This window comes from Carica papaya, chromosome 7, assembly GCF_054855325.1.
Source record: "Carica papaya isolate Zhongbai chromosome 7, ASM5485532v1, whole genome shotgun sequence".
Taxonomy (NCBI): Eukaryota; Viridiplantae; Streptophyta; class Magnoliopsida; order Brassicales; family Caricaceae; genus Carica; species Carica papaya.
The window spans coordinates 20,519-282,744 of NC_142315.1; the positions used below are offsets into that span (position 1 = coordinate 20,519).

At 36.0% G+C, this 262,226-nt stretch overlaps 52 protein-coding genes and 2 long non-coding RNA genes across 100 annotated transcripts; 27 read left to right on the forward strand and 27 right to left on the reverse strand.

Moving 5' to 3' along the window:
- Window positions 1-2,016: 2,016 nt before the first annotated feature.
- LOC110815940 (universal stress protein PHOS32) lies at window positions 2,017-4,633 on the reverse strand. Its single transcript, XM_088207636.1, has 2 exons — window positions 3,123-4,633; window positions 2,017-2,250 (listed from the first exon to the last, which is right to left on the reverse strand). The coding sequence occupies exon 1, from the start codon at window positions 4,040-4,042 to the stop codon at window positions 3,293-3,295; it is 750 nt and encodes a 249-aa protein (XP_088063762.1). The 5' UTR covers window positions 4,043-4,633; the 3' UTR covers window positions 2,017-2,250; window positions 3,123-3,292.
- A 283-nt stretch (window positions 4,634-4,916) lies between these two features.
- On the forward strand, window positions 4,917-7,009 carry LOC110815926 (uncharacterized). 3 transcript variants are annotated; one of them, XM_088207633.1, is made up of 2 exons: window positions 4,917-6,124; window positions 6,641-7,009. In XM_088207633.1, exon 1 carries the CDS (start codon window positions 5,123-5,125, stop codon window positions 6,026-6,028), a length of 906 nt encoding a protein of 301 aa, XP_088063759.1. In that variant the 5' UTR covers window positions 4,917-5,122; the 3' UTR covers window positions 6,029-6,124; window positions 6,641-7,009. The 3 variants fall into 3 exon arrangements, with proteins under 3 accessions (XP_088063759.1, XP_088063760.1, XP_088063761.1); XM_088207634.1 differs by having other exon boundaries at window positions 6,648-7,009; XM_088207635.1 differs by having other exon boundaries at window positions 6,699-7,009.
- Window positions 7,010-10,829: 3,820 nt separating this feature from the next.
- On the reverse strand, window positions 10,830-12,091 carry LOC110815899 (transcription factor DYT1). Its single transcript, XM_022043873.2, has 4 exons — window positions 11,695-12,091; window positions 11,449-11,616; window positions 11,200-11,376; window positions 10,830-11,048 (listed from the first exon to the last, which is right to left on the reverse strand). Exons 1-4 carry the CDS (start codon window positions 11,893-11,895, stop codon window positions 10,977-10,979), a joined length of 618 nt encoding a protein of 205 aa, XP_021899565.2. The 5' UTR covers window positions 11,896-12,091; the 3' UTR covers window positions 10,830-10,976.
- A 1,555-nt stretch (window positions 12,092-13,646) lies between these two features.
- LOC110815906 (phosphoinositide binding protein) lies at window positions 13,647-19,127 on the reverse strand. 2 transcript variants are annotated; one of them, XM_088207366.1, is made up of 5 exons: window positions 18,745-19,127; window positions 17,978-18,146; window positions 17,518-17,602; window positions 13,953-17,424; window positions 13,647-13,788 (listed from the first exon to the last, which is right to left on the reverse strand). In XM_088207366.1, exons 1-4 carry the CDS (start codon window positions 18,856-18,858, stop codon window positions 13,992-13,994), a joined length of 3,801 nt encoding a protein of 1,266 aa, XP_088063492.1. In that variant the 5' UTR covers window positions 18,859-19,127; the 3' UTR covers window positions 13,647-13,788; window positions 13,953-13,991. The 2 variants fall into 2 exon arrangements, with proteins under 2 accessions (XP_088063492.1, XP_088063491.1); XM_088207365.1 differs by having other exon boundaries at window positions 13,647-17,424.
- A 987-nt stretch (window positions 19,128-20,114) lies between these two features.
- LOC110812118 (eukaryotic translation initiation factor-like protein) lies at window positions 20,115-27,194 on the reverse strand. The gene is made up of 7 exons (XM_022038797.2): window positions 26,867-27,194; window positions 25,630-26,629; window positions 25,024-25,217; window positions 21,373-21,409; window positions 21,133-21,197; window positions 20,471-20,983; window positions 20,115-20,392 (listed from the first exon to the last, which is right to left on the reverse strand). The coding sequence occupies exons 1-6, from the start codon at window positions 26,965-26,967 to the stop codon at window positions 20,509-20,511; spliced, it is 1,872 nt and encodes a 623-aa protein (XP_021894489.2). The 5' UTR covers window positions 26,968-27,194; the 3' UTR covers window positions 20,115-20,392; window positions 20,471-20,508.
- Window positions 27,195-33,242: 6,048 nt separating this feature from the next.
- On the reverse strand, window positions 33,243-36,059 carry LOC110812202 (alpha-farnesene synthase-like). Of its 2 annotated transcripts, none has more exons than XM_022038911.2 (7): window positions 35,904-36,059; window positions 35,508-35,769; window positions 34,944-35,319; window positions 34,623-34,841; window positions 34,407-34,548; window positions 34,017-34,274; window positions 33,243-33,881 (listed from the first exon to the last, which is right to left on the reverse strand). In XM_022038911.2, exons 1-7 carry the CDS (start codon window positions 36,015-36,017, stop codon window positions 33,576-33,578), a joined length of 1,677 nt encoding a protein of 558 aa, XP_021894603.2. In that variant the 5' UTR covers window positions 36,018-36,059; the 3' UTR covers window positions 33,243-33,575. The 2 variants fall into 2 exon arrangements, with proteins under 2 accessions (XP_021894603.2, XP_088064209.1); XM_088208083.1 differs by having other exon boundaries at window positions 34,392-34,548.
- On the forward strand, window positions 35,249-36,345 carry LOC148252837 (uncharacterized). Its single transcript, XR_015813491.1, has 3 exons — window positions 35,249-35,343; window positions 35,495-35,643; window positions 36,116-36,345. It is a non-coding gene; the product is annotated as an uncharacterized LOC148252837 (long non-coding RNA).
- Window positions 36,346-40,478: 4,133 nt separating this feature from the next.
- LOC148252838 (uncharacterized) lies at window positions 40,479-41,408 on the reverse strand. Its single transcript, XM_088207714.1, has 2 exons — window positions 41,181-41,408; window positions 40,479-40,946 (listed from the first exon to the last, which is right to left on the reverse strand). The coding sequence occupies exons 1-2, from the start codon at window positions 41,406-41,408 to the stop codon at window positions 40,479-40,481; spliced, it is 696 nt and encodes a 231-aa protein (XP_088063840.1).
- Window positions 41,409-43,346: 1,938 nt separating this feature from the next.
- On the reverse strand, window positions 43,347-48,695 carry LOC110812199 (protein HEAT-STRESS-ASSOCIATED 32). 4 transcript variants are annotated; one of them, XM_022038905.2, is made up of 8 exons: window positions 46,449-46,525; window positions 46,302-46,365; window positions 44,940-45,073; window positions 44,597-44,763; window positions 44,319-44,519; window positions 44,079-44,238; window positions 43,775-43,988; window positions 43,347-43,684 (listed from the first exon to the last, which is right to left on the reverse strand). In XM_022038905.2, the coding sequence occupies exons 3-8, from the start codon at window positions 45,064-45,066 to the stop codon at window positions 43,543-43,545; spliced, it is 1,011 nt and encodes a 336-aa protein (XP_021894597.1). In that variant the 5' UTR covers window positions 45,067-45,073; window positions 46,302-46,365; window positions 46,449-46,525; the 3' UTR covers window positions 43,347-43,542. The 4 variants fall into 4 exon arrangements, with proteins under 4 accessions (XP_021894597.1, XP_021894596.2, XP_021894599.1 ...); XM_022038904.2 differs by having other exon boundaries at window positions 43,775-44,238; XM_022038907.2 differs by lacking the exons at window positions 43,347-43,684; window positions 43,775-43,988; window positions 44,079-44,238; window positions 44,319-44,519; window positions 44,597-44,763 and adding exons at window positions 47,380-47,590; window positions 47,684-47,875; window positions 48,431-48,695 and having other exon boundaries at window positions 46,449-46,672.
- A 671-nt stretch (window positions 48,696-49,366) lies between these two features.
- LOC110812197 (transmembrane protein, putative (DUF1218)) lies at window positions 49,367-50,340 on the forward strand. The gene is made up of 3 exons (XM_022038902.2): window positions 49,367-49,581; window positions 49,659-49,864; window positions 50,004-50,340. The coding sequence occupies exons 1-3, from the start codon at window positions 49,483-49,485 to the stop codon at window positions 50,206-50,208; spliced, it is 510 nt and encodes a 169-aa protein (XP_021894594.2). The 5' UTR covers window positions 49,367-49,482; the 3' UTR covers window positions 50,209-50,340.
- A 273-nt stretch (window positions 50,341-50,613) lies between these two features.
- Window positions 50,614-57,802, reverse strand: LOC110812181 (proteasome subunit alpha type-2-A). 2 transcript variants are annotated; one of them, XM_022038879.2, is made up of 11 exons: window positions 57,599-57,802; window positions 57,398-57,474; window positions 55,286-55,350; window positions 55,085-55,131; window positions 54,822-54,897; window positions 54,619-54,686; window positions 53,967-54,036; window positions 53,425-53,510; window positions 52,006-52,068; window positions 51,577-51,642; window positions 50,614-50,927 (listed from the first exon to the last, which is right to left on the reverse strand). In XM_022038879.2, the coding sequence occupies exons 1-11, from the start codon at window positions 57,637-57,639 to the stop codon at window positions 50,879-50,881; spliced, it is 708 nt and encodes a 235-aa protein (XP_021894571.1). In that variant the 5' UTR covers window positions 57,640-57,802; the 3' UTR covers window positions 50,614-50,878. The 2 variants fall into 2 exon arrangements, with proteins under 2 accessions (XP_021894571.1, XP_088064738.1); XM_088208612.1 differs by having other exon boundaries at window positions 53,967-54,027; window positions 57,599-57,780.
- Window positions 57,803-58,194: 392 nt separating this feature from the next.
- On the reverse strand, window positions 58,195-64,263 carry LOC110812079 (cysteine-rich receptor-like protein kinase 25). Of its 4 annotated transcripts, none has more exons than XM_088207598.1 (8): window positions 62,614-64,263; window positions 60,128-62,469; window positions 59,914-60,042; window positions 59,700-59,830; window positions 59,424-59,634; window positions 58,947-59,184; window positions 58,617-58,767; window positions 58,195-58,542 (listed from the first exon to the last, which is right to left on the reverse strand). In XM_088207598.1, the coding sequence occupies exons 2-8, from the start codon at window positions 60,954-60,956 to the stop codon at window positions 58,291-58,293; spliced, it is 1,941 nt and encodes a 646-aa protein (XP_088063724.1). In that variant the 5' UTR covers window positions 60,957-62,469; window positions 62,614-64,263; the 3' UTR covers window positions 58,195-58,290. The 4 variants fall into 4 exon arrangements, with proteins under 4 accessions (XP_088063724.1, XP_088063726.1, XP_088063725.1 ...); XM_088207600.1 differs by having other exon boundaries at window positions 60,128-60,829; window positions 62,114-64,263; XM_088207599.1 differs by having other exon boundaries at window positions 60,128-60,882; window positions 62,114-64,263.
- A 181-nt stretch (window positions 64,264-64,444) lies between these two features.
- On the forward strand, window positions 64,445-70,579 carry LOC110812064 (kinesin-like protein KIN-14C). The gene is made up of 17 exons (XM_022038737.2): window positions 64,445-64,652; window positions 65,377-65,598; window positions 65,712-65,856; window positions 65,967-66,076; window positions 66,177-66,296; window positions 66,426-66,629; window positions 66,726-66,935; window positions 67,016-67,090; window positions 67,202-67,348; window positions 67,425-67,563; window positions 67,715-67,824; window positions 68,246-68,407; window positions 68,490-68,710; window positions 68,932-69,013; window positions 69,114-69,218; window positions 69,320-69,424; window positions 70,098-70,579. Exons 1-17 carry the CDS (start codon window positions 64,608-64,610, stop codon window positions 70,275-70,277), a joined length of 2,382 nt encoding a protein of 793 aa, XP_021894429.2. The 5' UTR covers window positions 64,445-64,607; the 3' UTR covers window positions 70,278-70,579.
- A 737-nt stretch (window positions 70,580-71,316) lies between these two features.
- Window positions 71,317-72,985, forward strand: CXXS1 (thioredoxin family protein CXXS1). The gene is made up of 3 exons (XM_022038753.2): window positions 71,317-71,489; window positions 71,835-71,957; window positions 72,678-72,985. Exons 1-3 carry the CDS (start codon window positions 71,388-71,390, stop codon window positions 72,828-72,830), a joined length of 378 nt encoding a protein of 125 aa, XP_021894445.1. The 5' UTR covers window positions 71,317-71,387; the 3' UTR covers window positions 72,831-72,985.
- A 463-nt stretch (window positions 72,986-73,448) lies between these two features.
- Window positions 73,449-75,789, forward strand: LOC110812073 (transcription factor bHLH115-like). Its single transcript, XM_022038751.2, has 5 exons — window positions 73,449-73,928; window positions 74,564-74,626; window positions 74,783-74,860; window positions 74,956-75,118; window positions 75,254-75,789. The coding sequence occupies exons 1-5, from the start codon at window positions 73,771-73,773 to the stop codon at window positions 75,518-75,520; spliced, it is 729 nt and encodes a 242-aa protein (XP_021894443.1). The 5' UTR covers window positions 73,449-73,770; the 3' UTR covers window positions 75,521-75,789.
- A 482-nt stretch (window positions 75,790-76,271) lies between these two features.
- On the reverse strand, window positions 76,272-79,115 carry LOC110812072 (sulfite exporter TauE/SafE family protein 5-like). 2 transcript variants are annotated; one of them, XM_022038750.2, is made up of 4 exons: window positions 78,120-79,115; window positions 77,245-77,382; window positions 77,002-77,151; window positions 76,272-76,933 (listed from the first exon to the last, which is right to left on the reverse strand). In XM_022038750.2, the coding sequence occupies exons 1-4, from the start codon at window positions 78,942-78,944 to the stop codon at window positions 76,625-76,627; spliced, it is 1,422 nt and encodes a 473-aa protein (XP_021894442.2). In that variant the 5' UTR covers window positions 78,945-79,115; the 3' UTR covers window positions 76,272-76,624. The 2 variants fall into 2 exon arrangements, with proteins under 2 accessions (XP_021894442.2, XP_021894441.2); XM_022038749.2 differs by having other exon boundaries at window positions 77,245-77,394.
- A 608-nt stretch (window positions 79,116-79,723) lies between these two features.
- Window positions 79,724-82,218, forward strand: LOC110812080 (cysteine-rich repeat secretory protein 55-like). Its single transcript, XM_088207601.1, has 2 exons — window positions 79,724-81,637; window positions 81,945-82,218. The coding sequence occupies exons 1-2, from the start codon at window positions 81,075-81,077 to the stop codon at window positions 81,949-81,951; spliced, it is 570 nt and encodes a 189-aa protein (XP_088063727.1). The 5' UTR covers window positions 79,724-81,074; the 3' UTR covers window positions 81,952-82,218.
- Window positions 82,219-82,258: 40 nt separating this feature from the next.
- LOC110812068 (cysteine-rich receptor-like protein kinase 26) lies at window positions 82,259-85,634 on the reverse strand. Its single transcript, XM_022038742.2, has 7 exons — window positions 84,599-85,634; window positions 84,284-84,412; window positions 83,742-83,866; window positions 83,440-83,650; window positions 83,096-83,333; window positions 82,803-82,953; window positions 82,259-82,698 (listed from the first exon to the last, which is right to left on the reverse strand). The coding sequence occupies exons 1-7, from the start codon at window positions 85,380-85,382 to the stop codon at window positions 82,345-82,347; spliced, it is 1,992 nt and encodes a 663-aa protein (XP_021894434.1). The 5' UTR covers window positions 85,383-85,634; the 3' UTR covers window positions 82,259-82,344.
- Window positions 85,635-86,449: 815 nt separating this feature from the next.
- Window positions 86,450-90,585, reverse strand: LOC110812081 (cysteine-rich receptor-like protein kinase 26). Of its 2 annotated transcripts, none has more exons than XM_088207596.1 (7): window positions 88,449-90,585; window positions 88,214-88,342; window positions 87,998-88,041; window positions 87,692-87,902; window positions 87,329-87,566; window positions 86,978-87,128; window positions 86,450-86,883 (listed from the first exon to the last, which is right to left on the reverse strand). In XM_088207596.1, exons 1-7 carry the CDS (start codon window positions 89,272-89,274, stop codon window positions 86,542-86,544), a joined length of 1,941 nt encoding a protein of 646 aa, XP_088063722.1. In that variant the 5' UTR covers window positions 89,275-90,585; the 3' UTR covers window positions 86,450-86,541. The 2 variants fall into 2 exon arrangements, with proteins under 2 accessions (XP_088063722.1, XP_088063721.1); XM_088207595.1 differs by having other exon boundaries at window positions 87,998-88,119.
- Window positions 90,586-92,003: 1,418 nt separating this feature from the next.
- Window positions 92,004-99,010, forward strand: CARB (carbamoyl phosphate synthetase B). Its single transcript, XM_088207594.1, has 4 exons — window positions 92,004-93,338; window positions 93,925-94,617; window positions 95,605-97,174; window positions 98,721-99,010. Exons 1-3 carry the CDS (start codon window positions 92,004-92,006, stop codon window positions 97,153-97,155), a joined length of 3,579 nt encoding a protein of 1,192 aa, XP_088063720.1. The 3' UTR covers window positions 97,156-97,174; window positions 98,721-99,010.
- Window positions 99,011-99,745: 735 nt separating this feature from the next.
- Window positions 99,746-104,284, reverse strand: LOC110812066 (SWAP (Suppressor-of-White-APricot)/surp RNA-binding domain-containing protein). Of its 2 annotated transcripts, none has more exons than XM_022038740.2 (4): window positions 103,886-104,284; window positions 101,872-102,856; window positions 100,932-101,200; window positions 99,746-100,813 (listed from the first exon to the last, which is right to left on the reverse strand). In XM_022038740.2, exons 2-4 carry the CDS (start codon window positions 102,843-102,845, stop codon window positions 100,065-100,067), a joined length of 1,992 nt encoding a protein of 663 aa, XP_021894432.2. In that variant the 5' UTR covers window positions 102,846-102,856; window positions 103,886-104,284; the 3' UTR covers window positions 99,746-100,064. The 2 variants fall into 2 exon arrangements, with proteins under 2 accessions (XP_021894432.2, XP_021894431.2); XM_022038739.2 differs by having other exon boundaries at window positions 101,872-102,932.
- A 1,128-nt stretch (window positions 104,285-105,412) lies between these two features.
- LOC110812082 (uncharacterized) lies at window positions 105,413-113,507 on the reverse strand. Its single transcript, XM_088207422.1, is given in 14 exon segments — window positions 105,413-106,227; window positions 106,455-106,605; window positions 106,707-106,944; window positions 107,043-107,253; window positions 107,346-107,467; window positions 107,673-107,810; window positions 108,011-108,757; window positions 110,274-110,757; window positions 110,851-111,001; window positions 111,215-111,452; window positions 111,578-111,788; window positions 111,903-112,024; window positions 112,124-112,261; window positions 112,465-113,507. Coding segments are annotated over 14 exon segments (4,092 nt in total). The 5' UTR covers window positions 113,279-113,507; the 3' UTR covers window positions 105,413-105,900.
- Window positions 113,508-113,549: 42 nt separating this feature from the next.
- LOC110812065 (cysteine-rich receptor-like protein kinase 10) lies at window positions 113,550-116,386 on the reverse strand. The gene is made up of 7 exons (XM_022038738.2): window positions 115,473-116,386; window positions 115,259-115,393; window positions 115,026-115,147; window positions 114,726-114,936; window positions 114,376-114,613; window positions 114,155-114,305; window positions 113,550-114,072 (listed from the first exon to the last, which is right to left on the reverse strand). Exons 1-7 carry the CDS (start codon window positions 116,305-116,307, stop codon window positions 113,731-113,733), a joined length of 2,034 nt encoding a protein of 677 aa, XP_021894430.2. The 5' UTR covers window positions 116,308-116,386; the 3' UTR covers window positions 113,550-113,730.
- Window positions 116,387-116,938: 552 nt separating this feature from the next.
- Window positions 116,939-120,227, reverse strand: LOC110812067 (cysteine-rich receptor-like protein kinase 10). The gene is made up of 7 exons (XM_022038741.2): window positions 119,228-120,227; window positions 118,997-119,128; window positions 118,740-118,861; window positions 118,429-118,639; window positions 118,067-118,304; window positions 117,761-117,911; window positions 116,939-117,681 (listed from the first exon to the last, which is right to left on the reverse strand). The coding sequence occupies exons 1-7, from the start codon at window positions 120,027-120,029 to the stop codon at window positions 117,331-117,333; spliced, it is 2,007 nt and encodes a 668-aa protein (XP_021894433.2). The 5' UTR covers window positions 120,030-120,227; the 3' UTR covers window positions 116,939-117,330.
- A 420-nt stretch (window positions 120,228-120,647) lies between these two features.
- LOC110812070 (cysteine-rich receptor-like protein kinase 10) lies at window positions 120,648-124,532 on the reverse strand. 2 transcript variants are annotated; one of them, XM_022038745.2, is made up of 8 exons: window positions 124,393-124,532; window positions 123,092-124,035; window positions 122,733-122,852; window positions 122,409-122,617; window positions 121,983-122,193; window positions 121,624-121,861; window positions 121,349-121,499; window positions 120,648-121,275 (listed from the first exon to the last, which is right to left on the reverse strand). In XM_022038745.2, the coding sequence occupies exons 2-8, from the start codon at window positions 123,846-123,848 to the stop codon at window positions 120,976-120,978; spliced, it is 1,986 nt and encodes a 661-aa protein (XP_021894437.2). In that variant the 5' UTR covers window positions 123,849-124,035; window positions 124,393-124,532; the 3' UTR covers window positions 120,648-120,975. The 2 variants fall into 2 exon arrangements, with proteins under 2 accessions (XP_021894437.2, XP_088063546.1); XM_088207420.1 differs by having other exon boundaries at window positions 123,092-123,922; window positions 124,393-124,524.
- A 135-nt stretch (window positions 124,533-124,667) lies between these two features.
- Window positions 124,668-128,898, forward strand: LOC110812076 (putative UDP-3-O-acylglucosamine N-acyltransferase 2, mitochondrial). Of its 5 annotated transcripts, none has more exons than XR_015813284.1 (12): window positions 124,668-124,802; window positions 124,930-125,137; window positions 125,395-125,471; window positions 125,983-126,032; window positions 126,641-126,705; window positions 126,836-126,887; window positions 126,962-127,032; window positions 127,176-127,242; window positions 127,491-127,562; window positions 127,683-127,820; window positions 128,083-128,469; window positions 128,564-128,898. XR_015813284.1 is itself a non-coding variant. In XM_088207421.1 (10 exons), the coding sequence occupies exons 1-10, from the start codon at window positions 124,700-124,702 to the stop codon at window positions 127,749-127,751; spliced, it is 834 nt and encodes a 277-aa protein (XP_088063547.1). In that variant the 5' UTR covers window positions 124,668-124,699; the 3' UTR covers window positions 127,752-128,009. The 5 variants fall into 5 exon arrangements, 1 of the variants encoding a protein (XP_088063547.1); XR_015813285.1 differs by having other exon boundaries at window positions 128,297-128,469; XR_015813286.1 differs by having other exon boundaries at window positions 128,316-128,469.
- LOC148252839 (protein NDR1-like) lies at window positions 128,145-128,702 on the reverse strand. The gene has a single exon (XM_088207715.1). The coding sequence runs from the start codon at window positions 128,700-128,702 to the stop codon at window positions 128,145-128,147; it is 558 nt and encodes a 185-aa protein (XP_088063841.1).
- A 128-nt stretch (window positions 128,899-129,026) lies between the features above and the next one.
- LOC110812074 (NDR1/HIN1-like protein 26) lies at window positions 129,027-129,860 on the reverse strand. The gene has a single exon (XM_022038752.2). It carries the CDS (start codon window positions 129,750-129,752, stop codon window positions 129,081-129,083), a length of 672 nt encoding a protein of 223 aa, XP_021894444.2. The 5' UTR covers window positions 129,753-129,860; the 3' UTR covers window positions 129,027-129,080.
- Window positions 129,861-131,702: 1,842 nt separating this feature from the next.
- On the forward strand, window positions 131,703-133,501 carry LOC110806770 (peroxidase 27-like). Its single transcript, XM_022031702.2, has 4 exons — window positions 131,703-132,000; window positions 132,117-132,302; window positions 132,447-132,612; window positions 132,855-133,501. Exons 1-4 carry the CDS (start codon window positions 131,779-131,781, stop codon window positions 133,259-133,261), a joined length of 981 nt encoding a protein of 326 aa, XP_021887394.2. The 5' UTR covers window positions 131,703-131,778; the 3' UTR covers window positions 133,262-133,501.
- Window positions 133,502-134,822: 1,321 nt separating this feature from the next.
- LOC110806755 (uncharacterized) lies at window positions 134,823-139,396 on the forward strand. Of its 7 annotated transcripts, XM_088208567.1 has the most exons (8): window positions 134,823-134,936; window positions 135,084-135,138; window positions 135,415-135,530; window positions 135,661-135,791; window positions 135,971-136,153; window positions 136,448-136,547; window positions 137,965-138,181; window positions 138,597-139,396. In XM_088208567.1, the coding sequence occupies exons 4-8, from the start codon at window positions 135,765-135,767 to the stop codon at window positions 138,676-138,678; spliced, it is 609 nt and encodes a 202-aa protein (XP_088064693.1). In that variant the 5' UTR covers window positions 134,823-134,936; window positions 135,084-135,138; window positions 135,415-135,530; window positions 135,661-135,764; the 3' UTR covers window positions 138,679-139,396. The 7 variants fall into 7 exon arrangements, with proteins under 7 accessions (XP_088064693.1, XP_088064695.1, XP_021887372.1 ...); XM_088208569.1 differs by lacking the exon at window positions 135,415-135,530; XM_022031680.2 differs by lacking the exon at window positions 134,823-134,936 and having other exon boundaries at window positions 135,081-135,138.
- Window positions 139,397-140,213: 817 nt separating this feature from the next.
- Window positions 140,214-142,168, reverse strand: LOC110806752 (pyruvate, phosphate dikinase regulatory protein 2-like). Its single transcript, XM_022031676.2, has 3 exons — window positions 141,556-142,168; window positions 140,658-141,294; window positions 140,214-140,570 (listed from the first exon to the last, which is right to left on the reverse strand). Exons 1-3 carry the CDS (start codon window positions 142,027-142,029, stop codon window positions 140,467-140,469), a joined length of 1,215 nt encoding a protein of 404 aa, XP_021887368.2. The 5' UTR covers window positions 142,030-142,168; the 3' UTR covers window positions 140,214-140,466.
- Window positions 142,169-142,439: 271 nt separating this feature from the next.
- LOC110806754 (PPDK regulatory protein) lies at window positions 142,440-147,214 on the reverse strand. 4 transcript variants are annotated; one of them, XR_002538353.2, is made up of 4 exons: window positions 146,373-147,214; window positions 145,495-146,131; window positions 145,147-145,307; window positions 142,440-142,798 (listed from the first exon to the last, which is right to left on the reverse strand). XR_002538353.2 is itself a non-coding variant. In XM_022031679.2 (3 exons), exons 1-3 carry the CDS (start codon window positions 146,814-146,816, stop codon window positions 145,204-145,206), a joined length of 1,185 nt encoding a protein of 394 aa, XP_021887371.2. In that variant the 5' UTR covers window positions 146,817-147,214; the 3' UTR covers window positions 144,946-145,203. The 4 variants fall into 4 exon arrangements, 1 of the variants encoding a protein (XP_021887371.2); XR_015813715.1 differs by lacking the exon at window positions 142,440-142,798 and adding an exon at window positions 142,808-143,168; XR_002538352.2 differs by lacking the exon at window positions 142,440-142,798 and adding an exon at window positions 144,380-144,737.
- Window positions 147,215-147,386: 172 nt separating this feature from the next.
- Window positions 147,387-150,726, reverse strand: GA2OX8 (gibberellin 2-oxidase 8). The gene is made up of 3 exons (XM_022031678.2): window positions 150,201-150,726; window positions 147,891-148,212; window positions 147,387-147,810 (listed from the first exon to the last, which is right to left on the reverse strand). The coding sequence occupies exons 1-3, from the start codon at window positions 150,647-150,649 to the stop codon at window positions 147,577-147,579; spliced, it is 1,005 nt and encodes a 334-aa protein (XP_021887370.2). The 5' UTR covers window positions 150,650-150,726; the 3' UTR covers window positions 147,387-147,576.
- A 14,086-nt stretch (window positions 150,727-164,812) lies between these two features.
- Window positions 164,813-168,691, forward strand: LOC110806736 (Chaperone DnaJ-domain superfamily protein). Its single transcript, XM_022031661.2, has 10 exons — window positions 164,813-165,016; window positions 165,106-165,168; window positions 165,255-165,321; window positions 165,712-165,771; window positions 166,142-166,192; window positions 166,318-166,398; window positions 167,362-167,474; window positions 167,639-167,756; window positions 167,927-168,053; window positions 168,269-168,691. Exons 1-10 carry the CDS (start codon window positions 164,898-164,900, stop codon window positions 168,370-168,372), a joined length of 903 nt encoding a protein of 300 aa, XP_021887353.2. The 5' UTR covers window positions 164,813-164,897; the 3' UTR covers window positions 168,373-168,691.
- A 170-nt stretch (window positions 168,692-168,861) lies between these two features.
- TDP1 (tyrosyl-DNA phosphodiesterase-like protein) lies at window positions 168,862-173,847 on the forward strand. 2 transcript variants are annotated; one of them, XM_088206803.1, is made up of 16 exons: window positions 168,868-169,125; window positions 169,234-169,413; window positions 169,524-169,769; window positions 169,867-170,028; window positions 170,231-170,291; window positions 170,575-170,651; window positions 170,738-170,995; window positions 171,113-171,202; window positions 171,341-171,475; window positions 172,000-172,149; window positions 172,329-172,432; window positions 172,725-172,778; window positions 172,891-172,981; window positions 173,170-173,247; window positions 173,347-173,491; window positions 173,588-173,847. In XM_088206803.1, the coding sequence occupies exons 1-16, from the start codon at window positions 169,111-169,113 to the stop codon at window positions 173,680-173,682; spliced, it is 1,941 nt and encodes a 646-aa protein (XP_088062929.1). In that variant the 5' UTR covers window positions 168,868-169,110; the 3' UTR covers window positions 173,683-173,847. The 2 variants fall into 2 exon arrangements, 1 of the variants encoding a protein (XP_088062929.1); XR_015813025.1 differs by lacking the exons at window positions 173,170-173,247; window positions 173,347-173,491; window positions 173,588-173,847 and having other exon boundaries at window positions 168,862-169,125; window positions 172,329-172,440; window positions 172,648-172,778.
- A 255-nt stretch (window positions 173,848-174,102) lies between these two features.
- Window positions 174,103-175,059, forward strand: LOC110806737 (ubiquitin domain-containing protein 7SL RNA1-like). Its single transcript, XM_022031662.2, has one exon. The coding sequence runs from the start codon at window positions 174,219-174,221 to the stop codon at window positions 175,005-175,007; it is 789 nt and encodes a 262-aa protein (XP_021887354.2). The 5' UTR covers window positions 174,103-174,218; the 3' UTR covers window positions 175,008-175,059.
- A 554-nt stretch (window positions 175,060-175,613) lies between these two features.
- On the forward strand, window positions 175,614-177,410 carry LOC110806735 (polyubiquitin). The gene is made up of 2 exons (XM_022031660.2): window positions 175,614-175,773; window positions 175,911-177,410. Exon 2 carries the CDS (start codon window positions 175,911-175,913, stop codon window positions 177,282-177,284), a length of 1,374 nt encoding a protein of 457 aa, XP_021887352.1. The 5' UTR covers window positions 175,614-175,773; the 3' UTR covers window positions 177,285-177,410.
- A 1,532-nt stretch (window positions 177,411-178,942) lies between these two features.
- On the forward strand, window positions 178,943-181,566 carry LOC110806741 (MYB-like transcription factor ETC1). 2 transcript variants are annotated; one of them, XM_088206806.1, is made up of 6 exons: window positions 178,943-179,061; window positions 179,207-179,412; window positions 179,522-179,575; window positions 179,672-180,879; window positions 180,974-181,058; window positions 181,278-181,566. In XM_088206806.1, the coding sequence occupies exons 4-6, from the start codon at window positions 180,825-180,827 to the stop codon at window positions 181,363-181,365; spliced, it is 228 nt and encodes a 75-aa protein (XP_088062932.1). In that variant the 5' UTR covers window positions 178,943-179,061; window positions 179,207-179,412; window positions 179,522-179,575; window positions 179,672-180,824; the 3' UTR covers window positions 181,366-181,566. The 2 variants fall into 2 exon arrangements, with proteins under 2 accessions (XP_088062932.1, XP_088062930.1); XM_088206804.1 differs by having other exon boundaries at window positions 179,522-180,879.
- LOC110806738 (postsynaptic protein-like protein) lies at window positions 181,149-187,366 on the reverse strand. 2 transcript variants are annotated; one of them, XR_002538349.2, is made up of 5 exons: window positions 187,207-187,366; window positions 186,966-187,083; window positions 182,903-182,994; window positions 182,682-182,809; window positions 181,149-181,519 (listed from the first exon to the last, which is right to left on the reverse strand). XR_002538349.2 is itself a non-coding variant. In XM_022031663.2 (4 exons), the coding sequence occupies exons 1-4, from the start codon at window positions 187,220-187,222 to the stop codon at window positions 182,745-182,747; spliced, it is 291 nt and encodes a 96-aa protein (XP_021887355.1). In that variant the 5' UTR covers window positions 187,223-187,366; the 3' UTR covers window positions 182,403-182,744. The 2 variants fall into 2 exon arrangements, 1 of the variants encoding a protein (XP_021887355.1); XM_022031663.2 differs by lacking the exon at window positions 181,149-181,519 and having other exon boundaries at window positions 182,403-182,809.
- A 1,961-nt stretch (window positions 187,367-189,327) lies between these two features.
- Window positions 189,328-190,961, reverse strand: XTH8 (xyloglucan endotransglucosylase/hydrolase 8). Its single transcript, XM_022031684.2, has 4 exons — window positions 190,527-190,961; window positions 190,304-190,404; window positions 190,020-190,222; window positions 189,328-189,939 (listed from the first exon to the last, which is right to left on the reverse strand). The coding sequence occupies exons 1-4, from the start codon at window positions 190,735-190,737 to the stop codon at window positions 189,537-189,539; spliced, it is 918 nt and encodes a 305-aa protein (XP_021887376.1). The 5' UTR covers window positions 190,738-190,961; the 3' UTR covers window positions 189,328-189,536.
- Window positions 190,962-191,746: 785 nt separating this feature from the next.
- LOC148252840 (Tetratricopeptide repeat (TPR)-like superfamily protein) lies at window positions 191,747-194,249 on the forward strand. The gene has a single exon (XM_088207485.1). It carries the CDS (start codon window positions 192,043-192,045, stop codon window positions 193,768-193,770), a length of 1,728 nt encoding a protein of 575 aa, XP_088063611.1. The 5' UTR covers window positions 191,747-192,042; the 3' UTR covers window positions 193,771-194,249.
- Window positions 194,250-196,713: 2,464 nt separating this feature from the next.
- Window positions 196,714-198,063, forward strand: LOC110806776 (putative dolichyl-diphosphooligosaccharide--protein glycosyltransferase subunit 3B). Its single transcript, XM_022031712.2, has one exon. It carries the CDS (start codon window positions 196,817-196,819, stop codon window positions 197,858-197,860), a length of 1,044 nt encoding a protein of 347 aa, XP_021887404.1. The 5' UTR covers window positions 196,714-196,816; the 3' UTR covers window positions 197,861-198,063.
- Window positions 198,064-198,209: 146 nt separating this feature from the next.
- On the forward strand, window positions 198,210-201,236 carry NTL (NTF2-like protein). Its single transcript, XM_022031695.2, has 2 exons — window positions 198,210-200,963; window positions 201,057-201,236. Exons 1-2 carry the CDS (start codon window positions 200,658-200,660, stop codon window positions 201,129-201,131), a joined length of 381 nt encoding a protein of 126 aa, XP_021887387.1. The 5' UTR covers window positions 198,210-200,657; the 3' UTR covers window positions 201,132-201,236.
- Window positions 201,237-202,372: 1,136 nt separating this feature from the next.
- PMEPCRA (methylesterase PCR A) lies at window positions 202,373-204,565 on the forward strand. Its single transcript, XM_022031694.2, has 2 exons — window positions 202,373-203,420; window positions 203,695-204,565. Exons 1-2 carry the CDS (start codon window positions 202,439-202,441, stop codon window positions 204,384-204,386), a joined length of 1,674 nt encoding a protein of 557 aa, XP_021887386.1. The 5' UTR covers window positions 202,373-202,438; the 3' UTR covers window positions 204,387-204,565.
- Window positions 204,566-205,226: 661 nt separating this feature from the next.
- On the forward strand, window positions 205,227-209,209 carry RIC10 (ROP-interactive CRIB motif-containing protein 10). Its single transcript, XM_022031710.2, has 5 exons — window positions 205,227-205,629; window positions 205,943-206,120; window positions 206,258-206,355; window positions 206,484-206,580; window positions 208,652-209,209. The coding sequence occupies exons 2-5, from the start codon at window positions 206,063-206,065 to the stop codon at window positions 208,867-208,869; spliced, it is 471 nt and encodes a 156-aa protein (XP_021887402.1). The 5' UTR covers window positions 205,227-205,629; window positions 205,943-206,062; the 3' UTR covers window positions 208,870-209,209.
- A 5,169-nt stretch (window positions 209,210-214,378) lies between these two features.
- Window positions 214,379-219,839, forward strand: LOC110806758 (protodermal factor 2). 5 transcript variants are annotated; one of them, XM_088207973.1, is made up of 14 exons: window positions 214,379-214,723; window positions 214,799-214,871; window positions 215,045-215,277; window positions 215,839-216,129; window positions 216,270-216,387; window positions 216,637-216,825; window positions 216,908-217,351; window positions 217,449-217,550; window positions 217,666-217,866; window positions 217,981-218,155; window positions 218,277-218,548; window positions 218,687-218,782; window positions 218,865-219,244; window positions 219,366-219,839. In XM_088207973.1, exons 4-13 carry the CDS (start codon window positions 215,909-215,911, stop codon window positions 219,219-219,221), a joined length of 2,175 nt encoding a protein of 724 aa, XP_088064099.1. In that variant the 5' UTR covers window positions 214,379-214,723; window positions 214,799-214,871; window positions 215,045-215,277; window positions 215,839-215,908; the 3' UTR covers window positions 219,222-219,244; window positions 219,366-219,839. The 5 variants fall into 5 exon arrangements, with proteins under 5 accessions (XP_088064099.1, XP_088064098.1, XP_088064097.1 ...); XM_088207972.1 differs by having other exon boundaries at window positions 215,078-215,277; XM_088207971.1 differs by having other exon boundaries at window positions 214,821-214,871.
- Window positions 219,840-221,673: 1,834 nt separating this feature from the next.
- Window positions 221,674-226,422, forward strand: LOC110806761 (tryptophan synthase beta chain 1-like). 4 transcript variants are annotated; one of them, XR_015813449.1, is made up of 7 exons: window positions 222,059-222,380; window positions 222,633-222,834; window positions 223,048-223,407; window positions 223,483-223,916; window positions 224,011-224,105; window positions 224,224-225,948; window positions 226,023-226,422. XR_015813449.1 is itself a non-coding variant. In XM_088207976.1 (6 exons), the coding sequence occupies exons 2-6, from the start codon at window positions 222,637-222,639 to the stop codon at window positions 224,409-224,411; spliced, it is 1,275 nt and encodes a 424-aa protein (XP_088064102.1). In that variant the 5' UTR covers window positions 221,674-221,685; window positions 222,633-222,636; the 3' UTR covers window positions 224,412-226,422. The 4 variants fall into 4 exon arrangements, 2 of the variants coding, with proteins under 2 accessions (XP_088064102.1, XP_021887382.2); XR_015813450.1 differs by having other exon boundaries at window positions 224,224-225,912; XM_088207976.1 differs by lacking the exon at window positions 222,059-222,380 and adding an exon at window positions 221,674-221,685 and having other exon boundaries at window positions 224,224-226,422.
- Window positions 226,423-228,942: 2,520 nt separating this feature from the next.
- On the reverse strand, window positions 228,943-236,928 carry PCFS4 (PCF11P-similar protein 4). Of its 5 annotated transcripts, none has more exons than XM_022031659.2 (8): window positions 236,178-236,928; window positions 235,016-235,117; window positions 234,654-234,896; window positions 232,523-232,694; window positions 231,872-232,434; window positions 230,289-231,275; window positions 229,643-230,191; window positions 228,943-229,180 (listed from the first exon to the last, which is right to left on the reverse strand). In XM_022031659.2, exons 3-8 carry the CDS (start codon window positions 234,846-234,848, stop codon window positions 229,136-229,138), a joined length of 2,511 nt encoding a protein of 836 aa, XP_021887351.2. In that variant the 5' UTR covers window positions 234,849-234,896; window positions 235,016-235,117; window positions 236,178-236,928; the 3' UTR covers window positions 228,943-229,135. The 5 variants fall into 5 exon arrangements, with proteins under 5 accessions (XP_021887351.2, XP_021887350.2, XP_021887349.2 ...); XM_022031658.2 differs by lacking the exon at window positions 236,178-236,928 and adding an exon at window positions 236,128-236,147; XM_022031657.2 differs by lacking the exon at window positions 236,178-236,928 and adding an exon at window positions 235,465-236,121 and having other exon boundaries at window positions 231,872-232,431.
- Window positions 236,929-237,827: 899 nt separating this feature from the next.
- On the forward strand, window positions 237,828-241,642 carry GPT2 (glucose-6-phosphate/phosphate translocator 2). The gene is made up of 5 exons (XM_022031675.2): window positions 237,828-238,704; window positions 239,007-239,232; window positions 239,348-239,570; window positions 240,410-240,623; window positions 241,349-241,642. The coding sequence occupies exons 1-5, from the start codon at window positions 238,183-238,185 to the stop codon at window positions 241,358-241,360; spliced, it is 1,197 nt and encodes a 398-aa protein (XP_021887367.2). The 5' UTR covers window positions 237,828-238,182; the 3' UTR covers window positions 241,361-241,642.
- A 773-nt stretch (window positions 241,643-242,415) lies between these two features.
- BGLU47 (beta-glucosidase 47) lies at window positions 242,416-246,718 on the forward strand. Of its 2 annotated transcripts, XM_022031672.2 has the most exons (12): window positions 242,425-242,868; window positions 243,203-243,269; window positions 243,396-243,454; window positions 244,205-244,280; window positions 244,352-244,426; window positions 244,516-244,603; window positions 244,777-245,029; window positions 245,279-245,394; window positions 245,513-245,768; window positions 245,856-245,958; window positions 246,044-246,152; window positions 246,430-246,718. In XM_022031672.2, the coding sequence occupies exons 1-12, from the start codon at window positions 242,674-242,676 to the stop codon at window positions 246,620-246,622; spliced, it is 1,590 nt and encodes a 529-aa protein (XP_021887364.1). In that variant the 5' UTR covers window positions 242,425-242,673; the 3' UTR covers window positions 246,623-246,718. The 2 variants fall into 2 exon arrangements, with proteins under 2 accessions (XP_088064711.1, XP_021887364.1); XM_088208585.1 differs by lacking the exon at window positions 246,430-246,718 and having other exon boundaries at window positions 242,416-242,868; window positions 246,044-246,156.
- Window positions 244,550-245,401, reverse strand: LOC148252841 (uncharacterized). The gene is made up of 2 exons (XR_015813724.1): window positions 245,260-245,401; window positions 244,550-245,010 (listed from the first exon to the last, which is right to left on the reverse strand). It is a non-coding gene; the product is annotated as an uncharacterized LOC148252841 (long non-coding RNA).
- Window positions 246,719-246,962: 244 nt separating the features above from the next.
- Window positions 246,963-252,516, reverse strand: LOC110806749 (Pseudouridine synthase family protein). 2 transcript variants are annotated; one of them, XR_002538351.2, is made up of 10 exons: window positions 252,199-252,516; window positions 251,393-251,521; window positions 251,013-251,267; window positions 250,854-250,935; window positions 250,265-250,380; window positions 250,120-250,174; window positions 249,720-249,831; window positions 249,112-249,281; window positions 247,903-248,249; window positions 246,963-247,332 (listed from the first exon to the last, which is right to left on the reverse strand). XR_002538351.2 is itself a non-coding variant. In XM_022031674.2 (10 exons), the coding sequence occupies exons 1-9, from the start codon at window positions 252,447-252,449 to the stop codon at window positions 247,965-247,967; spliced, it is 1,455 nt and encodes a 484-aa protein (XP_021887366.2). In that variant the 5' UTR covers window positions 252,450-252,516; the 3' UTR covers window positions 246,963-247,332; window positions 247,957-247,964. The 2 variants fall into 2 exon arrangements, 1 of the variants encoding a protein (XP_021887366.2); XM_022031674.2 differs by having other exon boundaries at window positions 247,957-248,249.
- Window positions 252,517-253,723: 1,207 nt separating this feature from the next.
- On the forward strand, window positions 253,724-256,367 carry CYP77B1 (cytochrome P450, family 77, subfamily B, polypeptide 1). Of its 3 annotated transcripts, none has more exons than XM_088207405.1 (3): window positions 253,724-254,477; window positions 254,576-255,456; window positions 256,201-256,357. In XM_088207405.1, exons 1-3 carry the CDS (start codon window positions 253,842-253,844, stop codon window positions 256,355-256,357), a joined length of 1,674 nt encoding a protein of 557 aa, XP_088063531.1. In that variant the 5' UTR covers window positions 253,724-253,841. The 3 variants fall into 3 exon arrangements, with proteins under 3 accessions (XP_088063531.1, XP_088063532.1, XP_088063533.1); XM_088207406.1 differs by having other exon boundaries at window positions 253,725-254,477; window positions 256,228-256,367; XM_088207407.1 differs by lacking the exon at window positions 256,201-256,357 and having other exon boundaries at window positions 253,730-254,477; window positions 254,576-255,553.
- Window positions 256,368-256,408: 41 nt separating this feature from the next.
- Window positions 256,409-259,747, forward strand: LOC110806744 (adenosine/AMP deaminase family protein). Its single transcript, XM_088207408.1, has 12 exons — window positions 256,409-256,549; window positions 256,718-256,788; window positions 257,062-257,153; window positions 257,252-257,311; window positions 257,395-257,625; window positions 257,725-257,807; window positions 257,952-258,021; window positions 258,133-258,246; window positions 258,852-258,918; window positions 259,112-259,216; window positions 259,304-259,481; window positions 259,571-259,747. Exons 1-11 carry the CDS (start codon window positions 256,473-256,475, stop codon window positions 259,426-259,428), a joined length of 1,095 nt encoding a protein of 364 aa, XP_088063534.1. The 5' UTR covers window positions 256,409-256,472; the 3' UTR covers window positions 259,429-259,481; window positions 259,571-259,747.
- Window positions 259,748-262,226: the final 2,479 nt, after the last annotated feature.

Below are 262,226 nucleotides of genomic sequence, written 5' to 3' on the forward strand. Positions count from 1 at the left end.
AACTCCTTTCTCAACTCTCAAAACCGAAGCTCCCATCCTTAGTTTCAAATCGCCCTCTGATTTCCCTCTAACGCTTTTTCTCTGCTTCACGCCACCTCCTGTTTCTTTTTCTTGCTCATGGCAGAAGCAAGGCTACTGTTTTGGGATCGCCTCTCATCACTCTAACACTTTCAAATTACCAGAACAGGGTAAGAAATCCCTCTACTTTCTGTGTGCTCACTGCCCGAACCATCCATCTGTCATGTCGTCCCTGCCTTTTGTGTCCTGCTCGACCAGTCTCCCTCGTAGCCTCTGCTTCTCTCTTTTTCTGTCGTTTTGCAGTCAAATGAAAAACAATGACAAGAGGTGCCGTTTGGGGAGTTATAAGCTAATGTTTTTACTATCAATTGAATGAATAAAAAATGATGACTTTTTCAGGACCACTTTCTCGTCACATCTAACAATTTGGAACAAAAGGATGCATGTAATTTCAGCATGATAGTCATACTCTAATACGTGACTGGTGAATGACCCTTCTCATGTGAGAGAGACATCAATCAAGGATCTCTCACTCATCTTGTAAAATAAAAAAGGAAACTTGTAATTGAATTAAAGGAAGAGTTGCAAGGGAGTAAAAAAAAATAAAGCAAATACAGTATTCCATAATTGATTATTTAAAAATAGTCATAATGCTTGTGAATTAGAGAAGAGCTAACTAACAAGTGATGAAAACAAGGGCAAATAGCAAAGAAACAATGTTGGCCACAGAGGAGATTTCAAGAAAGAAAAAAGGCAAGAAGCAACATGAATTGTATGAGGTGATTTTAATACTTGATAATTTTTTTATACTAAAATTATGAAAAATTGACTGGTTCCTAAACAGGATGTATTGAATCACACTAATCAATTCAATGTAGTTCACATTATATTGATTACTATTTGGTATAGTTCTCTGTCAACACTTAATTTAAAAATTGATATTTATCAGTTTAATTATCAGTTCAGTTATGAATTGATGAACAAATGTACCATCTAATGAGTCTTGAAACATAGGTTCCAAGATTGGTAGAAAGAAATAGAAGTTTATAAAACAAACCTTAAAACTAATAAGAGTTTCCACTAAATTAACCCACTACTAAATCAATCTATCCAAGTCAAAACAATAAGCAATAGAAAAATTGAGACTGCTCAATAGTTAAAATGTCTTTCTTACGTACTAACATTAAAACCAGTCGTCTCAACATAAAAACTATAAATTGTTAGGTTTTGGGTTCCCTTTTACATGGAAAAATCCAAATATTTTTGAATCCACTTATTTTTTGGCCCATTAAAGTTATTAGAGTTTTTTTTCTTTTTGTATACTACTTCAACTCTAAGGAATAATATAAAAACAAATTTTTGGTCACAAAAAATAAAAGTGAACAAAAAGGGAATTTTTGTTGAAAAATTACATCCAACGTGTTTTGCTTCTTTTCACGATCAGACGGTGATATTTATATGGATCATACTGAAATTTGGTGGGTATTTAGAATACTCATTGTTCTTTGTTCTGAATTGTGGAGATCGATTTTCGACATTTAGATTTTCAGTACTTTTAGTTTGAAGTTACTGTTTACGTTTTTCTTCCTTACATCGACCAGTTTGACTTTCTTTGATGATCGGATGATCATTGGTTGCCTGATGAGGCTGAAATTTGGTGAACATGTTCGGGATAAGTTGTTCTTTAATTTAAATAATCAGAACACATCCGTTTCACATGGATAGTAGCTGCTTTGATGATATTTCTCCATTCTCTTGTTTATTTTTTATTATTTGATTGATTTATCGTTGAATATTTGTTTGAAAATAGTGGTTGTTTAACTAATTTTTATAATATTTTTTTTTTAACTTGACTTAGGAGAGGTCTCGTGATTTTTATCCTTCATATTGAATGGATTTTTCACGTTAAAAAATTTGATGTCTTTGTGTGATTGTTTTTTAATATCTTGGGGCAAATTTATTTTGGCTGAATTTTTATTTAGTTTTTACACCTCATAATTCATCAAAATGCTTCCATAAATAAGAATAATTTGGTACAACCGAATGAAAGTGACTATCTTACATTTCCATATACACCGAAGGCAGTAAACAGGGTCCACAAAACACAGACAATCAAGGCACTACCCAAAATTTTCAGAACACATGTTCAAACACAAACCAGTAACATTTCAACTTTCAGATGCCTCTGTGACATCTCACTGCCTCCTCAGCAAGTTCCGTAATATGAAAGATCTGCAATAGAACCAATTGTTTAGAAGACCCATCTACGCTTCAATTGGTAAAATGTGCCATCAAGTAGAACAATAACGACATGCATCAGAGCAATAACAGTTACTGATCTTTTTAATCTAAAGCAGTTACAAAGTCTGTGCTATTTTGAGTGTAACATAGTTTATATAGACTAAAATGTCGAGAATGCTACCACTAATCATCCAAGGATTTCTATGAAAACTTGTTCCTTCAAGCAATTATGAAAGTCATATGACGTTGATATTCCCAAGATATAGCAATACTTCAACAATGCAACCCAAGGAGTTTGTATTGAACACAATGGAATTCCAACCAGCGGACATTGTGAGTGATATGTTAAGTATCAACGTCTGTTCAATCCTGTATGTAGTTTTTGACCATTCCAGCTATTAGATCCAACAATTTAATAATCCCTTCTTTGAGAGGTATTTTATGGTGGCTCCTAGGAATGCTCGGACGACCACAACTTGCTCATCCTTCATGAATGCTAATTGTAAATTCACAAAATCAAAGAACACCAGGTTATGTTTTCTTCATCCAGTCATGTCTGAAATCACATTATACAATCTAACTCCAATACCCAGAGTGAACATTTAAATCACTTCTTCTGCATCACCTAGTTCGATTCTGTCTTGTATATTGACTTAATATCCTCTGCTCGTTGGCCACTACTCTTAGAGAAACAGAGAAAATATAGGGAAGAGAATAGAATAGTGGATAGATAAAGAGAAATAGAGGATGAAGGTGAAGACTTTAGAGAAAGAATAGAAGAATATTGGGAACAAGAGTGGTAATAACTCAATGTTTGTAGAGTAATCAGGAAATTAGTCTACTCAATAACTAAGATAGGATACCTCACTTATAGGCACTGAAATACCACCGTATAGGAGTTTGCGTATCCATTAGGTTGTTGCTCCTTGATACTGGATCGTCAGGGGCTTGGTATATTGGCAATCGATCTCAGATCAGCTGGCATACCAACGCACACAGCAATGGAAATTCAGTTACCAATCTAACCTTATGGTTATTCGCGATATTCATGCAGGGGCTCCTCCTCTTCCACTACCTCTACCAAGGGACACAGCAGGTGCCCCTCCTTATCTCCCGCTGCTGCGGTTTTCGCGGCTACAGGACTAGGACCCTTTGATCCTCCTCCATCTTTTTCCTCGGAGAACCTAACGACAACTACAGGACAGACGCAGTGATGCACGCAATAATCGCTAACGCTCCCCAGCCTGCTCTTGCTGCTCCTCCTAGTGGCTCCAAATCCTCTGCTCCCCATTATCACGGTGCTGAGGCCGAGCCGCTCCACCTCCAGACACAGCCTCTCCTTCATATCGTGGTCCTTCACTATGTGGATTTTGAAGGGAATTTGGGCCTCCACAAGAGGCTGAGCAATGTCATTGGCCTTTGTGTTGGTGAGGAGATCGAAGTCATCTTCAAGCTTCTGTTGGGACTCTTCGCTCTCTGGGTCGTGCAAGGCAAGGTCCATTGCTCCCCAGTCGGCGCCATAGAGGACGCTGGTGGGTCGCACGTGGACAAGGAGCACGGCGTCCCCAGGCCGCAGGTAGTTCTGCACCGCCCATTGGACGGCGAACGCGCTCTCGTCGCTCAAATCAACCGCTATCCCGATCCTCCGGTGAGCCCCAGCCCTCAAGGTCTCCCCCACGGCAGTTGATGTCGACGAAGACATAGGAAATCTCGGGGATGATGGCTGGACAGTTATGGCTGTCGCTTTTCGGGCCGATTCCGATGTACTTCTGGGTGGCGTCATGATCAGTTGAATGGATTCCGTATTTCGTTCTCAGGTTTCTGTTTCTTTTGTTCTGGTGGTGATGGGATTTTAGTAGGGGTTTTGTGTACAGAGACAAAGGTGGCGAAAAGAAACTTTGAAGTGCATATGAGAGGGAGAGACAAGTCTCAGCTCAGCCACAGCTTAGACGTCGGTGTTCGGTGTACACGTGAAGATTTTTTCACTGAGAAAACCGGAATCTTGTCTGGATAAGGAAATTGCCTTGACTTCTGTCTTTTGTTTTGTTTTGTTTTTTTTTTAAATTTTCTTTCCTATCCTGTTACTTTCGGCTCCGATATGTCGTGTTCCGAAAAGAAAAATCTATTTCTTAAACAATCGTTTCTTTCTTAACATTCGACGAAAACCAACCCATTACTAGAGTAATACAACTCTTAGAACCCATTTTGCTGAAACCGAACCATAAACAATTCTTTTAGTAAATAAACAACAATTCATTACAACACATGCACAAACAATCTGCTTTTACACAAAAACTTCATCTTCTTCCCTTAAATTCATGTGATTCAGCAGCGCATGATAAACTGTACGAGTTCAAAATGTGATACAATTATAAGCCTCCTTGTTGCTCTTTCAAAAAATAGAAATGAAATTCCAACTAGGTGCCTTTTAATGTGTAAAATAGTGCATGTACAAATAGAACCAATTAGTAAAAGAAAATTAATTTGTTGGGATTCTTTTCCTGTCAATTCTACTAAAGCCCACTAGAAATTTAGGTGATATGGAAAAAGTGATGTTTTCAATCAATGTGAATATTGAAGTTTTTGTCTTTCATTCGCATTCGGACTAAATAGGGATGGACCACTGCTTGTTGTTGGCTGCAAAACATCACATATGACATTAAGAAAAGAAAAAGAGAAACTTGGTTAGTAGATAGATAGTCTCTGTGTGATAGAGACAACATCCTTATCGGTAGCCAGAGTTAATGGATCTCGTTTGCTAACCCACTTTCTGATGGTATAAAAATTTCACCTGCTTTGATTTTCTCTAGCAATTTGCTTGCTTTTAACAGGGAACACAATTGATTTGAAGTAAGAATTAACGATGGCTTACTACTACAGCTCTGGCTACTACGACAATAATTATCTTGATCATGAGCATCATCATCTTCTGACAACTTATGCTGGTAAATATGAAACTGCTCCATCACAAGCCTTGACTGTGTATTCTAGCTATGATTTCAGTGACAATGATTTCTTTCAGTCTGATCCAACTCCTTATTCTGGTGTTTATGATCCTGCCATGACAATATCCAAGGCTAGATACTCGTTATCTACGTCCAGGGAATCGAAACATGTGGCGTATCACCCAGTTTCCTTCAATAATACTCAAAACCAAAATCCGTTTACCATCTTTTTCTCAATCCAAGAGTTTAATCAGCCAGATTTTCAAGAATATGATCCAACACCTTATGACGGCGGCTTTGATCTTGCTGCAACTTATGGCAAGCCTCTGCCTCCTTCAACTGGAATATGTTATCCGCCTTCATTGATGGATCCTACTGATTCCTCAGATGATTTCTCTTATGATTCCATTGAATCACCTTATGGCAAAGACCAAGCTGAGGCCAGTGATTCTGCTGGAAAACCTCTAGATGGAACCAAACTGATCCCTGATAATAAACCTGAAAAGCAGTCTCAGAATAAAAATGGTAGTATTAGCTCAGAAAAAAATAAGCCTTCTGAGTTAAAAGCAGACAACGATTGCCATAATGACCAGCCTGGATTGTGCCAAGGTAATTGTGATTACTATAAAGAAGTGCCTGAAATTGTTCCAGCAGGGTATGGCCTGGAAGCAATAGACATTTGTGAGAGCTTGTTTGGGCACTTTCCTTGCTTGTCGCAGTATAAGAGTTGCATAAACCATCAAGAAAGTCTTGACTATGAAGACTGCATCTGGAATGGAGCTGCAGATTATCTCTTTGGTAGTTCTTATGATCCATACCAGTAAAGGTGGGATGAAGGTGATTGTGTTGAGACAAGCTCTGGCTCCCAGAGGACTTATCATGATTGTTATTAGTAGGTTGAGTATGACCAGAAATTCAAGGTATTCTGAAGTTTGTAGCAATAACATTTGATTTAGTATAACTATGTGCTCATATTGGCTTGTGCTTCGCTTATTTATCTGACAGATGATACATAGACAAAAAACGCAAAGAGAGTACCTTCTACTAGATCGAACTTTCAATCACATTTTTTTTTCTTTGAGGAATTGTTTCAAACAAATTATAAGCATACTGGAAATAGTAATATCCCCACTTCAAAATTCTATTTCCATAACCATCTCACCATGTAATTAAAAACTAAAACAGAAAGAGAAATGAATTCAACAGATTTATTTTCGATGGCCAACATTATTAGGTAATCAGAAGGTAAAATAAAGAGAGAAATCATATGTGGAACACCAAAACTTCACCCGCATATATTGGTCATGTTCTTATCTGAATTCAAGAATCATGTTCATTTTAGCATGATCATATGTCGCATACAATTATTAAAAAGTAGTAAGTTGATTTCAGCGCCAACATGATGATATGTCTCTTGGTTATTTTTCTGTAACGAGAATCTAGAGTCCAGAGGCATGTTGAATGAGTCTGAGGATTCTTTGGCCCTTTCATTAGATTTGTTGTTAAGTTCCGGGTTGAGTTGCCTGACGACATGACACACTCTTCTCATCTGCCGAAAAAACTCTGGAGGAATAACAAGAAAGAAGTTTGTTCTTACTTTCGGAAAGAAGACTTTGTGAAGGAGAAAGGTCGCTCTTGCTGCTTTTCTTCTGCTGCTTCAGAAAAGCTTCTCCTCTATTAAACCATCTTTAAATATTTTTGCAATTTCAGTTATATTTCGAATTACTATGTACTTCAACTAGAATATATATATATATATATAAATTCAATAAATTTACTCTTTATGAGTTTTCAAATTTTCTCAATTAATTAGTTGAAATATTTTATGCTTTAATATCTATTATATTGTAACGGGTGTCGTCGATATTATATCTTATACTAATCATATAAAGTTAGACAATTTTATAATAATATAATCAATCTGATTTATTTTTACAATGTATTATTATGAATTAGTCATTGAAGAAACTTCATGGACAACGGCCTATATTTTAATTTATTAAATATAAATATAAATTTTAAATTATAATTTTTTATAAAAGAAGAGATATATTAATTAAAATTCTCAAGATATTTTGAAACTTGCTTATAGTTCACAAGTTAGGATTTTAAAATCCATATTGTACTTATATATAATTTAATTTTAATAATTATTTTTTCTAAAATTCTTCCTATGTTAACTGTTTATGTGATGTTCTAAACCTAGAATTAGATGCATTATAACGTTGTACACCTAAAAAAAATTCTATAAATACATAATATCTAAAACAAATTTTAAATTTAACTAAAATATGTGTTAAAAATTGATAATCAATAAGTCATTCAAATTGAAAATTTACCTCAAAACCCAAAAAAAAAAAAATTAAATTCCTTACATAAAATAATTTAACCCAAATACTAAATTCAAATATTATATTTTAATTCTCTACATAAAAAATTATACTAAATTCTAATTTTTTCATATATACATTATTTTTCAAAATTTGTAAATACAAATAATATAGCGAACTTTAAACTTAGTAAATTAAAAAAAAAATCAAAGATTTAATTGGATCAAACATATTTGAACAATGATAATATAAACACATTAGCAAGGAAACTTTATCAACAGAGTAATTTTAAAACATCTTTAATTAACATTTAATATAAACACATTAGCTCATGCCAAATTTCAGATAAAAGTCATACAATCTCTAAAAGATATGACCACATTATATCTATATAATAATATCCAAAACTATATTTAATTCTTGTAGTATAATTTTTACATATGTTATTGTATCAAACACAGAATTATATTTAATTTATATGATTTAGATGATACATCCATATCTGTATCGAAATTTAAAAAGAACATATTTCTAATATTATATTTTAATATATACCTTCATTAATAGGGAGCGATAATAATTAAATTGAGTCTAACTCTTTTTATAATTATATAAATACCTAATAATCTATACTAAATTATAAAGTACTGTATATGTTTTATATAAAATACAAATATAATTTCTCTTTAATTCATAATTAAATAACAATTAGTTTATTTTTTAGAAAGCATGTCATAATTTTCCCTCATCTTTTATTACTGAAATTTTTATGAAAGTAATTAAATAGATTAACGATAAATTTATACATATTAATAATAAAATAATATACACACAAATTTGATTCAGAGTTTGACCCTTGGTTTTTTTCTTTTTTCCCACTAAAGAATTATTTACATAAAATCTTGTATCTATTTAATTTTAAAATTATTATCTGCTTATTAATTTTGTTCGGTTGTGTATCAATTTAGCTTGAAATTATTATTATTAGTTCATACTAATTAATTTGGGATTGTCTTAATTTACACAATTAATTATATTTCTGTTCGGAACCCAACAAGTAGTATCATAGCCTAGTTGATATGTGGTGTAGAATTAATTGTATAAATTAGAATGAACAAATATGCATATACTATGATTAAACTGACAGCTTCAAATTATTCGATTTGGAAGACGAAGATAGAGAATCCTCTTTATTGCAGAGATATGTATGATCCTATTAAATTAGGAACTACAAAGCTAGTTAGAAATTAGAAGACGATTGGGAGAAAATATATATAAAAACTATTGGAACTATTTGACAGTGGGTAGATATTAGTATCCATCACTGTATAAGTAATGAGATTCATTTTCCTGCATTAATTTCTCATACAATCAGAAATGTTCGTAATAAAGGAGATGGAAGTGATTATGTGTCAGCACCAGTATATGTAAATGATGATGTTGAGTAGGGAGAATAGCCCCCTCCACCTCAGATTGTTGAAGAATTTCAGATTAAAAGGTCAAGTAGAACACATCATTTATTTACCAAATATCAAAGTTCTAAGTATATTATAATTATTGAAGAGGGAGAGCCATAGATTTTTCAATAAATGCAGAATCATAGATAAATGCAATAAAATAGAAGATGAGTTCTTTGAAGAAGATAAGACCGATATAGTTAACGTAGTGACCAAAATTCTTGACAAGCATCAATCCTACACCAAGACAGAAGGATTGAATAAAAATTGAGTAATAGATTTGGGAGATATTGCTAAGATTTAACCTAATGAAAAAAAGGTAAATTAGTAATTTAAAAGAAAAAAAGAGAGAAAGAGAGTGGTTATGCAGAAAATAAAGAGAGAAAAAAGAGAAGAGAAAAGGAAGGGATATATATATATACAATATATACATAGAGGTTGAGTGGCTGCCAAGAGAAAAGAAAAAAAGAGTTTGTCATTCTTTCTCATCGGTGAAATCATAGTCTACGTTAGCTATTTCATCTTTTCTCATGGAAGTTTAATTTAATTTAATTTCAAGTGGCTCTTCAAGTTCAGCACAAAATTATCTTCTACTTATTTTTGTTGATAGCAGATTTAATTTGAAATTTGATACCTAATTTTATACGCAAAATTTTGTGTTTATTTATTTTGAGATTATTATCTACTTATTAATTTTATTCGATTATGCATTAATTTAACTTAAAATCATTATTATTAGTTCTTGCTAATAAAATTGTCTTAATTTACACAACATTTACATCCTTACAAACATAAATAAAAAGACAAATATATGTAAATCAGATTTTATTTAATTTAATCAGTATAATATATGGTTAACCTTCCAACCAATATAATTTTGAACTCATGTTTGATTGTACTAATTAATCAGACCATTTGCAATTGACTATAATAAAATATGCTATTTTTTAATAGAGTTTCTTTAATGTAAAATTTCAAAGCTACATGTATGTAATGAGTTATATTTTTTCAGTTATTTAAATAAAAAATATAATTTACAATTTTTTACTACGTTATTCCAGAACGTTATAATACTAAACCATTAAAACATAATACTGTTACAACTTTACTCCCACCGTCATCTGTGTCTCTCTCTGTCAACTTTCTCTCTCTTCAACCCATGTCTTCTCCTCCTTCCCGTTACAGTTGCCCCCTCCATTCAAGACCACCTTCAAAGCCAAGGCCTACCAGGCGGTATCTTCCTGAAGACTGCGAGATCCTACAGTCTTGACGAGGCTGGGTGCCTAGAGGTGAACCTGGACCGCCCCTGCTTGGCCAAGTTTGAGACCAGAGTGTTCCTATTGATTTTGCTGATTTTTTTTTGGAAGGTTTATTTTTAGCCCTCGGTATTTGTGGAACTAATTGGGTATCTTCTGTATTTCTTTTCAAATCGATCTTTGTTGGCGAGGAAGAAATTCAAGAGGGAAAATGACATTTTTTCTTTAAATTTTTTGTTCGGGGTGATGAGAGTTTCTTGTTCAATTACCTGTGGAGTAAACAGAATCTAAAGCTAGACTGTTTGTGAAGGACTTCTTACATTTCTCTGACTAACCAGACAGAGAAAAAGCTACTGATTTTTTCTGTTTTTTTTCCTGATATCAACTTCTCTTTCTTTCTTTTTGAAAAGTTTTGACGAGTCACTTTCAGCTTATACAGAAAATAAATGTGGTGTTCAAGAAGCTTGTGAGGAACAAGATGGGATTTCCAGTTCGCAGATGGGATGACATTCCTGAATCTAAAAGATCAATTTTTATCTATTGTTTTTGTCTTTTCTTTTGTTTACTTGAAGAAGAAAAATATGCGGTGAAGTAGATACTTGTGATATATAAGTGTTGTCCATCCACATTTGAGTTTTGACTAGTAAGACTAGAATCACATCAAACAGAGAACAGACTAGAAGAAACTCAGAAATGTTGGCTGGTGCTTATGCACTTCGATGATGGAGCTTATACGCTTGCAATGATCTCCAGCAGCAAATCACTAGCTTGGTCAGCTGTGAGCATGTCACCATAATTTCCCTGAAACCAAACAGAATAAGGAAAACTAATTAGAAAATGCGATGGACAACACTTATTTTCTGGTAGCCAAACCTGCACACATACTTTTGATATGATCATCTCCTAGTAGTATAAGAGATAGTTTATAGTTGAATCTACGTGAAAATGGTACCTCTACACAACAGGAGATCAAAATTGCTCCCCTGAAACTGGTAACATGTATGTCAGTGAATTCATAACCAAGGAAATTCATGGCCTCCACCAATTTGGTAAACCGACCTCTTCTCTTCTCCAAGAGTATCTTTATCCATAACTTATTGCCATCCATATTGGTTACCTTAACATCTTCCTACAAAGAATAATCAGCTTAGAACAAGGACAAAGCATATCAGAATTAGAAATCCGGGTTCGTGATCACAACCTTCACCCCCCATTTCTTCATTTCCTCCCCAGCATTAATCTCGGGTTTGGGGTCCTCTTCTGATGATAATGCCTCAATTTCAAGAAGTTCCTCACTAAGATCTTTCACATTCCTCTGCAAAATCTCAATGTATGTGATTGCATCCTCTATAATAGTTGCTTTATTCATCTGGAACACCAAAAAGAAATTGTAGTCAGAAAATTATATAAAGAAAAAGTAACAATATGGTTTCAGATAGGTAATTGCATTTGTGATAATTGGGACTGATGCTCGTAGTGTCAAGAGTCTGTCACTGAGCTTCTCCCTCCTCCTCCTCTCCGCATGAAGGTTCTTGGATTTGAAGGTTGTATCATCAACTTCCGCCATTCTTCTTCCTATTCTTCCCTTAATGCTACTATGGACTTCTTTTATGGGTAAATTAGCAGTGATAGAGCCTACAAATTCCATTTCATACGGTTTTTAAGGTTGTTGTTGGTTATACCATATATTATATATAGTTGGTGCTCACAAGGGTAACATTTTAAAGAAAGGGAATCTTGATGATAATGTTTGTTGAGCATTCCTAAAATGGGAAGCACAATATTTTTTTAAGTTAAAAATAAATACTAAATATGTCGATGTTTAACTAAAACTATATAATATAAATTGAGTTAAAAAATGATTAGAATAATTTAATTTGAATTTATAATTTTAAATAAATAGATAAATATTACACATTCAGTCAATAAATAATTAATATAACAATATTTATATGATTTTTCATTTCACCTATTTGACTTGTCAAAATATTTAATAGTATTCAATTATTCTAATTCATAGATATTGCATTACCATCGTCCTGAACATCAATGAGAACACAAATAATAGCATGTAAACTAAACCCTATTTAATTTACTCAATATGGTATTTAATCTACCTTTTAACCTATATAATTATTTACTAACACTAAATTTCAATATCTAATTCTACTAATTACTCTGATTATTTGCAATTGACTTCAATAACATATACTTTTCAAATGGAGCTTTTTAAATAAAATTCCTAAACTGTGTGTATTATAGAATTATATTTTTTAGTAACTTATATGAATTTAAATCAATGATAAAATTAAGGACATTGGGTAATTTGGGGAATAGGAAATTTGGGGAATAAGAACTGCAAGCTCATAGTTTGGACATGTCTTGACTGGGTCCCACTTTTTAAAACTCTCTCTTAGCAAAATCTCAGAAACAAAAACTAGTATCTGTCCTCTAACGCCTCAAGCATGCCTCTCTCCCCGTCACCTTCCTCTCTCTCCAACCTGTCTTTTGCTTCTCCCCCTTCCCCTTACAGTTACCTCTTCCATTCAAGACCTCCTTCAAGGCCAAGGCGTACCAGACGGTATCTTCACAGAGACTGTGAGATCCTACAGTCTTGACCAAGTTGGCTCCCTAGAGGTGCACCTGGAAAGCCCCTGCTTGGCCAAGTTTGCAGACCAGAGTGTTCTTTGTCAGTGTGGTGAGGGCTAACCTCAGCTATGGTGGACTCGTGGGATTTTAAGGGTTGACTCAGGAAGCTGTAACAAAGTAGGAACTGCGAGAGAAGAGGCAACATTCATATTAACACAAGAGGAACAAGAAATAACAACTCAAACCCGTGCTACATTTGCTTGGTCCCAGTTAGTAGCAAGTGAATAGTTAAGGCCACTAGTTCTGGTTTTTGCCTCGATGTCAACACACTGTAACAGGCATGGATTGAAATTGTAATATTAAATCACACACAACAAAGAGTACAAAAACAAACTAGAAGAAAAAGAATTATCTGAGAAACCTTCTTTACATAATAAGCTAGCTGTCCTGTGTATCCCATGTTTAACTTTCTGAAAAGCTGCATCCATATAAATTATGATCAAGAAGTAAATATTATTTGCTAATTCTTATAGGGTTTCCTAGTAGCGATGATGTTGTAATGAATCATTAGGATGACGTATTTTTCATCAGTAGATATAGTGTTGATAATGAGCGTTGTGAAGAAGAACGTAAGACTTAGTTATGATTGCATCTATAACTTCTATCCCTTTTGTGCCTTCCTTTCCAATAACTCATCATTCTTGAACTACCGCCTACCTGTGAATATATACGGTCGACCAATTTAATTTCACCTGTCCTCAAAGCCAAAGAATAAGATTGTCGCTATCTTTTATCAAGGAGTTTCAGAAATAAATCGAAGTGAATATATAAAATTGCTGAACAGAATACTTCTTTTACAAATAGAGCCTGCTAACTTTGGAAGGACTCCAACACCAAGGTCAAGCTCAAAATTGATTGTTCTTTGAATAGCACACGCATCATCAACCATCATCTGTAAACAAAATAAAGTAAAATGTCGTCCTCCATGTATATATTTTGAATCAAGACATCAACTTTATGACATTTCCTTAAATACCATACATTACAGAGATAAATTCCAATGGACCAACACCAGATAATAGTAATTAAATCACCCAATCTCCAATATCCCCCTACCATCTTGTTCCAGGCCTGTACTAGGAATATTTTCCATCTTCAAGTATAACCCAGCAAATTCAGTTTCTTTTCGTACAATTTGGCCCGTCGAAGAGCATCCAATGCCTCAGCTTGTTTTCCGGAACGTTTCAAGTTCACTGCCTTTACCTTCTCAGCCTTGATCCGCTCTTCCAATTGGATTCTCTCTTGGCTACAGTCTCCTCTCGTAACAGGTTCAGGTTTCCCAGCTGCTGGTTTTTCTGGGCTTTGTGATATCATATTAGCCTCATCTAATCCAATCGCCTTCAGAGCAGACAAAAGTTGAGGATCCAGAAGATCTTCAATAACTACGTCAACCATTTCTGGCACACTGGCAGAAGATTTTGAGGAATGATTACCCAACTCATCCAACTGGGCCTCAAGTGCTTTGGCCAATTCAAACTCAGTTTCTGCTTCTTGCAACCGACCCTCCCTTCTCAATTTCAGGGCTTGACGCTTGTGACTGAGAGATTGTTGTTGCAGCTTGTAACGGTCACGCCCAGACAATGGTCTTCCAGCCGAATTAGATGCAAGGCTTTCTTTTTGCCCTGTGGAAGGAACACCTGGTGCAGACGCAGATACTGAAACATCCTGTCCACCAGTTTTCTGCTGAAGACTATCTTCCTCCAGGCTCTTCTCCAACAGCTTTGCTTGACGTAATTCCTCTCGTGCTTCAATCAATTTCCCTTCTCTCTTTAGAGCAACTGCCTTCCGCTTATGGCCCAAAACCTCTTGTCTCATTGAATCTTGGTTTGTTTGAGGAGTAAATCTATTTATGGAACTTGCTTTATGCTCATTAACATTCTCATCCCCTTGAGCTACTTCCTTTTCTTTAGTTGCAAGGACATTGTTGAATTTTGTGTCTTCCTTTGAACTTGCAACGGATACTGACTGAGTCTGCAATGCAGCAAGAGGAGAAGCAGCAGAACCAAAATTGCCTCTATCTTTTCCAGCTGGAATTTGAAAACTCATTAAGTCATCGCTAGTCAACAACTCCATCATTTTCACAGATTGACAAGATGGATGAGATCTGGTGACTTCAGCTGATCCTACATCAACCAAAACACTCATTTCACCACACTTATACTTTTCTCCAAGCAAAGAATGGTTATCATCAGTGGGCTGTAAAGTACCCTGAATCAAAGTACCAGAAGTTCCAAGAGGAGAATTAACTTTGTGCATTTCCTGCCTTCCTAAATCCAACAATGATTCAGAACTGATATCTCTTACGCCACCAGCTAAGCTAGAGATGTTATCAACTCCCACCTTGTTAGAAAGAGTCGAATGCGTCTCATGGCTAATAAATGATTCATTGTTCCCAGATTTCTCATACCTTGAAGCATTCACCAGAATCTCATTCTTGGGCACTTCTATTTCGGCCATTTGGGCTTCTAGTACCTTCGCCATTTTCAATAATTCCTCAGCCTCTTCAGTATTCCCTTTACGTCTATGGACAAGAGCTCTTCTCTTTAAATCCAGAAGTTCTCTTTGGATCTCTCCTTTACTTTTTGATGGCACAGATGAGTCCATAGAATGTGTAGAATTAACAGCAACTTGGTTGGCAGGAACTTTTTGCAGAGTTACAGGTTCAAGGTCATCATCCCATCCCAAATCTTTTAGCACTGATAATAGCCCTGGGTCATGCATATCTGCTTCGGTAACAATATTTTCTTTATCGCCATCATCAATCGCTGTTTCAACAGCAGGATTAATGAATTTGTCCTTCTGCCAACCAGAGTCAGACTGGAAGTTCTTCATTGCTCCCATTTCTGCCATCTGGGCCTCTAATGCCTTGGCTAAAGTCAGGAGTTCCTCTGCCTCATCAGACTTTCCTTCTCGTCTCAAAGCAAGAGCCTTCCTTTTCAGCCCCAAAAGTTCTCTCTGTATTTCAGCTTTACTTCTTTTAGATACCACAGTGGGGATGCTAGGAGCAGTATTTGCTTTGGAGGTTTCGGATGTTTGGTCAGAATGATCATCTCCTTGCTTCCGAGGTTTTACTGAATGGTCTACAAGTTTACTATCTTCGTCATTCCATCCTAAGCTTTCTAAAGCTGAAAGATATGCAGGATCATGCATTTCTTGATCCGTTACATCTAGTGCACCTTCTCCAACAAGAAGATTAACAGATATATCAGGATGCTCATAAAAAAAATCTGGATCCTTACTTCCAACAGTCACCGAAGCAGACTTCACATTTAAGGCATTGTCCATCTCCTCAAGCTGATGTTCAAGAACCCTTCCTTTTTCCAATTCTTTCTCTGCCTCATCTAGTCTTCCTTCCCTTTTTAATGCAAGTGCCTTCCTTTTCAAAGCCAGAAGCTCTCTCTGAATCACCGCTCTACTTTTTGGCACTGGTTTTGGGCCCACCTCTTTCTTAGCGTTAACTTCAGAATTAACCACCTTAGCAGACTTCAATAGCATACTAGTTTCAGGACTGAGATTCTCAAGGTCTTTTTTGAGCAACTTTGCCTTCTTTAATAGAGCCACTGCCTCTGAAACATTACCTGCCCTTTTTTGATTAAGTGCCTCCCTTTTCAATGATTGAATTTCTGATGACAGGGTTTCCCAGTCAATAGATGCAGACATATTTTCACGCAAATTAGAATCCTCGGTCCAGCCAAATGATTTTAGAGCAGCAGCTATTTCTGGGTCCACCATATCATTGTCTGTAACTTCAAAATTAGCATCAACACCAAAATCATCAATTTTTCCCACAAGGTGGTCAAGGTCGTAATTATGCTCCCCTTCATATTGAAGTGATAAATCATATGGTTTGTCATCATCCATGCCAGAGATTATTGCAGATAGTTCATCATCAGAATCTTCAGCAGCTCCCAAGAGTTCCTGTTCTTCAAGTTGCTTCTCTAAAACTTTAGCTTTCTTTAATTCTTCCTTGGCTTCTGCAAGCTTTCCTTCCCGCTTCAACATAAGAGCCTTTTTCTTATGAGCAACAACTTGAGAATTGTCAATGCCATGATGACCAATATTTTTATTCGTCCTCTGAGAAACTTCTCCAAGAAGGGACGAGAGTTCACCCTCCAAGCACGAACTTGCTGGTTTTTTAGCTTCATCATGAATATCCATATCAGACCAACCCAAGTCCCTGAGTTCTGCAGCAAAATCATCCTTTTCTTTTCCCACCTGAGGAAAAAGCTTGCTTCTTCTGCCAGATTCTTTATCCTTATTCTGAATCTCAGCCATGCTGCCAGATGTTAATGCCCGTTTATGGTTCTTTCTTATGGCTATCTCTAAAGCCTCAGCTTGTCTCTCAAGTTCCTTCCCTCTCTTAAAGGTCTTCAGAGCTTCATCAGATTTACCTTCTCCCTTGAGAACTTTATACTTCTTTTTTTCTTCCAATGCCTTTTGACGCAATTCCTCAGGACTGACTGACCCTACCTCATTCTGGATATTCCTTATTTCTTCAATAGACTGACTTCTATGTATTTCTCGTCTCCTATCATGTGCAACAGTTTCTTGAATAGTTAAATAAGAAGTATTGCTACTTGTCCTTTGAATACTAGATATCATGTCAATAATTGATGTTTACCTTGCCGAAGAAGATCCCATTATCTCACTTCCCAGAACCTGGTCTGCATCGTCATCCTCATGCTTCATTGTGAGTTTTGAACTACCTGCACAAAATGTACTTGAAATGAAGGAGATGATAACATCAAATATGGAAATATAAATATGATTTAGGTAATATTCAGTTGAACCTATGAAAAGTACGAATTAGTAACAGAAATTTCAAGAATACCATAGATAAGTTGTTTTAGGGCATTAATAGTTTGCAGTGCTTTTATCAATCCAAAAAGTCCATTGATAGCAGAAGGGTTCTTCATTTACAAGTGACGAATATAGAAAACCCTAAACAACATAAACGCCAATGCCAAAACTACATGTCCAAAGAAAACTGAAAACCGTTTAAATCATGTAATTATAGCATAGAGGCACCGGAGATGAGAAAACTAAAAAATAAATAAACCACATCACTAGAAGAAATGTACCTCTCCCAGCTCTATTTTTATGTCCGTAGCGCATCTCAAACCGGGCTGCCTCTTCTAGCTTCTTACAAGGTTCACATATACGCACAGGCGAATCACCTTGTCCTCGCAGAACCATTCTTTGTTGGGTGCAGCTGTTGCAAAAAATACCCCCACACCTCCGGCAATGGTGCTGAAAATACAGAATGAATTTATCAAAGGTCAAAGAGTTAAAATTGAGCACACAATTGCTTCTTATATCAAAACCATAAATAAGATATCAACATCGGATTATTATCATTATTTTTTTAAGAAAACGATATCAACATCGGATTATGAAGAGTATGCATATCTTCATTTATAATTATCAGATGACAAAAAAGAGTAGAAAGCAGTAAATTTGGTTATCTCTCCCACTCTCCGTATGGACATCCGGGGGGGGCTTTACTTGTAGCGAAAAGAAATTAGAGGCAGAAAAAAAGAGCGGAAATTCCAATCATGTAGTACCGATCACTACACCGATATAAATAGTAAATCCTCAGCATAAGTATTTCTTTAGCCATTAACAAGAAGAGAAAAATGGCAGCGGCCAATGCTAAGTAAATTAGACATGTCATCAGTTCCTTCCATCAAAATCGACCCAAAACACTCAAATAATCATCAAGTTCGTGACCAGTATGGAAAACCACAAATTTTGTGCCATGGATATTGAATAAAGAACATTGGAATTGGCCAAGAATAACATAAGGATGAACAGATCAAAAAGGAGATTGAAGCCAAAGAAAAAGAACCTTGCGATTAATGAAAGTGAACAGAGAAGAACATCCTTGGCAATGCGAAGCATCAACCACCCAATTATTCCCCCTCGATGATGGCTTTGGCGGCAAGCCGATCTTCTCCAACATAGTCTCCTTTCTTACTTTTATCCTATTTTTCCGGGAAAACCGAAAGCCCGTACCTTGCACGTAGAAATTCCTCACAGAGGCTTGCCTTCTGTTTACCAAATTCGTAAACAGTATCTATTTTTGTTTTGGGAAGTAAAATTGATGTAAGAGAAGGCAGAGAGAGGAAATCTGCGTGTAGGTTGATGGATTAATTTGACGACAAGAAATAGGAGCGAAGAGGTTCGGTCAAGAGGAAGATGATGTAAACGACGTCGCTTTCAATGGGAACACCAAAAATGAAGCTGATACACGGCTTCCTAATTGGAGAGGGGGAATAGGCGCGGATTAGTACTAATCCGCCTCAAACTACCAGTATTACAATATAATATATATTATAGTTTTAAAAAAATTATTAAATGTGTAATAATTCTTACCCAAAAGTTTTTTATATATCCTACTTAAAAAATTCACAAGAAAAATAAAATAAATACATCTAATATAATTATATATTTCAGTAAACACAAAAAAAAAGTACGTCCATAATGCATGTAAGAAAACTAGTGTATTATACCCACTGAGTTTATTAAATTTTTCACAGCAGTAATTGTAGTTATTAGTATTGCAAGCAATAAGTTGATTTGAAGTTTTATTTTTTTTTTCATTTAACTAATAAAATATTAACGCTGCATAAACTTCTTCTCGTAATATTATTCTCTATAACAATATCCAAGTGCTGTATTCATTCGAATATCAAGATATAAATCTCTAATAAATTTTTATTCTCAATAAAATTTTTCTAAGGCTTTGGTTTTGAGCCATCTCGGTTTTACATCACTTGTTTTAAAAAAGAAATAATTAAATATTTATATTTTGGTTTATTAATAAGAATAAAACATACACAGACATTTCCTGAAAGAAGCTTACCGTATGAACTGTAATGCACCAAGAGCAAGACCCGTTGAAAGAACGTTACTGCCTCCACTCACATTTCTCTCTTTCTTTTCAATTTTCATCTCTTAATTTCTCCCATCTTTTCTCTATTCTCCAAATGTTGTCGATTCATTGTCTATCAAAATTGATAACACATCCGACTTTTCTTGGCTACTGTCCTGAAACACCAACCCTATTAATTTTACATGTTTCAACAGCTCACATTTTGTCTAAAGGTTCTCCCAGATTATCAGCATCTTGGAGAATCCCTACATATAGCAATTGCAGTTATCATCTTCAAATACCCATTATTGCCCATCCAACATAAAAACCTAAAAGCATGAATATTACCAAATAAATTGTTATTAAAAAAATCAACTCCTCGTATCAGGAATGCAGATAGTAAGAGCCTAATGCTACAAAGGCCTTAATTTTCAATTTAATTGGCCAATGACACTTCTTGAAAGATGACAAACCAAACCGTCATTCAGAGGCGGAAAGATAGAACCCAAAAAAGAAAAAGAAACAACAAATGGGATGTATGAATGAGAAGATGCAACCCATCTGCCACAAACTACATGCTTTATCTGTATTGCTTCCTGAAATTTCTGAAAAGGTCAAGTACCTGCACTTGCATAAAACCCAAAGGTAGAGTACCAACATTGTCATCAAATATGGAAAATACCACAAGTAAAATCCATACCAAACTGCCGCTCAAGTGCCCATCAGACCGCAGAAAAATCAATAACCATTAATCTGCCTAGGGGTTGGGTTCATAAGCCTAGAAAAAGGCATCTGGTTTCTGCCAGTAACGCTCCTTTGCATAGGGTGTCGATCGTCTGCTTTTGGATGTGATAATGATCTTGAAAATGCTTGGGCAAGCTCCACAGCTGAAGCTGCTTTTCCATAGCGCAGGCCATCAGGAGAGGATGGGTTGGGCTGCTCGACAGGCTTTCGCCAAGTCTCTGGCGATGGGTGTCTCTCCTGCTGCTGCTGCTGCTGCTGTGGCTGTCTCTCATTCTCCCTGCTGTTCTTCCAATTCTCATGACGCCAGTTCCTTCTCTGCACATCAACTCTCTCAGAATCTCCGCGGCCCTCCTTTTTCTCAAACTTTCTTCCAGTCCTCTGATCAAGAGTAGCATTCTCTGTTCTTTCACCATGGCGTGAGGCAAGTGCATGGTCAGGAATTCGCTCAGTCTTGGAAACATATTTGGCCCTTGACGTAACAAACAGATTGAGTTAGAAGAAGGTGAGAGAAAAAAATAAAACAAAAAGAAAAAAGATCCATATTTTCTTCCTGTCATACCACCACCTAAAAAATGGCTATGCTTGGAATCCCGAGAGTTAAAAAGAGGTAATAATTACCTATCAGATTGTTGACCTAACTCGTGATTGATGACAACATCTTCAATCCCACGCTCCTTCAGAACCTAGGAAATCGAACAATAATGTCATCATGATTAGAAGTAAATCAACAGATAGTCATGCCAGGGAATGTCCAAGAAGGGATGAGAAGTAGCCATACCAAAGAAGGCGACAAGAACTTCTATCAGAATCAATTAAGAATATGAAAAACATGTTATTTAAAAACAAAATTACACTCACCAGTTCTCGAGGCCGAGCACCACCAAATACTGCATTTCTGCACATTAGTAACAGAGCATGAAAAACAATATACTAAAATAGGAAGCAGAATATTATCAAAGCAAAAACAAACGAAAATAACGGTTACCTATTTCTTGTCATTTCTAGAAGCTAATGAAAGGGAACAAACATATGTAAGCTCAGCTTGGAGGTGCTAAAATAAAAGGCCATTCTCAAGAAAGCTTACTTTCAATTCTTCTCGTTAAAATTTTGCAGTTACTAAATAGAATTCAAAAAGTAGAGGCATAATAGACTCTGGTCTATTTTCCTAAAGAGAGTAGTGAAGGAGTATATCCTTTGTTTGCTTGTGTTTTTGGCTTTGCTTTCTTTCAAAGCTCATTATTGCTTTTGAGAATTAGCATTTAATGAAGTATTTATTAATTGCCTTTTCCTCGATCTTTTAGTTAGAAAAGGCAGATATTGGCAGCTCTAAGGAAACAACAGCATAGTTGCTTCCTGATATTAATAATATTTTCTTTCACAGGAAGCAAGAAAAATGATCTATTAGTTCCCAAATAAATGCATGATGTTTCTAAGATATACCACAAGATATGCATAGATGTATTTATATTCTATAAAGCAAAGAAAATCTTTAATGCAATGCAATCTTATTCATTATTTTCCTGCAACATCTTTAAAAATATGTTATGGAACACAGATATAAGACACAACATTGATGTCAAACAATCTTTTTCTGAAAAAGATACATAAAAAGTTGTAAAAGAATTGAAAAATGAAAGACCAAGCAAAAGTTTAGAAGGAAAGATAGTAAACAATATTTATTGCATGTATCAAGTGTCAACAAAAGGCACCTCTGATTAAACAAAGCTTGGGGAGCTTCTTTGGTTAAATAGAGGTTGGATATAGAAGATGGAAAAAGCAACACCAGCATCAACTTGCATGCTTAAGAACAATTTACATCAAAGAAACTTCATTACAGAGGATTTAAAGTTTTTTTATAGAAGTTGAAACTTTACTCTAGAGAGAGAGAGAGAGCTATTAAAAGTAGGAATGAGGGTAAGGTGGCCTCCAGTGAAAAAAGTAGGAACAATGAGATGACACGGAAAAAACTACGAGATAACAAATACCTATTTGGTTGAATTTAATAATAAATTGGTTGAGGAGACTTACAACTTAATCTGTATTGAAAAGTTATTCTATTAATCTAATATATCTGTAATGTAATTATTTTGAAATATATAGGTTGAAAATACCCTTTTGAATAAAAAAACGAAGGAAATTGTCCAATAATTGGACCTGTATCTACATCACTTCACGCCCATTATATTGAATTTGAATTTAATTCAATTAGGAATGTATCATAAAAAAATTTCCTGGTCAGGTCAATAAGGTCATGAAAAGCATTTCAATTTATTTCTCTCTTTTTTTACATATTAAGGGTCATTTCCCCATGTAAAGGGCTGAGGACTCAAGCTCAGTACCCCACATATCGCAGGCCCCACCTGCAGGGCCAATGAAGTTACTGAAGGTGTAGCAGAGGTGCCATTGACCTTTAATGGTAGCCAAATAAATGGCTACCAGGTTACCAGTATCAAATTTCGGTTACTACAGTTAATTACCAGTGATTTAGCTAATTTTAGGATTACTTACGAGTGGTCCTTCCAATGTACTGCCTCTGGCATATTTATTTTCCTTCTTGCTTTTCTGTTTTGCCTTTTGGTTTGTTTTTGTTGTCATTTGTCTTATCTAGGGATAGAATTAGTAGAAAAGGCTAAGGAAATGCCAAAATGATGTATCACAAACATTTATGCACATTCCTGACTTCAATCATCAGAAAATTCTGTCTTTCTCTCTTTTCTCCCTCCTTTCTCCCTCATTTCTTCTTCACCTTCTTTCTACTATAAACCCTAACCCATTATTACCTATAAAAAGTACCTTTATCATTTTCTGTCTGGATACCCTAAAGTTAGATCAAACTTCATGTTGTTTCAGAAGAGATACCTATAAAAGTGACTTTATCATTTTCTGTCTGGATACCCTAAAGTTAGATCAAACTTCATGCTGTTTCAGAAGAGAGTAACGGAAAATCAAAGGAGGATTCTTTAACCTCTCAAAGATATGGGCTTGTTGACAGAGAACTCTTATATATCCAATTATTATGGGCTCTTTCAGGTACTTTTGATATGTATCTGCTGAAGGTGAGGGCAAGAATGAGAAGAAAAAATTATTAGATCAAAGAGAAAAGAAAAGGAAAGAGAATGGGAGGAAGAAGATTTGAAAAGACTTTGAATCGGAAAAAAATGTTTGATATTCAGTCTTACCATGCTTGATCAATGAATGCAAAGTATTTAAGCCTAAAGAAACCAGAATCACCATGAATAAAAACCCTCCACAAAAACATAGCAACAATGAGAAGAACCCTAGCCGCCCAGCACCCACACGACACTTCAATACACTCCATCTAACCCTAATTCCCCCAAATACCTGCCGGGCTTGTGCCACGTACCCCCCAGCATTCACCACTTAATACCATGCAGCCCATTTATTCCCTGCTTAAACCGATTGTCGATGCATGCCCTCTTTTTCACCAGATTGTTGCACGTGTTTGGCTCTTCATTTACACACATTAACCTGCTTTGGTCCCCTGCTCCCAGATTCATTTTGTTCTTCATGAGTTCTACTCGGTTCCCTGCTACCAATTCCATTTTCCTCCTCATGAGCTCACTGTGGTTCCTCGCTTCCAATTCCATTATCTCCCTGGTGATCTTGTCTCCTAACAGGCTCATTGAAGAGAACCCTTAGACACCTTGAATGATAAGGGTTTCTTCAGGAGAACCCCTCGAGCCCTGACTTTAGGGAAGAAACAGAAAAATTCAGCTTGTCTTCCCATTCAGATCCCATTTGTATTTATACAGGAATTACTCAACGTTTCCAAGGAATAGACAACTCTTTTTAGAAGGAACTAATTTCTCACATCTCCAAGATTTACTCATGGAATGGTCTCAATACAAAAATCATAGGAGAAGTAGAACCGGAACATAATTGCAAAAAACTTAAATGAAAAAAAGGTATCAAGTAAACGACAGTTTTCTTCCATGCGTATAATTAAGCCATCTCTCCCTTTCTAAACTAGACACGTGACCGGTAACTTGCCCATAATGTTTTCATATAACAATAGAATGGAAGACATGAGTATTGTATCAGAAATATAAATTAAGGAAAAAGATCCATGGTTGAACAAATTGCTTGCAACAACAAACCTACTTCTGAACAAGATGAAAGTGCAGCCAATAGCCAGGAAGAAAAACCTCAAAGCTGTAACATAGACCTTCACAACTTGTAGCTAAATTGATAATCCATACTAGACTCCACAAACCATAGCTAATATCAAAGTTACAATATTAAACTCTATTTGGGTCCACAAACAATGGGAGATTATAAGAAACCTATATTGTTAATTAAAATGCATCCATCTTCTACTTTATCGCCTTTATTTATTCTACTCCTAGATTACAATATTGCTAGAACATGCTAAGTTAAAGTTTTTGTTCATGCATTCATAATGATGTGAATAAAAGCATGCATGCATGCAGAAAACAACATCAATATAGTCAAATCTTTTTGAGATAAGTCCAATCTGGAATTACCAACCTTTCCCTTTCCGTGTTGCCTTCTAAATGTTCAAGTGGCTGCGACCTTGGCTTCAAATTTAGCTTAGGGCGGTCTACCATCTGGTTCACACTCTCATCAAAAGCCAAAACATGTTTTGGAGGATTCACATTTCCACGCAATTCATTACCAATCTCAGCACGACCATGACTAGCTGACTTACTTGGCAATTGTCCCTATGTGAACCAAAATAATTTAACATTATAAGCAGGCAATTCAAAGCAACTTTAAATTAAGCCTATCTTCAGGAACATATCAGCAATTCATTTTAAAATCTACACTTAATTGAATAAAAATTCAACTAAAATAGTACAAAAATTGATCTCCTAGGGAACTCGAACTCCAAGTGAAAGTTATAGAAGGGATTCTAAGATTCATTAATTTTGAAGGCATTCAGAATCCAGTTTTTAACTCTGCTTTGAATTTCTACCAGGTCTATTTTTATCATTTTATATGGGAACTTCTCACGTGCTCCTAGTGAAATTAATTGAGAGGTTCTAATAAATTCCAAGAAAAATTATTTATTTATTCCAAACATTACCTAAGATTCTTATGCGCACAGAACACAACATGAATTTGCATCATTACCTGCTTTAGATCATGAACGGGAATTTCAAGAGTCTCCAGTGGCTTTGTTCGCGGTAGCAACTTTAGCTTAGGGCGCTCTAATGGTTCTGAATGGCCTGTTGGCAGCATGTCAAACTCACCACACTTGTCTTCAGTCAGAGCTGGGTAAGGCCCATCGACATAAGTTGATGGTTTCCTATCTTTAACTTCCAAATAAGTGGGTAGACGGCTTCTTCCGTATTCTGGTAAATCTCTCCTCCCACCATGGACACCTTCTTCATTGCTCAGAGTCCTTTCAACATGACCTGCTAACATTGCATCAGAATATTCCTTTCCACTCCCTACATCCAGCCGACTGTATGAATCACCATAATTCCTAGATTGTAGGATACTTTCAGGATCTGAATACTTAATAACCTCAACATCTGGCTCATGATGATGATGAGAAGGCTTTGACTGCCATCTACCTGAGGACACTTTTTCAAGGGCACTGGCGTGAGCCAACTTTGAAACCGCAGTTTGTCCAGACCAGGCAGATTGCACGGGCTCAGTAACGCCCACTGCCACATCCCTCCTTGCAGCCCAGGCATTTGGATAAGAAACAGAAGCAGCATGCCCATTATTGCCACCTACATTCTGAGAAAGCATCCCGGAATTATTTGCATCAATAACCTTCCCCAAGTACAATGTTACTGACCCACTAGATAACGGGGCAGCTGTCCCCTGCCAACCCGATACCCTCCCGGTTGATACAGACTCTGGTTTCAGCTCCAGACGACTAGCCCTGAAATTATCATCACTAACCATTCTACGAGGAGCAGAGAGCCCATCTAAAGGCTTTCGCTCATCCTCATCGAAATTACGACCAAGATGTGCTGTCTGGGTTAGAAAAGGGGCTTTGTCATCGAAATGCCTAGTCGCGGGAGACGTATTGGGTCGGTTCCGGTGATCGGATCGAGCCACCGAGTTTCCCCATGATCCAGCTCTATCGTAACCAGAACGATCAGTAGACCTAACGACTCTGCAGAGAATATTTAAGAGAAAAAATCACCAAGGCCATAACTTGTGGATTTGGCACCAGTAATTATTTATACCCCAAACACCAGAAAGGCGGGCAGGCTTAGAAATTGAAGAAAAGTAAATGGATGAACAAGATCTTTAAAAAAAAAAAAAAACCAAAAGGTAAAGTATTACAGTAGGCAGAATTTGATAACAAAACATGAAGAAAATAGAGTAAATAGGGGGAATTGGAACTTACACACCGGGAGCAGAAGGGAGAGGGAGATCAGTCGGGATAGAGCCTCCATGGAAATCCTTGAGGGTCATGGTGTTGCCACTGAAAGCCTTCTTCTTCGACATCCTTCCCTCCTGATAAAGGACTGTGTGTGTATGTGTATGACAAAATTGAATTCTGGAAACAAGTAGCGAAGGAAGGAGAAGAAGATGCACCCCAGAGAGCAGAAGAGGAATCGCGAGGGCAAGCGCGACGAGAAGGAAACCGAGGAATGAAGAGGCAGCAGCAGGGACAGGCCTTGGGGGCTGCTCAAGTAGGGGACCATCCGGTTATTTGCATTCTCCTGTTCTCCTCTCTACGGTTCGTTTTGTTCGCACATCCTTCTTAAATCTTGCATGAGAAAAATATCTACTAGGACTAGGAATCACCACAGTAAAGGTTTTATTTAGATAATTTAAAAATATGTGCAACCTATTTATGAATTCACATCTGTAATATGATAACAAGTTAATTAAAATAACAAAAACTAAGTTAATATAGAATTTTATATGATAATATGGTTTTGGTAAATTTTAAAACATATTGCTCTATTTTTTTACATAAAAGTTTACATATATTCATAATTAACATAATTTACATATTTTTTAGTTAAATTAAACACAAATTTTCAAATAAATTGTAACTTAGTTTTAAATTTGCTCCAAACATATGGTAAATTCTTCTAACTCAGGTATTTAGCTTATTTTATTTTTTATAATTTTTATGATAATGCTTAATTTAATAAAGTTATTTAAAAATAAAAATTTTAAAGTATTTAAGATTAATTTATTTATATATTTAATAACAGTACAAATTGTACATACCCAAATGACATATTAAATGCACCCCTAAAATGAAAAATACACAAAATATCCACGAATATAATTTTTAAAATTGTTAAGAGTTACTTATGTAATAAGAGATTATAAGTGGTTGAGAAATTCTTGATGTTTATTAAATATATAATAAATTTGAATATCATATATCTAGTAAATATAATATGGGCATGAATAACTAAAGTAGAATGGCTAGATCTTTAAATACAATTATTTGCACATGTAAAAGAACTTGACGTGAAGAATTTTTTAGTTTTTTCATGTAACGAGCTCAAAAAAAAAAAATTATTAGAATAATTTTTTCTGAAAAAAAAAAAAATTGTAATGCCCGGAAAAAAAAAAAAAAAAAAAGATGCCACGTCAGCAGACCCAGTCAGCAGTCCTGGCCAACCAGGACCTGCCACGTGGCAAAACCACGTCGACCGGGGACGGGCCACGTTGGCGATCCGCGTGCGCGCGATCGGACGGCCCAGATCAATCGCGCGCACGGACGGCCCAGATTTAATCAAAAACGGACGGCCCAGATTAAATCAAAATGGACGGCTAAGATCAAAAGGCAAAAGGGTATAAATAGAACCCCCACACCAGACCACAAAACCCTAGCCGCCTGCCCTCGCCGGAGAAGACGAACCAGAGCCGGCCGTCGCCGCACCGGGAAAATTTCCGACCGCCGATCGAGGTAAATTTCATACCCCCGACTCGTTTTTCCATGCTGATTTTCCCTGTGGCCAAATCGGAGCCAAAATCCCGGCCAAACGGCCGAAAAACATGGCCGAAAGCCAGCGGCGCCGCCGCGTCCCTCCTCAGGTTTTGCCTCCGATGAGGCCCTTCCCGGCCTCCGTTTGATGCGATTTTTATATCACCGTGATCACCATTCTTTTCTCTATAGGTTGACCGGAGCCGAATCACCAAAAGACGAACCTCGCCGGAGAGCCGCCGCACCCGAGAGTATCGCCGCCGGTAAGCTTCAGTTTTCCGTAATTTTTTGGCCCCCCGAGGGCCGTAGGGTTGTTTTATCACAGAAACCAATGCGAGTGTGGCCAAATTCGGTCAGAAACGGCCGAAAACGACCAAGCCGAGGCGAACCACCGTGCCGAAAATGCGATATTGGCCAAAAGGGGCATTGGGCCTAATTTGTGATTTTTTGGAACACATGCAAGTACCGTTAATGCGTTTCAGTTCCCCAGGAAAAATTCAGGAAAAATTGGGGACAGCTTGTAGGCGCACTGTGAAGCTGTGTTCGGACCCCTAAACGAGTAAGGACCCCTCACCCTATTTTCTATTACGGTGTTAAAGTTCAATAATGATAAAACGGTATTTCTTAAATCATCGAATGTGTGAAATTGCTTAAGGTCGCTAATGGAGCCCGAGTCTACTGTGTTTGTTGGTTAACTGTGATTTGACATGTTTTACAGTTTTAAATGCAGTATGAGGTTTGATGTTTTCATTTTATAGTTTCGTGTACATATTTTACTGTTTTACTGATTATGGGTTGAATGACTGAGATACCGATGCTGTGTGTTGTCTGTTTGGCATAAATTACTGTTTTACTTGTTTAAATGTGAATTGATGATGCTGATTGAGGAAAAGAAGAATGAAAGATTGTATAGATTGATAATTGTATAATGTAGTCAGCCTGACTAGATATCCTGGGAGATGGTGGACGGACCGGGTCCGTAGGGGACCCTACCGGGATTGTGGTTTCTCATACCGGACGGGGTATGGAGATCTTATGAGTTTTAGCACCCATACCGGACGGGGTATGGGGACGACCCGTTTCACCCTCATACCGGACGGGGTATTGAGGTTTATAATTTTGGCGCCCATACCGGACGAGGTATGGAGACGGCCCTGGAATCTGATTACAAGTATTAAGGGTAAACGGGTAGCGGGACCCTATGGATCCCCATGAATACTAGTAGGCTGGTGAATGAGGAAAAATGATTGTGTAATGATTGAATTGTAAAAACGTGATAAGTATTATGTTGCATAGTTTACATGATTTCATAATGATGATAATATTATTGCTTTCGTATATTGTTTTATGAATTTCACCGAGGTAAGTGAATGGTAAATGTTTCATTACTGATAAATGAGTTTTTTGTAAATTATGCTCCATTGGTCTTTTTGTGTTTTCTACTCACCTTTACCTCCGTGACGGTGAGATATCGTGATGTCTTTACTGGGCTAGTGTAGCTCATTCCTTATTTAATCATTTCAGATCAGGAAGACATTGTTCCCGACCCTGTTCCGCAATAAGACGACGAAGGAGACGCCTAAGGACTCCATAGTTATATTCATAGCTCTTATTTTCGAATTTCTCTTTTAGTTAGTTTGATTTTTTATATTTTGAGTACGTTTTTGGTTTTAGTGTAAGAGATGTTAATCAAATTTTGACTTCGCTTCCGCATTAATATTTTAATACACTTATTTTATTTTAAATTTCCGGGGCCGTTACAAAAATATCCATTAGAAATTTATCTGTAATTAAATGGACAGCAAAATTAAACGATTGTTATACAATAAAATGTATAATCAAACCGTACATAACCCTTTTTACAAGAGTATAAACTAAAATAAGGTGGATTCATAAAACTCAAAATTGTTGGTTCATATGCCACGACATGTTTTATTGGCGTTAGAATGGGTGCGTAGGAGTTCTCTTGGGCTATCAGTTGGTCATGGTGGTGGTATATATATATATATTTATTTCTTTATTTATGCGGTTCTCCTTAATAAGGTTTGTTCTAAGTTTATATGCTTCTAGTTTCATTAGTGGTGTGATAAGGGTGTCAAATAATGCTTGTAAGGGATTAATTATTTGTTGTTTGATATGCTGGTTGGATGATTCAGATCTAGTTTCTTAATATTGCTAGGTGGCTTAGGCTTTAGATTACGGTCTTGCCACCTTTGATGATGTTTGTTGGGTACTTTTGCTATTGTCTTTTTATGTTATAAATTTATTTTTCTGTAAGATAAATTATAACATCCACTTCTAAAAAAATAAATAATAATTAAAAATTAGATTTAAATGAAAGAATTTTAGAGGTTTATTTAAATTAAAGGATTTAAACGAAAATAAATAAATAAAAATACTGTAAAAACATAAATACGAGGAAGTGAAAAAGGGCAAAGAAAATCAGAAAAAATGGACAGCCCAGATTGCTGGAGAAGATCGGATGAAGGAGATTTTAAAAAAAAAACGGACGACCTAGATCGAGCTTGTGAGATTCAACGGTTGAGGGAACGGGTATAAAAGAAAAAGAGATTAAGATTTTCTTCATTTGGGAGAGAAGCTGAAAAATAGAGAGGGAGAAAGAGAGAGGAGCGATCGGGGAGAGAAGGAAGAGAGGGTGTCGCACGGGGAAGCCGAGAGAGAGAAAAGAGAAAGGCCAAAAAGAAATAGGGGAAGGGAGAAGAAAAAAGAGGAAGGGAAGAAAAACAGTGTGGCCGAGTGGGAAGAGGAGGAAAACCGAGAACGGCCGTGCAAGGGGAGAGGAGAAGAGAGAGAATTGCGAAAGCGAAAAGCCGAAGGGAAGGGAAGGAAAGGAAATCATGGCCGATGAGCATTGTGCGATGGCAGAATCCAAAACTAAGGTTGTTCGAGTTTTTCAAGCATTGCACCCGAGCTAGGTGCGTTCTTTTTCCTCTTTTAGTGTGTGTTTTTGACCAAACGAGTATTCACGTGTGTGTGTATGCAAGTTTGGAAGCAAGAGAGCCGCGGAGTAACTGAGAAAAGACGACTGAGAGCCAAACTGAGGCTAAATCGCTTGCACTGAAGGTAAAACCATTATGTTTTCGTATTTTGGTGGTGGTTTGAGTGTCGGTGGAGCGGGACAGTGTCGAGCTGGCTGCGTAGTCTCGACCGAGCCACCCACCCGAGCAGGAACCAAGGAGGTTCCCTCGAGAATGGAGAAACCCGCTCACCGTGGAAGCCGAAGGGTCTTCTATGGGAATGGAGGTCATAATCGTTTTTTGGGATTCTGATTCGTCGTTCGGAAAGCTGAAAAATCTTTCTCGAAAAATAAAATCTGATCTGCTAAACAAGAAGCCGAAAGATTTTTTCGGGTACGGATCTCGAAAATTTCAAGTATTCAATTGGGTTATCATTAGAACTTGGGAATCGATTAAATTAATTTTGTTTAGTATTTCAAGATATGTTAATGAACTTATGTCATGTATGTATAGAAAATTAGGATATTCAGGCGGATTCGGGAAGATACGTAGAACTGTAAGTATTTTTAAATCTCAACTGGGTTTAAATTTTGAAAAGATACATGTATTTCATTAAATTATGAATTTTAAAATTTGAACGGACACTTACTCAATTTTCGATGAAAAACAGAATCCAAATTTATGACTATTGAATCTAAGCAATTGAAAATTATGAGGAGACGAAATCAGAAAACATACCCGAAAGACTAAAGATTAATTGGACTGGGAAGAGATATGAATTGAGGGATTTAGAGAAATTCCTAATTAAGCAAAAAATTAAATAAAATAAAAAGGTCAAAAAAAAGAAAGAAAAAGAAACAATTATGGTGGTAAAACAATCAGTTAAATAAAATTTCAGAGAAACTAAAATAAGAGTAAAATAAATAAGAAATCAGAAATGAGGAGTTGTGAATAATTAGATTATGGACCCTGAATATCCTTTCGTTTAGTTCGAATCAAAGAAGGGAGTGTGTGTGTGTGACTGAAGTTCATTGGGCATAGTGAATCTGTATATGGATAAAGTATGAAACCTAATCCATATGTGGATAGATATTTGTGAGTGTGTGTCACCTATCAAATATATCTGTTGTGGTCATGATAAGATTTGTGTATGTGTGTGATATCCATGTTATGAGGGGATCCATTTTACCTCTCGTTGATGACGACATAAACGGCATCACGCGATGGAAACATTAGAAATGGTCTTTCGAGTGTATCTGTGATTTTTTTGTATGTGTGTGATTATATTTCGAAATGATGATTGATATTCGAGTGCATTATGACTTTCGAAAGTATGAGAATATACATTCGAGATTTGTATATGATATTCGAAAGAATTCAGAGGATCGATAAAAAATATGTGAAATAATGAAAATAAAAAAATGAATTTTGCACTGAAATATTTTTATTGTTTTTGTTTCTTATCGTATGTTTTGTATGAAATTTTTATCTGGATTAAGAGAACGAGAATACTTATTGAGTTGGTGAATTTCATTAAATTTCACTACGATATTTTTCAGATGATAATGAAGAAGTAGCACCACTGCCAAATGAGTAAAACCTGTAAAAAAGTTCTTATTGTTGTATATTTTGTATATATTCGAAAAATTTCTATTTTATTTTGTTAAACTCTAAATTTTGAATTCATATTATGTATATGTAATTAATATATATATATTATATAGAATGTTAGGTTGTATGATAAATTTTGAGTTACACATATATATATTTTGTGGGTCGACTGCATGAAAATGACATGAATAGAGATTGCCCTTCATTCTAAGCATCAGGGCGTGACAAAAATAAAGGTATAAAAAAAATAAGTTTATGAAAAATTCTTATTATTTTTATCAAATTAGTGACAATATAGTTTTGTAAAATGATACATGTGAATTTAACAAAAATCTTCATATAGTAGTACTACATAGATTTCAAGCAAAAGACAACTAACCCAAACGATACATTAATTCTATAAAGAAAAATACGCACATATACTTGCTATATATTATAAACTACTAGTTTAGATCTTACTCTTTCAGTGTAACAGAGAGGATAGTATTTTCTCAATGAGGAAAAAAACATTCTTTTTCCCTTTATTCGAAGTTACGCTATATTATATACATGTATATACATGTATATAATATTTAATCAAGCTTGAAGGGTTCAACCAGTAATGACAGAATGTTGCAGCGAATGTGGCGGTCTTGAACACCAAAACCATCTTCATACTGGTAAAGGCAGTGAGCCACACGAGCAGCATTTACAGTGAGATCCACAAAAGATTTCAGGAAAGGTGATGATGATCTGATGGCAAAACATTCTCCATTCAGTTTCTTCCAACTCTTCCTTATTATTTCCTTAATGTGCTCCTCTGCTTCTTCTTCTCCAACATTCTCTTCTCGTTGATAACATAGGATCGATGAAGGAGCATCTCCTCTCTCTTTCTCTGCCTGTAATTATGTACAATTTTATAGTATATACGCATAAATTTCAAGGTTAGCGAGCTTTATAAATTAACTTGATCATCAACTCATGCATTCTACTGTCTACTGTCCTTCATCAATTATAATAACCATGTATTATACCGTTGAAGTTCCTAAGTCGTTGCAAAGCCGGATAATCAAGGACTGATTATAGACCAGATCATGATAATTTGTACCCAGGAACTGTACCATCTCCTCAGTTGGATGATCATGTGATGTTGTTGCTAAAAATGAGTAAATAGCAATTAGAGCACCAGATGATGAAATCCACGCATTCTTCAAGTACTCTTGCAGAGATGGTGGATATCCTTCGTTGTCCCATGTTGCTTCCACAAATAGAGATTTACAGAAATCTGCCCACTAATGCATATACATATACATCATATATATATGATAGCAGAAGAATAAATTATTATATATGTATTACATTTGGAGAAGCTACAGGGATAAAAAAATTGGTGGTTGACAAATGAATACATAGAGTTTGTGTACCCCTTTCTTTAGGTGAGTTAAGACTTGGTCCCATCCATTTTGTTTGTTAATTTCGTAGGCAGTTTCATGGACAGTATCATATAGTACTTGGAAACATACTTTCATGCACTCTGGCAAATCTTGAATTATCTTCACGTCCCACCTGCATGATACCATATTTGTCATATTTATTGTCATAGAGTAAATTAAATTTAATATACACACACACACACTAACCTATCAATAGCAGTGGTGAATTGTTTTAGCTCTTCCTGTGAACCATAGATGTCATAAACATCATCAATGATAAGTACAAAAATAATGAGTTTGGTAAGCCATTTTCTGAAGGATGATTGTCGAGGCTGAAAGACAAGTCCTAGCGAGCACATGAAACACTCTACCAATCGATCCCTTGTAAAGCTTAAATGATGACTTAGATTCAGATTTTTCCACCACCTATAATAATTAACTAACGAAGAAAAATTAATTTCTGTTATTTACATATATATATAAAAAAATAAAAAAATCAACCACGTCAACAATGAATGATTAATATACCGTGAAATGTCCTTGAGATCTTTTTGAAGATGTAGTTGGACAATATTGAAGTTAAGCTTTGCTAAACGGAGTAAATGGAGGTTCATATCCTTTCTTTGCTCGTAAATATGGATGTTCCATTTGACGTTGAACCATGGTACTCTTTGATGGGATGATAGCTCCAATACACGTGCAACTTGGTTGGCCATAGCAGCGTCCAGGCTACAATTAGACAAATAGTGCTTGAGTTTTTTGGTTGAATATTCTTTAATCTTTGCTGCCATGTTTTCTCCTTCAAAGCATAAATGAGAGGCCTCAAGGAGCTCAATCAATCCTTCGACATCTGTATCAACACTATAAGTACCGCCCTTTTCCTCTATGCAACTGCCTAAAATGTCTGTATCATCACCATGCCATGACTGTAAGTTAATTTTTAGACTACAATTAATTATATTTCAATATGTTAATGGCTGCTGGGTGTGCTAGCTATCTTGCCATCAACTGTAGATTGTGGTTTTCATTATTTGTGGTCAATTTTGATATATAATTAATTATAAATTTGATAATTGTAGGTAGGGTAGCTACCTTGTGAAACTTGATAACCATGCTCCCTCAGAAGCCTAAAGCATAATGGAGTAGCATAGACATGATCCGCACAAGTAATGCTGCTCCTGGAATTGGCAATGCTGCACATGGTTTCCTCAATTTCCTCCTCGAACAGGTATGTCAATCCTAGCTTCTTTATCTTATCAACCAGCTTCAACTTGCAAACTTGCTCTTTTTCTTCAACAAACATTCGCTTCACCTCCTCTCTCAGCTTCTTATAACATCTTTTATATTCTTCTCCCTGCCAAAGATTAATATCAAACTTTTACTTAAATAAAAAGTAATCATGATCATGCATGCATATATAATTAAGCTAAAAAATGAAAATTTGAATTAGTAAATTAATTTCAATGCAGTTATATGTGATCATCTCACATCATATTGGCTTTCAAGAGACATAATGAAATCATATTGCCAAATGTTGGGCTTATAATTGGCACACCGCCTTTGTCGTTTCACACTGGCTTCCAACATTCTCTTGCATTCCATGTTGAAGTGTGTGTGTGGGTGTGTGTGTGTGTGTATATAACTTGTTACTGCAATTAATCTGGAGATGATACAGATCAAATTTGTTTTGAACTCTATAGACATGGATGGACCAGTAAGTACTAAGCAAGGACAAGTGTTCGATAACTCTATTGGAAAGACGTGGAACACGTGTTGACGCAAAACTACAAATATTCAACATGTATTACTGACTAATTAAGGACTGATATTCATGGGGGAATTGGTACTGAGATTGATGATTAATTAACATTAACATATTAAAGAACAAATTGTCTTATCATCTAATTTTAGTGTTGTCAAATATACATGTGTAGATACATATAGATATATATATACACATATATATGTATATTTTATGTTAGATATATCTTTCTCTTGTCACATTTTAAGCACATGTTCTTACTAGTTTGTAAATCGTTCTCTTATGTTTAGTAAACTTGAAGGAAAAATTATAATTTGCTCTGCTTTTATTCATCTACGACAATAAAAAAGTAAAATATTAAATAAATGTTATATTGAATTTGAACCAATTTTTTTGATAATATCAAATATATGTGAATGAATTAATAAAAATAATATTTTAGTTTTAAATTTAAATAAAATAATTCAACAATATATGCATCGAATGTATTAATTATAATTTTCTGCGAAATCAATAAATAAGATTAAATATTATTTAGTTTTATTCGATTTAATCCAAAGTGAAATTTGTAAATCAAATATAGCATATTAATGGTATAAAAAAATGCACTTTATGATCCCAAAGAGGGTGAAAAAATATTGAATTGTATGAATCATAAGCAAATTATTAAAAATTAGTTTTAGTTCAGTTAATTTTTCTTTTTTTTTTTTTGACAATTATTGCATCAAGTAACAAAACGGTTATTTCATGTTCATAATATTGTAGCTAAGTTTTTATATGAAATTTGATCCTTGCTTCTTAGTGCAGGTATATATATATATATATATATATATATATATATATATATATGTTTTGGGAAAGTGAATGTTCAATATTTTAACGTAATTGAAAGTAATTTTTTTTTCAGAAAATAAGGAATTAAAGAAGAAGGTAGTTTGAATAATTTCCATATGCAGATGTCGGTAGGCAATAAAGGCAGTTGATGGTCGCGTGAGTAACGTATTTGATTGACTGAGATGGAAAAAGGACTCCTGCCTCTCACAAACTCTCACACCCAGTTCCACCCACCCATGTCTATCACAAAATTTCCAATCTATGGCGTTCACACAACCAGCATATCACGAGTTTCTACCCTCTCTCTCTCTCTCTCTCAAATATACGTATTTATAATTAATGCATCCTTAAAAATCGATATACAACCATAAAGTTGACACAGACAACACAAACATATACATTTCAAAGGAAGACGGGTGTCCTCCGGTACTCATAAAATTCATCTACTTATGCTGCTCCTATATATTGTTAAATGTAAAATTTTCAATCCCAAAAATTATCTAGGAATGAGTTACAACACTACTGGATCTTTAACTCTAATTAGTTTATATATTTCACTAGAGAAAACATTTGAGACTAACATGTTAAGACCGTATTTCTCATTCAAAATATATATGCATATATTGTTGATCGAAAGCAAATAAGTTTCAAAGGAGGCTCTGTGAATGAGAGAACTTAGAGAGAGAAAGTTGATGAGAGAGAGGGACAGTAAAATAAAATAAGGTTATACAACAACCTCTGTTTTACTGTTTTCTGAAAGGCAGTGTTTTTAGATAAAGAAGTGCTTATCTTTTATTTCTTGCTTGTATATATATAGGAATACAAATTGAAGCAGATTACATCAACTAACCGATCAAATCAGATAGTCCGAAATCCATACATACACGTTGCATGGTGTTTTTCGTATCCTACCGTGAAATAACTTCACGTATAGTATGATACTTAACGTTGATGTGTTTAGTTCTCTCGTGCATTACAGGATTTTTCGCAATGGCAATTGCAGACTTGTTGTCTACATACAACACTGTAGGTGTTTGTTTGTCCAGCTTTACATCATTGAACACTTTCCTCAACCAAATTGCTTGGTTAGCTGCTGTAGCTGCAGCTACATACTCAACCTCAGCTGTGGACTGTGCCACAATATCCTGTTTCTTAGACGCCCATGAGAAAGGACCGGAGCCTAGTTTAAACAAGTACCCAGTTGTACTACGTGCATCTTCCATGTTTCCTACCAAATTACTATCACTGTAGCCGACCAATCCACCCACAGCTCTTGCTTTGAATTGAACACCAAAGTTCCAAGTTCCTTTCAAGTACCTCAGCACATATTTAGCAACTTGTAAGTGTGATTCCCTCGGTGAGGCCATATACCTTGAAAGCAAACTTACTGCAAACAGAATGTCTCGTCTAGTAGCCGTGAGATACAGAAGCCTCCCAATCAGACTTCTGTAATTTCCTTCATCAACTTGGCTACCTTTCTCGTCATTTGACAACTTCAGGTTGGACACCAGTGGTGTAGACACTTATTTACAGTGATCCATGTTGAATTTATTTATGATTTTTTTGGCATACTTGTCTTGTGAAAGAAAAATACCGAAGCTGCTTTGATGAATCTCCATTCTCAGGAAGTAGGTAGCCTCCCCAAGATCAGACATCTCGAATTCCTTTTCCAATTTCAGCTTGAACTCTATCATTTTTCTTTTTTTGCTGCCTGTCACCAGTATATCATCAACATATACTGCAGTGATAAGTCTGTCTTCATCTCTATTCACATATAGTGTAGTTTCTGTCATGCTTTTCTCAAACCCACAGTGAAATAAGTATGTATTTAACTTATCATACCAGGCTCGTGGAGCCTGTTTGAGGCCGTATAGGGCTTTGTGAAGAAGATAGACATGTTTTTTCTTTCCAGGTTGAATGAACCCCGGTGGCTGCTCAATATAAATTTTTTCATTCAGCTTGCCATTCAAAAAAGCCGATTTCACATCCAAATGCATCACTCTCCAACTAAACTGAGCTGCCATGGCCAGAATGAGTCTAATTGTTTCATATCTGGCCACAGGAGCAAAAGTCTCTGTGTAGTCGATTCCTGGAAGCTGGGAGTACCCCTTTGCCACAAGCCGTGCATTGTGCTTGTTTGTTGTCTCGTCCGGATTCAGTTTTACCTTGAACACCCACTTTACTCCAATAGGCTTTATGTCTGCACTTGATTTTACCAAAGACCAGGTATTGTTTTTATCGATCATCCTGATTTCCTATTCCATAGCAAGTTTCCACTCTTGCTGCTGAAGTGCTTCCTCAACATAGGAAGGTTCTTTTGAAGCAAAGCTGCACTTCTCATAGATGTCAGCTAAACTTTTCATTTTTGTTCTCCCTTCTGCTTCACCTTCATCATCTTCTTCATCTTCTTCATCTTATTCATCTTGTTCCTCAGCCTGAGTTGGGTTTAATACTGACATAGATTTTTTTCCTTCTTCCACTGTCACACAGTCTGGTTCGACTTTCTGCTTCTCCCAATTCCAATAGCTGTTTTCGTCCACTGTTGCATTTCTTCGAATCATAAACTTGTTGGTTTTCAGGCTTAGAATTCGATATGCTTTTGCTTCAATACTGTAACCCAAAAATACTCCCAATTCAGCCTTCACTTCTAGCTTGGATCTCCTGTCATCCGAGACATGGCAGTAGCACACCGAGCCAAACACCTTTAGATACTTAGTCGATGGTTTGATGCCACTCCAGGCCTTCGCCGGTGTCATCTGCTTCACAGCCTTTGTAGGCAACATGTTGAGCAGGAACACGGCAGTGTTCATTGCCTCAGCCCACAAGACTTTAGGCAGGTGCTTGTCAGCAAACATGCTTCTTGCCATTTCCACAATAATTCTGTTCTTCCTCTCCGAGACACCATTCTGTTGAGGAGAATATGGTGCCGTGAACTGCCTTTTGATCCCATTCTCATAACAGAAATCATTGAATTTGATGTAATTGAATTCAAGGCCATTATCCGTCCTTAGGCACCTCAGTATACTGCCACTTTCCTTCTCTATAATAGTCTAAAACTTCTTGAATTCACCAAAAATTTGAGTTTTATTCTGCAGAAAACAAACCCAAGTCATCCTGAAAAAATCATCTATGAACAAACTAAAATACCTGCATCCACTCATGGATTTTTCTGTCATTGGACCACAGATGTCAGAATGGATAAGTGTCAGCTTCTCTTTTACTTTCCAATCTGCTTGCGAAGGAAAGGAATTCCTTGCCATTTTTTTCATCTGACATGCACCACATACTGACTTAGTGACTGCAATATTTGGGAAATCTTTGGTTAGGCCTCCCTTTTGCAGTTGTTGTAGCCCAGCCGTATGAAAATGCCCAAGGCGCCTGTGTCACTTCTCACTTTCTGTTACAGAGGCAACACTGGCCCTCTCGACTACTTCTCTGAGCTTCAAGGAGTAGACTTGATCCTTCTTTTAGATGAAAGCGATTAAGCGATCCTCAAGATCATATATCCTGCAACAGTTATTCTTGAATCCGACCGAGTAGCCTCGATCAGTCATCTGATTCACACTCAGAAGATTCTGTAAGAGGGTAGGAACAAAATTCACATCAGTGATAAGCTTCTTACCTTCCCTGGTTTCAATGGCTATGTTGCCTTTGCCCTTGATGGTTTCCAGCATACCATTTCCAAGTCGAACCTGGCCTGAGATTGTTTTGTCAAGTGACACGAACAAGCCCGCATCCTTGCACATGTGGGAGGTGCACCCACTGTCCACCACCCAGAGAGTATCATCCTCCACTAGCAGCTTACTTAGCGCAACGAGAATTGTGTCACTTTGCTCACAGGACACCTTGGTGATATTGGCTTGCCGTTGTTCCTGCTTTGGCTGTGATCCTTCCTGCTTCTGTTTCTGTCTACAGAATTTCTCCTTATGACCAAGCTTTTTGCAGAAATTGCACCAAATGGTTTTCTTTCCCTTATACCAGCACTCATTTTCAGAATGATTTGTTAAGGAACAGATACTACACTGAGAATATTTCCTTTGTTTACTGGAATTTTAGTTTCCAGTTTGATTCCATTCACTCCTTCTCCCTTGATTCTGTGTTGAAGAGCTTCCTTTGATCTGAGTTGAAATTAAGGCTCCCTCAGTATGTTGTCAAACATGCATATTTACCCGTTGCTCACTGGATTGAAGCTTGTTTATCAGCTCAGCCGAGGAGATAGACTCAATGTCTGCAAGCTCCTCCAAGGCTGAGATTTTCGACTCGAATTTGGGGGGCAAGCTGATAAGAATCTGCTCTATTACCCTTGATTCCGGAAAATCCTCCCCAAGCAGTCTCATTTTGTTTACCACATCCAAGAGTTTGGATGCATATTCCTTCATTGATTCATTTTCCTGCATTCTGAGTAATGCAAACTCACTCTTCAGTCTCAAGATTTTTACCTTTCTACTTCTGACTCCCCCATCAAATTCTTCCTTAAATTTCTCCTAAGCAGCCTTTGGTGATTCGAAGTTCATAATCCTTGAAAATACCCTATCCGAGACGGCCGAGAAAAGGCAAGCAATTGCCTTTGGTTTCTTGGCCTTGTCTTCCTCGTGCCTTCTAATTTGGTTTAGAGTGGCAGTGTCCCCTGGTGGAGGAGGATCACTGTCATCCATAATAACATCCCACAGACTTAAGGCTTTCAGATGGGCTCTCATTTTGATTGCCCATACATGGTAGTTTTCTCCGTTGAAGTGTGGGGGGGGTGTGGTTCCAGTGGATGTCATCGAATTTTTCGAGGGTATGTTGGTTTACCGGTCCCTTAAGATAAGGGCTCTGATAGCACTTGTTGATCGAAAGCAAATAAGCTTCAAAGGAGGCTCTATGAATGAGAGAACTTAGAGAGAGAAAGTTGATGAGAGAGAGGGACAGCAAAACAGAGCAAGGTTATGCAACAGCCTCTGTTTTGCTGTTTTCTGAAAGGCAGTGTTTTTGGAGAAAGAAGAAATGTTTATCTTTTATTTCTTGCTTGTATATATATAGGAATACAAATTGAAGCAGATTACGTCAACTAACCGATCAAATCAGATATCCCGAAATCCATGCATACACGTTGCATGGTGTTTTTTGTATCCTACCGTGAAACAACTTCACATTAAATTTTTGAACTAAAATTGAAACTCAACAAAAAAAAACATTAAATTTAACATATATATATATAAATGAGAAGTTTGAATAATAATCTACAGGTGGTGATGAGCGATTAACTTGATAGAGATGAACAAGGAAAATGAAGAAGATAACATGGGAATTTGTTGGTGGGTTTTGCATTGGGACTGGAATACTTTATTCACTGTATTACCAGGATTAGGGACAAATTTACAGCACAAAAGGTCGAGGATAGTAACCCATGTCATTATTCTTGGCTTACAACCATCAAAATCTGATCTACTGAAGTTCCAACATATTCCTAAAGTATGTCTATCTACCTATCTATATGATATTTAGTATTGATTAATATTAAAACAACTAATACAATAATCATACTGATAGGTCCCAATCAGAAGCCTATTGAAAATGAGAAAAATTTCTTCTAGTTTGGATGATAAATAACCACAAAATGTTTGCAAATTTAAAATGATTTCTTATTGCTGCAATTGAGTGCTTAACTGAACTACGGCTAAACTAGGTAGAAAAATCAAAATAAAAGATAAGCTTTAAAGATAAGAATGTGGCTGATTCCGGCTAACGGCTAGGCTCCATTTTCCTGCACGGTTCTCTTCTTCTTTTGCACGTTTTGCTTGCATTCTGCACATGTGCTTTTTCTCAGTCAAGATACCTTTTGGGTTTGGTTGTGAGGCGTGATGGACGTGGTGATCTTTGCGGTTTATCACATACTTAATTTGGTTTATATTTTCAGGGATTTACAGAAAGCAATCATTGTTATACGTGCATTTGGATGTGTTTATAAGGCTCAGATGGCCCCTTAAAGTTCATGCTGCTTCTTAATTTGCTGTTATACTAGCAGTGGTCGTTGATCTACGTACCTAACCATATATATTGATTGAGAAAATGTATGCATATGATTTGTTGTTCTATTCAAGTTAACTTCTTGTTTAAACGCTAGGTAAGATTACACCACAAGAACTTGGTGGGATATTGTGCAGAAAGACTACATCATATGCTTGTTTAGGTGTACATGAGCTATGGCAGTCTTCCTTCCCGTTTATACAGTATATATGAAAAACAATAACTTGTAAAATATAATCCAAAGTATCCTGTTAAGACTTTGGATTATATAGCATATATTAATAATTCACTGGCAAGATGGTAGCGTAAGCCTCTGCAATGAGATGTGTTGAAATTGTTCACATAATAATTTTTTCTTAATCATGTTTAATTCTCTCAAAATCGAAAGCAAAGAGACATGTTGAAGTTGTTCATGTAGCAGTATTTTATACCAAACTTAGAAAATGGTGCTTATTTAACAAGCTTGTACAGCCAAAGCTTCACAATCTCAAGCTACATACTTATCACATGTTGACTACATCTTCAGTTGAGGGTCCCTGTTGACTTGCAGTACTCCACAGTTGAATCATAAATCTCCTCAATTCCATACTTGAAACTGAAACCTTCCCTAACAAGCTTTTCAGAGGAAATCATCAGTTTAGGCTTGGAGGGAACACCTTCAAACCTGTATTAAGTTTACAACCAGAATACAATGAGATATTAATTTTGCCCATCCAGTATAGGGAAATTGAATCTTGGCAGGCTAGTGACTTACTCGGTAGGGACTTGGTACTGAGGATAACGTTTGCTGAGGAACTTAGCGAGCTCAGGGACACTGGTATTAACAGCACAGCATATGTACCGACCGGAAGCAGTTTCTTTCTCTGCCAAGAATATATGAGCTTCACAGACGTCCTCCACATGGACAATGGAGATTGAACCTGATATCAATTGCATACCTATCAAACCTTTTAACTTGTTTTCATTCCCTGCACACACACAAGGACGTTCAATTGCCTGTTTATAAACAAGTTGTGTTATGCCAGAAGCAGCAATATCTGATAAAATGACAGCATTACGAGTAATCAAAGACATGGAAAGATGTATGCTGTGTGGTGGTTCTGGAAGGCGAGAAGGACCACAGAGGAGAACAGGAACAACAGCAATGAGATCAATATTATTGTCTTGGGCAAACTTCCAGGCTGCCTTTTCAGACAACGCCTTTGATACAGGGTACCCCTGCAAATTCCCAGCCTCAGATGTCAAATACTCAACATCAGTCGGATGGATGTATAATCAAGCATCAAATCATACATTACCCAAGTAGGTGGCCTCTCAGATGTCAAATACTCAACATCAGTCCAATCATTCTCATCCAAAACAACACCCGTCTCACTGAGCTTATTGATTGAGACTGCAGCAGCTGAAGACGTATAAATCACCCGCTTAACTGACTTTGACTTCACGCAGGATTTGAGAACATTTAGTGCTCCTTGTACTGCTGGCTTGATCATTTCATTCTACACATGTATACGAATTAAAGATGGAGCAACACAGAGTGACATGACAAGCATAGAGTTTGGTTGAAGGTTCTTACCTCTGGATCTTGAGCATCAAAATTGATTGGTGTTGCGACATGGAAGACAAAGTGACAACCGGCTATAGGGGCGTCGAAACAACCTTCATCGGTTAAATCACCCTTGAAAATTTTGAGGTCACCAAGTTGGTGTAGTGCTTTAAGATGACCGGTTTTCTTCTCATTGTCTGCAAAAAACAATGACAGTAGATTCAGATGATGATGATGATGATGATATATATATATATATATATATATGACAGTAGATTCAGATGATGATGATGATGATGATATATATATATATACACACACACGTAGATAAAGAGAATAATAGGAATGGGAGAAGATGGGTGATAAAACTAACCTGGATCCCTTACAGTGGTGTTGACAGCATAGCCCTTGTGAAGCAAAGAGTTGATGAGCATGGAGGCCAGGTTGCCACTTCCACCAATCACACATGCCATCTTCTTTACTTGAGTTGCCGTGTCCATTATCCTTCTGCGTATTTAAAAGATGATCTATAAAATTAAACGATGTATATATCTATATATGGCGATTTGATGAAAGTAGCAAAAGCAACAGTTTGTGCTATATCTTATACAAGTACGTAGGAATATATATGAAGATGACAGAGGTGGCGAGTTTATTTTATAGCAGAAAGAGTGGGTAGTCGTTATCGTTTGTTGTTGGATGCAAGAGGTAGAAGGTAAGCACGTGACCTTCTCTAGCATCACCGACGACTCAAAACCTAATCAGCACTGTAAGTCCACCTTACAGTTTTCCTCAATACAACTTACAAATAACTATTCTTTTAGTTCTTATTTTGAGGAAGCAATATTTGCAGATGTAGACGCTTTAGATTGGATTATTAGTTGGCCACCAAACCACAAATTAACGTTGCATCACGCGTTTGGTGGGAAACTGCAAATTCATCAATTCAAACCTCCTTTTTAAGTCAATTCCATAAATAATTAAATTAATGAAACAAAGAAATATTTTTTCTGTTTATTTTTCTGATTGATGTTAATTTTTCTTTTCTTATTCGCTCACACCTGGGTCTGGTATATTGTCAAATTAGTAGCGTTTAAATCTAATAAGTAAATGGCTATTACCTCCTTCCAAAGGAAATTTTAACACTTAAAACACTGAATTTTTTAAAGCCCATCTTTGTTTTGACATTTGTCTCATATATACTTTTCTTGTTCTTATATGGAGGACAAACATTTCAAACATGAGAAATCTAACACAAAAGGATTGCCAACTAAAAACTTAGTTTCTCCATGATAATCTTCTGATGATAAAAACAAGAGTAGTTGAAGGCAGACTACAAATGGGGCATGTTGCTTCAACAATCCCATCCTCTAATTAGATAGCACATTGGCAGTGACGCTCAAAACTAGTATCAGAGTATGCCAAAGTAATTATGGCACTGTCTTCTACACATTGAATAACCAGTAGGAGCCTTAGAAAACTACAAGCAGTATGATGAGCACAACCAACTAAACATAACATATAAGTCAATAGAGTTACATTTGATTTAGTATTACAGTAATACAAGCCAAGATAAAGTCTTCAAGTCTTTTTTTTCTTTTTTTTTTTTTTTTAAACTTACAACACTACACACATCACAAAATTACATCAATAACAGGACTAGTTCCTTGAGAAGATAGATGACCAACTCAGACCAGAAAGTATGAGGAACCAAGAACAGATTTGTGATCTTTACCTAAGCTGCAACCACGAAGGCACTCCAGATCCATCACTTGAGAATGATCCACAAAGAGGTTGACCTTAAAAGATATATCATAAAAAAAAGCATTAGTTCAGAATATCTAAATGGAACAATGAGACAAGAATTTAAGAAAAAGCATACATTAGAACCATAATGTTTGATGAACCACTCCGAGGTTCTCAGATTTGACGCTTCAAACATAGTTTTCTCAACCCCTAGACGTCCAATGATCTTTGCTATTATGTCTGCCCGTACAGAATCAGCCTGTTTACAGACATCATCAGCATCAATCGTAATCATGTCTGCGCCAGCCTCTAAGCATCTCTCAGCCCTTCTGACCAAAAGATCGACGTCCTCAACAAACTCTGCTGACAATTAGAGGTAAGCTCATGGTTACAAAGATGGTTGCCAGATGCCAAGCATCAATCAAATATATTAGCAATCAAGTCCCAGTCCCCAATTCCTATTAGAAATGTATCAGTCCTTTCCATTCAAAGAAATGTAATTTTAAGCAATAGGATTATATGCTGCACATAAATATGATTTTCTCCCTATATCTTTATATCCCACTTTACTACAAAGTTCGTGAAGGAAACCACGAGAAAAATGTGCTATCAAAATAAAGCTGGCACAATATCAACACATTAACAACTTCTAACAAACAAGTTTTAAAAGCTGAAAATTTCTAACTAAATGTGTTGAGTATGTGCACTTTCCCTAGGAAAACCCTCATAAAAAAGCCGACATCACAGGAAAGTTCAAACAAATCAAAAGCAACCATAGAGACAGTCTCTGACTGACAGAAAATTTTAGGAATCAGGAAAAGTACTATCACTGTTTAGTGTGCTTTCTGTCACCTTGAAGGTAACGGAATGACAGACTAGATTAACTTTTTAAATTGCCAGCACCAACTCTAATTTTACTTAACCCTAAACTTCTATATGAAGAAAACGTGAATAGAAGAGATGATGTGAACTATCTCTGTTTCAGGAACTAAAATCACAATGTTATATAATATAGAGCCGAGGAAATTTTCTACCAAGTTGCTCATCTAAAAGAATGGTAGGCATACCAGTAGATCGAGGTGTTGTGACAATGTAAGCCCCAAATGCTCTATCACGGCCAACAGGAATGTCAGACTTGTTAAATTTTACTGAAAATTGAGGCTTGGCTTTTAGACCGCTGCTCTTAATCAGGCGCAAGTATCTCAAAAGAGTTTCTTCAGGAAGTTCAAGGGACCCTGCGTTCAGCTCAATAGTGTCAAACCCCAACTGCTTGCACTCCTGTGAATGCATCAGCAAAAGATGTGAAACTAATATGCAAAAAAAGAAAAAAAGAAATCAAAATTGCACCATATTATTTCCTCAACGTTTTACCTCCACATATTCTTTGAACACTGATGGACCCCTGCGAAGCAAATGTTCAGCCCAATCGCCAGTACTCACATACATATCATGCTTGTGAGCCATATTGATCACTTCTTTTATGATATCTCTTGGCATTAGACTATGAGATCCCCCTGAGAACTTCAACCCATCAACAAATTGTCCCATGGACTCAAAAATATCCTGCCACACGCAATGACTAAAAATAAAATTAAGACTCAACAAACTAAAATCACCCTCAGGAATCTGCATTAATTGAAATTCTTATATAGAAGTTATTCATTTCCCACGTACTACAATTTACTTAAATTATTCTCGGACAGCAAAAATTTAAGTTATTCATATGATCTTTCTCTTCTTTTCCCTTTTTAATAAAGGTCTAGCTTTGAGTAACAAAAATTCTGATAAAAATCATTTACATCCATTTTCTTAACGGGGAAAATTGCAGAAAACTACTGTTTTGTAGATAAAACTTTAAGGGAAGCTGGTGTGAGTCGAAGATGATAAAAACCAGGGAAAGATTATCAGCAAACCCCAGAGTGCATTTCTAAAGATTCAAGAACAAACAGAAGTTCTGTTCCTAATTAAATTACGACAAAACAAATCAATCCACAAAGCAACACCAGGAAAACCAAAAAATATAAAAAATTTCACAGATGCATATACCAGAATCCCCATCAACCGTTTCGACATGAAACATAAACAGACGGTATATACAAAGGCTGAACGAATCAGAACCTGGATGACGTTTCGACCCAAAAGGGAGCAATGAGGAACTCGTATCTCCGTAACGCCGTACCTACGAGGCTTCTCCGGTCGATCCTCGTTCTCGTCGAAGTTCTTCCACCGATAATAAAATGACATCTTTCCTTTGTGCTATAGTTTCTTCTTGCTTCGAAGCCAGAGGAGAAATTGGAGGAAAGGAACCGAGAATCCGAGAATTTTCTCTCCTATCCCTTCCAGGTAAAATAGGCTCTTCTGTTTTATTTTGGCAAACGAGAGCTGATCTTTTAATCCCTGACATGATCGTCGTGACAGTTAGTGAAGCGTCGAGCTTCTTCTAGAGAGTATGCAGTGGCTCATGTCTGTCATACCTTGGCCCGCCAAGTGGCACGTCTGTGTTAAACAGATTTTTTTCTAGAAAATATATTATATATATATATTTTTTTTTCTCACTAAGGACTTTGATTATTAGATACAGTGGTTTTGAATATCTGATATAACTAGTCATAAAAGGATACGATCTGTAATTTACAATAGGTAAAAAGACTTCTATATTTAGCATGCCGGATTTTTTTTTTATTAGGTAAATAAATAACAAAAAAAAAATGGAATAATAAGAGTTTAATTGACGAAATGATTATAAATTTGTTAAACTAAAATGACTCTTACAATAAAAATAGTTATTTGGATGTTTAAGTAAAAGCATCTCCTCCCTTGTAATGCCTAAAAGTATTGATACTTCCCAATAAGGAATGGAACACTTGGAAGAGTTATGACAGAGTCTTTCCTTTTCCATCATGGTGGTGATACTCTTCTTTCCTTCTCCTCTATGTAAAGAATATGAGATTTTAAAGAAAATGAGGAATAAAGAAGCACAAAATGTGAAGGCAAAAGAAGCTTTTTACTCAACCACAGCTGATCTTTCTGCTATTATTACTAAATTGTAATGCTTGAAACAAAGGTGGTGTTACACTTTATTCTTATTCTCTTTATATTGTTTTGTTGTTATAAATGATGAGTTTCTCTTCTGGGCAATCATCCCTACCGTAGCTTCCTTTTTTCCAAGTATGGCAAAGAATGCAGGTTTTTTGATTTGTCTGTTAATTATGGCAATAGATGTTTCAGCTGGAATTCTTGGCATCGAAGCTGAAATAGCTCAGAATAAGGTATTTTCTTTTTAAGAATGTAAGAAACTTGTAATTGTCGGTTTCTGCTGATGAAATTTCGGGTTTATGTTGAACAGGTGAAGCATTTGAAGATGTGGATTTTTGAGTGCAGAGATCCAAATTATCAAGCTTACAAACTAGGATTAGCTGCAGTTATACTTTTGGCTCTTGCCCATGTTATGGCTAACTTGCTAGGTGGCTGCATTTGCATATGGTCTAAAGAAGAATTTGTTAAAGCGTCACCAAACAAGCAATTGGCCATTGCTTCTCTCATTTTCTCCTGGTATATATGCATCTTATCTTTTAGAAAACATTGATTATAATTTAACTTTCTATCATAGCCATAATCAGAACTTTAAATTATCAGCTTCTCTTATACATATTTAATTTTACTTATTGTGTAAAAATTGTTGGCCTACTAGGATTATAGTAGTCGTTGGAGTCTCAATGCTAACAATTGGAACATTAGCAAATGCAAAATCAAGAAAATCATGTGGGATAGCTCATCACCGGATCCTATCAATAGGAGGTATCCTCTGCTTTATTCATGGACTCTTTAGCATTGCCTACTACGTATCAGCAAAAGAAGCTGCCAAAGTAGAGCACCAACAGGGAGGCCATGCTTAATTATGTAACAAAATCAAATTTCATTCCATCCACTACTTGTTTTGTTACAGCTTATGACATTGAAAATTGTAATCAAAACATTCATTATCACACAAAATTCATTAAGGCATCAAATAAATTCCAAAAAAAAAAATGAACTAAGAAAGATTTTTAGTGAATAACTCACATAAAACATGTCCAGAAAAACAACATTGGGCAACATTTAGATCAAAGATCAGATCATGTCCCACCCTATTAAATGTGCATTCTCTCATATCATCACATATTAAAATTCTCTCCAACTCTTAATTATTAATCCAAATATCTCAATTAATCTTTCATTCTCAACATGCCAATAATTTTTAACTTGATATCTACCTCAGATAAAACAACAAATGGCTTTTAGGCGATGCATTTAAACCACCCTGACTGTCAAAAATTACTGTCATTAAAGATAATCTAAACATGATTATCTTGAGGTAGCATTAACGTCAATGCAAACAAGCTCAATAACCTCAACCATCAATCTGTGTTATACAAGTACATAATAGTATCATTCCGTTTCTTTTTTTCTTTCTTCAATGTTAGCCTCAGGGCTTTCATAAACAGTGGGGTCGAACATAGAGCCAAAGAGATTTAGGATTAGGATTTTGTGCCGCTGCACGAAACGGATGCTAAAAACATAAACAATCTATTCAACTTCGGCCAAGTAATCGTCAATTTCAGCTGATGTTAGTACCCTGTGAAAAGGAAAATGATCAGTACGATACTTGCAGTTCTTCGATGAACTAATTACTCCCACATCAAAACCAATTTTTTCAAAATATGAACCCTATTAACTCTGGTCATGGTTGAAAGCTAAAAAGTCAAAACATTCCCTTAAAACTTATTTAAATATTGATGCAGAATAGAACATTGAAATTGTAAGAAATGCAAAATGTTGCCAAATAATGGAAGGTTCCCGACTTTTTTTTCATCTCATACGATGAACTGTCTTATATGCCAAGACTCCACAATTATCACTCAAAAACTTAGAATACCCATCTAAGTTTGGTACAGTGCAGTATGTTATATAGTAAGTAGTATGGTTATTTCATGAAAAGGATGGTTATTAGTACCTATAGAAGCCAAAGCGTTAAAACACAACTAAATAAATTTATAGACACTTAGAAGAGTCCAGCAACTGCCATACAAATTTGTCAGAAAAGCTTGAGCATGCCTCCATGGGCCTATAAATCTCAAACAAAAGAATTAAACTCTTCCTAAAGACACTTTGATGTGGGAACTAAAACTAGGCTTCATGGCACATCATCTTTTCCTCTTTTGATCAGAATATGTTAACAAAGAGATAAGAGAACAAAGTACAGGAATACCAAAATAAGAACTTACCTGAATTTTTTGTCAGCACCAATAATACCAATCTCTATATTTTTCCCAGAAATTTGTCCTTCAAACCTACAAAATATGATGAAACTAAAATTATAAAGCTATTTCAAAAGTTCTAGCGTGATACACATTGTACAAGCATGTGAATTTGAAGTTGATTTGGCTTTAATATCTACCATCAAGTAATTGGAATTATTGTTAAGGCATTAACGTCAACACCTGTCTTTCATATTTGGAAAGTAATCAAACTGTGTGAATGCACGCTGAGATACTAATTTCTCCGCCTTTTGCAGGCAACATAATATTTAATGACACATTCAAATCCACCAATTTCAGGCTAATTGATTCAATTATCATTGATTTACAGGGACTTCCAATTATAAATGCTAAGAAAGTGCCCGGCAAAACAAATTAGAGAAGTTAAATGTCTACCCTTCCTTCAGTGTCAAAATGGCTGTGTGAACAGCATCATCAAGCTCCATGTCCTCTGTATACCTGTGCACAACACAAGAAACAGTAACATCCATGCTAATAAAAACTTTGAAGGTAGTTTTAGATTAGGACTAAGTTAACTGAATAACCAAAATTCCACAACCATATAATATTTTTACAACCATTAAGGAGAAAGCAATACCAGGACACATCATGATATAATAAACATTTGTACAACAATTTTTTTTTTTAAATAAACATTTGTATGGCAAATAGACAGAGGAAGATATTAAAGCCAAAAAACAATGAAATTAGTTTGGCTGATAGTCAACAAGGCAACAGAACCAAACGGTTTTAATGTGACTTTCATCCACCATACTCGAGCATTGATATGATATGCCATTGATGGGGGAAGGGTTTTACTTAATGCATTTTATGAGAATGGTTCTTATTTCAAAAGAACAAAAAAATGGTTCGTTCTGGTTCAGTCTAATTCCACTTTTTTGGTGTTTATACCAAAAATTGATGGTGCTTCCAACATCATGGACTTTAAACCGATTAGCTTGTGGATTGTGATACAAACTTATAGGAAAATTGCTAGCGAGGAGATTGGCAGAGCTGCGGGATATGTGGTTGGAGAGTGTCATCATGCCTCTTGGAGGAAGACAATCTTGGATGCTAATTTTATTTCAAACGAAATGGTGGATAGCTTATAAAGGAGGGGGGTTGAGGGACTAACTTGTTTTTATTTTTTTTTGAAATAAAGGGGGAGGGCGGGGGGTTTGAGGAGCTGACTTGTAAGCTTGGCATGGAGAAGGTCTATAGTCATGTGTCTTCAAGTTTCTAGTTTTACATGTTGAAGAGACTAGGTTTTGGAATCTGGTGCTCGTGAATGTGTTCTTGCATTTTTTTCCTCTTTCATAGCTTTCATTAATGGCAGTTCTTTAGGTTTTTTCCAAGGCTTCTAGGTCTTATGCAAGGAGATCCCTTTCTCCATTACTTTTTATCCTTGTGATGGATGCTCTTAACAGATATCCAATTACTTTGGGGTTTAAGGTGGGAGCGTGGGAAGAGATAGTGGAGGTGACAAACCTCTTCTTTGCTCATGACCCAACATGTATCTTGTCCTGTATGACACTATACCTATAGGCTTATCTTAATTTTATCTGTTATATCAAATAAATCCAAATATCAATTCCTAATTTTTGGACTAACATTGACCGAATCCGATATATTTAACCATAAAAATTGCCCAGTCAGATAATCAGGTCACACCTATACTGGACACCCATACCCAAGTCCATGCAACAGGCAATGCAGCCAGTTACTATCATAGAGGAAAAGAAAAATAAAAGTGATAAAAAAAAGGTAGAAAAAAAAATCTGTTTAACATATTGATAGCTACCAAACTGAGCTCACCTCTTTTCAAGGAATGTCTTTGCATTGGAAACATTCTTCCCCATTGCTGAAGCTTTCCAGGAGAAATATGAACCGGAGGGGTCCACCTACACCAAAGAAAAGATACAAGAAACTTCCTCTAATCTACATATTGATAAATGTTTCACCAAAAGAAATTGCATAAGCTGAAAAAAATGTGAATCCTTCAGACGCCAAGCCACCAGAACAATACTGATTGCAGCACTAAAAGAGATTCACGGTTGCAACAAGATAATACAACAGTAACTGATAGAGACATGCACTAATATTTCAAGCTCACTTGAAATGTAATGATACGAAAATTTCACAGCTCCATGGTGATAAATAAGGTATTGGTGGATACACTGTAGAAAAAAGAGAGATGACGAACCAGAATCTTCTGGATCAACATGGAAATTTGCACAAAGGATTCATTAAACTATAAGTACAAACCAGCATCCTTGATAATCTGATACAAAGTAAGGACCACCAGGAAAGAAAAAAACAGCAGCACGCAAACCACCGCATAAGTAGGCTGGCAATACCTGATATAGTTGTGGACCTTTGTCATCAAAGCCGGCAACCAACAGTGAGACTCCAAAGGGCCTGACACCACTACCAGAAGAAAGAAGAGGATTATGCATCTAAAACAAAATCTGACCATATGTTATGATTAAAGGTTTCCAGCATTAAGAGCAGTAAAAACATTATCTACCTAAGTGGGAGATGACAGTCATTTACAAAGTCTTTCAAACAGTATTGTCATTTCCCATTTTTCAAAAATTTTTAAATGCTTCAGTTGCGAAGGACATAATTTATCCTCTAGATTTGTTGTTTACAAACTTACGAATAAGTAAAGTTTGTGGGGGAACTCTAGGTTCTTTCTACTCTCATCTCAAGCTATAAACCAATAATAGCGGTTTAAAACAGAAATATTGGGCAGTTTAAAGTAGTTATTTTTCTTAAAATCATATTAGTCCTGTTAGTCCTCTTCAAAAAAAAAAAAAAAAAGCTCAATTAGTCCCCAAGGTTCTAAAACCACGACTTAAGGTTTATTTCCTTGTAAATTATGCATGCACTTGAACTTTCTGATTCATGAGTAAACTTTCTTGGTCTTCACAAAGAGGAATTCACCAACAGGATAAGTGCCAAATCCACTGCATATTCATTTTAAAACCAATAAAATTCAGTAATTACCCTGATTGAGTGAACTCTTGCATAACAGCAGCTGTTTCCCTGACAAGCTGTGTAACAGGGATCGGTTCCTGACGACAAGAACACCAGATCACATTGCATGTCAGAGTTTAAGAAACTAGTTCAGAAAAAAGACAAATCATATTAATCCTGGATGCATTGAGACAACCATCCGGGTAAGCCCAAGCAAGAAAGTTGTGAAGTACTTTGTACAATCGATGATACTGCTCAGCCTGCTTCCTACTTTTTCGAACCAAAACTCGAAAATCAGGTCCCATACCACTGCATACAAAGGAGCAAAAATCAGTCATTAACCCCAAAAAAAGAAAAGAGTATGAAGATGCAACATATACAATTTGTAGGGAGAAAATATTGGCTAAAAACTTGGCAAGAAAAACTCTACTTGGAAACTAGGATGCATATTTTATGACTAACCCAATAGATAAACTATGTCTAGTTGCAAACAGACCTGTAAACAACTCCAATATTAGGGGTCAATATCTGAATCTTTTGAACCTGAAACCAAAAATTAAGAATAAGAAACGGCCCAGTTCTCTAATAAGAAGAACAGGATTGAAAATGCCATCAAAACAGAACTTTCAGATCAACAAGAGAGCAACTAGGAAGCCTGATTTAATAGTATAGAAAAGCAGCAAAAAGATCCACTTACGGAGGTTTCATCAACCAATATAGATGATAGTTTTTTCTCTGTAGCAATAACAACGCCATTGGCAGCTGCAATGGCAAGCAAAACAATCATAAGTAACATAAGAAATAGCCAAGCCGCAGAAAGAAATAAAATATAGAAATATTCAATATCATGGATCAAAAAATAAAAAAATACTCATAAGCTAACGTGGAAACAAAAGCTAATTGAACCTCATATTTCGAGTAAAAATGTTCAAACTAACCAAATGATCTGCACTACTGATGTTTGTTCTTCTATACCTATAGTCAGTACTACCAAAACTTACATCAACCACCTGTTAGTCAATTCAGTTGACTTTTTACCACCTCATCCTTTTTATAGAAAAAGAAAATATTATCATAAATGGAGAGAAGCACACCAATGGGGGACTAGTTATCCTCCAAAGATAAAAATCAAATGACAAAAAGAAAGAGATTAAGGCAGTGCAAAAAAGACGACTCCATAAAGAATAGCCAGTCAATCTCTATGTAAAATTGACAAAGAAATATCCTTATAGAGGACATGGGGCTTAGCCCAAAGAGAGGCCAAAAAAGTTATTTTCCCTAAAGAATCGCAAAAGGCAACAAATAATCTTTGCAAACCCTTGCATTCCTCTCCAGCCACAGTACCCGTACACCAGCAAATAATGCTCCCTCCTGCAACAGTTTAACCTACTTTTCCCACCAGCACCTCAAAAATAGGAGGTAATGGAACCCTCATGATTCAGAGGAGAAACAAACACTGAAAATGTCAAATAAACAAGGCCAAAGCCTCCAGGGGCAGAGTACGATTCAGTCTAGGAACTTGAAGCACCTATTACTATTACTCTGAAAACATAAAATACCTCTACAGGTATTCAAGATAAGATCCCCCCTCTCCCATTCTCACCCTCTCCCTGCTGCTACTATCTCCCTTTCTCTAATTGGTTTTATCCTGAGCTTACGTTTATCATGGCCCTTTTTCTCCCATCCATTGAGGTTCTTAATTTTGAAACAACTAATTGTAATCTCTGCCCAAGTCTCTTGGAAGACACTCAACCCTCGCTGTCCTACATCATTATAGTATTACAGAGCAAACATTCGAGAGTTAATTTTTTCTTCCTTTAGTACTCGTAAGATGGTCCCACGGGAGAGAAGAAAGAAACTTTGTATCGGCCACAGATGCATTAGCAGAAATAACAACATTTCGGCAATAATAGCTTCTTTCTTGGTAACTGTAGTTCTTACTTCTCTCTGTAAACTGTATTTAACCTATTATAATCATTCAAATTGCCCTGACAATAACCTAAGCTGGGAAAGTAATGGAATATTTCTGGCTTCTTACTTCTTACTTTGTCTTTAACCTATTATAGCTGCTCAAATTATCTAGACTAGAATCTTTCCGTCTTTAACCCCCTTAATGATGTTGGTGGTATTTTACAGGAAAAAAGAAACAGAATTTTTGACTCTGTAGTATCCTCCAACTCATGTCAACCCTCGCTAGTTATAGAGCTACTCTGAGAAGCTTATCTTGCAACCAGCTTAGAATTGGAAACCGGAAAACATCTGACTAGAAAACTGAATTAGATGTACCCTTGGACTTCAGATGTCTACGTCAATAGCCATCCATAGTGCAGGAACCACATTTTCTTATTTCTGGTTCCAATTTGATCAAGAAAATGACTTAAATAATCCAGGTAATTCAGCCGAAATAATAAATGAAAAACTTAACAAAATGGCACAGGGTTGGCTCCATTAGGTTTCACTAAAAGTCCAGATTTTCTCATTTTGGCAACATAATGAAAACCCTCCAATAATCTAACCGCCGCATCAACTAGGGTAAGCTGGACACCCACAAGAATTACTATGTGGCACGTGATACTGACAGGCGGTATTTCCCCTACTCACACAATTACACAAGAATTTCGAAATCATCCTAATGTTTGAGAAAATAAAGTTTCGCGCTGCGTAGAAGTGTCAACAGTCTACAGGGTTTACGAAAAAAAAGAAGACCACGGTGGAGGCGTCTAAAAGGTTCAGTAGCCAACTTAGACTGTCTGTCTCAAGTACACGAGAGAAATCGTTAGATTTTCATAGCAGCGTCAAAGCAACATACCTTTGATTCCCAAAGATGTTTGACCAGATCCGACGGCTGTTAGGGCATGTTCAATCTGAACGAGCTTTCCAGATGGACTAATTTAGAAGTGAAAGAACGAGATAGATTATCAGATTATATTGATCATTAATAATACGAGCAGCAACAGAAAGGAAAATGAAAGTTTTCAGGTGAGAATGCCAGTACGAGACAGGTTCATACCTAAAAGTAGTGAGCGAAAAAGAGTATTGGCTGTCTCCCATACTGCGTCAACAATCGAAGAGATGGGCAAATGAAATGTGTTTCCTTTAGGAAAGGAGAGGAGGACGGGTTCGATACTGAGGTTTCTTGAAGAGAGGGCAGCCAAGAGAGAGAGAGAGAGAGAGAGAGCAAGGAGAAAGAGGACGATGCAGGGTAAATTATTATTATTCTTTTAAAAGAGTTGAATGACAATTTAATCCTTTCTATTATTTGTTTATTGCAGCCCAAGTTATGTTTTTATATTTTCAAAACTTTCTAATGTTATGTCTTCAAACAATTCAATTTATTTTTTTATTTTAATAATAAAAGAAGTTATTATAATTTTTTTAAAAAATAATAATAATAATATTCTAACTTTTTTTGTAATGAAATCTTTTGCAGTTCGATCCAAAGTGAATTTAATTAATTATATAAAAAAATAATAATAAAAAAAGAATTTAAAAAGTATTTACAAATTTAAATATTAGATAATTTTGTGTATAATGACTGTTTGGAAGAAATATATGTTTAGTATAAATTTAAAATTTGATCATAAACAAGTTTAATATTTGTATATAATGTTCAATTTAAAATTGAGTTAATGACATTTTTTTAATATAAATACATAATTAATTTAACATATAAACATTTGAGCAGAAAATACACGTGAAGGTTCAGAAAGTAGTTATTGTGCGTGTTTGTAAAGTAGAAGAGTAAAATGCAGGCGGTGATGGGAAGGGAAGGGTAATAGAGCTCGCTTTCAGCATTAAAACAACTGATGCCATTGTTGGTCTACTAGCTGCATCTTCTTGAACGCACAGTAAACTGATGTGGATTAATCTCGTGGCTTCACTTCTTGAAAAATTTGTAGTCCCCGTATCATCAATCATATCCAAACTTGTTCCTTCATTCCACACTTTCCATCCCTGCATATATTCACTCAATTACTTCAGAGTATACATGTGTGCACATGTTTCTATTAAAAAAATGGCCCACTTACATAGTGTAGAAGATCTTCTACGCCTCCTGCTCTATGGAAGCAACTGTTTTTCTGGCTACTAATTATTTCCAACACTATCACACCGAAGCTGAAGACATCTGATTTGATCGAAAACTGTCCACTCAATACATATTCAGGAGCCATATATCCACTGCAGTCCGCATATAAAAGTGAAATTAACCAAACCAATCAATTTTCATTAAGTGATTGATTATTCCGTCCTAATTCCTAATTTGAGGCAGACATCCTACGAATGAATATATGCCTTTGTATATATAAGTAGTACTAATGAAAAGTGTGTCAGGCAGATATGCAAGTAAGTAATCTTACCGTGTTCCAACTATTCTGCTAGTGTTGTCCTGAGTTTGGTCAATCTCAAATAACCTGGCAACACCAAAATCTGCAATTTTTGGATTCATTTCTGCATCCAACAGAATATTACTTGTCTTAAGATCACGATGTACAATCTTCAGCCGGGAATCTTCATGAAGATACAGAAGCCCTCGTGCGATTCCCATAATGATCTTGCTCCTTGTTTCCCAATCCAAACTTGCACGTTTCTTCGGATCTGAAATTTCGCTCCACTAATAATCCCATTTATGCATATGATCTAAGACTTGCCACAGTGAACTTAATGCTCCATTTGGTATGTGGAGTTTTTCAAAATTTTAGAGTTATATGTATGTTATTGAGAGAAGTATACATGTTAATTAAGTCGACGTAGTCCTTGGTTATGTTCATGTATAAACATAAAAGATTAAAAAAAAAAAACAGAGAGAAAAAATATAAGTTTGGATAACGCAATACCAAAAAGAAACCGATCAAGACTTGTGTTGGGCACAAATTCATAGACAAGTAACCTGTCATCTCCTTGGAGACAGAATCCCAACAGCTTGACAAGATTCCTGTGCTGTAAATTGGCTAGTAAAAGAACCTCGGTCATAAACTCTTGGTCTCCTTGTCCTGAGTTTGTTGACAGTCTCTTAACTGCAATTTCTTGTCCATTTTGCAGTTTACCCTGAGATATAAAATTCATTAAACAGTGGGAAAGGAAAGAAGGAATTGAAGAAGAAATAAAATTACCTTGTAAACTGCACCAAATCCACCTTGTCCTAGTTTATTAGCAATGGAGAAGTTGTCTGTTGCAGCTTTTATTGTTGGGAAGTCAAAGTTGAAGGAGGATTCCGCATTATTTGTATCCAAAGTGAGCTCATCTGTAATTGGTAGCATATAGTACTAGATCATGTTGTATGCTGTACCTGTTACTGGATCGGATTGGAGAGAATACGGTACATACCTCTGGCTTTGGGTGCTCCCTTGTGTCTTTTCCGCAGAAAGCAAAACCAGATGGTTAATAATGCTAGTGCCACTGATACCAGCACTAGAATAATGACAGTTACCGAAATGGGAAAGGGAGCCTTTTTCGCTGAAAGTAGGAAATAAGAATTGAATATCTTGTAATTAGGGAAGAAATAAAAGGAATTAAATGAAGAAGATAAATGGTTACCAACCATCAATTTTGGTAGGATTAGTTTGTGGAGGAAGTGGAGGAGGAAGAAGTGGTGGAGCTGCGAGGTCAAAGAAGGGGGCAGTATCATAGGTGACCTGACAACTAGGCAGGACCATGATCGCCATTGTTTTGTTCAGACAACAACCTTGAACGAATCCGATGGCAACTCTTAAGCACCTCTCGCATTCATAAGCAGCTATATCAGGCGTGCACTGTACAAGACAATATAAGTTGTTGAAACCATCAGCTCTGGAGACTTTCCCCGTTGCAAAATACGGCACTGTTGAATTCCCATAAGAAGCAGCAGCTGTAGCAGTCAACTCATCTAACTTCTTCCCCAATATTTCATTAAACTTGTATGGATTTGACACGTCATATAAACTCTCTAAATAACGACCTGGAGCTTCTGCTTCGATGGAGAAGATGGTATGATTTGAATATCGCAACATACACGTGTTATAATATATGACAGCTTCTTTCTGGAAGCATGATTCTTCAACTAGTTTCTGTCTTGCACTTTTGATACAGTCCCGACACCGTTGATGATTCATGTCTCCCCGGCAGAGAAAAAGAGCATAAACCATGTCTGGACTGTCACCGGCTGTTGACTTGTTGAAGATAGAGTGTGAAGCCTCATCTGTTAACTTAGAGAGAAGGAGGCCGAGGTTGGTTCCATATATGCTCCTCTCGGTGTAATTTTCACCTATGCAAAAGGTATACATATATGTGGTTGTGCTGGTATAGGACCATGCAATTCTGAATGAAAGTAAAAACAAGAAGAAAATGATTATAACCAGAACAGATATTGAGGCAAAAGGCGAAGATACCATTTCTTGCCTTCTTAGTTCTCACAAGTAAACCTCTAACTCTGTTTTCTTTCTTGGATGATTGTTATGTTAATAATATATATAAATTTGAAGAATTAGCTGCTCATTACTGATATAACTATTTCCCATATAATATCAAAGAATAAATTTTTGTACACCAAATTCACATACTAATGGTGTTCTAGCCATTATATATATTACATTAACAATAATAGAGGGAATGTCAACTACCTACCAAAATAAATCTTTATTGCCAAACTGTACAATGAAGTAATAGAGATGCAAGTGATTAATAAATAAATAGTCCTGAGAATTAAGACCTGACCAGCTGAAATAAAAATCACCTAACAAACTGATTCAACTAATAGCAGCTGCAAAACTATATATATGGAGGAGCAATGATATTTTCTATAATCTAACTTCATCATCTGTATACCGATGGCTAAATTGGAGCGCAGCATCATCCTGGATCTTCATTGCACAAGAGAAGCAGTCAACTAGCACAAGTTATATTCTAAAGACTGCCTCTACTACCTGGACTTTGCTCCATTCTTCTACTTCCCTCCCGTAAATGGTAACTTTTTCTTGATCAACTTAAAGAATGGCTTTTTGTAGTACTTTGAAAGAGCACAGTTTTTATCTCAACAGAAGAATGAGATAGAAAAAACAAGGTTGACATGAGTACTTTTGATTTTTTTGCTATGGCAATTGCATATGATATGAAGAAGGCTTGACCGATTCATTTTTGCCCCAACACGAAAACAATGAGGTGATCTTTTTCTTTTAAATTTTTTTTGCTTGGTTAATAAAATTCTGAATAAATGATTTGTCATCCATCTGGTTTGAAGACCTCTGAATGGTCGTCTGAGATTCAGCTATTATTTGAAGAACAATTCTTGCTGAGCTAAGAAGTTGCACCCATCAGATGGCTACCTTTGGTTTCTTAGTTGGCTTAGAACAAGTCCTCAGGTCAAAGAACAACAATTTTCAGGAATACTCTGCAGGATTTGGTCATGAAGAACATAAAATAAAAGGTGTTGTTTCCTAAAAACCTTAATTGAAAAACAAAACCATTTTCTAAATATTACCATTACTTCATCGCTTCTTTTTGTTAGCAATAACCCACAAAAGTTTCTATACAGTACTGATATTGAACTCACCTGGTAGTGTTGGTCTTCACCTTTATATGCATTTCGGCACCATAAGACAAAAAATGCTGGCTTTGACAGCAATTTAGTAGAATTGAGGAGTGTTATTATCCTGGCTCATAACTCTTAAATGACCAGAGCTAGGGGAGAGGAGAAGAGAAAAGAAGAAGGTAAGTAAGAAGAGAATGAGAATAACTAGAGGAGGAGGTCAATAGGAGCAGAGAGGAATTGACAGGAATAAGCAAATGCTTTATGATTGATTCTTTGATGCAGAGAGATCATATATCAACATAGTCAATTGTGGGCATAACTAATTGAAGGAAGTAACAGCTAGGACAATTGGCCTATCTCTTGCTCACGACTTACACCTGACACAATTAACAGTAACAAAAATGCAAAGTAAATAACTGGATAAAAGTAAAACGTAAATTGATAATTAAATTTTGGAATTTATGCTTATTATCCTTCTATTGCACATGAGGCCTGACAACACTTTCCCCGTGGAGAACAACCTTGTCCTTGAGGTTTCAATTTGGGAACCAAGTCTTGGAAAATGTCCAATCTTCCCATGTGGATTTCCGGGCCAAATTCACTCACTTTACCAACACCTGCTTCACTGGTTGACTTTGGCGAGCAGCTATCCATCCTTTCCTCAAGTATGGCTGCTGGTTCTGCCTTAATCTGACACTGAGCAATGATTGCAGAAAGTTCAGGGCTGACAGTCGCTTGATTCCTTATTTATATTGTTTGAGCAAATATGAGCCACCTGTCCCTTTTTCTAATATGACTAGAAAGAGCCCATTAATAAGGCACTTCCTGACGGTCAAAGAAGTCTATCTGTAAGGTTGGATTTTTAAGAGAACCATGTCCCCTACTTCTCGGACCTGTGAACATCTGCATATTGCTTCATTCTATTTCTCGCTTCCATCAAATTCTGCTTCAGCAACTTATCCATCAGCTGCCTTTTCCTTCATAAATTCTTCCAAACTCACAGCAAGGATACTGGTATCCTGCAGTTCCAATAAACAGGGACAAGGATAGCCTTTAAGGACCTGACAATCGATTTTCTTGATACTGGAATGGCGAGAAAGGTTATGCCACCACTCTGCAAGGCTAACCACTTAGGGCAGAGACGTGATTCTTGAATACGTCAGACTCCAAGGTATGCCTCCAAGCATTAATTAACTTTTCCAGTCTAACCATCAGATTGCAGATGATTGTTAATCACATTACTCTAAAATTATTAATCACAAATAAAGCTATAAATTGGTATGACTCTCACAACTAAATTAAGTTTAATATTACTAAATTACAATCAGAATAAAACTAAAAATTAAATTACAAATTAATTTTAATTCGGGTTACGTCAGTTACTCTAATAAAAACAAATTCAGACAGATAAAAGGTGAATTACACAACAACAATTATAATAGAGAGAAATTTAATTTTATAATAATCAAGAATAAATTTATTAAAAATTTCAAAGACTAGCGTTCTGAGTTTCATCCTAAAAAAAGGTGGCTTAAAATGCATACCTAAAAGTATGCTAATTGAAAATTAAATAAAAATATTAATTGTGTTTTTCTTTTTGTCCTCAGGTTCTCTCCCCGTCTACTTTCTTGGCTCTGATCTTCTGGTTCCGCCTTCCGGCCCAGCTCACGGCGCGACTCCGCTTCTGCAGATTTCTGCGCCAAGTTCTCTCCACCAGTTGTGCAATCTTTTCTGCTTTACCTGCTGCCTGCCTTCTTTCTCTCTTCAGATATGATTTTTTTTTAATAAAAAGAAAATGTAAAGACAATGTAGCAGGGTTGATGATACCCTTTTGAAGTAGTTTGTGAGTTTTGTTGGTGAAGAAGTAATTTTCACAAACGTGTAAAAAGGGTTTGTTTCTCTCTTCCTCCAACGATGGCCTTTCTCAACTTCAGATATATCAGGCTTTGCAGCTGTTGCTTCTAAATTATTACATTTATTTTGATTTAAATTATTTAATTATACTAATATGCTTATTTCATGTTCGTTACAAATAAACAATTCAATTGGTATTTCTTTATTAGAATTATGACTTTTTTTAATGAATAAATTATAATTTTTTAATGAATATATTACAATTATTATTATTATTATTATTTTTTTTAATAATAAAAAAGTTGCTCAATGTAACTGTTGCCGTATTAAGAACTGGGCTGAGAAGTAATAACTAATTCCGGTCCATTTGAGCCCAAAAGGTCGTTAAGCCTCAAAGAAAGAAATATGGAAGCCTCATGCGTCATAATCCAACGTTTCTTTTTTTTCCCTTCCCACTCCGCCAGATCTGAATTCAAATCAATTCAAATTTTCACTCCCTGGCTCCTCTCCTCTCCTCTCCTCTCCTCACCCCAAATCACGAAACCCCAGTACCCCACTCTCTATCTCTCTCATTTCAAACCCTAACGTCTGAAGTGAACCTTTCTCCATAAAACAATTTGAATTAATCTCCGTTTCCGTGTTCCAAATTGGTTTCGAGGAGATGCCGCCCCGTAACCAGAACCGACCTCCACGGAGTCCCTCTGCTGTAAGTCTCTATATCTTTTTTCTTTTTAGTTTTAGAGATTGCTTGGCTGCTGTGAGAACAGAGGATGACAGAGGAAATTGGAAAATGTAAAATCATGATGCCTCAAAAGGGATAGCTTTTATCGGGGGTCATTCAACTTCTCAACATGCTTTTACTCCTTGTTTTCGGAGTAAAGCTTCTTGGATTTTCCTCCTTTTGGATGTATCTTAACGGAGGACAAGTTTACCGAATTGAAATCCAAGATGCAGGACCAAGTTGGAGGAATTTATTTAGATAACCTATGTTTTGTGCTACTTTTCACTCTAAATTTTTTATATTTATGATTATGTAAGCTCATTACAAGCGCCTTTGTTTTAACGGCGTTAGCTGGATCATGGATACCACTCTTCTCCTGGAAGAGAACAACTTTCTCTACTAGTTCTCTAAATTTGGAAAGGAAGATAGTATTTCTAACAATAGTGTGGATAAATCCAGAAGCAAAACATGCTGGTTATAAATTCAGTTTTGAAACTAGAAGAGATTACCTATGCATAAAAGTAGAGGCCCATATTTTCATTTTCAATTTAATTGAAGCAAGTGGCTCTTCTGTGTATTTTGGTTTTTCTATCCCGAATTATTAATTTTGTTATGTTCTTCACAATAGAAAGGTACGCAAGTTTATAGTTGAGAACACCTTTCTGTTTGGTTTCATTTTTTTTCTTTTTTTTTTTTTGTTGATTGGCAGAAAAAGGAATGTGTCAACACCATTCCCTTTGATAAACGTAGAAAATTGGAAACTGCTGCCGCTGTACGTAGGCAAGCGTTTGCTGTTGTTAACAATAAGCAAGATGGTTCGTCCAACACTGATGTCGGCAGTACAGAGGAGTGTGGCAAGGTGGAGTTCACAAAAGAAGAAATTGAGGTGTTGCTCAATGAGAAACCAAAAGCAAACAAGTTTGACTCAAAGGTCTTTTCCTTTGCAGCAAAGTAGCTTGATTTTTTGCGGTAGCCAAAAGAAACAAAATTTGCTCATTTTCTTAATAGTAACTTTGTTTAGGTTTCCTTCACGTGATTTTGCAGGCCAAGATTGAGCAAATGACTGAACTTATCAAGAGACTCAAGGTTTGTGTCAAATGGTTTCAGCAAGTAGCAGACAACAATCTCCAGGAGAACAACAATCTTAGGATTTCACTAGAATCTGCACAGAAAAGATGCACGGAGACAGGTAATTTTGGTTTTCTTTTATTTGCATTGATGTGTAATCTGAAAACAGTCTTTATACTTTAGACTTCTTTTACTTTTGATTTATAACATTGATATTTTGGGGAATTTTAGAGGTTGACATGAAATGTAAAGAAGAGGAGTTTAACGTAGCTTTTGCACAATTGAGGGAAAACAGTGCCTCTTTACAAATTAGACTTGCAAATGAAGTATCAGAAAAGGAAGTAAGACTTACTTGTCACAGAGTTTGGGTTTGATGTCCTCATTTTTTCCCACAAATTAATATTTTCTTTTTTGCACTTTAACTTGAACCTTGACAACTAGGAAGCAATTAACTGCCATAAAAGGGAAAATGAGGCTAGGGTTGCTGCTGAGAAGTTGCAGGTTTCTCTGAGGGAGGAGCTTGAAAAATCTCAGCAAGAGATAATTGCTGCGAAGCAAAAGGTAGAATGAAACTTATTTGGATAATAGCTTTCATGATTTGTTTCTGCTTAGTTGAATTGCTTGCAAGTCTTCATATGACTTTGGTAAAATTTATAAGTCGATCTCCTCAGAATTTGTTGCTTGATGCAGGCCACTTCACTTGAAGATATGTACAAGCGGTTACAGGAATATAACACAAGTCTACAGCAATACAACAGTAAACTTCAGACTGACCTAGAAGCCGTTCGTGAATCATTGAATCGAGTAGAAAAGGAGAAATCAACAATTGTGGAGAACCTTAGCACTCTGAGGGGTCACTATAAGTCACTGCAGGATCAGTTGACATTATCCAGAGTATGGAACCTTAAGCTTGATAACTGTGGAGAGTAAGCTATTTCCAGGGCTTCGTTTTCCTTCTTCATTGAGTTCTGATCAATGGTTATGTTCTAGGCTTCACAAGACGAGGCCGTTAATCAGAAAGAGTCATTGGTTAGTGAGGTGAAATGCCTTCGTGGAGAGCTGCAACAAGTGAGAGAGGATCGTGATCGCCAAGTAGCACTGGTCCAATCCTTGACTGCTGAGATAGTCAAGTACCAAGAAAGTACCGGGAAGTCCTGTCAAGAACTAGACAACATGACAACAAAAATAAAATGCTTGGAGGTCTGTCGAAAAAATTGTATTTGTGTAATTAACTAAGACTTGTAGTTGTTAGTTTTTTTAATTTGAGTCTGCTTCTGCAGGAAACATGTTCCTCTCAAAGAGAGCAAATAAGGATAATGGAGTGCCAGCTAGCTGTTTTAAATGAGAAATTAAAGGTACTTTAGCGATTCTTAGTAAGAGTTGGTATCTTTGTGCTAATTACATGGATTATTTGTAGTATATGCATATATGTTAACTCTGAACAAATGTTTATTTGCATCCTATAGGTGGCTTCTTTATCTGCTTCAGAAACAAAGACAGAGTTTCAAGAGCAAAGGAAACTTGTGCATGAATTGCAAGATCGTCTAGCAGACGCAGAACATCAACTTCTTGAAGGAGAGATGCTAAGGAAAAAGTTACATAACACTATTCTGGTAATAACACTAGATGGTTATTATTTTCTTTCCTTACCTTGTGAATTCATACATGCTGAGTATACTGTTTTTGTAGGAACTGAAAGGCAATATTCGGGTATTTTGTCGGGTGCGTCCTTTGTTACCAGATGATGGTGTTGGAGCAGAAGCATCTGTCATTTCCTATCCGACATCAGTGGAAGCTTTAGGCAGGGGCGTGGACTTAATGCAGAGTGGTATAGGCATCTGTTAATTTGATTTTATCTACTTGGAACTGTCTTGGAAAAAAATAGTTGTAAATTTTCCATTTGTCTTTGCAAATATTTGTGTTTTTGTCAGCTGAAATCATAACATTATCAAACACTAAAGGTTTTATATTCAATGCAGGACAAAAGTATCCTTTCATGTTTGATAAGGTTTTTAATCATGAGGCTTCTCAGCAAGATGTTTTTGTAGAAATTTCTCAGCTAATACAAAGTGCCCTTGATGGTTATAAGGTGATTTATTCAGCCATCATCTTGTTTTTGTAACAAACAGATGCTCTAGTATTCCAGATGATGTGACTAGCAGGCTGAGACTCCCCTGTTGAGAAAATCAGCTGATTGATTGTTTGTTTCAAGATCAATAACCAGAAAAACAACCTTAATCCATGCCAAAGGGCAGTTTATGTTTCTTGTGCTTTTGTCTCATCCCATAAAATTGCTGGTGCTTGGCTCATGCCCAAACATGCAGTTAATATTGGTTCATTTTTATCATATTGAATTATATTTTGCAGTTCTATATGAAAATATTTTTGGAAAGAAAGATATTGTTTATTGTCAATTTGATGATTTATTTGGTACTATTTTCAGTAATTGGTTTTTCTATGTTCTTTGAAAATGTTTATTAATTGAATGCATTTTTTGTTCTGTTGAGCAGGTTTGCATCTTTGCTTATGGACAGACCGGTTCTGGTAAAACCTATACCATGATGGGTAGGCCTGACGCTCCAGGGGAGAAAGGGTTGATACCTCGTTCACTAGAGCAGATATTCCAAACTAGTCAATCTCTTTCTGCACAGGGTTGGAAATACAAAATGCAGGTAAAATTTGTTTAATCTGTTATTTTAGATTGCTTGTGTTGGAGGTTGGATATTATTAGCATGCTCTTTTTGAGATGTCTAGGCCTCGATGCTGGAAATATACAATGAAAACATTCGCGATTTGCTATCATTGAGTAGATCAAGTTGTTCGGACTTAACACGGACAGAAAATGCCATTGCCGGGAAGCAATACAGTATTAAGCATGATCAAAATGGAAATACTCATGTTTGCGACCTCGCTATTGTTGATGTCTGCAGCATAACGGAGATTTCCTCGCTTTTGAAGCAGGCTGCACAGAGCAGGTAAATTTTCAAATTCTTTGAGTGGTTTCTGTTCCAACAATGTATTTTTAGAATGTAATATATAATTACGTTAAATAATTTTTTGTTCCTAAGGTCTGTAAATTTATTCCTAATTTTTTAAAACTTTAAAAGTCCAAGTACATTTGCATTTCACCCTAAATATCTGAACATTTGCGAAGGAATTTAAGATGAAAATATTATCTGCTTTCCGTCCTTCTCAGGTCAGTAGGTAAGACACAAATGAATGAGCAGTCTTCAAGAAGTCATTTTGTGTTTACATTGCGGATATCTGGGGTAAATGAGGTAATCAACTGGCCCAATGGTGTAATTAGGATTCAGTGCTTGCCAAGTGGATGGTATCTCTTCTTACTTGTTTGTTTGCTGACATCTTGTTCTTTGCTAGAGCACTGAACAACAAGTTCAAGGTGTCTTGAACCTTATTGATCTTGCTGGTAGTGAGCGACTATCAAGGAGTGGGGCAACAGGTGACCGTTTAAAGGAAACTCAGGTCAATATTGTTGAAAAACTCTTAAGTCAAATATCTTGTTTTCTCTTGATTTTAGGCTTTTTATTGTGATTTTTATGCTCATAATTTTCATTAATGTTTAGGCCATAAACAAAAGTTTATCAGCTTTAAGCGACGTCATTATGGCTCTAGCAAAGAAGGAGGATCATATTCCTTTCCGGAACTCAAAACTAACATATCTCCTACAGGTAAGTAGTTTTCTAGTATTTCCATGTGTTGTATATCTTACTACTATGTCTGATAAATCTAAAAGCGAACACACCTTCTTCATGTGAAAAGAAAGATTTTTACAAAATTAATCATATTATGGTGATCTGTACTGTACAAGGTTAACTTTGGTTTTCAAATCTTAATGATCTGTAAAGTAAATTAATATTTTATTATGAGATAATCTTTTAAATTATGACTTTCTACATTATGTCATTATTATTTTTTAAATCTAAAGAGCAACTAACTCCCAATTTTCATGTATAAAAGAAAAAAAAACATTGGTTAGTAACTTGATCATATGATGATTCATACCATTTATATTTTATTAAGTTAAACGTTAGTTTCTCTTAAAGAGATAAATGTGGTCTGATATTTAATTTGTTATTTTATTTATTTAACATATAATTTATGCATGCTGCTGTTCTTGTATTTCTGAACTTTATTACCTGAATATTTCTTTATATTATGACGATTTAGAGTTTTAAGTGTGGGTTAAAAACTCTAGAAATTATTGATGTGATTCAGTATTAATCTGTTTCATTGTAATAAATAGGTTAATGTTTAGTTGCTCATTGAATATAATGTGATAATTTGTGAGTTAATTTATGAAGTTCTGAATAAGGTTTAACTTGAATATTACTTTATGAGCAGCCATGTCTTGGTGGGGACTCTAAAACATTGATGTTTGTAAATCTCTCTCCTGATCCTTCTTCTGCTGGTGAATCTCTTTGCTCACTTCGTTTTGCTGCCAAAGTCAATGCTTGTGAAATTGGCATTCCGAGACGCCAGACGGTAATGAAGCTAGCAGATTCTCGGTTGAGTTGCAGCTGAACTTTGGGAGCCATTGTTTTAATGATTCAGGACACAAGCTGCCACATTCGCAAGTAATACAGAATTATGATTAACGTTTGCTTATAATTTTTAATGGTGTTATTTGGATGTGTATGTGTATCATGATTTGTATTCTTTTAAATAACATAACGTTAGGAATATTGGTTTTGTTAGTTGCACATCCGGTGCAATTTAGTTGTCTTAACAACTTGGACTTTTAAATGTTGTATTGAGAAATCATTTGATGAATACATATGCCAAGGATTAAATTTAGCCAATTATTCCAGTGTTTTTTATGATAACTAGATTTGGAAGTACTTCCAAGTTTTATAAACTTTCTTTGAAAATATATATTTTTTGTTTAGTTAATAAAACATGTATTTTTTGTATTAGGATAAAATCCATTATTTATTGTTTTAATTTTATGTAATTTTAATTTTTATTATCTAAAATTATAAATAAATAACCTTAAATTTTAAATTTATTTTGGTGATACATACCTTTTTTATACATAATTTGAGGATTAAAGTATAAAACATTTACTACTTAATTGTTAGTAGTTTTATTAGACAATAATTCGGTAGATATTAGTTTTAGTTGAATAGAAATTTAAAATATTTTGTATAATCTTTTTTCTTTTGGAATATGATGTAGAATAAAGTTCAAATTTAACAATGAAGACCAATTAGACATTCTTGATTAATATTGCAAATATTTTAAGACAAAGATTAATATAAATTAGGCGATGAAATAAGATACCCATATATAATATGGTTGTTAATATATATATATATATATGTGTATATAAATACATTATATCATCCATGGTAAAATGACAGAAATTATTACTTTTAAAAACCAAAGCAAACAAAAAAAAGGAACTCAATTATTATTACCATCTTTATATAAATAAAAGATAAACATGAGAGTGGACCCAACTCAACTCTACCCATTATTTGATTTTGTCTTATCTAGTCGATCATTGCCAACACAGCAAACATTGATGATATCCTGATATTATTGGAGGCGTTACCTTATATACCCCCAGAAAGTTAATCAGAGGAAGAAGGGGGAAGAAGGAAGAAACAGCAAGAAAAAGAGAGAGAGAGCATGGAAGGGCAAGATCAGCATATCAAGACCAGAGTCGTCAAGGTTGACTCTGTTGAGTCCTGGGATTTCTATCTTACACAAGCCAAGAATCAAGGCTGCCCTGTAATTTTTTTTTTTTTTTTTTTTTTCCTGGTATTAAATGATTCCTAGCTGTAGCCATTGCTGATCTTTAACAGTAGTTGCAGTGAAACACTAATAGAAGAAAAACCCTTTTCTTCATTTATTATCCTGCTATCTAATTTATTCAACTCAATTGAATTATTATGTATGCTTTTACGCTCATGATTTTGTTGACTGTGATCAAAGATTAGAGGGTTTTGTAAGGTAGATTATGAATCTGATGGGATCTGTTGTGATGGTTTCTTTTTCCATATACACTTTTTTGGTGGTAAAATATGAACTCTCTCCTTTTTGTTCTTTTCTTGTATCTGGGATACGTTTTTGTAGATTCTCGTGCATTTCACTGCTTCATGGTGCATGCCTTCTGTGGCTATGAATCCTTATGTGGAGGAATTAGCATCGAATTACCCAAATGTTCTTTTTCTCACTGTTGATGTTGATGAACTCAAGGTAACCCATCTATGCCCTGTACAATTGATTTTTTAACTTTTCTCTTTCTGCTTCCATAGATTGAATGAACGCACAGGGGAAAATGTAAATGAAAAATGGAAGGGAAGCACTAAAGTATAGAACTTTGAGAAGATTATGTAATGGGTTGGGGGTAAGGCCCTCGTTTCTATATCGCAACTCATAGTTGGATGCACAAATCTATTCTTAGTGATTCTTGAGTAAGCTTGGATTGAATTCTCTTTGACAGGGTTGCAGGTATCTTTCTGACGTTTGATTTAACCATTACATTTTTCCTTTTTGATACATGAACAATGTTTTGGTTCAATCAGATAGGTCACCACTACTTGAAATTTTATTTGGATCATTCCCAGTTACCAAATAGGATAATTTGGCCTGAAGCTTTTGGTTAATTGGTGGGTATCTTCCCATCATTGGGATTGTTCCTAAAAGTTCAAAGCCGTGTGCTCGTCTCCCCATTAGAGAGAAAAAAAAAAGGCTAATAATTTGGAGGGTTCTTTGCCAGATTGTTCACAAGATATTGCTCTATTATAATCTGAGTCATTAGAGAATGTCTTGAAGCATCCTGAGATTATGAGCTCTGCTAAAGTCAAGAAATGGGAGATAGTTTTGTATTTGATATCGATCATGGGTTTGACTGGAAATAACTTGTCATTTGGTTTAGTTGTGAGAAGATTTGATGTTTTACCGGGTTGTTTTCAGGAGGTAGCAAGGAGGATGGAGATAAAGGCGATGCCTACTTTTGTGCTGATGAGGAATGGTGAGATTGTTGACAAGCTGGTGGGTGCCAATCCGGAAGAGATCAGGAAAAGGGTTGATAGTTTTGTTCAGTCCATCCATGTTCATGTAGCCTAGCTAAATACTGCTTGTACATTTTCCATCTCTAGAACTTGGTGGTGTATGCAAGTGTTTTTCAGTTTTTTTATTTTATTTTATTTTATTTTTTTTTTAATGTAAGCTTCAAAAGATCTGCTTGGATAAGGTTGAAGTTTATTACATTTTGTTTGAAATGTGCTCTATTCAGGGAATGATCGAAATAAATATGTTATCTAATTTTTAGGATAACCAAGGCAAATTAAATTGAAATATGTCGCAAAAAATTCCTTCTCCTTCATTACCACAATTTAATAACAAGCTTATATGAAGAGTTGGAGGTCACATAATACAAAGGATATTTGTTCATTTTCACTTGGCAAATCCTATATTTAGCACAGAAAATATTTAGGTGTTATACTGGTGACCCAAAATATATATATATATATATATATATGTATATATACAAAATTTTTGCTTGTTGCCTTGTTTGGGTCTGAACAAAAAATCCAACTACATTAAAGTAATGAAGTGTAGGGAATGGGCTTAAAAATGCTGGTCACTTTTGCTATTTGAAATTCAATTTAATTTTTTCTTTTTTTTTTTTTTAAAAAGGAAATTTTGATAATATGATTGTTGAAACTAGCTCGTTGATAGAGGTGGAAGGAATATTATGTGGACACTCCCTTTTCCTGTGCAATATCCTTTTCTTTTCTTTCTCTATGCGCCTGGCGCCATATATTCTTTCTTTTGGCATCTCAATTTTTAAACCAATCAACAAAAAATCCACCATTCAAACCCCCTACTATTATCATCGCATCTCTCTCTTTTCTTGCGACAAAATTCTCCCTTTCTTTCTCAAGTTACTTCCCCGCTCAAAACAAAAAAAAAAAAAAAAAAAAAAAAAAAAACTCTGCTTTTACTGTATTTGCCGGGAAATTTGAGTTGAAGAATCTCGGCAGCCGAAACCCATAAGGAGAAGATGGTTTCTCCTGAAAATCCCAACTGGGTATTTGATTACGCCTTGCTAGAAGACATTTCTGTCCCTGGCGGTGATCTACCTTCTCTTGATCCTCCAGGGGTACTCTGGTCATCTCACTCTTTCTCCACCGGATCCGCCACCGACGCTAATCCTCACAGGTACGTTCCCCAATTTGTTTTATTCATTTCCGTTTTTATTATGATTTTAATTTGTGGGTTCTGCTATATTTTGCATGGTCGTGGTTAGTGGTTTGTGGCAATTAGATTTGAATGCTATTGTATTTGCTGAACAGTGCGTGTAAGGTGCATATATTTTTTCTTCCTTCTTTTTTATTGTTTTAATTACTGCTCCGTTCGTTTTCTGTTTTCGTGTTTTGAAGAGTACCTTTGAGTTTACAACATATTGGTTTTTCGTTTCAATTTGAATTTCCAACAAGTTTATTTATCTATTTATTCGTTTACTTATGATAATTATCTTGATAAATATGAAGGACATGCTAGTCATATTGTATTGGCATTTCAGTTAGTTCTAGAAATGCGGCTTTTCTTCATATAAATGCAGTTTAGTTGAGTTACCATTGAGACTGTATAGGCTTTGGCAAACAAAGAATTTCTCATATGATTTGCTTCTGTTGTGAAACTCGTGGAAGTTTGTACGTTTTGGGTTTGCAAGTATAGGAATTTATATTTAGCTGGGGTTCCTTTTCGATGTTTCCGTGCAGTGTGTTTTGAGCAAGGTTCAATATCTAGTTGTTCCATTTACATGCCCATCGGTTTCCTTGGTTGTTTTTCAGTGTGGAGTTTAATGATTCCTTAAGAAATTCGGATGGGCTTAAGGAAGCAGGGTCTCGGAAACGGTATGCCCTTACCAATCTGAATCTTTGTAGTATTCTAATAATTTCTACCTTTGCAAGCTCTTGCCTATGTTGTCCACATCTTATCTTGGAAATTACTGTTTCATTTCCTTTTCTACTGCATTATTTTCCAATTTATTTTATTTTATTTTTGGTCAGGGTGAGGCCGGAATCATGTAGCTCCTCTGGTTCCAAAGCTTGTCGAGAGAAAATGCGGAGGGATAGGCTCAACGATAGGCATGTTTTGTTGTATTATTTTGTGAAGGATTTCCCATTTGTTTCTATTTGAGTGCATGTGTCTGTAGCTGACCTAAGTAATGTTTGATCTGAAGGTTCCTGGAATTGAGTTATGTTCTGGATCCTGGAAGGTCTCCCAAAGTAGATAAGTCTCTTATATTGGTTGAGGCTGTTCGAATGGTGAATCAGTTACGTGATGAAGCTCGAAAGTTGGAGGAGTTGAATCAGGATCTGCAGGAGAAGGTCAATGAACTAAAGGTTGATATTGAGTTTGGTAGTCCCTTTTTCTACATTTTGTTGGTTAATTATGGTCCTGTTATATTTTGAATCAAGATTGAAAGAAAACTTGCATTCAACTGTTATGTGTTATTTGAGTAAAGGTTTATTATGTAGGCCGAGAAGAATGAACTCCGGGATGAGAAGCAGAGGCTAAAGACTGATAAAGAGAGTCTTGAGAGGCAGGTGAAAGCCTTAGGTTCTCAGCCAGGTTTCCTTCCTCACCTTCCGGCCATTGCAGCTCCATTTTCTGCCCCGGCTCAAGTTGTTGGTGGCAAGCTGGTCCCATTTGTTAGCTATCCTGGTGTTTCCATGTGGCAGTTCATGCCGCCTGCTGCAGTTGATACCTCACAGGACCACGTCCTCCGTCCACCTGTTGCTTGAGAGTTGAGATTGCAGTCTTCAGTTTTTGCTCGGCTTACCATTTTCATCAGACTTAACCTTGTTTATATGGATTCCGCCATTCATCCTCCCTTTCAACGTCCCCATTTTTGGCAAAGGTTGGTAAAGAATATAAAGGATACTTACAGGCATGTGGTGGGAAAATTAGGAGTTTTCTCATGGAGTATTTGATAATTAAAATTTAAGATTTTGATCAAAGAAATTTGGTTATTTCTGTTAGCAGTTTTTGATATGTTAAACTTGAAATGACCTGTTGCATTGTTTTTGATTCTTGAATACATGTAAATTCTGGGTCAATATGCTATTTGCATATTGTGCAAGAAGACACAAGGGTTAGGATGGTAAGTAAATATCAAGTTATGACTTAGAAATTCAATATATGAAATAACACCTCATTTATCCAACAAGAATATATGATCCTCACACTCCGCATAATTTTTAGTTTATTTACAAGTATTCAATGCTAAAATACTTGAGAGAAGTATACTACTCGAGAATGCACAATTAGCAAAAAATTCTGCCTTGAGTGACCAGAAATCACATCATATGATGATAAAAAGAAGCACATGCTCACTCTAAGGTAAAATATGCAAAAATATTTGACCGAACTATAGATGTATATGTGCTTGGGAGAGCAAAAATTCCTCCAACCCCATATGCCCCAATAGAATAGTAACATGAACAAAAATACCAAACATGTTTTAGGCATTTATGTTGTATAAGGCAAAAATCATAATAGCACAAAACACTATATCTTCAAATTTCGCCACACCAACAAATGTCAAAGGAAGCCACCATGTACATTTTCTGGCTGCCATTATTTCCCTTTTCCCAAACTTATCGCAATTTAATTTGATTCAACTATTACAAAAAAGGACATCTTACTTTAATCTGACAAGAAACTAAATACAAGTTTTCATTTGAAGAAACGGCACGGCAACTTGATAAACAGGTTTGGCCTAATTAAACCCACAATTATGTGCCCTTGGCCAGGGTGCCGCTTACAAATGAAGAAACCATAAAAACATAATCTTGCGTATTGTCTGGCTCATTTATAGAAACATGGTTCGTTATAATTTCTTTGCTTCAACAGGGTAATTTAAACCCCATATATTTCCCAGATGCATAATTCCTCCAAATATCAACAGCCCCAAAGCTTGTCATCAAAATGGTACTCAAAGCCATCACTATACCAACTGAGAACACAATCGGTGAGTTCCGTCCAAATCGGCTAATAGTTTGCTGTACAACTAGCAAACCAGCAAGTGATGCAACAAAACAGACAATAGAAAATACAAAAGCAACCTCCGTATGCTCCATTCCCAGCATCAAATACTGGATTGCAGACATAGTCGATGAGAAGAAAACCATGAAAGAACAAGTTGCAGCAGTTACCTGCAATAGAAGATGAAGTTACGCTAGGTATCCTAAGAAGATGCAGAAAAGGCTCATAGGCAGCTTACCTGTGGGGCTATTCCAACCTGAAGAAGCAGCGGGCTTATCAGCATTCCACCTCCAATTCCAAAAAGACCACCCAAAATTCCAGCCACAAGTGCCATAACTGGGAAGATCATCTTTTTGGATGGTTCCCTTGGCCTTGCATCGTCTATGTCCTGTATACAGAACTCAGTTGTTAACAAGATTGGCCATGATTCAAAGTTATTTGCACAATGAGTAAGCTAATTTTTTCATGCATTATTGAGCACCTGTTGGTCTGGAAGTGGATGATGATCAAGGTTCTCTTTGCTGCACATGGCTGATGATGTAAAAGAAATAGCAAAAAGTATCTGGAGTAATATGAGAGCCCAATACTCAACTCCACAAGGTCCTATTGACATAATTGCCTGCACATATTCCTAACAATCACACATATTAAATTGGTGATGGAGGCTCACAATATGTAAATTTCCAAGATTCAGATTGCCAAATAACATGGGTTCAGTTATTGCTTCGTTACAGTTAGATAAAGATAACTTTCAAGAAACAAATTACAAGAACTAAGCAAGAGAGCAGGAGGATAATCCAGAGATTGAAATTTTCATTCATATTTGCTTTTTCTGTTTTGGTTTCCATAAAGTCCATGAGTACTGACCACTCTTATTTGTAAACTTGGAAAAATTCCAGTTAAATCCGGAATCATTTTAGTCACTTGGGGACATAACAGACATCTTAATTGTATTGTCATTACCTATTCGTCTCTCTTTTGTCACTAATCTGAAACTGAGAATCCTAAAAGAAGATTCTCATACTAAGATAAAGATAAAACATTTTTCAGCAACATAAAGATGAAAACTTTCATCTTAATCAATTTGTCAAGAAGTCTAACATAGAGAAGACCAATTGTCTCAACTAATAATATTTTAAAAGGAAAGGAAGAAGATTATCCCTACTAATACCTTGTTTAATATACATATATATATATATATTTAACTGGGCCTAACAACATTCTTTCAATTACACATGCTTTCAATTAAATTTTCAACAACAAAAAGAACAAAAGAAAAGTAAGAACAATAGCATAAGATACAATTAAAATTGAGAATAGCGTAGCTGAAGAAGAGAACAATGAGAGGAGTCGTACCTGCCCATATTTACTGCCTCGGATAAGATAAAGAACGAAGAAGGAAAACCAGACGACAACCAAGGTTCCAAATTTCGTCCATGGAAACCTCAATCTCCGGTTGTCGCCTTCTAGACCCAAAAGAGGCTCCGTGTTAATTTCAATTCCTTCATCACTTCCCTTAAAAATCTCACTCTTTTCCACCAACCCATTCTCTAGTTCTCCACATCCACGTCTACTCACCGTTTCTGATTCCAATTTCCAAAGCGAAATCCCATTTTGACATGTAATGAAAGTGGACCAACTCAGGAAAACTGCGAAGATGATGGTGATGAGCCATTCTGGGAAAACACGGTTGCAAATCACACCAGTGCTGACACCCAGTAACATACATGGCTCCAGCAGCAGAGCTAGGTCAAAGTCGATCAAGATCTTGCCACCAAACTTAGAACTTTTAGTAAACAAATTACAAATAACGTTTGCAACTGAACCACCCGTGACCATAAAAGCAGAGAAAGCAGAAGCAGTTTTGAGGTCAAGTCTTGCAACTAAGGTCAAGATGGGAATGAACAATCCTCCACCACCAATACCACCTGCGCTGGAGATAGCGGCTGCTACAAAGCAGAAGAAACCAGCTAGCAATATGGGTGCTCCTAGTTTAAGTTCGGGTTCTTGGGATCGTACCTGGAGAAGTCTCCATTGATGAGCAGTTGCATTGAGGTATTGTTGAATCAGAGGGAAGGATGAGGATGTTTTTGTCTCCTGTGCATTGGATGGGGTAAAATTAGTGAAAAAGAGAAGAGCAAGAGCAAGAAATTTCAAGTGATGGCTCTTCATCTTCTTCATTCACGGGAGTTCTTTATCACTTTTTTCTTCTTTCCTTTTTGCTTCTCTAAGCATCAGTCTTGACGGCAGTTCAGGAGAGGGGTTGCATGGCAGGACCAAAAGAAGGAACCTTTACCATTGCGTCCAAATCGAACGACATGCTTATCGTCATCTTTGTGTATCTTTTTCTTTATTTATTTTTCATCTGATTTTAAGGGGAAAAAAGGAAATATTAAAATAAAGATAAATTGCATTAAAGTTTACTACGTTATCCTTCAGTTTGTTTAATATATTATCATTTAACTATTTTAATTTTTAATATTTCTACCTTATGCACGAACTAAAATTAAAAACAGTAGAGATAATATAAAACTATATTTTACTGTCAAAATGAAAAGCAAAAGAGAAAAGATTTTCGTCGGTGGGTAAAAAGATAAACTTCTAATTAAAGTAGAAATCTTTACCTAATAAAAATTTGAATATGATTTTTTACTGGTTGGTAAAAAGATAAATTTCAAATCGAACTAAAATTTTTAATCTAATATGATTTCTTAAATTATTTTTCTTTTCTCCTTATCTTTTACAAGTAATGAATAATTTTTAGAGAAAATATCTGAAAAAACTCATATTTCCATAATTATGTACATTTTAATTCCTGTTTCTGTAATTAAAATAAATATGAAATGATTTGTTGTGAGTGAAAAAGGAAAGAGGAAGTTTCGGTGGGTCACCAGACCATCAACAGCTTGATGATGCTGAATTAACTAACATATAAATGATAATCTACATATGGAAGGAAGCCAAGAAGAAAGAGTGCAAATGCAGAGAGTGTTTGTCTGCTTCACCACTGGATGGAACAAGACGTTACGTATAATAACACAGATAGTTTGAAGATGATCAACTTTTTGCATCAACTCCACTAATGGTTTTTTCCAACAACCGCAAGTTATTTTGCAAAATATATTTTCTTTCTTTGCAGTTATTTCTCTTTTCGTTACCATTTTATTTGTTTTTTATAAATATATTTTGGGCTATGCCCGTCTGAACTCTCACTTTCTGAAAACATCCAGCCAAGTTAGTATTTGGTTTTAATACCATTTGTAAAATCACTGCTGAAAAATCAACCACAATCAGTCGACAGAATATGGAGAATGGACGAGCCACTGTGCTCTGCCCTGTAAATCAAGAAAGTTTTCATGTTTAAATTCTGATGAACCAAAATCCAAAAGAACGAAAAAACACAAACTGTTCATAGCGATGTCTATAAAGGAAGTGCATATCGGCAGAGTCAGAATATGGAGATGAAAGGTGACATGGTAGGCCAAGAAGCAGACTTGGATCAATCTTAAAGACTTGTCAACAGAACAAGCATCTGCCATATTTGGATCTATCAACTCTGGTCTTTTGCTTTCTTTCCCTGGTTTCCGAGTAAATTGCTTGGTCATTTTTTATTTACTCAAAGTTAGGATACCCAGAAAAAGAGAAAAGAAAAACTTCTGCAAACCCTGTGAACGTGTCAAATGGATTTGGTCACTTGAAACTGGATATGGAGAAATACAAAGGTCATGACCCACGAGAAAGATAGGCAATCTGCGTGAGTTTCCACACTTAGCTTGGGGAAAACTTTCAGTACAATAATTTATAGCAACCCAGATAAACATAAGGTCAACGTTGCTCCTTTATGATTACCAGTAAAAGGAAAAAAAAAAACCAATTATTAGATGTCATATCTTGATCTGATCTGGTTTCCTATCGAATAACAATCTTAAAAAACAAAGGAACGGTCAATCCCTGCAATCACCAAAAGCAACTGCGACTAGTTCTGGCCATAATCACGTTCTTGGGTTGTAATCTGTGCTAGCTTGCAACTAAATTGCATGAGACAACGGCTCCTTTGGCTTAAATGCCTATGAATCTCCCAAAGACCGAGAGATTAGTTTTCTGATTATCTAATTTAGTTTCTTGCCATTCACTTCAAATTTATAATTTCCAAGCACAATGAAGACCAAGTGCCAAGCATGGATAGTTGACTTCGAACATGTGCAAGTTACATTATTATTATTATTAGATTATTTATCAATATATAGTTTCTTTCTATAAACTACTCTATGATCTCTGTCTCTAACATATTGAATTAATATAAGCAGGGAGATGGAGACACCAAGTTTGAAGCTGACAGAGTTGTTGATATTGTCAATTTTGTTTCTGTTACAAAGGAAATGTTTTGCAGATACCAATATGAAGTATGGTTGGGAATGTTCAGTAGATGATAATTCTACTTCCGAGATTTCGTTCATAAACAATCTCAACAACCTTTGGATTTTACTAGCTGATAATGCTGCTTTCAACAATGGTTTCTACAAAACGGCAGTAGGCAATGATTCAGATAAGCTTTATGGTCTAACACAGTGCAGAGGAGATATTTCTGCTGCAGATTGTGCTAACTGTACCCGTGAATCTGTCAAAGTCGCAGTAGAAGATTGTCCTAGAAGTAAAAATGTTAAGATCTGGTATCGGTGGTGCTCTCTTCGTTATTCAAATAAGGACTTTTTTGGTTTTCTAGATACATCTTGGGGTGTTATGTTTAATGGTACTGATCATTCATCAATAGGCTCCAAAGGACTTGATTTCATGACAGAACTTGCAACTACAGCTCCAGAGCAGCCGTTGCTGTTCCAGATTGCAGTTTTGGATGGCGGAGAAAATGGGAAGAGGTATGGCATGGCTCAGTGCTCCAGAGATTTAAGTAAGAGTAACTGTAGCAAGTGCTTGGAATTTAGACTAGAGGCGGAACGAACAGAAAATGCAGACAAGAGAGGATGGGAAATTTATAGCTCTAGCTGTAGCATGTGGTATCAGGATTATCAGTTTTATTTCAATTCTTTAACCGCTGAAAATGATGGTGAATTTTGAAATAGCCTTGGTGTTTCTTTCCTCTTTCTCAGATTACTATTTATGCGTTCTATGTAAAGGTGATTTGATCTTCTTGTTACTTATTGGTTTATGTAAATGGTGTTACAGGTGGTAGAAGATCCTCATCAGAAGACGCTGTGATTGTCATAACCATGGCAGTTTTAATGCTTTTGTTGATTGTATAGCAATTGGACTTCATTTCATCTTTCTGCTAGATGGAAAAGTACCGAAGAATCTGCAAGTGTCCTTTATTTATTTGTTGTTTTCTTTTTGTATTTTTGGTCATCCATGCCTTACTGTTCCACAGAATTTGCTATCTGGTCTGCTAAACATTGCAAATCAAGAAAACTAGAAATATTTATGTATATTCAGTAATCTGTTTGAGTAAATTTGATTTTTCCGTGCAATCATGAAAGCAAGAATAGAAATATATTTGTATATTCTTTTATATCAGGATAATTGAAATATACAAGTAATCAAGTATAGAAATGTTACATGCGTAATACCATCATCGAGGCATAAGCTCTGTAATGGAAGCCTCATTCCTTGACAAGGGGAGAGTTTCACTTTTAGAATTGCTAGTGCAAGTGACTCTTGAATTGGGATAACCAAGGGAGGAGGATGACATGCTGGATTCAAGGATGCTGTGCATAAAAAATGCCGGCTGAGAAGGCACAGGGAGAGTGAGAGAGTAGCTGTTGAGCATCAGAACTACAGAGGCCATAGTTGGCCTGTCAGCTACATTTTCTTGGACACAAAGTAACCCAATGTGGATGCATCTCATTACATCATTCCTTGGTCCATCCCTAACTGCAGGATCTATAAGATCAGCTGCTGTACCTTCCCTCCAATTTCTCCAGGCCTGCAACATTCAATTTTAATTATAAGATATTTTACAGTAAGATTCTGATTGCATTTAGTTCCTTATGCGAATAAAAGAAATGAGCAGCAGTAGAATTTACTTACGTAGCTTAGAAGGTCTCCAACATTCTCCCCCACACGAAAACAACTATTCTTTTGACCGCTAACAATTTCTAGAACTAACACACCAAAGCTGTAGACATCTGATTTTACTGAGAACTGCCCGTGCATTGCATATTCTGGAGCCATATATCCACTGTGTGACAAGGTGAATAAGTTCAATTTCAAGTATGGAGGATACCATAGTGCTATATATATACACATATTTTTTAGGATGTGTCTCAAGTTTCAGATTTCAGACAATGTTTATTAGGATATAAAGTTGGCCTAGGACTTACTAGGTGCCGACAATTCTACTGGTGTTTCCCTGCGTTTCGTCTAGTTCAGACATTCTTGCCATGCCAAAGTCTGCTATTTTGGGGAGCATCTCTGCATCTAACAGAACATTGCTTGCCTTGAGATCACGATGAATAATCCGTAGTCTGGAATCTTCATGTAGATAAAGTAGTCCTCGAGCAATGCCTCCAATGATTTTGTACCGGTTGTCCCAGTCTAATCGTTCACGCTTGGTTGGATCTGCAATTTTTTAAACTTAAATTTAGATTAACAAGCAACTGTGCTCTCGTATACTCAACTAAATTTTGTTATTAAAATAATATGAGGTTAGAAAAGAAAGCAATACGGAATAAGAAGTAATCAAGGCTTGCATTAGGCATGAACTCATAGATGAGAATTCTTTCACTTCTTTCCAAGCAGAATCCTAAGAGCCTAACTAAATTGCGGTGTTGAAGCTTGGCCACTAACAGGACCTCATTCTTAAATTCCAGATCTCCTTGTCCAGACCCAACAGACAATCTTTTTACGGCTATCTTTTGCCCATTCGGAAGCTGACCCTGGAACACAAAAGAAACAAATTTTATATTTTCAGTTGAAATTTCTGAGCTGTCAGATTCTAACACAAAAGTAGATTTCCGTCCTTTCTACCTTGTAAACAGAACCAAATCCTCCCTCTCCAAGCTTGTTCGTTTCTGAAAAGTTATCAGTTGCAGATTGAATGGTGTCGAAGTCATATTGCAGGGATTCAGGTTTATCAATTTCATCCACATGTGCTACACCAAATGGAGCAAGTTAGCATACATCCTCAAGCACAAACAAATTTTTCAAAGAAGACATTTTTTACTAGCTTAATTTTAGAGAACAAAAAAAACCCATTCATTATCCTTCATTCGACTGATAATCTACTTGGTTACCACCTAAATCAATAATTATATTCACAAGAACACAACATACTAAAGAACACAATCAGCTTTCAAATTGTCATGTTCTTAGATAATCAAAGACGTATTTCAGTATGAGTCTTTTCACACAATTCCATGTATTTGTTTAGTTTCAGACGTATCAAACAGATATATCGGAGATCTGCCTGTTGTTTGGGAACTGTTATACGTTGTGCCAAACAAATTGTAACATCACAATAGCAGCAAAATCTTTGATAATAATGAAAAAATTTAAACAAATTAACTCACCTTTAACACTTTTCTTTGGTTTCCTAATTTTAAAGAAGATGCAGATGCCTATGCAGATAATAATTATAACAGCAGCAACAGTTGGTATCACGACCACGATGATTTTCCTAGATGAGTTATTCCTATTTCCTGCAAAAGCAAGAATATACAGATTTGTGGATAAAGGGTTCTGGTGGTTAAGTAGTACAGGCCATCTATCCTGAATTACAAGCTTTCCATTGCTATCATTCCAAATATCAAGAATCTATATCTTTTTTTTTTCCCCCTTTTCTTCATTTGGAAGGGGAAAAGATATCAAGTTAAACAATATCATACCTTGTGGTGCAACTGGTTCTTGATCCACTAATATAGCATCAAAAAAAGGTTCAGTCTCGAACCTGATTTTGCAGCTGGGCCTGAGCACCTGAGCTCCTTTTCTCCCTAGAAAACCAGAAATTTGGTCAAAAGCTCCATTTATACAACCTAAACACTCCTCCTCGGATAAATCAGGAGTACACTGCACGAGTGCATATATTGTCTGCAAAAGAGGACCACTAGTGCTATTTCCTGCAACTTTTCTAGCAGAACCACCTGAAGCAGCCTTGTCTCTCAAGCTAGCCAACAAGTCACTCAAGTCATTAGTGAACTGTTGGGCATCTGACGCATTCTCAGGGTTCACTAGTGTCCTTTCTGGAGAGGTTTCCATAACTCCAAAGAGAGAACGATTTGAGTAACGGAACATACACCTATCATACCATAGAATTGCCTCCTTCTGCCTTGGACAGAGAGTTATAAGCTCGTCAATAGCACTGTTTATGCATTCAAGACAAGTATCTTGACTCAAATCACCTCTGCAGAGTGCAATTGCATGAACTTCATCAGAACCTTGGCCAACAGAGATGTTATAGAATCCTGAGCTGGTTTCTGAATTGGAGGAGAGGGAGGAGTGGAGGCTGTTGAGATTTGCCTGGTAGGTACTGTTAGTTGTATAGTTCCCCTTTTCATTCAAGCAAAAGTGATTAGCAGTTCCTTGTTGGGAGCTTGCAAAGTTGCTGATAAGAATGAAGATGGAGAAAAGAAACAATATCAATCTTGAGGGAACCATTACAGGCAACAACATGTAACAGAAACAGAAGCAAATTTTGAACTTTGTGATTGTTTTGTATATTTGTTATTTAAAGCATTGTATGGTTGAATAAATCAACCTCATGGTAAGTAAAAAAGTGATTGAGATGGTGGGTCTGGTTAACTAATTTAGGTACATGATAGGATAGAAAAAGATTAACCTCTGAGCATTAAGTTGGAAATTACTGAAAAAATCTCACAGATCTAAATGATAATAAGACGACTAATCATTTATATTAAAATTAAGAGATTTTTCATGAAGGTCAGGACCCAGTCATTTTTCTTGCGTCTTCGCATTGCATTTGTTGAATACGCTCATGTTTTCATGTTTAATTTCCACGCTTTCTCTTTTCCAGAAACTAGCTAGCTAGCAATGTTTGACTAGCAGGACTAGTCAAAGCTCTGAAAATTATAAAATGGAGTTGATGGTGATGAAAGTGCTTAGAGACAAGTCATTTTGGCTTTTCAAATACGTAGGTTCATGCCTTACGTTCATTACTTGAATGCAATTTTATTGATTACTTTTTGGTGGAAAAATCCCTAAGAAATAACATATAATTTAATCAAAATTTGCATGCGGCCCAGGGAAAATACATTTTACATAAAATATATAATATACAGAGGCATATACGATTATAAGAAAGGCACTTGGGTGTTCTATAGTCACTTAAGACAAGTACAAGATCAATCAAACTTGTATAATTTTCTTTGAAAGAGATGGGAGCGGTTGAAGACAAACCCAGAAAACACATTTGTTTGCTTGTCAACGCAAAATTTCCTTTACCAAGTCTTATTTTAATGGTCTATGATGCATTCTTTATTATATTTAAAAATTATATTAATTTAACTATAGTCGTATTTTATATTAAAAAAATTTACATTAACTTTTCATATAATTGATGGAATATGATTTATTAGCATTTGAAAATTTTGATTCTCTCTTGGCACTAGATAGGTAATGAATCCTGTAAGGAGGAAGCTATCTATGAATAATATTCTTATCAAATTCTGATTTAAGAACAATCAAGAAGAAAAGCAGTCTCTCCAATTGATATATGAAGATTTAAGAACCATCATAAATGATTGATAAATTTAAATTAGGATAAATTACAATAATTCTCTGTATTTTATTAACACTTCAAGTGAGGAAGACATCATCGGGGATACAGATCAGTAATTGAAACCTCATTCTTCGAATCTTTCGAGTGAAAACTAGTTGATCCATTGGATTGTGTCGTATTCGAGTTATACTCCAAGTCTGAGTCAATGGTGCTGTGCATAAAGAATGCAGGCTGTGAAGGTGTGGGTAGACTCTGAGAATAGCTGCTAAGCATCAGAACAATTGAAGCCATGCTTGGTCTGCTGGCTTCATTCTTTTGAACACACAGCAAGCCAATATGTATGCATCTCATCATTTCTGACACCGAACCAGAACCGGACAACAAATTGGAATCAACAAGATCCATAGGTAGCCCATCTCTCCAGCACTTCCATGCCTGCAGCAATTATTGAATACAACATTTGTTCTGATTCTTTTCAAACTTATTTGAAGTCTAGTATATACAAAATTGACGTATATTTATACTTTACATAAGATAGGAGGTCTCCTACATTCTCTCCACTGCGAAAACAACTGTTTCTCTGGCCACTAACAATTTCAATAACTAACACACCAAAACTAAATACATCGGATTTGACAGAGAAGTGGCCTTGCAATACATATTCTGGAGCCATATATCCGCTGTATGTATATTGACGTACATTGATAGGATCAAACTGATATCAGTAGCATGTATCACGAAGACTTGGATGTGTATCATATGCTAAATTATTTGCCAAGATATGTATCATATGCCAAATTATTTTCCAATATGCTCATGAAACTGAATAGGTGAAGTCATAGATGGCTTATAAATTTATTGCACTCTATTGATAACTTACTAGGTTCCAACAACTCTACTTGTATCAGCATGACTTTGATCCATCACAAACAACCTGGCCATGCCAAAATCTGCAATTTTGGGGTTCATTTCTGCATCTAGTAAGATGTTACTAGCTTTGAGGTCACGGTGAATTATTCTAATACGGGAATCCTCGTGAAGGTAAAGAATTCCTCTAGCTACGCCTCCTATGATTTTGTAGCGACCTTCCCAGTCCAATTGTATGCGCTTGATTGGATCTACGCAATCAAACAAGAACAGTAGTCAAAATGGATTCATTGAAAAAGATGAGATTTTTATTGAGGTCTTGTAAAGTTTTTGTCTATACTTTGCTAATGGCTGAAAGGAAGAAGGGAGATAGTACCGAATATGAAGTGATCAAGGCTAGCTTTCACAACAAACTCGTAGATGAGAATCCTTTCATTGCCTTCTAAGCAGAAACCTAGGAGCCTAACCAAATTCCGGTGCTGAAGCCTGGCAAGCAACATAACCTCATTCTTGAATTCTAGATCTCCTTGTTCTGAACCCTTTGACAGCCTTTTCACAGCTATTTCTTCTCCATTACAAAGCTTACCCTGAAAACATACTCGAAAGACAGTTGAATAGATTCATGTATACAACAAAAGTCACATTCAGATAGATGTTTAGCAATTCTGTTTCCCATAATTACCTTGTAAACAGCACCAAATCCACCTTGCCCAAGCTTATTAGCATCTGCAAAGTTATTTGTAGCAGCCACGATGCTGCTTAAATCATATTGCAAAGATTCCACACTTCTAATATCATCTACAGCTTTACGGACAGATTACAGAAAAACAGAGATATGGGTAAATGCAAACTGCTGACATAGTTTTGATGCCTTGATTATATTTCAATTTAAACTTACTTTCAAGTATCTCCTTTGGCATCCTCTTATTGATCCTCAGGAAGATGTAGATGCAGACAACAAGTATGACAAAAACAACAATAGGAACAACTATGGTGGGGACAGTTCTAGATGTTTTATTTTCCTTTCCTGCAAAAATACAAGAGGTTGTTTTCCTTATAATATTTGGCAGATATGAAACTATGATATTTTTAGAATATGATATTCTGAAAAACTCAGAAGCAAAAGCAGATACCTCGTGCATTTGAGGGTGGCTGTGGAGGAGTTACTGTTGGAGATAGTGTTGGTGTTGGTGGAACTGCAGATTCCAGACCAGCTGCAGGGTCATAGAAACGATAGATCTCATACCTAAAGTTACAACTGGGTGCTATAACCCTTCCTCCTGCCTTCCCATCACAACATTGTGGAATTCTTGAAATGGTATCGATAAGGCAATTGTTGCAGTCATCCCCAGATAAATCAGGAGTGCACTGCACAAGTGCAAATATGATTTTGAAACCAGGAGCTGATGCATTTGCAGTTGCATACTTACGAAGAGAGCCACCCGATGCGGCTCTATTTCGCAGGTTATCCAACAAGTTCCTCAGAACCTGATTGAATCCATCCTGTTGTGTAACATTTTCTCGGTTCCACATGTAGAACACAGCACTACTTTTCTTGATGCCAAACATAGATAGATTTGAGTAACGAAACATACAATTATCATAGAAGACAAATGCGTCCTTCTGGTTTGGACATTGCCCAGTGAGCTGGTTGGCAGCATTTTGAATGCAGCTGTCACAAGCATCAGGTCGAACATCTCCTCTACAAAGTGCAATTGCATTAACAATATCATTGTTTTGGCCAGTAGAGATGTTGTAGAACCCATAATCATTTTGTTCAAGAGATGAAAGGTTAGAGACAAGTTGTTTGAGATTTGTGGAGTAGGTACTATTGGCAGTGTAGTTGCCCAGGGTGTTTGAACATAAGTGATACAATGGTTCTGGCCGATTCTGGGCTATTGTGAGATTAACAAGCCATGTCAGAATCAAAGAAAAGAAAATCAGCCCTGAAGAACTCATTGCATCTAACTCAGCCTCTCAAGATGATCAACTGCAGAGAGCATTTAAGGAAGAAAGACTCAGCTAGAATTTAAGGCTTTGGTACTCCTATACCAACCTACGTTGGAAAGTCCAACCCAATTTGCACAGCTATCCATTTAGGTCGGTCAAAATGTTTGTCGTCTTTCACAATGGCTTTCGTTTGCTTTAATTTCCAGAATTTGCTTAAATAACATATAAATATATATACGAACTGAAAGTCGTTTAGACATGAGGGAAGTAGTGAAATTAGGTCACTTCCTAAAAGGAGGACCTTCGGACGACTTCAGCGTGCCAAAGGGGTAACATATACATATACATATACATATATATTTGATTATATGGTGATTCTACGTAGTTTAATACATAGATCCATTGACTGATTATCTAAATTAATCCTCTAAATATTCACACCCTCTCTAAATAAGCTAGTATGGACCAAACAAGACAAAATATGCCCTTCTAACTAAAACATTTCAAATTCAAGGATGTTTTATTACCTTATTTGCAAATTTTAAGTAGATAAAAATTAAGTATATTCTTGTTATTTTTGTATCATATGTACTAAAACTTTTAGCGAAATGGGGATTGTATAATAAATGTTATTTTGGTAATTGTTTCCTCTGTTCTTCCTCACCCTCAAAACTCTGTTAAATGGAGAAGAATAATAGAATCTGCTGAATCATTCAGGAGAACAAAGTTTCTGCATATCATCAATTAGTCATCCTAGTGTCGAAATAATCACTACAATTTCGCACCAACAAACTGCAAGTTTTAGTGTCATCATAATTGTTTTAAACCACAAACAGTATCGTTTCAAATTAAGTCAAAACTCTTAAGTATTATCTTCTGAAGCCAAGTACTTTGTTCATGCTGCGAGAAAAAATGAAGGGAAGAGAATTTTGAGGAAGGTGAGCAGGAAATTGGAGAAGGGAGAAACAGTTGTTCATGCTGCGAGAAAAAATGAAGGGAAGAGAATTTTGAGGAAAGTGAGCAGGAAATTGGAGAAGGGAGAAACAGTTGACGAGCCTTCTCCAACTATTGCCTATTCCACATACAACATGATCCAACATTACCATGGATATCATTGAAGGTTTACGGAAGTATAGAGGTCACCAAGAAATCCGTGTTTGGACAGATGAACCAATATGCGCATTTTCAAACTATAGTACACCTCCTTTTAGCTGAAAAAGTGGCTAAATTTTTTCATGGACCCTATTTTAAAACGCCGTGGTTTACTATACATCTGACTATGATTCTATTTTCCACAACACATTTTGGCAAGAATAATTCATACTTGAAGGGGACTCTCTCGCCCATTCTAAGCTTGAAAAAATTACCTCCGTTGTATTTGTCATGGTAAGCCTCCCCAAGTGGGAATCTCGGCTTCCTCTATCAGAATTCATATACAATATATGACTACCCTTCTCTAATGCACATTGCTTATCTTCAAGGAGACACTAAGATTCCCTCACTTCAGACAAGAACAACTAAAACTTCTCAAGCTCTATCTACAGAGAGCACAGCACAAAATGAAGCAATTGGCTGGTACTCACAGGAGAGTATCAAGTTTCATTGTATGAGACAGTATATATGTATAGACAACAATCTCTGGTCCAACTTGTTACCGAAGGGCTTGAAACCATTTATAAAGGGCCCCTCGAGGTGATTCAATGAATTGAATTCTTGGCTTCAAAGCAGTCAGATGGTTGCAGTTTTTCATGTTTCTCAACTTAAAAAGAGGATATCTCCTACCAAGCTACAAGATACCAGGAGAACACAAGCTTCCTTCGAAATTCTCATATGCGGACTTATTATACACCAGAACCAACCACTGGTTCAACTGCTGGCTCAACGAGTCCTGGGTATATGTTCCAACTTTCCAAGAACAATTTCGGCGCTCTTAAAGGGATATTATTGCATGCAAAATACAAAAAGGGGAAAGCTCCAGAATTAACCGAATCCCAGTTAAAGACTTGATTGGTTCGGTCAATCAAAAGTATAAGCACCTGAGGATTTCATGAATGGAAAGTTTGAATGCCGTCTTTTCTCTTTATTTCCTTGTCTCTCTATTCTCTCAAATTTCCCTCACATCAGAAAGCGCCTAAATTGATCTGATAATCTGATTGTAAAGGAGAAATAGATTTAAAGAGAGAGATACAAAAGCAGGATTTATAAAACTTAGTACACAGTTGATGTTTTGTTTACAAGGAAAAAGAATAGCTTTAAGGATCTTTGACTCTCCGCAGATGCCTCAAGCCTCCGCTCTGATCTTTCTGGTCTTGAAAAACTTGGTTGAGGTAATGTTAACTTTAGAGAAGCAAATTGGAAGAGGATGAATGACGAAAGGAGCTTCATTAGTCTCTGTTGAAAATTTATTCTGACAAGGGAAAGGGAAAGTGGAAGCGAAAGTGAAAGGGAAATTAAAAGTGAAGGGCGAAAATGGTGATTTAGTGTTCTATAAATAAACGGTAGAGATTGAGTTTTTTTCTTCTAGATCTAACGGTCACATCATACTTCCTTTTCAATTCCCAAAAATTAATCATATTCATATGGTACCGCCCTAAAACCCTAACTACATTTTTGGAACTCCAGCGACCTTCTGTCTTAATTTTTTTTATTAAAAGAAACACTTCTCTCTCTCCCTCTCTGTTAATCACCTTAACTTGCTGATCCTTTCTCTAAACAATATTCAACCAGCCAAAGGAAGAATGTTGAATGCTTTCCCTAAATCCTCTATCATTTTCACTACTTCCAAACCTTGCCTTTCCTCCCGGATAAGTAACTTTGGCATCGGTTTCTACTCCGACAGCAAGAGAGTCAGAGGGAGGTACAAGCAAAGATTCTCTCCGATAAACCTCCAACCATGGATACCGCGACACCCGAGTCGTTCTCTCGCTATAGTCCACAACTCGGTTGGTGCCGAGTCTGGCGCCGCCGACGTGAGAGGCGCAGTGGCGCCGTCTGGAAAGTTTGGGAAGAGGACGGATTTGAAGAAGATTCTCATCCTCGGTGCGGGACCAATCGTGATCGGCCAAGCTTGTGAGTTCGACTACTCAGGTACTCAAGCGTGCAAGGCGCTCAGGGAGGAAGGATACCAAGTTATTTTGATAAACTCGAATCCGGCTACGATCATGACTGACCCAGACATGGCGGACCGGACTTACATTACGCCAATGACTCCGGAGCTGGTGGAGCAGGTGCTCGAGAAGGAGCGTCCCGATGCGCTCTTGCCCACTATGGGCGGGCAGACTGCCTTGAACCTCGCCGTAGCTTTGGCTGAGAGCGGAGTGCTCGAGAAATACGGCATTGAATTGATTGGCGCGAAGCTCGATGCCATAAAAAAAGCGGAGGACAGAGACCTGTTTAAACAAGCAATGAAAAACATCGGCCTGAAAACGCCGCCGTCTGGGGTAGGAAACACTCTGGACGAATGCATAGAGATAGCCAGCGAAATCGGCGAGTTCCCGTTGATTATCCGTCCCGCATTCACCTTGGGTGGGACCGGAGGCGGGATTGCATACAACAAGGAGGAGTTCGAGGCCATCTGCAAGGCGGGATTGGCTGCAAGCTTGACCTCGCAAGTCTTGGTGGAGAAATCTTTGTTGGGATGGAAGGAGTACGAGCTCGAGGTCATGAGGGATTTGGCGGATAACGTGGTCATCATATGTTCCATTGAGAACATTGATCCTATGGGCGTGCACACCGGCGATTCCATCACGGTTGCACCTGCTCAAACGCTCACTGATAAGGAGTATCAGCGATTAAGGGATTATTCAATTGCCATAATAAGGGAAATTGGAGTGGAATGTGGGGGATCCAATGTGCAGTTCGCTGTCAACCCAGCGGATGGTGAGGTTATGGTGATCGAGATGAATCCGAGGGTTTCCAGGTCCTCTGCTTTGGCATCCAAGGCTACTGGGTTTCCTATAGCCAAAATGGCTGCTAAATTGTCTGTTGGTTATTCGTTGGATCAAATTCCCAATGACATCACCAAGAAGACACCAGCTAGCTTTGAGCCTTCTATAGATTATGTAGTAACGAAGGTCATGACTTACCTATCTTTGATCTTTATGTGCTTTGTTTGTTTTGATTAATCTGGTTAAATTAGCAATATAAATTCACTTTGGGTGAAATGGAAGCTTGGTATGAATCGGCCTAGCGAGCGTATGAACTTATTTTTGACTTGGTAAATAATGTTATCTCAGTCTTCAGGATAGAGTACCTTAAATTAAATTACAAATCAAGATGTCAGAGTGGTAATAGTGGTGTGTTTAGATGCTAAGTCCATGCGTAAACTGGCAGGAGTTTTATCTTCGCTTTACTGAACATATCTTCTGTGTTTACTTTTATATATCAAGTTGCTGTTTGACTTACTTAAGACATATTTTAATCCAAGATGTTGAAAGTGCTGGGAATGCTAGTCCTTATTATATAATAGGGGAAAAATGAAACGATAACTTTGTAGCTAGTATTGATTCAGTTTCTAACATTAGTAAACTCTATTTTGAAGATCCTATTGTGCGTCAGAAGATGATGTGGAAAATTTGGTACAATAACAAAACTGGAATAATGGACTGGTTATCATTAGAGGTTTGCTTAATTATGTTTCATTCTACAAATTTCATTCAGATCCCCAGGTTTGCATTCGAGAAATTCCCTGGCTCTCAGCCAGTTCTGACGACCCAAATGAAGTCTGTCGGTGAAGCCATGGCGTTGGGTCGCACATTCCAAGAATCTTTCCAGAAAGCACTTAGGTCTCTTGAATGTGGCTACTCTGGATGGGGTTGTGCGAAGGTCAAGGAACTAGGTTGGGATTGGGACCAACTCAAGTACAGTCTTCGAGTTCCTAATCCTGACCGCATTCATGCGATATATGCTGCTATGAAGAAGGGGATGAAAGTGGATGAGATTCATGAGTTAAGCTTCATTGACAAGTGGTTCCTAACTCAACTCAAAGAGCTGGTAGATGTAGAACAGTATCTTCTGTCCCGAAGCTTGACTGAGCTGACAAGAGATGATTTTTATGACATAAAAAAGAGAGGATTCAGTGATAAGCAGATAGCTTTTGTTACAAAGTCAAAGGAGAAGGAGGTCCGTGAGAAGAGGCTGTCCTTAGGCGTTACTCCAGCTTACAAGCGAGTAGACACTTGTGCTGCAGAATTTGAAGCAAATACTCCTTATATGTATTCTTCATATGATTTTGAATGTGAATCAGCTCCAAACCAAAAGAAGAAGGTTTTGATTTTAGGTGGAGGACCAAATCGAATTGGTCAGGGCATAGAGTTTGACTACTGCTGTTGCCATACATCTTTTGCTCTCCAGGTTTGTATTTGCTTTATTTTCATATTTTCTTTTTCTGTTGTGAGATATTATAATGCTTCACATTTTTAGTCCTGTACCCTTTTTCTCTTTTAGGGTCGTTCATAACCATGATCTGTGTTACGAAGTTATGCTGGATATATATTTGTAAGTGAATCCATGTGAAAAATTGTATATGTATTTAAAGACAATGTACTCTCTATTGACTAGGCACTGCAACCATTTACACAAATTGGATAGCCAATTAGTTATAATACAGGATATTGAGGAGGTCTGCAAGATCCCTTCATCAAGAAACATGTGATTGGTGAACCTCAGCTAAGGTTTGCTGCCAAGTTTCCCTATTCGTATGGTTGACAGTTCCTCCCCTATAAAACTCTTTCTTGTTTCTCTTCAACCAATATATAAAAGATAGGGGCAGTCTAAGGTAGGAACCATCTTTCCACCTCTGGTATCTCTGTCCTCTCTCAAGCCCTTATTTTGTCTGAACAGAGCATGGGGCAGGCCATTGCTGTGACAACCAAAGGCCTTAGGTGCTGAAGAGAGCATAGTCTTTTCTCATATATGAATGAGAATGATAAAGTTTTTGCGGATGGATCCTTGGGGCAAAAGGACATAAGGTTGAATCCCATTAACACCAGTGATTGTAGGGTCAAGAAAAGGGAGACGATGAGTTTTTGTTTTGTGGCTTATATAAAATGGATCCTATCTAGCTTGAACAGATCTATTTGCAACCTTACCAATCTGATTTCTTTATGCCAAATCTGTCGTCAGAATAGTATCTATCTTGAACAGATCTATTTGTGTGCCCATTCTACCTCATTTTCTGGCATTATTTAGATCTGTCATAAATAATCATACTTGATATTATTTATGGACTAAGATTCCAATGGGGATAGGAAGTGTTGCAGATAGCCTTATTTTTGTTACACTTTGGCTTCGTCATCCTCTAATTTAACTGCTTATGCTTTTTGTAATTTTCTGTTTCAGGATGCAGGATATGAGACAATAATGATGAATTCGAATCCTGAGACAGTGTCTACAGATTATGATACAAGTGACCGTCTCTACTTTGAACCCCTAACAGTTGAGGATGTTCTAAATGTGATTGATTTAGAACGTCCTGATGGCATAATTGTACAGTTTGGAGGCCAAACACCTCTGAAGTTGGCCCTTCCTGTCAAGCAGTACTTAGATGAGCACAGGCCTACGAGTTCCACCGGTGCTGGACCTGTATCCATATGGGGTACATCCCCAGATTCCATAGATGCAGCTGAGGACCGAGAGAAGTTCAACGCAATGCTTAAGGAGTTGAACATTGAACAGCCAAAAGGTGGCATTGCTAAGAGTGAAGCTGATGCTCTCGCGATTGCAAAGGATATAGGTTACCCTGTTGTTGTCCGGCCTTCATATGTCTTGGGTGGTCGTGCAATGGAGATTGTGTATGATGATGAAAAGCTTGTAACCTATTTGGAGAATGCTGTTGAAGTTGACCCCAACCGTCCTGTGCTGATTGACAAGTATTTATCAGATGCCATTGAGATTGATGTCGATGCACTTGCTGATTCTTATGGGAATGTGGTAATTGGTGGAATAATGGAGCACATTGAGCAGGCTGGTGTCCACTCTGGTGACTCTGCCTGCATGCTTCCCACACAGACTGTCCCATCTTCTTGCTTGGAAACTATAAGATCATGGACTACAAAGTTGGCAAGGAGGTTGAATGTATGTGGACTAATGAATTGTCAGTATGCAATCACATTATCGGGAGATGTTTTCTTGCTAGAGGCGAATCCCCGAGCTTCTCGTACTGTCCCATTCGTATCCAAGGCAATAGGTCATCCACTTGCTAAATATGCGGCTCTTGTCATGTCTGGGAAGGCACTTCAAGACCTAAATTTCACAAAAGAGCTTATCCCACAACATGTGGCAGTGAAAGAAGCTGTCTTTCCATTTGAGAAGTTCCAGGGCTGCGATGTCTTGTTAGGGCCTGAGATGAGAAGCACTGGTGAGGTTATGAGTATTGGTTTTGTATTTGCCATTGCATTTGCCATGGCCCAAATTGCCGCTGGGCAGAAGCTACCACTTACTGGCACAGTGTTTATCAGCTTAAATGACTTGACAAAGCCCCACTTAGAGAAGATTGCAAAGGCTTTCTTAGGGCTAGGATTCAAGATTGTTTCGACTTCTGGGACTGCTCATTTTCTTGAATTAAAAGGTATTCCAGTGGAGCGAGTGCTGAAGATGCATGAAGGGCGGCCACATGCAGCTGATTTGGTTGCTAACGGGCAAATTCACTTAATGGTCATCACAAGCTCTGGTGATGCACTTGATCAAATTGATGGTCGTCAACTGAGAAGGATGGCTCTTGCTTACAAGGTTCCTATAATAACGACAGTTGCTGGGGCTCTGGCCACTGCTGAGGCAATAAAGAGCTTGAAATCAAGTACAATTAAAATTATTGCCCTTCAGGACTTCTTTAACATTGAGTCAAAACTAGAGAGCAGTAAAGACCTGCAGTCACTCTCTTCTTCACCATAAATTGAGTAGGCATTTTTGGGTAAGTAGTGGTGTTTATTTTCTTTTTCACTTGATGCCTTCTGCTGGTATGCCCACTAGTAATACTTGGAAATGGTCTGACTTTCTTCTTACCAGTTATTTCTATCATCTTCTCTCTTTGTTTTTGTCCATATATGAGCTCATAATAAGTATTAAAACAAAGAACGTAGTGTAAGAAAAATTTTTGAACATTCAAAATTTTAATGCTTGTCTGAACGCATCGGTCAGTCTATTTTTTTGTGTCATATTCCAAAAATTATTGGTAATTTCAACATTTTTTCCAATGCCCTCATAAATCATCAAATATGTCTTCCCCACAGAGAAAAGTTAAGATAAACTATTTTGGCTGAACATCTTAACTACATGATTGAAGTATTAAAGATGACAATATTCAAATTTTAGGATGGTTTAGATTTTTTATGATATAAAAGTGAATGAACTTGAAGAAGAACGGCTCTTGTATGAGTAACTTCATTCTTTCTCATCCCACTTCTCTGAAAATGTATTGAATTTAGAAAATTACTGTCTCCCTGAGTCCATTTTTCCATACTTTCTTGTCATATTAATCAAAAGTTGTCTTTCTTTTTCTTTTTCTTTTTTAATTACTGTAACTTGAGGATTCTTTTAATAGAAAAAGAAATTTCATTCAAGCATCAAGGCGATTCCACCCATGTACCAAAAGGGTATACAGAAGAGAGAGCAATATATACAGATATTATTTACACCGCTCGAGAACAAATGAAAGCTAAAAATTAGTTTGTGGATAGACTGATAGAATTATGGAAACCATGCTTAATACCACCATTTGCTTCTAGTTGGTTCTAATCCTTGCCCAAGGGTTTTGATTATTTACTCCTACTTAAAAAAGATTGATAATAGGAAGTGCTAAACTAAAACTTTCTAGGTTTCCATCATTGAACTCTAGCATCTATCTGAAATTTTATTTCGAAGGGTGTAAAATGGTTAAGACTATTTTGAAAAAGAAAATAGTCTGGGTGGAATTAAGTCAACTGGCGAACCAAGACTTTTACAGGCCAAACAACTGCTTGGCGTCGGTGCAACATTGAAATAAAAAAAAAAAAAGGCCCTTTAACTAACTGTGGTAACCCCCATGATCATCACTAACAGATTCCCGGAGCAAAAATTAGTTTAGCCCATAAGTTGTGATAATCTTGTATCTGAGTACTGTTCTGATTGTTCATCTGCATCAATGTTTTCCCATCTTCTGTAATTTTTGGATTTCCTCACTTGCCAAATTTCTAGATTGCCTACAGTTTGGGACAGTTTCAATACTACTTTTCTGTGAAGAGGTGCATTTGTTCGATCAGTCATTAGGAGAACAAAATTTCTAGGGTGGTACAGTTTTTATTGTGTATAAAGTCTCATCATGTATTATTTTTGTATGGAAAGAGAGTAAATTTTTTATGACATGCTGATAGAAGTTTCCTAGATAAACTTACTACTTGGAAAATATTTGCTTGTTATAAGTTTCTTGGTCTTTTTGGATGCATGTGCTTGACGGCGTATGATTCCCACTCTTTTTACAGCAAACTGTTTGAGAAGGGTCGTTGCCTCAAGAAGAGATGGATGTACGACCAAATTATGTACGTGGTGTTTTAGAAGCCATTGCATCCAAGTGCTATGAGAATGAGAGCAACTACAAGAATGTGATTTAACCAATAGAGGCAGAATTTAGGGTGGCGTTTTTTAATGAGTTGTCTCTGAAATGTTGTGTGTTAAAAAATCAGAGACATTCAGTTGTGTATAATCGTGAACCCAATAATTATTGTCAAGAAATTAACCTAATAAACATTCAGGATGTTTGAATTTGGATTTATATTATCGTTCATCAACATCATTGAAAAGTAGTAGTTTCAGATGGCAGAGGAGACAAATAAATCAGAGCTTCAATGATTTCATGAGTTTCAATAGCAGGAATGGATACATACATATATATATATATATATATATATATATACACACGCGTATGTAGTATCGTTTTCTTTTTTAAATAAAAATTAAAATCAAAAATAAAAATGAAATCTAAACACTAACTATAAATCTATTACATAAAAATAAGAAATTAAATATTTTTCATTCAAAATTTAAAGTAAAAGAATAAAAATTAACATGATAATTATACTTACACATATATATTATGTTAGGATAAAGTTTTAAATATTATATATTTAAAATTTGAAATATAAAAATAAAATTTAATTTTTGATCAATTACAAATTATAATTATAATTTAATTAATTATAATTTATGTATTATATAATTAACTTTTAAAATTATGATTCGTGTACAAAAAGAATAGAGAACTAGTTAATTTTTCAAAGCATATCAATAAGTAAATAATATCCAAATTTAACTGCAACAGTAAATATATGTGAATGCTGTATACAAACTCTAAATAATAGTGAAAACATTCTGTGAATTGAAGTTATAATTTTAGTCATCTTTCTCACTATCTATTTACAAATTATGTTTTTATTTTCTTTAAGTTACACATATTTTTCCTTATCTTCTCTGTTACAGTAACATTTTTTAGTAAATCTTAAGAAACACGTTTGCAAATTTTGGCAATTCCATCTGATCAAAGATTCTTAACATATTCCATCCCTGTTAGGGCAGTACAATAACACCCCTTACCAGTAGTAGTAATAAGTACAACAATAACATAACATACCTAACAGGTTTCGTCCATACAGCGGGATTTTTGCCATGCTGGTGTGAAGTCCCTCCATGGCAAGGTAGTAACTTTCAAACTCCCAAAAACTACTTAGACGGCCAAAGTCAAAACTGAAAAGAGAATAGTTGATATGAAGATGATGAGTTATTTTAGTTGAGAGTTCTTAACAACCATCAATGAGATAGTTGACAGGATTCTATCTCGAAGCGGCTCTTGCACTCATAGAAGAATGGTAGGTGGTGCTTCTCTGTTTCCGATACGAAGTATAAACATCATCATATTGACTTGCCTCATTTGGATTAGCTGTTGCCCCAAGTCCTAATCTTCCTGAGCCACTTGATCCTGGTTTCCGGTCTACACTTCCATCAGCAAAGGTTCCAGTTTCTGGGTCCACCTGAAGGTTAGGTGGTGGAGGGATACAAGCCCCTCCCTTGCGAACCGGGCGCTCCCTTTCATATTCATCATCTTCATCCTTCGAATCAGAGTTCATGGGACCTTCAGATGGATTAATCTCTCCAATTTCTTTAAAAAACTTCGATACCCTCTCAAGGACTTCTGAGGGTGATATACTGGATGGTGGTATAACTGTTGGGATGTCCAAAGGACTTAAGGGGGAGTACGGCACCCCACTACCTATCTGCATCTTTCTGACCATCCCAGGAATCAGACCGGGTGGGAACAGGGGGTATGGTGGCAATTTTTCACCAACATTTGAGGCTGGTGGTGGCAATTGGCTTGCTGGCTGGACAGAAGAATCTATTGGCAATGACCCAGGAAAAGGACCAGAAACTGAATTTGGGAAAAATTGCTGGTTTACCATAGGTGGTGGCATGGATAAGGGCATTTGTTTCTCAGTATGTTCTTGATCCATGACACTTGCAACAGAACCTACCTTATCAGGTTGCCATTGTGAGACATTATGGTTTGTTGGCTGCTGCGTCATCCCTGCACAAGAAAAGAACACTACAAAATTTCAGCAATGAATTTTATTGCTCTTGACATCGTGACTTAAGTCCCAATCTTTTTCTTCCCTTCATGTGAGTGCATTTAGAGATAAAGTTACCTGCAGACGTCAAGGAATCTGCTGCTTCTCTTGAAGGCCCAGTAAACACATTGGTTTGTGGTCCACCCTTCATCTCACCCTCAAGGGCATAAATAGTGTCCTGATCAAAAACTTCCTTTGAAGCCCAGAACTGTAGAATTTTCTGCAATCGTGGCTGATTTTCCTCGTTCTGAGGGTTGTGGTAAATCCTAGAAAGCATGGGACCTAAAACAGGTTTGAATGCAAGAGCTTCATTATCAAGTTCATTAGGGTTCATCCGCCTCTGCAAACTGAATATCAAGGGAGCTAAGGTCAAGGAGGATCAGAAGGAAAAAGAATGACAGAATCCAGAGATACATCCCATCCCACAAAATTGAACAAAGAATGATCAACTATGTTATATCCTTTTCTATTTTTGAACTTCAATGGAAAAAAAAAACAGTTAAATATGGAACTAAATGAATAGATCCGCAGAAATTTGTTTTCCCCTTGACTCTTTTTGCTTAATCATATAATACCAATGCAATTCATACTTTATGAAGATTCAATTGTTTACTCGGATCAAATGCATAGCAATCAGTAATTTGCCCAAGTCCAGGCAAAATGTCCTAAATCACTCTGCAGTTTCTTCTTTAAACCACGAGGAAATAACAAAGTAATTTTTTCCAAGGCCTTTATCTATATTGCATATGTAAGGAAGACATTTTTTAAGGCCTTCCTTATCTTTGGTTTGTTCTAACTTCTAATGGTAATCGACAGATTCTAACTTCTAACAGTAATGATTCAGTAGCAGGGTGGTTTTTGGGGAAAGGAGAGAAGATAAGCTTTATGGTATTATAATAAGAATTTATGCAACCAAAAGAACTTTAGAGATGAAAAAAAAAGGAACTCCACACACTAGCAGTGCAACCCAAGAAATAGATAAATGGTGGTACCGTTGACAAACAACTGAAACAAGTACCTGTCAAATAGAATATCATTGGCAAGGTATATTATATGCAATTGCCTCTCAGAATCATCCAACGTAAAGACTCTATCCCTAAGTCCCTCCGCCAAAGCTGGTGCAAAGGGAGCTCTCTGCATGAACCAAATCTTGGCACTTTTAATTGACTCTTTGGTTCCGTTAAGATTAGTAAGTACATTGCTAAGCTCCATTGCAACATCAGAAGGGAGTGGACCAGCCAGACCTTTGTAGGAACTAGACTGATCATAATCTGTACGACCCTGGCCAGCAAAAGGATGAAGACGCTGTTGCTGATCATAGAATGGTGGAAATGGAGGTTGATGCATTTGAGGGGCACCAATAGCCCCAACAGCAGCAGGTGCAGCATTAATAGGAGGAGCATGTAGAGGAGAAGGATTCATCATGGGATTTTGTGAGGGATGCATCACAGGTAGAGAAGATGGTGGAAAAGAGAGATTAAAGGGGCCACCAGAGGGTCGTGCAGATAACCAGAGCTTGTATCGGTAGTAGCCATGGCCTTCACCCCCAAAGAGAAAGCCATAGTCAGGATTATCTTGTTGTTTCTCACGGATCATGGCTTCAAATTCTGGACCATTCTTTGTGGCATACTCAACAAGCTTGTCAATGCGTTTTTGGAGCTCAGGATCGGATGGGGGAGCAGCTGGGGGTGGAGCAGAATCATATGGACCAAGAAAAGGAGAAGGAATAAGGTGAGGGGGAACATGTGAAGGGAAAGCTGGCGGCGGCTGCTGCTGCTGTTGCTGCTGCTGGAGACTAAACATCTGTTGATGGGAAGGAGGATGAGGGTGAAGCGGTGGTTGCTGTGGCATGTGGTGATGGTAGGGGAATTGTTGGAGAGAAGGATGCGGGCCCATGAAATGCGGAGGGAATTGTTGATGTTGTGTATGAAATCCATACTGTTGCTGCTGTTGAATATTAGGTGGTGGCCTCTGCTGTTGAGCATATGCCATCGCAGAAGCTGCTGCATAATCATGAAGCCGACGATCCATAAATAGCTCTAATAAAATCTACTGAAAATTGACCAGATGCTTGAACTCCTACACAAGACATGAAGAAAGTAAAGAATCAAGTAAAAAACTGAAGCTTTAAAGTCTAGTCCAATAAGCCACTGCAAGAGATAATTTTTTTTATCAAAACAACCAAACACACCCGTTCCAGTATAAAATATAGCAATCATTCTTAATTATGAAACGAAAAATCAATACACAAAATGGAGTCATTACTAATCCATATTAAGATATGTTTAGAGCCAATTAACCTAACAAAAACATCTAAATCAATATCCAAATCACGAAAATATAAAACCCCATATATCAATCCAAGTTATACAACTAAACGATTCCATAGACTAATAAAAGTGTCCAAGTTACCGTTCCAACAACTCAATCGTTCAAAATACTAAACAAACATAAAGTACTAGAAACTTATCCTTGGAGGCCAAGACCATCCTCAAGCAAATGCCACATCATACTACTCCTGAAGCATCAAGGGATTTAGAAAATTCTTAGCTAAAATATGATATCCAGGAATTTGCAATCACATAAGGTCTACCAATCTGCTATGTAAAGGTGCCAATCTTACAAACCAATTATCAAAGAACCAACAAAATGAAGTACGTATATCTATTTTGTAAATATACACAAAATTCCAATTGAAAAGAGGTACAAACTTAGCCAACCAATTTATGAACTCTGAATCAGACACATAGGACAAGGGAAACTGCAGGATATCTCCTACTACAAAATAACGAGAACAAGGAGCATAGAAGAGATATAAAAAAAATAAAAAAAAAAAAACTATTTCATAAATGTTTTTACCGTTCAGATAATTATCACCAAGTGACAGAGAGGAATCAGTGAATCAGATTAGCTCAACGCGAACAAATTCTAAGTTAATGTTACCAAATGCCAATAATACCAAGTCATAGAAAAGGATTACAACAACCAAGGTGCAGAAGGCGTAGAGAACAAGAGAGAAAATAGGGTTTTACCTCCTGCCTAATGGCGACAGATGCGAGGAATAATATAAATCAGTGGGTGTAAAGAGCACTAGTTTCTTGCTTCGCAGGAGAAAACGTAGGAGCGTGTAAATCGAGGGAACCGTGGAGCGAAAAATTGGCCGAGATGACAACAGATATCGAGGGAGCGTTAACCGATGCGATTAGTTGGTGGAGGATGTAGCAGAGACGGGCAGGGAAGCGCAGTCGTAATGGAGTTGTGGAAAGCAGGCGAGAGTAACTGGGTTTGTTGAGTTAAGTAAGAGAGAGAAGAGAGAGCAGTTGGAGAAGCAATTGAGGAGGAGAGAAAAGGCGGTGATGATGCAGTGAAAGAATAAAGAGGAGGTAGGTGGCTTAGGGATTAGGGTCGTAACCGGTGTGATTTTCCGGCGACAGAGATTTCTTTTGTGGAGGGAGTAGATGGGCCAGAATTTGTATGGGCTTTTAGTTTAAACTTACAGGCCCATAAAGTTTTGAAATTTTCTTGGGATAAAAAAAAAATAGTAAAAGTGGAGGAATAAAATAATGTAAAAATGAAATATAGAAAGATAAAAAAATTGCACCATTTTACTTTAAAAAATGAAATAATTAGTATATTATTATATATTGATAAATATAGTTTTTAACTTTTTATAAGTATAGATGTAATTATATTTTATACTTTATGTATAACTAATAAATATATTTCACCTTAATATTAATTTTGTAAGATTTGCAGTAACTTATACATTGCTTTAGAAAAGTGGAGATGGGCAGGAAATGACATTTAAACTCTGCCTCATGTTTTGTAATAAGGAACTAATAAAAGTGCACTACATTCTTATGCTATACAAGATTATTTATATGTATATATATATATATGCACATTAATTACATAATTATGCTTTAAGCTTGAAAGATTGAAGGGTAAAGTAAATTTTGTTATTTTGTCAAATCAACTGTGTTTAATTTAGTTTATTTTTAAGTATTTTATAACAATTATATAAAAGATCTGAAACCAAGTGAATGATTAAGGTAACAAATCAAATTAGCCTATGTATATATACAAATTTGTTTATGTCTCCACAACATGAAGAAAATATTTTGCTATAACTTTTTTCTCAACAAAATTAAAGAGAAACAAAAAAAAAAACAACAATTGCTCGCAATCAATCACACAAAGTTACTCGATCCCTAATAGAGATAAGAGATTTGGGCATTCGACAATGAAGCATTGTGACAAATGATCACACAACGAAGCATTTGATCATGTGTTTAGGTACTCGAACTTGGAAAAATATCAAACTACGTTGTGATGGGAAACAATGTGCCAAAGATTGCTTAGACATGCTTATGATCATGAACATAACTTTACTACATCTATATAGGTGTTTATTTATGTAAAAGATAAGAGAAGATTATTTTAGTTTCAGAGCATACATGGTTAGACGAGAGAATCCAAAAAACATGTATTGTGATCCTCATGGATTAGAAATAAAAAAAAACAAGAGCGAGAATGTTTGATGATAAGCTCAAACAATATGGTGAAATTGAAAGGACTCAATTGATATCTTAGTATAAGATAAAATCAAATCTTTTACAAATAAAAGAGCCTAACGATGAGGTTATTTAGGCTAGATGTTAGAAGGGAAAATTAGTTGCAGGAGCTTTTAGAGACTAGGAAATAATATGACTAAATGAGTAAGAGTAAACTAGTTTTAAGGATGATGATAGAAGTGTCAGTAACGCTTCAAACATATGCATCTCTAGCATGACATGACATGGTGGGAGTCGCCTACCCCAGGATGAATCTGCAGAACGGTTTAAGTTCCAGCTCTACTCTCTTCTTGTATCCAAAAAAAAAAAAAAACAGAGGCTCCATACATAATGGTATGCCTTGTTTACTTTTTTTACTCGTTGTGGGGTATTGTTAAAATAAATATAGTGGCTATGTAGCAGATAATTTTTGTCTAAAAAGTTTTAATAATATTTGTATTACACTTACTTTTAAATACTAGACAACTCAAATATTATCGGGGATCTAACTCTGAAATTGAAACCTCATTTACTGTAAATTTGGCAGCTTCAAATCTGGATTTATCTGAATTTTCTGAAGATGACCATGTGTCTGCTGTCTGGGTATTGTGTGTAAAGAATGCAGGTGTTGAAGGTAAGGGGAGAGTAACAGAGTTGCTACCAAGCATGAGAACAACTGAAGCCATGGTTGGTCTTCTGGATGCAATTTCTTGAACACATAGTAATCCAATGTGCAAGCATCTCCTTATTTCACTTCCACAACCATTCCTCAGAATCGGATCAATCACGTCTACAGCTGCTCCTTTCCAATTTTTCCATGCCTGCAAAATTTCAACAATTACTTGAATCTTTTAGATCATTTTGACAATGTCTATGCCTATTCATGATTTAATTTTTCAGTATCCTTCTCAAACTTTAGTCCCTTCAAACAGCTTTAGCTTCACCTTTTGAATGCCATTGGTCTGACCTTAAGAAACAATTATATCAGTGGTGACTAGATCCAAAATGTTACAGAGAATAAGAAGTACATGAATTAGTTTTCACTTACACAGGTTAGAAGCCCCCCTGCTTCGTCCTCTTTGCTAAACTCACCATTTTTCTGACCGCTGATAACTTCCAGAAGCAATACCCCAAAACTGAAAACATCAGATTTAACTGAGAAACGCCCGTCCCTTACATACTCCGGAGCCATATACCCACTGCATAAAATTGGTGGTAAAAATTTTATTCATGAGATATTCTGTTGAGTGATAAGGGTGAAAATTAGAAGACCAGAATTCTGACATGAATCTGGACTTACAGTGTCCCAGCGATTTTGCTTGTATCTCCTTGAGTCTGATCAAATGCAAACAACCTTGCCATTCCAAAATCTGAAATTTTTGGATTCATCTCTGAATCTAACAGAATGTTACTAACCTTGAGATCACGATGAACAATCCGTAATTGAGAATCTTCATGAAGATAAAGAAGCCCACGAGCTATGCCTCCAATAATTTTGTAGCGTATGTTCCAATCCAGAAGTGAGCGCTTGACTGGATCTGCAAATTCCATAGAATCCTCAATGAATTCATTCAACTGCATAAAATTTAGGAGCAGACTACAAGAGCACAATAAATTGAAAGAGATCTAAGAGTACCATATATAAACTGATCGAGACTTGAGTTTGACAGAAACTCGTAAATGAGAATCCTTTCATTTAATTCTAAGCAGAAACCTATGAGCTTAACCAAATTTTTATGTTGCAGCCTTGCCAATAACAGGACCTCATTCTTAAATTCTGTGTCTCCTTGTTGAGAATTTCTAGACAGTCTTTTTACTGCTATTTGTCGTCCATCAGGAAGCTGGCCCTGCAAATATTTCAGAACGTGAAGTTTTCGGAAAAAAATTGTGAAAGATTGCAATGAATGATTAAAATTACGTTTTAGTACAGGAATATTACCTGGTAGACAGCACCAAATCCACCTTGTCCAAGCTTATTTGTATCTGAGAAGTTATCCGTTGCATTTCTAACAACATCAAGGTCAAATTTCAAGGAATCCATGGCATCAGTCCTATCTGCATCTTCACAAATAGAAAACATCTCAAGAAAGATACAATTAGTAGCTGAATTCACCATAACATTTAGAGATTACTTCTTCACTCATGCTACGTTCTAACCCCCAGTACACTCAATCTCACATATTGACTTCCTGGAGCATACAGCAGTTCTAATCAGTAATTAGAAAACGAAAAAAAAAAAAAAAGATTAAGAGCATATGGAACTTACTTTCAACTTCAACATGCAGAAACTTTCGCTTTCTCCACCAGAAAAGGGTAAATGTGAGAGCAACAAGAGCCAAGAAAATTATTGCACAAGTAGTAACAATTGCTACAACTGTTTTTGATGACAATCCCCCATTCTGATCTGCACAACACAGACTAGCTTATGGACGACATGACAAAAAACACAGCAAACTTGGAGTTACAAAATGCTTAAAATTCACCAAGATAAAAATCTTTTGGTTCAATTTTAGACCAGGCAGACTGCACTGGCCTATGACGATCAGATAAAATATTAAGCTTCTGCGATTTTAAAATCAAAATAACCCTAGAAAAAAATATTACTTTTCTTTAGTGGTGTTGAAGTAGTTGAGTTGGGAGAGGTATGTGAAGGTGAAGACGGCGGTGGAGAATCTGGGGTTGCAGCGACGTTAAAAGCTTTGGCAAATGGATACAAGTCCCAGCGGAAAAAGCAGCTTGGTCTAAAAACCACTCCTCCTTGCTTCCCATGGCAACATTTTTTGTATTGACCAGCAGAGTCTCGTAGACAGTAGTTACAGTCGGCTTGAGATAAGTCTGGACTACACTGCATTAGAGCGTATATGGTTTGCAACGTTGGCAAATCTGCTTGTTCAATTCCATACTTAAGCCCAGAAGAATCCATGGAAGCCTTTCTCGCCAAACGAGATGCCAAACTCTCCCAGATTTGATCAAACTCCGTAAGATTTGATGTGATATTACCAGTATTATAGACAGCAACCATACGATCTAGCGTGCGTGAGCCAAAAAATGCATGGTCCGCACAACGTACAAGGCATGGAGACTCACCTGCCCATGTATATGCTTCTTTCTGGTTGGGACAAGTTGTCAGGATATCTTGAACTGTCATGTTGACACAGCTGAAACAATCATTTACATCATAACCTCCTCTGCAGAGTGCGAGAGCATAAACTGTGTCTGGTTCCTGACCTATGGAGGTATTGTAGAAACCTCCTTTTGCTATAACATTGGAAGGAAGCGAGGAGAGGGCGCGTTCCCGGTTTCTGCCATATGCACTTCCAGCAGTGAAGTTTCCTGTGTCAAAGCATACTGCTGCATTTGTAACACCAATGATCAGAGACAAGCAAAGAGGAAAAACCAAATAACGCGGTTCCATAGCGAAATTGTGGATGGTTGTATGACTGCTCCTAATTACTGCGTGTAAAAGAAACTGAGTTACATTTTTTCATTTATATTGGTGCGGTAGGCAGAAATTTCAGAGTTTACTCATAAAGTGGTCCAAATTCTAAAGGCTTCCAGTCTGCCTCTGGGTACTCCTTTGATTGTGAGACCAACTTCCATGTTTACTAAATCAAACTGATTGAACTTTCAATTGAGAAAGTCAATTCTAACCAATCAATACGCTGAGTAGTGCGTTAAGACAGAATTGTCAAATTGGGTGGTGATTTTTTGGGAGGTTCAAGTTGACGAAGTCTACCTATTTATTTTTTGATATTTTAATTTTACAAAATATATAATTGTTGGGTTATAAATAAAAGCTTAAGTTATTATTAATAATAGATCTTAAAGTTGTGGACGACTTTTCTAGCTTCTTTTAATCTCTCGTCTTCTTTCTTTTGTTCTTTAATAAGGATTAAAATGGTTGTGTAAATGCATGAATTTCATGTAATTCCAGCGAAGTCCATGATTTTTCTTCTTTTTTAAAACTCTTTAGATGTGTATGCTTTCATATACATGCTTAGCCTCTTTTCTTTCTGTATATGCATGTCTTACATTAAATAGTTTTCCATTTTAAGGGGATCATACATATATATCATCTGTAAACTGAACTCATACTGTTCCGCAATTACTTGCATGGCAGTTATTTTGTGGCTTTTGAAGCGTTAAGGATTTGTGATATTGTATGATATAAGCATCAGGAGGAAAAGGTTGACTGACAGTGTCTTTCGGACCCAATGATTTATAAGAGCTCTGAAGATAAAAGTGAAAGTATAAGGAACTATGCCTTTCCTCAAACCAAACAAACTATTGATATCAGCCAAGTAGAAGTCAATGATGCATCCAATAATAAGTAACCCTGATATGTCTCATTACTCAATTATAAACTCACTGATGATGATTACTAAGCTTGCTGGTGGAGACAATAAAGGTATGGCTGCTGTAGTAGGGGGAGGGAAATGGTGCAGACGCAAGAGACTTGGTGAAAGCCTCACATAATAATCATTACTTAAACTTTCTGCTATATGATTAATCAAATTCTCAATACAAAGCACGGAGTTCAAAGACAGCAAACTAGAAGCTCAGTAGGAGGATCAACAAATAGTTGGACATTATTAAGATAAAAATACTCTCATTGTCATAGATTGAGACACATCCCAGGTTTGGAATTGTAGAAGAATAGAAAATGCATTCCACAACGGATGTATTACATTTCGCTCTATTTATTACATGTTTATAGGGCCTATGAGATGCAGCTATTCAGACTCTATGAGGTATTACTAACACTAGATCTTCAATATGGAGAAATGACACATCTCATTGTTGTCAATTATGCATCAAACAACTTAAGGTAACCATAACATAATAGATTACTAAACAATAAACTCACTGGTGGAGGTTGTTGAGGCTACTGGCATAGGCAGCAAGGATAGGGGAACAGTAGGTGGTGCATGCGCAAACAGCTCATAATAAGAGCATGATTCAAGCCTCTCACAGCAACTTGACTTAATGTTCACAAATACTTCAGTACTTTAACGAGGATCTACTTCCGTGATTGATGCTTCATCAACTGACCAGGACTGTGATGGCAGTGATTTGCTTGTAGATGTATCAGGATCCATACTCTTTATTGGCTTGTCTAAATCTGCTCTACTTCGAAGAAAATATGCTGGCTGTCCAGGTAATGGTACAGTAACAGAGTAACTGTTAAGCATGAGAACTATAGTTGCCATTGTAGGTCTATAAGCAGGATTTTCCTGGACACATAATAGGCCAATATGAATGCACCGGATGACTTCATTTCTTGAATAAGAATCTCCTAACGTTGAATCCAACAATTGTAAGGGTGTCCCTTCCCTCCAAAGTTTCCAAGTCTGTGATAATTCAATAAATAACATTTCGGATTCAAACTCATTATTGTGCATTGGCAGAAGTAAATGGAAAAGGGGCATCTTATTAACACTTACATAACTCAGCAGATCTCCAGCACCATCTTTCTGGTAGTAACAACTGTTCTTCTTCCCACTTATAATCTCTAAAATTAACACACCGAAGCTATAGATATCTGACTTAACAGAGAAGTGGCCATGCATTGCATATTCCGGAGACATGTAACCACTTATGACAAAACAAAGACATAAGAAGATTGCTCTAGAATACGAACAGATAAATTTCAATAACTTCTGCTGAACTAGACAACAGTATATAAGCTAGATGCTACCCGTTTTTCTATTGTCTAGTTTGAAGCAGAAACAGTGGCATCTTGCACCGTTAGGTTTCTCTTCTAATAACATAATAACGTAAAAGAGAAAGATAAAGAGAAATTCTTACTATGTTCCGACAATTCTACTAGTGTTTCCTTGAGTCTGATCAATCCCGAAGATCCTTGCCATGCCAAAGTCTGAAATCTTTGGATTCATATCCTTGTCTAATAATATATTGCTAGCTTTGAGATCACGGTGTATAATTCTAAGACGAGAATCCTCATGAAGATAGAGAATTCCTCGAGCAATCCCACCAATTATCTTGAAACGTCTTGACCAATCCAATTGCCCTCCTTTTTCAGGGTCTGCACCACAATCAAGATCAAGTATGGTCGAGTGAATTATTTATTTCAAAAGGATAAATACCCTCAAACCTTAAGAATAATTTGAACTTTTGAAAATGCATGCAAGCACAGATAGAGCATATCACCATAAAGAAAATAATCAAGGCTTTTGTTGGGAACAAATTCGTAAATGAGTATCTTTTCTTTTCCTTCCAAGCAGAATCCGAGGAGCCGTGCTAGATTTCTGTGTTGAAGCTTGGCAACCAATACAACCTCATTCTTAAATTCTTCTGCACCTTGACCAGAGTTTCTCGATAATCTCTTCACAGCAACTTCTTGTCCATCAGAGAGTGTACCCTAGACATAATGTGCAATATTAATTAGTCTTTAGAAATAATGCTTCTGTTAATGTTTTTTTTATCTTGTCCAAAACTCCAACGTAGAGGAAAATGCTTAGACTTGGATTCATACCTTGTATACTTCACCAAATCCACCTTCACCTAACTTATTAACCTCCGAGAACTTATTTGTGGCAGCTTCAATTGTACCAAGATCAAATTGTAATGATTCCACCAGCGTAATTTCAGTCCCAGCTGTACAATCAAACGGTAATGTCATTGTAAGAAAAATCTACAAAGCCTACAAAGCATTTTGAAGTTGACATAGTATACAAGTTCGTTAATTGTTATTACCATGATCTTCCGGTTCAGCAGTGCTGTGCTTCTTTCTTGACCTCCTGATTAGGAAACAGCAGCCCATAATAAAAAGCAGAATAGAGACAGAGATTGGAGCAATAATAGCAATGATCACCGCATTAGGCTTGCCTTTTTCTGCATGAAAAACAGTTTGTATAAAACACAATGGTAAATCAAGTTTTCAGTCGTTCTGTTCTTTTGTAATTGCTCAAGAGCGATAGTAATCCCACGTCTCGAACCTAAAATATACAAGTTTAGGCCAGAAATTAGCAGTATATCAAGAATTTCATATCTTTGGGATGAAAAGAAACAAAAGAAAAAAGAAAAAGCAACTTTACTTTTCGGGTGAGGTGCAGAGCCAGGAGCAGCAGGCGCTGAAGCTGGCGATATTGTCAAGTCTTCAAAAAATGGGTAAAGCTCAAATCGGATACTGCAGCTTGGATTGAACATTCTAGCACCTTGGAATATGCCACAACAAGCCACCAACTGGTTAACAGCTTGCGTCAGGCAACCGCTGCAATCAAGCCCTGTCAAGTCCGGCGTGCATTGCACGAGGCTATAAACTGTCTGCAGAGCTCTGAAATCCACTTTCTTGGCGGCAAATTTCTTGGCCCCAGGTCCAGCAGAAGCGGCCGCCTTGGTGGCGTCGTTTAACAGCGAAGCCACCAGCTGATTGAAACGGTCCTGTTCGTTGGAGATATTCAAAGTGTTTCGCAAGATAAGAGCAGGATCTGTTGCCCATCTGGAGAAGATGGACCGGTAGGAGTAACGAAGCAAGCACTGGTCGTACCAAATGACGGTTTCTTTCTGAACAGGGCAGCGCTGGATCGTGTCATCCACAGCAAATTTCACGCAGTCTCTGCACGTTTCTTTGTCCACATCTCCACGGCAGAGAAACAGGCCGTAGACTCTGTTGGGAAGCTGTCCGGCGGTGGTGTTGAAGAATCCGGCATCGTAGGATGCGTTGGCGGCGGAGAGAGAAGCGAGGAGAGTATTTAGGTTGGCCTGGTAAGTGGTGTTTGGTGCGAAGGTGGTTGTGTTTGAGCACTGATGGTAGAGATAAGTTGGGTCTATTCCGCTTGTGGACATGGCTAGGGAGGTGAGGAAGACGAAGAGAAACGCGAACCCAGATGAGAATTCGTTGGCAGCCATCGTAATCCTGGGAATTTGCTAAAGAACATACGAAGCAAAGACTTGATCCTGATTTAACTTTTCTAGCCTAGATATCAAAAAGAAATGTGTGAACATGGGAGCTGATCATGAGAGTGACAGTCAGCAGGGTTCAAAGTCAATTTGGATTGAAAAATCAAAGGACGTTAAAAATGGTTGGGGATAGAAGTAGACGACGGGAAGCAATTAATGGTCTTTTCATTTATCTTTTCACGTAGCCATAAAGAGTCTTAAATAATATAAAAAATATTCGGAAAAATAATTGTAATCATATCATTAATTATTATTCGTAGGACTTCATACCTTAAACTTCAATATAATATGACACAACAAACATTTCTAAGTGAAATAGAAGATCTAAACTAAATCACTATTATTATTTATAATACAATATTCTATATATGATTCATCAACCCTTCCGACTGATCAAGACTCTAACGAGGAAGCAATTCAGTGATTGAAGCTTCATTAATGGAATATTGGTGTGATGGCGATGACTTGGTAGCACTTTGATCAGAATACATCATCTTCATCCCCCCGTTTGAATCCATTCCACTTGGAACAAAAAATGCTGGTTGTCCAGGTGATGGTAGACTAACTGAGTAACTGTTAAGCATTAAAAGGATTGTCGCCATTGTAGGTCGATCAGCCGGGTCTTCCTGAACACATAATAGCCCAATATGAATGCATCGGATCACTTCATTTTTCGAATAACAGTCTCCTACCATTGGATCCAGCAATTCTAATGGTCTTCCATCCCTCCAAACTTTCCAAGCCTGCACCAATTTACTTACTCAATACTTTTACAATCTAAACCACCCTCTCTCTCTCTTTTAATTGTAAGATAAATATACTTACGTAGCTCAACAAGTCACCAGTACCATCTTTTTCGTAGAAACTACTGTTCTTCTTCCCGCTTATAATCTCTAAAACTAATACTCCAAAACTATACATATCCGATTTCACTGAGAACTGCCCGTGCATTGCATATTCTGGAGACATGTAACCACTGCAAAACATCACCAGGTAAGTAACAATTAAGCTTTTCATAGATAATTTAACTCTATCATAACTCTTACTATGTCCCCACAACTCTACTGGTGTTTGCTTGCGTTTGATCAACTCCAAAAATTCTTGCCATGCCAAAGTCCGAAATTTTGGGATTCATATCTGCGTCTAGTAGTACATTGCTAGCTTTGAGATCGCGATGTATAATTTTGAGTCGAGATTCCTCATGAAGATAAACAATCCCTCGACCGATCCCACTGATTATCTTGTAACGGCTTGACCAATCCAACTCTCTTTGTTTTTCAGAGTCTACACGGCGATAATCAACATCAAATACGAGTTGAGGTTAATTGTTTTAGTTAAAAATTTTCAAAATGCCTGTAAGTATATATATATATATACACACACATAGATTGATCACCATAAAGGAAATAGTCAAGGCTTTTGTTCGGAACAAATTCGTAGACAAGTATCTTTTCTTCTGCTTCCAAGCAGAATCCAAGGAGTCTCACTAGATTTCTGTGTTGAAGCTTGGCAACCACTAAAACCTCATTCTTAAATTCTTCTGCACCTTGGCTTGAGCTTCTTGATAATCTTTTCACAGCAATTTCTTGTCCATTTGGCAGTGTACCCTAATCATAATATGCAATATTAACCAGTAATTATAACTACTTTTCACTTCATCATACAAATCTTACACTTTTGGATTATACTTACATACCTTGTATACTTCACCAAATCCACCTTCACCTAACTTATTAACCTCCGAGAACTTATTTGTGGCAGCTTCAATTGTACCGAGATCAAATTGTAACGACTCCACCGTTGTAATTTCAGTCCCGGCTGCACTCACAAACAGTTTACTATTGACAAGAAAGAAGAGATTGAAAGCAATATCTTCAAACGCAGATCTTAAATCCCGTATAGTATGTAAGTTAATGTCATTGTCTTTACCATCCTCTGGTCCAGCAGTGCTTTGCTTCTTTCTTGACCTCCTAACCAGTAAACAGTAGCCTATCACGAATAGCAGAACAGAGACAGAAATTGGAGCGACAATGGCAACAATCACCGTAGTTCGATTCCTTTTTCCTGCATGAAAAATGATACGTTTAACACCTTTTTGTTTTAAAACAATTAAAACAAAAGAAAGAGAAATCAATTTCATGACCTCTACTCCGTCTTGCAGAACTGGGTGGTTGAGGAGAAGGAGGGAAAACAGGGGCAGAAGCTGGTGATAAACTCAGATTTTCTCCGTAAAATGGATAAATCTCGAACCGGGCATTGCAGCTAGGAGTGAAAACTCTGGCACCTTGGTCTACACTGCAACAGTTCTTCAATCTGTCAACAACTAGCTGGAGGCAACCGCTGCAATCCTGCACTGACAAGTCCGGAGTGCACTGCGCAAGTGTATACAAACTGTTAAGAGCTGTGAAATTCTCTTTCTTGGTGGCAAACTTCTTGGCACCGGCCGGCGCAGAGGCGGCCATGGCCGCGGAATCGTTTAGTGTCGAAACTACAAGCTTACTGAACCGGTCTTTTTGGCTAGTTATGTTCATGCTGTTCCACATCCGAACGGAGGGAGTCGTGGCTCCGACGGAGAAGATGGAGTTGTTGGAGTAACGGAGCAAGCACTGGTCGTACCAAATCACAGTTTCTTTCTCAACAGGGCAGCGCTGGAGTGTGTCGGCGACGGAAAAAGTGACGCAGTCTCTGCAGGTTTGAGTGTCGACATCTCCGCGGCAAAGGAAGAGGCCGTAGACTCTGTTTGGGGCCTGACCAGCGGTGGAGTTGAAGAATCCGGCATCGTAGGTGGCGTTGGCAGCGGAGAGAGAGGAGAGGAGAGAGTTGAGATTGGCGTTGTAAGTGGTGTTGGGTGTGAAAGTGGATTGGTTTGAGCAGATGTGGTAGAGGTACGTTGGGTCTCTTGCGGTTGTTGAGATGACCAGGGAGGTGAGGAAGATGAAGAGAAAAGCAAAGGCAGATAAGAATCTAATGGCTGCCATGGAAATATTCCTCGGAAATTGCTAAGGATGATAACAGAGGTTGCTTTCTTTTTTTTTTTGGCTTCTTCAAGCTTGTTATAATGTTCCGAACAATTAGACCGGTAAAAGTATTATTATTATTGTTTTTTATTTTGGACAACAAAAACAAAAGAAAATTATTCAATCAGGCTGAAAAGTCAAGTTTGAAGGTACGAGAGAAATTAAAGTGGAGGTAGAAAAGACAGACGACAGATGGGGACAGAACTAGACCTAAGTCTTCTGTTTAGTTAAGAATATGTTTTACAAGTAAAATATAAAAAAAAAAATTATGGTTTGTAAATTAAATTAGAAGATAACAAAACAAAATTATATATGTAAATTTGTTAACTAAAAAGATTGATTACTGTTTCTGATAGAATGGGGTTTAAAGTCGTGGCATTTGTTGGATGTGCCTTTAACATTTTTTCCCACATTGGGTACGCAGGTCTTGATAACTTTTTGTATTTTCTTGTCGTTTCTTGTTGAATTGTGTCTGTACATGACAAACCCAGAAAGTAGACTTTGGCTTTTTAGTCAGTCAACGATGCAGCAGATTAATGATGTAAATATTACACTATATGCAGACTACTGTTAACCCATTATAGTATTCACATTTAGTAATAAATTCTGTATTCAACGCAAAGTTAGTTCATACAATAATTTATTGAGCACCTACTTGGTATAACACTCCAAACAAACACTACTTACGATGTTTCTGAGTGATCTCTATAGATCAAGACAATTCCTAGTAAAATGCACTGAACTCGGCAATCTGAGTCTTCTTGTAGATTCACAAAATTGTCTTTAACTGCATTTACAAAACAGAGCTAAATGCAGCCTACGAGTAAACTTGCTTGCAGATTCAAAACAACTTCTAGCAATATTGTCTTTAACTGCATTTATAAAACAGAGCTAAATTCAGCCTATGAGTAAACTTGCTAACTCTTCTGAAAAATATGAATCTCTTTCCCAGTTAATACTTGTTAAGAATAAAGCTTCAGCGCTTTAACGAGGATCGATTTCTGTGATTGACACTTCATTAACTGACCAGCCATTTGATGACAGCAAGAATGGGTACGGGCCTGTAGATTCAGACGAATCTAGTGTCTTGATCGCCATGGTTGAATCACCTTTACTTCGAAGGACAAATGCTGGCTGTTTTGGATTTGGTAGAGAAACAGAATAACTGTTAAGCACAAGAACTATTGTTGCTATTGAGGGTCTATCACCAGGATCTTCCTGAAGACACAACAGCCCAATATGAATGCACCTCACGACTTCATTTCTGGAATACGAATCTCCCAACATAGAATCCAAAAATTCCAGTGGCGTACCCTTCCTCCATAGTTTCCATGCCTACATTAGTTCATTCATTAGTACTTGGAATTTTGACCTTTTACGTTTTCAGCTACAAATGTAATATATAGACACTTACATAACTTGGCAGATCCTCAGAGCCATCTGTCTGGTAGAAATTGGTATTGTTCTTTCCACTAATAATCTCTAAAATTAAAACTCCGAAACTATATATATCAGATTTCATGGAGAATCTCCCATGCATTGCATACTCCGGAGGCATGTAACCACTAGAAAAAAGAACAAATTTCAGAACACATAGTTTCAAGTTGTTGCAACAATTTAGTATTTCTTAGTGATTGATTTCTTAAAATGATGATGCAAATAGGGCATTGTGTATAGTAGCAACTCAACTAAATGCCACCATGCAAGAAAGTAATCTTACTAGGTTCCTATGATTCTCTTAGTGTTTGCTTGAGTTTGATCAGCTCCAAAAATTCTTGCAATGCCAAAATCTGAAATCTTCGGATTCATTTTTCCATCTAACAATATATTGCTAGCCTTGAGATCGCGATGAATAACTTTAAGCTGAGATTCCTCATGAAGATAAAGAATGGCTCGAGCAATCCCAATGATTAAATTGTAACGTCTTGACCAATCTAACTGTTCTCGCTTTTCAGAGTCTGCAAATTCATGATAATCAAATTCAAGTAACATACTGTAACAAATAGGCAAAAACTTCACAAAATAGCCTCTTGAAGCTTCATTATTTTCAAAATGTCAAAAATTTAGATGGAACAGACAGACCGAATAAGAAATTGTCAAGGCTTCTGTTGGGGACAAACTCATAGACTAGTATTTTTTCCCCTCCTTCCAAGCAGAATCCCAGGAACCTCACTAGATTTCTATGTTGAAGCTTGGCAACCAATAGAACCTCATTCTTAAATTCTTCTGCACCTTGACATGATCGTTTTGATAATCTCTTCACCGCTATTTCTTGTCCATTTGGAAGTACACCCTGTGAAAACCATGAATATTAATCAGTCATTTATAACTCATTTTATGCCTTTTGTATGAAGTTCCAGTACTAACATTACTGATTAGAATTTGGTTTCTACCTTGTAAACCTCACCAAACCCACCAGCACCCAACTTGTTATTTTCTGAAAATTTATCTGTTGCAGCTTCAATTGCAGCAAAATTGAGTTGCAAGGCCTCCGTCACCATAATGTCACTTTTAGCTACAGAAACAAATATTATAACATGAACAATTCTGAAACTCACAACAGAAACAAAGATTATAACATGAACCATTCTGAAATTCACAAATCAAGAAGATTTGGCTGTAAGTTGTGCAGTAATTAAGGTACTTATACCATTTTCTTCTAAAGCATTGTACTCCTGTCTCCAACGCCTAACCAGTAACCAATAGGCGAAAATGAAAAGAATAGCACAGACAGCAATTGGAGCAGTAATGGCGACAATTGTTATCTTTGAGTGGCTTTTACCTGTGTAAGAACAAGGTTTTGTGTGTGAATAGAACAGACATGTGTGTCTATATAGCAGCACATATGTTGTGATAATTGGAAAAGACAGTAGCAAGTTACCTTCAGGCCTTGCTTGAGGAGGAAGAACTGCAGGTGCAGCCGCTGGAGTTGCAATCAAGCTCTCGTTGTAAAAGGCAAAAAAGTCATGTCGAGCAGTGCAGCTAGGCGTCAGCACTCTTGCACTTTGCTTCCCAGTCGGCAATTGGTTAATAATTTCCATTAGGCAACGGTTGCATTCTACACTAGACAGGTCTGGTGTGCACTGGACAAGGCTGTAGATTGTCTGAGATTTTGTGTAATTCGCCTTGTTGGTCGCCAACTTCCTGGCAGAAGTTGCAGCCTCACGGACTGCAGCTCGCATCACTGTGCCCACCAGCTCATCGTACCGCCCTTGGTTGTCCAAGACATCCTGCGAACCCCACAGGTAAACTCCATCGCTGGTGTCCATGATGGAGAACAGGGCTCTGTTTGTGTAACGAAGCAGGCACTGCTCGTAGTACAAGACGGCCTGTTTGACGACAGGGCAAAGCTTGAGTGAGTTATTGGCGGCAAAGACGACGCAGTCTTTGCAGCCTTCTCCTCTGACATCTCCGCGGCAAAGGAAGAATCCGTAGACACTGTCCGGTCTCTGGCCGGCGGTGACGTTGCCAAATCCGCTGTCGTAGGAGGCTCTGGTTGCGAGAGCAGACAGGACAGTATTCAGGTTGGCCTGGTAAGGACTGTCTGTGGTGAAAGTAGTTCTGTTGGAGCAGACATGGGCAAGATAAGTCGGCTCTTTTCCATCTGTTAATATGAGAAAGAAGGTAACGAAGAAAAGAAAAGCAAGCCCAGTCGAGAATTTGAAGGGGGAGGCCATTACCATCTCTGCAAATTTTCAAAGATCAGCATAAGAAACTGAAATTGCTTTTTTTTGGTTTTCCAATCTGGTGAACTGGGTATTGATGATGAGACCATCAGTCGTTGATAGTCTCCGTACATCAAATCTACAAAGTGAAATTCATCCACGCCAATTAATTGATACTGTTCCTGTGAAAGGGACAAGATTTGAAAAAAATCAAGCAGGTTGAAAAGTCCGTTTTGTAATGCTGCTGAAATTGAAGTCGGTGAGGACAAAAGCTGTGAGAGAGGCTGGTTCTAGTGTTGTGTCGTTCTGTTATTCGTGACACTTGGTGCAAATCTGTGACTTGGTTATACTAGCAAGTATCCTCTGTTGCTAAGCTTATAGCATTCAATTAAAAAGGGTCTTTACCAAGAACGAAAAGCCTGTTTTTCAATGGGCTTGTTTTGCTTTCGATCAATGAAAAAACTTGGTAGTTTCTATCAAAACATATATCTGGATGATACATGAAGACAATCAAACTTTGCTCACATCCAGTAAGGAGATTATTATGATCTCTAAAACACTATTACCGTCCTATATCTTCGAAATATCAGTGTCACAATTGATGCATTTGACATGACTAATATAAAAAGGTCGGAAGCAGCTAAAAATATCAAAAGGTATTTCAGTCAAATTCTTCTCAAGAACATTTTGGTTCTGCACTTACAGATCGTGTAGCAATTGTTTATTACAGTACATTGGCAGTTTGGGGGAACAAACTAAAAATATGGCAATAAAGACTGTACATTGTCTAGGAATTTTAAGAAAGTTGCAGCTCAAGTCTTATTAAAGAATTCTGTTTCCCCTGTTTAACTCTTCTCTCCCAGAGTCGGAAATGAGTAAATTTTCTTCTTTTTTCTCCCTGTTGGTCAACTTAGAGAACAGATTGATGACTCAAGATTATCTTTACAACTTGTTTGAGTAATAATCACCGAGGTGACACATTTGAAAGAGTTGCATCATTAATAGAAAAGAGATCAGCCTTCGAAGTGGGTTGAACCAATACTCGTCCAACAGAAAATGCAGGTTGCATTGGTATAGGAAGTTCCATAGATTCACTTGCCAACATAACAGCTACAGATGACATTGTGGGTCTGTCTGCTGGATCTTCTTGCACACATAATAGTCCAATGTGAATGCATTTAAGCACATCACTTCCTACACATGATGGTGCAAGTATTGGGTCCATCACCTCCAATCCTTGACCTTTAGACCATGATTTCCATGTCTGCAAAATTGATAATAATTAGTTAAAAGACCTAGCTTTCTTTGTTTCAAAACAGAAATATACAGAAACATACATATGAGATCAAGCTTTCTCCATGTTCTGAGAGATGGAACCCATTGTTCTTTCTCCCACTTATTATCTCTAAGAGGAGGACTCCAAAACTAAAAACATCTGATTTTACTGAAAAGATTCCCTCCATTGCATACTCTGGTGCCATGTATCCACTGTTCAACACACAACAACAGAACTGGGATACCATTAAGTAAGACATACAAATCTATTGTACAGAAACTACAAAAGATAATTTCTACCAAGAATTGACAAGGCTAAATAGAAAGAGATGCATACTATGTTCCAACAACTCTCTTTGTATTCGCTTCATTTTGATTCCCTCCAAAAATCCTTGCTGTTCCAAAGTCTGATATCTTTGGATTCATATCATCATCCAACAAAACATTGCTAGCTTTGAGGTCTCTATGGATGATTCTAAGCCTTGAATCTTCATGGAGATACAGAAGACCTCGTGCAATTCCACTGATGATGGCTAGACGTCTTTTCCAGTTTAGTTCAGTTGCCTTGCTCGAATCTGTGACAATGTTAAAGTTGGTTAATATATTTCTGTATCAAGGAAGCAACATTAGAATATGCATAAATATGCCAAAATTAAAAATTGAAGGCAAGATTTCTTAGAGTTTTTAGAAACAAACCAAAAAGGTGGAAGTCAAGACTTTTGTTTGGCATGTACTCATATATAAGCAGTGATTCTCCTCTCTCCAAGCAGCATCCCAATAGCCTCACAAGGTTTTTGTGTTGTAATTTGGCAACCAAAATAATTTCAGTCTTGAACTCATTCTCTCCTTGCCCAGATGCTTTCGATAGCCTCTTAACTGCAATTTTCTTACCATCCACTAATGTACCCTGTTGGCAGTTCTTGATTATTCAGTACCGACTAAACCATAGTTCCCACGTACTTTTAACAACAAAGATAGTGTGTATATATATATATATATATATATATATGTTGTGCAGTTAATGAACTCTACAAAATAATTCTTCAGGCAGCCCTATGTAGGACCTAGAAGGATCTGTAACAGCTTAACACATACATAAATCAGAACTGCAATAAAACTTGCCTTGTACACTGGGCCAAAACCACCTTCACCAAGCTTATTTTCTTTACAGAAATGCTGTGTTGCCTCTAGTACCAGACTTAATGGAACCAAAGGCAGTTCTTGAGATTTCATCTGTTTCTGTCCGAGCAAAAATTCACCTGAGCAGTCCTCTCCTATTCCACCTTCTTGGACAAGTAGTCGAACCTCTTGCCTAATTGTTTCTTTTTCATCTATAAGAGTAAGATACAAAACAATGATTCTCCATACCTTTCAGTAAAGTAAGTCCAGAGCCAAGATTGCTCCTATATATGTGTGGAGATATATATAGCCAAGCAACCCAATTACCTTTGGCTTTGTTGTGTCTCCTCTTAAGCAACAGAATGTAACCAGAGATTGATATTAAAACAATTGCTGCAGGTATGGAGATACTGATTGCGGTAATTGCAGATTTCTTTCTTCCCACTCCTTCACAAAATAGATCCATTCCATGTTTAGTTTCTACGAGTGTCAATAGTCTCACAGCTAGTTCCACCAGTTTTAAATTAAAAATTTACTTATTAAAGTTAGAGACAAGAATTATATAGGAACAGATCAAAATGGAACCTTAAAGATGTAAATTAAGTAAAAGGCTTTCATTACTTTAAGACCAAATACTAAATCCTTTCCATTAATTTTGTATTCAAGGGAGAACTGAATATACTCACCACCAGGAATGGATGGTCCAGGGGCCAATGTTGAAGGCAACACCTCAAACCTTACACTACAACTTGGTATAAGAATTCTCGCACCCATCTTTCCTGCTGCAACGGTGAAAATCAGAGAAGCAGCCTGATTTGTGCAGTTCTGGCAGTCTGTTGCGGACAAATCTGGTATGCACTGCACATAGCTATACAGATTGTAACCAGAATTGGAAATGGATGTTTCATTGACTGCAAATTTGAAGCCATCAGAACTTGCTTTCACAATGAGACCACGTAATATTTGGCTCAAAAATTGATCAAACGTATCTGGCCCAGTAAAGTTGTTGACATTAGCCAAATAAATGGATGGTACTGTTTCCAAATCAGAGAAGAAATATGCATTAGAATAGCGCACTAGACAATCACTGTACCACAGAGTAGCCTTCTTGGTGCCGCTACAATTGTGCAGAATATCAAAACTTGCTAACTCAATGCATTTCTGGCATGCCTGTGAAGTAGCATCACCTCTGCAAAGATAAAGGCCATAAACTTTATCCGGGTCTTTTCCTTGAGTTGTACTGTAAAAGATGGCATTGCCTCCCTCGTCATAAAGCTTTCTGCTAAGCAGCCTGTCAAGGTTGCGACTAAATTCTGCAGACGCGGTGTTATTAGATTCAGAAGGGCAAGAAAACATGATATTGTCAAGCTGGCCCGACGTAAAATTCACCATTTCTGGGGAAAACAGAATCAGAGTGGCAAGCAGCAAGAAGAGTGGCAGCATCCTGTTGGATTTGTTCTTGTCCCGAGTAATTTTTGAATCTCAGATGGAAACAACTTTTTCTTTTTTCAGGAGAGCTGCTGCAATATAGTTTAGGAATAAATGATAACACATAATGGTCAAAATAAGCAGCAGAACAGGTAACTGTTGTAGTATCATGATTTGTATTTGGTCTCAGGTAAGTCCTTCCCTGGAAAAAAAAAGGAAAACAACGTTGTGTATATCCCATAGGACAAGACTGGTTCAAAACGCAAGGAAAGAGAGAAGAAGAGAAAAGAAGAAGCCAATTAAATTTTTGAAGAGGTCAATAATTTAATTTAATTTCATCTGTTAACCTAATTCTTGGACTTTGAAGGTTTCTTTAGTCCTTTTCATTATAGAAGAAAAAGTAACTTGTATCCTTGGAGCAAAAGAGAGGATAAAATATATATATATATATATATATATTATATAATGCATTCAGAATTTTGCACAAATTACAATTTTTTTAATAAATGACGTAACAGAAAAAGGAAATTACTTCAGAGTTATGTCTACAGAAACTGACCTCTTTATGGCTTTTGCAATTTGTTTCTCTCGGCTCCTGCTAATAACATAAAATTCAAAACCCTAAATTCAGTACCAATCTTGTCGACGCTCTAATTCAGCATTTCCACACAAAATTGACTGCCGTTTATCTAACAAATAGATCATAGTTATTGTCATCACAAGATAATGATATTATTCATTTGACAACAAGCTTTTATTTTCTACCGGCATAATCATTTGTTAAAAACGTGGAAAGGACAGAAGGGAGAGGAAAAGTAAAGAGTCGCGGGAGACCAGGGTTAGGGTTAGTTTCTCGGTGCTCAATTATGGGCTTAAGAAGATTGACCTCACTTCCTCACCTTCGTGCTTCTTCTCTTCCTCGAACCTTGTTTTCCCGCTGCAACTTCTTTCGATCTTACCTTAAATCCGGTCAGTAATCTAAGCTGTCCACTCTTCATCTTGTAGTATTGCAGGTGTTTGTTAAAATGTCTATGTGAGTTCGCCTTGATTTCGCATTAACTCGAACTTCTGTTTTTGTCCGCGGCATCAAGATTAGGGGATATCGATGGGGCGGATACGCAAGAGTTCTCCGTATGGGAAAATGGAGGTGGCTCCTTCCACAAGTCGGCTTGCATTGATCCCACTGCATATATTGGGATAGGTGCGGTCATTCATTCAAAATCTGTTCTTGGTGCTGGCGTTCGTGTTGGCTCGGGAACTGTGGTTGGACCTGCTGTTTCCATTGGCCAATCCACAAAAATTGGGTATGACCTTGAAAATTGATGGTAACCATTGACAATGACTACTAGACGTCAGTTTCCAAAAATGAATATTAACAGGAATTTTGAGTCTTAATGAGCTGATGCTTGCTTGCTTGCTTCGGGGCATGAGACCATGTCTGAACTTTAGAGAAATATGATTACGAGCACTCAAAGAGAAAGAAACCCAATGAAAATTTTAAAATTCAATGCTTGCCATTTACTATTGGGTTTCTCTCTCCATTGATTACTGTGTTTCTCAGGTATAATGTTGCACTTGGTAACTGCTCTATTGGTGATTCATGCGTAATCCACAATGGAGTTTGCATCGGTCAAGATGGTAAGGCCTGAATAATTGAACTTAACCTCACTCACTCATTACGAGAGTCTGAGGAAGCTTTTGGTGTTTTCCTTGGTCAGGTCTTCATCATTCTTTGTTAGTTCAAATATATGTCTGATTTATGAATTGTGTGCTTAACATGGTATGTTCTACAATCGCCTTACGACACATGCAATATCAGTTGAATCCAGCCCATATATAACATAATGTCGGCACTCCTCAAAATTATATTTTATACAAATTTAAAAAATTCGGGGGAAAAGAGGGGCAGAGAGGTCTACACTTGATACTTTTCAGTGAACTAGCTCCCCTGACTTTTAGTGATGCTTATCAAATTAAGACATTTTTAGAATGTGTATCGTTGGAATTTGATTTTATATAACACTTAACCCCTTTCAGAAAAAAATTCGTTTACGGTAGAGTCCTTATAGTTATAAATGTAAATGTAATCTTTTGCTAGGATTATGCTGCTGGCTTCTAAAATTCTGTCCCTCGTGTTTATATGTTGCAGGATTTGGGTTTTTTGTGGATGATGATGGGAACTTGATAAAGAAACCTCAGGTTGGTGATCTTTTTTAGGATTTTGCACCAAAATCAGTTTTTTTTTTTCTTTTTAAATATTTGAGTTCTTCTTTTTCTGATTCACGTTTCTTATCTTCAAGACTCTGTTACATGAAGACATAATGTTCCAATAGCAAAAAGAAAATGATCATGTTTACTGCCAGGGTCCTCACTGTATAGCATGCAGTGGATCTGTGCTGATAAACAAGATTAATTTGAGACTTCTAAATATTAAGTTTCGATTTCTACCTTTAGCGACTACTGATCCATTTATGATTTCTTGATCATGGGTTTAGTGGTGCTATCTTCATGTTTTCATTCATGCCATCAGAATTTCTCTATTTTCTGGCCATTATAAGTGAAATTTGAATTTCTAACTAAGATTGTGTGGACATATGAGATGCAGTAGTCAACTTGAGATAATGTCACAGCCCCAGAATATATTAGCCAATAGGATTAGCTTGTTGATTGAAACAGTGCTAGTCTTTGCTTTGTAGATAAGCTAATGCTTAGAATTTCATATTGACAGTAAATGGCCTTAGTTAAATATTTGCTCAGTTTTGGATGAGAAACTAAATGTTCTGTTTTCTACAATACTTTTTCTACAGACATTAAATGCTAGGATAGGGAACCATGTGGAGATCGGTGCAAACACATGCATTGACAGGGGCAGGTTATGTGCAATGAGTTTTTAAGTTTCTTATATCATTTTTTCAACCAATATGTCCACAAATTTCTAACTAGTTTTTCTTGAGTGACTATCAACCTGGATTACTAAACGTACCTCTTGTCTGCACATGCAGTTGGAGAGACACTGTCATAGGGGATCATACAAAGATAGATAATTTAGTCCAGGTGAGTTTTGCTCCCTGTTTTTCTTCCTTGCAATACCCTGGGACATATAATTGATAGTCTGGTTCTCCATGCAGATTGGTCATAATGTAATCATCGGAAGGAATTGCATGTTTTGTGGACAAGTTGGGATAGCTGGTTCTGTGACGTATGTAACTATCACAAAAAGCCCATGTTTCTACCCTTCTTTCAAGTGGTTATTTTGATTTTTGCAAGTATTTGATCCAGCTGTCAACTATGGACTTGATAAGTTATTAAAAGTTACATATATTCCCTTTCTTGTTCCCCCAGGTTGGGAGACTCCATAACCCTAGGAGGAAGGGTAGCAGTTCGTGACCATGTCTCTATTTCATCAAAGGTATTTGTATGAGTTAAGCACCTCCTTTCCTTCAGCATCAGAATCAATTAATTACAAAAAATTTAAGTTTGAAATCAGATTATGAAAAAATATTTATATTGAACATGTCCTTTTTGTGCTTTGAAGACAATAGAATTTGGAATCTGATTAGCACTATTATTGAGTTGTGGAGCAAGGCTTTACTTTACCGTTGGAATTCTTCCTTCTAACTGAACAATATTGTGCTTCTGATTTGGGAGTTGATCCAGGTTCGACTTGCTGCAAATAGTTGTGTCACTAAAGATATCAAAGAGCCTGGAGATTATGGTGGCTTTCCTGCTGTAAGAATCCTTTTTAGACTGATTTTCTTTGTTGTCTGTGTGCTTAAAAAATCAAGCACATCTTTCCTACTGCCATTTGATTTCTGGGAAAACTTCATCCCAAGTTGATTTTCTATGCAGGTCCCAGTTCATAAATGGCGAAGACAAGTGGCTTACCAGAATCGGATTTCTAGCAAGGGGAAGGCATAGGATGAGAACTTTGTTGTGGAGGCCTGCTATGTGTTAAATTACACTGTTGATTCTTGAGGAAATTATATGGTAATGGAAAAAAGGACAATAAGAATTATAATGGATCTTCTCTTTCATTTGTCATTCTTACCCATTTAGTCAACTGAATGCTATTGGTCAATCTTTCATTGGGTTGTTTTCTTGGTTAAGTTAATTACAGAGAAACTACTATTTCATTTCCCTTCAGTGTCAATGAAAGAAATGTGATGGTTTTCATAATAGCATACTTGTTGATTATACATCTTATCACTAGAAGGCATTATAAACCATTTTAGTTTTGATTGCATTGCAGGAAATATACAATATAAACAAAACATTATGTTGCAAAGAAATTAAGTAAAGCAGCTGAAGCTCTCAAGTATTATATCTCCATTTCTTGGAAGATCTTTTAAGCTTAAACTTGTTCTTATTTATAGTCTTCCCATGGGAGCCGATATTTGCACGGCCTTCCACATGCATTTTATGATGCTTGCTCTTCATGCCCCATAACTCATATCGAACTGCAGTTGATAAAGAAATCTTCAGTTCAGCTGTAGCATTCGACACTGCTTTGCGGAAGGATTTCCACAGACGAAGATCATGAGCATCCACAGAATGCTCAAAATGATCAGTTTTTCCCTTTCCTTGTTTGAAGGCATCAATTTTTTTCGTTGCCATTCTATCATTACCATACATAAATGTAAGTAAGATATCATCATACAGAATATGGTTGTCCCTGCTTGGATTTTGAATTTCAAGCTGATAGCTAATGGTGCGATTGTCATCTGGTGCAGAAGCATCTGGAACTGTTAAATTGTCGATAAAATAGTTGGGACTCTTGGGACGCAAACTTAGCCATATACAAAGAACAAGAAGAAGCAATAGAGCTACAATTTGGAGAATGAACAGAGAGAAGCGTCTAGTCTCACACATTGTATGTTAAAATCTCTATGCGGGTTATTGAAAAACTGGGAGCTAGACTAAAAGCACAAAATATGGTTTCTTATGGAGGCAACTTTGAGCAGTTTTGGGTCACAAGAAAGCAAAAAGAAAGAAGAAAAAAAATGAAAAAAGGGAAAGCTTGATCTTTGATCTATCAATGAGCAATACTTAAGAAGAAGATTGTAGATGAGTATGTTTTTAGGATGTGGGCATATGTGCCTTCCTTCACAGTTTCATTTTTGCTTTAATGTTTTTTCTTCTTCTTTTTTTTTTTTTTTTTTGGGCCTGGTTGAAGCTGTCTGTCTGTTTTAATGGTTTTCACATACGTGTTATTTTTGTCATTCACCGAGTTGAATCGCAAATATTTAATTAAGTGAAGTAAACAGGACATCTCTTATCCTTAGCACTCGGGAGTAAATTTCCATCGGGACCCACTGCCACGTAACAGTTTGCATGCATCCTGTGGTGCTTGCTGTCCCACGTGAACACCTTGAAACCAATCACAGCCGTTATTTCCAGACGAAACATCACCGTCCCTCGCCCTCGATCACTCGTGAACTCCATCCAACGGTTGTCATTCACCTTCAACGACGCCCCACTCAAAACCCCATACACAATAGTAGTGTTCTTTGGTTCCTGATAGAACGGATACAACAAGGGGGTCGATCCCACCAGTTGATCCTTGTAGAAAACGCTTCCCTCCATGGAATCGTAGTATATCCCTATGTGCTGGTTGGAGTTTCGCGCCGTGACGTTGAACATTATCTGGGCGTTCTCGAACCCTTGAGGTTGACCCAGACCCGGAACCGAGAACTCCCGGATGTGGAACCGGGGACGGTGTGGGCGCAAACTAAGCCATAAAATGAAAGCAATGATGCCAAGAAGAAATAAGAGAGACAAAAAGATGGCACATATTGTCTTCAAGACCCGGTTCGTGAGGCTCTCCCTGACCCGGTGGGCGTAATAGCTGGCAGAGTGGTGTCGCTGTACGGGTCGGGCTTGCGGGTCGGACCGAACAGGGAGTCGGTTGCGTTCGTACATTTCTTGATGGTCCGGTGTGCAAAATCGAAGTGGCTCAATTTATTTGCAGAAAGGTTTTGGGAACAGAAGCGAAGTTGGACGCTTTTTTTATAGGAAGAGGAAAGAAGGTGTTGGTGGAGATTTTTCATTTCCGATTCAGTTCTTCTGCATGAAGAAGAAAAGAATATCAAGAATCACGAACCCATGCACGTAAAGTTGATATACTTTTATTGCTGTAGCACATTATACTTTGTTTCGAGTTGTATACATGGTAATAATTAGAATGATAACGAGTAAATATTATATTTACATATATATTACAATGAGCGATGAGTTAATATTATTTTTTAAGCTCGTGAATAAACCACAAAACTACTTTTTGGGGGGTGAAGCTTATAAGAGCTAGAAGATACGTATATATGTTGTAGTTCTTATTTCAAGAAATGATATTCTACATGTTTCCTTTATAAGCTTTCTTGACTTTTTTAAGTGACATCAACTTTGTTGTGGTGTAATTTTGGAGTCTTTCATGCATATATATATACATATGTATGTATATATATATGCATGATTAAGTACAAAAATTACAACTAAAAATTAAATGGAAATAGAACAAGAATTAAACCATAAATAGTTAGATAAATTATTTAAGAAGAGATTAAATAACCATTGGCCACTAGCTAACTATGTAGAGATTGAGTTGGAAGCTAGCTACGCCAACATATACAAAGTCTTTAAAAATCCTCCAACCCATCGATTGTGTTAATCATTCATGTCGATAGCCACTTACTAACTGTTCCATATATATATATATATATACTTCGTATCCATGTTGTGTGTATATATACATGCTCATTCAAGGCAATAACAGTATTCTTCTAGTTAGTAATTTGTAACTCTGTTCAGCTCGTAATAAGGCATAGCTATAGCGATAATTCCAACTCAACTCTATAACTTTCCTCCTAATTCCGAGTAAAATACATATTATATGTATAGATGCATGTATTTATGTATGTATTTCCCATATCTAAAGACGAGCACATATGCACTTATGTTGTGCGATCCAAATGCCTCCTAACGAGTGTGAGCAGAGAATCTGCTCAAACACTTTTTTGAATTTTTTTTACCATTTATGTATATATGTGGAGAAAAATATATATGAAACAAATCAGTTAATTTAAGAATGATTTTCGACATGGGTTGAGGTAATTTTTTCATGTGACATGATGGCAGCTTAAAGCATGCCTGTATCGACTGAGATATTCTTGTAATATTGTAGGAGTTAAATACTGCAATTTGGTCATATATATACATACATACATATAATATATATATATATAAACTTAACTACGCACGCAATAACAAGAAAGGAAAATAAATTAATAGATAAAAGTCTTAGATAATAATAAAAAAAGTAAGAATAGTTTAGCAAACACATGCTTCAGCCAAATTTCATTTAGCAAGGTCAACCTCCCTAGATGATTACTTTCTCTATATATGTAAATACATATATATAATTAATTTCATTTGAAGTTCGACGATCATTAGTTGCTTTGTCTCTCTCAATTTTTGGGTACAGGAGAATTATCATATATATTCATATTCAATTCTCTTATTCTTATAATTAAGACAATATAATCTTCGCATCACATGGTTCACTACTCATTGGCCTCGTTCAATCTAAACTATCTTCCATGGGATCGTCATATATATATATTTTATATACAAGCACCATTCAAATGATCTATATGTATATATATCCAGATATATATAAATGAAGTCAATGGTTTCTTGATTTTATTTTATGAACAAGACAATAAAATAACCAAAAGATAAACCATCTTCTTGTTGTATTGTTTAATCATCTTTCTTTGAGCACTAACTAATTTGAAAATGTCATGAATAGTGCCGCGTAATGACAGGCTTTTGATGACAGTGAGATGAAAATAATCACTAGTATAAATTTGGCTTCTTTTCCATTAGAATTTCACTTGCAGAGGTTGAAGTTTTATAGACATAAACATATATCACAGAAGAGAAAACATACATGGCTAGTTCAAAGCTTGTAATTCTGTCATGTTTGTTTCTCTCAATATGTACTATCGCCTTTATCCCTGCAAATGCAGCGGGACTGAAAGTAGGCTTTTACATAAAGACATGTCCAAAAGCCGAGTTCATTGTCAAGAAGGTAGTTAATGAGGTCATGGCCAAGGCCCCTTCGCTAGGCGGCCCTCTCTTGAGGATTCATTTCCACGATTGTTTTGTTAGAGTAAGTTCATATTTCTCTTACAACCCAAATGCATGCTATCATTTTATCTCATCTTTCATCATGTGTGTATGTATATATATATATGTATGACTGGACATGTATATATATTTAAACAGGGATGTGATGCGTCAGTATTGTTGGATTCCCCAACAAAGCAAGCTGAAAAGGATGCCGTTCCAAATTTAAGACTCAGAGGATTCCAAATCATTGATAAAGTCAAAGCAGCCTTGGAAAAGGAGTGTCCCGGCATTGTATCGTGTGCTGATATTGTTGCTTTAGTAGCTAGAGACGTCGTTGTTGCTGTATGTATATATATATACACATTGAAATATAACATACATCTTTTTGTAAATTAGTGTTACATTAATCATCTCAATATGTATATCTATATATATATATATATATACACACTTAATTAAGCTATATATGGCTTATACTTGTCTCAGTCAAGAGGACCATCTTGGGACGTGGAAACAGGAAGGAGAGATGGAAAGGTTTCCAGGTCTTTGGAGGCCTTGCAAAACCTACCGCCACCTTTCTTCAACATTACTCAATTGATTACTTCTTTTACAGGAAAGGGTCTTAGCGTCAAGGATCTTGTTGTTCTATCAGGTACTGATTAAGCTTCTTGTTCCATCTTTGCAGCTTTGTGTATATATATAGACATATGTACATTTATATTACTTACAGAAGTTTTATTATTCATGTATATTTACACATATACGGACAATGATTAGTTCAATTTATGTCAGTAGTGCTCTAAGAGTTCAATTCCAAATGCATTGATAGAATTTGGCTTTTAAAATTATTTGGTGAAACACATACAATTAACTCAAGATTAAATTGAAATTTAGGAGGGCATACGATTGGGATCGCATTTTGCCCATCATTCAGCAATCGTCTTTACAACTTCACTGGAAAAGGAGACAGTGACCCCACAATGGATCCAAATTACATAGCAAAGTTAAAGGACAAATGTAAGCCAGGAGACCAGAAGACATTTGTAGAGATGGACCCAGGCAGCTTTAAGACCTTTGACGATCATTACTACAGTCTTGTCATCAAAAGAAGAGGTCTCCTTGAGTCTGATGCAGCTCTACTTAACAACAAGGAGACTAGAGATTATGTCAAGCTTCAAGCCACCAGCCATGGCTCCACTTTCTTCAAGGACTTTGGTGTGTCCATGGTAAAGATGGGAAGGATTGGTGTGATCACAGGCAAGGCTGGTGAGATCAGAAAAGTTTGCAGTAAGGTTAATTAAAAAGCAGAAAAAATATTAATTCATTGTCATGATTTGTATTATATTCATTTGATTTCTTTTTCTCTTTGGTTAATAAGTTGGGATTGTAATGGTTGGGAAGTGCATGTAGTTAAGATATGTAAGTTTACGAGCAGACACTATGTATGGTTCTTTGTATTTATGCACATGTATATTGCATGTGTTATAATTAACGAGTTCCTTATTGTTTAGTTTCTTAAATAAAATTAAAGAGAACTTAGTTCGATGCAAATATTAATTAAGCTCGTATCAAAATTAACATATGTATATGTGCGTGTGTGTGTATATGTGTGTGTGTGTGTGTGTGCGTGTGTAGACATGCCTTTTGTATACAACAGCCATCGTTTTTCCCTTAGCAAATATCAAACCCAGGATCAATTATTTATTTCTGAACCAATTTATTTAATTAATGAAACAGTGGATTTTCATAATCTTTCTATATATGTTATACACATGTATAGATATAATGCATATATTAGACTGCGACTGCATATATATGTATGTATGTATGTATATATTCCAATATCATAATTGGTTTTGTCAGTCAGCCATTTATTTGAGACTTTTGTCACATTTGCATGACATATATTTTTTGTTGGGCTGTATTAAATGAGAGTTTTTACGGGATTTTGCTTAAGATAAGTCATGGTTGGATGGTGGATTCTGCACAATCTTGTCAATAAGTGAAATTTGTACGTTTCCCACTCGGGCCCTTTTCTTCAAGTTTAGAGAAAGTGTCATTCCAAATTCATGCATCTGAAACTCTGTATATGACAATCAATTTCTACCCAAAGAAAAAGAAATCATTTATATATATATATATATATATATATGCAACTTCACAATACGTTTAGAATTATAGATTGGCATATATAGTCAAACTCTGCACCAACGAAAAGAAAGGCTTTAAAGAAATGACGGGTTCCACACAATCTTAACGAATTGGGATTTCGAAGCTAATACTTATTATAACTTGGAAGGCAGTAATATCCCAAGATAATACTTGACATAAAGATGAAATCAATTACTGTGGATAAATCATTCTCTCCAACCTAGATTAGTTTTACGATATGAATGTATGCATGCATGCATGCATACACAGCAGGAAAATTATAAAAAAGTAAAATCTATCCATCCATGAGTTCGATTAAACCCACATTCTTGTTGCTATATAAAGTGGTGAAATATGGGTGTAATATTATATTATATATATATATATATGTGTGTGTGTGTGTGTGTGTGTGTGTGTAGGCATGTGGTTTGGCTTGTGAAAATGAACATGATTGATTAAATAAATTTAGGATTTAGTAGTGGAAAATACATGAAGAGGACGAGGAATTAAAGAAAGGAAACGCCTGTCACTACTTTGCCTCCTTGCTAATTTTCTTCCTCATCCAGCTAGCACTGACTAACTAATTAATTTACCCCATAATTACTCTCTCTCTCTCTCTCTCTCTCTCTCTCTGTATATATATATATACATACACACAGAGACATAATTGTATCTACAGCGTATTTTTATATAGACATTATTGTTAGGTCTAGCTCATAATCTGTCTAGGAATATCGAAAATATACACACACATATGTACATATACATATACACTCGTAATTAATCAAAAAACTGTGGACCTCTTCCCACGGCATATACATATATGTACATCCCATCTTTTCTTGTTTTATATGTATACATACATAGATACACAATTGTTGTCTGTTGTTATTACATTGTTACACGTCCCTCCGTTTCAATTATTTTATTTATTTATATATAGAATTTATAATTTTTTGTTTTCGCCGGTAGGCCTTTTGCAGAACAAATTAAGAGGAGGAGAACATATTATGCAGCTAAACGGACGGTAATTATCTTGATTGATTGAATTATAATTAATTTTTGAAAAAAAAAACAAGTTTAATTCATCTTTATAAATACTATTGGAGCCCTTCAGTTTTCGATTTCTGGGAGCCTTCGCACAACCATTCAATCATCTCATTCTCTTCTTCCCCAAAAGAAACAAAAAAAAAAATCCCACTTCCCTCTGCTTCTGCTTTTGCTTTTCTTCAAACAAGAAACAGAGCCACTTCTTTCTTTACTTTAAGCTACACTTCACCTAAATTCTTTTATTTCTTTTCAGTTTTTTTTCAGATTTTGGTGAGAAATCGACTTTGACCCATCTCTCTGCAACTGTTTAATTTTTTGCCTTAATTTGAAAAAAACTGATGGGAGTAGTTAAAGAAGAAGAAGAAGAAGGTCTTATCTTAACCCGTTGTTTGTTTCTTTTAAGTCACGAAATTTGTTTGATTCTCAAATAATTTTGTATCGGTATTAAATCATCAAGTTTTGACTAATTGGGTTTTCTTTTTTCATCATTCTCAATCAGATATTAAGTAGCGATTAGCCTCAGTTGATACGCAACTGGTTAACGCGTGTAAGGTTCTCGCTTCCCCGTTCCCCCATTTTCCTTCTTTATCTTCCTTGAAAGTGATGGAAATGACGGAGAATCCCAAGTTGGTGAGCATAAGCTTTCTGGGTTTCCCTCCAATGCGTAAAATACTTATTTACCTAATTCCTTAACTGTTCTATTGGACTTTGCGGTTATGCATATACATATTTATATTGTTTCTTCAACCAAATAACTGCTTCTCTCTCTCTCTCTTCTTCTGGTTGTTGGATTGTTGATTTGCTATTAGGAGATGGCGTCGTCTTGCGAGGTCTATGGATTAGAAGAGAAGATGAGTACCCAGAGAATATCAGTATCGGATCATGTAAACGGATTTCAGTACGAGGCCGAGGAATCTGATAGCTTTGTTATTGACATGGAGAGCTTCTCTCATGGCGGCAATAAGGAAATTACTGCAAATTCAAGAATCACAGTAAGTTCTCTTCCCTTTTTTTGAAACAAAATCTGATTTTGCTTCCTATTTTTCTGCCCATTAATTGCTTTTTTTAGTTTTTTTTTTTTTTTTCTTGAAATTATTACGTTCTTGACACCACCAAGTCACCGCCTCCTGCCCATTATAATGGCCGATTCTTTTCTTTTCTTTTCTTTTTTCTATGATAGAATTTTTATGAGAAAACCACAAATTTTCTACCAAAGTTCTATTAATGTTTTTTATTCTTTCTTTCAATGACAAATTTACTGGATGGAAAAAAAAAAAAAAAAAAAGCTGCCAAGAAGTTTTTCCAGGAAAGGCTCCTTAAGAGGGAGTGACAAGAAAGTAAATTCCAACGACAGAGAGTCCGGTCTTGCTAGCTCCTTCCCCAGAGGTATTCAACTTTTTTTTGGTTTTAAACTCCATTTTTATATACTTTTTACAGCTAAAATTATTATACATTTTCCAAGTTCTAATTGAGATGATTGTTATTTATCACTTTGTTTACTAAATTGATGATTAGAGTTATGACAATTACAAAGAAATTGAAAGCAAGTTGCCAAAAGTGAAACAAGTTAAGTAAGTCTATTTGGGTTGGGTTTTCTTTTCCTTTTTCGATGAAAAGTTAAATCTGGGGAAATTTATTTTATTATATGTTCTATGGCCTACCAGAAAAATTAGCAAGTTCCTTTAAATTTGATGGTTCATTTTGTTTGACCCTTATGAGCCATTGGTCCCTGTTTTGAGAGATATTTGGTGCATGCGCATAACAGTTGGTCTCACTACCAAACAAAGGCAGGAATAAAATTAATAAAATTGGCCATACTTGTTGCTGGCCTCATGCGTAGTACCCATTTGATAAAAGCTCTACCCTCAAAAAAAGGCTATAGATGTCATCCATCACCAACCTGTAAGACTCATACTCTCATTAATTCATGACAATTTCCTAGGTTTTTCACATTATGGACTGTCATAATGTGATGTTTATTTTTTGTCTTTGGAACACACATGGAGCAGTTAAAATGTTCGGTGGGTTTTGACTTTTATAATTATCAAAATATTTACCCTGTAACTCTCTTCCAACTAGTATATATATTCAGTAAAGTTTCCAGCTTAGGGGACAGCTTTCCTACTATTAAAGCAAATGCCAGTTTGTAGTATAGATTCAGGATTCTATCATGTTGATATTAGATTGTGAACAACTTTTTTTTGTGAATCAAGAAAACACTCTTGTCTTGATATCTGAAGATTAGTTTGAGCATCATTTGACCGTATAAACCTAAAAGAAAAAACAGGTGTTTAGTGTGCTGGATAAACATTTTCTATTCGAATTCCTCTTAAAAAATTTCAACTATAGCTTCTTTAGTCAACTAGATAAGTTTTATTGTGGGATATAAACAAGGATTCCTATTCATAATAAATGATAAAATCTGAGTATTGGTAGTTGAACAATGATAATCTTGCTTAATTTGATTTGAAACCAACAGCCATGCTCCGTTTGTTTAGATAGCATTAACTAGTCTTTATCAATTGATAAACAAAAAGGGAATAGAAAGGGAGATGACACCAAAAGCTTGGGTCAAGGTTTTGGAATATGATGTTTTACCGAAATTGCTTGAGAGACATAAATGTGTTTTAATTAAAAGAATCATACAGGTATCATTCTTTTTGTTGGTTGCCTTTTTGGTAAGAGCTAAGCATGTGCAGTTGCATTATTGGAAAATTTTAGAAATGAATGCCGAACTCTTTGTTTAGCAGACAGAAAATATTATATATTTGGCACTGAATTATTAAACCTTAAATTGATCAAGTAGGGACTAGCATGCCTGAAAAGGCAGCGTCTATGGTGGCTATAGGGACCACAGATCATGCCAGCAACCCACAGGTTCATCATCAGATCACCATCACCACCGCCAACATCAACGGTACAACTGAAAACAAATTCACCTTGAGAAAGAACAGCTTCAAACGCTCTTCGTCTTCTTGGGCTGTTGATCCTAAGAAAGTTCTCTTGTTCTTCGCGACTTTGTAAGTTACAACAGAACTCTTTGCATTATCTTCCTATCTTTTTGGTTATTTAACTTGATATTTTTTAAGTGGACCACTAAAATAGCATGAACCAACCAACTCAATCATGGCCTCGGTCTAATGCAATAATATGATCTCAAAATTTACACTTCAGAAAAGGAAAAAGATCATCTCAAATATTTGCTATAAATGAAATCATCTTGAAAGCAGTCAAAACTGTTGTAAGTCCCTGTTAACTAAAATTAAGCTAAAAGCCAACAACATATAAATCATTGTGACTTGAGTTCACCTTGGTATTAACCCAAGTCACCATGGGGTAAAATCTTAGATAAGATTATGTTTTGCAAGAAATCAAACGATAAGCAGGAAGCATAAACCAATGTGATCTGAGTATTCTCTTTCATGTCTTTGACAGGTCAAGCATTGGAACAATGTTGCTGATATTCTTCACACTATCAATTAGCAAGCTAAATGCAGATGAAACAGCTCTTAATTGAAGAAATCCTAACAGGCACTGACATCTTTTCCTTTCAAGTGGACCTACAGTAGACAACACTTGGGTGTATAGAATAAGAGACACATAAAAATATGGATGTAACTGGCTGATTGTGGGGGACCCTTTTTTTGTAAAGATTATCTTCTTCTGTTGAGAGGTTATGCAGCTAAAAAAAATTTAAAAAAAAAAAAAAAAAAAAAAAAACTAAAATGGTCGGCAAAAGCTAACCAGCCGTCCATTGCTGTGGATAATCAGCAGTTCTCTACTTTTTCGGGGCTACTTTTCTAAAAAAAATTCACATGTAAAGACAAGGACATGCTGCATTATGACAAAAAGAAGGAATCTCCCCTTTTTCTTGGTGGATCTGTCTCATTCTCCATACCTTCTGCCCTGTTCCCTACTTTGGGCGAATCAAACATTGAGTGGATCTTTTATCTGTCTCGGTGGCTGTCATTTGCACGAGCAAGGGAAGAAGAAACATGAGATTTGTGAGCAGTAAAGTATTGTTAATGAAACCAAGCATGCGCTAACTTTTTGCACTAGATGGAAACACGAGTATGTTAGGAAATACAGGATAGATATAATGTTTGTGAAAGTCAATGTAATGCAAGCATGAACTGAAAGTCAACGATGTTCTTTCAAGCTATTCGGAACACAATATGATTCATCAAACATGTTAAATAATTGAGTTGTAGAAGCACAAGTCTGTTATATTGAAAGCATTGGCCAAGTACATATATTGAAATCTACTTGACAAAAATTAAGCAACGACCAGATTTAATTCTAGACGTCTAATTTTGATGTCATTGAATAATAGAGTCCAAGTGATATTTACATTGCACTTAAAAAAGATAATAGAATGGAATTAATTTTTTTCAAAGACTTAAGAGTTGATAAAATGAAACAACCATTCCATGAAAGAAGAATAACAATACAACACAAATTAGATAGAAAATTTGATTATCAACAAAATTCTAATTATATATTTCAGAGCATGAATAAACTAATATCTCTATACATTTCCCAGAACTGAGATAATGATTCTGCAACCACATCACATATGAAATTGTTGCTATCATAATAAACAATGAAATCCACCAAACCATTTCACTCTCAAATAAGTTAAAAGCAGCAAGTTAAAGGTACTCACCAACTGCTCTGACCCGTTAAATGAAAGTGATCTTGCACCACCCTTTTCAAAGCATGTACAAGTTTTAACACCTCCCAAAACATCAATACTATAATGGAGCACGAAGAACTTAAGCTTGTTGTGACTCCAAGGAATCGCAATGACTTCCATACTAGAGAAAGCTGGAATCTTTGAGTTCAACCTCACAAAGGTGGCAAGGTTGGTAGGATGCCTACCGAGTATACTCACTTCCTCCCTTGCCTTCTCACCACCTAACATGTAATTCATAATACAGTGCATCAGGAGGATCAAAACCTGCAAATTAACAGGCTTCGAACGCACTGATTCTTTCAACAACATCAACATGTCCCGTGGTTATGAAGAACTGACAGATTGACCATGACAAATAACCAAAGCAGCCATAGTTTCTCACTAATCATTCATCAGGTGAAACTGCTAGAAGTAATCAGTTCATAATGTACTTAAAATTGATGACTTACATTTCATTCATTGCTTTATTCTATAGCATGGTCAATAAGGCTTCATTGTTTTCCCAGTTCCTAATTACATTTTCCTAAAATTTTGATTCTACTATGGATCGCTACTATCTATAACCAACATGTACTTCTTCCGAGCTTGAGAACAAGAGCAAAACCATTTCTAGTAGTGTTTTGAGATATGCGGCATTGTGCTCTTCTGTTTCCGATCATGATAAAGCTTTAATACAATTGCTGCAGTTTCTTCAATAGCCTTACCAGTCATTTCTACAATCACAAAAAAGACAAAGATTTTTATCAGATATATATGTCATTATTATAGAAGCAAGAGATGATTAAATTAAATGATCTTACCAATCACAGGCCAACTGGGATTCTGTGCAAATATCCTGCCTGCAAATTCCAACTCCTGTCTGACATAATCCAAGTCCGAGTAGTTAATTCTTGATTCAGCGTCCAAACCCATCGTTTTAGCTCTTGTTTTCCTTATTGTTTGCAGAACCAGAGGATTGATTGTCAGACAAAAAACCTTTGATGAGTTCACGTCAAAAAGAGCCTTTGGCAATTCAACATCCATAACAATCGGCACATTAGCAACCTTGTATCCTTTCTGAGCAATATAAGTTGACAACGGTGTCTTCCCAGTACGAGAAACACCTACAAGAACAATGTCAGCCTTATGCAAATTCTGAGGCAGTGCTCCATCGTCTTGCTTGATGGTAAATTCAATTGCTTCAATCCTTCGAAAGTATTCATCATTAAGAGAGCTCCTTCCAGGAGCTCCACGGGGAAGACCAGATGGTGAGACGCCTAAATGAGAAGAGAGTGCATCCGTAATTGGTCCCAGAATATCAGTGCTCTGCACCCCCCATAACTTGCAGGCTTGTTTGGCAGAGTTGGCCATGGAAGGATCGGCTAAGGTGTAAACAAGCATTGCATCTTCCTTGGCTGCTTGCTTTACTATTTCCATCAACTGGTCACCATCATCAACCTGAAGAAATTGTGGGCGTTCACAATATAATTAACACAATAAGGTGACTAAAATCATTAAAAGATCCGCCAATTTCAAGTATCAGAACTTAGGCATTCAAGATAATGACTTCATTTAGAAACAACAGATAATTGAAAAATACAACAGTTCATTTAGAGACTTCCATTAATAAAATTGCAGAAGTTTTGTTGTTCTCAAGTCCGTAAAACTTGCAAGAAAGTAAAAAAGACAAGCACTTTGTGAGTAGAAAGACAATCTTACCCCTGAGAAAAGGTGGGTATTTATGGAACACCCGCGATCCACCAAGCAATGCTCGAACTGTCCCATGGCGCAATTAACCGCGTGTTCCGCCGTCCATCCAGTTCCGTCAGACACCATGTATATCGACTTCCCCGCCGTCAAATCGACCTCATCATCGCTGCTACTCTCTGTATGCGACCTCGCAGGAGAGGAATCCTTCTGCTCCAGTTGCTGGACCGGAGGGGACAGGTCGACCTGACGGATGCCAGGGGCCGGGCGATCGAGCTTCCGACCGGAGCGTATGAAGCGGGCCCTGGACCAGCGGTTCAACTGCGCGCTGCCCCTAAACTTCCGAGACGGAGTCTCTGAGGTGGTTTGGGTTGGGGAAACGGAGACATCAGTGTTTGGAGGGTTGGGCTTAGGGTCGGAAGTGCAACTGTTGGAGATGGATGTGGGACGGACGTTGGGGATGGTCAAGGTAGAAGAAGATATCATCTTCACTTATTATTATTAATTAAGAAGATTACGGTGTAGATGGTGTGAAAGATTGGAGGATATTATTTTTATAAGTGGTGGTAAATAAATGGTTTAAGAAAAGATATCAACTTTGGATTTTTTTTTTTCAAAGATTTTTTTATCATCTATACAAATATCTTACCACATGAATAATAAAATGTCATAATCAGAACTGATGCGGGAGGAAATGGAGCTTCTTCTTCTATACTTTGCAGGTGTCTTGGCAGTGGTTAGTAGAGGATGATTTGGTCAAATTTTCTTACACTTGGTTTACAAATTGGTGTTACAATTTAGAGACACTGAAGTCTTGAAAAGAATCAACAAAGGCCTAATAGAAATTTGTTTATACAATGAAATAAATAACTATATTGAGTCTCAAGCCATATTATGATCTAATTTTTTTTCTTTTTTTACACTCGAACTGGTAACCACGCATATAACATAACAGATTGGATGGCTAATTGTTTCAAGTTCTTGGTAACATAATATGCTAACAAGAACAAGTGAGATTCATAATCTAAAATTTGAAAAGAACTATCAATGATTCTAAAATAAAACGAACTCTACTCTTATGTCAAAATTCGAAAACGACAAATTATTCACTTCTTCGTATAGAGATCACAAGCCTATCCACTCTCATTCCAAAAGAATTAACGTTTGAAACAAAGATACCGACCTTATAGGTGAGACTGGCGAACCCATATGGATACACTTGCTATTTGGGAAGGACTCTCTGCAGCAAAGCACACTGCACAAACAAAAGAAACCAAAAGGCACGATAAAAAAGATCAGAAGGAGCTAATAAACCTTCCTTTATTGTTGATAGTCAGCCAATCTCGACCTTTTCCAGGCTCCTTTACTATAAAATGTTACAGATAAAGAGAAGGGCACATTACATTGCTACAAAGAGAAGGAAACTTCCTTTTTCTTGGTGGATCTGTTTCCTTCTCAATGCCTTCTTCTCTGTTTTCTCCTCAGGCAAATCAAACTTTGTGTACATATTTTCAGGTGGTGATCTGTCATATGAGTGAGCAAGGAAGAACATGCACAAGATTTGCAAGCAACAAAGTATTCTTAATGCATGCGAGCAATAAAAGTTTTGAACTTTTTGAACAACCCTGAAAAGCATTAGCACTACGGAGGATTAACATTTGTCTAAAGAATTAAAACTGCATTTGATATATGAAACATCTTTTAGTTTTTATTTTCTAAATCTATATGTATTTTATCCACAAAATCATGTAGATTACTTAACAATCAGTTACGATATTGAAAATGATAGAGTTACAAAATTTTAAAACGTTTATTCAGTGTTTTCCAAAAAACTATTTTCCTTGTGTTTAAATTATTTTACAAACATGTAACTCTTATATACCTTCATAAATAAATGCGTGGATAAATACAATAATATACAAGTTTCTAGGACAGATGTAATGCAAGCATTATACAATAATATACAAGTTTCTAGGACAGATGTAATGCAAGCATGAGCTCAAGATGGTGATTTCTTTTATATATTCCCAGAATAAGACATGGTTTCTGGATCATGTCCAATATGCCATACGAATGAGGAAGAATAAAGAAAACATGCACGCGCATACACACACATATATATGTATCTATATCAGGGCATTAGAATGATGAGCAAATCAACCAAATAACAATCCAACTAGACTGATATCAAAGTTACCTGTGGTTCACAATGCCAACTACACAAAAAAAGGATAAGAATACGGTATAAAATGAGAAGAAGCTGGAATAAGAATAGTAGTTTAATTCTTTTTTTTTTTTTTCAAATTAGATAAATTTCTGTGATTCATGCTGAGTAGGACTTAGAAACCAGACTACTAAGAAATGAAAAGAGCATGATTGGTTCAAATATATAAATTGAACCAAACCGATTATAAAAGTAATAACCAGAATGGAGACTTCGACTACATCTTATTCTCAATTCATGCCTTATTGTGCTTCACAAGCCTTACCAGTAGCTTTGAATTAAAATGATCTTGTTCCTTAGAAAACAAGAATAGGATCTTCCACCATCTTGTTTCAGGTTGTGATTACTACACTGAAAGGATTCACGAGTTCTATTATCCTTCCAAAATGCTTATTCAAGAAAAAGTCTGAAAATTTATGGTTTCAAGGCTACATTTGGATCAAATTCTCTTTTTGGAATTCATTTGAAATTTCTGTTTATTTTAACTAAGTCGAATTGGAAAACAATACCATCACTAGTGACTTTAAACAAATGGGAAAAAAGAAAAGGAAATTCACCAACCGTCTTCACTCAAAATTAGCGGCAGTAACGGAAAAGTACTCAGTCACAGCATTGACTACTAAACTGAAAGTGATCTTCAACCACCTTCTTTAAAGGGTTTACAGGTATCTCCCAAAATTCATAGACACAGAGAAAGTCAAATTGGCCTTCTTCAACAAGTGAATATGTCTGGTATATAGAACACAAGAACCTAATAACACTGCAAGTGTTTTTGGTAGAAACGATGGATAGGTCAAATTTAAACCATTTCCTGCAAACAAATTATGACCCTGGGTCTGTTGAGACTCCATTGAATCACAAGGACGTCCACAGGACTGCAAGTTGGAATTTTGGGTTTCAATCTCACCAAGGCAGGAAGGAAGAAAACCAAGCTACTCCTCACCCCTGCGCTCTCTCCCCCACCCTCTGACTGTATGGAAGAAATAACCAAAAAGAGTACCAGAAGGATCAACCACTGAAAAAAAGAGATCAAGCTAATGCACAACGATTTTTTCATAACATCAAAATGTGCCAGGACGTTGATGCTAGAAAGAACTTATTAATCATCACAGATAATATAAGGAAGATAAATTTCGAAGTCTAACTAACCACTCATCAAGTGAAACTGCTAGAAGCAATACTCTAACAAGCATATTATCTATTCAAAATTGATAACTACAACTTCATTCATCAGTTTATGTTATAGCAAAGCAGGGTGGAAACATTAACATGTGGGTAACAAGCTCAATGCAAAAGTAAAAATAAATAAAATAAACTAAAATAAACCATTTCTAATAAATCTTACATTTTCCTAGAATTCTAAAACTGATGCGGCTCACCATTATCTATAGCCAGCATCTACTTCTTTCAAGCTTGAGAAGAAGAGAGAAACATTTCTAGTAGCGTCTTAAGATACGTGGCATTGAGCACTTATGCTTTCGGTCATGGTAAAGCTTTAATACAACTGCTGCAGTTTCTTCAATTGCTTTAGTAGTCACCTCTACAACCACAAAAAGGATCAAGATTCCTAGACTGTAAATCATCCATACCTTATAGCATTCGATGTAAATTTATGTTACTACTTTTCTTTTCTGAATTAAAGGGGAAAAAAATATAGATTTACATATTGGAGGACAAAGAAAGTTGAGATGACGTAGAAGCAAGAGAAGGTTAAATAAATGATTTACCAATCACAGGCCAAGTAGGATTTTGAGCAAATATCTTCCCGGCAAACTCCAACTCCTTTTTTACGTAATCAAACTCTGAGTAGTTGATCTTTGCTTCCATTCCAAAACCCAGGGTTTTGGCTCTTGTTTTTCTTATTGTTTGCAGAGTCATGGGATTTATGGTCAAACCAAAAACCTTTGCTGGGTTCACCTCAAAAAGAGTCTTTGGTAATTCTACATCCATTACAATCGGCACATTTGCAACCTTGTATCCTTTCTGTGCTATGTATGTTGATAGTGGCGTTTTTCCAGTACGCGAAACACCCACAAGGACAATGTCAGCCTTGTGCAAATTCTGAGGCAGGGCTCCATCATCTTGCTTGATGGTAAATTCAATTGCTTCTATCCTTCTAAAGTACTCCTCATTAAGAGGGCTCCTCCCTAGAGCTCCACGGGGAAGACCAGATGGAGAAACCCCTAAATGAGAAGCAATTGCATCAGTGATTGGTCCCAGTATATCTGTGGATGGGATACCCCATAACCTACAGGCTTGTTTGGCAGACTCGGCCATGGAAGGATCAGCTAAGGTGTAAACAAGCATTCCACCTTCCTTGGCTGCTTGCTTTACTATTTCTATCAACTGCTGCTCATCGTCAATCTGACAAGATAGCAGCATTACCGCGTAATTAACACAAAGAAAGATTAATATCGAAACTTCCACTAATTATATAACTGGTTCTTTCCTTCATATATAAAAGCATTGTGAAACAATAAAGATTATCACAAAAGTTCCAATTCCCGATAACATAGGCAACAGTAATATAAACACCGAATCTAATCTTAAGAGACCCTTGAATCTAGCACAGATTTAGCACATGTGAAGAGTCAGACAACCTTACCCCAGAAAAAAGATGAGTATTCACGGAACACCCGCGATTTACCAAGCAATGTTCGAACTGCCCCAACGCAGCATTAACGGAGTGCTCGGCCGTCCATCCAGTTCCATCAGATACCATGTATATCGCCTTCCCCGCCGTCAAGTCCATCTCATCGTCGCTGCCACTGTCAGTAAGAGACCTATCGGGAAAAGAATCGCTTTCGTCCTCCTGCTCGACCAGGGAGGATGATTCGAGCCGACGAACGCGTTGGTTGGGTTGGTCGAGCTGTCGGCCGGAGCGTATAGAGCGGGCCCTTGACCAACGGTTGAGCTGGGCGCTGCCCTTAAACTTGCGAGGCTGCAGTTCTGAGGCGGTTTGGGAAGTAGAAAAGGTGGAGACAGCGTCCTTATTGTCGGCAGTGTTGGGACGAAGGTTGAGGATGCCGAAGGTGGCAGTAGAAATCATTATCAGTCGGTGTTTTTTCGATTAAAAGAAATAAAGAATTTGATGGCGAAAGAAAGTTCGAGATGAGTATTATTATAAACAATAACTAACATATGAGCAAGTTTCGAATCCGCCGCTTTCAGGCTAACGACCTCTTACTCGGTTAATCATCGATCCTTTTTTTCCTACTTCAGAAAATAAATAAACAAAAAAGTTTTCCTTCTTTTTTTCAGTTTGAGGAAAATAAAAAAGTTTCTTCCTTTTCTGCTGTCATCCGTCAAAAATGTAATCTTTTTTTTTTTTTTTCAAAAAATTTGAATTGGGTGTAAGAGTTGAAGAAAGTTTTTTTCTTTTTCTTAATTTCTCCTAAAATGAATGTTTCAGCTATCTTGAATTTTTTAATAAAAGAAACAAGAAGTTTATGGTGTGCGTGTGTATATATATATATAGTTTGTAGTATAGAAAGTGAGGTAACCAAAAAATTGAGAATTGCATGAAGACGACGGACAGAAGCAAGAAGGAAGAAGGTGAGGTTGCCCAGATTGTACCCGCTGGGCTTTCGGCTTGCCTGGGCCAAAAGTGAATGATGCATTGGGTTTAAACTAGCTGCCTTAATATTGTTTGGGCTTTAATTATTTGAAATCAAAAAGGCCCAAAAAACACAAAATCTAAAGAAAGAATTCGGTAGACATATAAAAGCTGATAGGATATTTGTTTAATCCTAACTAAATCAAATGCTCCATTCTTAGATATCTAATCCAACACACACCCAATTGCATGCTTATACAAGAAACCTAGGGAGGCCTATTTTGTGACCTAATTCTTTAACATCAACTTCCACCTGCTTCTTGTACTCTCCGAAGCTAAACTTCCTGTAAACCGATGCCTCACCACTGTCGCTATGCACAACAGTCTCAAATGAAGGGCAGAAGAAATAAGCAGTCGAGAATCTTTCCACAAATGGATTTGCCACCACACGATGTTCCACACTCTTGTACACATCATTGCTCCACGCCTGCATTATATAATTACCTTGTAATGATTTAGATTTCTTATTAAGATTATATATCTTTAAACTCAAATTAATCAAGCTACCTGAAATAAGTCGCCGATGTTGACGATTAGGCCGTCGGGATTAGGCTTAACAGCTATCCATTTTCCATCCTTGACAAGTTGCAGGCCTCCAACTTGATCTTGATGCAAAATTGTGAGGAAATCAGTGTCTGTATGCGGCATCAGTCCAAATACCTGGAGAGACATTGGACAAGGTAGGTAACGGTTCATTCGTAGATAGCATGTGCTTGGCAAGCAATTTTCCTGGAAAAAATTTGACTTGCAACCCAGTTTCTCTGCTAAAATTTCTGCTATTTTCTGAGCCAGATCCGCAACTCTTGTAGCAAATTCCTCCATTGTTAAACTGTATTTGTTTCCAAACAAAAAAAAAAAAAAAAACCCGATTAATCATATGAATCAACTTAATTAATGTTCTTAAGTACTAAGTAATTATCGTCATCATCATGGATTACATAGATACATATAATATGTACGCAGGTATATATACATGTAGAACCAAACCCAGGAACCTAAGAGGGTTACTTTCCTTAGAAAGTTAAAAAGAGATAGAAATCTCCCAGCTGGTGGGGAGGTAGGGTCCAGACCTACGTCCGAACATCACCATCAACCCCATACCCATCAATCATCAGCAGAGAATTATAATTATAATTATAATTTTATAATTATGAAAATAAATGGACCCCCATATATACATACATATATGTAGAGGCCACATCAAAAGCTTTTTCCACTGCAGTAATAGTAAGGCAGGTAAGCTAAGAGGCTGGAGTAGTTATGCCTGATCTTCCAGCTCATTTATTCACGTGAGATAGCTTTTTATACATATATATATAAAATTAATAGCCCACCAGCAGGACTACATGCACATGCATGCAAAGTGTACGTACATCCATCTGATGGTGAAGTTTCAGTAGTACCCAAAAGTCTGTGCTGTCTATCCTGATATGGGAATTGGGCCTTGTGAGCCCTAGCTGCTTCTATGAACAACCAAGATGACACGGGTACATATCCACATGCTGCAGCAGCCATGAAAGCTTAGCTTCTTCCACATACACCACGACACGTTTGCCTATATATACATATACATATGCATACATACATACATACATACATACATACATCTCCCACTATACTGTCACTGCCACTAGTACTACCTTTCTCTCGTCAGCCAGCTAATAATTCCTCCCAATTTCAAAATTCGTTTCATTGTTTTCCTATTTGATTCACCCGGTCAATAATTTTTTTTTTTTTTTTTTTTTTTTTCTTTAACATTTTATTAACAACTTAACAATTAATAAATTGTGATTTAACTAGCTATCTACATTAAGATTTAGCGTTTAAACATGACTTATGCTCTGATTAATTAACAAAATTGAGAGATTAGAATGGTCACCAAAATTTCAAATTAAGACTTAAAAATTCAGTAATTAATAGTGAAATTTACAAAAGTTATTTTCAAATTGAAAAAGACCCCAATTGGAAAAATACATAAAAAGCTTGGTTAGATGTCACCTCCAAGTTAACCACGAGACGAATCTTAACCCAATAATGGGCTAAGCGTGTAAATAATTCTAACTTGATTAAAACCAAAATTTTCCTCTTAAGCACTCAATTCTAACTTCACCTCATAATACTTGTACGTATAATCAACTAATTAAATAGGCTTATAAGTATTGATAAAGTCGGGGTAGGTAATTTGGATCAATCTAGAGTAGACACTACTAAAATAAAGTGCAACTTTAGTCCTCATGCAATTAATTACTAAACTATTATTTTATGTACCTTAATTCTTTGCACATACTAATTTTAAATTATAAATGGTTTTTTTTTTAAGTTACTTTCCTATGCCCAATAAGTTATTAATCACACGACCATGATGTTATATATAATTAACTAAGTTTGGTAACAGTTTATATATATATACATATATTGCATGCTAAATTTGAGGTTCACACTTGAATGTTCCTTTAGCATTTTCTTACATCAGTTTTATAAGAAAAAAGTAGTTTCTTTTTTTTTTTTGCAGAAGGGTCGTGCTAAGATATTTATGAATCACAAAAGTAATTATCCGGCTCAAAACTACTTCAAATGCCGACATGGTGTCGTAAACAAGAATTATAATGAATGGCATGTACATATATATATATGCGTGCGTGCGTGCGTGGGTGAGTGAAATGGCCACGACGTGCAATCTTAATTGTGTGTGCAACATACATGGATATAAATTATATAAACCAGGCAATTGCGGAATTGAAGCGAGATGAAAGGAAGATAGATAGAACAGTAAATAATGTTTTTGAAAAAAGTGAAAAGAAAAGATAATACGGGTACCTGAGAGCAGTGTCGAGGGTTGGAGAATCAGAGATATCCAACATGGGAATGTGAAAAGCCTCCGACCAAGACAAATCGCAGAGACTGGTGGCAGTGGGTGTTCCCCAGCGATAAGCGCCGGCTGAGAAATTCAAGTAACTCCTAGACTCTTTACCTTTCTTCTTCTCGAAAGGCTGCTTAAACACCTTCACCTGTTCGCGCGTCATCTTCTCCAGAATCTCCTTGGAAATCCCATGGTTTATTACCTGGAAAAATCCCCATTCCCTCGACGCTCGGGCTATCTCCTCCTTGCACTCCTCCCCCTCTCCGTTCCACAGCTTCCCCAGATCGATCACCGGCAGCTGCTCCTCTTCCACCACCATGGCCGCCTTGATGCACTTTGTCGGACCTTCTTTCTCGAACAGGAACTTGTACGTCTCGTGAAATGGCGGCACGTCTTCTCCGTTCATGCTTCCAGAGCTGCCAGGAGCCACAGAGCAAAGTGTTTTTGTGATGTGATGTTCGCACAAAGTTTAATAAAATTTATAAAGTGAGACCAGAAAGTGTAACTCCACCCTCTATTTATAATATAATTTATTGAAAATTACCAACTCGGTCCTTCAATTACAGACTATATAATAATTTACTTGAGAAATATATTTTTATTGCAATTTAATCCTTAATCTTTTTTTTTTTTTTTTTGGTTTTTATTCAGAGTATATACTCTACAGCCTTAAAAAATCTTCAATACCCTGTATTGACTCTCTATGTATATACTTTACAATTGATTACAATCTTAAAAAATCCTCAATAATCTGTGTTGACTCTCTATCTAAATCTTTATAATTTTATAAAAATCCCATCAATCAAAAAAAAAAAAAATCATAAATTTAAGAAGCAAATTATAATAAAAAGAATTTGAAAACTTATTATAAATTACATAAAAATTATGTCTATTAATATTTAGTCAAAAAATATAAAATAATTAAAAAATTAGCTTAGTGGTATATATATATATATATATATAAATAAAACCCAATAAGTAAAACCTAAATATAGTTATAGAAATCAATCTCCAACCAAGAAATTTTGTTGTAATTTACACCGTGTGGGGCCTGCTAATAATTTTCTATTGTCGGCCTAATATTCTTTTTCTAATAAATAATTAATTTGTTCAACTTATTAATATATTTCCTTTTAATTTCTACATGGTTCAAATTTTATTAATAAATAAGTAACATGTAAATTTATTAATAAGGCAATACATACATACATATATATATATATATATAGACGACGACGACGACAATAGAAATAATAAAGTGTTTTGCCCATAATTTGAGTTTTCCCTGTTAGAATACAACGGAGGTTTCATTGATCAGAGATTGTAATTTAAAACAGTGACCACTTTTGACATGCTACCATACCATGCTAAATCATGTTACCTATACTCATTTCACCACATATACATATACACATATACATACATATATGTATAAATATTAATTCCTACACCAACGCCAACACCAATACTATATAATACATGTGATTCACTTTCTTGTATATGGGCCATACTTGAGTCGGTATTATTCCAGATATGTGATGTATGGATTGAAATACAGACATGTAAACACATGCACGTACATATATATTTTTTTAATTTTATTTTTAAATTATCAAAAATTAACCTATATACACGTCGACAAATTCTCTATATCATATATATATGTATATAATTAAATAAGATTACCATCAAGGCAAAACGAAAAACAAAATATATATCATACATGTCTCTAGATATATATATATATATATATATATATATATTCTTTATTAATAATATATGAGTGTTTGTATGTATATATGTTATAATCTTATAGACATACATCTTTACGATCAAGATATATAGATATGTGTCTTATTCAACAATCAGAGAAATTTTATTTTGATTTTCGTTATATACAATGAATTCTTATATTACTTCATTTTATATAATTATTTAAAAATATTATACCGTATAACACACCTATATTGGAGCCAAGGGAGAGGGGTACCCATGCCCCACATGGCCCTTGGCTCCCCTATATGCATGCATGTGACATAATATTTTTACATATCAATCATATTACAGTATACATACATCTATATAGAACAAAAATCAATACATGTTAAATTTTTACCGAAAACTAAAATATTTAAAATTAATTTTATTGTGAAGAAAAATAAAGACTTTAATACACATTTAAGTATAATGTTTATATACCAAAATATCTATTTCAGATCATATAATATGCATGTATAAAAAATAAAAAATAAAAAATAAAAAAATTAATAGCTCTAACATCAACTTTTATTCCCGTCCAGTCTAAAAAAGTTATAACATTTATTTAATAATTAATATTTAAAATTTAGGTCGGCAAATCCCAATCCTCTATTCTGAACTAATATCATATATAGTATCATGGTTCCACCACCATATATGTATACACACACACATATATATATATATATATATATGTATATATGTATATGTGTATATGTAGGTTCGCTTTCATTGTAAAGTGTTAATGGTGAGGATAAGGGTAGATAGACTTGGACGAATAAGAGCCAAATGAAAGTGGTGCGTGCATCGTGAATGAAATTCATTGTCTCCCGTTACATCTTTTCTTCAAGAAATAAAATGAAAAAACATAATCACAAAATTATTAGTTTAATTGCGCCCCATTAATTAATTAATAATATATAGTTAACGTTAACATTAGTATTAATTATTTACTAATTACTTTTTTAAAAAAATATTATCGTGATGATTGTCATTTTATTGTTTATTATATATTTAGAATAAGATATTGATTTGCGAACTAGTCACTAGCTTGTATATGAAACTTTGAACATGTGTCGAAAAGAGTAGAAGATCAAATTCTGTTTTTGATTCTATTTTGCACTTGATTAAAGATTAAATTTCAAAATTCTTGTTATTTCGGTCTCAAGCATTCATAGTTGTGCTACATAAACCAAAAAAAAATTAAAAAACTCGATTATTTTGAGAAGTCGAACAATTTTACGTCCAAAAAAACTAATGTTGCGACAGTGAGCAAAAAGAACATCATATTGAGATGTGCGTGTAAGAGATTGAGATAAGTGTGGGCGTAGAAATTAAAACAAATGTAGACATGAGGAGGCATAACCTTGAGTAGTAGGATAAGACTATGTGGGTAATGTAGTAAAGTTTAACTACATCGTGTTGAGATATGGTGGCATTTTCAATTACACAGAGAGAGATTAAAAAATGAATTAAAATTTCATACGTTTAACTATGAAGAGATACTCGAAGAAAAATTAAGATAATAAAACCCATAACTAGAAGTGAATCATCAAGAAAGACGTGTCAGTTAAAAGATATGTCAAGTGCAATATAGTTAGTTTCTATACAATACTGGATAAACGAATAGATTGCCTAAGTAATGGTAAAAGAACAGGAAGATATGACAACTGAAAGAGATCACACGTGATGGTAGATAAGGGAGAGTATAGTAACGATCAAAATTAAATGAACAGTTTATTTTATTATGATACCGGTTGACAAAAGAAATGATTAGAAAGACCCAAAAAAAATATATTGTATTGTTTATTACATAATTTATACAGAAAACTATAAATCATAAACCGATGATAGTTAATAAGTAAATAATAATTACGAGTAAGCGGTAAATACAAAAATATTTATGGTATATTCCTAATCAACTTCAGCTCTTTAAATAATTACTCTCAATTTTTTACAATTACTTAAATTGTTTTAGCATAAAATATATTATTCACTTGTGCTTAATCCATATTTTAATCAATTATACTAGACTATTTTTTTTTTTTTGAATTATTATTTTTTTAGTTAAACAAAAGAGTAAATATATATTTAAAAGCATGTGAAATGCTTTAGAGGAAGAGGACATGAGAATCGGCAATGGAGGATTGGCTGCCGAGCATGAGTGAAGCAAAAGTCTATACAAATTGCAGAAATATCATAAAACCAGACACTTTAATATATATATATATATATATATATATATATATAATATGTATACTTACATTACTTTTGGAAAAAATTATTAATTTTTTTAATATATAATATATATGTCTTTTTGGAAATTTAATATTGAGGGTGGTTCTCACTTTTCATGGACAAGATCTTGTATTCCTTAGAAGAAAACCGACCTTTCAATTTCAATAGCACAACGTGGCCTGCTAGCTGCCTTTTGTCACGTTTCCTTTTGCATCTTAGCAATAATAACTTTAAATACTAATTACAATAATAATAATAATACTCACATAAAAATATATATTGGTCTAACATAATTTATTTATAAGATGAGATTAGTTGAAATATCTATCTACATTCGTATTACTCGTATACAAATATATATATATATATATTAAGAAGATCTGTTATTAACTAAAATCACTATAAAATATAAAATATTTTGAAATAAAGAAAAATATTCGTCAAATTAACAACTAATTTAAGAAATAACCTATTGTAGAGTTTAATAAGTTAAAAAAAAAAAAAAACGGGTAGTAGAAAAATCTACAAATTCTCAAATCAGTATTGGATTATTCTATATCATCCTAATTTTTAACAAAAATTAAATCATAATAGTTATTTCAGTTTGATTTTTTTTTTATATCATGTTGGGTTTAATCGAGCCTAATCATTCAAACCTAACTTGGTTCTATATGTATATAGCAATTAAAATAAATAGAAACTTGAATAAATTAGTTGTCTCTAATGATTTTCACGTAATCCATCATCTTCGGCCTTTTAGTTTATTAGATTATCAGCCTCAACCTTTCAATCTCTGCTTCATCTTTTTCACCTTTATTGTCTGGCTTTTTGTGATCATGACAAATTTTATGGTCTTATTATATGTACGATCTCTGGACATTATTATTGGCAGTTCTCTTATATCCATAGTTACTTGGGAGTTTTCATTTTTTATTTTTCGTATACAATTAGTTGCTTGATAATTGGATTCTTTTGATAAAAAACTTATAAAGTGCAATAAATTAGAATTTCTTATTCAATGCATGTTAAGTTTTCTTTATTTAGTGTCTAGATCATGTTTGGATTTTATAAAACTCATCTGAACTCGACTTACTATTATTAGTATATGAAAGTATGAAGACAGTGAAAAGAGAAAAATATTTTTTTTCCTAAATATATACTCCCTTCAAATTTTTCAAGCGAATTTTACTTCAGATAATAATATTAAAAATTACTGTACTTTTTATAAACACATATCTTTTATTATATCAATCTTAGTAGCTTTTTTCTTTTCAATACACAACTCTTTTACATCAACATAAGAGGTTATAATTATGAAACTTTGAAATATCATAACCTTTTCTAGAGTGTTCAATCTTGACAAGTTTTTTTTTTCTTTTTTCAATACATTTAACTTTTTTATCAGTCCGACAACACTAAAATAATACTTTAAAATTTAACAAAATGATTTAAAAAATCATATAAGTAATAATGCTAGAATTTTAAGAGACTTTAATTAATTTTATTCATTAAATTTTCTCAATAATTGGCATTTATTAAAAAAAAAGTAAACTATACAATAATATATACGGTCAACTAATTCCATTTATTTCCAAGAGAGGATCTTTGATCATTATAAAAGAATTTTAAAAATTACAAACAGTCTCTCTTAAACTTTATTCTTGAATGCACTCAAAACTTACTAGGTATTAAATATACAATGCATTACAGATGTATAATCATTATGCTTTAATCAAGTTATTTTATTCCACCTCTTAGAAGAAAAAGAACTTAAATCAAAATATCTAATAACATGACGATACGTTTATACAAAACTTCTACCCTGAGTCATATATAGTCAAGTAAAATTCAATCCATGAAATAATTCGATTTATGAAAAACATCGTCGTGGTAAAGGTTGTAATGCTAAGGGATCATTACCGCAAGTCATAAAGGTGAGTCATAAGTGTCTATACTGTAAAATCAATTTTTGATGAAATAAAAAAAGCATATATGGTAGAATCATAACCATAGAATACGACATCAATCGAAATACAAACATTTGTCTCATACACTAGTGGGATAGTGAGAAGATATATATTTTACATCCTAGATGGATTATAAATAGAGATATCATTGTTTCTAATACAGAAGTTCTTATAAAAATAAAAATATTTTACATTTGAGTGCGGTTTGAACTGTTAAAAATTTTACTTTTGAGGAAAACAAAAGCGCATATATATCGTGACTTTAAAAAAAAGAAAAAAATCTAAAATAGTTCTTCATTATACTTAAGATGATCAAAATTTATTGGTATTTAATTTTGTATATTCAAAATACAATTTAACAGTAAAAGTCGAACTCAAAAGTTCATTTGGAGATGTTTCTAAATCCATATATATCTTGCAAAATTTATACGATGATATTAAAATAATTAAAAGTTTAAAATGTATAAAATAGTCTTCAAAACTATATGATCCTAAAAATTGGAAATAACATTGAACTCAAGTGACTTTCTTAATGAACTATTGCTTTTCCATTTATTACTCTAAATGAAATATGCATATATAAGATACATCCAATGATATGAATACTGATGTGATATATACATGAATATATATATATATATATGTCCAAAAAATTCCTGTAATTATAGGACAAGTTGTACACGATATGCAATAATATATGCATAACATAGAGATGATTCATGGTATAATATTGATGATAAAAAAATCTTTGTATTAATGTACGGTGGATGGTCAATAATGCATATAGGTAGCATTAATCTCCCACGATGGTTGGATGCATTAATCGTACGAATTATATGCAGGCACATGTACATATACATATATATATATGTGATACGTGTGTGTGTGTGTGTAGGGACATACAGTATATAGATATCATATTAATCAAGTGAGAATGAGATCATGAATTAATCAGAGGTCTCTCTCAAAATATTGCGTACTCGATCATGATAATCATGATGATCAAAGGTGGGGCTTTGATAGTGGTGCTGATAATTAGGGGGGTCAACGTTGAGTGGTGGGATGGGCATTGCAGGTCATTGTCGCTGCATGCATCTTGGTTGATGGCGATAGATATACAAATAGCTAATATCATATGTATATATATATATATATATAATATTTATCTGTAAAAATTTTTAATTAGATGAGATTTGTTAAAAGATATTTTTAACACAAAATTATTATAAAGTGACATTTGAAAATTGTACGGATGCTTTTGAAGCACTAATCATTTTCTTAAAATATCTTCAAATCATGAATTAATTATAACCTTGGAGTACTTTCGTTTGGTGTAGTGTACTTTGCAAATCTCAGAAAAGATCTAATGAAGCAAGTGTTGTTTGAGTACTATCATATATATATATATATATATGTATGTATGTATGTATATGTCTGAATTTATTTCCATCACTTCATTTAGAATCTTTCTTTTCCTCAACTTGCTTGAGTTAATCCCTAAATTATATTGATTTCGGTTGGTTTAGCACTTATGAATCCAAGAGGATCAATCACACCACATGATTAAAAATAATTGTTTAATCAACTCTTGATTTAGGATAAAATTAGCCACCCTCCATAGGTTATATATATATATATATATATATATAACATGTACACTCTCTCTCTCTCTCTCTCTCTCTCTCTCACACACACACAAAAGCATATTTATTAAAAACAAAGTAAGCCCAAAAAATTATTAAAATTAAGAAAACGAATGAATGATAGATATTGACTTCGGACGTAACGTGTGTGTACCAAATATGTGAATGATGATTCAATCACATCAATACAAAATGATCATAACACTTTTCACGTCTTTCTTTCTTTTTAATTGAAATAACATTTTTCACTTTTTGAAATTGAATGAAATAGTTAACTAATTGAAAGAATTATTAATTATTAGAAAGGGGTAAATTATCGATTTTAATTAAGATTAATAAAAATTAAAATTAATATAATATATTACTAGAAAACTACTTTTTCCTACATTTTTTTATAACAAACGTATAAAAAAAGTGATAAAACAAAGCTAAGAATATGACCAAATTTATCTTAAACTCGTGATGGGAGAATATATGATCAAGAGATTGAACAATAATGAACAAAATTAATATATGGATTTATTATAACTTGGATATTTTTTTTTTCCAAAGATACAAGTAATATATGAGTAATCACTAATAAATAAAACAAAATATTGTTAACCACTCATGAAGAAACAAAAGAAAAAAAAAAAAAATCTTCGAAATACTTTGAATATAAAAAATTAATTTAATCAAATTATGGGTTCTAACAACCACCCATCGGAATATCTGAAATTACCGAAATCTGTATCCGAAAAATTTTTCAATTTTTCGTTTGGTGAATCAGATTCACGTTTTTTGAAAAAGATTTTCAGCTCTCCAAACGACAAATTAGATTTTTGTTTCTCGAGGAAAATTTTTTCGTTTTCCGAATGGTGAATTAGAACCTAAAATAGCTTATTAGGTTCCTTCCTGAATGGATATGCTTTCCTCATTCCCGAGGAAACCTCATCAGTTTTCGTGTAGGTGGGTGGCCCGACCGAGCTCGCGCGGCCAACCTGACACCGACCCCATTCCCCGACACTTAACAACCAACCAATACACATAAAAAAAAGCTTTACCTTTCCGACATGGGGCAATTTGGCCTCGGTTTGGCTCCCGGTCGTCTCCTCTCAGTCACCCCACGGCTCCACTGCGTGCTAGTGATTCGAATGATGATTTTTTACATCTAAAAAATAGAACATTTACCTCGCTTGCCTCGGTCTCCACCATCACACGTCGTCTCGATCGTTCCCTCTTGATCTTTCTTCCTTTCGGTTTGGCTTCCACACTTTTCTGCCTACGCCTCTCTCTTCTTTTCTTCCTCCCTCGCGGCCACCACTCTTTGGCTCCCCTTCTCTTTCCCGCTCAGTCCCTTCTTTTTTTTTTCTCCTTCCTCCCTTTTCTCTCATTTCCCTTCCTCTTTCCAGCTTCCCTCTTTCTTCCATCTCCTTCTTTCTTCCTCTCAGCTTCCCTGCCCAACCCTCTCTTCTTCCTTCCCTTCCCTTCCCAATCGCTCCTCTCTCTTTTCCCTCTCTCTTTTTCGGCTACTCTTCAAAATGAAGAGAAAACCCTAATCTCTTCCTTTTTATACCTGTTCCCTCAGCTGTTGGATCTTCATGACTCGATCTGGTTCCTCCGTTTTTTTTAAATCTCCTCCATATGATCTCCTCAAGCAGTCCAATCTGGGCTATACATTCTCCTAATTTCCTTTGCCCCCTTCTGTTTCTCCTTATTTATGTTTTTGCTCCCCTTTTTCTTACCCACTTTTATTTAAGTCCCTAAATTAATTAAAAGCCCTAAATTTTAAAAATTCTTTTCATTTACATCCAAATTCCAATTTTATTTATTTATTATATTTTCTTTTCACATGTGGATATTACAATTCTCATCTTCTTATAAAAATTTGGTCATCTAAATTTGATATGTCTCTACATTAGGTGAGAAAATGGAGCTCGTATTGAATCTATGGGCATTTCCTAATAGGATATATCTTCTTCAATAGAAATCTCTTCTTATTGAATTATATGTGATGGATCAGGCTGGTATTTAGGTAGCATGGACACATAAAATACATCATGAACATTAACCAATTCTGGTGGGATTACCAATCGATAAGCAGTAGATCCAATTCTCTCCAGTATTTCGAATGGTCCAATGAAGCGAGGACTCAATTTTCCTTTCTTTCCAAGTCTCATAAGGCCCTTCATTGGTGCCACTTTCAAAAACACATGATCCCCTATTTCAAATTCTAAACTCATTCTTCGGTTATCTGCATAACTCGTCTATCTACTTTGGGTGATTTGAAGATTTTTCTTAATTAGAACAATCTTGGAGGTAGTTTCTTCAATTAATTTGGGTCCAATTAATTTTCTGTCCCCAATTTCTTTCCAACATACAGAAGATCTACAAGGTCTGCCATAAAATGCTTTATATAGAGTTGCACTAATACTGAACGGATAGCTATTATTATAGGCAAATTCAATCAATGGTAGATGGCCGTCCCAATTTCCTCTCATCTCTAGTGCACAAGCCCTAAGCATATCTTCTAATGTCTTGGTGGTTCTCTCCGTTTGACCATCTATTTATTGGTGAAATGTTGTGCTAAATGATAAGATGGTGCCTAAGGCTTGTTGTAGGTTTGTCCAAAACCTAGAAGTGAAACGAGTATCTCAATATGAAACTACTGATACCAGAATTCTATGAAGTCTAATAACTTCTTTAATATATAATATAAGTTTATATAGAAGATTTGTACCTTTTATTAGTAGAAAAATGGCTGACTTTGTTAATCGGTCCACTATCACCCTAATAGTATCATAGTTCAATCTAGTTCTAGGCAAACTTATCATAAAGTTCATAGTAATGTGTTCCCACTTCCACTCTGTAATTGGTAGAGGTCGGAGTAATCCCTCTGATTTTTGGTGTTCAGTTTTAATCCTCTAACATGTGAGACATTTATTAAAAGATTCGGATATATCTTTCTTCATCCTAATTCACCAATATCGAGGTTGTAAACTCCGATACATTTTGATGATGCTTGGGTGTATAGTAAACCTAGAATTATATGCTTCCTCTAATATAAGTCTCTTCAAGTTAGGGTCATCAGAAACACACAATCTTCCTCTGAATCGAAGCAAACCATCATGATGGACTCTGAAGTCAGACCTTAAACCTTATTCAGTTTCTTTCTTTAAACTCCCTATAGCAGTGTCAGTTTCTTGAGCATCTTTAATTTTCTGAATTAATACTGACTCGATTCTCAAGCTGGCTATATGCATTCCCCATTTGTGAATACCCCATTATAATTTTTATAAGCTCTCTAAAGTCTTGCATTTGGAAGTTACTAGTTCTGGAATCATGCAGGAGGTACTGCGACTCAGTGTGTCAGCCACTACATTTCTTTTCTCTGGATGGTAGGATATCTTATAATCGTAGTCCTTAAGAAGGTCCATCCATATACGCTGATGCATGTTTAGTTCCTTATGCGTGAAGAGATATTTAAAACTCGTGTGATCAGTATAGATCTCAAACGTCTCTCCATACAGATAATGACGCCAGATCTTAAGGGCATGAATAATTGTAGCTAATTCCAAGTCATGAGTCAGGTAATTTCATTCATAATTCTTCAATTGTCTAGACCCGTAAGCGATGACTCTACTATTTTACATTAACACACACCCTAAACCCTAGCATGACGCATCAGTATATACTGCATAACCCTCTGATCCACTAGGTTAGAGCTGTCGCGAGTCGATTTTTGAGTTCTTTGAAATATCAAAATCCCCCACATCTAAATGTACTAAATCTATTTTTAATTCCTTATCAGCTATCTCTATTATACAATTTTTATATATAATATCAGAAAGTAATACCTTCGTACTTGGTGTGGATATCATCAAGATATGCCACAAATAAATAGGTGTAACACCCAATCATTATGCAAAAGTGTGTGACATGAATGAGTGTATGAAATCAGGATCTACTAATACCTTAGCTAGGTTCTTTGAGATATGATACATACCTTGAACCACAAAGGGTTCGCTTCAGCATTTGCTGCAGTAAATGAGTACACTCATCCCCGTCTTTGAGCTTCTGGCTGTTTCTGCCTTTTCGGAGGTACCGAGGGTTTAGAACTACCTGCTTCAGAAGATAAACCCCTTAGTCTACTTTTTACTATTTTTGCTTTCACCAAAACCTCATCATAGGTCTTTAATTCTAGAACTGCAAGAGCATCATATATCTCTGGGTGTCGCCCTCACTGAAATTTTCTCACCCTCTGTCCTTCATCAGTCAAAATGGTTGGAGCAAAACAGGTTTTGTTATATATATCTATATATATTTTATCATGTGGATATTATAGAATGGATCGAATTCAATTTTTTAAATATCAATTAAAATAAAAAATAACAATTTATAAATAAATTAATTAGTCACTTAACATTTATTAAAACATCAATAATAAACCATGAACATCCATCTTCATAAGTTTGCTTTCTCTTCCCCCTTCAAAATTAAAATCATCTACAAAACAAATACAATATGAAAAAAATCAATAATGAGTTACCAAAAAAAATTATTTAATTGTATAAAATTATATTATATAATTCTTATCATCTTGAAATCTTAAACTTATATGATTTCGCGTATTCATTTATCAAGCTAATTTGATGTAACAATTGGTTCATTAGGATTCAAGTGACTGAATTCTATGTTCATTAATTCTAAAAAGCAAAAAAATAAAACTAAAGTTAAAAATGAGTATATATAAAAATAGGATAATTGAGTAAATGATAATACATTGTAATAATTTTTTTGAGATCTTTCAAATCTTCTTTCAAGTTTATCATGGTTCTATTTTGAATGTAATTTTGTGCATAAAATTAAAGCTTTTAACATCGACATTATGAAAAAGAAAAATGTTTCCTCAATGATAAATATTTTTAGGTATTCTTAAAAAAATGAAAAAATATATATATCACACCCTATGACTTAAATAACTCCTACATGTGTATGCCCTTTAGTATTAACTACGACACTAAAGCTACTGTAGTTATGGGCATTATGAGTGCATCACATACTATCAATGTAAGAATATTAAATCTATGGTTATTAACTATTCACGACAACAACAAATCAAAACTTCTAAATGTATGATTTTCCTCCAAATTTTTTTATCAAGTACTTATCTAGTTCATTCTTATTATGTATGTCATCCTTGAATCGACCATTACGCTCTTAAATTTTTATACAAGATGATTCTCATATGTTTGCTTCTAAATGGTAGTAAATGATGTTAGGTGAGATTGAGTTTGACCATTACCTTCTTCATAATAAGGTGCATAAAGCCTTTTGTATTCTTCGTAAAGCTTATAAAGATACTCTTTTTAACTTAGCTAAGATATCAAAAGATTGAAACTCATCACAAAAGTCATACAAGCTAATACTCAACATTTAGAACTTCTACATCGGATCAAAAATAAAACCCATGTAAACCAACATATTCATCTTCTCAATGTTACCCCATATTTATCAAACTCTACCTTCATAGTTGTAGCCTTTTTTTTTTTTTAAATTTCTCAACGTCATTTTTCTCATTTTTATTAAAAAACCCTTATAACTGACATATTTTTACAAAATTTCATCGATGTCACATAAAAAGTCACAGAAATGCGCATAGTAATTCATAAGAACTTTGCAACACCATTGATAATTATCATGCTTTGTATATCTCTCAAATAATCTTTCAAAATTTTGTGATGCATTCAACATGATATATGTTCAATTTCGTCATATTTGAACATCAAGAGATAAAAGAGCCCAACTATGTATTTTCTCAATATCTATACATCATTCAATGTCATTATTTTATATGTACAACAGGTTTTTGCCCAACAAATTTAACTGTTGTACATATACAATTAATGCTATAATTGTTATCCTTTAAACCGTCCCATATAATTAAATTAATAACATTATTTTTCCATATAACTTGTTCTTCATATTCCAATTTTTTAAACTAGTTAACATTGAAATATATATATGTATATATTTTGAAATTCTAGTATGTCATTTTTTCTCCAATAATGTCATTATTTTCCTTGATGATCAAGTCGGTTTATATCATCAAACGTTGTTGTTATTTCTGTCGAATGTCAAAATCTTAAAGGTTAATACGTAACCATTATTAAATTCCTGACTAATATATTTCACTATCAATTAACATGTTGAAATAAGTGAGAATTTCTCTCCAGAAAGAAAGCTTAATAAACATATTTATATCATCAAAACAGTTATGAATCGCTTGCTTCTCAACAAATCTAACCAACTCACGAACATAACTACGAAGAAAAATCGTATACACACACAGATATATATACACTCGATCAAGCTTTTGATGGAATCAATTCTTTGGAGACACTTTGTAATGTGCAAGGTTTTTTTTTTTTTTTTTTTGAAAAGAAAAAGAGAGAATGATTTAAAACACAAATAAAATTATGATATTTTCATTAATCTTGTGTTTTTAGTCTCTTTCTATCATAAATGTGGCTGAAAAAATAGTGGTGATATGTATGTATGTATATATATATATATATATGGCTTAAAAGAATGAGGAGAAGAAATTGAACTGGAAAACAAACAATATTATTCAACATATCTTCTCAATCATGATTTATAATTCTAGAAATGATAATTGATTTAGTGAGCCCACCAACCCCAGAAATTGCAGGCCAAATTTAATGTACTGGTACAAAATAAAGGAAAGGCCATTCAATTTAATCATTGGTACCCCAAATCAAATCCCATCAATCATTAATCTCTGATTAAGACCTCCATATCATTATTCTAACCACCCACCAATACTTGCAAGAATCAAATTATTAATTTAATCTCACAAAAAATAATAATAATAAAGTATTCGGCCCAGCTCTGTACTAACCCATCTAACTGTTCGGATCCACCGGCCCAAAAACTCAAAGCTCCTAATTCGTTGACTTTTTTTTTGCGTCACGACTGTCAGAGGACTTCCCCTCCCCAACGTTTCCCCCACGACGCAAACCAGACGAAGCAAAGGATCGCCCGACCGATGGCGCCACCGGCAACAATTCAGTGGTGCGCCCTCGTCTCAGCTCTGATACTCTCCGTCCTTGTCTCTCCCACGATCTCCATTTACTGTGACGAAGACGATTGCTATGATCTATTAGGGTCTGCGCCTCAATCTCATTTCTTCTTTTAAATCTCATTCTAACTGTAATTTCAATTTACGTTGTATTCTTCTTCTCTTTGGAGGTCAGAGTTTCTCAAACCGCGAATGCATCAGAGATCAAGAAAGCTTACTACAAACTCTCACTCAAATAGTAAGCTACTTTTTCCGGTTAATTCTTATCGTTCTTCATTTTGCGGCTTTTGATTCATTTGTTATTTGTTTTTGATTCTTAACTAGCCACCCGGATAAGAACCCGGATCCGGATTCGAGAAAGTTGTTTGTCAAAATAGCTAATGCTTATGAGGTATGATTAATCTTTGCTTTTTCTTTTCCTATTCTTTTTATTCGGTAATCTATTTTATCTACCGGAATCGAGCTAATTTTTTTTACAAGTAAAGCTGATTCTATGTAATTTAGTTCGTTGGGGGAATTTAATTTAGCGTGTCGTATTAGCTGCTGATTGAATTTTGGCATTATTGCTTTTAACAACTGATTTTCAAGCCGCTTAGTTCTATGGAAACACTGTATTGTCTGCTTAATTAAATTCGAATGGATGAATTACTGCCATAACTTTTTATTCTGCTCTAGCTAGCATTGGTGATATTTAACCCGCCCTTTTTTTTTTTAGTTTGCTTTTAAACTGCATTTTCTATATTTCCTCCTCTTTTTACAGTGAAAGGATTTCATGTTGCAGATTCTGAAAGATGAAGCCACAAGGGAGAGGTATGATTATGCGATTGCACATCCAGAAGAGGTACATAGGAGAAACCTGCTAATACAGATTATAATGTTAATTAATTGTGGATTAAGGGAAATGACGTGTCTTTGGGGAATATTATGTTTATTGATTACTTTAAGATGACCTGAAAACGTGGAGATAACATACTATTTAGAAAAACAAAAGAATCATCTTTCGGCTAATGAATCACTGCTTCGTGTTTTAAATTTCTTACGATGTTGTTTGAACGTATTTCGTATTTTTGGTGCTTATTAAATACTTTAGCTTGAAATAACTAGTTTCAAGATTGAGGAAATTTCCGATTATGACTGAAATAACTAGTTTCAAGATTGTATAATTCAATTGCTTTTTTTTTTTTTTTTTTTTTTCCTTTTTCACTTTTTAGGTATTTTACAACACAGCTCAATACTATCGTGCATATTATGCACACAAGACGGTAAGGATTTTGCACCATCACCTTTGTTTTGTGGGCTTATTGGGGTTCGTTATATTTTCTTACGGAAAATAGATGGAGCTTTGTGTTTGACTCGTATGATCTGTTAACACTCATTTACTTTCTAGGATCCTCGTGCAGTCCTGGTTGGTCTTCTTTTGATTCTTTCAGCATTTCAATATCTAAATCAGTGGACAAGGTACAATCAGGTATCATGAGGTGTTCTCAAAATACTTTTATATCCCAAGTATTTTTCTTGAGGAACTTTTATATTCTAAATACAACTATTATCTAGTTTGAGAAAACTTTTTGCATCATTATGTTGCCCTTGTGCTAAGTTCTGCCATGCTAGTGTCATCTGGACTTGCTCTGCCCTATTTACCTCTCTGAATGTCATAATAGTACTTGTTAATTGTTAGAGGGAGTAATGAAGTTCCTGCTGCATAAAATGAAAGTTGCTTTGCACTGTTTCAGCATTATAGCTTTGATTGGATAAATATTTGGATCACCAGGAATGACTGGTGAAATGTCATTGTCACATTTCTATTCAAAAAAATTTACCATCACATTGAGATTATAACAAAGTTAAATAACAAACAAGAATGTTCTATTATAGCTTCTCAAATGAGTCACTGATGGATTAATCTATTTGGTAACAAGTCCCAACAAGGAAGCATGGTAATATAGAAACTATAAAAAAGGAAGCCTTGTAAGATGATAAATCATTTTCTCCTTGTGTACCGGAAAAGTAAGTTCTCTGTTGTTTTGTAAGGCATTTTTATTTTTTTATTTCCCATACTCATCTATGTGTGCTCGTGCTCATGCCCACACAGACACATGTATACATATACATGTGCGTTAATTTTGTGTGTGCGCGCACTTGAATAAGGATAGAAAACATTTATTATTTTATAGATGTATGAGCAAAATTCATGCATGTTTTCATTTTTGACTACCATACATGTTAATGTAAAATACACAATATATACACAAGAATTGAAAACACTTTTACATACTGAAAGGAGCCTACAAGTTGTATGACAATCAATAAGATAAAGATATGCGCGGTAGCCTTATGATATTGTTGTGAGATATTTACGTAGCTCGTAAAATGTTTTTCTAGTTCCAAAAGTTGTATATTATTGTGCCTCTAATTCTTCCTCTTTATGCAGGCTGTAGCTATGGTCAAGAAGACACCTGCTTACAAGAATAAGTTGAAGGCATTGGAGCTTGAACGCACTGGTGGAAATACAAATAAGAAGAAGAATCACAAGCAGATTGACAAGTATATCTTTTTTCTATTTTTTTCTAAATAAGTCAAAATTGGATATTGAGGACGAGGCTTTATTCTGTTTATGCTCTCGTTTCAGAGTTAATTCTTCGGTTAATTGGGTGTTCTGTAACTTTTGAACTGTTGTTGAAACAATTTGAACCATATTTTTATGGCAGGAAAGTGGAGGAAGATCTCAGCAAAGAACTTGATCTGCAGATCAAGGGAGCTGAAAAGCCATCCTTCTGGGCACTAGCTGGTGTCCGTTTCATTCTCCTGCCTTACACTATTGGCAAGGTTTGAATACCATATTATCAGTTAAATTTGCTGTAATTTTGTAACATTATTTGACAGTAAGGGCGATGGATACAGCTTTGTTTATTTTTTATGTTTTTGTTTGTGGTTGATCCTTGCATCAACTAGTTGTCAGAATAAAAGGATTACTTATTGGCTTTTTGTACATTCAGCTTTTGCTGTGGAGTGGCTGTTGGTTTTGGAGATATAATGTGAAAAAATTACCATATTCCTGGGAAGATTCCTCATATCTGACACGGAGATCCCTTAAAGTGCCTCCTGATGCGTGGATGAGTATTGGTGCCTACTTCTGAATCTACTCTTTCTGTGTCAAAAAATGCATTGCCATGCTTGATTATGAATCACATTTAACTGTCTTTGGTCCCACTATATTAGCTATGACCAATTTACTCGCGGGATCTCGCATCTGTTTGAACAAATAGAATGAATAGATTAACACCATTGGCTTTTTGAGTTCGGTGCCATAATAATCTGATATTCTTTTTCTTTCACAGATGAATCAAGGAAAGAAGACCTTGTTCAGAGACGGCTATGGGAGAAATCCAATCTGGAGAACTACCTGGCAGAAATGCGAAAAGAATCAAAGCGCAGAAGATAGCAGATTTTCTTGTCTTGCTATCAATTGGCCTTTCAAACAGAACAGCACCTATTTATGGTAGAATTTGACCAGTATACAACCCCATAATACTACAAGCAACATTGATATAGTGGAATCCATTCTTTTTTTTGTTTTGTTTTTGTTTTTCATTTTGCTCCCTAAGCAATTTGGCTGGGAGGAGGGAAGTAGAAAAAGGTACAGTAATCGATTCATGGTTAGTGTTGAGGAGTTGTCAATTGCTACGATTAAATTACCGTTTTGAGTAGTTTGTTTCAGGACTTGGGTTGTATAATGTCAGGATGATTTTATATTCTTTCTATCAGTAAATTCATCAAATTATATTTTTTTAAAACACAAGTTTTGAAATACCAAACGAAACGAGACAATTTTGCAGCAAAACGACACTCGCCGCTTGACCCATTTTTCGTTTTTTCCTCTTCTCGTATTCGTAAAAACTAAAAATGTGTAGGGGTATAAGATGAAAAATAAATTTAATGTCTGAACAAAACGGTGCGTGTGCGACTATCTTCTTCCTCCGTCTAATAATGTTCAAGCTCAGTCCTCGTGAAGCTGGCAACTCGGCGGGCGCCAAGTTATTGGCAGCTTAGACAATCCTTAAGCCTGCCAAAAGCTAAAACCCATCTCTAACTTTTCTTCTCCAAAGCAGAAGTTCAGTATTCAAATTATCAACTTTAAGGAGATTTGCACCCTCATGCGCCCATTCAATACCCATCACCAATGTCTCGCACTCAGGTACATGCACGCTTCTCTTCTTCAAGAAAAATCTCTGCATCATAGTCCTCGAGTTCCTTTTTCGCTTTAACGGATTCCTTTTTCTTTTCTGGGTTTTTGTTCATTAAGTTCGGATATTTGGTTCCACTAAACGAGAATTTAGAGGAAGACCTTTCATCGCAAAAGCTGCCTCTCGTACACGGCCTCAACACTATCGGCCGGAGCAACATTCCCCTTCCCGACAAGCGCCTGAGCCGCAAGCACCTCACTTTGACCGCCGGCTCCAATGGGTCCGCCAATTTGCTCGTGGTACGCAGAAAAAAAAAAAAAAAAAACAGTACCTAAGTTTTTGTTTACGGGGTAATTTTTCTAAAACCTCGATTGTGATTTCTGTTTTGACTACGGAGAGCGATTTTTAGGAAGGCACGAATCCGGTTGTTGTTAAATCTGGCGATCAAAGGAAGAAGATTTCTTCTCGAGAGGAAGCGACGGTTGCTGATGGCGATATCATAGAGTTGATTCCTGGCCACCATTTTTTCAAACTGGTGACGTTGGTTCGCCATTGTGATGCATCTTCTCAGGGAAAACAGAAGCGAAGTGGTAAAAGTGATGACAACAATGGGATTAGAGGAGGTGAAGAAACAAACAGGAAGAAAGCAAGACAGGTACGAAAAGATTAAAGAAAATTTGATAATTTGCTGAAGCGCTTTGTTTTCTCAATTATTTTTTTCTGGTGCGTGTGTGTTGTATTGGAATATCTAGGCTGAGTTAGGCAATGGAGACAATTTTGGAGATTGTGTGGAGGCAATTCGTAATTTTCAAGTCTCTGGTGATAAACTTCCATTGACGTTTCGGCTAATGAAAGTTAAAGGATTGCCAGGGTGGGCAAACACTTCTTGTGTTTCCATAAGCGATGTGATTCAGGTGAGGAAAAAGGATTGACTCAAATACACTTTAGCTTCGAGATTGCCATGTGTTTCACTAGTTGGGCCATAATGTGTTATGCATTGCTTGCGGAAACATGGACGACTCAATAAGACTATAGCAGAGTGTAGTGGGTGAAAATTGGAGAAAGGATTTTGATTGTTGATTAATTTAACTGCTTTATTGTTCACTTCAATGTTAGGGAGATGTTCTTTTCGCTGTCCTTTCAAATTACATGGTAGACATGGATTGGTTGATGTCTGGTAAGTTGCTTTTCTTCTCATTCCTTCTTCTGCTATTCAGTCACCAATTACTGTTGTGCTTCTTTCGTATACTTGGATGACTATACTTACTTGTGTGTTATTGCCCTTGTTCCTATTTAAACTCGCTAGAAGTTTCTATTGGGAGTTTGTAATTTAGGTTCGATGATGGCCAGTGTTTGAGGCCTTTCTCAGATATCTTTCTTGTATTTACCAGGCTTATTTACTTGATCAGTTATTGTTCTTGCCATCATCTGAAATGTTTTCTCAAACTTATCTGGTGCAGCATGTCCAAAATTGGCTAAAATACCCAATATGTTGGTTATTCATGGGGAAGGTGACGGTACACTGGATCATATGAAGGTTTTTTCTTAGCTTTAACTTGTATTACTTTTCTTTCCGCCTCGAACATGTCGACCTCAATTCTCTCGTTGATACTTATTTTTTAGAGAACAAAGCCTTTGAATTGGATTCTACACAAGCCCCCGTTACCTATTTCATTTGGAACACATCATTCAAAGGCAATGCTTCTTGTTTATCCTCGAGGGATAAGAGTTATAGTTCATACTGCAAACTTAATCTATGTCGACTGGAACAACAAAAGTCAAGGTCTATGGATGCAAGATTTCCCCTGGAAGAATCAAAATAATTCAAGCAAAGGATGTGGATTTGAAAATGACTTGATTGATTATCTCAGTGCATTGAAGGTATTGAAGTTGTTTTGTATTATCTTCTCATGAAAATATATATAGAATAATATACTCCACCAATTGTCTTATCCATATGTGGTGTATGTTAATGCTTCATTTTCAAATGTTAAACAGTGGCCTGAATTCACTGCTAGTTTACCAGGTCTCGGCAACTTCCAAATCAATCCTTCTTTCTTCAAGAACTTTGATTACAGCAGTGCTGCGGTATAATTGAAATTCATTTTTAATTTTTCTATGCTTTTAGAAATTTAAATTCATTTTTAATTTTTCATATGGTTCAGAAATTATGATTCAAGTTTAGGTAGTTCCTTCTTTTTATCTGAGCTTGTTTATACTTTTCAGGTCCGAATAGTTGCATCTGTCCCTGGATATCATAAGGGTCCTAACTTGAAAAAATGGGGGCATATGAAGCTACGCACTATCCTCCAGGAATGTATTTTTGAAAAGGAGTTTCAGAATTCTCCAATAGTTTATCAAGTATGTCGACTCCTAGTTCTTTTATCTAATTGTCCTGCTGTAGTTGGGGATGGATGCTCGTCTTTATTGCTTGTTTGGAACCAGTTGCAAAATCAGTTAATTTGTTGTTTAATAAACTTTTCTCCTGGATTTTATTTTTAATAAATTTCAGAGGTCTCCAATAAATTATCAGTTTAATGAACTTTTTATGTATTTCTCCTGCTGTAGTTGGAGGTGGATGCTAGTGCTTATAGCTCTTTTGAAGTCAGCTGCAAATCATATATTGTTTGATGTACTAAAATTTCTTTTATTCTTTCATATTTTCTTGACATTCTTTAGTTTCACTTTAGTTTCAGGACTGGTCGTATCTTTTAATCCCTCACTGTGAATCTTATGATGTTCACAATTGAATACGGTGATAATATTTCACATGTATTAGGCTGCATCATGCAAAATATCTTTAAGAAAAGAAGATGGTTGCTTCATTTTTTTGTTTTCAGTTGGGATTTTTTGTTTCTCCAATAACTTTCTATGCTAGCCCTCAGTTCTCTTCACTTGGTTCCCTGGATGAGAAGTGGATGGCCGAGCTAGCAACTTCAATGTCATCTGGTTTCTCTGAGGATAAAACACCCCTTGGTCCTGGGGATCCATTAATAATATGGCCTACTGTAGAAGATGTCAGATGTTCTCTAGAGGTAGAATTCTTATACTTTTCTTCTTGTGAATAATATTAAGAACCATGGATTTCACCAAAATAGTACCATCATCTTCTGGTATTTGTGTTATAATTTTTTGCATTTGCAGCAACTTGTTGAAGAGAGGCTTAGTAGAGTCTAATCATCTCCTGACCATACTATTCTTATGGTTATTTCAGGGTTATGCAGCAGGAAACGCAATCCCAAGCCCACTGAAGAATGTAGAGAAAGGGTTCCTAAATAAGTATTGGGCAAAATGGAAGGCAAACCACACTGGTCGCTGGTATATAGGTCAAGTTATGAATTCTAATTTTTTGTGACGAAGTTGACAGAGATATATATCTATAGCCATCAACTTAACTATGTCCTTTCCCCGCTAAGCTTTGGAAATGATCTTGTTACAGTTTCTTATAATATTAAGTTTAGATTGGATTTTGTTGTTTCAATACAATTTTTCTATTTAGTAGCTTAGCTCTGTAGAATATTATATTCTCGCAGGTAATTTTTTTGTTTACTTCATTGAACTTTCGCATGGCCATGGCTTGATCCTTGCTATATTGTTTCGATTGTCCTAGTCGCGCAATGCCTCATATAAAGACATTCACTCGTTATAGCGGTCAAAAACTGGCGTAAGAATTTATATCAGATTCATAGTTTGTGCTTTTTGTGTCTCTTTGGTAGACAACTGTGCCAAGTCATGCTAATTTGGACTCAAGTGTATTTCCGTGCTTTCCTTTGCAGTTGGTTCTTGCTAACTTCAGCAAATCTCAGCAAAGCTGCATGGGGTGCTCTTCAAAAGAATAATTCTCAGTTGATGATTCGTTCTTATGAGGTACGGGCATTGATTTCGAACTATCTAGAAACATGATAAGTTTGAAGTTGATAGAAATTGCTACATGCCCGAGTTATTCACTTCTGGTGATACATCCAGCATATTTTTCTCCAAACTTTTATTTTTATGATCTTTAAAATATTTGAACATCCCCGGCTGAAACATTTTGTTTTCATGGGTAATTCCAGTTGGGGGTGCTATTCTTACCCTCTGTCGGAACACAAGGTTGTTTGTTTTCTTGTACAAGTGATGACGTTCCGTTAGAGGTAACACCGAAAGCCTCTGATAACTTTTGGAGTTTGATACCACCATCAAAAGAAGAATACTGTTGGGACAAATCCTTCTAATGGTTCTGTGTGTTTTAGGTTAAACACCAAGACGGAAAAGATTGTGAAGTAAAGACTAAAAAACTAGTTACCCTATCTTGGCAAGGAAGCGAGGATTCATCATCAAAAGTAATTCGCCTCCCTGTGCCGTATGAACTCCCACCTAAACCCTACTCGGCCGAAGGTCATCCTCAATAGTTTTATGTGGCAATTTGTTTTTTGTTTTTGACAAGTAGGACTTGTGATTCATCTAAAACTTGTTTGATATATTATCTGGCAGATGTACCTTGGTGTTGGGACCGGAGATACGCCAAAAAGGATGTCGAGGGTCAAGTTTGGCCAAGACAGGTTCAACTATATGCTTTCCAAGATTAGTAAAAATTCTTGTGTACTTGTATGAGAATGTGGATTATGCTTCCATGAGAAAGAAGTTTGTTTATGGCCTTCCTTGCCAATTGATTCACTTGTCAAATTCCAGCTTTGATTATGTTGAATTTGGTGAACAAATTTCAATCTTGAAGGACTTGCATGCCATGTTTATATATGTTTATATATATATATATTTTACACTTGAAAGAAATTAAAATTTATAAAATATCAAATTTGGGAAAGTAAGGCCCCTCAGCATTTCACAACTAAATTAAACGTTTTGTTGGATAATACATATGGAAATTACTGTTTAACCCTCATTCTATCAAAGATATCTCTTTTTTTTTCCCTATAGGAGAACATATATATATATATATATATATATCTCGCCACCCAAATCGGTTGGCAGTTAATACAATAACAGATTTTGTTACACCCACCAAAATCTCAGAGAGATAAACCTCTCCTTCTCTCTTCTTCTTCCCCCCCACTCAAGTGCACAGCTCAAGTGTGTGTATACCCTCTTCCCCTGCAAGACATCAATGGATATTTTCTTCGAGACCCAGAAAGGCAGGCCTTTCTCCATCGAAGTTGGTTTCTTCGACACTGTTCTCGAAATCAAAGAAAAGATACACAAGTACCAAGGCATCCCCATTCCCAAACAAACCCTAGTCTTCCATGACAAAGTTCTTCAAGACGACCGTGATGTTGATTCCTGTGAGATCCTCCACAACTCCCACATTCAGCTCCTCGTTGCCTCCGAACCAGATCACATGTCTCACCTCACCAAGATTGACGATCCCACCTCACCCTCCAAAAAATTAGTCCATCTCAACATCAACATAAACCTTCCCTCCTCTTCCAAATCCCGCTTGCGTCTCCAACTGGATGCAAACGACACCGTTTTAAGGTTGAAAGAGAAGATCCATGAGGCGGAGGCCGCTGTTCCCGTTAACAGAATGGTTATCCTCTCGGGGGGAACAGAGCTGCAAGATCACCGGTGTTTAGGCGAGTGTGATAACGGTGAGATTGACGTGAGCTTGAAAGCGCCGTCTACGGCAGTGGGTGGGAAGAGACTGAAGGTGATGGTGCTGCCCAAGTGCGGGACCAAGAAGATTCCGGTGGAAGTGAACGCGTCGGATAATGTAGGGGAGCTGAGGAAAGAGCTGGCCAAGTTGCACCAGAGGCTGCATTTCAATCTGCCGCAGGAAGGTTATTTTTTCATATACAAACAGAATGTAATGGACGACGATCGCTCCTTTAGGTGGCACCATGTTTCGCAAGGTGACACCATTGAGATTTTTAACGGGAGTGTTACCGGTGGATCTTGATTTCAATAAATACATATCATCTGGGTGATGCAGATCAATTACTGCACATACATACATCATGTCATACATGCGCGTATATAGATATAATATTGATATATAGTGCTTTGATATTATAATATGTGCGTATTAATATTGACCGACTTTCACCCCAAAATGTGGTTTGTTGGGGAGGCTCTGGTGTCCTGTTTGATAAGTTGGCGAGGAAGGAACAAGGTGGTGGTGGTGATGGGAAAAGAAACATCGGACACCATTAATGCAGAGAAGAAAGATTGGGTGGAGGATCTCAGAGTGTGAATTTCAAAATTTGATCCGAACGAATAAATTTTTCATCTGTAGAAATTGATTTTTTTATTTTTTATTTCAATAAAAATGATGAATAATAAATTTGTGATGAATTCCCTAAAACTTCGGCATTGTTTAACAAATACGACTCATTTACCATCCAAATACCCAACACCACCGCCTGCAAAAACCTAACGGAAACGTTCCTCCTCCGTCATCTCCGTCATAACGGCGGCCTACCTACCCCCGTTATCACTTCGTCAATATCGGATTCTCTATTTAATTTACTAAGACAACTTGCCGTCTAAATTATGCCACGACACCTCATCATCACACGTGGCGTTTTCTCATTGGTCTCCTTCGCACTTGCCGTGACCCAGTTATCTTCCTCTCCTGCTATAAATTCAGATCTACACCCCCTTGTTTTCTTCGTTGATTCGTCTACCTATTTTCTAGAGAAACCGAGGAAGAAAACTCTCTCAAGGTTCCTTCTTGTAACCTCTTTCTCTTTCGTTTTCCCTTCTTTTCACTTTCATTTCTCTGATCTTTTCGAGTTTTTTTATTTTCTTCTTTCTGGTTCATTATTATTATTATTATTTTATGAATTGTTTGTGAAAACAGATGCAGATCTTCGTCAAGACACTCACCGGCAAGACCATCACCTTGGAGGTGGAGAGCAGCGACACCATCGACAACGTTAAGGCTAAGATCCAGGACAAAGAAGGGATCCCACCGGACCAGCAGCGTCTGATCTTCGCCGGAAAACAGCTCGAAGACGGCCGTACCCTAGCCGATTACAACATCCAAAAGGAATCGACTCTCCACCTTGTTCTCCGCCTCCGTGGTGGGATGCAGATCTTCGTCAAGACCCTAACGGGTAAGACGATCACCCTTGAGGTTGAGGGCAGCGACACAATTGACAACGTCAAGGCCAAGATCCAGGATAAGGAGGGCATCCCCCCAGACCAGCAGAGGCTGATCTTCGCCGGAAAGCAGCTCGAGGACGGCAGGACCTTGGCGGATTACAACATCCAGAAGGAGTCGACCCTCCACTTGGTGCTCCGTCTCCGTGGTGGGATGCAGATCTTCGTCAAGACCCTTACGGGGAAGACGATCACCCTCGAGGTAGAGAGCAGCGACACAATTGACAACGTCAAGGCCAAGATCCAGGACAAGGAGGGCATCCCCCCAGACCAGCAGAGGCTGATCTTCGCCGGAAAGCAGCTCGAGGACGGCAGGACCCTCGCCGACTATAACATTCAGAAGGAGTCAACCCTCCATCTGGTTCTCCGTCTTCGTGGTGGGATGCAGATCTTCGTCAAGACCCTTACAGGGAAGACGATCACCCTCGAGGTAGAGAGCAGCGACACCATTGACAACGTCAAGGCCAAGATCCAGGACAAGGAGGGCATCCCCCCAGACCAGCAGAGGCTGATCTTCGCCGGAAAGCAGCTTGAGGACGGCAGGACCCTCGCCGACTATAACATTCAGAAGGAGTCGACCCTCCATCTGGTTCTCCGTCTTCGTGGTGGGATGCAGATCTTCGTCAAGACCCTTACAGGGAAGACGATCACCCTCGAGGTAGAGAGCAGCGACACCATTGACAACGTCAAGGCCAAGATCCAGGACAAGGAGGGGATCCCCCCAGACCAGCAGAGGTTGATCTTCGCTGGAAAGCAGCTGGAGGACGGCAGGACATTGGCTGACTATAACATCCAGAAGGAGTCGACCCTTCACCTGGTTCTTCGTCTTCGTGGTGGGATGCAGATCTTCGTCAAGACCCTTACCGGGAAGACGATCACCCTTGAGGTTGAGAGCAGTGACACCATTGACAATGTGAAGGCTAAGATCCAGGATAAGGAAGGGATCCCACCGGACCAGCAGAGGCTGATCTTCGCTGGGAAGCAGCTGGAAGATGGCAGGACTTTGGCTGATTATAACATCCAGAAGGAGTCCACCCTGCACCTTGTCCTGCGTCTGCGTGGGGGTTTCTAAGTGATTTCGTGGTGTTTTCTGGTTATTAGTACCCAAGTTTCGAACTGTGTGTCGTAGGTCCTATTGAGGCCTTTTGTGAAAAAATTTAAGAACTTATGCTATGAATAAAATCTAGTAGTTTTCTTATGACTTGTGCAAAGGATCCTTTAATTCTTTCTCGTCTTTGTTGCAAATTCCAATGCTGAACTCAAAATATTGTTGAACTTTCTTGGTTGTTTGTCATCTTTGTTGGCTGGTTTAGTGGGCTGACTATTAAGGTTGAGTAACTTGAGATGTGGATTCAATGTCTCTTCCATGGTCAAAATGAAAGAAATGAATGGTGAGACAGATGTTCATGGATTCAATTGTCTTTCATTCTCGCCCGTCTTCATTTTCATTCATGATTGAAGGAACTTGTTTTCATTTGTAAGTCTTTATGCAATTCAATACTTGTTTTCATTTTCATATCAATGTAGCTCCTGCTGCAACTCTTCACAGTTCTTTTGGTTAGCGCATGGGAGTCCTCAATTGTCCAAAACGCTATGTTCTTCGATGGATAGTTTGAGGGTTTGAGTTGTATAGTTGGAGATTGATGTTTTTGCATAATTATAGGAGACGCTTTTTTTATTTGTTCTTGAAGTAGATATCTTAGAGACTAATCATCAATAATTTCCACTATGCCCTTTATGGTCTTTGCCCTTCATAACAAGCTTTTTCCTTTCCATGGTGAGTGAAAAGAATTGCCAGACTGATTTATAGTTGTCGTCAAGTTTTAACCATAATATACATAATTCAGTGATGTTAGAACAAGATGCTTGTTTACAAACAATTCAAAATCTGCTTCTTTGTTTTCTCTGTCTATATACTTCTGCTTCAATTCAGGAACGTCGTATTCCATTTCCAGATCAAATTGGCTCTGCTGCAAGTCTTCACATTTTAGTTGGTTAGTTGGTTCATGGGAAGTCTGTCATTTTTATATTACAAAATCATCATTCATACCATCTCTACCTGTAGAAAGCCTGATTAAAAGTCTCATTTTTCTTCATTTACTGGGGTTAACATCCTCCACATTATTCCTAATTCTTCCCGTCTCTGTTTTCCAACCCAAACAGGAAAAAGAAAGTAAAAAGAAGATAAAAGAGAGGAGAAAGAAAAGAATCCTCTAATTAAAGACAAGCAAAACAATTGGAAATTGAGGGTTTAGCCAAAAAGCGTGTGGTGCATGAGATTTGCACTCATATAATATGGAAGACCAAGACTTGCAAATACTTTTGTTTTAGTTCTAACTCATCTCATTATCTAATCCTCTCTCTCTCTCTCTCTCTCTCTGTCGGGTAACTTTCTCCTTCTTGGTTGACTTTTGCAAATTGTGTTTCTGTAATCCGACTACCAAGATAATGACAATTGTCATTATTAAAAATATGTCCATCTGCCTTCAAGATTGACTTCATAGTTCTTTGTTTTGATCTGCTCTAGATATTCGTATCTTGTTTGATGGTGTTCACTTATTTGATGATGCTATATATTGAATGCTGGGTAGATATATCATCATGATGATAGATATAGTAGACAAAATTCTTTGCCTATCTGATATAATCAGAAATTCTATTTTCTTTTGATCCATCAAAATGAGACTAGGGATCTTAATCTGTTCGTTCACACGCTTGAATCTGGATCAGTCTTTATCATCTATTGCGCCTGCAAGCAATTTTATGAAAGCAGCTAAAATTGTTATCACTTTTATCATCCAAGATTTCATGGCAGAACTCGACATTCAAATTCCTATTGCCTTTGGAAGGTATGTTCTTACTTTCTTCAAGTAATTATGAATGCTCTCTTTTCTTCAGAACAAAGTGAATATACCCTTTTTGAGCTTCATGGAATCAATTCAAGTTGTGACCTTTATTTTATTCGAATCTGCTGTTATGTGTGATTTCAAGCAGATCCATTCGCTGAGGCAAATACTGAGAACTCAAGTGCCAGAGCAAAGGAATACGTACACGTAGACATACAGCAAAGGAATGGTAGAAAAAGTCTGACCAGTGTACAGGGTTTGAAGAAGGAATTTAGTTACAGCAAGATACTCAAGGACTTCAAGAAGTAGTTTTGCTGCAATGGTACTGTTGTTCAAGACTCAGAATTAGGCCAGGTTACCAACCTATTTCTTGATATAGTCTTTCACAATATTCGATTTGCTCATGCAACATTAACTAGGCTCGAAGAATTTTGATTTTACAGGATTGCTTTAACGTTTGTAGGTTATTCAACTACAAGGTGATCGGAGGAAGAATGCTTCAAACTTCCTTGTTCAGGTAATTGAATTGATATGATGTCTGTCTGGTATGTGTGTTGCAAAAGTAGAAATCTTGTATTGTTGCTAGTTTCTGGTTCTTTTTAACTCACTGCAGGCTGCCGTTGTGAAGAAGGAACACATTAAAATCCATGGTTTCTGAGCTGCAATGATGGGAGAAAGCATACTCACATGATTGCTACTTCTTCTTGAACCATTTAGTTGTGCCTTCTAATATTATACTTTGTTTCTTTGACATGTTAAAAAACTATGAATCACTGGAATGTATTCACCTCTATCAATTTGTATAATTATATGAAGAATGTCATGCATATATTGTTAGCTGTTAAACTTTGACGAATTTCAAAGTTTTAAAAATTATGATCTCTTGTTCTGGGCTTAAACGGCCAAGGATTGTGAGCAATAGTTTTTGTGTGAAACCCGTAGACTGTAAGCACTTCCCTACTTGGTAATAATCAATAGATATATACAGATACAGAAGGGAGGAAGAAGTTGTTAACATTTTACCCTTATCCAGTAACTCTGTGTAGTAATCACTTGACATCATATATGAAATCTCTTGCTCTGCTGGGTCTCCAGACCATCTACATACACATGGTCTTAGGGGATGTAGCTACTATGTTTAATTGGTCCAGCATTATATGATGTATTGTGTATTTAAGCCAAAAACTTATTGAAAATAAGTAGGTCCTACAATTGTGACTTACATAATCAAACCTACTCCCTTTAATTAGTTGATTTAATTGCAGAGAGACAAGAATTATTGATTAATTTCCAAAAGAAAACAATTATCTCCAGGTTCTGTACCTAAAATTAAAACAACTTTTTGATGTTCAGATATTTTCTGAAATTTAATATCATACTTCAAAATTAATTAGGCTGATACTTGTATTAATCTAATTATTATAATAATCACAATAATATAATATAAGTGGGAAAATAATAGAAAGTAAAATTAATACACTTTATAAGAATAAATCATTTAACACTCCTACGTTAATATGTATATTGATTTGTTAGGGTTCATGGATTGATGAGATGAGATGAGATGAGATGTAATCCATCCTTAGCCTGATTAACAGTGTAAAAAAAGACATAAATAGAAAAAAAACAATACACACCAAAATCTCAACTAACAATCAAACCAGCTTGTTCAACTACCATTCTGCAGTTTCTCCTATTTATTCTCAAACACTTGCTCTGTCTCATCCAAACACCCACCAACTTCCACTCTCTGATTTCTTTTTCTCATGGCTGAATCTCAACATTCCTCTTCCGAAAACACTCCGCCAACAGATTCTCAAGGTATTTATTTCAATTCTATATATGTTTGTTGTCTGAGAAAATTTCTTGGAACATTTACATATGATTGCTGGAAATCTTCTTGTAAAATTTTCAGAGGAAACAAGTATGGAATCAAAGCTGGAATTTTCTGAAGATGAGGAAACACTCATTATAAGGATGTACAATCTTGTTGGGGAGAGGTACTAGGTTTCCTCCATTTCTCTTCTTGATCAATTTTCATTCTTTAAAAGTTCATTCGAATCTACAATTTTTATCTTGTCAAAGCTATCTCGAGGGTGAGTGAGATTTTCGATTACAAATTCTCATCAAACAATGCAAGTACGTATACTTAAAAACGAGTGTATAAACCAACAAACACTTATTTACATTTAAAGTCAGTGCAATTTCAAATCTATCAGATGGTCACTGATCGCGGGAAGAATACCAGGAAGGACAGCAGAAGAAATTGAGAAGTATTGGAATACCAGATATTCCACGAGCGAATGATTCTTTTTGGGGGGTATAATTCATGAGGGCATAACTGTATCGATGATATAAAACATGCCCCTGCTTGTAATTACTTGAATTTGTTGATGTTGTTGTGTAGTGTTCAAAATTTTTGGGGCTTGATTATTTGTTCTCTCTCTGTCTGTCTGTAAACCTGGAAGTACAAATATGTGGTTAATTAATATTAAGATTTTGATGTCACTTAGAATTGGTTTGTATTAGCTTTGTATAATTATTGATTTAGCAGGAATACTATTAAAAACCAAATACAGATGTTGACACATAGTTGTTTAATCCTTTCTTTTTTAGCTCTCAATTTCTTGTATACAACTAAATACAGGTCTGTTCAATGGACGCAGCTGTAAACAGTTTCCAAAGATGTGATAATACAATTTTCAACAGTCACTTTTGCACCTCTTTACAGACTAGGAAGAGTATTCAAGAATCATCATCTAAGAAAGTCTATTTTTCTTTGGATGGACCACTTAGATACACCTGTCTCAAACTAATTTGATTTTCAACAGAAAGAAACAAAAAGGATAAATTTTTTCTTTTTTGTCCCTTTTGGTCTTAATGACAATGGAATCTACCTTTGTCTTCTTTCTCATAAAGCAACTATGAACATATGCTTCCCCACTTCAAAGAATTCTCCCTTTTCTTTTTTAACATATACATGGGCAAAGTATTTTCAAGCCAAGGTATGCCTCTCAAGACTACATTTAAAAGAACTCAGATATGTCTTCATTTATCTATTTCTAAGCATTTTACATGGACTTATTTTCCTTTTTTTGTTTCCATACATCTTCACATTCTATAAAAATTCAAGGGGAAACAGAAAAAGAAAATTTAAGAATTAATAATTTCATGTAAGATTAAAAAATTAAAATACAGCATAAGTTGTATACCAATAAATCAAATAACAGGACAGAAAAGTATGATTAGACTAATTAAAAGCAAGAAAAAGCTTAATGAGACTACCAAGTGTAAGCACCAAGTCTATAGTACCAATCCTCACTACTAGATTTGTAAAGGACAGATAATACAAAACAATTATATAAACAGAAGCATACATGCATGTTTATCATCTGAGCAACAACTTTTGTATCTGGACAGCTAACCTTTCAAGCCTCTGGACCATAATCACGCATGATACTACGGCAAGAATCATGATTCACAGGAAATCTAATCTACAAAGATTCACTTTACCGAAAAGTTATAGCATTACAATTCATGAATCAGGAAAAAGATGATTCACCCAGAATAACATAAGCACATTAACCATAATAGCCTATGTGCCAAATTCATTGAGTTCTTACTTTTTTACTCACAGAATCGGTCATGATATCTAAAAGCGAATCCCAATTCATATCTTCTTCATACTATACATTGCTTTGTTTGTAAAACTTGGTGTCCAGAACTTGTTTCCCGCACATTGCACATACTCCTGCAAACAATTACAGCATTTCCGATCTTGTTATATCGCACAGAGAAAATTAAACTGAAGATACAATATGATCACGAGATAAACCGCCATTACCTTTGGAATATGCGCATGTATGACAGTATTTGGCATCCTGGTGAACTTGCTGCTTGCAAATGATGCACTTAGTATTTCCATAAGGAGTCCATCTGCAGGCAATTATGTGACAAATAGCATTACAAGAATGGAAAATTAAGAAACCAGAATAATATGCAGGCAGACACAGAATAGTGAATGCCGAAGAAAACTAAAGTACACCCAAGAAATGGATTAGTATCACCCCCCATCTCTCTCTCGTCCTCAATACATATGTCTCCTTAATAGAATCAATTAGTCCCATGACTGAGACTATTGATCACCATTTTGTTATCTTTGCTGGATCCCTCTTTTTTTTTCTTTTGGTGAAGTGCGTTTAAGTCGCTAATGTAGGACATATTTGGGAGGAATCTTCCTATCTAATAAAGTTGAGGTAAAACCTAGATTTCTTAGAACCTAGACATTAGAATTGATAAGCATAGCAAACAAGAGTTGAGTGTGTCACACAATCCAGAATATTGAGAAAATTCTCAAGGACTATATAATAATTGGACTTCTCTGAAAAGTGAGATTAACAGGCATTGTGGTACTCCTTCAGTAACCTTACCCAAATAAAATCAGGCTAATATTTTCTAAAATATAAATACTAATACCAGAACTAGTAAATAATTATAGGACTTCTAAATAATAAAATAACTCCAAATTAAAATAAATGACATGTTTAAGCTATTTAGGTCTAGTATAAATCTATATCATTCTCCCCCAGATGAAAAAAACTTGTCCTTGAATTTGGAAATAGCAAATGACATAAAACATGGATCTTGGAGCTTCTCAATTAAAATTAGCATACTTTGCATTTGAACATCCTTGTCAGAAGCCAAAACAATGTAACTAACTGGTCAGGGTTGTGAAACTCTGGAAGTAGTATGAAATCAACATTATCAAAAATTGGTATATCCTGATCGTACGATTAAATCTCCTTAGATCCAGTTGTTGCCTTGCCTTTTTTGAACATACCATGAAGAAATCTATTTAGGTGGAAGACTTTTAGAGCTGGCTGTTTGAAATTTGATATTGATGGTTCACAACTTCTCATGCTGTATCCATCATTTGACTGTTTTCATTGACTGCCGCTGGCTTGTATGTTATTTAACATCTTCGGTATAGTAACAGATTCCAAAACTCATCCTTCACTCTAAACATAAGGTGACAAATTTCATCATTCGAACATGCTCATCAAAAAACCAAAGTCAGCCTAGAAGAACATGTTCAATCTTCAAAGAAATTCACCTCTTATCATAGAGCAATTGTAAGCATCATTACAATAGAAAGAGGACATTTTTAAGTTACTTGAACTCTCATGATCTTGTTTTTTCCCTTTATTGTTCAAATCCTCAATTCCAAGGTAATAATCTGACACATACATCATAACTTTCCTAGTCCTATCTCCCTTATCATAGTTCGCAAAGCTATAACTTTCCTAGTCCTTTTGAGCTCCCTCTCCCAAACCATACTCCTCTTCTCTTACCTCGGAACTTTGGAGTTCTATCATCCCCTTTAGCCTTCTTACTCTCTTCAATTGCACTGAACAACTCAATAGCTTGGTTTCCGAAACCATCAAAACCAACCCCCAATAATCTACTAATCCCAGCTATGTTATTCATGACCCAATGCAAAGCTTCGACCTGGATTGAATTGGCAGGGATGAAAACACTGAAATCCCCTAACTCCTAGTTCTCACTCTAGTCACATCAATTTCTTCCCCTCTCAATATCCTTGCACAGACATAGGCGAGATTTCCACCATGCACCATGGCCAGGGGTCAGATAGAAGAGTCCTCCAAGCTCCTACTCGAAGCTTTCATAAGCAAAGGGCCATATTCAGTGCTCCCGAGCAAAACCAAGTCATCCAACTCAGACAAGAAACTAAAAGAGCTAGGATTTTCAAAGCTGTGTGCAATGGGCACTGAAGAAGCTCCTACTACAGGCAAACCAAATGAAGGTGAAGAAGAAGAAAATCTGGGGACTCAAGCTGATTTCCCTAGAACAAGTCCTTAAAAGCAATTCAACCACCAGCTCCATCCAAAGAACCCTAACCCACTTTTAAATTTTCTAGATTTCTGCTTTTGACTGGAACTTATTACCCTTTCCAACAGACATGCCTTGGGTTTTTTGAGATTAGCCTGAATCAGCCGATACCATATTTTGGTTGCAGGAGTTGGGTCTTGGAATTTGAATTTAGCCCAACCAATTTAGGACCTACATCCTTCTTCAAAACCAAGTTGCTCACAATCTTTGCACAAAATTGCAACTTCTTTCCTCCATTTGAAGCCATTTGAAGTAAGATCAGGAGCAAGATTTTGCAAGTAGGGCATGAAGATTTGCATGCAACCGGAGTCAAATCGAGTTGAGGATCCCATGAAACATTTCCTTTAGACCCAACAACAAGAGGAGAAGGCTTAGGTAGCAGGAAACAGGTTGCAGTCAGAACTGACTTCTCCGAGACGTCACCCAGGGCTTTCAGGAACTGCCACCAACCATCAGCCTTATAACCTTTAGAACTGAAGATTCTCTAGCATGAATCCCTAGATCGCTTAATAAGCATCCAGAACCTATTTCCCCTATATGAACCCAATGCTAACTAGAGATTGTGTTGCCCTCCCTTCATGCTCCCAAGGTAAGAACTTTCTCCTTTTTTCCCAGTAGAACTCACCCAAGCCATTAGCAAGCCATCCCACCTAAGCTCTCCCATAAAGAATGGAGGATTGAGTAACTCTAACATCCTCAAACACTCTCTGCGAGTCAACAGCTCCACCCTCAAGAGTAATGTCAAAAAGCTAGTACCCAATGACAGGAATCTCCAAGGAGGAGGGACTGGCATGAGGGCAGAGGAAAGGCAGACCAAAAGAATATGGTCTAGAGGAAGAAAGATAAAAATCAAGAGGGAGAGCGAGAGAGAGAAAGAGAGTCTACCAGTATGAAAATTATAATCATAGGACTCCAAATAATACAATAATTCTAGATTTAGAAAAAATATAATTTATAATCTATTTAGGAAATCTGGGATAAATCTATTAAACATCACTCACCCAAGCATATTTCCTTATTTCCTTGTCACTCAACTAAATGGAGACATCAAAACTTAATTCTCTGTTATTTGATACTTATAGAAAGACATGGAGCTAACTTCATTCAGTAAAAAATAAAGAAAGCCATTTGATATATGGATGAAAAACAAAGTGTTTCACGATGATAACCCAAAAAAGTTATATTACCAAAAGCAGATACCAGAATACAAAGAAGCCACATACACAAACCAACAACAAAGAGAAAGATTAACCAATAAAGGTACAAGATTTAGCAACTGCATGAAGATCCATAATCTTATTGAAGCTGCAAAAAGTGATGCTTGATAATCTACATTAAAATTGGCATGTCACTATAGCTCCACCTACTTCAAATATAGAAAATCACCCTACCATGAGGTCTCTCGAGCATCCACTGCTAAGGCAGCTCTAAATTCATTGTCACATAATTTGATACAGAATAATGCAATTACAAGTGTCTGTTGTTATCCCATTAAGACTGTCTCCAAAACCTCTAACAATCTACCATAAAAATCCAACAAATCATGCATATAACTAATCTCAATAAATGACTCTCAGAACCCATAAATAAAACCTTTCTTGGTAATAACACTTACTTAGAAGAGAAGATCATCACTAATTGTAAACTAAAACACCTGCACCTTAACATTATCACCAAAATTTTCTACGACCGTAAAAAGATGACTTTTCTCATAGGCATCAAAATTGGTTCCTATGGAATCAGTTAAGCACAAACAAAACGAAACTTTAAAAATTGAACAGAAAAAGAAAGGGAAAAAGTCTGTATTTTCGCCACTGAAACTGAACTTAACATCACAATAAAATCATTACAACTATATTCCCCTTTCGACAGTAGAAACGAAAATTAACCTGTTCCTTGTTAATCTACAAGCTCGATTATTGCAAAAAAACAACCAATATTGCAGACAACTGATGTACAAATTAAAAATTAGTAATCCTAAGATGCGAAAAAATTACCTTTTCTTCTTGGAGAGGAGTTTGTTCTCGTTGATTTTACGCCCACCGGCTTCAGTAGTGTTGCTTGCACCTTCTTTCCACTTATCTGGCACTATCACCTTCGACAGCTTCTTCTCGCCTGAAAAACCACCCAAAAAAAGATCAAAATTTGAGGATTGATGATAATACCTACTGCTAATCACAATTAATAACTTTAAAAAATAATTGAGTAGATATGAAAGAAAAATTCTGATAAACCCACATTTCTCGCACACCATAGTTGCTTAGCCGAGGCCTGAATTAGGGAAATTTTATTCTCTGTCGTCGAAAAACCCTAACTAGTTTCCTTCTGAGTGCTTGTTTAACAGCCGATAACTGTTTAAAAGGGGTTGTTTGGGTGTTCGATTAGAGATGTCTAATTCCAGTCACAGATAGGATTTGGCTTCGGTTTCTCTTTTTCTTTTAATGGAAAAATAACATAAATTATTCTTTTATGAACTACAAAGAAAAAAAAAAAATTTAATTTCTAAAGCTGAATTAAATTAATTAATTTCAATTTGTGATAATTTTATTATTAATAAAAGGTCACTCTAGTACTTTCAGGAGCAAATTACCATTAAATATTAATTAATTAATTAATTAATAATTTCATAGTAAGTTTTTATCAAATTAATTACAAGTTAATTAATTCAATAATATTATATATTTTATTTAAAGTTTATTTATATTGTAATTTTAAATAAATTAGTAGAGATATTATGCAATTTGGTTACAAGTAAAAGGATATTGCAGTAGTTTTAGGTTAATTAAAACTAATTAATAGGAAATTCCAAAAGATTCTTCCAATGTATCATTTTTGGGTTCAATGGAATTCATAGGGATAGAAAGAAATTCTGTCAAATAGGGATTTTTTCTTTCGATCATATTTTGATTGTTAATACGATATATAATAACCGCTACTATAAATAATAATACATCATTGATCATGAAATATCGATTGTTTGTTGAATCCTGTGAATTGCGTGAAAGTAGGATACTCCAAATTCGAGGGTCCAAGAATTTTATAAAACGTTCTTGGTAGAAAAAAATGTGAATGAAAAATTCTACTGAATTAAATTAAGTCCATAAATTTAAGAAATAGTGAGAATTCTTGATCTATCTTAATTCGAAAATTCAGGATTTGAATTAATGTCCTTTCATTGATTCCTCCTAAATTGCACTGGTTTATCCTAAAGATTTCATTTCAATTGGAATTTGGTTATTCACCATGTACGAGAATCCACACTAAACATCCATAGCTGAATGGTTAAAGCGTCCAACTCATAATTAGTAAATTTGTAGGTTCAATTCCTACTAGATGCACACTAATGGGACCTTCTAATAAGTCTATTAGAATTGGCTCCGTATCAATGGGAATATTTCATTAATTTTTATAATAAATTTATAATAATTTTAGTAATTAATTTTTCAAAATATTCAAAAATAAAAAATTATACTTTATATATAGTTTTACCATGTGTCATTGTTGTGATAATAATGACGCACTTTATACTTTATTTAACATCAAAACTACCAACATTGCCATAAATTTTCAGATTGTCTATCATCGAAGCAAGTAAGAGTTAGGAGCAAGAGGCAAGGACAAAAAGCTTGAGGTTAAATCCCTCTTAAACGAATTGTTCAAATTTAATATCGATGATTTTACGTATAATGATCGGGGATGTAACACTAATATATATTTCATTCGTGATAGTAATAAGAAATGAGTGACATGTTTTATATATTGTATCAATAACAGAGACATCGCGATATCAAAAACTATTGAAGTGTCAAAATGTCTTAATTTAGCGTAAGATAAGGAATTAAGAAACTTATTGTTGAGGTAAAATCTCTCTTTCTTGTCCAACACATCTAGTAAGTTGGATAAGCTTAATCGACCCATCACAATAACTACTTTACAAATCAAAGATCTCATTCATTATTATTAGACTACCTATGCCTTTCACGTTTTTAGAGAAGCCAACATACGTGTTGAACGCACTATATCCATAAGTGTTATGTGAAGTTGGAACGATCTCATGATGTTCTCGGTAGATACTTTCATTTGAACTATTGCAATACCATTCGGAGTAGATTAATAGCTCATAATATGCAATTCTCTCATCCGCATATTTTTAGTTTCATTAAAAAATATTTATTTTTTCGGTGATTCTTTATCGGAGAAGTAGAGATGTAAATATAAAAGTAAAGTTGATTCGATATTATTTGAAATATGACCGATTACCACTTAATTGAATCTACAAAAACTTGTGAGAGATTGTTTCATGTATCACTTAATTATGAATATATGAATAATTTTTGTAAAAAAAAAAATATATGTATATGTATTTCAAATATGTAATTATTATTAAATAGAATGGAAATAAAATAATTTGAAGTAAATGTAAGATTAATTATACATCCGAAAATGAATAAATTTAATTGTAAAAGACCCATCAACAATGATACAATGACATGGGTTTCCCCACAAACTGTTGGTGAATTGAGTAGTATGAAGAACATAGACGAGTAGTGGGTGGGTGATTATGATGATCAATCCCACGGGCTCAACGAACATTCTTCTGGCAATGTAGGATAGCGCTCGGAATCTTTACAGTAATCATAGATGACTAAGTTTCTCTGCACCCAGGCAAAATCCATTTTCTGAGAATCTGTGAGATGCCAGGCTTCATATTGATCCCACCAATTCTCCGTTGTGGTGGATACACATGCAGGATAAGGATCCTCCCACTGGCACCCTTCAACTGCAAAATCCTGGTAAGAAGAGACGAAGGGTGCTTTCTTCCAATCTGTCTTCTCTAACCCACCTCTGGTTGCCCACTCATCCGCATTCCATATACTCGAAAATAAGTACATCGGCTTCTCGTTGGGGAAGAAATTGTTTGATTTACCATTGTTCTCGTAAACCCTAATCGGAACTCTATCCACAAAAAACCTGTTTGTTTAACCAAATTTCAGTTCAACATTGTTGTTGTAAACCCCAATTTTCGATTCGAAAAAGAGAGAGAGACTTACAGAATATGATGGTTATTCCATAGAATCGAATAGGTATGGAAGTCCTCGGTCGGATCAAACCAGAGCATGTGTCTCATCTCGCGGCCTCCAGTTCCATTCTTGTATACATTCGTCTGGATCAGATATGGTTGCCCGCTCCTGTTTCCCAAGAATTCAAAATCCAACTCGTCTCTCTCTGGCCCTGCCCCATTCTCTGAGCACATCTGCAAAACTCACTCCCATTTAATTTTTTCTACTTTTAAAATTTGACCACAAAAGAATATCTAAATTACAATTTAACCCACATAATAGGCTGTTACAACACCGGCCGAGTCACCTCCGACCAGCTTCAACTTCATGCTAAACCACCCAAATCTGTATCTCTGCTTCGTTTGAAACCCACAGCCTGCAGTTTTCTCAAACATATATACATTAAATATATATATATATATCTCTACAGAATATAAAGGAAGAAGAAGAAGAAGATGGTGATGAATGTTGTGTATATATGTGTATGTATGTGCATACCTGTGTCATTGTCCAAGGAGAGGTACCAGATCTGGCCATCTTCAGATGTTTTGAAATGATCTTCAGACCACATGATGCTGAAGTTGTCTTTGAAGGATGGTTTTGATGAAGTTACAGAAGATTGCGAACAGACCGTCATTAAAGCTGCAATGAAGAGAAGAGAGGTGGAGATCATTAATGGAGGAGAAGAGGGGCTTCTCCTTCTCTCCATTATGCTTCGCTGGAGTTGAAGGAGAGAATGAGGTAGGCAGCTGCTTGCTTTTAAGTTTTTTCTCCAGCTGGAATATCAGTCTCTGTCAAGATGTACTGATGATCATAAAATTATGATAAATTGGAGAAAAAGTGGTGCATATTCAATTCTTTTTTTCCCCCTTTCCAAAGCCGACATGGGTATTTTAGGAATCAAACTATAGCGAATAATATATGTATGTATACATAATACAGAGAGAGAGAGAGAGAGAGAGGAGTGATAAGAGTTGCAGATCTTTGGAAAACCAGGCTGCCCTCCAATGGGTGTTTGCAGAATGAAAATGGAGGTGGGTCCGTATGTTTCTCTTTGCTAAATGGACGTGAAGGATTCTGATTCCTCCCATACACATACACTAAAATAATAGTAAGCTTCTTGGATTTGACAACTGGATTTCGTAAGTTGAGTGACATCTTACCGTCAACTTATTGCTTTTGAAATTAAATAGACCCAAGTAATTAATTGATTGGATAATTATTTTCAAACTGTGATTTATGTGTGTGTATTTTTTAATTAATAAAACATATTATCACTAATAAAAATTAGTTTTGTTTGTAAGATTGAACATTTTTATATATTAATTATTTCAATCTAACTTTTATATTTCAAAATAAATATAAAAAATTATCAGTCATATAAAAAAATAATTAAACCCTAAAAAACAGAAACCACTTTCTTGGTAACCAAGAAGAGAAAAAGAAATGACCGACATGCAAGAGGAGGTTTTTATTCAAGTTTTTGTAGTAAACCACATTTGTCTCCTTCCTTCACTTGGCCCCAAACAATGCATGTGGGTTACCTCCTTCATTGTAATCAGATGACTGAACATCAATTGAATAATTGTGTAGGCAGCTTATTAATGAATTGACTGGGACTGCACTTCTTCTTCTTCTTCTTCTTCTTCTTCTTCAAACAGTGATAATTGCGTTAGACGAGAGTTTAATTATTTGTTATGAATTAACGAGTGCTGTTACTATTCCCATATGATTCAGTAGGCATACTCACATGCGGTTCAGGTCCTGTCACATGCAACCATACCTCCTTTCCCCTTTTTTTTTTCTTTGAGTATATTAAATTTAATTTAATATTTCTTTTCAAACGACATTAATGATGAGGGTTTAAATCCCACAGCTGTGTAACTATTTTCCCAAATTATTTTACGAATTTCTTTTACCAGCTTCCTCTTCCCTAATTCCATTTACCATCTTCCATGTGAGAAAAAAGCAAAAAAAACATGCAGAACCCTGAAGCAAGCTCAGGGAAACGCAGATGTTGCGTAACGGAACTCGCCATTACACCAAACTATTTTCAACTTCAACTTCAACTTCAACTTCATCTCTTAAATGGAGAACCCAAATGGAAAAAACCCTTCTTGTCTCTCAGATCTCTTCAATTCTACTTCAAAGACACAACTGGGTATCCCTCCTCCAAAATCTCAACCTCTCCTCCAAGCTAAACCCACCTCTATTCCTCCAGATTCTCAACAAAACCCGACACAATCCACAAGTTTCTCTCGGTTTCTTCAATTGGGCCGTAACCAATCTCGGGTTTAACCCTGACCTTCAATCCCATTGCCGTATCTTCCAAATTGCAGGAGTATCGGGTGTTTCAAGGTTCTTCAAACCAGTCTTCGAGTCTCTGGTCCAGACCCACCCTGCATCGTTAGTTGCAGAGTCCATGATTCAAGCTTCTGAAGGTACTGAATCTGAGTGCAGTTTGTTAAGCTTAGTTATGGAATGTTATGCGCATAAAGGTTTGTTTTTTGAAGCGTTAGAGGTGTCCAGGAGGATGAAAATGTACAAGATTTTTCCTTCAATTAGTGCTTGTAATTCACTTCTTGATGCTTTACTGAATGGAAATGAGATTAGGCTGGCTTGGTGTTTCTATGGCGTTATGATTCGAGATGGGGTCTTGGCAGATGGGTTTACTTGGTCATTAGTCTCTCAGATTCTTTGTAAAGATGGGAAAATGGAGAGGATTGTTAGATTGCTAGACATGGGTGTGTATAATTTTGTGATTTACAATTTTGTTATTGATTATTATAGCAAAATTGGGGATTTTACATCTGCAATTAGCATGGTAAATGAAATGAGTGATAGAGAACTTGATCCTGGCTTTGATACATATAGCTCCATACTTGATGGAGCATGTAAACTTAAAGATGCTGAAATGATCGAGATGGTTTGGGGTGTAATGGTTGAGAAAGAATTGCTTTCAGAAAGTCTTTTATCCGAGAACAATACCTTGATCCAAAAGCTTTGTGCTTTGGGAAAAACGTATGCTGCGGAGATGGTTTTCCAAAGAGCTTCTAACAAAAACGTCAAACTGAAGGATTCGACTTATGGGTGTATGCTAATGGCCTTGACTAAAGGAGAGAGCATAGAGGAAGCAATCCGGGTTTATGGTACCATTTGTAGAAATGGTATTGCAGTGAGTGATGGCTGTTATGATGCATTGGCGAATGCTCTTTGCCGGGAGAACCAATCTGAGGTAGAATGTAGATTGTTAAGCGATCTTATAAGACGGGGATTTAGTCCTCATGCTTCAAAATTATCGAAATTAGTAGCTTTACAATGTCGTAGAGGTAGATGGAGAGAAATGGAGGATCTACTGACTATAATTATAGATATAGGATCATTGCCTGATTCTTTTTCTTGCAGTTCTTTGGTGGAGCATTACTGCTCTAATGGACAGGTTGATAAAGCTATTGAATTGCATAATAAGATGGAGAATTTGAAAGGCAGTTTGGATGTAACAATTTATAACTTGCTTCTTGATACGCTATTCAGAGGAGGAAGAGTAGAAGATGCCATCCGCGTGTTTAATTACATGAAGGGCTTGAATTTGTTTAACAATACAAGTTTTACCATTATGATTTCTGAGCTATGCAATGTAAAAGAACTGCAAAAGGCCATGAAAGCTCACGATGATATGTTGAAGATGAAGATGAAACCAGATGAAGCAACATATAAGCGTCTGATATCTGGATTCAAGTAATACTAGATTGGAGACATCTTGCTGTACATCAAGCACTTGTAATGAGAAAATGAGATTGAATGATTTGACCTTTGGTTGTATGCTAATAGCGTGATCTAAAGGAGAGAGACTTGAGGAAGGACTTCAAATCTATGCTACCATTTGTGCATGAGTATTGCTGCGAGTGATAGTTATGATGCATCCGAGAATTGTCTTAACGGGAAACACTAATCTCGAGAGGAATTTTGAAGCAAATTTAATCATGATGCCTTGTAACTACTGGAATTCATAGCTTCGCAACGTCGTTAAAGTAGATGGAGAGAAATGGATGAAACATTGATCGAAATCCTGGACTTGGGTTTGTTACTGAATTCTTTCTCTTGATATTCGATGGTAAAGCATTGCTGTCCCGTCAAACAGCTTGATAAAGCTCTCAAATTGCTTAATAAGAGGAGACTGAAAGGCATTTCCAATATGATTTGCAAAAAATTTAATGTCAACACCTTGCGAAAGAAAATTCATGAGAAAACATTGAAGTCTGATGAAGCAACATATAAACAACTTGCATCTGTGAAATCTCTTATGGGCTTCTTAAAAAAAAAAAACAAGACTTTCATGTTCATATTCTTGTTTTATGTACTTATTCATCTAAATATGTGGTCAGGCAAAAGGAGAAAATGAAGTTTTTCGTTTAATTAAATTAATCATAAACATAAAATTCTTAAAATTTAAAAGAAAACGATGTCGTTTCATCTCTAACACGGTCCATAACACTGACATAGAAGCCAAGCCCATCAAACGCTTTCTACTCCTTTTTTATTGCATGTACTCTGAGTGTAGCAGGGAGGAGAGGGAAAAAGAACAAGGAAAGGAAGATGATATACAGAAAATGGAGTCTGCTTACGGGCCCAGTGGTGATCTTGGGCGGAATAGTGGGCGCTGTGGTGGTCGCCAACTTCATCTTCGTGCAGAACGTAATGTTTTTCCCCTTTCTCTTCCTTCAACTCTGAAACTCTCAGCTTTTGGATCTATCACCTGCATGTATTTATCATGCTTTTACGATTTTTAAATGCATGGTTTAGGGATTTGATTCACGTAATCTGCTCAGAGCCCTTCTTGTTGATTAGAGTATGACGAGGATCTTTTAGATTTAAGGATTTCTTTGTTTTTTAACCATTAAAATAAAATCTGAGTTTTAGATAGGTGTCTTCTGGAATTGGGATTCTAGTGATCTGTAATTAGCTTCAATTTTGAGTTACTATCGAAATTTGGTACTCTAAGATCTGTTTAACGAGTGCTACTCTTGCTTTTGTTAAGTTCACATTAAGCGTCTCAATTGTGAATATATCTGCTGGGCTAAGTGGGCATTTCAAATTGAATTTTAATGGGGCAAATGTCTTTGTTTAATATATGCCGATTTCAACTTCCGGATTTATCATTGCACGAGGTGATTTGACAAAATTATTATTGAGTTCATGTGTTGTCTGTTGAAATGATTCTTTACATTCATCTGTCAAGCTTAAATTGGTTTCTCCATTTTTGAAGTTGTTTTGTCTGAATAACAAGATGAATTTAGAGTGGAAGTCTTGACTCTTGAGATTTTTAGGGAAACAATCATACTCAATAGATGATAATATAGTGATAATGAAAAACAAGCAGCAAAAGCAACAAAAGATTTATGTAATCTGCTTCATAGCAGAAAGTTTTGGAAACTATAATGTGGTTCTTTAACACTTAAACTACTAACTTTAGCGCAGTTTAAATCTCACAAAAGCTGCGAATTAATGGGGCTTACGAGAAAACTGCATATATGATGCTTTTTATATGAAATGTAGTTGTTAAATGACTTTCCTGTCATTCATTTTATCTTTTGTTAATCAAGTCATTTAATTGCTGTATTACTACTCTTTCTGAGGTTTATTTATGGGCTTGGAAGGATCCATTCCTTAAGCTGAAGGAAAAGAAGCCAGACACATCAATGTCGAGCAAGTAGAAAAATGGCTGCCAATGTTAAAGTTGAAGAAGCTTTCTTTTTTTGGTCTGTGTTTGTCAAGTATGTTGGACATAAAACATGAATTTTCAGTTGAATAATATTCAAGTTTGAATCACATTTTTACCGTGATTTTAAGCTGTCTTGGTGGCCAGTTGATAGGTTATCCATTAAAGTGCCAAAACAGGAGCTTCTCAAAGCAAGCTCTAGCTTCTGAGCTCCCTGTCATGTGACTGCAGTTAAATTCTTTTGTTGTTTGTTTGGTTTATTTGCACGCTTTGCTTTTGTGGAAACCAAAGATTTTATGGTTGAAGTCGTGGACTTGCATGTCTTTTGCACACGAAATAAGCTAGCTCTCCGAGTACTGATTTTGAAGAGATGCATGTATGGTGCAGAGATGGGTTCGTAGTAGAGCGTTTGATGAAGCAATTATTTGGAGTGCCGCAATGGTGAATGGAGAGAGATTGCAAGAGAGGTTGACAATATTTTTAGAGGTGGGATCATTCCCGGATTATTGTTCTTGATTGCATTATACATGGAAAAGTTGATAATGAATCGTATAATAAGACACCGATTGAGCTGTTTTTTGCAAGAAAATTTCTATTCATGAATGATATTTTGAATTGATTTACTTAAACTCTTACTGTACTCTTGAGTTGTATTTCAAGAATTATGTTTATCATGTAGACTTTTTTTCGAATGGAGAGATACATTGGTGCTAGATGAATTAGAATTTGATGGAATGAAGACAAATACCATTTACCAAGTACCATTTGAATTGGTTTCTAATCACTCAAAAAGTTCATTTGGAATGAATCAGAATTTTTCTTCCAAGATTTTTTTGTGTGGAATTCCAAAGTTTGTTAGTGCATAAAATTATACTGTGGTATCAAAAATTCAAGTTAGCATGCCTTTTTTTTTTTTTTTTTTTTTTTGGGGGGTAGTTTAAAGATCTTGTCTCAAACCGGTGCCGTTTTCATCCAAATTGTGGGTAGTCAAATTTCCCCTCGACAAGCAGCAAAACCCTTGGCGAACTAGCGCAACTCAACGCAAACGCACCACTACAGCGGAGAAAAAATGGCGATCTCCGCAGGGCCTATCCATTTCCTTCTCTTCTCAATTCTAATCTCCCTCACCATCTTCTCCGTCAGTTCTGATCCAGACACGGATCTGATAAGCGAGCTCATCTCCCTCCAATCCGGATCGGAATCGGGAGTGATCCATCTCAACGACCTCTCTGTCTCCCGGTTCCTGATCTCTACAAAGACTCCCCGTTCGTACTCCCTCCTCGTCTTTTTCGATGCCGTTCAGCTTCACGACAAGTCGGAACTCCACCTCCAAGATCTCCGTCGCGAATTCGGCATTCTAGCCTCCTCCTTCGTCGTCAATAATGCCAATGGATCCTCCTTGTCCCATGGGAAGCTTTTCTTCTGCGATATCGAATTCAAGGAATCTCAATCCTCCTTCGCGCTCTTCGGTGTCAATTCCCTCCCGCATGTCCGCCTCGTGGGCCCCACTGCCGCAAACCTCAAGGACGAGTCTCTGCAGATGGACCAGGGCGATTTCTCCCGCATGGCTGAGTCAATGGCCGAGTTCATCGAAGCCAAGACCAAACTCACCGTCGGCCCCATTCACCGGCCACCGCTCTTGTCCAAGAAGCAGCTCGGTTTCATCGCAGTATTCGTTTTGATTTGGACCCCATTTCTCATCAAGAAGATTCTAGCAGGGGACACTCTTCTCCACGACCGCAAGATTTGGTTATCGGGAGCCGTTTTCGTCTACTTCTTCAGTGTTTCAGGTGCGATGCACAACATAATCAGGAAGATGCCGATGTTTTTGGTGGACAGGAACGACCCGAATAAGCTGATATTCTTCTACCAAGGATCCGGGATGCAGCTCGGAGCCGAAGGGTTCGCGGTTGGCTTCCTGTACACTCTCGTGGGTCTGCTGCTGGCATTTATCACGCATGTGCTCGTTAGGGTGAAGAGCGTGAAAACTAAGAGGATTTTCATGCTCGTCGCTCTCTCGGTTTCTTTCTGGGCTGTGAAGAAGGTGATTTATTTGGATAATTGGAAGACTGGCTATTGGGTTCATGGCTTCTGGCCTAGGAGTTGGAACTAAGTCTTGAGGCCCTATAAGGTGATATAGTTGTTTTCTTCCCTCTTCGGGTTGTATCAGAGATGCTAAGCTCAAATGCAAGGACCCGGTTTTCATGATTCAAGCATATAACTTTTTAATGAGAGTCGCCTGCCTTAGAAATTATACTTTTACTGCTTGACAGATATTAACATTTTTATCATACAAGTTCTTAATATTTTGAGTTAGATTCTACCTTGCACTTATAGTTGAATTTCTCTCGGGTTCTAAATTTCACAACCAACTAGTATGGTTGAGCACCTGAGGTGCAAGCGGCTCGAATTCTACCTTGCACTTATAGTTGAATTTCTCTTGGGTTCCAAATTTCACAACCAACTAGTATGGTTGAGCACCTGAGGTGCAAGCGACTCGAATACAATTAAACACGCTCTGCTTTTGTGGCCATTGTTATGTTTGCTTAAAAATGTGAACTGTTAACTTAGAGTTCAGATAGCTTTGCCATTTCTAGTTTCTTGTGGATGCTGCAGTCAGCCTTGTTTTTTTGGGCTTCCTGCAACATGAGAGGCATTTGGGTTTTGAGTAGATCTGGATGGTTTGATGAACATAACATATGCGTTTTGAAGCCATGTTTTGGTGTTAAATAACAGTTACTTAGGTTTATGGGATCAATAGCTCCTTGAGCTGACTGCTTAGCATAAAAAGGACTTTTCTTCAGCTGAAGATAGTTTTTAAGTATAGTGCAGTGTGCGGAAATCAGGAGAAAACAATATATGAGTTGGGGCGGGAACCTTTGATCGTTACATGTACAGAATCTGTATTGTGAGAAGAATATATAAGTAGGTGATTCTTTATCTGTAAAATTTACAAAAATTTGTTGTTCAGAGTTCTCTGGAAGGCATTTGTTATGTGCTGAAGATTTAATGGGGGTCGCTGTTGTTTTAACCTGTTTATGGCTTTTGGCAAAAACTCAGATGTTGATGCTGCCTATTTTTCAGTAACATGTGGCATAGAGTCTTGCTTGTTTTGTGATGTTTTCACCAAATAGTCCTGGATATCGGAGCTTCCTTTTTGACCAAGGAAACTCAGGTCACTAGGAGAGGTTTCACATTTGTTATCTTTCATTTTTGTTGCATTGGGTATTTACTCTGTGCTTGTTTGGATTAAATCAATTCAAACGTGAAATTCATTTATAATCTACATTTCTATATCTAGAATATTGATATTATATAAAATTTGAAATTTGTGTCTATTTTTTTTGGAATTGATTTGTTGCAGACATAGTATTTGTTGCTAGATTTTTTGGATTTTTGGAATCTCTATATTATGAGCTTGAAAACTAGGTTTTTAGATGAGTTGGAGTATAGTCTAAACAGGGGATGGTGGAAGAATGATTTTGAGCATTAGCTGAAGGTGATATAGAGAAGAATCTTTTTTTTTTTTTTTTTGGTTTTGAGATAGAGAAAAATCAATTTTCTACACATCTGAGGGTTGTTCATGTGATTTTCAAAATTTGAAAATGATGCAACCACCTTGAGTCTTGGGCTGCTAGTTTTTGTTACTAGACTTGTAAGGCCAGTGAATTAGGCTGTAGTCTAAAAAGGTTATGATAGTCCTTTTGTTTCTTTGCTGAAGAAAGGTTGAATATAGTCTGATAGATGAAGAAGATGAACCAGTCAAGTTATTGGTATTCTGATGTACATTGATGCATGAGCAGCAGTCATAAATTAATACACGAAGTCATGAACTTTAATGCTGACCTATTCAAGTTCCTTACCCAAATTTTGCAGCTACTAATCTGTATAGCCATAGTTAAATGTGTTTGTTTATATATATATATATATGTATGTATATATGTATATTTATGTTTATTTTCATACATGGGAATGTGATAAGTAGCAAACAAAGTAATAATTGATTCCATGCTTAAAACTTGGGATTGCTTGAGCAATATTGTCAAGGATCATTAGGGTTAACACAAAACATGAGATTGGTCATTGGAGCCAACAGTAACAGCCAGGGGATGTTGTCGGGTTATTAGATATGATAGTGTTAGTAACTGTTGGATTCATTGAATGAAAGCACAAAGAAACGGGTTTTATCAAATCAATTTAGAGTTGTGTGAACGGTGGGTGAGAGGTGCTATTTGAGAGTTGTATGCAGAGATCAGCCAAGCTTTCATCTCACACACTCAAGTGTTAATTCTGAGGTTTAAGAGTTCAAATGTTGGTGAATATAATTAATACTCATTAACATCTAAAAATTATATATATATATATTTTTTGAATATGTCGACTGAAAAACTAAAATCAACACTGCAAATTTCATGTTGGTGTTCTTTTACCTTCCACTTATAACTGAAAATTTTTCTTTTTTTCCCTTTTGGATTTGGAAAATATGTTACCAGATATTTCTCTGTGATAAAGATCAGAAAGTAGGTTTTGGACGGTGATAAAGCCTTTATCAGAACATGGTAGCCGCCCCTTTTCTTATACACTAAAAAAAATATTTACAAAAAAATAAAAATGAACTGCTGCTTTATGCTATGCTCTTCAAGTTTTGCTCGTACGCCTTTGCGTGCATATGCAGCGCAGTGTTGATTCTCCACCTCGCTCTTCTCTAATTTCCCCATTTACCCTTCCTCCATTACCCTACGTTCTCCTCCCCTGTAAGGGCATTATGATCATCTGACAGATTAACGTCACCCTCCCACTCCCTCTCCTTTATGTTGCCTTAACCCGAATGTTATGCTCATCTTAATCTTTATATATCATCCATCCACAAACACAGACACTGAATATCAGTATCGGTCGGGGTGAAAACAATGGAAGATCAGGTGGACTTGGTCGGGAAAGTTTTTGTAGATCACTACTACCATCTCTTCGACAACGATCGAGCTTCCCTCTGTTCGCTCTACCAGCCCACCTCCATGCTCACCTTCGAGGGACACAAGGTTCTGGGAGTCGACAACATCTCTGCCAAGCTTAACCAGCTTCCATTCGATCAATGCCGCCACTCCATCACCACCATTGATTCTCAGCCTTCCTCCTCCTCCGCAGGGGGCATTGTCGTCTTCGTCAGCGGTAACCTCCAGTTGCCCGGCGAGGAACACCTCTTGAGATTTAGCCAGGTCTAATTCTATTTTTATTTTTATCTTCTACTTTCGTTTCTTCCCCGTCTAAAGTAGCTTTGATGTGAAATTTAGATTCTTTCATCGTTGCAGATGTTCCATTTGATTCCCACCGCACAAGGGAGCTTCTTCGTGCAGAACGACATATTTCGGCTTAACTATGGTTAATTACATTTATGATCTTATTTGACATCAGTGTCATACTTATGTAATGTCGAACCAGTTAATGTAAGAATTATGAGTTATAAATAAATAAGATATTTTACTTCTTTAGGAGGAGACCAGACCAAGAAATATCAGAGTATTCAACTCGTGAGGGATTAGCTTAACTCTGTTATTACCATTGCTTACATATTATTATTTTTTTCTATTCATTTATACAGTTTCCATATCTCTCAAGAAAACAAAGTAGATATACAAACACATACATATATATATATATACACATATACACACACACACACACAGAACCACATCCATCAATCTTTTATAAAATATTACACTGCTTCTACGTGTAAAAGAAGCGGTAGATCAACTTTACTGATATTTGAATTGTGAAATAGAAGATAAAGAAAGCAATTATTATTCGTATATATATATATATATATATATATATATATATATACACACATTCTGAATTATATATGTTATATGTGTGTGTGTTTTCTTTAATGGGTGTGTGAATGTGTTGTGCGTTCGGCTACATGCATGTATCCCCCGCACGTTATCCGCTACGTAATTATTCGTGCCGACTGTATATATATATATATATAAGCATTTTTAACCAAACGAACGATGGAAACTAAAAGCACTGCATGAAGCCTATCAAATGAAATATACACAATAGTGATGCGACGAAAGTAGCAATGGGTCGACGAATACATACACAAATATATATATATATATAAATATTAATTTAACCTCGTATATATTCATTAAAAATATTTCTTTATTTTTTTATTACTCATAAATTTAATAAATAACGTAAATTATTTCAATCTGATATATTAAATATTATTATAATATAAATCTGATCATTCTTTATTATTTGATAATTAAATTATTATTTAAGTTAAATAAATTGAATTTATATATATATATATATATACACCTATAAGAATTAAATTTTTATTTAAAAATAATAAACACCATTATAATACCAAAATTCAAGAAAACATTTATCAGGGGATCATAGCAAAAACGTTAATCGCAGCTTTTACAGCGATAATCATAATATATGATGACTAATTATTATTCTTTATAGATAAGATAAATCTTGGATGCCTTTTGTATCGAGTAATTTTATCCGGAATACAACATTTTCTTAATCTATACATTTAACTTTACTATACACAATCATCAGTACTGGCTAGCTAGCTCCGATTATATATTATTAATATTTGCTGTAAAACATATATATATAGGGGAAGAAAGGTTGCAGGTTATATTAAACCAGCGGAGCCACCATCACCGCCATGGCTACAACCCATGATCAGCATTCTTCTCTGCTAGATAAACCCAAAACATTTCTTCTTTATCGCAAAACTGCTCTCTACCTAATATTTTCTTTCACCATCTTCATATCCTCAGTTGCTTTTCTCGGTGTTCACTTTTCCAGGAACACCTCCATTAATCACCCGCTTTCTGCTCAAATCTGTCGCCATGCTTATGACGAATTCTCATGTCTCTCCCAGCTCTCAGAACTTACCTCATCAAACCAAGCCGTGAAAAACAAAGATGTTATCGGTTTACTCCGAGCTTTCTTGGAAGAAACTGCATCGAAACTCAAAAATTCCATTGACATGGCGGAAAGAGTCATCGCGTATGGGAAGAACGTCAGCCTCAGAGACCAAGCAGCTTTGCTGGACTGCGTAGAGTTAATGGGTGATTCACTGGACAGAACTGTGGATTCCATGGAAGCTCTCGAAAACCCTGGTGTTACTTCCCTCGAAGACGCACATACATGGCTGAGCTCCGTCCTCACCAGCCACGAGACATGCTCGGACGGGCTAAACGCGAAGACCCAGATGAATCCATGGCTGGATGAGTTGACATCAAGAGCAAGAACAGGGTTGACTGTGTTAGTTGCAGCCAAGAGAGGAAGAGATTATGGGAGTATGAAGAAGGGTGATGACGAAGATGAGTTTCCATGGTGGGTGAGGAGTGAAGATAGGAGGCTTCTGGGAAGTGCGGGTGGGAAGATTAAAGCTGATGTTGTGGTGGCTAAAGACGGAAGTGGGAAGTACAAGACGGTGAAGGAAGCGGTGAAGGGAGCGCCGGAGAATTACAAGGGTCGGTATGTGATTTATGTGAAGAAGGGAAAGTATGAAGAGAATGTTGAGATTGGGAAGAAGAAGAAGAATATGATGCTTGTCGGTGATGGAAAGGATTTCACCATTATCACTGGACACTTGAATGTTGTTGATGGAACCACTACTTTCAAGTCAGCTACTGTTGGTAACAAGTTTTTTTTCTTCTTCTTTTTTAAATTGTTTTTTTCAAATTTATATATTTTTATAGCTAAATAAATTACATATACTGACTAATCTAATTTAATTAGCTTGTTCGTATTTATAAGCCATCAGAGTAGATCAGACCGATCCATCTCCACCTTGTTAAAAAAAGGTTTTCCCATGGATAATAAGAGGCCGAAACGAAGGCCAAGAAGCCCATTTGTTTTTTGAAAGTGTCATTTCTCTGAACGTTTCTGTGTATTCGTTTGGGATTGCAGCTGCTGTTGGTGATGGATTCATAGCACAAGACATCTGGTTCCAAAACACAGCTGGCCCAAAGAAGCATCAAGCAGTGGCTCTTCGCGTCGGAGCCGACATATCCGTTATTTACCGTTGTCGGATCGATGCCTATCAAGACACCCTCTACGCACATTCAAATCGGCAATTCTATAGGGATAATGAAATCACGGGCACTGTTGATTTCATCTTCGGCAATGCAGCAGTAGTGTTTCAAAACTGCAAGCTTATCGCGCGAAAGCCCTTGCCTAAACAAGCCAACATGGTTACAGCCCAAGGGCGAATAGACCCAAACCAAAACACAGGGACCTCGATCCAAAATTGCAACATAATAGCGAGTCAAGATCTGGAGCCGGTCAAGGGCGAGATCAAATCATATTTGGGTCGACCGTGGAAGGAGTTTTCGAGAACTGTGGTGATGGAATCTTACATCGGTGACCACATTGATCCGGCGGGGTGGTCGGAGTGGAATAAAGATTTTGCATTGAAGACTTTGTATTACGGTGAGTATCTGAACAAAGGACCAGGTTCGGGGACAAGTAAAAGAGTGAAATGGCCTGGTTTCCATGTTATTACGTGTCCTCAAGAGGCTAAAAAATTCACTGTTGGTGAGTTGATTCAAGGAGGAGCTTGGCTCAAGTCCACTGGAGTTCCCTTTAAAGAAGGTCTTTAAGGAGGAGCTTGGGCCAGCTTAGTACAGCTGATGATGTGAATTTAAGCACTAGTTTATTACTGTAACTTGATGGTTGTATACAATCAAGCTTGTTTTTTTTAAGTTTTAGAAAATATTATGGTGTTCAACTATTTATTATTTTATAATTTTATAAAGAATCCTGAAGATTGTCCTCCTAAGGTCACCAACACATTTTGTGTGTTTGGTAGGCTAGAAAATAAGATTGTGTCTCAATGCAAGAAACAGCTGCACAGGACGTGGCCGCCACAATCAAAGTTTTTTCTTTCTAAATAAAAAACGAAAATCAAAATCAATTTGTGAGATTTCTGCCATTTGGGGCATCAATTTCACAAAATATACTTACAAGTTCACTCTGCAAATTTTTGTAAAATCTTGTTCCTTATCATCTTCAAATTAGAGAGAATGAAAAATGAGATTTTTGCAAACATAAAAACTTTGGCGGATTACACAATTAAGAAATTTTTAAATCTGCAATTAGAATTAATTGAATTGAGGAGAGTTGAAGTAGTGAGAGTTATACATTTTGACTTTTTGTTCTCAGTTTCTTTTTTTATGCTTAAAAGTTTTGTCTTGCTTTTGACTTTGTGTTCTTTAATTTTCTTTTAGCGGATTCTGTATGATGTCAGCTTTAACCATCCTGTCACTCTATGCATATTTGTCATCAACTAAATCTGATTTTTCTAATTTCTAAAATCAAATTTCATTGATTCTTTTTATTATTTGAATGGGAAGAGGACTTCAAATTTAGGAATGAAGGATTGGGAGTAAAAAAAATCCAAAGCTTGGAGCTTTTTTACTCAACAAAACTACAAAAGTAGCCCACAAGCCACAACAATTATGCATAACAGCTCTTAAACAAAGCGCAACAGCGCCACCATCTTAATTTATTATTTCTCTCCCTCTCTCTTCTTCATAACCTTTTCATTTTCATGGCTCCCCACTTTCTCTTCTCTCCCATTTAACCCTTACCCCTATCTATTTATCTTCTCTCCTTTCCTTTTATCTTCTCTCTTTGGTTTAAACCTGGCTTCTTCCTCCACTTAGAGAGGTTTCTGCTTTTTTTCCTTTTTTTCTTTTTGCATTTTTTATTTCCTGGTCTCCCATAGAAATGGAGGAAGAAGCCTCACGACACTTAATGGAGATCATCATGAAGAGGAAGCTTCTTCTTCTGTGAAAAGACTTTAGCTTTCTATCATCTCTCTCCTCTATTACTCAACTTCAGGTACAATTTTTTTTTTTTTTTTTGGGGTTGTTTTCGCAATATCCAATAGACTGATTTAGAGAACCAAAACGTACATCTATGGATAGAGTATACTACATCTTTTTTCCGATTAACACGAAGGATAGATTCCAACCTTGTTTCATGGGAAAAATAGTTCTTGCGTCACATGCATTTGCTTTTGTCTTCCATGATAAGCACTGCCTTTTCTTTTTCCTTTTGTTTTTCTTTTTAATTTTTGGGTATGTGCATTTTTTTGATTGCTGATTGTTAATTGATATTAAATTCATATCCAAAGTACATTACTTTCTGGCAGGCAACGTAGAAGAATCATCTGCTCAACTTTCTATTCGGTGTTTTCTTCACCTGTGCCATTATTCGTCCTTGAATAAGGTCCCTGCTAGCTCCACCGAGGCTTCGGGGATTTCTCTCCACCATGGCAACCAAGATTAAAGGGATCTACAAGAGCTTCAAATTTATCTCCCAAATATTTGGTAACCCTCTCCCCTTTCTATACATGATATAACACATGTATATACTGTGTATCTAATTGAGCAATTTTTATCAGGGTATATTTTGATTGAGTTTTGATAGTTTTTGGGGCTAACAAGGGAAAATGGTATTGTTGTAGTTGTGAAAGAGAGAGAGATGGAAATTGGGTACCCTACAGATGTTAAGCATGTGGCACATATTGGGTGGGATGGCTCATCTGGCAGTGCACCCAGTTGGGTAAGCAATCAATATTTTAATCTTTGGTTGCTATCTCTTCACTTTCATTTCGCTTGTATCATGACTAAATTCCAATTATGCCTGAAATGAGTTGTCTTTATATTCTAACTGGCTTTGATCATATGCAGATGAACGAATTCAAACCTGGTCCTAATTTTTCATCAGCTTCTTTTGCTAACCCAATAGATTCCAGTTCTCTTTCTCTTTCAACATGGTCCTCGCAAGGCAAGTTCTCAATCCCCCCTTTTAATCCTTTCTTGTCTTTCATCCTTTCCCTTTATTTTGTGTATATTACAGTGTCTATATGTTTTGATGTGACGCTCTTTAAATTATTGTTTGCTACCATCTGGATTTTGGGCTATTTCCTATCAGACAAAAGGACAAACAGGCCCTTTTCACGGGTACCTGTGGGTTAAGGGGTGGAGGGGATAGGAGAGCTCCATACTAACTTCTGATTTATTTTATGTGAGTTAATCTGCAAGAGATAGAAAAAGTTTTTGTAGATTCTTTGCGTTGAAACAGTAAGAATTTGGCTCTTGTGTCACGAGCCGACACTTCTCTAATAAGGGGAATCTATCAATTCATGGCCTCAGCTAAAGACAGTTTTGGGTGGTCCAAGAAAAGTTCAATTGATAATGGAAGTTGATTTATTTAATTTTTTAATAAAATATTTTTTATGGTTTCTGTAGCTAATGTGTTTGGATTGATGGGTCCTTCTTGTAGAAATACAGGTGATAGAAATTAAGTTGATTTACTGTTAATAGTGTATTGAGACTCGCCAGAAAAGTGAACAGCACATGCAAAAAGAACAAAAACAGAACTTTATTGTGGCATCTTTCTCGGTACTCTTGAATCTTTGCCTCAAGTAAGGTGCATAGATCATCCTTAATGGAAATCTGGATATACTTGCTAACATCCTGGAAAAATTAATCAAAATCTCAACTTTGAATCAAATTATGGGTTTATATTTGAAGTCGTAATATCAAATCATAGTATAGATGGGAAAGTTAAGCATTTTTTGGTTTCCAATCTCATCAATTGTGAGACTGATGATGCTTGAACATAAACAATATTGATTAGGAGATTCTTAGGTTAACATTTTTTACTCCAAACAAAATGAACATTCTTAGGTTGTGAAGTAACAAAATGCATTGCCATCGATAATGTCCTTCTTCATCATCCATGGAGTTTATTAGATTTAAGAGTCATTCTTAAATTTGGAGTTTTCCTGTATCAAACTGTCTGATGAAGATGGCTTGCAAGAGGTTTTTCGTCTCAGATTAATTAGAGTTAAGAGAATCTTCTGAGTTATTAGAAGAATTTGTTTTCTCTTTTCTAAGTGAGATATCTTCTATAAAATAAAATCTTTCTCTTTTCTAATTGAGGTGCTTTTATAGGATAAAATCTGACGGGGTAATACCTCAATTGGGTTCGGCAAAACTCTAACCACGTTATTGGCACCATTTATTGGGACCTGGTTTTGGGGTTAACTTGGCAGCTTATATTCTCTTGATTAGGGGAAGTTATCTGTGTGAACCTGGCTGTTATCCATTCGCCATAGTTTACAGTTTTTGGAGCTATCTTGGTTATTAGCTTTTCTCCATCCGATGCTATATCAATCTATGAAAGGTTTAGCATTTCATATCGGTTGGGCTATGTTGGTGCATAAAAGTTTTCCATGCTATATAGATTAAAGTTAGGTAATTTTCTTATTTATAAGTGTAAACCATCATTTTTCTTTCAAGTGATGTGAGGCATCTTTTACAGAACCAAACACGGATGGGATAGTGGATAGTACCTCAGTTAGACTCAACAAAAGTCCCACCAAGTTGGAAGACAATTTTGGATTGTCTCAATGGATCTGCTAAAGAAGTTGAATTCATCGAACTTGGAATGAATCTTGAATTTTTCACATTGCAATGCTGTTTTACCATGTCATTGTATTGATCTCCCATTTGATTCAATTACATTTGCTAGTTCTTTTTCCTTCATTGCTAGAATTATAAACTTTTTGTACATGTTCTTGTGAATACGAAGGAATAGCAAATGAATTAAACCAAAGGAGATATCCCAGATAAAAACATGTAAAGTTGTACTCTTTTTAGTATTTTGTTTGATGCCAACCAAGACAAGTCAATAGTGGGTAGTTTCATAATCTCACAGTTTTATCAGTTCAAATCTGATGCAATTACAAGTAGTTTGATAAATCTGAAGACTATGTTGCATCTCCATTTTTCTATTGAAGTTTTGCAAGTAATTTTTTAATTAACAATGCATTTTATTGCGACTTGAACAGAGTTTGAACAAACTTTGGGGCAACAATCTGTGTCCGAAATGTTCAAAGACGTACAACGCACGGATCCTCCAACTCCTCCAAAGAAACAAAGGCGAAGAAAGAAGTCAAGTTCTTCTCCCGGTTATTCATCCTCCTCGAGATCTTCAAGATCATCAAAACCAAAATTTGCAGTCAACGAAGGGGAAGCAACAGAGAATCGACAAACTCAGAAATGGTAAAAAGATGATAAATTTCCCTGCGTGCATAGTAAAGATTTTTGAGAAATCTCCCTCTCACCGCTCATGATCTCTTGAGGAGAAGATAAGTTTGAACGATGATCTATCTATCTTTATAGGGCCAGATAAGATTTTAAACACCGGGTTGAAGCATCAAATTCATCTATAAGCTTAAGGCTGAAACTAAAATAGGTGTTAGGTGAAATTTTTTTGATTTTATATGGAGGAATAAACAGGGGAATCAATGGAGAGAGTTGGATGATTTGTTTGTCCAGGTGGGAAAATTTTGCTTGATTGTAAAGAATGCTTCTTTTTCTGGTCCTTAATTGATAGTTGTTTTACATCTCAAATGTTTTATTAAGTTCTAATCTTTCTTAATTATGATAATTTTGTTCAATTAATTGTTTCATGACAATTGATAATGATTGAAGACCCTCGGTGTAGATCTTCACTGTCGGGTAGAGAACCAATTTAATTTCTAATAAATCGAGATATATGTCAAAAACTTGACCAATTATGCCTTAAAAAACAAATCCTACATGGAATAAGACTTTTTTGGATATCTTGTAGGCATTTAGTGCTCGTAGCAATGGTATCTCGAGCTACTTATAAAGTTTCGCCTGCCTCCCTTCGTCGGATGTGGTCAGACTTTGTGTTTTAAGTTCCTATAAAAAAAAAATTTCTTTAATAAGATAATCAAGACTATCAAGATGATCTCTAAACGACGATGATGATTTGTATCGACAGTATGTAATCGTTGTGAATTGTCATGAAATAATCGGTAGAGGAAGTGCTTGCCACGTATGGAAAGAGAAGATTAGAGATTTATAGATTATGAGTGAGCTAAAATCTTTTGATTTTTTAAATATTGAACTGATTAAAATTTACGTATTATTTTTTTTTATATATTAAATATCACGTATTATCTGACGTAAATAAATAATCAATTCAGAAATATTACGATAAAAATTAGTAAAATTAATTTAAATATTTTAAAAAAATATAAAATTAATGTGAATATAAAAATTAAAAACATACTCAAAGCTGATTTTTTTTTTTTAAGAAAAAAATAATTTCTAACAGCTAGTTGTCTGACAGGACAATAAGTAGAGTTCTGAGATATATATGACAAACTATTTTTTAGTTATATAACTCCCAAATATGTATTTAATTTGTTATTTATTTACCTAATTATATACTTTTAATCATTATAATATTATAATAAAATTAGATACACCTACTCTGCAGGCATTAATAATAATCAATACTTAACCATTCACAAATCAAATTTAGTTATATAACTATTTAAACATATTATAAATTTTTCAAATTTAATCCGACTCATAATTACACGTATAACTTATTATTTTACACAATGATAATTAGATTTGAAAATGTAAATTAAGTATCTCACAAATATATATATATATATATATACACATACATACATTTAACCCCAAAAAAATAATAATAATAATAATAAAATTTGTGAGAGGCCATTTATGTAAATACCACAATATTTACATATGCATCACATAATAATTTTATTATAAATTTAATAATTCATTAAATTATTATTTATTGAAAACATTTAATTCATATCCTTATTTTTTTTTAAAAAAAAAATTATCATTTATGTAACTAATAATGAAGTTGTTGTGTTGCCTTCAGGGATAATTACTGAGATGAACTTACACTATAAAAGAGTACAGTAAAAACATTAATTACTCCTGTTATTCAAGTTCATACTATATATATATATATATATGTATATGTATGTATGTATGTATATATATGTATATGTATATATGTATCCCATGCATGTAGATCAAATACAATATATGTATTGAGAGCTGGAACATCAGTCGTATCATGAAAATGGCAACCCAAAACCCATGCATGTATGATATCTTGCTGAATGCTATTACACAAGAGTCAAAATGAAAGTCAACCTTTTGGTTCTTGGATTTGAAGAAAGTATGTATGTATATATATATATATATATATATATATCTTCTCAAATTTATAACATACAACCAAAAATTTATGTATGGGAGATAAGGTATTGAAACTGTTGCTTAGCTGTTTTCACAGATAAAATCCTTATCCTCATCACCATCTCTTCCCTTGATTCTTACATCAGCAATATTTATATACATATATATATATACATATATATGTACACACACACACACACCCCCATATATGACTAAGGTAAAAAATTATGAAGGGTTACATTTTCTTGTATATATATATACATATGGAACATATGATGATGCTATATAAAAATATTCTTCATTATATATATATAAAAAATGTTATATGTTAATATACATATATAAAACAGAAAATTGACATGAATGCAATTAATAAAGTTTAGTGGGGCGGGCCCAAAGCAGAGTAGATGTAAGTAATAAAGTTTATATGGAAAAATAAAAAATTGGGCTCATTTTTTGCATTCAATATCCAAGGCCCCAATTCCTAACTATATTCCTTTCTTATATTCCTATTTTCACTTTAACCAAATCTTATTCCCATCATATATATATATATATACACACACACACACACATATATACATATATACATAATATGTTGTCTAACAACACACTTAGTCTAGTTATTAACACTCTTGTATTCTACTTATATTTGTGTTTTAAAGGTCTTAAATTCTATATTAATTAGACTTAGAAGAAAATCTTACTACTTATAGAAAGATACTGTTTCATCTCGAACGACATATTTTTTACTGAGACAAAATTCTTACGAAAATAATACATCACTTGCACTCGACAAAACTTGGCTACTTCGCTAATAATTTGGCTAGAGTTTCACCAAACCCAAGTTGGTATTAGTTCATCAATCATTCTTGTGCAATTTTAGCTTCTTTTTGTTTTTGTGTTAGTTTCTTTTGAATTTTATTATTATGTATTTGCTCGTTTTTTCTTAATGAAAATATTGTTTACTTTTTAAAATATTGATTAAATAGATTTTTCTAATCGATGTAAGTTATGAGGTTTTTTTTTTTTTTACATCAACATAACCCCCAAGTTCAAGAAATGAGGAGGTTGTCACCCTGCCGATAGTATAACACCCATTCAAAACCGTACGCCTACCTAACCCTACAACTACATTACATAAAAACTCTGTTCTCTAACAAGGTAATACCCATCCTTAATGTCCAAAAGACCCACGTGTACCGGGAAAAGGTGGGAAGGGGGGAAACCAATTGACCTTATTATTTTTGCTCCATAGAATGTCAAGTACTCGATCTACTGAGAAGTATTTAAAGTAAAGTTAAAAGACGTTACAGCATTAAAAAACATAGGTATGAAAACAAAAATTAAAATTATAACTCTTTTCGACTCTTAAATATCTCGTATCACATAATGCAGATATATCTTTGTAAGGAAAAATCATAAAAAAATCTAACAAAAAGTAGTAGTTTAAAAAACACATGATCTTAAAGTCTGTAAGTTTTGCATAACAGTGTTAAAATTTTATAAAATAAAAGAATAAGAAACACAAATAAAAAATTAAGATCAACAAGCTCACATTTCAAATAATAAATGCATGCAAGGAAGATAAGTTATTGCTATCGTCACATGGCCTTTTTCTACACCGCCAAATAAAACACACAGATCAACAGTCGTGTTACAACCACGCAAGAAAGTTAGATTCTCTATGATATTCGTATTAGCTAAAGCATCATACATGAAATTTTTATTTTTATTAATATAGTTTAATATGATCGATTTTAATTTTTCACCCTTATTTGCTAACTAGTTAACAAAAAAGTAGCCTCCATGGAACAAAGAAATGACAATTAAGAATCACTTTTTACAGCTAGTCGAACCATGAGGGATCAGCGTTACAATCACGTCATCAATTGCCAATAATTCGGAATATATGATTCCAAAGTCTCAACATTCCTCGAGTGTAAACACATGGGGCATTTGAGATGGTTGCATCTTATGATACGAGTTTTAGGTACTATTAAAATAATTATTAACTTAAAGCATTTAGTTAAAAATTATTTCTTATTTGATAAATAATTATAAAGAGTTTTACTACTTTAAAAAAGTGAAAGTTGTATATTTGGTGAAAATAACTTTTACTATTGAAATTACTATAGACGATAAAATGAATTGAAATGTTTGCACGCTTAGTTTATGCTCGTTTATGTATATATAAGCATGTCCATGGCTTCTCATTCATGTCTATGTCGATGGTGGTTCATCTTTTGCAATCTCGTTTTAGCTCCAGATCTATGTTCTGATTTTCGTTTTCATGGAACATATGCTAAACCTACGAGAAAAAGGATTCAAGTCTACAGACACGAAAAGCCAGCCTTTGAAATTTACCTGAGGATATATCCCTAATTTTAATTAACTAGTTAAACAAACAATTAACACGTTAATATAATTAAGGCAAGATCAAGTTGATGACTCATAATATGACTAATTGTGATTGTTAATTTTCTGTATAATAGGAAAGTAATATCAATTGTTTTTTTTTTCCCAATTTAATTCTCTCTCTCTCTCTCTCTCTCTATATATATATATGTTTTTTGTTAAAGAAAGAAAATATATAAATTCTTATTGGGTGTATAAAAGATATTATATTTCTTGAATATGTATGATCAATTAAGAAAACCCTATATACATATATATACATATATTCACGAGATTTCTCTATTTTACAATTACAAATCCAGAAACAAATCCGATCCCTTCAAAATTTGTAAAGAAAAATCAGCAAGAAGAGAAGAGAAATTAATTGAATCGACATGGATCATATATGTATATGTATATATATAGGGGATTATATTCTGAATAGCAGTCTTTCTATTTTGAGCTTTGTTAAATTATTTTGTTTATTTATTTAATAATTTTCTATTTCAAAAGGATTTATTTTGTTATTTTCTAACGATATCGATGCAGTGCAATTAATTTTTTATCATTCGTTATAAAATTAATCGTTTTCGTTTACAAATTACAATTCGATGATTATATCTATAATAATAACTTATCAAATGGAAAAAAATAAATAAATTTAACTATTTTTCCCAATAAATTATTTATAAATTATAGATGTACATACAAAAAAAAAAAATACGTGCACCCTTTCTCATCTTAATAAAATCACTTGCTTGTCCATTGAACACGTACTTGATATATGGTGTGTATGATAATAATAAAAAAAAAAAGAGTGTAGAGAAAATAGTAAATTGTAAAATGGAGTTGGTTAAAGATAATGAATAATGGTAGAAGTAAGGTATTAAGCATTGATCAAATGAATTTTACGTGTAGAAAATCATAATTGCAGAAGAGTGAAAATTATTGTTTAAGCTAAAATTTAAGTATATACCTTACACAGACGTATATACACACACTCGCAATGTTAAAGAATCTCTCTCTCTCTCTCTCTCTCTCTCTCTCTCTCTCTCTCAAGCAATTATACCTCTCAACCTCCATAAATGCTATTGCACCCTCTCAATGTGCTCTGCAATAACTCCTTTGTTGCCACATCTTCTCCACCTGTTTCCTTTCTTCTTCCTCATCTTCTTCGAAACCTCTCTCTCTTGAATTTGTCTCCTCTTTTTCCTCGTGCGTTTCTCTCTCTCTCTCTTCTCTCTCTCTCTCTCTCTCTTATCTTCCATTATGACTGTGTACTCATCAATCAATACTCTTTAAAACCCTTTTTAAGAAGCTGGGTCTCTGTCAAAACCACCTCTTCAGCCTCCCAACACTCGTTTCCCGGTAACCCAGATAGGAAAAGCCTCCATAACTCACCTCCGTGCGACTCTCTTCGACTATCCACGGAAGGATTTCTTCTGGTTTTACATAAACTTCAAGTAAGTGATCGCGATCTTCTATGTATATAAAAATATATGAATATCTGTATTGATTGTATATTTTTCTTTAACAAGTCGTCGGTTATGATATTTGCAGCGAGATCTTAGTAGGCGTTATACTATTTTCTTGGTTGAAATCAGAAAAAAGGTATTCTCTCTCTCTCTCTCTCACTTTCTACAGTGTTTGACTATAATTTTCTTTTTATCTATATTTGGGCTTTTAAGCACGTATAAAGAGCAATGTCCAAACACCCCTTTTTCTTTCTACGCTAAAACCGTAGTCTTTTCTGCTCAACTTGCTACTTGTACTAATTCTATTAGTTTGCCTGTAAAAAAAAAACAAAACTCAAAAAGTAAAACCGTCGGGTTTTACACAAAGCAAAGTCAAAACAAGAGAGAGAAAGAGGAATACTGATTAGGGTTTGAGAGAGTTATGGCTACCACAATAACTTTCTCTGCAACTCATCACCACCTGCCGTCTGGTTGAAAGGGGAACAAGAGAGTTTACTTTGCTGCGTTTCAGTCATCTTTTCCGGTGAGATTCACAGGACAAGGTGAGTCCCCTTGTCTTCTGTTCAATTTCTTTCATGCTGTTTTCCTACTTTTATCTACTCCATTAGAAAATTTTGAGCTTTTCTCCTACTCAATTCTCGTTGAATCTGATATTTTACTGTTTTTTTTTTAAAAAAAATTTGTCTAAGCTGTATGCATGTAAACTAAGTCTAGCTGATTATTTAAATGTTTTACAAGTAAAATCTTCCTTGATAAAAGTGCAAAACCTTTCTTGAAAAGAAATTAGAGAGAGAGGGTTGTGAGTTTTGACTGCAAAGTACAGATCACTTGGCCATCAAAAATAACATACCGTTTTCGATTCAGCGATTAATATATATATCTCTACACAAACAATAATTTTCTTAATTTCTTTCACTGTACACATAGATGTATACATATCTATCCTATGTATATAAGTAATTACCGCTTGTAATTAATTATTATGTCTAACCTCCTTAATCTCTACCCTTTTGTAATTAACATAAATTTTTTCCCCTTTGTATGTGTATCTATATATATATTATATTATATAACATTTTACTTGAAATGGTTCTTTCTTGCAGTATACCCAGAAAATTGATACGTTTATAACTAGCTTTAAGTACTGCGAATCTTAGAGATCGATCTGAAGCCATGTTTGAACCAAACATGTTTGAGAGTCACCACTTGTTCGACATGACTCCCAAGACCTCCGACAGTGAGTTAATCGGAAAGATCAGAGACGACGACTATGAGACGAAATCCGGCACCGAGACGGCAGAGGCTAACTCCGGCGACGATCAAGACCCTAATCAGCGCCCCAAGAAAAAGCGTTACCATCGCCATACTCAGCGTCAGATCCAAGAAATGGAAGCGTAAGCATTGATTCTTACACAGTGTAATAAACTATACATATATATATATATATGTGTGTGTGTGTGTGTCAGGGTGTATTGTTAAGTGGAGTTCTTTGAAGTTGATGTCTTGTTGGTTTTTTCATTTTTTCGTTGAGCAGTTTCTTCAAGGAGTGTCCTCACCCAGATGACAAGCAAAGGAAGGCGCTGAGCCGTGAGTTAGGGTTAGAACCTTTACAGGTCAAATTTTGGTTCCAAAACAAGCGCACCCAAATGAAGGTATTGTAATTATATGGTATAAATTAAGCTTTCATGTCTGTCTATATATATATATATATATATATATGTATATTCATATATCTGAAAAGAAAGTGTGTATGTGTGTGTGTGTGTAGATGTCTCCATTTCATTTAATAATTTGGTAGTGAAATCTTGAATATTACAGACTGATTTGGGTGAATAAATAATTGATTGAGTACTTTCTTATCAAAATAAGTTATTGAATAATCCGTTCAACTACCATTACAGGCACAAAATGAACGCCATGAAAATGCAATCTTGAAAGCTGAGAATGAGAAGCTCAGAGCCGAAAACAATAGGTACAAGGAAGCCCTCAGCAATGCCAGTTGCCCCAATTGTGGAGGCCCCGCCGCGCTTGGAGAAATGTCTTTCGACGAGCAGCATTTGAGGATCGAAAATGTGAGATTGAAGGAAGAGGTAACTATTTGACAAAAAATTGAACATGTCTTTCAAAAGTAATTAATTATAATAAACATTAATCTCTTGCTATAAATTACAGATTGATAGAATATCTGGCATAGCTGCCAAGTACGTAGGGAAGCCTATGGATTCATTTTCTCAGTTTTCATCCCACACCCGTTCTCTTGATCTCGGTGTAAGCAGTTTTGGAGCACAATCAGGCGGTGGCTTTGTTGGCGAAATATATGGATCGGCTGGTGATCTTCTTAGGTCAGTATCAGGACCTCTTGAGGCTGACAAGCCTGTGATTGTTGAGCTGGCTGTTGCAGCAATGGAAGAACTAATCAGAATGGCCCAAGCTGGAGACCCCTTGTGGGTTACTGGGAACCATGGCTCAACAGAGATCCTAAATGAAGAGGAATACTTAAGAACATTCCCTAGAGGAATAGGGCCAAAGCCTTTGGGACTCAAATCTGAAGCTTCAAGGGAATCAGCTGTTGTCATTATGAATTACGTTAACCTTGTTGAGATCCTCATGGATGTGGTAATTAATTACCTCTTTCTTAACCCGTTAATTATCAAACACGTAAATTAATATTTCCAGAGTATCTAACGAAATTGTAATTGTCCTCCAATTATAGAATCAATGGTCGAATGTGTTTTGTGGAATTGTCTCAAGAGCTTTGACACTAGAGGTACTATCAACTGGAGTTGCAGGGAACTACAACGGAGCCTTGCAAGTGGTATATATATATATATATATGGTCCTCTCAAAGAATTAAATCTTTCTTTCATGCTTGTAATAATACTTAAAGGTTTAATTGACGTCGAATTAAGCAATTCTTTGTCCTTTTTCAGATGACAGCTGAGTTCCAAGTCCCTTCTCCGCTTGTCCCGACTCGAGAGAACTACTTCGTAAGGTACTGTAAGCAGCATGTTGATGGTTCATGGGCAGTGGTAGACGTTTCATTGGACAGCTTACGCCCAAGTCCAATATCAAGAAGTCGAAGAAGGCCATCCGGTTGTTTGATTCAAGAATTGCCTAATGGTTACTCTAAGGTAATTAATTAGCTCTTAATTAATCTTCCATAATCCAAGAATTATCTATGCAGTAACTAATACACAAGAATTATCTATGATCCAAAAATTAAAGAGTAGTGTTTATTTTCTTAGGTAACATGGGTTGAGCATGTTGAAGTGGATGATAGATCTGTCCATAATATCTACAAACAACTTGTCAATTCCGGACTTGCCTTTGGAGCAAAACGCTGGGTGGCCACATTGGACAGACAGTGTGAACGCCTTGCAAGTTCAATGGCCAGCAATATTCCAGCAGGAGATCTATGTGGTACATACATTCACACACATACTTATATATCATATCACAATGACTTACAAGTTACATCCTTTGTCTTTCTCAATATATGTACTTACCAGTGAGGTTCTGCATGTATGTCTTTTTTTTACAGTGATAACTAGTCCTGAGGGGAGGAAGAGTATGTTGAAGCTGGCTGAAAGGATGGTAATGAGCTTCTGCACTGGTGTCGGTGCTTCGACTGCTCACACCTGGACCACGTTGTCTGCTACAGGTTCGGATGACGTGAGGGTCATGACGAGAAAGAGTATGGATGATCCAGGCAGACCTCCTGGTATTGTTCTAAGCGCTGCTACTTCGTTTTGGATCCCCGTCTCACCAAAGAGAGTCTTTGAATTCCTTCGTAATGAGAACTCGCGGAGCGAGGTACATAACTCTTAATATATTTATACGATCGCTGTTTTTAGTAAATTTCTATTCAAAGAAGCTTTGTATAACTAAAAATAGTCATAGGGTTTGTTTCAAATTCGATAATATGAATTGAGTTGACCTGAATTGATACAGTGGGATATCCTTTCAAATGGAGGTCTAGTTCAAGAAATGGCTCACATAGCTAATGGTCGTGAACCGGGCAATTGTGTCTCTTTACTACGGGTCAATGTGAGCAGGATTTGATGATTTCTTGTCACTCAAGCAACCTACTCGATCACACTTTTAACTTTGTCAAACTTGAAACTTGCAGAGTGCAAATTCCAGCCAGAGCAACATGTTGATTCTTCAAGAGAGTTGCACAGATTCTACAGGCTCATATGTAATCTACGCGCCAGTAGATATCGCGGCCATGAACATTGTCCTGAGTGGAGGAGACCCCGATTACGTTGCCTTGTTGCCATCAGGGTTTGCCATTCTGCCTGATGGTCCTGCAGGGCTTAATGCAACAGGTATTATGGATGTTGGCTCTGGTGGTTCTCTACTCACAGTTGCATTTCAGATACTGGTTGATTCAATCCCAACCGCAAAACTCTCTCTCGGCTCTGTTGCAACGGTAAACAGTCTAATCAAATGCACAATCGAGAGGATCAAGACCGCGGTGATTTGAGCGCTTGCTAGGCTTAAATTATGGTAATTAAAATCTACTAACCCACTCATGTAGATTATGGTTGTGTTAATTAGCTAATAATTTTTTTATGAAAGCGAGATTAATCCTCTTTAATTTGATGTAAATCCTTCATCGTGTTTGCAGAGTGAGAATGAACAAGTAGAGAAATAAGAAAGAAAAGGGAAATTGGAAATTGGTGTTTGATTCAGAAAGAGATGAAGAAGTCAAGAACGCACCTTTATATGACCCTTGCTTAATGGTGTATCTTTATTTCTTCTCCATGGCAAATTAAGAAGGATGAAGAACATTTCATGATCACCGCAAGCAAGGTTAAAAGGTTCGGGTATTGACTTTGAGACAAAACTGAAGAGAGAAAATGAGGTTAAAAATTATATATGTATGGTATTTATATGTAATGTGTTTGTAATGGAGGACTCCCTGCATTTTGGTTTCTTTATTTTGATTAGGGAAATTAGGAGTAAGGTTTAGGGTTAATTAGTGTTTAGGATTTCTGTAGGATCTTCCTTTGTTTATTAATTTGGCTGTTAATTATGTGTTTTGTTCAGGGATTAATTATGTGTTATCTTATCAAGTAAAACTGAATTAGCTTATCAACAAGACTGAATCCTGATTATTGCGATGCCTGTAAAAGTTGGAACAGCACATGAAGGAAGATGCATATATTTGCTTAACACATATACACAATTATAATAAGCACGTAGATACACCCAATCTGATGTAGTGTAAATACATGTGTATATACAATTAATCAAAGCAGCATGCCAGTTTATATAATTGTGTATGAGCTTAAATTCCATTATCCGCAGAGAACTTTATGATAAATAATTGAACTGATTATCGCAAAAACTTCAAAGTAAAAGAAAAAATTACCCAAATATTCTCTGTAGTTCTCCATATTCTTCTTCTTCTTCTTCTTCTTCTTCCTGTTCTTTAAATTTAAATGCTTTATGCAGTGAAAGTACAGAGATGGATGGTGGTTGTAAGTAATTACAGTTGAGCTTTTATTGAATTCATGTGACAGGGAAGAGGATACTAATTTATAAAAAAAAAAAAAAAAAAAGACCAAAAATTCTTTTATCTTCCACGAAAATGAAGAAATGAGATTAGGCTTCATTGACATATTATATATACATGTGTGTATTTATATGTATATATATATTTATGTGTATATATTTTACTGTAGTTATTTTCAACTTATTTTTAAAAATTAGAAATTAAAAAAAATAAAGAAAAAGAGGAAAAAAAAGATTAAAAATTAGGCCCAATAAAAAAGACAAGGCCCAGTCAGTTGCTTCTGTTATGATGATCAGGTTTCTTTCATCTCCGGATTCCAAATCACGGGGCAGTCAAAGGAAGTACATATCAAACACTATGTACTCGCCTGCACCGGATCTTCCCCTACCAATACTTTTCTCGTACGTTGGTTCCCCTTTTCCTCAGTTTTTTGGAAGTCTGAGAAGAAAGAGATATTTGAAACTGTTAAAACCACACATAGGTTGAAAGTGATTTCGGGTGAGAGAATATGGGAGGAGGTTTCTGGGTTTTGAAGGTTTCCGAGGGAGAAGAATGGAGGGAGGACTGAGATTGAAAGTCGAAGCTATTGTATCGTGTTTTGTCTTTGGCCTTTGCCTACCTATTCCCACTACGACTTGATGAATTCATCACATTTATCCATTCTTTTTCTGCTTTTTTGCTGCTGTCATTTTCTGTGAGAAAGTCAATTGTCTGCGACTTCGACTTAGAATAAGATGGCTGGATCTTTTCGAGTTTGGTTTGATGAACGCTTGCTTGGAGAGAAGTAGAAACGAAAATTAGGAAAGTATTAGTTAACTGGTGTAGTATCATCAAATAGAAAACGTGTTTTTTTAAAAAAAAAAATTATTTTCTATCCAAGAAAGTTAATCATTTTGGATTGAAATACTTGAGCACTTGGTGGGACTTTACATATATATATATACATAAATATATTTCATTTTAGAAGAAGTAATTGACTTTGGTTGCAACTAATTTTTATGTTAATTCTTAGTCATCACAAACTCTTGAACTATTTTGGGTCCGGACATTAGGATTAGGTATACAATGCATTACCATCACAAATGTTAACGTAGTTCGACCACAGGTTCCACCACCTCAGAACAGATACTGCACTAGGGATAACTTGAAACAAAAATAACGTTGGTAGTTCTGTCTTATCTTTTAGTCATCCCAAACTATTTTGGTTCCAGGCATTAGGATTCGGCAGACAATGCATTACCATCACCAACCTTAACGTTGTTCCGTCACATTGACTGTAGGTTCCACCACCTCAGAACAGATACTACACTAGGGACACCTTGAAACAAACACAAGGTTGGTAGTTTCTGCCTTATCTTTTTAATTTTCTATCCATTCCTTTTCAAAGGCTTACCATCTACACCATTCATCTTGCTACCATTAAAATCAGGTCAGATGAGTAGTTACAATGTTGGCGACAATCAACATTACATTTACCCGATACTTGCCGTGTATCTTGTTTGGGATTTTTACTGGCTTGTAAGAAATATATTTTTTTATCTTGCTTTCCTAACATTTTGTACTTGGTGTTGCATTTGATGATTTTCTGCCATATATATCCTAGTGCTGTAGTTGTAATTTGTCTTGAAGATAAAAGCCTTTACGTATATGCAATTAGCCTTTACGTACATATATATCTCCTAGCCGACACGGCAGCTAATTATACATGTTTTTCACACCTTCAAGACCCATTATGTTGTTTTCTTCTAAACAACAAACATTATTTGTTAAAATTTTGGTTGATTGACCTAAAGATGAAGTAGTAGTTGGATAATAATTGATGAAATGTATTAAAAAAAAGAAAAGTGGCAAGTTGTAAATTATTTGAGCAACTTTTTAATTAATTTTGTTGGAACATCTTTGTCATCTAAGAAAAGTTAGACAAACAATCAGTGGAATGGTCCCATTACAAGTTTCAATTTTCTCAAGTTAATTTCCTTTTTCTTTTTTATCGATTATATTCATGGTGCATAACAAAGTAGTCAGAAATACATATATGTTTTCTGTGATGCTGATGTTTCTTTGGTGTGATTATCGTGCATGCGAGTCGTGGAAGGATCTGTCACTGAACCATCCGCACACGTGGTACTGTATATTTTCATGATAACTGTTTGAAAATTATAATTTTAAGTTGAATTCCATGCATTGCCAAACCCAATTTAAATATGAAGGCCATGTGAACCACCCAAGTCACCACCCTGCTTTCTTCATAATCTCTTCATAGTAAAGATAGACAGAGGAAAAAGTATATCTCATTGTAGACATGATTTGCGCGAATATCCCATTATCTTATCTTCCTAAAAGTCCAAAAATATTCAAATGCCCTTTGATTTGCAGTGCAATGACCGAGGAAACCATTTTGACAAGAGAAGCAAAACCCATCATACAAAAGTTGCCTGAAATTAGTGTAAGATCAGTTCCTAGTACTCCTGGAAAATTTGGAAAGTTTGGAGGAAAGTTTGTGCCAGAGACATTGATGACTTCTTTGAGCAATCTTGAAGCTGAATTCAACTTGGTTTTGAAGGACTCTGAGTTTCAGGTCTGTTGCTTTAAAGTTAAAGCATTTAGCTATTAGTTAGTCCTTACAGATTATAGAAATTTTTTCTCACTACAAGACAACGGATTTGCCTCGCTGCAACTCCTATGAAACATGGTCTTACGCAATTGTATTAGATAGATGATTGTATGAGATATTTAGAAGTAGTGATCGATATACAGTCATATTATAGAAATTGAAAACTGGGTGTTGCAGGAGGAGCTGGCAACGGCACTGAGAGACTACGTGGGAAGAGAGACGCCTCTATATTTTGCTGAGCGGCTGACGGATCACTACAAGAAGAGCAAAAATGGAGAAGGACCGGAGATATATCTGAAGAGGGAAGATATTAACCATACTGGCGCACATAAAATCAACAACGCCATTGCGCAGGCCATGATCGCCAAACGTATGGGCAGGAAAACCATTTCGTGCGCCACGGGAGCTGGACAACACGGAGTTGCAACTGCAGCTGCTTGCGCAAAACTTGGTCTTGAATGCATCGTTTTTATGGGCACTGCAGACATGGAGAAACAAGCTTCTAGTGTCACCTTCATGAAGCTGCTAGGTGCCCAGGTAGATACATGCATGCATCGCTTATTTCTAAGTCAGATTTATGGATTTAATTACTTATTCAAGTTATGGTTGCAGGTTAAAGGTGTTGAAGGAAGCTTCAAGGACGCAAGTTCAGAGGCAATTCGTGAATGGGTAGGTAATTTGGAAAGCGTGTATTACTTGACAGGGACAGTGGTAGGAGCTCATCCATGTCCAAGTATGGTGAGAGAATTTCAGTCAGTGATAGGGAAAGAAACCAGAAGACAAGCAATGGAGAAATGGGGAGGAAAGCCTGATGTGCTTTTGGCTTGCATCGGGAGCGGTTCAAATGCACTTGGTCTCTTCCATGACTTCATTGGAGATGAACATGTGAGGCTCATCGGAGTTGAAGCTGCTGGGTTTGGGTTGGACACCACCAAACACTCTGCAACTCTGGCAACCGGACACCTGGGTGTCTATCATGGTGCCATGACTTTCTTATTGCAGGATGAAGAAGGTCAAATCCTTCCACCTTATTCCATTGCTCTTGGGTACGTCTGTAATTTACTTGCTATATATAATTGAGCTCCCACTTATACATATATATACATATATAATTGAAAATTATACACATTCTGTATACAGGTTGGAATATCCTGGAGTTGGTCCTGAAATAAGCTTTCTGAAAGATTCGGGGCGTGCAGAGTTTTACAGTGTAACGGACCAAGAAGCTTTAAATGGTAAAGGTCTTTTATTTTGTATATGTGTGTGTGTATGAGTATGTATATATATATATATATATATATATATATAACACACAGTTCTATAATTCGTTTTTCTTTTTCTCAATAATTACAGCATATGTACGGGTGTGTAGATTAGAAGGCATATTACCGTCACTGGAGGCCGCTCATGCATTAGCTTTTCTTGAGAAACTTTGCCCAACTTTACCCAACGGAACCAAGGTTGTGGTGAACTGTAGCGGGCGTGGGGACAAGGATGCTGCACTTGTCCTTCAACATATAAAAGATTCCATTCACCAGTGAAAAACGTGAATATATATATATACACGCACACATACCACGTGTGTATATATAATATACGCGTACATAAAATCAATTATGAATTTTCAAAATAAAAAATCACGTGTTGAATTTAAAAAATTTCAAATCACTTAATCAAACTATATATATATATTTTTTTCTTTTTCATTTACATACAAGACAACTAAAATCTAATTTATAAACTAAGATCATAATTGTAATTTTCTTACGTAATTGATAGATGATAACTAAGTTAGTAGCAAATAAATTAAGTTTTGTGTATTTATGAAATAAAATTATTTCGAGGATCAAACTACGTTTAAACATATTAAAAAAAAAAGATTATTAACATATATCGAAATATTATTTTTATCGCAATGAATTATCTCGAAAAAAAAAGTATTTCTAAACTAAATTCTCGTAAGTAATTACTTCCTCTTCGAGCTTTAATCTATTATTTTACTTAATCAAATAATTATTACGTTCTTTCACAAATAATGTATATTTTTGGATATGGAAACTTTATCATTTGATGGATCTTATGAGTAATTCATGAAAACCAGCAAATAAAAGCTTGTTTGAAGATCTTCATAACTCTTTTGAGATCTTCATCTTGTAAAGTAATTATAAATATAAAATTCAAGATAAACAAACTACAAATATCTATTTTAAGCAATTGTCTTTTACAATTCATGCAACTTTTTTGGGATCTTTATTTCAAAACACGAGAACATTCGTATTCAAGCAAAAAAAAAACGGCTTATAAAATAATAGATTGTAACTTATTAATAGTAGAGGATTCAAAAAACACGTAATTTTTAGAGATAATTTATTTTAAATTCACGTAACATTTCAACTGTAACATCCATCTAAAGAAAGAAAAGAAATGTAAATAAAAAATAAATTTCGAGTTAGGATTTAAATGAAAGGATTTTACAAATTTATGAGACTTTTAATTAATTTTAAGGAACAAAACGAAAGTATTTAAAAAAATGGGGGTAAAAACATAAATAAGTAGAAGTAGAAGGAGGTAAAGGAAATAAAAAAAAATGAACGGTTTAGATCAAACCGCTTGAGGAGATCAGATGGCTGAGATTTAAAAAGAGAACGGAGATTCCATATCGAATCATGAAGATGCAACGGTTGTGACGAACGAGTATAAAAGAGGAAAAATTAGGGTTTTCTCTTCATTTTAAAGAGTATGCGAAAAAGACAGAGGGAGAAGAGAGAGGGGCGATCGGGGAGAGAAGGAAGAAGAGGGAGTCGCGCGGGGAAGCTGAGAGAGAGAAAAGAGAGAGGAAAGAAGAGAGGGCTAGAAGGGAAGAGGGGAAGGGAAAAGAAAAGAGAGAAAAAGGAAGAGAAAGAGGGTGGTCGAGCGAGAAGAAGGGAAGCCGAGAACGGCCGCACAAGGGGAGAGGAAAAGAGAGAGAATTGCAGAGGAGGAAGAAGAAGAAAGGAAATCGCGGCTGAGGAGTACCGTGTGATGGCAGAATCCAAAATCGAGGTTGTCCGGGTTTTTCGAGCATTACACCCGAGCTAGGTGCATTCTTTTTCTTCTTTCAGTTTGTGTTTTATACCAAACGGGTGTTCATGTATGTGTGTGTGTGTGTGCAGGTTTTGGAGTTAAAGGACCACAAGGTGACCAGGATGAGGCGACCGGGAGCCAAGCCGAGGTTGAACCGCTTGCACCGAAGGTAAACCATTTTCTGTGTTTTGGCGGTGGTTTGAGTGGCGGTGGAGCTGGACCAGTGTCGGGCTGGCCGCGCGGGCTCAGCTGGGCCACCCACCCGCGCAGGAACATAGGAGGTTTCCTCGAGAATGGGAAAAACCCACCCACCGTGGAAGCCGAAGGGTCTTTCGCGGGAATGGTGGCCAGAATTGCCTTTTGAAATTTCGATTCGCCGTTCGGGAAGCTAAAAGATTTTTCGGGTACGGATCCTGAAAATTTTTGATATTTCATTGGGTGGTCATTGGAACCCGTAATTCAATTAAATTAATTTTTAGTTTTTCGAAATATTTTAATTAATTTATATCGTGAGTACATAAAATATGGGCATTCAAGTGGATTCAGGAAGATCTCGAGGAGAGTAATTATTTTTAAATCTCAATTGGGTTTTAATTTCAAAATTTTTTATTTATTTCATTAAATTATAAATTTTAAATTTTGAATGGACACTGACTCAATTTTCAATGAAAAACAAAATCCAAATTTATGACCAGTGAACCCAAATAATTAAAAATTTATGAGAAGACAAAACTAAACAACAGAACCAAAAGACTGATAATTATTTGGACTGTGATGATATACGAAATTGAGAATTAAGAAAATTCTTAATTAAGTAAAAAATTGAAAAAGAAAAAGAAATAAAATAAAATTGTAAAAATAAAAAAGAAAAGAAATAATTGAGATTATGAAATGATCAATTAAATAAAGTTCAGATAAAAATAGAATAAGAAGTAAACAGATAAGAATTTTAGAATGAGAGAGTAGGAGTGAAAAGGGTAGGGATCCTGAATATTTTCTTGTTTAGTTTGAATCGAGGAGGTGAATTTGTGTGTGTGACTAAAGTTCAGCGAGCATAGTGAACCTACACATGAGTAGAGTCTGAAACCTAATCCAAACGTAGATAAGTATTTGTGAGTGTGGGTCACCTAGCAAACGTACTTGTTGTGGCAATTGTAAGATTTGTGTGTGTGTGCGTGCTATCCATGCGATAAGGGGATTCATTTTGACTTTCTTTAATGACGATATAAACGGCATCGCGCAATGAAACCTTAGAAATGACATTTCAAGTGTATATGTGATCTTTTGTGTGTATATGATATTTTGAGATAATGAATGATATTCGAGTGTATCTATATTCTTTCGAGAGTATATAGATATACATTTGAGTATTGTATATGATATTCGAGAGAATTCAGAAATTGATCAGAAACATGTGAAGTGGTAAAAATAATAAATGAATTTTGTATTGAAACATCACTATTGCATCTCTATCATTATGTGTGTTTTTCATGAAATTTTATCTGAGTTGAGAGGACGAAAGTATTTATTGAGTTGGTGAAACTCATTAAATCTCACCATAATATTTTTAAAAGGATAATGAAAAGTCAGTTTCGCTGTCAGACGAGTAGAACTTGTAAAAAATGTTCTTATTTTTTTTATATATAATTACTGTATATATCACATGAAATAATAAGTTGTATTATATTTTTTATCTATGTATGTATATATTTTATGAGCCCACTACATGAAAATGATATGAGTAAGAATTACATTTCATATTGAGTGTCGGAGGGTCACATCAACATGTAAGAAAATATAATTTAAGAAAAAGAAAATATACTTCACTATAGTAAAAACTTTGAATCTGTACAAGTGAGAGACTTAACCAATGGCATTAAAGCAATCATGCCATGAATTATATACAGAAGAAGATTGTTGGACTCCAAAAGCTTGCAGCTCTGTGCTGAAATGTCAGTTTTGATCTTTTCTTTTTTAGTTTGATTAGAAATTCAAAAGCTTGTAAGCTTTGTGCCAAGATGCCACTTTGATGCAATCTTATAGACAACTGCAGTTCATCACAAGCCCGAACATTGCTCGTATGGAAGAACTCTAAACTCTACTTTTAGCTTCGATAATCCAATCTAATTTCAAAGTCTCCAAGGATCTTAGCATATAAATTAGGAAAAGAATAAAGCGCAACTAACAAATTCTGATGTATGCTTTCAACATACTACCGTATCTTAAGAAATTTCTTTATCAATGTATGGATCTTGGCATTACAGGAAAATTGTACACCAAGATAAGATTCATAAGCACAAAAGCAAATACTTATATCAACCAAATCCACCATTTTGCCAATGCCATTAAACAGACGTACAAGAATTCCCATGGGGTAAATTAGACTGTGAAGCCTAAGATATATCAGCAAAGGTAGAAAGCAATATGCAAAAATTAGTTGGTACAAAGATTTACAAGTACAACCAGGTTAAAAAGCACTTGAATACAGATGCTAGGGAAAAAATAATTCCAAACAGCAAGGATTAGGAAGAGCATTATTGTCCAAAAATATTAATCAAAATTATGGGAGATTGGACCTCATAAATCTTAAAACTTATTGAAATGACTTGAATGCTTCCAGAGGTCTCATCGGACTGTTGCTTCAACAAGAATTCATCCACCGGAGAGAATTTGTGCCAAGAGCACTTGAAAACAATCTGCTAACTCAATACTAGAATTCTGTACACCCCCCCTGCAGAATGACAAAGCAAACAACAAAACAAATATTTTCCAAAAATTCCGCAACTCATGGCTTTAGAGTTTCTGCTAAACACAACAGAGCTCAATTAAGTTATTGTTCCCAACCCCAGCCCTAAGGCACTTTCCCCAGACACTTCTTTAAGGAATATTCGAATTCCTGCATCACATGTCAAAAGACTTCTGAAAGTTAAGTAACAATTGATTGTTGACATGGTAACTTGTATCTGTTTTGACAGGTGAGAGACAAGAAGAAAGCCACAAACAGAAGACTGGGTGAATCTGTAAAACTTTTCCTGCAAGATAATGTGCATGGTACAAGTCCCAAGTATACATGTACATGACTCTGGCATGAAGCCAGGGTTCTGACAGCTCCAATACTACTGTAAAAATAAGTAAGAGCATACCGCTACCATGAAGAAACTTAGACTAGGTTACAGAAGACCTAGAAGCTGATCTAATGAAGTCAACTCCGCATCCTTTTTCTTTGACTACTCCCTTCATTGTCACCCTGAAAATAACAAGAGAAAATGTAAGAAGTTACCATACTCCTGTATAGCCACAATTATGCCACCACATGCAGAGAAGCACCAAGAAAAATACTTGGTCAACCACATATCCATATTACACACATTATATGTGATTATCTATGCAACCATCTGAAGTTTGTTTTACATCTACACCAAACTAAGGAATTGCACTAATCTATGAAATACTCTTTACATTTTAGAGAGGCACCATTTAGTAAAGACAACTGATAGTCCTTTTACATTCATTGCACAGAGGTTAAAGCATATGCAACATCCTGCACATGTAAACTAATAAATTTGAAAATTAAAAAAAGTGACATATGAAAGTTTGATTGTCTCGAGGATATAATAAAATATTAGTAGTTGCATTAAAACACAAACCCAGTTCGATAAGAGATAATGATGAATAAAGAAAATGGTGAAACTAAAATAAAATTCCATACCCCTTCATCGTGTCCAAAATCTTCAGGGGGCACGACAGTGGACTCTGACCTGCATTTAGCATGCACTATTGGACCTAACTGAGATCTATCCATGCTTGCTGTTGATCCATCAGGTGCATTCATGTAGACAGCCCCTTTGTACATCCATTCCTCCGTTTCATCACTATAGAAATCATCAAATGGCTCACCACATAATGCACATGCACTCTGATCTTCATCAGCGGGAACAGCCAGTTCCTCGTCATCCTTCTTTTCCACCACTGCCTCGGCGGGCAAAAACCCAGGAACTGCTTCAGTTCCCAAAGCCTCTGCACCACTAAGCCACATGCTAGTATTTACAAACCACTTGCGAGAAGGTTTCTGCTTACGGTTCTTGGACATGCGGTTTTTAGTCACATGCCAATCCATGTGCATGCTGTGTGCTTCTTGGCATTTGAAACGAAGGCCACATGTCGTGCACTGTCTTGGTAGATCAGCATATAAAGCACTTATTGCAGATTCGTGACGCCCCTTAAGTAAGTCCATATTAAACTCGAGTCCCAAGGAATCCTGGGTATTAAATCATATGGATTAGATACGATCACATATTGCAGGGAAGAAATGCAGTAAACAAAATAAAATAGTTCAATGACATACAAGTAAATACCTGTATATCAGGTTGGTTTGTCAACGAGATTAACCCTTGAGCCATGAGTGAGGAGATCAGACCAGAAAATGCGCTGCCTGGTTGATTGGGAACAGGAAGACCAGCACTCTGACTGCCAGGTACCATTTGAGGTGGAGGGGGCCCTCGAGGAAGAGGTGGCAAGGCTCCTCCCCCTAAACGCAAAGAAGTTGGGATGTTTTGGATCTGCAGAGGTGGTTGTATGGTGGGAACTTGATTTGATTGAACTGTATTCAGTAGAGCATTCTGGCCTTGTGGCATATACCCATGGTTAAAGGATGGTGCACGCATCGGAGCTGGTACCTGAACAGCTGCAGATGGACGGAAATTTTCTCGAGATTCATGAGAGGGAAGAAATTGTGACTGTAAAGAACTTAATTGCAACTGATTTCGTTGATTTAGTGCAGCAAGATGATTAGGGAATGCTGGCACTTTTGCCAAATTCAACTCCTTGTTTGCAAAACCATCAAACTGCTGCTCAGGCGTATACAAAGATTTATTCTGACCCTGGTTCAACACAGGGCCACTATTTAACAGCTCAATCTGATTGCCCGCCTGTTTCTGTAGTGGATAAATTGAGGGCACAGGCAATGGGTGGGATTTATGAACATTTACAACAGGCCATACTAGCGAGGATGAAGATGCAGTGGCCGACCGAACTCCAAGAACAGCAGAGTCCAGACTAGCAGATCCTAATCTAGATGCTACAACTGGGGTCCTAACTAACTTTGGATCAGCATCAGGAAGCCTGTCAACCAGGGAAGCCATCTTGTCATTACCTGACAAAGATACACCAGTAGCGGAAATAGGCACCTGCAAATTCTTTCCTCTTCCTCCGGCAGTGAAGGGTTGTGGTGCCTGAGGAAAGTGATGAGACCTGTTCCAAGTCTCCTGAGGATAACGAGAACCCAATATCTGACTTGGATCAGTTTGGATCCCAGGTATCAAACCTGTTGATCCACGACCAGACTGCAGAAAGCATTAAAAAATTAATGTAAGATTGAAATTTTTTTTTCTGAATGTAAAATGCTAAGATTAAGTTTAAAAACTTCAAAGATCCTTTTTCTGTACAGATATATTTCCTAAACAGATGAGAAAGTATTTATTTGCCATACTATAAGACAAAAATTAAATCAGAAAATAAAAATTGAAAAAGGAAAAGAAAAACTAAAACACATCATCATAGCAAAGGAAAGCTTAAATGACTTCTCCTTAAAATATCACCCTCCCCCAAATAGCCCTGCCTCCAAAAAAAAATAAATTACATAAGAAAAATGGAAACTAGAATCTGGAATTTTATTTGTTAATGACCCTACATAATTGAAAACGAAAGAAAAATGCATCAGATCCTGTGAAAAATCCTACAGAAAATGAGAAGCAGAAACATCCAAAAAGCAGGGTATCTGAGGAAACCAACACACACCACGAGTTACAGAACAATAACAAAATATAACGAGAGCAACATTTGAAGATACTTTACCAGAATAATTCTATGGAACTAGGGAAATATTAAATATGGTGAAAGAGTAAGGGGAACAGTAATGATGCTAAAAGTGGACACCCACCGAGGAGACAACTGCATCTTCAGCTGTAATGGAAGTATCATCCACCAGAGGGAGCAGACCCTGACCAGAAAGATTTGCCGGAATATCAGATTTCAACAGAGAAGCATTCGACTTCCCAAAGCCAGGCCTAGACCCAACATTTCCAAAACGCAGAACAGATGACGACAAGAAATCATTACTTCTATGGCTATCTGTCAAAGTGGGGCTCATATCTTCCCAATCAAACTCTTCCTCTTCAGTATTCTGCCACGATTTTGAAGACACTTTATTTCCCATGCCATTTACATCTAGCCTTTCAACCTGCAGAGGCTTATTGTTTGAACTTCTGTTACTATTGTCACTTCCGTATGCATCTATTAAAGCTCTGGGCCCCTGACGATCATGCCCATTGCTAAGGTTGTATGCAGCAGACATTTCAAACCTGTTATGGTTGTTATCAGAGTAGCGCTTTCTCCTCCATTCACTGGTCTCATTTTCTCGACTAATCATTCTAGCAAGTCCATGGTCAAAGACAGAATTAGCTGGAGAAGCCACATCAGCAAACCTTCTCGGAGAACCATCTGCTGCAGTTTATTGACTTTGAATTATTAAGGCTTACATGTAGGTGGCAAAGGTCTCGCAAATTTAGAAGCCAAAGAAGGAAGATATTACCTCCAGTGGTCATAGATGGACGATTCAGACCACCGGCCGAGTTAAATCTTTGAGCTCCAACCTGTGAGGATGTGCCCTCTGAATGATCTAAATCAAACTCATCATACACAATGGAAGGATTTTGACCATATACTTTTAGATCCGATGATCTTTCCCTCACATTCTGAACATGCTGCAAAGGTTAAAAATTTTTGGCATTTTAGATGTCAGTATCTTCTTTCTTGACCACATGTATGACCAGCTATCGACAAACATTTGTTCACACACAACACAAATGCAGACAATCTTAATAATGAACAACTGGTCATAATCTTCTAATCAGTACTCCCAGGTCAAATCAAATATCTCCTCAGAGAGGTTCAAGCAATGAGCATCAAATTGAAAATAAATAAGTACCTCATCATAGGAAGAAAATTATGAAGTGAATTGAGAAGAATGACAAATCAACTAAGAAAATAGAAAAGGCAGAGAACAGGCCACAAATCATGGCTGACGGTCAATTTTTTTTTTCTTTTTTGTGTGTGTGGGGAAGAGAGAAGGAGGGGGGGAAGCTGGTGATCTAACTCTTACATACATAAAACATATTGAAAAAATTATAATACAGAATAAAACATAAAAAAGAGAAAATTGAACTAATGGAATTCAGCAGATTAGGTTTAGTCAATATTGACTTAGTCTATAGGCTTAGTCAGTAATAACTGAGCCATTAGTTCATAAATTGTTACAACCAACAGCAAGCATGGATTATTTGCAGTCCTGATCCTGGGAAGCTCATATCGTCAACTTGCATATAATCCTGCCGTTGCCTCTGGTTTAACCTTTTCTTTCTTAGTTAATATGATATCTAGATGGCATCTAATGGGCAAAGAATCAAAAAGTCCTCTACGGTTCCACGTAAACAGATAATTGATTAAATTAACCTGGTTTTAGCAATTCAACAGAAAGTCAAGTGACCCCTATAGTAAATCTAATTCTAACATGTGACCATGAATCTTAATCTCAAATTCTGATTGTGCAGTAGTTACACAAGTGCATATTTACCATGTATTCAGAAGAATTTTAACCTAACTAGTTTAAATGTTAGATAGGCAAAGGGGCTCCGTAAGTTCAACCTCTTACTAGATTGTGCATCTTATTAAACAAAATATGCATATAGCTTGTAGCCATCGCAAAGGAGCAATTACTTTTAAACCAAACTAAAGACAGATGCCAACCTCCCAACTAGCCATGTGAGAACCTCCATTTGCCTGTCCTTAAGCCCCTAGAAACAGGAGAAATTGCATCCAAATATCAAAGTTTGTACAGCATGCAATTTCGTCCATATTTTAATTAAAATATCACATGCATATCCTGAACAGTTTTTTGACAACCACCCCCCACCCCAACCACAAAAAAAGGGCCACCCATAGTGTAATCTGGAGACGAATGATGGTCAACATCATCAAAACTCATACATTAGCTTGGTATCCACTTGCATACCAGCCCTAAGGATTTACAATTTCAACATTTAGGATTGGAAGAAATCTGTTGGTGGGGTTTAAACCAAACTAAAGAGACATGAAAACTTCCCGAATAGCCATGCAAGTACCTCCAGTTGCCCGTCCTTACGCCCAAAGAAACAGGAGAATTGCATCCAAAATTCCAGATACCACAGTCTGTAGCAGCCATTTTTTTTTTCATATTAATTAAGTACCACATGCATATCTTCAACAGTTTTTCGAGAAGCTTCCCCCCCCCCCCCGAAGCACAAAAGAAGGCCATTCACAATATAATCTGGGAAGGAATGATAGTCAACATCATTTAATACTCGTATATTAGCTTGATGTCCACTTGCATATCAGCCCTAAGGATTTATAAATTCAACATTTAGCATCAGAAGAAATCTGTTCGGATGAGTTTCCTTACTATACCGGATTGCATCAAACTGAAAGAACCATAGAAAGTTAGGTAAAGATCAAAACATGCAAACCCCATTATCATTAATTTTCTTACAACCTACACCTTTTGCTAATTAAAAATAAAAGGCCTACAAAATTCCAGTTACAAAAACTGTAAGCAGTATCCTAACCATTAGACATTTCGGGAAGCAGGTGGGAGGATTGAGGAGAGAGAGATTCCTCGAAAGGCTTACATTATCTGTAGTTGAACTTTCCAGTTGACGTAGATACTTTGGATTAACATGTATGCCATGTGTTGGTCGTGGTGACTCAGAAGCCCTTAAAGAAGACTGTTGGTTAACAGGTGAAGAAAACTGCAGTTGGGTCTCGATCTTGCGAAGTACAGGGAGTGGGAAAACTGTAGACCAGGTGCCAAAAAGGTGCCGCATGGCAGGATACAAGTTAGGGTGCACTTGCCTGTATGCCTCGCAGAAAACCTTATAAGAAGAAAGAGAGAATTGTTGGTTTCACCAAGATAGTGCTGTGCACATTGTACATTCATTAACATTCTTAAACAATCAGAAAAGAATCATTGGCTTGGAAATAGAATGCTCACCTCTGGCAAACGGGAAGAGAAGTGTCTAACATATTCCCGGCCAATGTTCTTAACAATGCTGTCTAAAAGATATAATGAAGGCAATTTCTGTTCAACTGGGACCTGAAAATCAATAAGTTTATCAGATAATATTAAAACCACCCAACTCCCAGATAAACAGAGTGCATGAAAATGTAAAGTGAATTTCGTTTCACTCCCTCTTTTCTCCTATTTCTCTCACAATCTAGATAGAGTCGAAATCATACATTTCGTTAACTACACGAAAAAATATCTCTTTGTTCGTATAACCTGACAGTGGTAACTCTGAAGTTCACAACCCTAATTTCTTCAGGTAATCCCATCAACAAATCAAACTAAACTCAATAAGCTGTACCGGAAACAACAAATCGCCAAGCAACAAAGGCAGAAAAAAAAATCGAAAATTAGCAACACAGACAGTTTTTAACAACCTCGATAATTCGAGCGCAAATGGCATCGGCAATGCCCTCTCCGTGGTCGCGCAGCTCGCCGGCGATGATTGTGAGATCGGTTATGATGGGCTTGGAATTGAAGGTGAGTTCAGAAAGTACAACCTCGTAAAGCTGAACGACCTCCTCTGCGCGGGGCGGCGCCACCTCTCCCTGACCGGCGGTCTTGAGTTCATCGTCTCTCTGCTTGAGTAGAGCCTTGAACCGGTCGAGTATTGGCGTCAGGGGCTTCTGTGCGAGCTCATTGGGCATGGCCTTGTTGCTGCTCGCGAAGGACGGGACCCTAGGGTTTTCTCGCGTAATCAGTAGTTTCTCTGATTCCATTAAGATTCAGAGGAAATGGCGAGTGCGGGTTAGCGTTGGGATTCCAGTTAGGGTTAGGGTTTTGGACCACCATGGAACGATGAGGATTGCAAGCATCGAAGAGAGAGAGAGAGAGAGAGAGAGAGAGAGGAACCAGAAGTGTGTCAAGAGAGAAAAAGATACAGTGGTAGTTTCTTGTTTTATCTGAGAGAGAGTTTAAAAATTGGAGCCGTGTGTGACTTGATTAAAGGTTCAGATTTATCGTAATAGTGTTTTAGAAAACCGAGCTCACGTGTTTACGAGTGTAGAGAAGAAAATTGTTACAGTACATGAATAATTTACCAAATAAAATACGTAAATTCATATGAAGAAGAGAGCCCAACATGACGAACCAGCTTGACCCAAATCCATTATTGTCTCTTCCACCCCATCATTACTGTTAACTGTAAGTACCCTGGATTGGAAGGGGGGAAAAAGATCAATCTACAGCCCACTGTCAGTTTGATTTAGTAAAGTTGGTGATGCAAATTGAAGGCAAAGATTTCCTTTTCCATAAAAGGTATTTTGAAATACCTCTCATGGATGAAATCATCATCATCATCATGATCAAATTCCCCCCAACTTCCCAGCAATCTCTGCAAGTATATCTTCCTCACCCGTGCTCGAACCCAAGAGGCTGGTTGCAACCACAATTCCCTACCACTTGGGTGGTCCGAAGCACCGGTGTCCTTGTTCCGCACATGCTTTATTTTGAATCATGCGTTCAAACACAGATATTCCATAAGACTACATGAAGTAAAACAGCATGTATGATTTTGTGTAACATCACAGTTGGATTGGGCAACTCCAAGGGACCTTTGGCCAAATGGAAGCGTGGAAGGGGTTGATTTCACCCACCCCTCAATCCAACTCCTCTTACCTTGGGAGGGTTAAAGCATCATCCTCACGAGACCTTCTAAGGACAAAATGAAAAACATTTTGGTCCACGTGAAAGAAAAATCATTGAGTTGCATACAATTCAAGAAACTGCAAAGAAAGCTCGCAATCAAACGCCTGCCCCTCTCAATTCCCATTCAAATCAAAATTTTCTCTGCCCCCAAACACAGTCAAAATAGTACACCAATATGCTCAAAAACAGACAACACCACCCTGTAAATATCAACATCCCAACTGGGTCCTCCCCAATTTACAAAATATTTCACTCCCACACCCACCCAACCCAGAAAATTCTGAATTGATATTTTTCTGCTCTCTGTCTAACTGAGCGTCAGCAGCCGGAGGAAACAACCAGTGATTTTCCTGCGTGGAAAATTCTTACCCGTCAAAAAAATAATTTAAATGTTGGAAACCCAAAATCAGCATACCATAAACAACTTGATTGCAAATGGAGTCCCATAAGAGGCAGGCAGAGTTGTGTCTCTTTCACTCAGATTCTTTGTCTGTCGACCCACCAATTATTGTCCTCTTATTTCCACAATGGACGGCCATTTTTGTTTCTCAAGTTCATAACAATTGAATTGCAGTAACAAATTTACTCTAAAAAAAAATAATACTCATCATGTAAACTGAACAGTTTAATAATAACATTTACCCTTCTGCTAGTGTAAAAATAAAAATTCTCTTGTTTAATATGATACTGAACCTATACTTTTTGAATTCCAAGTCTTGGAAATCAAAACCCCTCTTCCAGTGTTTACTAGAATTTCAAGTTACAAAGTCTCATAATCTCTGTAAAAGTATTAATTCAGACACAGTTAGGAAAATTCAATTTGGTCGACCAACAAATTTGCATTCTCTAGTTGGAAATAAGAATTTGATTTTGTAAGCTGCAGAATTTGATTTTGAATTTGAACAGTTCAAGGTAATATATTCAGGAATTTATAAATATTTATTTTCATGACATGAAAATTTTTGCTTTCAATTTCCACCGCTAAAAAAAAAATGCTTTTTATTAGCAAAAATATAAATATTTCAATTAAAAATTCTAAATAATTAATTTTGTCATAACTCATGGGAACCCATACTTCTTCTTCCCGTTCTCCACTCCCTTATAAAAGCCCTTCCCTCTGATCTTCCATTTTCCATACGAGACTCACTAATTTCCTTACGTATTCCCCTCCTCCTCTTCTCCTCACATTGTAATCCCTTCACCATATACATTCTTCATAGCATATTTCACTGTCTTCCCTCATCGGGATCATCGCAAAAACCGCACGCTTTGCTTCTTTCGACAATTTTGAGCTGTTTACCTGCCAGTTAGCGAAGTTAAAAACAAGGAAGTTTGTTTGTTTGACCTCCTAGATTTTTTCTACATTATATCTCAGCGTCTTCTTATCTGAAAACCCAATTTAGGTTCCTCTGCATTTTCGTTTAACAGCGAGTAAAAAGAAAAAAAAAATGATCTCTTCCATTAAACTTGCTCCTTCTTCTTCTTTCGCATCCTCAGATTTCCTACCCAAGACACATTCGGGGACGAAGCTTCGATTTTCTCCCCTACCCATTATCAGAAATGGCCAGCAACAGAGCTTTAACCACTCAATTTCTCCTCAGAAGCCTCTGTACATCACTTTAGTTGGAAACTTCGCGTTTTCTACGAAGACCCAGAAGCGGGAGACTGAGTGTAAAGCCTACGAAGCTGACAGGTCTCGTCCTCTGGACATTAACATTGATTTGCCGGACGAGCAGACGCGATTCGAGGCGGCGCAGAAGCTCAAAATCGGGATTTACTTCGCTACTTGGTGGGCTTTGAATGTGGTGTTCAACATTTATAACAAGAAGGTCTTGAATGCGTTTCCTTACCCGTGGCTCACCTCGACTCTGTCTCTTGCTTGTGGTTCTCTCATGATGCTCGTTTCTTGGGCTACTAGAATCGCTGATGCTCCCAAAACTGATTTAGAGTTCTGGAAAACGCTGCTCCCCGTAAGTACAAATACCTTTTTTTTTTGTTTTGTGAACTTTTTTCTCTCGGTTGCTGCTAAAGTGTAGCTAAACACCAGTACTCTACCTTTTGGGAGTTATATAAATGGAGCGTGTGGATAATTTTTTTTTTTTGTAGATTACAAGTTGTAGGAAACTTAATGAATTTGGGTAGCAGAAAGAATAAGAAGTTGCTAAGAACTGATGTTAATGATTATTTTTATCCGTCTCCTGGCTCGGAAACAGAGTATTATGGGTTGCGAGATGCTTATTAAGGATGCTTCTTTTTTTTGCTTTACTTTTAGGTTGCTGTGGCACATACAATCGGACATGTAGCAGCAACTGTGAGTATGTCAAAGGTTGCTGTTTCATTCACCCACATCATCAAGAGTGGTGAGCCTGCTTTCAGTGTATTGGTTTCAAGGTTTCTGTTGGGTGAGACATTTCCGTTGCCGGTCTATTTGTCACTCTTGCCAATTATTGGAGGCTGTGCACTTGCAGCAGTTACAGAACTCAATTTTAACATGACCGGTGAGATAATGAATCAAGCCTTTCTCTAGAATTATTTGAGAAGTGTTAAAGTTATGATCTTAGGATTTATGCACCTATTAAGACCTATACTGAATTTTGTTTCTTTGTCATTCAGGATTTATGGGGGCTATGATATCTAATTTGGCATTCGTCTTCCGTAACATTTTCTCGAAGAAAGGGATGAAGGGGAAGTCTGTTAGTGGGATGAATTATTATGCTTGTTTATCCATGTTGTCTCTGTTGATCCTCACACCCTTCGCAATTGCTGTGGAGGGTCCTCAGGTGTGGGCTGCTGGGTGGCAAAATGCCGTCTCCCAAATTGGACCAAATTTTATTTGGTAATTATATCACAGCCTACTTTGATTTGTTACCTTAAGTTTTTTCTTTTTCTTGAAAAGTTATTATTTCAATTCTTGATCATTTAGTGGGAAAGTTTAAGTTGGCTGATTAAAATGAGTAGCTATTAGTCTTGGTATTGAATGCAAAAATGAACTTGGAGGCATCTCTTTCCAATTTCAGTATTTCTGGTGACTGAGAAATGGAACTGTTTCTTGAAATTTAAAAAGGTGAAATATTCAGTTAGTGTCTATGCAGAAATGAGTTGTTAAAAGGTACTACAGAATTCTGAGATCTATACAAACATTGAAGTTTCATAGATGAAACACAGAGTATTAGTTTAAATAAAACTCAGTCTGAGCAGATTACCAAATTATCCAATGTGTTGGTTAAAATCTCCTATAATAATTCCTTGTGGAAAATTATCTCTTTTTAACAAATATTTTTTGTTCTTTCATTTTCACTGTCTTCAATCACAAGATATGTCAATCAGTTAAAAATAAATTCTCTTGTCTTTCAATACAATAGATATGCTTATTTGTATCTGAATGGCACTGTAGATTTTAATTAAATTATCTGATATTATGTCTGTATATTGACATCGAGATACTCCATACTGTCTACAAGCAGTGATTGGATGCTTAGATCTCCTATCATTTTCTTGCACTTTTAGAATAGCAATCTGTTATCTTTCAAGCCTTTAGATTTTTGCTGTTTTGTTTAATTGTGAATAATGAGTGTAAGGTTATGATGATGATGGTTTTCATTTTTCTATTTCATTTTTTTCCCATTTCTGAGATGTTTTGCTGAAAAAAATATTTGTGGCTCTGGTTTGATTCAGGTGGGTGGCAGCTCAGAGCATCTTCTACCACTTGTATAACCAAGTCTCCTACATGTCCCTTGATCAAATCTCTCCATTGACATTTAGCGTCGGAAACACAATGAAGCGTATATCTGTTATCGTTTCCTCCATTCTCATCTTCCACACTCCTGTCCAGCCCATCAATGCCCTTGGAGCAGCCATTGCAATCTTTGGCACGTTCCTTTATTCACAAGTAATTTTTCATCTCTTTTATCAATTAATTTTTACAACTTACAGATTTTTTTTAAGTTTTCTTGACACCATAATGCTCTCTAGCATGTATGGACAAATTTGCATTTTGTTGGATAGTCCAATTGCAACTTTTGTGCTTGGAGACAAAAAAAAAACACCAAGAAGAAGAATAGCCTTTCGATCTAAGTAAGGGTCGCCAAAAAAAGGGGAAGGACCATGTCCAATCTAATTAGGGGCTGCCAAAAATGAGGCAAAGAATTATGATTTGCTTATTCTCTTTCTTCTTTTGCTTAATCAATAATCTTGACATAGTTGAAGATCTTCTGGAGGCTGCATTGAGTTACATCACGACCCCTGAGCTTGGTAGGTTATAGATAGGGTTGGGTTAATCTAGATTCTGTGATTACCAAAGTAATCTATTTTGTTTTGAAGCAAAGAACAAAGTGACTTAAAAAACTAGAAGTAGCCAATTCATTAGTCATAAAATTTAGTAATTTTAATAGAAGGTGGTTTATTATGATTTAGGAAAACATTTTAATCATACATAAGAAATAGTGAGAGATTCTAGTACTGATTGCAGAACTTGCTCTAATACTATGATAAATCGTAATATTATAAAATATTACAGATCTTTCTATTCTTTCGAGAGCATAGAATTACGTTTGCTGCATTTTAGACAACATTGATATCCTTTCGACACTAATTTTCAAATGCATTTTTGTGCAGGCAAAGCAGTAAGGAAAACAAGGATTGCGAGAATTGAAATGTAATGTGTGTGATACCGCGGCTCAAGCTCAAAACTCTTGTAATGGCCGTCAATGGATGGTTCGCAGGACTTGAATTTTGCTCCGGTGGACTCACAATGACAAGTAGATGATGATCGTGATTACTTCTTATCATTCTTTTACTCGAGCATCTAGTTTGAATGCACGATATATTACTAAATGTGAGTAAATAACAAATGTTTGGGTGTGTTGAGCTGAGAATAATGATGAAATGAAATCAATTTCTTGATGATAAGTTTGTTTAGCTGTTAATGAGATGGGTTTCTGCAACTTTCCCAGTTCCAAAATCAGGGACCTTGGTGCTCATCTGATCATGTGATGGTGAGCATTTTGGGTTGGTGATCAGTTTGTGTGGTCATTAAAATACAAGAATGGAGCTTCCTTGGCATATTCTTATCTCATATGATCCCTATCATAGTTTTTGATGACCTTCTTACAAATTTGGTAATGGCTTAAAAAAATACAACCACTACATAATTGTTGGTATCTTTCTTTTTTCTGTAAGAAGTTAGAATTTGCTTCCAACTGTAATCTTATGAATGTGGTTGTTTATATTGTTTTTATAATGACTATATATATATATATTACATAATTGATAAATATATATATTTTTTAACAATAAAAATTACTAAATTAATATATATACATATTAAATAAAATATTTTTTAATTTAATAATAAGGAAATAAAAACAAAAGGTGCATCAGTGAATTACTAGTATTATTCTTTATATTTTATTCATCATTAAAGATAAAAATCCATACACTCGTGTCTAGCGAATCGGAATTTTCTCTCTCCGCACGTGTGTGTGTATATATATATGCTTCAAGAAAAAGGTTATTTTTATATCCTATTTATTAATAAAAAAATCAAGAAACGTAAACCTCAAACTATATTTTTTTACAATACAAGTGCATTGGATTATGTTCTTCTAATCATTACGTTGACTGAAAGTAAATTTTTATCACCATTACTCGTCAGAGTTTCAAGAATTTTAAAACTGTAAAAGTAAAAGCTACATCATATGTCACTCCCCCGAACATATACCATATGCTCTATATGTATATTATACACGACGCAACTACCTTCCTCTTGTTTGACATGTAATACACTCGTGTCTACCTGATAGAAAATTTTCTCTCCCTCCTCTCTCTGCGTGTATGCGTATATGTATATATATCTTCTTGTTCGTTTACAGAAGTCACCCATCAGCAGATAGAGAGAAGGAGAGAGATTAAAGAGAGAGAACTGCGGAAGCAGTGCATCAATGGAAGTTTTCACGCGGTTTAACAGGTTTCTCTTTCTCTCTGTTCTGCTTTTATCTTCTTCCTCATCCGATCTGTATATCTCCGGTCGTGAGCTTCAAAATCTGAGAGAGAAGACCTCTGATAATTACAATATTTCATCTCCATCGCCATTTCCTTCGAACTTTCTCTTTGGCACTGCCTCTTCTTCTTACCAGGTATATATACATATAAATATACATATACATATGTAATTTGCTTCATTATTTTTCTTCCTTTTATCTAACAAATTATATTTATATACACAAACATGCAAGAAACTGACTGAAAGAAAACAAGACACCTACAAGTTGGAAATAAATGAACCAACAAACTACCTTCCTAGACCTGGTCGATCATCTTCACATAAGTTAAAACTAAGGCCAAGCGGCAGTTTATTTTTTCTTTTCTTTTTTTGGGTTTTTTTTAATTGCCTACACAGTATGTATATACGTGCATATATATATATATATATATATTATGAATTATATTATATATACATACATTTTGCAGTTTGAAGGTGCTTATCTGAGTGATGGTAAAGGCTTGAGCAACTGGGATGTTTATACCCATAAACCAGGTAGGTGGTGGGTGAATATCATCACTTGATTCTTTCTTAGCTAATTAAGATTTCATTACATACATATTTTATGTATGTATACATATTATATGTGCAAGTAGAGGATTAATTAACGGGTTTTTGCAGGTCATATAGTTGATGGAAGCAATGGAGATATAGCTGTAGATCATTATCATAGATACCTGGTTTGCCCACGATAACCTTTCTCTTGATTTCCATTTGGTTTATTTTAAACCTGTAGATTACTCTACAATAGTAATTAATTAATCAACTTACATCTCATTGACTAGATACCCCTATATATATATATATATATTATAATGCTATTGTTAGTTAATGCAATGTTACTATCATAAACAGTGACCATATTTTGGTTTTTATCTATAAAAAAATGTAGGATCTGGATTAACCTGTTTCGTCTTTAAGGTGCATACATATATATATATATATATATATGTTATGTATTTGTATATGGATTTTGAAGGTGACATGAAAAAATAAAAGAAATTTTTCTTTCTCCACTTTAGCAAGCAAGAGCCTAAATCAAGAAGAGCCGTGTTTAGTGCAGATCCAGAGATCTTCTGTAATATTTTACTTGTAAACTTGTTCTTCTTTTCAACTATTAAGACTAATCATCATACTCTTTTCAGTAGAGACCAAGAAAAGATAATTAAAGTTTACTCAAATTGCAAACTAATTAAGAGTAAATTTGGAGGAACTGAGAAGCTTGAATTTTACTACTAAGTGGGGGGAAAAAACTTACAATCTTCTTTTCAAGAACTTACAATAGAAAATAAACAAGATTTTCAAGAATTAATTAGTACATGTTGTAGCTAAATCGATTCTTTTATTGGTATTTAAATTATTTTTTCAATTATGATTATGAAAATGAGAGTATGATTGTTGATTGAGAATTGGCAATGTGATCCTTAAAGGAAGACATTGATCTCATGCATTCACTTGGAACCAACAGCTATAGATTCTCAATATCATGGGCAAGAATTTTACCCAGTAAGTCCTCTTGTTTTTGGTTCTTTTTTTAAGAATCTCAAAAATTATATCTAATGGTTGGGAAATTACAGAGGGGAGATTTGGAGGTGTTAATATGGCAGGCATCAATTTCTATGACAAACTCATCAATGCCCTCCTGGTTAAAGGTTTATTATTATTATTATTATTATTATTACTACTATTATAGCTACAAATAATTATAGAAATTTAGCTTAAAAGGTTATGTTATGTCCAGGGATCCAACCATTTATCACATTAAGTCACTTCGATTTTCCTCAAGAAATGGAGGATAGATATGGAAGCTGGTTAAGCCCTGAGTCACAGTGAGTTGACTTGTCTTGATGAGTAATAATACAAATCAAACACATATTTAGTATCGGCCAAAAAATATCACCATTGAAGTACTAGTAGACCTTCAATATGGTGTTTTCCTCACCTTGCCTCGGAAAGAAGAAGCTACATTTAACTCCTTGTATAATGTTGTCAATTGTTGCAGGGATGATTTCGGGTATTATGCAGACATCTGCTTCAGATTCTTCGGAGACAGGGTGAAGTATTGGGCAACCTTCAACGAGCCAAATTATCAAGTTCTTTTAGGTTACCAATCCGGTAAATTCCCACCATCTCGTTGCTCGTTGCCTTCTGAAAATTGCAGTCAAGTGAATTCGGAAAAAGAAACCTTCATCGCAGCCCATAATATCATTTTATCACATGCAACAGCTGCTGATATCTACAGGAAAAAGTATCAGGTATCTATCAAATTTTCAAACATGATTGAGTCATTTTATCACAATGGCTCCAAATTAGAGATTTATAACTCGGGTTCGAGTTAAGTCTAACCCCGTCTCACCAAAGAAGCAGTTGGAATCTAATTAAAACATCTCCATAGGCAAGGTGTGAATTGAGTACTGATTTATGAAGGAACAGCTTCATGAAAATTAATCATAAAACAGAACTTGTCAAGAAATAGTGAACTCACCATCTTAGTGAACATCCAGGAAAAGCAAGGCGGCAGCATTGGGATTGTTTTACATGCTCTGTGGTTTGAACCCATAAGCAACTCCACAGCTGATAAATTAGCAGCTGAAAGAGCCTGGTCCTTCTTTTTTAACTGGTAAGCTTCTTCACCTTACTTTCTGCTGATTCTCCATAGAAGCATTCAACATAACTAAAGAGGTTTATCGCTGACATACCTTGACATATGGCACGAATTTAACTAAAATTGAATGCAGGTTCTTGGACCCAATTATATTTGGGAAATACCCGTCAGAGATGGAGAACATTATTGGATCACTATTGCCACAATTTTCAAGCAAAGAATTAGATAAACTAAGGGCAGGCTTGGATTTCATCGGCATCAATCAATATACAGGTGTATATGTTCAAGACTGCCTTTACTCTGTGTGTGAACCAGGAACCGGAGCGTCCAAGGTTGAAGGATTTGCCCAACAAAGCAAAGAAAAAGATGGTGTCCCCATTGGAGAACGTGTATGTGATCACAATTAATCACCATCATTACAAACTTATTATATCACTATCTGTATAATCAGATGCTGAAGTGTTTTGACATTGCAGACGGATGTGGAGTGGCAATATATATATCCTCCAGGAATGCAGAAGAGTGTCAACTATGTAAAAGAGAGATACAATAACACGCCCATGTTCATCACAGAAAATGGTAAGTTATCATCTTACCAGTTTAAGTTTTGAACGTTGACTTCCCCTCAAATTCTGATATTTGTGTAATGTAACAAAACATGCAGGGCTTGGTGAGATGCACAGTCCAAACTCCCCCATTGAGAACTTTCTTAATGACGTTAGAAGAGAGAAGTTTATGGCCGACTACTTGGATTCCCTGCAGACATCAATGAGGTAAGAACATGCAAATATGCTTAATACTAGCAAGCAACCATTAAAAAAAAGCTATTATCCTAGTAAACTTTATTCAACCATTAATTGCTTACCTCATTAATTAATTTCCTTTTACAAAATGCATCAACATAGCATGTTTAGTTTTCCAGTTCATATTTCAGACACTCATGACTCATTTCTTCTTAAAGCAACTTCCTGTCAAAAAACTACAAATGCTTTCAGGGAGACATCTAACACAAATCATACTTGTTTTGTCTACTTTCCTGGATGCCATCAGAGAAGGTGCAGATGTGCGGGGTTACTTTGCCTGGTCCTTGCTAGACAACTTTGAATGGAGATTTGGATATACTGTAAGGTTTGGACTTCACCATGTTGATTATGCTACACAGAGAAGAACTCCTAAAAAGTCCGCAACATGGTATAAACAGTTCATAGCAAAACAGAGAACAACCAGGTCCCAGAAGCAATAGCATGCTCAACAAGAACAATCTTGGGATAAAATCATAATAAGTGTGCTTGTTTGTAACCCATAAATGACAATAACATGCTCTCGCATGACATCCTCAGACGTTTCTTAATTGTTGAAAACTGAATCATACTTAGAAAACAAGCAAACTATAATAAAATGGATAAACAGTGGCTCTAGATAAATTGTCAGGAACCATATGAAGGGAATAACACATGCATCTACATTCTACTAAATCAATGAAAACAAGAAGATATGAAAAAATATCAAACACAAGGCCTAGCAAAAAAGAGAGTGAGGATAACACAAACCACCGTTTTGTATTTGTCATCCAAGACTTCATCTAAGCCATTAAAAATTATAAACTTAATATATATATTTGAAAAGGTTAACCACTAATACATTAATGGATCATAATATCCATAGAAGTACAGGGAAGTAAAAGATGTGTTTGTCAGAAGTGCATTCTCTATTTCCTATCAACATATTGCATTTTCTCCCAGAAAAAAAATTGCCAGCCAATAGCTAGCCACTTTGCTTTCCTCATAATCCGTAACTCAATTTTGTCATCCAACATCCCAGTCATCTGCCAAACACAGAACCAGGGAAGACATTATGCAGCCTCCAATCTTCCATCGATAACATTTACGTCTTGGCTTGACATACCATGCCTGGCCACAAATCCAGCCTTTTCTCCGAGCAATATGTCCATGCCTACACAGTAGATGCATCACATTTTCTTATATAGGATAAATAGAATTGATCTGTCCAAATAGAGATTTTGGGATAAAAACCTACATATTCACACTTAGGATTTCTTAGACATCACATTTAAGAGGTCTTAAACATCACACATAAGAGTTTAATTGCATTACAAAATCAGAAAAATAAGAAACCCTCAAAAATATTATTGAATAACTTGAATGGTTAATGAGTGAAATTACAAGGTTATTTGTAATAAGCTCTAAGTAACTTTTCCTAACTGAAATTAAACTAGAAAATAATAATCTAATAGAATTAAGAATACTAATCTTAAAATTAGGAATAGTAATCCTAATACAAATAGAAAAATACTAATAACAATAAAAATCCTAAGTTAAAACTACAATAATACTCCTATATTATATAATAGATTCCTAAATAATATAGTTGTTTTACATTTAAGATAATTACAATTTCTAATTTATTTAGAAAATCTAGTGCTAATCCATTTTGCATCATTTTCACTAACAAGTTAAACAAGAAAAAACCAATTGCAAACAAGTTAGGAACTTTCAGACAGACCTCAGATTCTGAAGAAGAAAAATCATAGGTTTTGCTGTTGAACCTAATCTGCACCTGTCTAGTTATGCAGTTTTGCACCTCCACCATGGAGATCCAGCCTCATAAATGTGCTCACCATTATCCCATGATATTTGACATGCTTGAAGTCCGATAGCAACAGTTGGCTCCTTCCCATGCCGTGCAATCCACTCTGTAACAGCCATTTCTTTTTCACCTTCACTTGAATATTTCTTCTTGTATTTCCCATATGGATTGAGCCCAGGGTTAGCCATCTCTGCAATTGTTGCTGGCATGTACATTGAATCACCTACTATAGGAGCACCACAGGCTGCTAGTTGTGCACGAATCTACACCATATATTTGGCTAGTATCAAAACCTCGTATCCTCGTACCAAAGATTAAACAAAGCACCTTACTTAGCAGCATTGTTTAGTAATAGAAAGCTAATGGCAAAGTAAACCATAATCATGTGATCTCCCCTACAATTCCATTACTTGATCAAAGAAAATTAAAATGATGCTCACAGCTCTTAACTATTTTTAGCTTCCCAAAAGCAATTTGCCAAAAAACACTAAGCCGGTAGACCAAAACTGACAGACCATAATCCATCCCGGTTTGTTTCTTAAAGAAAACTGGGTTTGGTAGAAACACAGAACTTGATCTGGTTATATATTAATATAGTTTCAAATTTTAATTAAATAATATATAATGTATATTTTTTAGTTTGTCGTATACATGAAATATTCTTAAGTTAGTGTATATATAAATAAAATATTTCTTTATACATCTTCAAAGCTTAATCCAAAAATTGTAAGTGCTAAGTACTGCTCTTACTCTTGACCAGAGACACCTGAAAAAAACAACAGCAACAACACTGACTCTTTGAAAAGTGTGTCAACGTTTATTGCAGAGACGAAAATCATCAGAGATCTTAGATGTTAAGGCCTTTATAACTAATGAATTATCTAGAAAGAAATAGGATTCCATTCCTAACTTATAGATTATCAAACATATAGATTATCAAACACTATTCATCAAGTTAAATGTTAGCGCTAATTTCACTAGCAAATGAGACAGAATCTCTTTGCAAGCCAGTGTGCCTGCATGCGAACAATGTTACGAGAATAGCAGTGCTGATATAAGAGATACACAAGTTCTAAAATGTCTCAGCACATGAACAAATAGGCAAAGAAAAGAACTGCTGAAAACCTGATGAGTACGACCAGTCAAAAGATTGATTTTACACTCATATGCAAGATCTCTGGAGGGCCACCCGCAGTCCTCAATAGAACATTGCTCCTCAAAAACAGCTTCTGGCCAAGGGACCTCCTTGCATTCCATGACCTCAAGTTGACACAAGTGCCATCCTTTAATAAAATCTACAAGCAAGAATTCAGGTCAATTGCACGCTAGATAATTATGTCTATCATGCTACACTATGACCAAAGCAGGTGGTAATTTGTAGATATATTTTTAATAGATATGTTGATTGGCTACTTCGACAATCACCTTAATAACAATGCAGCTGGTAAATAAGAGAATCGGGCAAAATTTCTCGTATGAGAATTTTGTTTCTTTTGAAAAAAATATTAAGGCACCAAGGAAGTGCTACTCCCATGTACAAAAGGATGGTAACAAGTTAGTCAAAATATCAATAAGATACTGAAAATCGTCTTCCGAAGAGATGATGGCCCCTAATAAAAAAACAAGAGGTCCAGAACCAATAATCTCTAATCATACCAAAGGGGCACAAGTCACCTCAAATTCTCCTATTTCTTTCCATCCATATAACCCAAAATGATTGATAGAGGAATCACCTTCAGAGATAAGTCGTGGAGCCATATTAACTGGACGCATGTAGTGGGTGATAACTCCAATTGGTACAGGAGCAGCAGCAAGACCAAGATAGAGCTTCTTTACCTTTTTCTCCTGATATTTTGAAGGTGAAGGGGAAAAAGACATATTTTCAGTTTAGAACCTCAAAGGGACACAAGCAAAAGACGTTCCAGCGAGATTGCAGGGGCCTGCCAAGAGCATGTAGCTCAAGTGGCTTGGCACTCCCATTGCACGAAGCTGACATTTTGAATTTGACTTACCTCCACCCCACTTTAAGCAAAATAAATAAACAAATAAATCCAGTACTCATTAGCAGATGCCTTTCTAGCAGGTAGGATAAGCTCACTCAAATCTATTGCAAGATATGAGGAATAAACTTACTCTAATTTTTCCATGGAAGACTGAGCAGTACTCCTTCGTTTTAGCAAGCACAACACTACAATTATATTTGCTAACCCGTTACATGCTATATAAATAAATAAATATAATAATAACAACAGCAATAATATTCCACAAGATACATTACCAGCCTTCTGTACAATTATCAATCTGATGGGTAGTCTTCAATGGGGTTGATAATCCCAGGGCACGAGTGGTGAATGTTGCACAACTTTCTTCAATGTTGTCTGTAGTTCCTCCAACCTAAAAACAAAAAGAAGAGACAGAATTTTACATAATAAGTCGTTAAGCACCTCTCCCAAATTTACCAAAATCCTTCCTCTCCTCTGTCCCCCTGAAGAAAGTTAATTATGTAATCACAATTCAAAAGGCAATTAAGCACCAAGAAGAATAGACTTTTTTCTTCTTTCAGAATACTGAATAACTTATTTCTACAAACTAAGTAAGAGAGTGTTCTTTAAACATTTTGATTTGAGTTCCAATTCAGAAGGTTAGATCTCCATTTCAGAAATTTATAGAACCTCATAATCATGGATCTTCTCAACACAATCAAAAGCAACAAGGAAAAAAAAAGTTATGATTTAGAAAGCACTGGCATGCTAGTACACATCATTACAGCGAAGGTAGACAAATTATCCCATTCAACACTCATATGTTGTGATTCCCACAGGTCTGCTTATGTCACCAGAAGATAATTGAATGGATTAATTACATACTGATGTGCCAGCAGGTTTGTCCAAAACAACATAGCAATTGGCCACAGCTATAATTCTTGATTTCCAATCAATCTCATAGCACCTGAAGAGAATTCCAATATCAACAAGTATTCTGCTACCCAAAAAATGACAAAAAAAATCTACTGAATATTATACTACCTCGGGAAGCGTTTTGGGTGTACATGTACACGCAAGTATGTTCCAGCTTCCACGTACTCATCAACATGAGTAATGCGAAACGTCTTCTGAGCTTCCCGCACTGTTTTCCCTTTAATGGAAGCCCTTGTACTCAGGACTTCAGGAGATGTAACTTCTTTAAATATCCTAATCTGTTCAGGAGTTGCAGTTGGAGGAGGCTGTGGACATACAAGAGCGTAATATACAGCTCCAAAATGGATCAAATCTGCAACAAACCTTCAAAGCATGAAATTTCCTACACATTACTCTTATGCTTATAGCTGAAAATAAAGTAGAAGCACGGATAATATTTAACAGATTATGAAAAAAAAAAAAAAGGGATTACAAGAAGCAGCACTCACAGAGGAGGAAGGTCCAGTGCTTTACAGATATATTCCAAAACAGGCCCTCCTTCTGAGACAACTAAATGCTCGACTCTTGGTGGGCTATTTTGTGGTGGACATGGAAGTAAACGATGATACTCAAGGCAGCTGAAACAAGAAGAAAACCTCAAAGATCAATATACCAGAAATGCGGTCACCAGCTAAAAACAGAAAGATCAACAAAAATTGAGTAACCACCTCAATTCACAATATAACAGACCTATACTAGAACCATCCCACCACTATTAAGCTCTTAAAATCAGTTGGTAAAGATAAGCTTGAGGGCAAAATAAAATAACTATTATTATTTTCAGGAAAAGAAAAATGTTGATCCCCACAAGTACAGCTACCATATGAAATGCAAAATTGATAACCCCCGAAAGAAAAAACAAATCTCAGTCCCTACAGGCAAAAAATGGAAAATGCAATACACTATCTCTTCAGTCTTCTGCCAGAAAAAAAAAAATTGAAAAAAAAAAAAAGACTTCAAACTTAAACTAACTTTTGCTTTCTCTAGCCTTCACAACACCAGGTAATGTACAAGCCTGATAAATAATGATTTATCAATCTTCCCACTTCAACCCCTGCACTCAAAAAACAGAACTTTCCCACCCAAATTAAAAAACAATCCATCAATTTCAACTTTTCTAATAAAAATTATTAACCACCAAACATAATTGCAATTTAAGAACCACAAAAGCGCGCGGGGGAGGGGGAGTGTTGTGGGGAGCAAGATGAACAGCCATTATGGAAATAGAAAAAAAAAGGACTGAAATTTGAAGTACCCATTAGTAGCAGAAGCAGCCACTGCATGAGAAACATCCGGTTTCGATGACAGACATGCAAGTGTACTCCTGCTTGAGCTCCATGAATAACACCAACCTCCAACACTCTTCTTCTTGTTTCCCCGGTGCCTCTTGGACCAACGAGAATACGCATGGGTTGACGATAGTTTGCGCAGGAGGGATGCCGGCACACCAAAACAACAACGGTAACTATTATTAAACACGGAAGCCATGTTCAGGGAACCCATCATCGTCTTGACCTGAACAGACCTTGAAGGTTACAGCGTAGGAAAACAACAGTCGCCGACAATCAAGGGTTGATAATCGTATATCATCTTCAGCGTTTTGGTCATGGAATATGAAATCGATTTCGGGTCGGGTGCTTGGGTTAGGAAAGGATATTAATGGGCTGATCATAATTGCTTGGGCCATGATTGTTTTTCTACAATGGAAAAAAGCTCTTTCAATTTATATATATATATAATATATATTATATATGTTTATACTGAATTTGAATTATTTACTGTTTATGGATCTACCAAAAACGCTACTTGTGAAAGTAGTTGAAATTTATAGAAAGAGACAATTAATGAATCCCCATTTATTGATATGCGAAATTTCTTTAATCTTATTTTTTTCTTTGGAAATATAACATATACATATACATATACATATACATATACATACACGGTGTGAATTAGGCGGTGGTCCTGCTTTCTTTGGTATTAAATCCAGATAAGGATTAGACGTGAAATTATTTGATAAGCACAATTAATCATCTAACAAAAATAAATACGACAATGACCAATTATTATTATTATTATTATTTTACTTATTTTCATAATTATATACTCAAATAAAAATATGCCCATATTGAATATACATTATTTTTCTTTATATATACATTTTTACTATATAAATATTATTCCTTATGATTTTCTCTGTGTAATATACCATATATATATATTTGTATTTATATTTATATGTGATGTGATGTTGCAAATAATAAAAAATAATTAAACTATATTTAAATATTTTTTAAAAAAATAAGTTTAACTAATTAATTAAGTTAATAATATTATCATTATTAATTATTGATTTAATTAATTAGTTAAAATTATTTTTTAAAAAATATTTTAATTTTTTATTAAAAAATAAATGGAAAAAATTAAGAATTTGGTAATTTAATATTAAATATATTTTTGAAAAGAACAAAATTTAATTTTTTCCCCCCATCAACTCCGACCTTCCAAGTAATTACTGTCAAAGTCTCATAAATACCAAAAACAATAATTAATTAGACCGCTCCACAAACTATATCTACGTATATATGTATATGTGTAGTGTAATTTTCGTAATAAAATTATATTACGTATGGTGAAAGTTAATTTGTTTTCTAAATATATTTAATAAACTTAAATACAAATTATTAAACGATACAAATAAAAATCTGATAAATTTTGTTTTGATTAAAATGAAAACTCTCTCCTTTTCTCTAACCGCGAACTGCACCTGACAATAAATTTACAGTAAATCATGGCGTCTTTCTACTTCACTTTCTATATAAAACCTAACTCAATGGCTTCTTTTCACACAGCGTGACACTCTTTCTTTTCTATCTTCCTTTCTCACCAACTCCATTAATGGAGCTAACGGATCTCCTTATCCTCTGCTCGGCTCTCATCTTCCTCCGACTGTGGTGGCGCTACTGCTACCATGCCGGCCAAAAACGGTCCAAGAACCTCCCTCCGGGACCTCCCGGCTGGCCTCTGGTTGGCAACTTGCTTCAGGTCATATTCCAAAAGCGCCATTTCGTCTTCGTCGTCGGCGATTTACGTGCCAAGTACGGTCCAATCTTCACTATGCAAATGGGTCAGCGCACGCTCGTAATCGTCACCGACGACAAGCTCATCCACGAAGCTCTGGTTCAGAGAGGTGCGGCCTTCGCGTCCCGCCCGCCGGACTCGCCCATCCGGCTTGTTTTCAGCGTAGGCAAGTGCGCCATCAACTCGGCAGAATACGGCCCGTTGTGGAGGACCCTGAGGAGGAACCTGGTGACGGAGATGATAACGCCGACGAGAGTGAGGCAGTGCAGCTGGATACGGAAATGGGCACTCGAGAGTCACATGGCTAGGCTCAAAACTGAGAGTATAGAACAGGGTTTTGTCGAGGTGATGAGCAATTGCAGACTGACGATTTGCAGCATTCTTATATGTCTCTGTTTTGGTGCCAAGATTTCTGAAGAGAGAATCAAGCATATCGAGAGTATACTCAAGGAGGTAATCTAAGATTTTTCAGATTCAAATATACACAACACGGATCGATTATTTTTTAAATGGTTTAATGGGTATTTAATTCGATCTATAAAATTTTACAGGTTATGCTTGTGACATCACCGAAGCTTCCTGACTTCTTGCCTGTTTTAACTCCCTTGTTTCGCCGCCAAATGCAAGAAGCCAAGGAGTTAAGGAAGCGCCAACTCGACTGCTTGGTTCCACTGATAAGGAACAGGCGAGCTTTCGTAGAGAAAGGCGAGAACCCGAACGGCGAGATGGTGAGTCCCGTCGGTGCAGCTTACGTCGACTCGCTCTTCGGGCTCGAGCCAGCAGAGCGAGGCTCGCTGGGCGAAGAAGAGTACGTCACACTCTGTTCCGAGATCATCAGCGCCGGCACCGACACCAGCGCCACTACCGCGGAGTGGGCTCTGTTCAGCCTGGTTACTCACCAGGACGTTCAAGAGAAGCTTTACAATGAAATCGTGGCTTGTGTCGGTAAAGACGGCGTCATCGAAGAAGAAGACGTGGAGAAGATGGTGTATCTCGATGCCGTTATAAAAGAAACCCTACGTCGACACCCACCTGGACATTTTCTGTTATCTCACGCCGCCGTTAAAGACACCGAGCTCGGTGGCTACCACATTCCTGCGGGGGTTAACGTGGAGTTTTACACTGCATGGGTGACTGAGAATCCGGATATCTGGTCCGACCCGGCCGAGTTCCGACCCGAGAGGTTCCTGGAGGGCGATGGAGTCGGGGTTGATGTGACGGGGACACGTGGGGTCAAGATGGTTCCGTTCGGCGCGGGTAGGCGGATCTGCCCGGCGTGGAGTCTGGGCGTGTTGCATATTAACCTGTTGGTGGCCAGGATGGTGCATGCTTACGAGTGGTTGCCGGTTCCGGAGTATCCACCCGATCCGACCGAGACTTATGCTTTCACTGTTGTGATGAAGAACCCTTTAAAGGCCATTGTAGTGCCGAGGTAATCAAATCGCTAATGATCTTGATAATCCACAATTTAAATCATGTAATACCATTTAGCTTCGTGATTAATGATATATAATTTACCATTTTCTTAATATATATTTAGATGATTAAAAATAATCACAATAAACAAAACATTAGTATGAATCTTTAATTATAATAAGTTTTTATTTGTTTATACCACAATTAACTAAGAATTAACATTGGTGTAAAATTGGAACCATTAATGAGCCGAATTTAATTGCCAACAATATTGATATACAACGTGATGTGTGTATAAATATATATGTAAATGTAAATGTGGACGTACACATTATTGAGTCGTGCCTTTAAATGTTGTCACGCGGCACCTCCCGAACCCACAAAACTTTAATTCAAATATGAAATAATATTATATTATATTTATGCCTACTCCAATTTTTGATAACTTTATATTATATATTCGGAATGGAGAAAAGTAGCGTTCCAGATGATTAGGAGGACTCATAAATGAAACGGTGAATTGGGAAGATATGGCCACTCATTTCAAAGCATTTTGACTTCCCACGAGGGGCAGCTGTGTCCAATAAATGACCCCCCCCCCCCCGATGTGGGTCCAGGACCATGTAATATATATATTTATATATTTAAATTAATCTTCAATTTTTAATAATTTTATTAAATTATTAAATTAATAATTTCCAGCCAACACTTTCTGCAATTTTGTTTTTTAAATTTTTAATATTTAGAAATTGTTTTTAAGATTAAATATTTGCGCGTTGAATGAAAGAACCGCTCGAGACGACGTCGTTGCGATCGGAGCGGGCGGTGGACGCGCGGACGTTTCGAGTTGGGCGAAACGGCACGGAGAAACGCAGCGGGGTAAGGAAGGGACCGAGGAGCCACTAATCAATCAGTAGGAACCAGCCGCCAAAGTCGAAGTCAAAACATCCGGTACGTCTATGTACAGCCGGTGATTGATGTTCGCATACCTATACATACAATATACGTATAGAAAGAGAAAATCAGATAGAGATGGAGACGTGGGTGTCGATGCCAAAAGTTGAGCTACACGCTCACCTCAACGGCTCCATTAGAGACTCTACGCTCATGTAAGCGCTTCTTATTCATATTCTCCTTCCCCTTTCTCGGACCTACTAAACACGTGCCTTTTTCAGCTTTTTAATCTTGAATACCCATGGGTAGATTGTTTGTTTTCTTGATTTTTCTTGAGATTCGTCTGATGTTTGTAATCTTTGTGTTATTGGGCTTTTTGACAGAGAGCTTGCTAGAGTTCTGGGTGAAAAGGGTGTCATAGTATTCTCAGATGTGGAGCATGTTATCATGAAAGGTATTCCTTTTGATTGCCAAGTAGAACATAAATAATCATGAGCAAGAGAAGGAATCAAGCTCTGGTTTTACATTTTCATCAATATCGTTCTCTTTTCTGTAAGCTTATTTTGCTTGGTACGATATTTACATGTCTCTGTCACGGTGTTTGTCTATCTCGGTTCAACCTTTTTTTCTCAGGAGATGATGTAATTTTGAGATATTATCAGGGGAACGCCAACTTTCCCCATTTTATACTGTTTTTTGTTTTGGTAATTTGATCTGTTCAATTCAGATGACCGTTCTTTACATGAAGTGTTCAAGTTGTTCGATTTGATCCACGTTCTTACCACCGACCATAAAACAGTGACCAGGATCACCAAAGAAGTATGCCCATTCGGCCATTTCTCAGTTCATAGTATCTTTGTTCTTCAATCAATTTCCAATTGATTGCCCCCGTTTCTAACCGGTGTTTCAAAACACAGGTTATTGAAGATTTTGCATCCGAGAATGTTGTCTATCTAGAGCTAAGAACAACTCCAAAGGTTCTTCAGCTTTTAATTTTTTTTTTTTGAACAAGTATAGAATTCCGTCAGATGGAGGTTTTATGGGTTATTATTTTGTATAGAGAAATGATTCAATTGGAATGAGCAAAAGGTCTTACATGGAGGCAGTGTTGGAGGGTTTGAGAGCTGTCAACCAAGTCGATGTTGATTTCCCTCCTAATTTGAACATCGGGAGTCCTGTAAATCTTCAAACTACTCACGTTGCATGTAATGGAACTGTTAGAAAGAAGATATATGTTAGACTTCTGCTTAGCATTGACCGTAGAGAGACTACTGAGGCTGCAATGGAGACCGTAAGTTAGAAAATCTTGGTTGGATTAATTAGATGTTTCAGAATTCATACAATGTTCAGTCGTTGGCATGCCATTTAATGAGTATTTGCATTTGTATAGGTTAACCTGGCGCTCGAAATGAGAGATTTAGGGTTAGGGATAGTTGGTATTGACCTCTCTGGAAATCCTATTGTAGGTGAATGGTACTGCTGTCAATCGATCACCTTTTCCCTTTCATTTTATTTGGTACAAAGTATTTGTCAGCAGTTATTGGTTGTTTATAAGTCACAAATTCTTTGTTCTTTAATAATTTTGTTACTTCAAATGGTTGTTTGAATTTGATACAGGAGTACATTCTTGCCAGCACTAAAATTAGCTAGGGATCATGGCCTTTATATCACTCTTCACTGTGGGGAGGTGCATCTTTCTTTCTACTTCCCATCTTTTTCAGCATATATGTGTATTTTTCTTCTCTGCCGTAAATGGAATTACCCTGACTAGTTTACTTTTATATCTTAGTGCTTTTAGGTACCTAATCCAAAGGAGATACAAGCAATGCTTAATTTCCTCCCGCAAAGGATTGGTCATGCTTGTTGCTTTGGAGAGGAGGAGTGGAGAATGTTAAAATCATCCAAAATTCCAGTTAGATACTTATAACCCATTTTGTTATTATTCTCTTTCTAGTAAATGACAATAGTACTCATTGGAACAGGTTAGTTAACAATAACTTCAATGGAGCTCAATTAGGGTTAGATACATTAGGGATGTTTAACCTTCGATTTGTACGTCAACTTTACCCATCGAAAGTTTTCCTGTTTACTTGGATGATTGATCAGTGAGATTTTCTTTTTTCTCCTCTCAGAGGTTGTGTAGTTTATTAGATTTTTGTCCTATAAATTTTAGCTGTGTTGTGGTAGGATCCAATTATTGCTCAATACTGCAGAGAATCATAAATGAGTGCTATAGCTGTCACTCTAGTTTTGCTGGGACATTCTGCAATGGTAGTCCTGCTATAATAACTAGGTTTCTTTTACTATAGTTACTCTTTGTTAACTCAGTTTTACCATGAATATGCAACTTTTAGTTTATCTTAAGCTATATCTTGTTTATCCGGCAAACCTCTTGATTCTGCAAAAAGTTTGTGAGTTTTTTCTTAGAATTTACACCATGGGTCAGAAATTTTCTGGATGTGGTATATGTCCTGACAAATATTTTCTTTCTTTGAACATTTATCTCTTTATTTGCAGGTTGAGATCTGTTTGACATCCAACATCAGGACTGAAACAATTTCTTCAATAGATATACACCATTTTGGTTAGATCTTTAACTTTTGATTTGACTTGAAGATTTTTATGTATAAATATATAAGAGATTAAAGTGAAAAATAAGAGTTTTCTACAATTATACAGGCTATAAGTCTTTGATTTGTCACTCTTAACACATTATTTTTTTTGAAATAAAAGTGAGGAAATGTAGTCATTCTAACACATTATATTGATGGCTGCAGCTGACCTGTATAAAGCAAAGCATCCATTAGTCCTGTGTACTGATGACACAGGAGTTTTCTCTACTAGTCTTTCTAAGGAGTACAGTCTTGCCGCTTCAGCATTTGGTGGGTATTAGTGTTGCTATTGAATGGAGGATTTATGGTCAAATAGCTTGGTCATTTCTAATCCTTATTCCCTTGACTTATTGCAAGGTCTTGGTGAAAGAGAAATGTTTTGTCTAGCAGAGAGCGCAATTGACTATATATTTGCAGATGATGAAGTTAAAGAGGACTTGAAAGCAATATTTGTTTCAGCCTCAAAGAACTTGGATTCATGACCGGTGGCATCTTGAGGGGCACGTGCACCTCCTTGTTGTATGGTTAGAGCCAGGTATTGAATTTGTTTACTCGGTTCGGATGTAAAATCTCTTCACTGTCTATCTCCAAGATCAGCTGATAGCTTTGATATTAACTTTGCAGGCTGTTGAGCTTTTGTCTATTTGATTAGTCAGGTCTGGATGGTGGATTGTATGATGTTAGAAATTAAACTTTGGTTTATGCAGCATTTTACATTGGCAGAGTTAAAACTGTATTGTGTACTTTCTCAATTAATTAAAAATCCAAATTATGGATTATAACAAGTTTTTGTTGATTGCATGCTGTGCATCTGATTCTTCTTTCATGTTCACCAAAGGGAAACAAAGCATTATATAACATGGTATTCCTATTAACACACACAAAAAAAAAAATTGAATGCCTAAATTGAATTATCCATCAGTTTGTAACTAAATTTTTGTGTAGAACCATTTGTATGTTATTATTCGAAAAATTTAAGTAGTTTATCTGATAAGGATTGGTTAGGTATGCTAACACATTGGATTGTAAAATATTTCTCTGGTTGGAGTTCTATGTTTGGGTTTCAGGTCCATTGTGAGTCCCTCAGGATGAATTCTAGTCTGAGTTCAAGTCGTATCCAGATTATGATTGTTCTATGTCCTGGCCCTGGGCCTGTGGACTGAGGTGATAAGACTCTGTTGCTGAGTTGACATTATTTTTTTGTAGGTCTTACTTCAAGACCTTTTATGGTCTGTAAAGAAGTATGGATTTGCTCCAATTTTGAGCTTAAGATATTAAGTGTAACCATTAGTATTGTAGCTATTAGATTATAATTTTCAAAAGTTGTTGACTTTTAAGCCATAGTTACAGTGAGGAGTGTGGCTAAGAGGTTAGAGGGATTCAATGTCGAGTTTTATGGGGTGATTCAGATGAAAAGAGAAGGTCTCACTTGGTGGTGTGGGATAAAGGGAAGCGAAACCTATTCAGTAGGGTGGACTGGGGATGAGATCCCTGGTTTAGTTGAGCTCGGCTCTTTAAGAGAAGTAGTTGTGTAGGTTCATGTGGGAGAGAGAGTTTTTGGAGGAAGGTGACGAAGGCAAAGTATGGATTAGATCATATGATTGGTATAGCTTAAATTTGAGGGGTCCATATGACTCTGGGATATGGAAGGGTATCAATCAAGGGAAAGGAATGTGAAGAATACATCAGATGGAAAATTGGCTCGCAGCGGAGGGTGAGTTTTTTGAAGGATGATTGTGTGGTAGGAGGGACTTTGCACTTGCAGTTTCCCACAGTTTTTGCTATTGTCCAATATAAAGGTGTGTCTGTAAAGAGGCCTACTCAGATTTCCCTGGAAGAGGTTGACAAATATATGAATATTCTCAAGCTGCTTTCTCCAGTAGTGGCCTCCAATGAAATTGAAGATGTACTTGTTTGGGTTTGAATTTCAAAGAGACTTTTCTCAATGAAGTCATATGATGGTCATTTGACTAAAAGAGGGAGTGCATTAGTGAGTTCCTTCTGAAAATGATTTGGAAGGTGAAGGCGACTCTAGACTGGGTTTTTTTCACATACGAAGCAGTGTGGAACAAATTGATCAGGAGGGAAAAGACCTATTTGGGTTCGAATTCAAAGAGACTTTTCTCAATGAAGTCATATTATGGGCATTTGACTAAAGGAGGGGGTGCATTGATAAGTTCCTTTTGGAGATGATTTGGAAGGTGAAGCAACTCCTTGAGTGTTTTTTCTTTCCACATAAGAAGCAGTGTGGAACAAATTGATTAGGAGGGAAAAGATTTTGGTGAATGACTGTTTACTTGTGTGAAAGTGGTGTGGAGATATGTAATCACATCCTCATCTGCTATCATTTGTGTGCTGGCTCTGATCTTTAGCATATAGCTTATTGCGATTGAGTTGGGTTATTGCAGATACAGTGAGAGACGCGATCCGAGCATCGAAGGATACTCAAAGTGAGAATCGCTTTATCAGGCACTCCTATTGCCTCATTTTGGACTATTGGAAAAAAGATGAATAAAAGATTAAGGACAATGAATCGAAGTTCGGAGGATTTAAATCTAATCATTTTAAAAATTCATGGTTTCAAACTCTAAATTTTTTGATAAGAAGTTAAGTCTTGTATTACGACGAGATCTTAATAATCTTATAAATATTTTGTTAGAATTGTTAACTTTTTAGTGTTTTATGAATATATTGATTTTTTTTATTAATTAGAAAGTTAGTATTTATAATTAATATTGGATTAAATTTATTATAATATTCTTATGAAAAAAAAAGTTTTTCTAAAAATTTTGGTAAGTTATTCGTGAGAATAGAGTTTAAGGGCACGTAGATAAATTTTTGTAAATGTAAATTTATTTATTAGAATTGTATTTTTACTATAATGTAGGATTTGAACTACATTAAAATTAGAGTTTAAACGAGTTAAATAAATTAGAAGTTTTATTTTGATTACTTATATATTTTTTTATGTAAATAAAAAAATTATTTTAAGTGTTAATTTTTTGTGAATATTCTAACTCATAAAATTTTTAATTTTTTTAAAATAAAAAACGTAATAAATTTATTAAAATTAAACTCAAATTAGTCATTATGACTTTATGAATATATAAGTGATATAAGCTAATCAAATATCATAAATAATTTACTGTTAACATATAATATATTTATAAAGTAACAAGTTTTAATTTTTATAATTTATATTTAATTCAATTAAGTTTATTAATTAAATTAATTACATTTTTTTAAAAGGGATTTTGCCGTTCTTTTCATCTATTTAAAT

Excerpts from the sequence above, each read along its gene's own strand:
- LOC110812067 (XM_022038741.2), bottom strand. The coding sequence starts at position 120,029 with ATGGTAATGGCCTCCCCCTTCAAATTCTCGACTGGGCTTGCTTTTCTT. Across the intron at positions 119,129-119,227 it reads TCCTCAAGCAAGGCCTGAAG|GTAAAAGCCACTCAAAGATA; the intron begins GTAACTTGCTAC and ends GTTCTTACACAG. Across the intron at positions 117,912-118,066 it reads AAGAGAATCATAGGAACCTA|TGGTTACATGCCTCCGGAGT; the intron begins GTAAGATTACTT and ends TCTTTTTTCTAG.
- LOC110806758 (XM_088207973.1), top strand. The coding sequence starts at position 215,909 with ATGTTTGAACCAAACATGTTTGAGAGTCACCACTTGTTCGACATGACT. Across the intron at positions 216,826-216,907 it reads ATGTGAGATTGAAGGAAGAG|ATTGATAGAATATCTGGCAT; the intron begins GTAACTATTTGA and ends TATAAATTACAG. Across the intron at positions 217,867-217,980 it reads TGCCTAATGGTTACTCTAAG|GTAACATGGGTTGAGCATGT; the intron begins GTAATTAATTAG and ends TTATTTTCTTAG.
- LOC110812079 (XM_088207598.1), bottom strand. The coding sequence starts at position 60,956 with ATGGTATCTTCGCCTTTTGCCTCAATATCTGTTCTGGTTATAATCATT. Across the intron at positions 59,185-59,423 it reads TCTTGATCGGTTTCTTTTTG|ATCCGAAGAAACGTGCAAGT; the intron begins GTATTGCGTTAT and ends GCGAAATTTCAG. Across the intron at positions 58,768-58,946 it reads AGCAGAATAGTTGGAACACG|TGGATATATGGCTCCTGAAT; the intron begins GTAAGATTACTT and ends TGCGGACTGCAG.
- LOC110812065 (XM_022038738.2), bottom strand. The coding sequence starts at position 116,307 with ATGGCAGCCATTAGATTCTTATCTGCCTTTGCTTTTCTCTTCATCTTC. Across the intron at positions 115,394-115,472 it reads TTCTGCAAGACGGAGTAGAG|GAAAAAGGAATCGAACTACG; the intron begins GTCATGAAATTG and ends TTTTTCATGCAG. Across the intron at positions 114,073-114,154 it reads CTGGTGACTTGTTGAGCTAC|GCTTGGAAAGTTTGGAGGGA; the intron begins GTAAGTATATTT and ends AAATTGGTGCAG.
- LOC110806736 (XM_022031661.2), top strand. The coding sequence starts at position 164,898 with ATGGCGCCACCGGCAACAATTCAGTGGTGCGCCCTCGTCTCAGCTCTG. Across the intron at positions 165,322-165,711 it reads AAATAGCTAATGCTTATGAG|ATTCTGAAAGATGAAGCCAC; the intron begins GTATGATTAATC and ends TTCATGTTGCAG. Across the intron at positions 166,193-166,317 it reads CATATTATGCACACAAGACG|GATCCTCGTGCAGTCCTGGT; the intron begins GTAAGGATTTTG and ends TTTACTTTCTAG.
- LOC110815940 (XM_088207636.1), bottom strand. The coding sequence starts at position 4,042 with ATGACGCCACCCAGAAGTACATCGGAATCGGCCCGAAAAGCGACAGCC.
- LOC148252838 (XM_088207714.1), bottom strand. The coding sequence starts at position 41,408 with ATGCAGGAAAATGAATCAATGAAGGAATATGCATCCAAACTCTTGGAT. Across the intron at positions 40,947-41,180 it reads TTCAATCCAGTGAGCAACGG|CTTGGTCATAAGGAGAAATT; the intron begins GTAAATATGCAT and ends TTCTGCAAAAAG.
- NTL (XM_022031695.2), top strand. The coding sequence starts at position 200,658 with ATGGAAGATCAGGTGGACTTGGTCGGGAAAGTTTTTGTAGATCACTAC. Across the intron at positions 200,964-201,056 it reads ACCTCTTGAGATTTAGCCAG|ATGTTCCATTTGATTCCCAC; the intron begins GTCTAATTCTAT and ends TCATCGTTGCAG.
- LOC110806752 (XM_022031676.2), bottom strand. The coding sequence starts at position 142,029 with ATGATATCTTCTTCTACCTTGACCATCCCCAACGTCCGTCCCACATCC. Across the intron at positions 141,295-141,555 it reads ATACCCACCTTTTCTCAGGG|GTTGATGATGGTGACCAGTT; the intron begins GTAAGATTGTCT and ends CAATTTCTTCAG. Across the intron at positions 140,571-140,657 it reads TCCCAGTTGGCCTGTGATTG|AAATGACTGGTAAGGCTATT; the intron begins GTAAGATCATTT and ends TTGTGATTGTAG.
- LOC148252840 (XM_088207485.1), top strand. The coding sequence starts at position 192,043 with ATGTTGCGTAACGGAACTCGCCATTACACCAAACTATTTTCAACTTCA.
- LOC110815906 (XM_088207366.1), bottom strand. The coding sequence starts at position 18,858 with ATGTTGGAGAAGATCGGCTTGCCGCCAAAGCCATCATCGAGGGGGAAT. Across the intron at positions 18,147-18,744 it reads TCACTTTCATTAATCGCAAG|CACCATTGCCGGAGGTGTGG; the intron begins GTTCTTTTTCTT and ends CTGTATTTTCAG. Across the intron at positions 17,603-17,977 it reads TAAAAATAGAGCTGGGAGAG|GTAGTTCAAAACTCACAATG; the intron begins GTACATTTCTTC and ends CATTTTGTGCAG.
- LOC110815926 (XM_088207633.1), top strand. The coding sequence starts at position 5,123 with ATGGCTTACTACTACAGCTCTGGCTACTACGACAATAATTATCTTGAT.
- LOC110806755 (XM_088208567.1), top strand. The coding sequence starts at position 135,765 with ATGGAAATGACGGAGAATCCCAAGTTG. Across the intron at positions 135,792-135,970 it reads TGACGGAGAATCCCAAGTTG|GAGATGGCGTCGTCTTGCGA; the intron begins GTGAGCATAAGC and ends ATTTGCTATTAG. Across the intron at positions 138,182-138,596 it reads CTCTTGTTCTTCGCGACTTT|GTCAAGCATTGGAACAATGT; the intron begins GTAAGTTACAAC and ends TGTCTTTGACAG.
- LOC110812066 (XM_022038739.2), bottom strand. The coding sequence starts at position 102,884 with ATGGATCGTCGGCTTCATGATTATGCAGCAGCTTCTGCGATGGCATAT. Across the intron at positions 101,201-101,871 it reads AATGATATTCTATTTGACAG|TTTGCAGAGGCGGATGAACC; the intron begins GTACTTGTTTCA and ends CTTGATATTCAG. Across the intron at positions 100,814-100,931 it reads AGATTCCTTGACGTCTGCAG|GGATGACGCAGCAGCCAACA; the intron begins GTAACTTTATCT and ends TTTCTTGTGCAG.
- XTH8 (XM_022031684.2), bottom strand. The coding sequence starts at position 190,737 with ATGGAGAGAAGGAGAAGCCCCTCTTCTCCTCCATTAATGATCTCCACC. Across the intron at positions 190,405-190,526 it reads CTCCTTGGACAATGACACAG|GCTGTGGGTTTCAAACGAAG; the intron begins GTATGCACATAC and ends AGAAAACTGCAG. Across the intron at positions 190,223-190,303 it reads GTGTTGTAACAGCCTATTAT|ATGTGCTCAGAGAATGGGGC; the intron begins GTGGGTTAAATT and ends TGAGTTTTGCAG.
- LOC110815899 (XM_022043873.2), bottom strand. The coding sequence starts at position 11,895 with ATGGAATTTGTAGGCTCTATCACTGCTAATTTACCCATAAAAGAAGTC. Across the intron at positions 11,617-11,694 it reads CAGTCCCAATTATCACAAAT|ATGAATAAAGCAACTATTAT; the intron begins GCAATTACCTAT and ends TTGGTGTTCCAG. Across the intron at positions 11,049-11,199 it reads TGATCTCCTGTTGTGTAGAG|GGAAATTATGGTGACATGCT; the intron begins GTACCATTTTCA and ends GTTTGGTTTCAG.
- PMEPCRA (XM_022031694.2), top strand. The coding sequence starts at position 202,439 with ATGGCTACAACCCATGATCAGCATTCTTCTCTGCTAGATAAACCCAAA. Across the intron at positions 203,421-203,694 it reads TTTCAAGTCAGCTACTGTTG|CTGCTGTTGGTGATGGATTC; the intron begins GTAACAAGTTTT and ends TTGGGATTGCAG.
- LOC110812073 (XM_022038751.2), top strand. The coding sequence starts at position 73,771 with ATGGTTTCTCCTGAAAATCCCAACTGGGTATTTGATTACGCCTTGCTA. Across the intron at positions 73,929-74,563 it reads ACCGACGCTAATCCTCACAG|TGTGGAGTTTAATGATTCCT; the intron begins GTACGTTCCCCA and ends GTTGTTTTTCAG. Across the intron at positions 74,861-74,955 it reads AGGGATAGGCTCAACGATAG|GTTCCTGGAATTGAGTTATG; the intron begins GCATGTTTTGTT and ends TTTGATCTGAAG.
- LOC148252839 (XM_088207715.1), bottom strand. The coding sequence starts at position 128,702 with ATGTGTGAGACTAGACGCTTCTCTCTGTTCATTCTCCAAATTGTAGCT.
- LOC110806741 (XM_088206804.1), top strand. The coding sequence starts at position 180,825 with ATGGCTGAATCTCAACATTCCTCTTCCGAAAACACTCCGCCAACAGAT. Across the intron at positions 180,880-180,973 it reads TCCGCCAACAGATTCTCAAG|AGGAAACAAGTATGGAATCA; the intron begins GTATTTATTTCA and ends TAAAATTTTCAG. Across the intron at positions 181,059-181,277 it reads TACAATCTTGTTGGGGAGAG|ATGGTCACTGATCGCGGGAA; the intron begins GTACTAGGTTTC and ends CAAATCTATCAG.
- LOC110812074 (XM_022038752.2), bottom strand. The coding sequence starts at position 129,752 with ATGTACGAACGCAACCGACTCCCTGTTCGGTCCGACCCGCAAGCCCGA.
- LOC110806737 (XM_022031662.2), top strand. The coding sequence starts at position 174,219 with ATGGATATTTTCTTCGAGACCCAGAAAGGCAGGCCTTTCTCCATCGAA.
- LOC110812076 (XM_088207421.1), top strand. The coding sequence starts at position 124,700 with ATGGGCTTAAGAAGATTGACCTCACTTCCTCACCTTCGTGCTTCTTCT. Across the intron at positions 124,803-124,929 it reads TCGATCTTACCTTAAATCCG|GGGATATCGATGGGGCGGAT; the intron begins GTCAGTAATCTA and ends CATCAAGATTAG. Across the intron at positions 127,243-127,490 it reads ATGTCTCTATTTCATCAAAG|GTTCGACTTGCTGCAAATAG; the intron begins GTATTTGTATGA and ends GAGTTGATCCAG.
- LOC110806738 (XM_022031663.2), bottom strand. Across the intron at positions 182,995-186,965 it reads CTCCTCTCCAAGAAGAAAAG|ATGGACTCCTTATGGAAATA; the intron begins GTAATTTTTTCG and ends AATTGCCTGCAG. Across the intron at positions 182,810-182,902 it reads TACATGCGCATATTCCAAAG|GAGTATGTGCAATGTGCGGG; the intron begins GTAATGGCGGTT and ends AATTGTTTGCAG.
- LOC110812199 (XM_022038904.2), bottom strand. The coding sequence starts at position 45,066 with ATGGACACGGCAACTCAAGTAAAGAAGATGGCATGTGTGATTGGTGGA. Across the intron at positions 44,239-44,318 it reads CTGAGAGGCCACCTACTTGG|GGGTACCCTGTATCAAAGGC; the intron begins GTAATGTATGAT and ends GGGAATTTGCAG. Across the intron at positions 43,685-43,774 it reads CAGTACCAAGTCCCTACCGA|GTTTGAAGGTGTTCCCTCCA; the intron begins GTAAGTCACTAG and ends AACTTAATACAG.
- GPT2 (XM_022031675.2), top strand. The coding sequence starts at position 238,183 with ATGATCTCTTCCATTAAACTTGCTCCTTCTTCTTCTTTCGCATCCTCA. Across the intron at positions 238,705-239,006 it reads TCTGGAAAACGCTGCTCCCC|GTTGCTGTGGCACATACAAT; the intron begins GTAAGTACAAAT and ends CTTTACTTTTAG. Across the intron at positions 239,571-240,409 it reads ATTGGACCAAATTTTATTTG|GTGGGTGGCAGCTCAGAGCA; the intron begins GTAATTATATCA and ends GGTTTGATTCAG.
- LOC110812197 (XM_022038902.2), top strand. The coding sequence starts at position 49,483 with ATGGCAAAGAATGCAGGTTTTTTGATTTGTCTGTTAATTATGGCAATA. Across the intron at positions 49,582-49,658 it reads CTGAAATAGCTCAGAATAAG|GTGAAGCATTTGAAGATGTG; the intron begins GTATTTTCTTTT and ends TATGTTGAACAG. Across the intron at positions 49,865-50,003 it reads GCTTCTCTCATTTTCTCCTG|GATTATAGTAGTCGTTGGAG; the intron begins GTATATATGCAT and ends TTGGCCTACTAG.
- CYP77B1 (XM_088207405.1), top strand. The coding sequence starts at position 253,842 with ATGGAGCTAACGGATCTCCTTATCCTCTGCTCGGCTCTCATCTTCCTC. Across the intron at positions 254,478-254,575 it reads TCGAGAGTATACTCAAGGAG|GTTATGCTTGTGACATCACC; the intron begins GTAATCTAAGAT and ends AAAATTTTACAG. Across the intron at positions 255,457-256,200 it reads AAGGCCATTGTAGTGCCGAG|ATTAAATATTTGCGCGTTGA; the intron begins GTAATCAAATCG and ends ATTGTTTTTAAG.
- LOC110812070 (XM_022038745.2), bottom strand. The coding sequence starts at position 123,848 with ATGCTGCCACTCTTCTTGCTGCTTGCCACTCTGATTCTGTTTTCCCCA. Across the intron at positions 121,500-121,623 it reads AAGAGAGTTGTTGGAACATA|TGGATACATGGCACCAGAGT; the intron begins GTATGCATCTCT and ends TGTGTTGAACAG. Across the intron at positions 121,276-121,348 it reads GAGAAAGCTTGATCTCATAT|ACATGGAAATCATGGTCTAA; the intron begins GTATGTTTCTGT and ends TCAATTTTGCAG.
- BGLU47 (XM_022031672.2), top strand. The coding sequence starts at position 242,674 with ATGGAAGTTTTCACGCGGTTTAACAGGTTTCTCTTTCTCTCTGTTCTG. Across the intron at positions 244,427-244,515 it reads CAATGCCCTCCTGGTTAAAG|GGATCCAACCATTTATCACA; the intron begins GTTTATTATTAT and ends TGTTATGTCCAG. Across the intron at positions 246,153-246,429 it reads TCCCTGCAGACATCAATGAG|AGAAGGTGCAGATGTGCGGG; the intron begins GTAAGAACATGC and ends GGATGCCATCAG.
- LOC110812118 (XM_022038797.2), bottom strand. The coding sequence starts at position 26,967 with ATGTCGAAGAAGAAGGCTTTCAGTGGCAACACCATGACCCTCAAGGAT. Across the intron at positions 26,630-26,866 it reads CTCCCTTCTGCTCCCGGTGT|AGTCGTTAGGTCTACTGATC; the intron begins GTAAGTTCCAAT and ends TATTCTCTGCAG. Across the intron at positions 25,218-25,629 it reads CCGTTCATGATCTAAAGCAG|GGACAATTGCCAAGTAAGTC; the intron begins GTAATGATGCAA and ends TGGTTCACATAG.
- LOC110806770 (XM_022031702.2), top strand. The coding sequence starts at position 131,779 with ATGGCTAGTTCAAAGCTTGTAATTCTGTCATGTTTGTTTCTCTCAATA. Across the intron at positions 132,001-132,116 it reads TCCACGATTGTTTTGTTAGA|GGATGTGATGCGTCAGTATT; the intron begins GTAAGTTCATAT and ends ATATTTAAACAG. Across the intron at positions 132,613-132,854 it reads GGATCTTGTTGTTCTATCAG|GAGGGCATACGATTGGGATC; the intron begins GTACTGATTAAG and ends ATTGAAATTTAG.
- RIC10 (XM_022031710.2), top strand. The coding sequence starts at position 206,063 with ATGGCAACCAAGATTAAAGGGATCTACAAGAGCTTCAAATTTATCTCC. Across the intron at positions 206,121-206,257 it reads ATTTATCTCCCAAATATTTG|TTGTGAAAGAGAGAGAGATG; the intron begins GTAACCCTCTCC and ends GTATTGTTGTAG. Across the intron at positions 206,356-206,483 it reads CTGGCAGTGCACCCAGTTGG|ATGAACGAATTCAAACCTGG; the intron begins GTAAGCAATCAA and ends GATCATATGCAG.
- LOC110812068 (XM_022038742.2), bottom strand. The coding sequence starts at position 85,382 with ATGTTGTTGCCTGTAATGGTTCCCTCAAGATTGATATTGTTTCTTTTC. Across the intron at positions 84,413-84,598 it reads AGAACCAGTTGCACCACAAG|GAAATAGGAATAACTCATCT; the intron begins GTATGATATTGT and ends TTGCTTTTGCAG. Across the intron at positions 82,954-83,095 it reads AGTAGAATTGTCGGCACCTA|TGGATATATGGCTCCAGAAT; the intron begins GTAAGTCCTAGG and ends CTTGTCACACAG.
- LOC110812080 (XM_088207601.1), top strand. The coding sequence starts at position 81,075 with ATGGAGACACCAAGTTTGAAGCTGACAGAGTTGTTGATATTGTCAATT.
- TDP1 (XM_088206803.1), top strand. Across the intron at positions 172,150-172,328 it reads ATGTCAGATGTTCTCTAGAG|GGTTATGCAGCAGGAAACGC; the intron begins GTAGAATTCTTA and ends TGGTTATTTCAG. Across the intron at positions 173,248-173,346 it reads GTGATGACGTTCCGTTAGAG|GTTAAACACCAAGACGGAAA; the intron begins GTAACACCGAAA and ends TGTGTGTTTTAG.
- LOC110806754 (XM_022031679.2), bottom strand. The coding sequence starts at position 146,816 with ATGATTTCTACTGCCACCTTCGGCATCCTCAACCTTCGTCCCAACACT. Across the intron at positions 146,132-146,372 it reads ATACTCATCTTTTTTCTGGG|ATTGACGATGAGCAGCAGTT; the intron begins GTAAGGTTGTCT and ends CTATCTTGTCAG. Across the intron at positions 145,308-145,494 it reads TCCTACTTGGCCTGTGATTG|AGGTGACTACTAAAGCAATT; the intron begins GTAAATCATTTA and ends TTGTGGTTGTAG.
- LOC110806735 (XM_022031660.2), top strand. The coding sequence starts at position 175,911 with ATGCAGATCTTCGTCAAGACACTCACCGGCAAGACCATCACCTTGGAG.
- LOC110806761 (XM_022031690.2), top strand. The coding sequence starts at position 222,259 with ATGGTGCATAACAAAGTAGTCAGAAATACATATATGTTTTCTGTGATG. Across the intron at positions 223,408-223,482 it reads TGAAGCTGCTAGGTGCCCAG|GTTAAAGGTGTTGAAGGAAG; the intron begins GTAGATACATGC and ends TTATGGTTGCAG. Across the intron at positions 224,106-224,223 it reads GGACCAAGAAGCTTTAAATG|CATATGTACGGGTGTGTAGA; the intron begins GTAAAGGTCTTT and ends CAATAATTACAG.
- LOC110806749 (XM_022031674.2), bottom strand. The coding sequence starts at position 252,449 with ATGATGGGTTCCCTGAACATGGCTTCCGTGTTTAATAATAGTTACCGT. Across the intron at positions 251,268-251,392 it reads GCACTGGACCTTCCTCCTCT|GTTTGTTGCAGATTTGATCC; the intron begins GTGAGTGCTGCT and ends CATGCTTTGAAG. Across the intron at positions 249,832-250,119 it reads TCTTCCATGGAAAAATTAGA|GAGAAAAAGGTAAAGAAGCT; the intron begins GTAAGTTTATTC and ends TCAAAATATCAG.
- LOC110812072 (XM_022038749.2), bottom strand. The coding sequence starts at position 78,944 with ATGAAGAAGATGAAGAGCCATCACTTGAAATTTCTTGCTCTTGCTCTT. Across the intron at positions 77,152-77,244 it reads ATCCACTTCCAGACCAACAG|GACATAGACGATGCAAGGCC; the intron begins GTGCTCAATAAT and ends TTCTGTATACAG. Across the intron at positions 76,934-77,001 it reads AGGTTGGAATAGCCCCACAG|GTAACTGCTGCAACTTGTTC; the intron begins GTAAGCTGCCTA and ends CTTCTATTGCAG.
- LOC110812081 (XM_088207595.1), bottom strand. The coding sequence starts at position 89,274 with ATGAGTTCTTCAGGGCTGATTTTCTTTTCTTTGATTCTGACATGGCTT. Across the intron at positions 87,567-87,691 it reads CCTTGATCACTTCATATTCG|ATCCAATCAAGCGCATACAA; the intron begins GTACTATCTCCC and ends TTGATTGCGTAG. Across the intron at positions 87,129-87,328 it reads AGTAGAGTTGTTGGAACCTA|CGGATATATGGCTCCAGAAT; the intron begins GTAAGTTATCAA and ends ATATACATACAG.
- CXXS1 (XM_022038753.2), top strand. The coding sequence starts at position 71,388 with ATGGAAGGGCAAGATCAGCATATCAAGACCAGAGTCGTCAAGGTTGAC. Across the intron at positions 71,490-71,834 it reads CCAAGAATCAAGGCTGCCCT|ATTCTCGTGCATTTCACTGC; the intron begins GTAATTTTTTTT and ends ACGTTTTTGTAG. Across the intron at positions 71,958-72,677 it reads TTGATGTTGATGAACTCAAG|GAGGTAGCAAGGAGGATGGA; the intron begins GTAACCCATCTA and ends GGTTGTTTTCAG.
- CARB (XM_088207594.1), top strand. The coding sequence starts at position 92,004 with ATGTTGAATGCTTTCCCTAAATCCTCTATCATTTTCACTACTTCCAAA. Across the intron at positions 93,339-93,924 it reads TAGATTATGTAGTAACGAAG|ATCCCCAGGTTTGCATTCGA; the intron begins GTCATGACTTAC and ends AATTTCATTCAG. Across the intron at positions 94,618-95,604 it reads ATACATCTTTTGCTCTCCAG|GATGCAGGATATGAGACAAT; the intron begins GTTTGTATTTGC and ends TTTCTGTTTCAG.
- LOC110806744 (XM_088207408.1), top strand. The coding sequence starts at position 256,473 with ATGGAGACGTGGGTGTCGATGCCAAAAGTTGAGCTACACGCTCACCTC. Across the intron at positions 257,312-257,394 it reads AGCTAAGAACAACTCCAAAG|AGAAATGATTCAATTGGAAT; the intron begins GTTCTTCAGCTT and ends TATTTTGTATAG. Across the intron at positions 258,919-259,111 it reads AATAGATATACACCATTTTG|CTGACCTGTATAAAGCAAAG; the intron begins GTTAGATCTTTA and ends TGATGGCTGCAG.
- PCFS4 (XM_022031656.2), bottom strand. The coding sequence starts at position 235,806 with ATGGAATCAGAGAAACTACTGATTACGCGAGAAAACCCTAGGGTCCCG. Across the intron at positions 232,695-234,653 it reads AAAGTTCAACTACAGATAAT|CATGTTCAGAATGTGAGGGA; the intron begins GTAAGCCTTTCG and ends TAACCTTTGCAG. Across the intron at positions 230,192-230,288 it reads CAAACCAACCTGATATACAG|GATTCCTTGGGACTCGAGTT; the intron begins GTATTTACTTGT and ends TTTAATACCCAG.
- LOC110812064 (XM_022038737.2), top strand. The coding sequence starts at position 64,608 with ATGCCGCCCCGTAACCAGAACCGACCTCCACGGAGTCCCTCTGCT. Across the intron at positions 66,077-66,176 it reads ATGAAGTATCAGAAAAGGAA|GAAGCAATTAACTGCCATAA; the intron begins GTAAGACTTACT and ends CTTGACAACTAG. Across the intron at positions 68,408-68,489 it reads GTTGGAAATACAAAATGCAG|GCCTCGATGCTGGAAATATA; the intron begins GTAAAATTTGTT and ends TGAGATGTCTAG.
- LOC110812202 (XM_088208083.1), bottom strand. The coding sequence starts at position 36,017 with ATGGAATGCAAGAGAATGTTGGAAGCCAGTGTGAAACGACAAAGGCGG. Across the intron at positions 35,770-35,903 it reads CTCTTGAAAGCCAATATGAT|GGAGAAGAATATAAAAGATG; the intron begins GTGAGATGATCA and ends AATCTTTGGCAG. Across the intron at positions 34,275-34,391 it reads AAGGGGTACACAAACTCTAT|TGGGCAGATTTCTGTAAATC; the intron begins GTATTCATTTGT and ends TATATGCATTAG.
- LOC110812181 (XM_022038879.2), bottom strand. The coding sequence starts at position 57,639 with ATGGGAGACAGCCAATACTCTTTTTCGCTCACTACTTTTAG. Across the intron at positions 54,687-54,821 it reads AGTATCATCGATTGTACAAA|GAACCGATCCCTGTTACACA; the intron begins GTACTTCACAAC and ends TCTTGTCGTCAG. Across the intron at positions 50,928-51,576 it reads GGTGCTGACAAAAAATTCAG|GGTACTAACATCAGCTGAAA; the intron begins GTAAGTTCTTAT and ends TCCTTTTCACAG.
- GA2OX8 (XM_022031678.2), bottom strand. The coding sequence starts at position 150,649 with ATGAACGGAGAAGACGTGCCGCCATTTCACGAGACGTACAAGTTCCTG. Across the intron at positions 148,213-150,200 it reads ACCCTCGACACTGCTCTCAG|TTTAACAATGGAGGAATTTG; the intron begins GTACCCGTATTA and ends AAACAAATACAG. Across the intron at positions 147,811-147,890 it reads ACATCGGCGACTTATTTCAG|GCGTGGAGCAATGATGTGTA; the intron begins GTAGCTTGATTA and ends TATATAATGCAG.
- LOC110806776 (XM_022031712.2), top strand. The coding sequence starts at position 196,817 with ATGGCGATCTCCGCAGGGCCTATCCATTTCCTTCTCTTCTCAATTCTA.